The 288,358-nt window shown below is 40.9% G+C and overlaps 8 protein-coding genes and 1 long non-coding RNA gene across 27 annotated transcripts; 4 read left to right on the top strand and 5 right to left on the bottom strand.

Moving 5' to 3' along the window:
• Positions 1–24,653: 24,653 nt before the first annotated feature.
• On the top strand, positions 24,654–68,534 carry pkp3b (plakophilin 3b). The gene is made up of 13 exons (XM_047363192.1): positions 24,654–25,063; positions 36,334–36,422; positions 40,474–41,090; positions 41,843–41,966; positions 43,042–43,246; positions 43,392–43,551; positions 47,694–47,802; positions 54,992–55,156; positions 55,342–55,512; positions 55,699–55,852; positions 56,004–56,199; positions 56,475–56,562; positions 64,915–68,534. The coding sequence occupies exons 1-13, from the start codon at positions 24,868–24,870 to the stop codon at positions 64,954–64,956; spliced, it is 2,316 nt and encodes a 771-aa protein (XP_047219148.1). The 5' UTR covers positions 24,654–24,867; the 3' UTR covers positions 64,957–68,534.
• Positions 68,535–80,253: 11,719 nt separating this feature from the next.
• On the bottom strand, positions 80,254–109,405 carry ano9b (anoctamin 9b). Of its 2 annotated transcripts, XM_047362257.1 has the most exons (25): positions 109,387–109,405; positions 109,184–109,309; positions 105,410–105,475; positions 101,335–101,457; positions 101,114–101,250; positions 99,614–99,663; positions 99,435–99,493; positions 99,075–99,154; positions 94,947–95,081; positions 93,034–93,142; positions 91,615–91,675; positions 91,458–91,540; positions 90,409–90,513; positions 88,037–88,201; positions 86,352–86,388; positions 86,118–86,229; positions 85,822–85,876; positions 85,642–85,739; positions 85,358–85,554; positions 84,551–84,703; positions 84,226–84,370; positions 84,037–84,150; positions 83,859–83,949; positions 83,647–83,759; positions 80,254–81,853 (listed from the first exon to the last, which is right to left on the bottom strand). In XM_047362257.1, the coding sequence occupies exons 2-25, from the start codon at positions 109,202–109,204 to the stop codon at positions 81,820–81,822; spliced, it is 2,343 nt and encodes a 780-aa protein (XP_047218213.1). In that variant the 5' UTR covers positions 109,205–109,309; positions 109,387–109,405; the 3' UTR covers positions 80,254–81,819. The 2 variants fall into 2 exon arrangements, with proteins under 2 accessions (XP_047218213.1, XP_047218212.1); XM_047362256.1 differs by lacking the exon at positions 109,387–109,405 and having other exon boundaries at positions 109,184–109,380.
• Positions 109,406–117,386: 7,981 nt separating this feature from the next.
• On the bottom strand, positions 117,387–120,762 carry tssc4 (tumor suppressing subtransferable candidate 4). Of its 6 annotated transcripts, none has more exons than XM_047362392.1 (3): positions 120,625–120,762; positions 119,137–119,238; positions 117,387–118,619 (listed from the first exon to the last, which is right to left on the bottom strand). In XM_047362392.1, the coding sequence occupies exon 3, from the start codon at positions 118,583–118,585 to the stop codon at positions 117,740–117,742; it is 846 nt and encodes a 281-aa protein (XP_047218348.1). In that variant the 5' UTR covers positions 118,586–118,619; positions 119,137–119,238; positions 120,625–120,762; the 3' UTR covers positions 117,387–117,739. The 6 variants fall into 6 exon arrangements, with proteins under 6 accessions (XP_047218348.1, XP_047218351.1, XP_047218350.1 ...); XM_047362395.1 differs by lacking the exon at positions 120,625–120,762 and adding an exon at positions 120,419–120,611; XM_047362394.1 differs by lacking the exon at positions 120,625–120,762 and adding an exon at positions 120,131–120,177.
• A 248-nt stretch (positions 120,763–121,010) lies between these two features.
• shcbp1 (SHC SH2-domain binding protein 1) lies at positions 121,011–136,412 on the top strand. 3 transcript variants are annotated; one of them, XM_047362534.1, is made up of 14 exons: positions 121,011–121,290; positions 122,768–122,983; positions 123,063–123,178; positions 123,265–123,473; positions 123,544–123,639; positions 123,732–123,744; positions 123,913–123,962; positions 124,050–124,227; positions 124,724–124,844; positions 128,273–128,404; positions 133,526–133,644; positions 133,842–133,928; positions 135,250–135,385; positions 135,464–136,412. In XM_047362534.1, the coding sequence occupies exons 1-14, from the start codon at positions 121,146–121,148 to the stop codon at positions 135,781–135,783; spliced, it is 1,938 nt and encodes a 645-aa protein (XP_047218490.1). In that variant the 5' UTR covers positions 121,011–121,145; the 3' UTR covers positions 135,784–136,412. The 3 variants fall into 3 exon arrangements, with proteins under 3 accessions (XP_047218490.1, XP_047218489.1, XP_047218488.1); XM_047362533.1 differs by having other exon boundaries at positions 123,732–123,962; positions 135,467–136,412; XM_047362532.1 differs by having other exon boundaries at positions 123,732–123,962.
• A 2,710-nt stretch (positions 136,413–139,122) lies between these two features.
• On the bottom strand, positions 139,123–207,689 carry adamts17 (ADAM metallopeptidase with thrombospondin type 1 motif, 17). 6 transcript variants are annotated; one of them, XM_047362816.1, is made up of 24 exons: positions 207,478–207,689; positions 198,748–199,109; positions 194,210–194,381; positions 182,731–182,903; positions 182,053–182,136; positions 181,516–181,673; positions 175,297–175,340; positions 172,279–172,384; positions 170,959–171,099; positions 170,637–170,787; positions 168,474–168,575; positions 168,180–168,325; positions 167,194–167,357; positions 156,870–156,997; positions 154,283–154,403; positions 149,000–149,098; positions 148,332–148,489; positions 147,559–147,718; positions 145,040–145,175; positions 143,266–143,276; positions 143,072–143,190; positions 142,007–142,159; positions 140,845–140,989; positions 139,123–140,712 (listed from the first exon to the last, which is right to left on the bottom strand). In XM_047362816.1, the coding sequence occupies exons 1-24, from the start codon at positions 207,533–207,535 to the stop codon at positions 140,669–140,671; spliced, it is 3,135 nt and encodes a 1,044-aa protein (XP_047218772.1). In that variant the 5' UTR covers positions 207,536–207,689; the 3' UTR covers positions 139,123–140,668. The 6 variants fall into 6 exon arrangements, with proteins under 6 accessions (XP_047218772.1, XP_047218770.1, XP_047218771.1 ...); XM_047362814.1 differs by having other exon boundaries at positions 143,072–143,276; XM_047362815.1 differs by having other exon boundaries at positions 143,072–143,276; positions 149,000–149,080.
• Positions 207,075–220,233, top strand: LOC124866839. 2 transcript variants are annotated; one of them, XR_007037932.1, is made up of 4 exons: positions 207,075–207,576; positions 216,596–216,690; positions 217,760–217,858; positions 220,099–220,233. It is a non-coding gene; the product is annotated as an uncharacterized LOC124866839 (long non-coding RNA). The 2 variants fall into 2 exon arrangements; XR_007037931.1 differs by lacking the exon at positions 220,099–220,233 and having other exon boundaries at positions 207,080–207,576; positions 217,760–217,897.
• On the bottom strand, positions 211,037–231,008 carry cers3a (ceramide synthase 3a). 4 transcript variants are annotated; one of them, XR_007037930.1, is made up of 14 exons: positions 230,018–231,008; positions 225,541–225,616; positions 225,234–225,424; positions 224,474–224,591; positions 223,746–223,864; positions 221,034–221,091; positions 220,821–220,871; positions 220,149–220,241; positions 217,754–217,882; positions 217,078–217,184; positions 212,386–212,539; positions 211,695–211,899; positions 211,251–211,351; positions 211,037–211,159 (listed from the first exon to the last, which is right to left on the bottom strand). XR_007037930.1 is itself a non-coding variant. In XM_047362822.1 (13 exons), exons 3-12 carry the CDS (start codon positions 225,404–225,406, stop codon positions 211,714–211,716), a joined length of 1,188 nt encoding a protein of 395 aa, XP_047218778.1. In that variant the 5' UTR covers positions 225,407–225,424; positions 225,541–225,616; positions 230,018–231,008; the 3' UTR covers positions 211,037–211,613; positions 211,695–211,713. The 4 variants fall into 4 exon arrangements, 3 of the variants coding, with proteins under 3 accessions (XP_047218778.1, XP_047218779.1, XP_047218776.1); XM_047362822.1 differs by having other exon boundaries at positions 211,037–211,613; XM_047362823.1 differs by having other exon boundaries at positions 211,037–211,351.
• Positions 231,009–233,522: 2,514 nt separating this feature from the next.
• Positions 233,523–238,878, bottom strand: lins1 (lines homolog 1). The gene is made up of 6 exons (XM_047362426.1): positions 238,400–238,878; positions 238,230–238,319; positions 236,671–236,803; positions 235,715–236,290; positions 234,964–235,147; positions 233,523–234,238 (listed from the first exon to the last, which is right to left on the bottom strand). The coding sequence occupies exons 1-6, from the start codon at positions 238,730–238,732 to the stop codon at positions 233,569–233,571; spliced, it is 1,986 nt and encodes a 661-aa protein (XP_047218382.1). The 5' UTR covers positions 238,733–238,878; the 3' UTR covers positions 233,523–233,568.
• A 6,751-nt stretch (positions 238,879–245,629) lies between these two features.
• asb7 (ankyrin repeat and SOCS box containing 7) lies at positions 245,630–257,689 on the top strand. 2 transcript variants are annotated; one of them, XM_047363873.1, is made up of 5 exons: positions 245,630–245,871; positions 248,656–248,717; positions 249,710–249,921; positions 251,277–251,882; positions 255,236–257,689. In XM_047363873.1, exons 2-5 carry the CDS (start codon positions 248,680–248,682, stop codon positions 255,373–255,375), a joined length of 996 nt encoding a protein of 331 aa, XP_047219829.1. In that variant the 5' UTR covers positions 245,630–245,871; positions 248,656–248,679; the 3' UTR covers positions 255,376–257,689. The 2 variants fall into 2 exon arrangements, with proteins under 2 accessions (XP_047219829.1, XP_047219828.1); XM_047363872.1 differs by having other exon boundaries at positions 248,653–248,717.
• Positions 257,690–288,358: the final 30,669 nt, after the last annotated feature.

The following is a 288,358-nucleotide window of genomic DNA, read 5'->3' as shown; positions in this document are numbered from 1 at the left end:
CCTTTGGGGGTGCAATATACAAAGAGTTTATTCTTAAGACAGCGGACAACATGTCCATGTCGGAGTGGCACAGTTTGCCAAACAGTTTGTCTGTACGCTGTATGCTGCGCATACTGAGTTTGGATACATTAATCCGGGACAGTAATATGTACTCATGACTTAGCCAGTTTAACAAACCCTACCGGACAGGAACTTCTCAAAAGCTCAAATTCAAAAGTTAATTTCTCCACACAACTGCTTTGCACTGTAGAATCTAAGCAGCACAAAAAGGAAAATCACAGCATGAGTTGGTTTGTCCAGTTTTTCTCCATTTGATTGCTACAGCTGCGATCATATGTCTGACATAAAACAATAAAGCTTCACAGATGTACGCCTCATTACTCTTTAGCAAAAATAATCTCTCCCTGCATTCTTTAGAAGTCTGGCAGCTTTTTCACTTATTTTCAAACCACAATCATGCATTACCACGTTAAGATCAATGCCTTTTCTTAGTTAGGCACCTGATATGCTCCTTATCGAAAGCTTAAGACCAGGGAGGAAAATAAACGTATTTGTTTTCATGTTAGTGGATCATAACCAAGTGAAAAATAGAATTTTAAATTGCAAATAGAAGGAACATGAGCAATAGATAAAACCAGTAAAACACAAAACTGCATTTAAACAGGCTGTCCATCAGCTAACCAAATGAAAAAGTTAAAATCAGCATGTAAATCTGACTTTCATGTCATTTTCAGTCAGATATTCACGCTGTCCTTACCCCCTGATGGCATAGTCAAAAAAACTTTCTGTTTTGCAAATCCTCTTGCAATGTGGCATGACTGCAGAGGTAGAGATTTTTGAACAAGTAACAAGGATGAACAAGAAAGTTTCAGGTTTTGCAAAGGCATGTCTCTTAGTTGAAGGCATCTTTCATGATAACTGGATCTTTCAACAGAACAACACTACATAGTGTTACTTCATCATTGCATGGTGCATTAGACAATGCAGCCCCTTGAAAAAGAAGGTAATTATTCATAGGAGGCTGGCTCCATGGTTTAATTCAGAGCTGCATACTTTAAAGCACAATGTTAGAAAATTGGAGACAAAATGGCGCTCTACACACCTAGAGGATTCCTACTTAATCTGGAAAAATAGCTGACTGTTGTATAAAAAGACACTTCGCCAAGCCAGAACAGCTTATTTCTCATCATTAATAGAAGAGAACAATAATAATCCTAGGTTTCTCTTTAGTACAGTTGCTAAACTTACACAGAGTCATAGCTCTGTTGAGCCATCCATTCACTTAGCTCTCAGCAGTCATGACTTTATGGGATTCTTCCAAAATAAAATTGATTCTATTAAAAATAATATCATTGGCATACTCCCAAAAATGATTACTTCATCCTCAGCAAGTGAAACAACATTGGAAGTAACTTTAGAACCTGATCTGTGTTTGGACTGTTTTGATCCTGTGGAGCTTCCTGAGTTATCAGAAATATTAGCTTCATCTAAACCTTCAACTTGTATGTTAGACCCAATCCCAACCAAATTATTTAAGGAAGTGTTCCCTCCGATTACCAGCCCCATTTTAGATATTATTAATCTATCCTTAGTAAATGGATATGTACCACATGCTCTTAAGGTAGCTGTAATTAAACCTTTACTTAAGAAACCTTCACTTGATCGAGATGACTTGATAAATTACAGAGTTATATCCAATCTTCCATTCTTATCTAAAATTCTTGAGAAAATAGTTGCTAATCAAATGTGTGAGCATTTATACAGCAATGACCTGTTTGAAGAGTTTCAGTCAGGTTTCAGAGCTCATCATAGCACTGAAACAGCTCTGCTGAAAGTCACTAATGATATTCTTATGGCCTCAGATAATAGACTTGTGTCTGTACTGGTTCTGTTAGATCTCAGTGCTGCATTTGATACAGTTGATCCCAATATTCTCTTAGAAAGGCTGGAATATGCTGTAGTGATCAGGGGAACAGTGCTAGGCTGGTTTAAATCTTATTTGTCTGACAGATTCCAGTTTGTTCATGTAAATGATAAATCATCTTTAAACTCCAGGGTTAATTGTGGAGTACCACAGGGTTCAGTACTTTGGCCAATTCTCTTTACTATATATATGCTTCCAATAGGTCAAATTATCAGGCAGCATAGGATAAATTTTCACTGTTACGCTGATGATACTCAGCTTTACTTATCCATAAATCCTGATGAGTCCAACCAGTTAGGTAGACTACAAGCATGTCTTGAAGACATAAAAACTTGGATGACTTCAAATTTTCTGCTTCTAAATTCAGACAAGACAGAAGTTGTCGTGTTTGGACCAGAGTCTTTAAAAAAGAAACTGCTTAGTCAGTCACTTAACCTGGATGGCATTAAATTGACCTCCAATAATAAAGTAAAAAACCTTGGTGTTATTTTTGATCAGGACATGTCATTTAAATCCCATATTAAACAGGTTTCTAGGATTTCCTTCTTTCATCTCCGGAACATTGCCAAAATTAGAAATATCCTATCCAGGAGTGACGCTGAAAAACTAGTCCATGCATTTGTTCCTTCAAGGCTGGACTATTGTAATTCTTTACTATCAGGATGTCCACAAAATGCAGTTAAAAGCCTTCAGCTGATTCAAAAGGCTGATGAAAATTAAAAAGAGATCATATTTCTCCTATTTTAGCTTCCCTTCATTGGCTCCCTGTTAAATCCAGAATAGAATTTAAAATTCTCCTCCTCACATATAAAGCCCTTAATGATCTAGCTCCATCATACATCAGAGATCTGATTGATCCATATGTTCCTAACAGAGCACTTCGTTCTCAGACTGCAGGTTTACTGGTGGTTCCTAGTCTCTAGAAGTAGAATGGGAGGCAGATCCTTTAGTTATCAGGCTCCTCTCCTGTGGAACCAACTCCCAGTTTTAGTCCGTGAGGCAGACACCCTGTCTACTTTTAAGGCTAGGCTTAAAACTTTCCTTGTTGATAAAGCTTATAGTTAGAATGGCTTAGTTTATCCTGAGCTATCTTCCTTATTTTTTACCTCTGCCTTCTTCCCTCCCTGTTGGTTGGAGTAAGGGGGAGTCTGGTTTAGCCTAAACCGGCTCAGTTATGGTTGAGGTGCAAACACACCCTCCATTTCTGCTACCTGTATGACCCCTTCTCTTTTCCGATGGTTATAATCAGTAGGAGAGAGAGGTATCTCGATCCTTGTGGTTTTTAGTATAACAGTGGCCATCAATGGGCTCTAGATGGACAAACTTTATCAGTTTATTATTTTACTCAGTGCCCCTACACTCGGTCCGTTCTGGGGTGGCCGGGCTCTGGCACTCTGTGGTTTGGTCTGGCCTCCCCGGCGGCCCCGCGACGTTCCGGATCCTTTGTGGGGTGCCTTGAGACGACATTGTTGTAAATAAGCGCTATATAAATAAATAATCTGAACTGAAACTATCTGTGTAGTTATGCTGCTATAGGCTTAGGTTGCTGGAGGACATAATGACCACTTTCACTCTCTTCGCTACATTCTCACACTACTCTCTAATTCTGCATTATTTGCTGTTATTTCAGCTTTTAACCTTGTTCTCTCTTTTCTCTTCCTAGAAGCTACACCTCGCCTGGCTCTGTGTCTACCTGTGACACCTTTTTGGAGAGGGAATCGTCCAAGCTTCTGCTGGCAACAACTTAATGCTCACCTTCTACAGATGATCCACATGGCCCTGTCTTTTAGTGTTTAAGCCTTTCTCTCTCCTAGACATGGAAATTGACTGAGCTTCTACTGTGATTAAGTCTATGTGCTCTCTTTCAGACTCTAACCTTGAAAACTGGCTCAGAGTTTATCTGTTCTTTCTTTCTAGGTGAAAGCCCAACCATTCGGCCAGCGCCAGCAGCCCCAGCCCATCAGTTCATGAGAAGGAAACATGCACCAGCCAGGTAACCGGGCTGGTTCAGTGTTTCTTCTCTTCCATTCATCTAAAAATGCCATGTTAGATTCCATTGCAGCTTTGCAGACAAAATGTAGCCATTATCTACTTATTTTGAAAACTCTGCCTCTTTTGCAATGGACTCTGCTATGGATGAACCGTGGTGTTGTTGTGCCTTCTTTTTGAATGTGGGGTCACCAGCATCTGGATCGGCTGAGCGGCGATGGTAGAGCTGCTCCCATGTTGTGGGGGACGCCGGCCCCGAGTGCTTGACACTGGCTGGGGACCTCTTGCCGGGTGAGTTTGTCCCATCTTGGTGTGGGGTCGGGGGTTCCGTTGTGAGCTCGGTGATTGACGGTGTCTGCCCTGTTAAGCCTGTGGGCAGGGGCCGGGGTGGCGTTGCGCGGGGCTCTTGCCCTGCTGTCACGGTGCGCTGTGTGATGGGGCCAGGACGCGGCGTGGGTGCTTGGAGCGGGGTTCTGTGTGGCGCTTGCGCTGTGTGGGTGTTGCTTCGTCGGCTTTTCAGGGATGAAGCTCTCCTGTGGAAGTATGCCCATGTGCTCTGGGGGGAGGGATTCTTGACGTTTGGGTTCGGGGGCATGTGTTCGATGTCTGTGTCCTGGTTGGGGGTGGCCCAGTGGGGAAATTCATGTCGGGTTCATTGGGGGTGGGGGGCTCATGAGGTTGGGATCGGAATTCATTAGGGGTTAGGACTATTTTATTCTGTGGCGGTTCTGGTTGGCGGGCTTGTTTGGACCATGCAGACCCCTGTTTTGTACATGGCCCCCTCTCCGGATGAAGATAGAGGTGGTTGGGGACTGGGGTCGGGGGTCGGGGCGGGGGATCGGGGTCGCTCAGGTTCAGGCACAAGCCCGGGCTCGGGGGCCGGTTGTCCCTATTGGGTATCCACACCTGGACCTGGGAGTATAGAGTATGTATGGGGAGTGTGAGTGAGTGTATGTCCATTGTTGTTTGTCTTTACGTTCTGAGTGTTTTTATGTGTACGCATGAGGGTGGGAATGTGTGATTGTGACTGTGTGTGCCTGTTTTTTGTGTCAGGTTTGGTCTTGGGCTGCTCCCTCTCCTGGATCAGTTTAGGCCCCCCATAAAATGTGGGGCCTAATCCCTATCCGCCACACTACCTGCGGGTGGTGTACTTGTGGTTCTCGGTATCCGGGGCTTGGTTCTTTGGTGTGTGCTGGCTCACTCCCGCTGGCTGCTTGCCGGGACCTGGACCCATGGACTTGGTTGGGCCTTGGCTTGGGCTGTTATATGTCCCGGGGTCTTGGGTCCATGTCTGGATCTGCTCGGGCGTAGACGGTTGCCGGCGGGGCCTGCAGGCTAGTTGCTGCAGCTCCCTGGGGCTTCTGCGCTGTGGCTGCTGGGCGGTTCACCTGGGGTTCTCCCCTGCTCCTCTCTGGGTGGTTACAATAGTCCCGGCGGTGGTTCTCCTGGGGTTTTTGTGCTCTGGGGGCCTTTTGGATGTCTGTGGCTCGGATCTCCTCCATATCTATCCCTGGTCCAGGGGGGCGGCTCTGTGGCTCCTCACACTCACTATTGCATATTTTTATGGAGAAACTTAGTATACACAATCGCGCTCACACTCAGACCCACAGGGGTTTAGATTCAGGTGTTAACAGATACACAAATGTTCTATGTTGAGCCGCATTTACCACTATATTCATCTTGCATTCATAAGTACTATGCACTTTTTGGTAAAAAAGCTGTTAATATGAATGTTTCTGCAGGTGTAGAAGCAAGCAGGGTGTAATCTTGAATTCTCTTAATCCTTCTTTCTTTCCTCCATTCTCTTCTCCTTCTCTCCCCTTTTCCTTTTCCTTTCTCTCTTTCATGCTTCTTTTTTTTCCTTTTCATTTCTGTCTCCGTGTCCGTAACAATTGAAATAATCCCAAAGCAGTTTCTAATAAAGTTTCTTTTTATGAATATTAAGCAGAGCTTTAAAGCGTTAGCTGTAATGCTCCACTTGTGAAAGTAAATCTGTTGGGCTTTTTCTTCGCACTCAGACAACGATTCTGAGCGCTACTCTGCCGGACAAGACACGGTAAAAAAAAAAAAAAGAACCCCTGACCCTTATTTTATAAGTTCTGGCTGGGCTGTGGTCCAAATAATTATCCTAGTGGATCATTTTAGACATAAATAAGACATTCTTGCATATATATTAATACAAACATAATTAGTATTTGGTTTATTTTTGTTTTTATTTTCTATTTATTTTTTATCATTTCTATAATGTGACAACGTAACACAGTAACGTTAATGGCAGCACAGCACACTACAGTCATGGCTGGAGGCAGGGCTTCAGCTGCTGGCGGGTCAGTGGAAACACAACAGGTACTGTACAGAGTAGAGCAAAACCGGGTGGAGTGGAGCCGCGCCAGCTAAAACGAGCCAGTGGAAAAGGAGCATTAGTAACATAAAAGAGGATGACAGACATACGGGACAGTAAAGTCATCACCTTTATACTGTGTTCTGTCTTTTACATACAGACAACACATTCCTGTTAGTGTTTTGACCTACTGGTCCATTATGAGTACAGCAGCCCTCTTGTGAGTGGGTTAAAAATCCAAAGATAGTATTTTAAGTGGTGAACAGTGAGACAGTGTCTTTACACAGACAGAGAGGAAAGTCTTCTTTGATTCAGAAAGGAATTCCATTTTGACCAATGGTTACCAGATTTAGCTTTTAGTTGTCTTAAATAAAAGGCCAATCCTTCCATATCATGACTTTCTTATATATGTACAATTTCTGTCCAATCTTTGGGCTAATGTCACTCAGCCAATGTGTGGTTATTGCTATTTTGCTACACACCAACACTGTTTGTAATAAAAAAAATATTTTCATAAATCCAGATGTTTGATTACTGAAATAAATTACACTGAAATCAAATAATAATTGAAGATCCAATATTAAGATGATTTTAGTTAGCACCTCAATCCAGCTGGGTGCAGTCCCAAACTATGTGGAACAAATGTACAGATTTGTTTTTAGATTTTCTACAGCAGTATCCCTGTTCAGAGCTGCCAGTTAGGGATTTTGTTTATTTGGGGAGATATTAAGAATGTTATTATGTTTCCCAGATAAATTATCTCCATGTTTTTGAAGTTGAAGTGTTATATCATGTCTTATATATCCAGTCATTTTGTGTACACTTTGTATTTGCCTCTTTCTCCTATCTGGACTTAATGCACAATGTAGATATATTTTTCACATCTTGTAAGGACCTATATTAGTGGGGGGGTTTCACATGACGTCACGGTCACGTGTCTGCATTTTGCGATAGTCATCTTGGGTGGCAGCTGCAGCCTGTTTTCATTGTTTTAGCGTGATCAGTGAAGCAAATCTCCGGACCATTCAGTTTAACTATGGGGAACACATGCTTAATTGTGGGTTGTGCTGTACGTGGTGGTCAAGCCCAACCATTCGGCCAGCGCCAGCAGCCCCAGCCCATCAGTTCATGAGAAGGAAACATGCACCAGCCAGGTAACCGGGCCGGGCAGGCCAACTGCTCCAGGCAAAGCACATCCCACCAGCCGCCCCAATGCAGGCACAAGACATGCTCCACCGCCCCACCCACCCGTCCGTCAACTGTAGCCCGGCGCCTGGCCTGGGGCCAGAGCCACAGAAGGAAGCATTGGAGGAAGGCCACCACAACACACTAAGGACTGGGCAACCCACCAACCCCACACCCAAACCCTGGAGGTTCCCGCATAGCACACTTCGCCGCACCAAGCAAGCCGGCCAGCCCCTCCACCAAAGTGAAGCCACATCTCAGTCAACACTGCACACTGCCCGGCCAAGACCCCGAGATCCAAGGAAATCCAAGCGATCCCATGAGAGTGGAAAAGCCAGCCCTAGCACCAGACAACCCCCAAGACCCGAACCCCAACCCCAGCCCAGATCCCGACCAGAAGGCCCGCTCCATCTCCCGGGCTCTGATCCCAGACGGCACACAGCAAATGGGGGTGTGAAAAGAGCCCAAGCCAGCGCAACCAGAATGCGCCACACAATGAAAGACACATGACCAACATGCCCAACAAACCCTGAACCCACAGGGCAGAGCCAACAGAGCATCCAGTCCCTGATGCTAGCCCATCAAGCCAAAGGGCAGCACAGAAAGGCCACAGCATGCACAGCAAAGAGGCCGCACTCCCCCCCAAGATGCAGAATAAACCAACATCTATGCCAGCCAAGCAGAAACGAGTCAAGCCAAGCCGTGGTTCCCCCCGAGCCCACCACAAATCCTTCCATACATCGGTAGGGGCATGGTGAAGACCATCAACCCCAAGCACACACCACCCACCATGAACCAGCCAGCAGACAAGCAAACCCCATCTCAGTCTAAGGCCGAGAAGCCGGATGCAACTGCCCAGCCTTGCGATACCCACCCTGCAGCACCCACACTCATGGGCCAGAGGCCAGAGCCGCCACACACAGGTCCACTTCCACAACACCACAGCACGCCTTACAGCGTAGGACAGAAAGCAGCAAAGAGCACCCAAAGCAAAAATCGTGCATAAAGCCCACACTGTGCAAACACACCCATACCCCTGCCAGAAGTAGCCCCACGAGAAAACCCACACTGAAGCTCACAAAAGGCAGAGAACCCACAGAGCCAAAACCAAAACCTATCAAGAAACTGAGACCAGTCCACCCCGAGATCACCCCAGGCCAGCCCGCCCAAGCCATGCAGACCCCTCCGACCCCCCTTCTCCCGACAGAACCGGGACCGGTGTCAGGAACCGGAACCCAGACAAGGAACCAGAATCCAAACCGGAACCACCCAGGCACAAACGATGTCCATCTACACCCAAGGCCAACCACCCACCTCCACCCCAGAGGAAAACCTGCACCCACCCCAACATTCGAACAACTCCCAGAACACATAAGACATTAGACACCCAGGTTGACTCCACCCCTGCCCGTCCCACAGACCCTCCGCCATGCCAACAGAATGCACTTCTTGAAGGAGAGAGCACCTGCAATGAGATGGTACCTACCCACCAGTTTGGGAGGAACTATTTCTGTAGTTCTAATATTTTTGTTAAAGTGGAACCTTATTTGGTAAGAGGTGATCTTTGTTTGCTCAGAGGTATACAGGTCCTTCTCAAAATATTAGCATATTGTGATAAAGTTCATTATTTTCCATAATGTCATGATGAAAATTTAACATTCATATATTTTAGATTCATTGCACCCTAACTGAAATATTTCAGGTCTTTTATTGTCTTAATACGGATGATTTTGGCATACAGCTCATGAAAACCCAAAATTCCTATCTCACAAAATTAGCATATCATTAAAAGGGTCTCTAAACGAGCTATGAACCTAATAATCTGAATCAACGAGTTAACTCTAAACACCTGCAAAAGATTCCTGAGGCCTTTAAAACTCCCAGCCTGGTTCATCACTCAAAACCCCAATCATGGGCAAGACTGCTGACCTGACTTCTGTCCAGAAGGCCACTATTGGCACCCTCAAGCAAGAGGGTAAGACACAGAAAGAAATTTCTGAACGAATAGGCTGTTCCCAGAGTGCTGTATCAAGGCACCTCAGTGGGAAGTCTGTGGGAAGGAAAAAGTGTGGCAGAAAACGCTGCACAACGAGAAGAGGTGACCGGACCCTGAGGAAGATTGTGGAGAAGGGCAGATTCCAGACCTTGGGGGACCTGCGGAAGCAGTGGACTGAGTCTGGAGTAGAAACATCCAGAGCCACCGTGCACAGGCGTGTGCAGGAAATGGGCTACAGGTGCTGCATTCCCCAGGTCAAGCCACTTTTGAACCAGAAACAGCGGGAGAAGCGCCTGACCTGGGCTACAGAGAAGCAGCACTGGACTGTTGCTCAGTGGTCCAAAGTACTTTTTTCGGATGAAAGCAAATTCTGCATGTCATTCGGAAATCAAGGTGCCAGAGTCTGGAGGAAGACTGGGGAGAAGGAAATGCCAAAATGCCAGAAGTCCAGTGTCAAGTACCCACAGTCAGTGATGGTCTGGGGTGCCGTGTCAGCTGCTGGTGTTGGTCCACTGTGTTTTATCAAGGGCAGGGTCAATGCAGCTAGCTATCAGGAGATTTTGGAGCACTTCATGCTTCCATCTGCTGAAAAGCTTTATGGAGATGAAGATTTCATTTTTCAGCACGACCTGGCACCTGCTCACAGTGCCAAAACCACTGGTAAATGGTTTACTGACCATGGTATCACTGTGCTCAATTGGCCTGCCAACTCTCCTGACCTGAACCCCATAGAGAATCTGTGGGATATTGTGAAGAGAACGTTGAGAGCCTCAAGACCCAACACTCTGGATGAGCTAAAGGCCGCTATCGAAGCATCCTGGGCCTCCATAAGACCTCAGCAGTGCCACAGGCTAATTGCCTCCATGCCACGCCGCATTGAAGCAGTCATTTCTGCAAAAGGATTCCTGACCAAGTATTGAGTGCATAACTGTACATGATTATTTGAAGGTTGACGTTCTTTGTATTAAAAACACTTTTCTTTTATTGGTCGGATGAAATATGCTAATTTTGTGAGATAGGAATTTTGGGTTTTCATGAGCTGTATGCCAAAATCATCCATATTAAGACAATAAAAGACCTGAAATATTTCAGTTAGTGTGCAATGAATCTAAAATTCATGAATGTTAAATTTTCCTCATTACATTATGGAAAATAATGAACTTTATCACAATATGCTAATATTTTGAGAAGGACCTGTAATTACCAGATGATACCAAGTAGTTCCTGTCTGTCAAATAAAGTGTGACCTATTTTTGCACAGTACCACACAATCCTACCTACTTTTCCAATCTACCAGTGTGACACTATGACCAAGAAAGATTTTTGCAACAATGGTTTGCTGCTGGATTCTCCACGGTTTCATGTTTATATTATTTATCATCATTGGTAATTGACCCAATAAAAAACTAAAAGGCATTGAATTTAAAGTGATCAGAATCATAGGCTAAAAATGATTGAACGAACAGTGGAGATAAAAAAAAAAAAGTTCAGAAAGTCCAAAGAAATATCATAGAAGATCACAACAATATTTGGCTGCTTGGGAAGGAAACTACAGGGGTTGGACAATGAAACTGAAACACCTGGTTTTAGATCACAATAATTAGTAGTCGTCTTGCAATCAGAAGGTTGTGGGTTCGATTCCAGCTTCCTCCTGCCATATGTTGATGTGCCCCTGGGCAAGGCCCTTGACCTCAAGTTGCCTACCGATCTGCATATCGGTGTATGAATGTGTGAGCGTTAGTGAGTGCGATTGGGTGAATGTGGCTCTAGTGTAAACAAACCGCTTTGAGTGGTACTGATACTGGTGGAGGAAAACGTTTCCTGACTCGCTCCTCCAAAACACCCCAAAGTGGCTCAATAATATTTAAATCTGGTGACTGTGCAGGCCATGGGAGATGTTCACTTTCATGTTCATCAAACCAATCTTTCACCAGTCTTGTTGTGTGTATTGGTGCATTGTCATCCTGATACACGGCACCGCCTTCAGGATACAATGTTTGAACCATTGGATGCACATGGTCCTCAAGAATGGTTCAGTAGTCCTTGGCAGTGGCTCATCTAGCACAAGTATTGGGCCAAGGGAATGCCATGATATGGCAGCCCAAACCATCACTGATCCACCCCCATGCTTCACTCTGGGCATGCAACAGTCTCGGTGATACGCTTCTTTGGGGCTTCTCCACATCGTAACTCTCCCGGATGTGGGGAAAACAGTAAAGGTGGACTCATCAGAGAACAATACATGTTTCACATTGTCCACAGCCCAAGATTTGCGCTCCTTGCACCATTGCAACCGACGTTTGGCATTGGCATGAGTGACCAAAGGTTTGGCTAAAGCAGCCCGGTTGTGTATATTGTCCCTGTGGAGCTCCCGACGGACAGTTCTGGTGGAAACAGGAGAGTTGAGGTGAACATTTAATTCTGCCATGATTTGGGCAGCCATCATTTTATGTTTTTTGGATACAATCCAGGTTAGCACCCAAACATCCCTTTCAGGCAGCTTCCTCTTGCGTCCACAGTTAATCCTGTTGGATGTGGTTCATCCTTCTTGGTGGTATGCTGACATTACCCTGGATACCGTGGCTCTTGATAGATCACAAAGACTTGCTGTCTTGGTCACAGATGCGCCAGCAAGACGTGCACCAACAATTTGTCCTCTTTTGAACTCTGGTATGTCACCCATAATGTTGTGTGCATTTCAATATTTTGAGCAAAACTGTGCTCTTACCCTGCTAATTGAACCTTCACACTCTGCTCTTACTGGTGCAATGTGCAATCAATGAAGATTGGCTACCAGACTGATCCAATTTAGCCATGAAACCTCCCACACTAAAATGACAGGTGTTTCAGTTTCATTGTCAAACCCCTGTATGCATTCCATTAAATAGCTATGATTCAAGACTTTTGCACTGTATTTACATGCAGGATAAGGGCCTTTCTGCAGGTTTTAATCCACATCACACCATCAGAGCTCCTGCCCAGGTCTCAAACCTGTTTTTTTAAAGTGAAGATCAAAAAGATCTCTGGAGCTTCTGTGATGCATCCTGTGTCAGGAATGCCTTTGAAGCTGCACACCCTGAAAACTTAAACTCACATTAGAGAACTTACATAAGACAAGTAAGCTAACAATGTTGTAGCTCTGCTTTCATTAAAATTGATTTCATAACACACACAAAAACAATTTTGAAATCTATTTGTTTTTCCTGCAGATGTCTTTAACTGTAAGGATTTACATGATGGAAAAAGTTCAAAAACAATCATAAATATTCTGAATCACACATTTATATTAAGAGATAACATCTGGGTCAAAATCTGTGGATATTGAGACTGATTATTGGTAGGGTCTCAGGCAAGATCCCTGCAGAAGGAAGCTATCTCTGATAATAAACTGGATTAGGATTGTCTTTTCATTACAATATAAAAAGTAATTTTGGTGTGAGTTCATCAAGTGTGCTAAGTCAAATCTTTAACCTCTGTTTACCTGATAACCAGAACAACAAATAATCACTTGATGCAACAGCACTTTCTAAACCCCAAGGCCTAAATGTGAAAACTGCAACAGCTTCTTTGCTTCATACCACATTGTGCAACTCTTATCACCAAATACCACAAGAGAATGCCTTCAGTATGTGGCGATGAACTTCTGTCATTACTGAGGGGGGCTTAAGTTCACTTTCCTGCATCCCTGTTTTTGACTATGTGACCCAACACAGAGTCAGTTTTATGTAAACTTTCTTGAGGTCTTTGACCATGGTTTGAGTACCAATAAGTTGATTTGTTTGTATTGTCTCAGCCTCTCTCTATCTCTCTCGCTCTATGTCTCATTGTGTGTGTGTGTGTGTGTGTGTGTGTGCTGCTCTATCTCGACACAGAGTTTCTTGATGTCTGTTTCTGTGATTAATAGCTGACAGTACTGGACCCAGATGCTCCAAATTCCTCTCCTCCTTTCTAATGAAAACCATCCCTGCTCGCTCAGCAGTGAAGAAGCGAAACACATTGCTGTGTTGCATTTTAACTGGTTAAACGATGCAGATTTTTGAATTAAAATGATTCAGTTTACTGAAATTGTGCAACGGAAAAGATAATATATTTTTCTTCAGAAAAAATTATATCTTACAACCATGTCTCTAATACATGTTGGTCAAATTAACAGAGTACAATGCTTAGGACCATCTGGACACTTCTGTTCATAGCAGCTAATGATTCCACAGCTGTTTTTTTCACACATGCACTTCACAGTGGCACATTTTCTACTGGAGATGCACTCTATGAAATGCACCAGAGGAATCCATGGGAGAGGCTATAAAGAACGACCAGGAGACAGTTCAACCAATGCCTTGCCACCCACCTAAACTGACAAGGAGAGCATCAATCAGAGAAGTAGCTAGAAGGATCTGCAGAGATCCACAACGCAGGTGGAAGAATTTGTTGACAGGAAAACTATTAGTTTTGCATTTCCTGACAGATAAAACTTTCTGTCAGGAAAATACATCTCTTACCAAATGTATTATATCCCAACTCTGCAGGTTCTTTCTTCTGAATTTGATGGACACTCTAAAACCTTCCAATCTTCAACTGCAAGACTAATATTTTTAACAAACACTAAACTTCAAATTTAAAAATTCTAATTTCCAAGTACAACTGTGGGACACCATTAGGAATCAGAAGTCAGGATTGGACTGCTGAAAACTGCCAAAAGCACTACTTTACTGGCAGCCATTTCGTCAAACACTGAGATTTCCTTTCTTCAGCAGTTGAGACGCTGGTACTGACCCATCTTTAGGCATAGTTTCATGGTGAGAACCTTATTCAACTGGCACAGGTTAAGAAAACAGCAGGAGTGCTGCAGTAACCACACAGCCAGTTTACCAACATTTTTCCTCCCTAAAGGTCAGGCTTCCCTGTTGATCCATTCTTTTGAATTTTGTTTGCGGGTCTTTTGAACACACTCTGTCATTCAGATTGTTTTTTTTTTTTTTTTTGCATTATTTTGCACAGTCACTATATATCACATGCTGTCTGTGGGGTTTTTAAAAAATTGTCATACATTCATTAACTAAAGGAAAGGTTTAATTTGTGAGTATTTTGATAAACATGCAGAACAACTACATGAAAGAACTTCACTTACTTTTGACCGATTGTGAGATGCTCTGCTAAATGCTTGTAATTCATCACTCCATATTTAAAACATCTTTTATATTAACTGCAGACATGGCTTCTTCTTACAAACTGAAACATTCACTTACCAATCTTTGGTCACCAAATGATGTGCAAATTCGATTATTCCTTATTGGAGGGTTGGCACTCATTTTTGTAACCGAGTGCATTTAGGTGGCATATTTACCACTGTTGAATATCTTCACAATTTAAACTAAATCAAAATATCAATTGCTCACTAGTTTGCACCATCTTATGTCATATTGCTCCAATATTTTAGTCTACACAGTTATGTTGCTGTTTTTGTAGAAACTTTGCTCATGTTAATTCTATCTGGAAGTGTTGCAACAAAAAGCAGATATAATATATAAAATATATAAAAGCCTGTTTGTAATTTCTTCAGACTATCTCCAAGTTTCTGTCATGACATTTTTTGTGATCCTCTTTTCTCACCACAAAAACAAATTTTATTAAAACATAGTTGCACTAGCCATATTTTAGGTTATGTACTTATACTTGAAAATGGTAAAAGAAATGTTGAAGAGAACTGCTTGGGCCAAATCATCTTTTTTAAAAATCTAGATATGAAGGGGCCACCATGTTCTCTGTAATGCATGGGTTGGTCCTCAGGTGCCCCTTACAGATTTATTTTGTTTTTGCTTTTTTTGTCACACTTAAATGTTTTCAATCAAATTAATTTTGACATCATACATAAATAACCTCCTAAATTGAACTGAACTGTGATTAAGCACATTTTTTAATTAAATTTAACATGTCACACACAGGCCTGACTATGGACCGATCTGTAGAATCAAGAAATTACCTAAATAGAACCTGTCTGGCCACATGAAGTTGGCTAAAAAATCTCAAAAAGTTACATACTACGCTCATAAATAAAGGAATTCATTGAGAGACGACAAACCAGGTTACTGACGTGTCAGTCTAGAAAACTGTGCCTTGAGTGCCTTGAGACGACCTGTCTTCTGAATTGGTGCTATAGAAATAAAACTGAATTGATTTGAATTGAATAACAAAGCCAAGCCTTTTCTAAGGCTTTAGGGCTCAAATGAACCACTACCCTTATCCACAAATGGAGCAGTGATGAACTTCCCAGGAGAGCCGGCCCATCAAACCTGTAAGAGCGCATCAACAACACATCCAAGCGGTCACAGAAGAACCCAAAACAACATCAAAAGTCCTGCAGGCCTCACTTGCCTGAGTTAAGATCAGTGTTACACAATAATTCTGGACTGATGAGGCAAATCTGGAACTTTTTTGAAAGTTTTTATCTCGTTACATAGGGCATAAAACTAACAACATTTTAGAAAAAGATCGTCATACCAGCAGTTAATCATGAAGGTGGAGATGTGATGATTTGAGCCTACTTTGCTGCTATAGGACTTTAACAGCTTGCCGTAACTGAAGGAACCATGAATTCTGCTCACTTCCAAAAAAGTCCTGAAGGAGACCGTTCAGCCATCAGTTTTTGGTCTTAAGCCCAAGTGCACCTGGGGTTGACAGCACAACTGTTATGATTTGGGGTTGTTTGGTTTTTGGTTTCGGGTTTTTTCTTTATATGTTTTTCACAGTTAAGGTTTTGAATCATTTTCTGTCTATCATTATTATTATTATTATTCTTAGATTTTGAATCATGCTTCTGGTCATGCTTTAGTTTTGTCGTCTTGTTCATGTTTTGTCAAGTTTGGTTTTTGGATCTGGTTATGCTTTAATTTCATGTTTTTCTAGTCATGTTTCTATTAGTTTGTTTCCTTGGATTTTCGTTCTGCTCAAGCCATGTTTTGTCCTGTCAATTAACTTTATCCGGTTCACCTGCACCTAGTTAATCTGTCTCCTTGCTTCACCTGGTTCACACTCCATATATACACACCTGTTCAGTTGTTCGTCGCGGAAACATTTCAAATTATGCTCAAGTCTTGTCTCTCAGATCATGCTCATGTCTTGTTGTTCGGATCATGCCATGCTTGTCTCGCCTGCCCGTTTATTGTTTTGTTCCTGCCTCTTCCTTTGAGTGAGTTTTTTGTTATTAAATCTTTTTTCACCTACCGTCATGCTGCCTGCTAGTCTGCATTCTGGGTTCGTTCATTGCTCGAGTCCTGACAACAACACTGATCCAAAGCACACTGATCCAAAGCACACCAGTAAGTCACCTCTAAATGGTTCAAAAACCAAATTAATTAAATCCAAATGTAATGCATTGTTATGACCCTGAACAGGATCCTCATGCTGAAAAAAATCTTCCAATGTGGCTGAATTAAAACAATTCTGGAAAGAAGTGTGGGCCACAATTCTTCCACTATGATGTAATGAACTGATTTTCGGTGTTCACGAAAATCTTATGCCAGTTGATGCTACATAGGGTGTTATAAATAGTTATTAGGTTTTAGGGGCAACGCCTTTTTCACCCTGGGCCAAATTGGTTCTGATAGCTTTCTCCACAATAAATTAAATCATCATTTGTATTTACTCAAGTTGTCTTAGTCTTATCATGTTAAAAACTGTTGGATAATCTAAACATTTGAGTATGACAAAAAAGTAAAAACAGTAGCAATCTGTAGGAAGTAAAAAACTGGAGCTTCGAATTATTCCCAACAGTCAAAAAACATGCATTTATGATACTTAGTCACTTGGAATGGCCTTTAAATTAAAGTGTGAACATACATTTTTTCTGTGTTTTGTGTCATTCTGTTTGTGCTGTGATAGGTTGGTGATCTCTTCAGGGTGGAGTTTGTCTCTCATCTGTTTTATTCTGGGTTAAACTCTGCTCTCCAAGGGTCCACCCCCCTACAACCATAACAAGGATTAGAAGGGTACAGAAATTAGTGAGTAAGAGAAGAAAATTATATATATTTAACGCTGAGTTCATAAAGAAAATGAGGCGATGACCTTTGTGAGGGAACATGATTGTCAATTAAACTCTCTCCACATTACACACAAACCCCGAGTGTGGGGTTTGGGTGAATACCACTTGGCCTCAGTGACGTTTCTGAGACAGGCTGTAGGAATTTCTTCCTGAGGCCTCTCTACTCCTGACATATTAGTTCTCTGACTTGGTTTCCCAGACCTCCCCTCCTCCTCTCATGTCAGCTTTGGGTGAAGTTATTTCCACATTCCTGGACCCTGAAACAATCAGTCAGTGAGCAGAAAAAGTGTGCTGATTTCACAATCATCCTGCACTCTCATTTATCATTATCTGAAATGTTAGTTACACAAAAAGGGGAAAACATAGGATGGAGACAATGGACAATATCATTTTGATTTCACCTCATATTTGTGTGAATTTAGGTGTTTTCTGATCGAGTCCTTCACTTCGAGGATGATGTCAAGTACTTTTTTCACATCAAGAGAGCTGCGACCTAAGCTTGTCATCCATCCCACCCCTTATATCTACACTCCACCCACGCTTCCTTTCTTGGCTCCAAATGTAGTTTTGAATTGACAAGGACTCCACATTTTCTAACATTTTCATCACATGCATTTAGTGTTATAACATTATGACTTACAGATATATTTTGCAACCAGACAGAACTGTAAATCAAGTGTAAAACATTAATAAAATGCAAATAAAATAAAATCTAAATTTCATAGAGGTCTGTCTTCAAAAAAGATGTGCAAAGATAAGAGTACACAAACATGAACCAGATGTTGTCTGTTTTACATCTTGGTTTGAATAAAAATGTTCTAAAACTGGTGTACAGCTTTATTTAAATAGTTCATATTGTTGTTCAACATATCCTTTGCTCAGCATGGTCACACTAAGATGTTTGCTTCAGAGCAGGAGCAAAATGTAAGAGCTGGTATAACAATGCTGGTAACCGTTGGTGTGCAGGAGTTTCCACACTGTTTAACTGTGGCGGCATTTATTCTTCGTGGGAAGAGAAAAGAGCTATGGCTTGAAAAACTGAACTTCCCACTTCAGTGGAACAAGGAATGCAACATGATATGAAGTGAACGCTGAGGGAGATAATGATGGTGAGTCTGGATTTTCTCTGCTCTGAGCTGGAGAAGCTACAAATATTTCCTTCAGAATCAGCATAGCTAACTGAACATCAGATCTGTCACATCCAGGTGTGAAAAAAACTAACACAGTTATATATGCACAATTTACTTTCTTGGATGTTTATTTATCAGTGACTTCAGACTATGTTTCAAACCTCACCTCTGGTCATGAGATATGGATGGTGATGAAAAAGAGTGAGATGTAAACCACTGGAACAAGCCTCCTCAGCGGGGTGGCTGGGCTCAGTCTCAGAGGAGAGGTGAGGTGAGAAGCTTCGTCATATGAGGGGAGTTCAGGGTAGAGGTACTGCTCCTCTGCGTCAGAAGGAGGCAGCTGAGGAGGTTAAGTCATCTGAGATGCCTCCTGGATCCCTCCCTTTGGAGGTTATAGATGTACCACTGAAAGGAGACTCCACTACAGGGACTGTAGATCCATTTGTTTTGGCCTGGAAACTACTTGGGTTCTCACAGAAAGAGCAGGAGAATAATGCTGAAGATAGATGCAAGGGTCCCCCCTCTAAACCCACTCTGCCTTAAGTGAAATAAAAAGAAGATATAGGATGAATACATGGACTTCAAACACTGAAATATGTGTTTTTAGGCATTTTCAAACATGCTCTTTAATATAATCACAGTTCCCTTATGTTATAGTGGACATAGACAGATGAATTATCATTTAGTCAAAAATGAGTTCATAGGTTGCAGAGCCAGTCTGAGGCACAAGTAAAGTAAGCAGGTGCTAAGGGGTCCCAAAATCAACAGGAGTCTAAAGGCAAGGCAAGGCAAGTTTATTTATATGGCACATATCAGTAGCAAAACAATTCAAGTGCTTCACATGAAGGAAAAAAAAATAATAATAAAAAATAAAAAACATAATAAGCAAAGTATATTACAATGACATAAAGGTAATTAAAAAATAAATAGAATAGAATGATGGATAAGAAAATTTAAGGAAAGTTGGACTGAAAACTTAACTAACAATGTTTAGATGGCACAGTCAAAGGCCACTCTAAACAAATACGTTTTTAATCTTGATTTGAAGCAATTTAGTGTTTCAGCGCTTTCACAGTTTTCTGATAGTTTATTCCAGATTAGTGGAGCATAAGAACTAAAAGGTGCTTCTCCATGTTTGGTTCTGGTTCTTGGTATGCAGAGTAGATTTGAGCCAGAAGACCTGAGAGGTCTGGGTGGTTGATACACTGACAACAAGTCTGTAATGTATTTTGGTGCTAAGCCATTCAGTGATTTATAGACAGAAGTATTTTAAAGTCTATTCTCTGAGCTACAGGGAGCCAGTGTAAGGACTTTAGAACTGGGGTGATGTGCTCCACTTTCTTAGTTCTAGTGATGACGTGGGCAGCAGCGTTCTGGATCAACTGCAGCTGTCTGATCGACTTTTTAGGCAGACTTGTGACGACACCGTTGCAGTAATCAATTCTACTAAAGATGAACGCAGGAATTAGTTTTTCAAGGTCCTACAAAGACATTAGTCCCTTAATCCTGGAGATGTTCTTTTGGTGATAGAAGGCCAACCTTGTTACTGTCTTTATGTGCTTTTCCTTTGGTCCAAAGATTATTACTTCAGTTTTGTTTTGATTCAGCTGAAGAAAATGTTGGCCCATCCATGCATTCATTTTTTTTAAGCATTTACCCGGCTCTTGAATAGGTTCATAGTCACCTGGTGACATCGTAACATATAGCTGTGTGTCGTCTGCATAGTTATGATAACTTATGTTGTTGTTTATTAAAATCTGAGTTAGGGGGAGAATGTAGATCCGTCAAGTAGGATTTAAACCAATTGAGTGCTGTACCAGAAAGGCCGACCCAGTTTTCCAGGCGCTCTAATAAAATGGAGTGATCAACAGAGTCGAATGCTGCACTAAGGTCCAATAATACCAGCACTGTGGTTCTTCCACAGTCTGCATTTATACGGATGTCATTGAACACCTTGACAAGAGCAGTCTCTGTACTGTGGTGAGCAGGAAGCCTGACTGGAAGACATCAAAGCATTTGGTCATTGTTAGGAAGTTATTTAACTGCTGAAACACAGCTTTTTCAATAATCTTACTGATGAAGGGAAGGTCTGAGATAGGCCTGTAGTGGTCTCACACATGAACGGGTTTATAAGTGAAATTTATTTGTGTGTGTGAGAAATTCTACATCGTGTGTATGGTGCAAAAATGAATTTAAATCAGTGTTGTTAGCGTTTAACAACTTTTTCTGAGCATTGTTCTTTCTTAACACAGAAATACAAGCCATGGAAACAAGCCACTTATTTTTGCATGGGAAGGATGGTGCTCACCTCCAGTGGTCAGGGCAACACAGTGAAACATGGCCCAACCTACCATACACACGCACTCAAACCCAAGCCCAATTTAGAAAGACCAATTAACCTAACATGCATGTAATTGTACTGTGGGAGGTACCCAGGGTTTCCTCCAGGGTTGTCCTTTATTTGGCTCATCCACCTGACCTGTCCTGTAAACAACTTTCACTTTCACTTTCACTGCAGCAGATCATTTGATTTCAAGATGGAGAACAGGTCAGTTTATTCCATTTGCTGTAATTTAAGTTATAATTGTCAGGATCTGCCATTTTGTTCTTTGTTTTTGTTTACTTTGCCGTAAAAGTTTCTCCCTGTTCCTTTAATTAGTAGTTTACTTGGTTTAGTTAATATTTGCTTAGATTCTTGTGCTTGTGTACATGTCCTTATATTTAGCTCTTTCTAGAGTTACTATTTATGTTAGCTTATGTGTAGGTTTCTTTTCCCTGTTCCTCCCCTTGTCTTTAGATCCCCTTCAGTTATTATTTACTCAGAGGTTTGCTTCCCTTTAGAATATTTGTCCTCCCCGATTCCTTATGTTTGTATAGTTCTATGTGTTTAGTTCCTCTCTGGTAGTTGTAATAAGTTATTGGTTACTTCCCTTTACGTTCTTGTTGTTGTTTTAGATTGTTTAGATCCTTGAACTGCCACCTTAACGTGGTGGAGGGGTTTGAGTGCTCAAATGATCCTAGAGGCTATGTTGTCTGGGGCTTAAATGCCATGGTCTCCCATGGCAAACAGGCTCTAGGTGATGGGTCAGACAAAGAGCGGTTCAAGACACCTTCATGAGGACTACTAAATCGAGGCACATGACGTCGCCTGGTACGGCAGAGCCAGGGTCCCACCCTGGAGCCAAGCCTGGGGTCGGGACTGGGTTGCTCCTCGCAGGACCCGGCTGGGCCAAGCCCTAATGAGAGAAGCGAGGCCATCCCCCACTGGGCCCACCACCTGCAGGGGGAACCGTGAGGGACTGGTTCAAAGAGGATTGGGCGACGGACGAAGGTGGAGACCTCGGCGGCCAGATCCACGGATGCTTAGGCTGGCTCTAGGGACATGGAATGTCACCTTGCTGGGAGGGAAGGAGCCTGAGGTTGTGCGGGTGGTCGAGAGATATATTGACTAAAAATAGTCAGGCTCGCCTCCATGCACAGCGTGCGGTCTGGAACCCATTTCCTCGAAAGGGGCTGGATTCTCTTCTACTCTGGAGTGGCCCACGGGGAGAGGCTGCGGGCTGGGGTGGGTTTGCTTGTTGCCCCCCAGCTCAGCCATCTCGTGTTGGGGTTTACCTCAGTGGATGAGAGGGTCACATCCCTGCGCCTGCGGGTTGGGGACAGGTCTCTGACTGTTGTTTCAGCATATGGGCAGAGCGGTAATGCGGAGTACCCGGCCTTCTTGGCATCCCTGTCGGGGGTGGTGGATAGTGCCCCTCCCGGGAACTCCATTATTCTGCTGGGAGACTTCAACGCCCATGTGGGAACACGGGCAGTAAGGGACGCTGTCAAGCTGAAGGAGTCCTATCAGCTATGGTTGCCTTGTGGGACTCCTGCCATCACGCATTCTCTGGTAAAAACAGAGGCTGGGGACTCGGGGTTAGACTCTTTCATCACCCAGGCTGAAGTCACCGAGGTGGTTAAAAAGCTCCGCGGTTGCTGGACTTCGGTGGTGGATGAGATCCGCCCTGAGTACCTCAAGTCTCTGGATGTTGTGGGGCTGTCATGGTTGACACGCCATTTCAACATTGCGTGGCGGTCGGGGACAGTGCCTCTGGATTGGCAGACTGGGGTGGTGGTCCAGGAGCATGGAATCGTGGGCCCTTTATTAGGGGCCATCCGGTCTCTGTACAAGCGGAGCAGGAGTTTGGTCCGCATTGGGGGCACTAAGTCGGACCTGTTCCCGGTGCATGTTGGACTCCGGCAGGGCTGCCCTTTGTCACCGGTGCTGTTCATAACTTTTATGGACGGGATTTTTAGGCGCAGCCAAGGGCCGGAGGGGGTCTGGTTTGGGGACCAGAGGATTTCGTCTGTTCTTTTTGCAGATGACGTGGTCCTGCTGGCCCCCTCTAGCCAAGACCTACAGCATGCGCTGGGGCGGTTCGCAGCCGAGTGTGAAGCGGCTGAGATGAAGATCAGCTCCTCCAAGTCCGAGGCCATGGTTCTCGACCAGAATAGGGTGGCTTGTCCTCTTCAGGTTGGAGGGAAGTTCCTGCCTCAAGTGGAGGAGTTTAAGTATCTCGGGGTCTTGTTCACGAGTGAGGGAAGAATGGAGGGGGAGATCAACAGACGGATCGGTGCGGCTGCTGCAGTAATGGGGGCACCAGTCCGTTGTGGTGAAGAGAGAGCTGAGCTGAAAAGCGAAGCTCTTGATTTACCGGTCAGTCTACATTCCTACCCTCACCTATGGCTATGAACTTTGGGTCATGACCAAAAGAACGAGATCCCGAATACAAGCGGCTGAAATGAGCTTCCTCCGTAGGGTGGCCGGGCACTCCCTCCACATCGAGAGCAGCCAGTTGAGGTGGCTCGGGCATCTATACCGGATGCCTCCTGGACGCCTTCCTCGGTAGGTGTTCCAGGCACGTCCCACTCGGAGGAGGCCCAGGACACACTGGAGGGACTATGTCTCTCGGCTGGCCTGGGAACGCCTTGGGCTCCTCCCAGAGGAGCTGGAGGAGGTGTCTAGGGAGAGGGACGTCTGGGGGTCTCTGCTGAGTCTGCTGCCCCTGCAATCTGGTCCCGGATAAAGCAGAAGACGACGAGTACGAGTACAAGATGTATTTGGTTTCGCTTCCCTGCTCCTCCTTGTGAGTTAGTGGTTGTTTATCTTTAGATCTAGTTTCTCTTTGGTTTATTTTATAGTTTAGTTTCTCTAGTCTCCCTGCGTCTCCCAGTCCGGTCACCATAGTAACCATTCATTCCCTCAGTCATCACAGCCAGTTCCCGCAACTGTTCCCACTTCCCATCTGATCACCTTAGCTTCCTCTCATTGGTCCATTCTCCTCCTCTCTCTGCTTTTATACCTGGTTGTATTCATTATTCCCAGCTGGTTCCTCATGTCTTATTCCTGTGAAATCCCTGATATCTCCTGATTCTGGATCTTTGTGTGTACAGTTTATGTAAGTCCATTTCTGATCTTTATTGAAGAAAGAAGACTAAATCTCACAATGCTGCTTCTGAGAATTTGTCTGCGTTTTGGTCCAAACCTACACCTTACATTGACATTAATAGATTAGAATGCTCCCAGAAAGAAATGAAAATCTACAGTATTGTGGTTGAAATAGCCTATACAGTCCAAATCTGCAAAGAATAATTTATAACATTACAACATCAAATTAGACCAATAAAAATAATTTTTAATACAAAATGTGGCCGACTGAAAAGTATGTCTGTGTACTGTGTAATATATGCCCTCACTTGGTTGCGGATCGTTTTGCATGACAGCTGTAATCCATATCCCGTATACGTGTGTGCGGCTGCAGTCTTCACCTTATGGATATCCCCCATACTGTTGAATGGGCTTTCTTTGTGCACCTTTTTGTAAAACACATTTTTCTTCCACTTAATTTTAAACCGTATACTGTGAAAGCATCCAAATTGGGAGGCGTACTTTACTTGCTACAGCAGTAAAGTACTGTTGTGAAAAGTGTAATTTTACTGTTAAAACAACAAAAATAATTTACAATGTAGCAGTGAATGAATGTTTTATTTGTGGGTTGTCATTGACAGCAGGTGGATTTGTTCCGGGCCTCCTCCCTACACAGTCCCCGCCTCCAGATGTACGGGCTGCTGACGGGTCTCCATTTCGCAGCGGGCTGACTCTCTCTCTCTGTCAGACGCTGAGTTGCTGGAGTCGCTGGAACATTTACTCCCGCTGTTTTTTTCCCGTCTCCACCCTGGTGAGGTTTTAGTCCTCCGCTGTGAGTGAGTACGACCGCTGCTATGGCGGAGGGTTGTTTTCTGACGGCGCTGCAGCCGAACTCATCTTGTACTGCGTATGTGCTGCCCTCGGACGAGCAGTCTGTGGACCCGCTGGGCAAAGTCCGGAGAGTCCAGCAGCAGGTCCGGATGCGGTTGGCCGAGAGGAAGTCTTCCTCGCTCCCCAGACTGAGCAACTCACAGCTCGGGCCTGCAACAGGTGAGAGGCGTGGTGTTGGAAAGCTTCAACTTCCAGTGAGTGGAGGCTGTCCGTTACTTCGGTATAACGGTGTACAGGATTATATAGGTGTGACCTGCGTCCACGCCCTGTTATATTACAATACAATACAATACAATAGAATAAGCCGTTATTTAAAAATTGTTAATGACCATGATGACAAAAATAAAACTTATTAATATAAAATAATAAAAAACTGCTAAAAGCATAGGAAATGTAAATCCAAACAAGCGCAGTCATATGGGAATAAAATGTACCAGCACAAATTGTGCTTTTATATTGGTTCAGAATCAAACTACAACACAGATACACGAACATACTGCTAATATACAGTACTAACGTAGTTACTAGAAAGAATGGAATGTATTTATATATAATTTGTGTGTGTGTGTGTGTGAGTGTGTATGTATACTGACTGATTCAATAAATGGTTTTATTTATTTCAGTAACTCAGTTCATTAAGTTAAACACATTATCAATTAATTACACAGACTGATGTTTTCAAGTCTGTATTTCTGTTAATTTATGATAATTTTCTACTTAAAGCTAATAAAACACAACATTTAAGATCAGAATATTACACCAGATAATAAAAAACACATTTCATACAGAAATGTGGGCTTAATGAAAAGTATGTTTAAATGCTTGCTTAAGGGTTGTTATTTTCAGGAATTCTTATTCTGATTTATGATGTGTATGATGTGATTTATGTGGGTATATATATATATATATATATATATATATATATATATATATATATCTATATATATATATAGCCAGCCAATTGTGGTGGGTTATATCTTATCCCCTGACGCTGCATTGCAAACTGTTGCTAATCTGCATGCAGCACACCCAGGCCAACAGTAGCAAGGGGATTTATTGGTCTAAACTGAAAACAGATTCTATCCAACCGTTGTTGGGAAAAAGTCTTGCATAGCCTCCCATCCTTTGTTTTTACATTCTGCTCTTTTTTTCCCTGCCACGCAGTGTTTGCTGCATTGACTGTTCATCCACACCACTTAAACCACTGAAATGTTCATAAACACAGCAGGACAAAATGATAAAATAGAATTGTTCTGAATCTGAGAGGCAGGAGAACAGAGAACAGCATGACATGTATATGCATTTTGCTGGAAAAAAATCAGTAATTTCAGATTTTCTCACTTTTGGAGCTCTTTGGACTGAGAAAACGTCTTCATTTCTACAAAAGGGTGAAAGAAAGATGGATTCGTAATTGTGTTTAAACTCATTTTAGTTGAGCAGGAACTTGAGAAGAGACAGTAAGTGTACAGGAATTAACCAAAGCTGAAGTTGGCACCAGGGTTACATATAACTGTACTTGAAAAACTTGGCTTTAAAAAACAGACCATTGTAGGGTCAAGCAGAGTCCCTAGTAACATCTCAACAAAGGGACTACACAGTGCTGGTGGAGGTTTTGTTCAGCCATTTAGATGAAGCTGATGATGTGGAATCCTGGAAATTCCACTTCTTCTGCTTTGTCCAGAGCTCAGACCTGAGTGTTTACTGTTTCAGACCAAATACAATCTGAGCTTTGATATTCCAGCTTTATATTCTGTATTTGCCTTTTGTTTAAACAAGACCACACCGGTATCACTGTAGGCTAGTGCAAAACTTGCATTCTTTTCTAAAGGAAACTACAAAACAGGAAGGACACGTCTCCTCCATTTGACTGCACCTTCCTGTGTGTGATAAACAGGCCTCACTTTGACTCATGTAGTAGTCAAGATGATGGTCTGCACTGAACCTTGTGGGAGTTATCTCCTAAAATTCTTGTGTCTGACCACTAACAGTGACATTTTCACTCCTTAAACTCATACTTACACATCAAAAAAAGGTAATTCCAGGGAATACAAGAGCTAATCCCAAATACCAACCTTAAAATAATGTAATACAGACAAAAATAGATGTTTCCACAAACTGAACTAAAAGACACATAATCTGTTTTTCCTCACTTGACATTCATTCAGACTAAATATTTCCTGTTTTAGGTCAGTTAGGATTACCAACATTATTATTTCTCTTCAGTAAATGCAGGAAGACTTGTTCACATTACATTGTTCAATTTTAGACATTTATATACCCAAAGATTACTATGATTTTAAGTAATTGGAAAGCCAGATGATGATCTGTATGCTTCTGATAGGTTAATTCACAACATAAGGGCGTCTGTGGCTCAGGTGGCTGCAGTTCGTCCAGATTAATTTTCTCTTTGCATGGCCTAGTTGCACAGCTATGTCTTGTACAGGGGTTGCACAATGAAACTGAAACACCTGGTTTTAGACCACAATAATTTATTAGTATGGTGTAGGGCCTCCTTTTGCGGCCAATACAGCATCAATTCATCTTGGGAATGACATATACAAGTCCTGCACATTGGTCAGAGGGATTTTAAGCCATTCTTCTTGCAGGATAGTGGTCAGGTCACTACGTGATACTGGTGGAGGAAAACGTTTCCTGACTCGCTCCTCCAAAACACCCCAAAGTGGCTCAATAATATTTAGATCTGGTGACTGTGCAGGCCATGGGAGATGTTCAATTTCACTTTCATGTTCATCAAACCAATCTTTCACCAGTCTTGCTGTGTGTTGGTGCATTGTCATCCTGATATATGGCACTGCCTTCAGGATACAATGTTTGAACCATTGGATGCACATGGTCTTCAAGAATGGTTCGGTAGTCCTTAGCAGTGACGTGCCCATCTAGCACAAGTATTGGGCCAAGGGAATGCCATGATGTGGCAGCCCAAACCATCACTGATCCACCCCCATGCTTCACTCTGGGCACGCAACAGTCTGGGTGGTACGCTTCTTTGGGGCTTCTCCACATCGTAACTCTCCCGGATCTTGGGAAAACAGTAAAGGTGGACTCATCAGAGAACAATACATGTTTCACATTGTCCACAGCCCAAGATTTGCGCTCCTTGCACCATTGAAACCGACGTTTGGCATTGGCACGATTGACCAAAGGTTTGGCTATAGCAGCCGTGTATATTGACCCTGTGGAGCTCCTGACGGACAGTTCTGGTGGAAACAGGAGAGTTGAGGTGCACATTTAATTCTGCCGTGATTTGGGCAGCCGTGGTTTTATGTTTTTTGGATACAATCCGGGTTAGCACCCGAACATCCCTTTCAGACAGCTTCCTCTTGCGTCCACAGTTAATCCTGTTGGATGTGGTTCGTCCTTCTTGGTGGTATGCTGACATTACCCTGGATACAATGGCTCTTGATACATCACAAAGACTTGCTGTCTTGGTCACAGATGCGCCAGCAAGACGTGCACCAACAATTTGTCCTCTTTTGAACTCTGGTATGTCACCCATAATGTTGTGTGCATTTCAATATTTTGAGCAAAACTGTACTCTTACCCTGCTAATTGAACCTTCACACTCTGCTCTTACTGGTGCAATGTGCAATCAATGAAGACTGGCTACCAGGCTGGTCCAATTTAGCCATGAAACCTCCCACACTAAAATGACAGGTGTTTCAGTTTATTGTCCAACCCCTGTAGTATTTAAAGTTGTGTCACGCTCTTTTCAGAGCATCCGCATATGTTTCAGATGATGAATTGAGCAGAGCCCCAAAAAGTGTTGAAAGGCTTACCAAATGCATTCAGTACTTTCAATACAAGGATAGTTGTTGTGTGCTACTTTCAACATGCTGTTATTTGCATGATTTTGCTTATCAACATATTTCTCAGATCAGATGGACACTTTGAGTTATGATGTGGGTTATGATATGACTGTGGGTTGTATTCATTGTTCTGCACTTGACACCATATTATATTGGTTGGGTTTGATTGAATAAAATCTAAGGTAAAACTCAACCACCATTGCTTTTTTACACATACTGGCTATCTGGACTACATGGTGTAAGGTGTAATAAACATGTGGATCAGGGGTGCTCAAGTCACGCCCTTAAGAGCTCTTGAGGACTGGTTCTTGGGCATCCCTGGTGAAGTTAATAGAACAAAAGGATAATCTGAAAAATGTCAGACATTGGACTGCAGCCCAAATCATAATCTAAACCCATACATGGTATACACAGGTTAACACTAGTAAGGACAGAGCTAAATATGGCATGCCAAAAGTGACAGAACATACAAATGACCACAAAATACAAACCAACGTCCCATTGCTCATGACAAACCAAGCCAGACAGAGAATCTGTTGAAAAAGCTAAATATTAGGGTGATGGCATGGAGGCCTTCCAACCATAAAGATTTAGATTTCAGCAAAAGAGCTATTGTAATAAATATCAATTGTAATACAGAATTAAATATATATACATGCAGAAAAGGCTTGTCAGCGATTATAAAAAGGGTTTGATTGCTGTCATACAATAAATACTTTTTATAAAATTAAAGATTAGAAATAATTTTCAGCCTTCCATTTTTTGTTAATATGTAAATAAAAACTGAGAAATGGTTTTTACTGTTTTGTCAAAAACGTCTAATTTTGGGTTTAATTGAAGCAGTGGTATTTTTCGTTATCAGACCTGTGAAAGACAACAGGTTCATCTTTATAAAGAGCTTGGACTGCAGTAACCCACAGATAGATATACTGTATAATAAATAATGTAGTTGGAGGTCGAATCCCATTTCACCCCTTTTCCTTACTCTCCAGATACACCTCTACCTGGTTGCATGTTGGCTGTGGGGAGGGCTGGTTTCCCAGTCCTTACTGCAATATTGGGAGAAGGCGAAGTGGCACAAAAAGGATAATCAAATCATAACTGACTACAAACAGCAAAAATAGGATGGTATTTTTTATTAAAAATATTTTATTATAACTATAATAATATTTATTTTTAAACATATTATTTATACTGTTAAGATTTCTCACAAACATTAAAATATTTGTATGTTTAGGTGTGAACATATATCTATAATATGCATGTTTATATGTATGTATATTCTGTCTCTAGATTTATGGATTGAAAAGAGTAGGCAAGTATATAAGCCTAAATTATCGGTTTATAGAATATATAATGATGTTTATTTTGTTTTACATTTCTGTAATGTTGTAAATTTACCAAAATAAATGACTCAATCAATCAATATTATATTCTGACATCTGTCGCTGACAGGATGACTGTTGGAAGGACATTTGGTCATGATAAAAAGAAAGTACACACACAACTCCACGCTTTTATTGTATGCAGGATCTGCTTTTAACAGATTCTAAAATTGTTCAAACTAACTACAAGTGCATAAAACTGCATATTGCAGATTCTTTTATGTATTTTACAGAGTGCAGACAGAGAAACTGTTGATAAACCCTAGAGTTTTAAGGTGGTGTACCTTATTTTAATTCTGACTGTATGAAGGCATATTCTGATGTATAAAAGAATGTCCCATCAGGCAGTGGAATATTTAACCCCTTTAAAATGGGTGCCAGAATACAGGCTACAGGTCAGTTTAAATGAACAGTTCTATGGCTGACGCCAGTATTTAAAGAAATAGAGCAGCCAATGGCCAGTATTAGAATTTTGACATTTCTTTGTGAGTGAAACATCCAGGTTCCTGTAGACTGAAATGATTCTACTGAAGAATCGGCTTCTTCCTCTTTCTCTGTCCCCAGATCTCTGTTATTTATAGGTGATATACACAGGCATCATTTTTATAGATCTGCTCTGCATTAAATACAGAGTAAGAAATTCCCAGTACAGTTGATAGTGTGAGAGCAAGTGTATCTCGGACCTTCTGCTGGTTGGAACTTATTGGACAGTGTAAAAATATTATGTAAAATTATATAAAAATAGCAAATTTGATTTCTTGGGGGTGATTTTTCAGTCAGCTGATATTATTGGTATACACTTTAACAGCAGTAATGCACCCTGGCCAGGATGCCATGAGCCTGGTGGCAGCTTCTGTGTGTTGTACATACAGAAAAATTCCTTCAGCCTGAGGTGAGCACTCTGGTTTGCATTCTTTGGTCAGTTGTCTTAGCATTACACAATGATTCAGTTTTACAGGATGCTCAGGGTGATGCCGCTGTGGATTTCCAACTGAAGGTTTTGACTAAAGTCAAAGGGAGAAAGAGTTGCTGTTACATCATGTCACCAGATTTCCCACATCATAAGCCACAGGCAAGTCACTTTAGTTACATCTGATGTGTCAGAATGAGGCTGTGTGGCATCACAGGGTTCATAGGTCACTTTGCACATAGAGGTATTCCAGGAGAGATCTTTAACCATGACATTAACCTCTGAAGGTAAACCCCAGAGCATTGAGTTTAGGCAGCTTCTTTACTGTTTTCATCACAATATATTAGTGACCAAAAGACATTACTCTCTTATTTGTTTCTTAAAAATAAAATAACACTAGTAAGCACCTGAGCAAACAACATACGTAACAAATTTCAACAAAACATGTACAGTACAGGAAAAAAAAATCTAATTTAAAGCAATATAAATTAAACAAGTAAAGATGCCCTTTAAACTCTTGAGTGAAAACAACATTGTCCTGCCTAAACTATACAGTGTGTCATTTGCTGAACATTCCTTTCCAATCTCCTCTTGACAGCATGCTGTCAGTATCTATTTTGGACCTATCTCTTATCCCACCAATAGCCTGCATACAACTTAATCAGCTTGGCTAAACATGAAGAAAGATTGGTAGAATCTTTATGTTATAGATCTGTTTAATTGGAAGTTTTCTTCAGAAGTTGAACAAATTCTATTACAAACAATCTAGTACTTAGGTGATGAGAAAACCAAAGGAATCAATCCACATCAATGTTCATTTTTACTGCATTGCACCAGTAGGGGTTAGTTTACCTTGCAGAACTTCCCAATACGCCACCAATGCTTCATATACCAGTGTGAAAAATCTAAAATAATACAAACCAACACTTTTTACAAACTATGGTGTTGGCAAAATAAAGAGTTGTTACCCAAAAAATTACGGTGGGTTGTATTCATTGTTCTGCACTTGACACCATATTATATTGGTTGGATTTGATTGAATAAAATCTAAGTATCTATATGGACTATATGGATTGGGGCCACAAATTTGGTGGGTGGACTTTACCCGCCATTTTGTATTGGAACCTTCTAGCTCGTCACAAGCTATAAATAACATGTGGATCAGGGGTGCTCAAGTCACGCCCTTAAGAGCTCTTGAGGACTGGTCTTGGGCATCCCTGATGAAGTTAGTAGAACAAAAGGATAATCTGAAAAATGTCAGACACTGGACTACGACTACAGCTCAAATCATAATCTAAACCAATACATGGCATACACAGGTTAACACAAGTAAAAACATAACATATAAAAACTAAGGACTGAGCTAAATAGGGCATGCCAACAGTGACAGAACATACAAATGATCACAAAATACAAACCAACGTCCCTTTGCTCATGACAGGCCAAGCCAGACAGAGACTAGAAAGAGCTATTGTAATAAATATCAATTGTAATACAGAATTAAATATATATAAATGCAGAAAAGGCTTGTCAGCGATTATAAAAAAGGTTTGATTGCTGTCATAGAAATAAATACTTTTTATAAAATTAAAGGTCAGAAATAATTTTCAGCCTTTTACACAATAATGTTTTAAGGTAATCTCATCATCTAAATCTCCTAAAAAGATAAATGAGTCATGGTTGTAGTCACTAATATAAACGTTGAATGAAGGTCAGTATACTTTGTAAAAAAAAACAAAAAACTGAAGGACAACAACATTTCTAGCGAAACATAAATCAGGACATCGCACATGCTCAAATAGCAAAAATGAAAAACAGCCATATGAAATATGGTACACACGATGAGATCATTTCTTAGCCTTTAGAAGGTTTGTCTTGTGAAACCCTCAGTCATTTATTTTGGTGTGCTCCTATCTGTTGAAGTGACAGTGAACATCATAGTGAGACATATCGAAGAGCTGTTTGAGGCCATCAGAAAGCAGATTGTGACAAGTTATGAGTCTGGTAAGGAATTAATAAAGAGGTCTCAAAAGAAGTTAAAATCAGCCATTCCATGGTACGAAAAATTGCCTAGAAGTGGGAAATGTTCAAAACAACAGCCAACATGCCCAGGTCTGGCCTTCTAAGCAAGTTCACACTATAAGCAGACCATAAGATGCTAAACGAAGTATCCAAGTCATCAGATGATCACAGGACCTACAGCAAATTATTGCTACTGTTAATGAAAATGCAGGTCTGCACAATCAGAAGGAGACAACACAAGTTTAACCTTCACTCCCAGAAAATCGTAAAGGCAGACTAAAGTTTGCCAGAGAGAAGGTAGAAAAAAACTGGACTTTTGTAATATGGTTCTTTGGACAGATGAGTCTAAAGTTGAATTGTTTGAACACCAGAACAAAGGTCATGTTTGGCATAAACCAAATACAGCAATCAAGGAAAAGAACCTCATACTAACTGTGAAGCATGAAGGTGGAAGTTTCATGGGTTGGGGGTGCTTTGCTGCCACAGTACCTGACTAGCTCACCATCATAAAATCCAACATGAATTCTACCATGAATAAAGTGTTTGAGAGACCATCTGTGATGAACGCTAGGGCTGAAGCAGATTTGGACCCTGTAATGTGACAATGAGCCAAAACATACCAGTAAATCCACCTAAAACTGGCTGAGAAAGGATTGTCCTGGAATGGGGACAAACACTGAGCTTTTTCTTATTGAGATACTGTGGAGTGACTTGAAATGGGCTGTACATGCATCAAACATCTCACAGCAAAAATTAGGAAGTAGAGTAAACTTTCCTCACACTGATGGTAGATGGGTACACAAAGCATCATTTAAGTTATTTCAGCCACAGGGGGTAAGACTAGCCATCGGGGTGGGGTGTCCTAACTCTTTCATCAGATAGAAAACATATTTTTGTTGATATCATCAGTTGAATGAATCAAACATGGCTAGTTTTTGGTGTTCACCTGTTATTAAATAACTTTATTTTCTAAAGATAAGTAACTAATGAAAAACATTAGATATTGATATGAACAAAATATTTAATGGGTTGTCCTAATTTTGTCATATCATTATAAAAAAATCATGTCAGATAAAAACCAAAGGTGAATATGCCATTAAATGCTGTCAATAAGTGCTTAGAGAGTAAACTCTAAAAGCCACACTTGATTGTTTAAATATCTTAAGCAGGATGAAAAGCCTTAAAGGAAGAAAGTTTGTATTTTGTTTAACTTTTCTTCAAAAAAGTGCCAATGATTTCTTATCTTAAGACATTAATCACCTAAAACATTTCACTTCAGTCTCCTGTTGGGTCACTCAGAGCCTCTGCTTATTATTTTATTCTAACTCATTTCTGTAGTTATTAATATTGCTGTTTATGCTATATGCTGTGTTATTTTTTAGTTTTTGTGGTGGTGATACTTGAGCTTTCCTCCAGTGATCTCTGATGTGGTGATGCTTATGTTCAGGCATGCAGCCCAGGGTTCCTCCCAGCAGCATTTCCTCCCTCCTTCCGTCCAGGCTGCAGGACTGTATGCTGTGTATGTGTGTATTTGTGTGTGTGGGTGTGTTTTCTCACAATCTTTGCCACAGTCAAAAGTTCCCTTTGTGTTGTTCCTTTATGTGGTTAAAAGGTGCTGTATGCAAAAACTACATGTGACCTGTATCCAAGGTGAAATAAAGATTTTAACTGTAATTTTCTTCCATTTAGTTGACATGATGTAATCTTTTACATACTCAAATACACAAACTGGGTCATGCTGAACATGCTAGTTGTGTGGCACAGTAGATAATTCTTACATATTGTTCATTCCTGAGTGCTTACACTGAGGGAAACTGGACCTCTTTCCTTAAAGATGCTCCACCAATCTAAATATCTTATGTGGATAAAGATGATATTCCCAGTTATCGTTGGTCCTTAAAATGCAGGTGTTCTGCTGTTTTGTTCTTGTGTTAAACCATGCTGCTTTAAAAAGCCCTTTTTCTGTCTCCTGTACCCAGTGAAGGGCCATGGTCATTATGCTTCACTGAATCACTCAGCTTGTGTCTGGCTGTTTTATTGTTAGTGAGAATACCTCCATGGGAACTTAATTCCTAGAACTCATAAGCTTTTTGAGTCAGGGCTCAGCTGTCTTCATGAACTAAGAATGTCCTTTCTTTATCCAGGTTCCATGAGCTGGTAGACTGACATTTATCCCTGACTGTGTTATGTTTTCTACTGGTCGTTCAGGGTTCACTGAAATTGATGCTTAATAACCGGCTAGTGACTCTGGATGGCTTGTCCCTCATGAATCCTGAAGAATTCCTGTCGTACATTGAAAATGTCATCTAAAAGTATTATGTCATTAGACAAAGTTTGAATTTTCTGGATACTGTCAAGGAAGGTTAATCAGCTAAGCTCATTTGGTTGTCAGTGGGTGCAGCTAAAGAGATCTCATCAATTTACCATGCCAACGTGTTCAGCATTCGTCCACGATGATGCACACCAAAATTTGTGTAGATCCGATGATGTATGAGCGAGATAAAGCGTTTGAAGTTTTCTAGGGGTGCCATTGAAATTCCAATATAATCCAATAGTTCTGATTGGAGGTTGACAAAGATCAACCCTATTCAGTTTGGAGTAAATCAGACCATGTGTGTAATTTAGAGCCAAATGTACACCAATGGCGAGATGTAATGATTCGCAGCGCAACCAAACCCACACAGTCCAGCCAACAATAACAATAACTGTTCCCTGTAAGATTTGTGTGATCAGAAACTCTGCTTGAAACTTGTAAGAATCAGAGTTAAACAGAAGCACACCCACCAGTGAAACAAACAACTTCCTGTTCTAAGTGGCCGGGGCTAAACTGATGTCAGCAACTAAGCATGTAGATGAGATAAGTGCTGGTTTGAGATGACACGCTGGATAACGTTTGGGGGCAGGACTAAGATCGATCATACTGAATTATTTGTCACCTGTCTTCTGACACAATTTTGAGTGGATTAGGTCAAGAAGGTCAGAGATGGACATTTCCAAGTGAAAAATGTGACTTCCTGTTCTCAGGGGGTGGGGCTTTAATGATGTCAGCATCTTTGGGCACCCAAAGGGCATCAATCATACCTTTGGTTTCAATCAGCCTTTCTATGTGCAAGTTGAAGCTGTTTAAATGTTTTGGCAAGTAGATAAAGTTTGTGGTTTGGAATGGAATAGAATAGTTGCAAAAAATGTTTAGGTGTTCCTAGCAAAGTGTTCCTAAAATGGTTTCATATGGTGACTGGTGGTATATATAAAACAAATAATGTTTTTGCTCTATCCTCTGTGTAGACTACAGTCTTCCTGAAGTAAAAAGTTATTCCAAGGCACATGGCTTCAGTTCCAGGTCCATGATAAGCGCACCCACTCGTCCCATGGCTGTGAGTACAAAGTTTCACTTATACTGTAAAACACGTCAAGAACCATAAGTCTGCAGTGTTTGTTATTAAAATGAATGCTAAATCAGGCATTTTTGCTTTTTAAAATGTTATTGTTTTAAAATACCTTGGACGTTTATCATGTTATGTCACATTACAAACACAAGCGCCAGAGAATTTTGTTGGGATTTTATGTGATGCACCAAGACAAAGTCATGCCCATTTGTAAAGTGAAAGGAAAATGGTACATCACTTCTTCATGATGCTGTTTGTTCACTAAAACTAAAATATTAGTGAACAAACAGCACCATAAAGACCAAAGAACACTGAAGACAGATCAGTGGTCAAGCTTTGGAGAAGTTTCAAGCAGAGTTTGGTTATAAAACAGTATCCCAAGCTTTGGACATCTCAGAGGACTGTTTAATCTATTATTCCAAAGTGGAAAGAGTATGACAATTTCAAACCTACATGGCCATCCCTCTTACAGGCTTGGGGAGCATTAATCAGAGAAGCAGCCAAGAGGCCCATGGTTACTGTGGAGGAGCTGCAGAGCTCCACTGCTTAGGTGGGACAATCTTTTGATAGGATAGCTTTTAATGGCAGAAAAAAAGCCTTTTCCAGCCAAAACCCATGTTTACCCCAATGACCAAAGATGTACAGGGGTTGGACAATGAAACTGAAACACCTGGTTTTAGACCACAATAATTTCTTAGTATGGTGTAGGGTTTCCTTTTGCGGCCAATACAGCATCAATTCGTCTTGGGAATGACATATACAAGTCCTGCACAGTGGTCAGAGGGATTTTAAGCCATTCTTCTTGCAGGATAGTGGCCAGGTCACTACGTGATACTGGTGGAGGAAAACGTTTCCTGACTTGCTCCTCCAAAACACCCCAAAGTGGCTCAATAATATTTAGATCTGGTGACTGTGCAGGCCATGGGAGATGTTCAACGTCACTTTCATGTTCATCAAAACAATCTTTCACCAGTCTTGCTGTGTGTATTGGTGCATTGTCATCCTGATACACGGCACCGCCTTCAGGATACAATGTTTGAACCATTGGATGCACATGGTCCTCAAGAATGGTTCGGTAGTCCTTGGCAGTCCATTTAGCACAAGTATTGGGCCAAGGGAATGCCATGATATGGCAGCCCAAACCATCACTGATCCACCCCCATGCTTCACTCTGGGCATGCAACAGTCTGGGTGGTACGCTTCTTTGGGGCTTCTCCACATCGTAACTCTCCCGGATGTGGGGAAAACAGTAAAGGTGGACTCATCAGAGAACAATACATGTTTCACATTGTCCACAGCCCAAGATTTGCGCTCCTTGCACCATTGAAACCAACGTTTGGCATTGGCATGAGTGACCAAAGGTTTGGCTATAGCAGCCCGGTTGTGTATATTGACCCTGTGGAGCTCCCGAAGGACAGTTCTGGTGGAAACAGGAGAGTTGAGGTGCACATTTAATTCTGCCGTGATTTGGGCAGCCGTAGTTTTATGTTTTTTGGCTACAATCCGGATTAGCACCTGAACATCCCTTTCAGACAGCTTCCTCTTGCATCCACAGTTAATCCTGTTGGATGTGGTTCGTCCTTCTTGGTGGTATGCTGACATTACCCTGGATACCGTGGCTCTTGATACATCATAAAGACTTGCTGTCTTGGTCACATATGCGCCAGCAAGATGTGCACCAACAATTTGTGCTCTTTTGAACTCTGGTATGAAAACTGTGCTCTTATTCTGCTAATTGAACCTTCACACTCTGCTCTTACTGGTGCAATGTGCAATCAATGAAGACTGGCTACCAGGCTGGTACAATTTAGCCATGAAACCTCCCACACTAAAATGACAGGTGTTTCAGTTTCATTGTCCAACCCCTGTAACTATTTGGTATACATGAGAATTGATTCATGTGATTTAAAAAACAATGCACTTCAACCTGACCACTTCATCCCCATGGACGATCACACTTTGGGAATGCCTTTCCTGAGCACGGTGGTCAGAGTTGAGGGTCAGAAACAAACCTGGTATGCATGCAAAACCAGAACCGAGGAACAGATTGTCTTTCCAGCAGATTGTCCATACAGCCAGAGCAATAATGGAATGGTTTAGATCGAAGCATATTCATTTGTTATAATGCCTCAAGTCCAGAACAAAACCTGATTGAGAATCTGTGGTAAGACTCGAACATTGTAAACTGTAGGTCGAGCTATTTGGAACAGAAGAATGGGCAGAAGTTTCTGTCACTAGATGCGCAAAGATGGTAGAGACATACCCCAAAGGACATGCAGCTGTAACTGTAGGAAAAGGTAGCGCTATAAAGTATTTACTCAGAAGGGCTAAATACAAATACAGGCCACACTTTTCAGATTTCCATTTGTAAAAAGGTTTTAAAATCACATATCCACCACTGATGATGATGCACTACTTTGTGTTGGTCTATCACCTAGAATCCCAACAACATAAAATGAGGTTTGGTCTAGCAAAGTTTAAAGGGTATGAAGACCCTGTTCCCCTGTTTTCATTTGGCTTCTCTTCAGCACTGTGAAATATGACAATGAAGCACTGATATTCTGTCTGTTATGTTCTCCAACCATTCTGCTGTGTATTACAATCAGACACCTCTACTTTGGTCTCATCTGTCGAAAGGACATTGATTCAAAATGTTGAGGCTCATTTAGATTTAACTTAGCAAATGTAATTTGTGCTGCCATTTTCTTTTTATAGAGAACAGGCTTTTCTCTATCAACCCTTCCAAAAAAGTCATACTTGTTTAGTCATTTTCTTACAGACACCATCCTCAATATTTAACAGCTGACTAAGTAATGTGAAACAGCCAACGTAGCGATTAGGATTCATTTTCATTGTCTGGAGTTCCTCATCCGACAGAAAACCAGTAATTCCAGTACAGTCATGCTGATGAACACAAATGTTTGCAATCAATCAGAAGTTAGTTGATTCAAGTTGATTCAAACCATAAAATTCAACAGAGCTTTATCTTAACTGTTTTAATTTTATGCACACGCTTCACCTTAAACACACACACACACACACTCTTGTTTTGCTATATGTAGTGAGGACCATCTGTTGACTCCCATTGACTTCCATTGATTTTTAGTCATTTTCAACCCTTTCTATGCCCTAACCCTGACAATAACCCTAAACCTAACTATTACCAGTGCATGCCTAACCCTAACCTTAACCTAAACTCAATTCACACCTTAGTCCTAAACCTAACCGTTAGCAAAATAGGTCGTGAGGACCAGCAAAATGTCCTCACTTTGGTACAAACGGTCCTCAATTTGATGGTGAAATCGGGAAAATGGTTCTCACTGTGATGCCAAGACAGGAACACACACACACACACTTGTTTTGCTATTTGTAGTGAGGACCATGTGTTGACTCCCATTGACTTCCATTGATTTTCAGTCATTTACAACCCTTTCTATGCCCTAACCCTGACAATAACCCTAAACCTAACCATTACCAGGGCATGCCTAACCCTAACCTTAACCTAAAGTCAATTCATACCTTAGTCCTAAACCTAACCGTTAGCAAAATAGGTCGTGAGGACCAGCAAAATGTCCTCACTTTGGTACAAACGGTCCTCAATTTGATGGTGAAATCGGGAAAATGGTTCTCACTGTGATGCCAAGACAGGAACACACACACACACACACACACACACACACACACTTGTAAAAACAATGAGCAGGTATTGTGTAGGCGTTTCCTGCCTTTACTAAAAGGGTCAGGAGAAGGATGAAAGCTGCAGTCTCCACAATTGGGAACAATGTAAAGACGGAGTCAAACTATAAACAGGATGCCTGACTCTGCCTTTAACTGGCCTGTCTAACAATACAGAAGCTGTAGTAAGCTTCCTGCAGATCAGTAGCCAGGCTTTAATGAAAATGAGTGGTAAACATGCTAGTACATTTCACTATAGCCTCCTTACTGAGGAATAATGTGTTTTTATCAGAAGTAGATGTAAAAACTTGCTTGTGCAGCAAGTCTTTCAAGATCTCCTTTCCTCTGATCAACATCCTTTTAGGTATCTGCAGTATCTTCTCAAGCCCCTGGGTTCTCTTCCCACTCTGCTGTGGACAGCAGCTCAAAGGTGAGGCATAATGAAACCAGCATGATGCAGAGCAGCTTCCACACCTCACAGATGCAAAGCAGAAGTCAACGCTCTAAGTCCCTGTGCCAGGAAGACCAAAGAGCATTACCTCTCAAAGGTTCAGTCCACCAAGAGACTTCGTCTGTACCCATCACTGTGCCTCCACCTGGAAACCTCAGGCGCAGCCTCAGTGGGATATTGGCCCAGGAGAGAGGCCACTGGCAGGATGAGGAGCTGCCTTATCAGTACACCTACAAAGGCCCATCTCATCGCATCATCAACAGAATCACCAACAGACACCAGTACAACCAGCAGCAGAGCTCTGCGTTGGGGCACGAGGGCTGGGTAGGGAACGGCAGAGGCTTCACTACTCCAGGCGACAGTATGGGAGCACAGTGGCAGCATCACACATTCAGGGCCAGCCATGCCATGGCCACAGCTCAGCATTCCCCGCTCCATCGGGCTGCCTCACTGCACTCCCTGAGGAGCGTCGGCAAGGGAGCAGATATCATGGATGCAGCCTCCATACACAGCAATGATCCACTGGCAGAGTGAGACACATTATTCATTCATTTAAATGTGTGTTTTTAATGATAAATGGAGTTGTTTGAAAACATTTCCACACAAGATAATCTCATACTGGCCAGTGCCTGGGCAGTATAATAATTCTAGGCAGAGAGAATTGGCGTATAAAAGGAACAAAATAGTTTTAAAAAGTGTTAATGAGCAGCTGATTTTACTTGTCCAACACTTGGTTAGAAAATGTTGTAACGGCTTGTAAATACAAATCAAAAAGAAAGAAAATTACACTCTTTGACATGTTTTTATTGCTGACTATAGAAAAAAAGGATTTTAATATATTATTTCTGATCAGCTTTAAGTTCTGTCATACACTTCTTGTAGTGCTACCACACATTCCCAAAATGTTTGGTCATTAAGATCATTTAAAATCAACATTTTATACAGGAGAATATAATCACAACCTCATCTAAATCCAAATCCAATAAAGGTTGAGTTACAGACAGAGGGTAGATCTTCTGTTTGCATACAAACGTCTACGAAAATCACTGAATTTAGAGCAAATTTAGTACAAGGACAAGGTGCAAACATTACAGCCAAGTGAAATCTTTTCTGTCCCAACATTTCTAACCAGAATAAACTACATTGGGTGTGTGTTCTGTCTGCAAAGACATCAACGTTGTCTAATCTCTTTCCAAAAACGGTTTCATATTTAACGAATCTGCATTCTTACCTTTTTTAAGACCTAATCCTGTTTATACTTTGTGTGTGTTTGTGAGCATAGGATGCAGAGTATTGACATGCCCACTGCTGTCAGATATCTTTCTGAGTCAAATACATCTCTGCAAGTTTTGGGAGCTGCTTATATACAACACCAGTGTTACCACAGCAACGATGCCAAGAACCAGGTAAGTTCTGTGTTTGGGCCTGACACTCAAACCTGTCAGATTCTGTTCAGGATTTTCTACGAAACATAAAAAATTATTTTAATTGAAACTAAACATATACTGTATATTTTATGCTTTATTTACTGCAGTTTTCAACTCAGAACCCATTGCATCAATGTTGGTAGATTACCAATGAGACTGTTATTATTACTCAGTGGTTTTAATCAGAATTACAGTACTGTGCAAAAATTTCAGGCTGGTGTAAAAAATGCTGTAAACAAAGAATGCTTTCCAAAATATAAATGATGATTGTTTATTTTTATCAATTTACAAAATGCTAAGTGAGCGAATCCAAACATTCAGCCAAAGTCATTAAGAACTAATCTTGAGCGTAAAGAAGAACAAGACTTCCTGGAAGTGATGGTCTGGCTCCACAGAGCCCTGATCTTAACATCATAGAGTGTGTCTGGGATTACATGAAGAGACAGAAGAATGTGAGAAAGCCTTCATCTACAGAAGATCCGTGGTTAGTTCTCCAAGATGTTTGGAACAACCTACCAGCCGAGTTCCTTCATAAACTGTGTGCAAATGTACCTAGAAGAACTGATGCTGTTTAGAAGGCAAAGGGTGGTAACACCAAATATTGATTTGAAATAGATTTCTCTTTTGTTCATTCACTGCATTTTGTTGGTTGATAAAAATAAATGATTAACACTTCCATTTTTGAAAGCATTATTACGTAAGTCTTGTTCTTTGCGCTGAAGGAAGTTCTTATTGACTTTGGCTGTATGTTTGGGTTAGCTCACTTAGCATTTTGATAAAAATAAACAATCATCATTTTTATTTCTGAAAACATTCTTTGTTTACAGCCTTTTTTCACACCTGCCTAAAACTTGCACAGTACTGCAGGTACTGAAGGTATGAAGGTATGACTTGTGCTTATCGACTTGCTTTGTCGGTTTTTCTAATGACCAACCTCTTTTCTTTAGGTCTGTGTACAAGAACATGGGATATCAGTAATTTGCAAAAATCATAGCACAGCCTTAAATTTGAAAAAAGTTAAAATTGTGTAAGCAATCCTCTGTCTGTCCCCAAGGTCCGTGCTCTCGGGGGTGTTCCAGTGTTGGTTCGCCTCTTCTCCAGTGACAATTTGGAAGTGCAGCGCTACACTACAGCAGCTACGCGGAATCTTGTATATGAGAATGCTGACAACAAGGTCGCCCTTATAGAAGCAGGTGGACTGACATCTCTGGTAAACATCCTGACCCAACATGATGAAGAGCTTTGGAAGACCATTACAGGTAGAAATGTAGGAGTAAGCTTGTTATATGAGCTAATATGCATCACAGTGATTTTCTACGTGTTGGAATAAAATATATGTGTGTTACCCGTTTTAAACATCATGTTGTTCGGACAACGTGATGAAAGGCTGTTTTGGTGTGTTAGGTGTCCTTTGGAATCTGTCCTCCAGAGACAACCTGAAGGAGAGGCTGGCTATGGAAGCACTGCCACTTTTAACTGAGAAAATTCTGGTTCCACTTTGCAAGAGCATTCCACTGAACCCATCTGAGAGAGAGATCTTCAACAACACCACCGGCTGCCTCAGGTGAGAACAGGATGAGGACCTCACAGAACATCACAGAGAAAGACCTGCTGAGCATTGTCACATAAGGTGACTGACAGGATGACTGACAATGTTGCAGGTATAAGCTAATACCAAACAGAAAGCAGGAATCTAAAATTTAGGCTTTTTGGTTATTCTTGCATAAACAAGATGTTTGATATTATCACATACACTGCTCAAAATAATGAAATGAAAAGTTTTTAATCAGAGTACAATATCGAGTTGGTTAAACTCTTGAAATATTGATCTGATCAGTTGTTAATCAGTGTCACCTGTTTTGGTGTTAATTTTTTCCCTCCTCATTTTTCAACTGCTTTTCAGTAGTTTTGACCATGGTCAATGTCACTACTGGTGGCGTGAGGCAATACCTGGACCCTACAGAGGTTGCACAGGCAGTCCAACCATACCAGGATGGCAAGTCAATACGTGTCATTTCAAGGTTTGCTGTGTCTCCCAGCACAGTCTCAAGAGCATGGAGGAGACAGGCAGTTACTCTGGGAGAGCTGGACAGGGCCATCAGAGGTCCTCAACCCATTAGCAGGAACAGGCTCTGCACCTTTGTGTGAGGAACAGGAAGAGTTCTCCTAGAGCCTTACAAAGTGACCTCAAGCAGGTCACTGATGTGAATGTCTCTGACCAAACTTTGGCCTGATGACCAGATGTCCTCTAGTAGGCCCGGGGCTCACTGCCCAGCACCATGGAGCTCGACTGGTATTTGCCAGAGAACACCAGAATTGCCAGGTTCTGCACTGGCACCCTGTTCTTTCCTCACTCTGAGCTCATGTTATAGATGTGAAAAGGTTTGAAAAAGCTGCGATGAACATTATGCTGCCTGAAACATTTTTCAGCATGATCGGTTTGGTGGTGAGTCATTGTTGGTCTGGGGAAGCATAACCATGGGGGGACTCACAGACCTGTACAGGATAAGTGACGGAACCCTGACTGCCATTAGGTATCAGGATGAAATCCTTTAGCCCAGACTCCTTGTACCTCTTCACCCCTCTTTAAGAAATACCCTTTACATTCTGTATTTATGCATTTTCCCCACTATGTTTATGTCTCAAGCACTAGAAAAAGTTAGTCCACACCGACCTGCTGAGTGGGCACCATCAGGGTCTTACTGAGTATAAATAATGTTGAGACTGGACAATCAGCTTCCAAATAGAGTTTTTTCTTCATCCATTTGGAAACAAGTGAGGCCCAGAGCTTAAAGGGCTGCGCCTATACTCATACAATCTGGGGTTACAGGATGGAAAGTTCTATTTAGTATAGGCTTTGTACTTTAAACCTATCACTAGTGGATTAAAGGTGAAGCAGGATGTAATCTATGCCTCACTGGGTCCATCAGGCGGACAAGAACATAAAGCATGTGCTCGCACACATGCATGTTCAGGAATCACGGTGCACCTGTGGCCTTGGGGGCTTTGGGAATGCATATTTAACATTATTATCAACCAAGGATAAATTCAATTAATAGCCTTATTTTGATGCAGGTCTATTGACAAAGTCCCAGGTCTAACGACACTAGGGGCTAACCAGGGCCTGGGGTGACCCCACGTATCAAAGGAATTGAAAGGGCCAATCAGCAGAATTAAGAAGTGGAAAAAATGGCAGATTCTGTTGAAACTAAGACATAGTCAGGTCTGTATTTATGCAAAAACATCAGTCACAGCAGTTTTTTTTTTTTTTTAAATGCACAATAAAGGCGCACCTGAAAAAAACTAGAATACATTGTTGAGTTGCCAGAAGAAAATAGTACCACTGCGACAAAGCAGCTTCCTTAGAATACTCCAAACAGAACAGAGACAAGCCTCAAAACCTGGGGAGACCAAAATCGGATTTTAAAGCCAAAACCATAAACAGCACATTTGGAGAGGAATCAACAAGGCCTATGATGAGTGGTGCCCTACTCCTACTGTGAGACACGAGGGTTTATGGTTTGGGGATGTGTGAGCTACAAAGATACAGTGAACTTACAAACATAATGCAGCAAGTTATGAGAAAACACTGGAAGAAAATGTGCAACTCATCAACATGTAAGCTGTGCCTATTTGATTCAGGCACAGATGTGCCTGTTTAGATTCAGGTGTTAACAGATACACAAATGTTCTATAGTGAGCCGCATTTACCACTAAATACATCTTCCAGTCATAAGTACTGTGCACTTTTTGGTAAAAAAGCTGTTAATATGAACGTTTCTGCAGGTGTAGAAGCAAACAGGGTGTTATCTTGTATTCTCTTTATCCTTCTTTCTTTCCTTCATTCTTTTATCCTTCTATCCCCTTTTCCTTTTTGCCCCCTTTCTCTCTCTCTCTCTCTCCCTTATTTTTTTCCCTTTTCATTTCTGTCTCCGTGTCCGTAACAATTGAAATAATCCCAAAGCAGTTTCTAATAAAGTTTCTTTTATAAATATCAAGCAGAGCTTTAAAGCGTTAGCTGTAATGCTCCACTTGTGAAAGAAAATCTGTTGGGCTTTTTCTTGGCACTCAGACAACAATTCTCAGCGCTACTCTGTCGGACCGGACACGGTGTAAATACCTGGTATGTACACTCCCCGGCCACTTTATTAGGTACACCTTGCCAGTATCGGGTTGGACCCCTTTTGCCTTCAGAACTGCTTTAACCCTTCATGGCATAGATTCAACAAGGTATTGTAAACATTCCTGAGAGAGTTGGTCCATATTGACATGATAGCATCACACAGATGCTGCAGATTTGTCGGCTGCACATCCATGATGCGAATCTCCCGTTCCACCACATCCCAAAGATGCTCTATTGGATCGAGATCTGGTGACTGTGGAGGTCATTTGAGTACAGTGAACTCATTGTCATGTTCAAGAAACCAGTCTGAGATGATTTGTGCTTTATGACATGGCGCGTTATCCTGCTGGAAGTAACCATCAGAAGATGGGTACACTGTGGTCATAAAGGGATGGACATGGTCAGCAACAATACTCAGGTAGGCTGTGGCGTTGACATGATGCTCAATTGGTACTAAGGGGCCCAAAGTGTGCCAAGAAATTATCCCCCACACCATTACACCACCAGCCTCAACCGTTGATACAAGGCAGGATGGATCCATGCTTTCATTTGTTGACACCAAATTCTGACCCTACCATCTGAATGTTGGAGCAGAAATCGAGACTCATCAGATCAGGCAACGTCTTTCCAATCTTCTATTGTCCAATTTTGGTGAGCCTGTGTGAACTGTAGCCTCAGTTTCCTGTTCTTAGCTGACAGGAATGGCACCCTGTGTGGTCCTCTGCTGCTGTAGCCCATCAGCCTCAAAGTTCAATGTGTTGTGCGTTCAGAGATGCTCTTCTACATGCCTTGGTTGTAACGAGTGGTTATTTGAGTTACTGTTGACTTCCTATCAGCTCGAACCAGTTTTGCGATTCTCCTCTGACCTCTGGCATCAACAAGGCATTTGCGCCCACAGAACTGCCGCTCACTGGATATTTTCTTTTTTTTTAGACCATTCTCTGTAAACCCTAGAGATGGTAGTACGTGAAAATCCCAGTAGATCAGCAGTTTCTGAAATACACAGACCAGCCCGTCTGGCACCAACAACCATGCCACGTTCAAAGTCACTGAAATCACCTTTCTTCCCCATTTTGATGCTCAGTTTGAACTGCAGCAGATCGTCTTGACCATGTCTACATGCCTAAAAGCATTGAGTTGCTGCCATGTGATTGGCTGATTACAAATTTGCATTACCGAGCAGTTGGACAGGTGTACCTAATAAAGTGGCCGGTGAGTGTACTTCAACATTGCAACATGACAGTGATCAAAAACACAAGTCCAGGTCCACCTGTCACTGGCTGCAGCAGGAACAGGTGAAGGTTCTTGACAGGTTATTGTAGTGTCCTGTCCTGTCAATGGCTAAAGGAGGAAAAAGTGAAGGTTCTGGAGAGGTCATCGAGAATCTTTGCGTAGTGTTTGCTATAGTTAGCATGAGCATTTTCAGGTCAACTAGGTATACCTTTATGCTTAGAAAACTGGGCCCAAAACTGAGGTAAGAAGTTGGGTCTTATAATGACCATGCCAAAGTGGCCTCTGTGACATCTTTACTGCTGGGTAGAAATGTGTCTTTTTGTGTGTTTACGTTGTGTCTGTATGTTTAGGAACATAAGCTCAGTAAATGAGAGAACAAGACGAAAGATGAGAGGCATGCAGGGTCTGGTGGACTCTCTGGTGTGCTACATTCAGCAGGAGGAAAAAGGAGATGATAAGGTAACACTGATCTGCACTAACAAGCTGTAAATAATGCAGTAGTACAAACAATGAGGTCTAATTTCAAAGTCCCTCGGACATTGTTATTGCAGCACACAGTGGTTGCAGACTCCATGATTTTGCTCTCTAGCCAGAAACATCACACATATAAACCCAGCAGACATACAATGATGGCCCCTGATGAGAAAAAAGAATAATCTCATTACAAAGGCTCCTGGTGGTGGCTGGGTTACATCTGGTAACAAGAGAGTCTTCTGTCCATGAAGCTGATGTGAGCATTTTTGTGACTTTAACAATGAGAATGGCTAGACAAAATGGGAACAGTATCTCTGTGACTGGAGTTATTTGGGATGTTACTACACTGCTCAAAAAAATAAAGGGAACACTCAAATAACACATCCTAGATCTGAATGAAATATTCTCATTGAATACTTTGTTTTGTACAAATGTGGTGACAACAAAATCACACAAAAATCATCAATGAAAATCAAATTTGTTAACCAATGGAAGCCTGGATTTGGAGTCACACACAAAATTAAAGTGGAAAAACACACTACAGGCTGATCCAACTTTGATTTAACGTCCTTAAAACAAGTCAAAATGAGGCTCAGTATTGTGTGTGACCTCCACGTGCCTGTATGACCTCCCTACAACACCTGGACATGCTCCTGATGAGATGGTGGATGGTCTCCTGAGGGATCTCCTCCCAGACCTGGACTAAAGCATCCGCCAACTCCTGGACAGTCTGTGGTGCAACGTGACGTTGGTAGATGGAGCGAGACATGATGTCCCAGATGTGCTCAATCGGATTCAGGTTTGGGGAACGGGCGGGCCAGTCCATAGCTTCAATGTTTTCATCTTGCTGGAACTGCTGACATACTCCAGCCACATGAGATCTAGCATTGTCCTGCATTAGGAGGAACCCAGGGCCAACCGCACCAGCATATGGTCTCACAATGGTCTGAGGATCTCATCTTGGTACCTAATGGCAGTCAGGCTACCTCTGGCGAGCACATGGAGGGTCATGCTGAAGGATGTTGCAGGCAGCAGATTGCTCTCCACGGTGTCTCCAGACTCTGTCACGTCTGTCACATGTTCTCAATGTGAACCTGCTTTCATCTGTGAAGAGCACAGGGCGCCAGTGGTGAATTTGCCAATCCTTGTGTTCTCTGGCAAATGCCAAACATCCTGCACGGTGTTGGGCTGTGAGCACAACCCCCGTTTGAGGACGTCGGGCCCTCATACCATCCTCATGGAGTCGGTTTCTAACCGTTTGTGCAGACACATGCACATTTGGTTGCGCCTCCAGGCTCTGGACACTACGCTGACAGACACAGCAAACCTTCTTGCCACAGCTCACATTGATGTGCCATCCTGGATGAGCTGCACTACCTGAGCCACTTGTGTGGGTTGTAGAGTCCGTCTCATGCTACCACGAGTGTGAAAGCACCACCAACATTCAAAAGTGACCAAAACATCAGCCAGAAAGCATCGGTACTGAGAAGTGGTCTGTGGTCCCCACCTGCAGAACCACTCCTTTATTGAGTGTGTCTTGCTAATCGCCAAAGATTTCCTCCTGTTGTCTATTTCATTTGAACAACATCATGAGAAATTGATTGTCAATCAGTGTTGCTTCCTAAGTGGACAGTATGATTTCACTGAAGTTTGATTTACATGGAGTTATATTGTGTTGTTTAAGTGTTTAAGTGTTCCCTTTATTTTTTTAAGCAGTGTAGTTTTATAATAGCGTTTGAGTGAAGAGAAAAATGGGTTGGACAAGGCTTGTCTGTGCTGACCTGTCTCAACTTATGATAGTTCTACCATAGAAACCTGCCCATTAGAACTGGACCACAGAACCGCGAACAAAGGCGGTCTGGTCTGGTAAATTATTTCTTAAATCATGTGGATGTCAAGATTTGTGTGTCCCCGATACCAAGGGACATCATGGAACCAAAATGCATTAAGAAAATAATAAATAAAGTAATGTGTGATGTGTGAAGATTTGGCCTATATTGAGCTGGAAAATCCATGGTTCCCTGACATTTTGTGGCTCTTTCTTTGGCATGTGACTACCACTTCATGGGAAGCAGTGAAGACATTGTCCGCTTTGGGTGGGATCCTGCCCCCGATCACACAGCATAAATCTTTCAAGAATGATTTGTAAATCATAACAAGTTAGAAATGTTGATCTAGCTAATATTCCCAATTCCAATCCAGATGATTATCAGTAAAATTTACTAAACAAACCAGTTTAATCCATCAAGGTCATTCCTTCCTTGCCTTACTGGATTCAGTGTTGTTTAGATGGGTAAAGCAGAACCAAATTGAACTCATGTCATGCATGTATCCTAAATGAGCATTATGTGATCAGAGCAACATCTTGTGAGGTTCAGCAGCTCTTAGAACGGTTAGGTAATGCCAGTGAGCTGGTTCCGGCTGTCAACTCGAGCTGTGCTGCTACTTTACAGGTGATTCGTCGCACACTCCACAGAACATATCAAATATACAAGGGTTGGACAATGAAATTGAAACACCTGTCATTTTAGTGTGGGAGGTTTCATGGCTAAATTGGACCAGTCTGGTAGCCAGTCTTCATTGATTGCACATTGCACCAGTAAGAGCAGAGTGTGATGGTTCAATTAGCAGGGTAAGAGCACAGTTTTGCTCAAAATATTGAAATGCACACAACATTATGGGTGACATACCAGAGTTCAAAAGAGGACAAATTGTTGGTGCGCGTCTTGCTGGCGCATCTGTGACCAAGACAGCAAGTCTTTGTGATGTATCAAGAGCCACGGTATCCACGGTAATGTCAGCATACCACCAAGAAGGATGAACCACCTCCAACAGGATTAACTGTGGACGCAAGAGGAAGCTGTCTGAAAGGGATGTTCGGGTGTTAACCCGGATTGTATCCACAAAATATAAAACTACGGCTGCCGAAATCACGGCAGAATTAAATGTGCACCTCAACTCTCCTGTTTCCACCAGAACTGTCCGTCGGGAGCTCCACAGGGTCAATATACACGGCTGCTATAGCCAAACCTTTGGTCAATCGTGCCAATGCCAAACGTCGGTTTCAATGGTGCAAGGAGCGCAAATCTTGGGCTGTGGACAATGTGAAACATGTATTGTTCTCTGATGAGTCCACCTTTACTGTTTTCCCCACATCCGGGAGAGTTACGGTGTGGAGAAGCCCCAAAGAAGCGTACCACCCAGACTGTTGCATGCCCAGAGTGAAGCATGGGGGTGGATCAGTGATGGTTTGGGCTGCCATATCATGGCATTCCCTTGGCCCAATACTTGTGCTAGATGAGCCACTGCCACTGCCAAGGACTACCGAACCATTCTTGAGGACCATGTGCATCCAATGGTTCAAACATTGTATCCTGAAGGTGGTGCCGTGTATCAGGATGACAATGCACCAATACACACAGCAAGACTGGTGAAAGATTGGTTTGATGAACATGAAAGTGAAGCTGAACATCTCCCATGGCCTGCACAGTCACCAGATCTAAATATTATTGAGCCACTTTGGGGTGTTTTGGAGGAGTGAGTCAGGAAACGTTTTCCTCCACCAGTATCACGTAGTGACCTGGCCACTATCCTGCAAGAAGAATGGCTTAAAATCCCTCTGACCACTGTGCAGGACTTGTATATGTCATTCCCAAGACCAATTGATGCTGTATTGGCCGCAAAAGGAGGCCCTACACCATACTAATAAATTATTGTGGTCTAAAACCAGGTGCTTCAGTTTCATTGTCCAACCCCTGTACCTTGGGAGGTCTATTTTAGCTGCAAACGTCCTGCATCATTCTGCATGTCATGCCCCGTTGCTGCTGTGTACCTGCTGCTGCCTGTTTCTTTTCTGCCCCTCCACCACTCCAGCTTCCATCCATTAGCAACTATCTCCTAATTCCTTGGTATATTGGGGGACAAGCTTGAGGGGTGGCGATACTCATCACTTCATGACAAGCTTGAGCATCATAGATTGATGAGGTCAAAATCTGTAGATGTCAAACAATAACTTAATCAATGCTCTTTATTAAAATACATATTTAAACATTTACAGTTGATGTTTTTTTAATGATTATCCACTCTGGCATCGGATGCTGTGCAGCTGGAAGGAGTTTTGCTGATACTTTTTTACTTTTGGACATTTGTTATAATGCATCACCATGGAAATGGGGTTGTTTTTTTACAACAGGGAGCAGCTAATTAATAACTGAAAAGCCAAAATAATACTTCAACTACAACCCCAAATCCCTGATGAATTGAAAAGGAGGCGCCGTGGATGCAGAGCAGGAGCAAAGAGAAGAGAGAGAAGGAGGAAGTTCAAACCATCTCTTCCATCAATTATGATGGGTATTGTGAGATCGTTAGAAAACAATTTGAATGAATGCAAAGCCCTACAAAGGACACATCCAGAGTATCGGGGATGAAGTATTATGTGTTTCACTGAGACCTGGCTGCACGTTGGATTTGTTTTAAGCAAATGTCAAGGACTCATACAACTCTAAAGCAAGACCTCCTCTAGGCAAATCTTGTTTTTCTCTGCTCAAAATATAAGCCCCTTGTTCAAAAGCAACCTGTAATAAAAATAACTGTGAGAAGATGGTCACAGGAAGCTGAAGAAGCCCAGTGAGGTTGCTTTGAAGCTATAGACTGGGACGCACTGTGTCAGCCACATGGAGGGGACATCAATGCCATGACTGAGTGTGCAACTTATTATATAAACTTCTGTGTGGATACCACCATCCCCACCAGAACCGTGAGATGCTTCCCCAATAACAAACCCTGGATCACCAGTGACCTGAAGGACCTGCTTAACAAGAAAAAAAGAGCCTTCAGAGAGGGAGACAAATAATTATTGAGGAGTTTACAGAAGCAACTTAAAGTCAAGATAAGAGACAGCAAGGAGGTGTACGAGAAGAAACTGTAGAGAAAGTTCCAGCAAAACAATATTACAGATGTGTGGACAGGGATGAAGAAGATCACAGGCTTCAAGTAGAAGGAAAATCAGACCAATGGATGTCTGGACAGAGCCAATGAACTGAATACATTCTTCAATAGGTTCAGTCAGAAACAAGGTCAGCATCCTCCTCTCCTGCTCACAGCCAAACAGACATCCCACCCTCCTTTGACCCACAGCTTTCCTGTCACACCTCAAATGTCTTTTCTTCTACGTCAGCCATGGACCCCTCTGCTTATACATGTTTTCCTTCAACCAAATCAGAAGATGCTGATGCTCTCTTGGCCTCCACCTTCCATCTGCGTGTCTCAAGAAGTCAGTTGAAGAGACAACTGCAAAGACTGACCCGGAACAAGGCTGCAGGTCCAGATGGTGTCAGCTCTAGAGTCCTGAAGGCCTGTGCAGAGCAGCTCTGTGGGATTCTGCAGCACCTCTTCAACCATAGCCTGGCCCAGAAGAAGGTTCCGGTGTTGTGGAAGACCTCCTGTCTTTGTTCCGGTACCAAAGAAAACTCACCCATTAGTCCTCAATGACTATATACCTGTTGCCCTGACATCTCACATCATGAAGGTCATAAAGAGACTCCTGTAGGCCCACCTGAGTAAGCAAACAGTAAACTATCAGGACCCCCTTCGGTTTGCCTATCGCAAGGGGAGTTGTTTAAGTTGTAAAACTAGAAGGTATTTGTGCAAAACTCATTTGGGGAATTGTCTTGTGAAGATTAAAGCCTCCTCTTGTGATACATATAAGAAAAACAAATTGTTGGAGTTGTACCTAGTTTTTTAGACCAGCAAAAAGTGGCGTGGCTTAAGAGGTTAAAAAAGCTCAGCAAGCTAATGAAGGCTGGTTCTGTTCTGGGCACACCTCTGGAACCTCTGGAGATCATTGTACAAAGAAGGATTCTTCATAAAAAGAAGAACATTATGGAGAACCCTGAGCATCCTCTTCATGAGACTGTCCTACAACAACAGAATGTCTTCAGTCAGAGGCTTCTTCAGATCTGCCGTAAGACAGACCGCTACAGGGGATCCTTCCTGCCCACAGCCATCAGCATCTACAGCGGCTCTTTGAGGAAACCTTCATAATATGAACTACAACAACATTTCATTTCCCTTTAGGATTAATGAAGTATTTTTGAATTGAATAGGTGAATGCTCACACCATGGAAAATTAGCAGAAGCAGAGCTAACTAATGGTTGATTAGTAGAGATAATTCTGTGTGAAGATCCAACAACACCCACTGCCCCTATGTCTGTGTACTAATTAATTACAGCTTCTAAATGGTTCCTTAGGAGTGGAGGAAACTTGACAGCAGCAGAGTTAGTCTTCTCAGACTTGAAAGGGTTTATTGTTTTTAGCCAAAAAAGCTTTTGATGCGATAATGTACATCAGGATCTATATGAGACATTTTTTGCTCAAGGGCTTATTTATTTCAAATTGCTTTGTTCTGTAATGTGATGATAGTAGAAAATCAGTATGTTGAAACTCTGAGGTAAAGAACTCCAAAATGATGAGACAGTTAGAGGTTCTCGATGACTCTAATACTGTATACTAATTTGAGGATGGTTTAGAGGTTTCAAAATCTGGATCTAAACCATCAGCTTTGGTAAAGTTGTGTCATTTGCTTTTTGGTTTGGCAAGCTTAAGCATGTACATAATAAAGTAAAAACAACGGTACCCATCTGGAAGCTGTGCAACACATGCAGGTCTGATTAAAGACTTCCAAAGAATTTGTTTTTCTAAAGATGAATGTAACTGTCTATTGTTGGTAATCAAAAGTTATTAACGTGTTTTATCTTCGGTCCACAGTAACCCTGCAGTCATTTGTGGAGTTTTTCCTTTTTTCTCAGTTTTGTATGAGCTGGTTTGTGCTTGTTGATGGAAAAGCTCATTGTTAGAACATACAAACAGAACTCATTCTGTGTTTTTTAGTTGCCCTGCTTTCTAAGGCTCATCCCAAATGTCAGGTCAAATTGTGCAACTGATGTAACTTCAAATGAGGTTACTTACTGTGGTTTTATTGCTTGAGAGTATCTAAACATAGATGCTTCTGTCTTAAAACGCTATTTGTTCGATAGTGATACACAAAAAATGTAAACCATCTCAAAGAATGTTGCACTAAAACATTAACTGTGCTTTGAATTCAAAGTACCATATTTACCAATACTAAAAATGAAAACAATTGTATCGTCTTTGTGTTTTCTTCTTTCTGTTTAGGGTTTGGAAAATTCCTTGTGTGTGATGAGGAATCTGTCATACCAGCTGTATGCAGAGCTTCCTCCCTCAGTCCGCCTCCATCTGGAAGGCCCATCAAGAGCTTCTGCCTCCAGAACCACTGAGATGATTGGCTGCTTTACTCTGCAGAGCAAAAAAAACACTGAGGTAAAATCTTTGTCACCAGATGCTAATACTTTTATGATTTCTACATGGGGCTAATTGTTGTCCACTCAGGGTGACGTGTTGGGACCAAGGCAGAGGGGTTTTCATGGGGACACTGTTAACGTGTTCTGTGGAGGAAGATTGTCCCAAGTGGCTTTGTGATGCTTTGCCCTTCCTCTTCCTTACAGCTTCATTATAGGAATCTGCCCACACTGCCGCACCCCAAGGGCTCTGAGTGGCTGTGGCACCCGAAGGTGATTGGGCTCTACAAGCTCGTCCTACAGAACAGTGAAGGCAGCTCAGCTGCTCTGGAAGCTGCTGTTGGAGCCCTGCAGAACATCACATCTGGAGAGGCACAGGTGAGCTCACAGAGCAAACGAAAATGAAGCACGTGTATATTTATTTATTTATCCCGAAACAAACTCAGTGATATATATTAGTTGTTCTTGAATTTGTTTGATGCTTTTAAAATAAAGTGTCTTTGGAAAAGAAATGAACTGTAAGATGAGAAGATTACAGGAGTAATATGTTTCTGTTTGGGTTAGTGGTCAGCAGTGTTGAGTAGTGTGGTGACAGAGCAGGAGAGGATGCTCCCCATGCTGCTGGATCTGTTAGACAGCAGCAGTGAAATGCTCCTAAGGCCTCTGACCGGCCTGCTGAGAAATCTAACCAGGCACGCTGCAGACAAAGGGCACACGGGTGAGATGCAAACAAGTATTGTTATAGAAAAAGAAATGAAACTCCCTCACTTTCAAGTGATGACTCTTTACAAATCATGTTTTCACAAAATAAACATAAAACCCTCGAGGTGTGTCTCACTTATTCTTTCTCTGGCTTTTTTTCTTGGCAGCTAAAATCATGGTGAACGTTCTGGTGTACCAGCTGCCAAGTGATGGTCTTCAGAAGACCCCATCCAGTGAGGTGGTGGTCAACATCTGTGGGGCCCTGAATTATCTGGTTACCTGCAGTTCTTTAGCAGCCCGAGATATCGCCTACTTCAATGGCCTTCCAAAGTTGATGGGCATAAAGACATCCCATGACAACAGGTAGGACTGACAGCTGCTGGAGTTCAAGGTTAAAAATTCTTTCTTCAAGTTGTTAGTTTCTTCCAGTTTTAACTGAAATTTTCCTAGTTATCTGTTTCTGTTTCCTGTTTAGAAGCTTCTGTTGCTTCCTCTCAGGTCACTGAACACAAAACAATTTTTGCAGGTCATTAATAAATGTTTATCAGCGATTTTCCGCCCCCATCTTAGCTGTGGTATTTCCTTCTTGTTTTTCCTCCTGCTCCTTATTTTGAACTGCCTACTTTGTCTCTGTTTAGCTCTGGGAGTCTTAAAGCTGCCAGAGCAGCCTCCACCGTCCTCTGCAACATGTTCCAGTACAACAAGCTGCACAGAGATTACAAACTGGTGAGTCCAGCAGTGCTTTACATCAACAAACTATATCAACCTAAGAACACATTTTGTTTTAACCTTATACGTATAGAGCACTTTCAGTCAATTTCATCTGATCATCTCGGCCCTTAGTCTCATCATCTGATGTTGAGCTTTGTTTTATATGTTGAATATTCTCATTTCTGAGCTACTTTTGCTTTCTAAGTTGTTCTGCAAAGACCTATTGAACTGGAAGATTTAAGGTTTTCATTGGTGAACTTTGGAGGCCTTGAAGGTATTCAAAATGGACCCAGAAACAAAAAAAAGGGAAATAGTTAAATTAATGAAAAGAATCGAAGCGGTTCTTCACAGTGCTGGCCATATTTACTGCCCCATCTGTTAAAGATGTGCAAAACGCCATAGAATAATAATATCTTTAATATAAATGTAAATTAAGCATAAATTTCTATTTATACATTATAAGGACTTCTAATTAGTAATCACTGACTTTCTGAGAACACATCTTGCCAACACAAATAGTAGTAAGGGAAATAAAAAATATGTCCAAATCTCACTGCAGCAAAAAGTGGCACTTTGAGCCACCAAGTGTAACGATCCCAAAGACTTTGAGTTGGCTTTTATCTGGGTTCTGTATTCTAGGTCTTGTATTTTGAGTTATTTCTGTGTTTTTGATATTCAGATCTGTTGTCTTAGTCTCTGTGTTTAGATAGGATTCTAGTTGTCCCATGTTTTATCCTGCTCATCACTCCTCAGTATTTATGCCCTGTTTTCTCACCCTCACAGCTGAATTCTACTGGCGAGCATGTCCTGGTTTCCTTTGTCATTTACTGCATAGTTGTTCTGGTTCCCTTCTCGTATGTTCCTTTAAGTTACTCTTTTTCTTGATTATCTATCCACCATTTACTTTCCTTCAGCTTGTCTGCGTTTGGTCTTCATCCACAAAATCTTACACCATGTTTTTACAACTACTAGATGTTAAATTACCCGCCTGTCAGAATAAAAAGCTTTTTCTGTCCTACAATCACAGATTAAAAGGTGGAATTTGCTAAATGCTGAATACATTGACTTTGAATCCAATTGTGTCCTTTGATTAGAGACCAAGATTGAGGTTTTCAGATTACTACAGGCTGGTGGAGGTATGATGGGGGCTCTGTGATGCTGTGGGCTGTTTTCTCTCCCAAAGACCCTGGAAAAGAGGATGGGATGATTAACGTTTTATAATACGAGGACATTTTTAATTAAAACCGGGTGGACCTTACCAGTAAACCCAAACTGGGCCATTATTGAGCCTTAAAGCAGGTTGCAGGTTTTAAACATCTGGCCAAATCAACACAGACATGGTTTTGTAGACGCAATAATCACTTTCTTCCATGGCCATCAGATTCTCCAGATCTAAATCTTATAGAAAACTTTGGTGGGAGCTGAAGAGCAGAAGAGAAGACTCATGTCTATGAATGAATGGTCAAAGACCCCTTCTCTGTAGGAGTAAATGTTATAGTAGAAGCCCAAGTGCTGTCCTAATGACAAAACTAGGTTGTACAAAGGCTTAAGAGCACAATATTATTGTATCTGAAGGCTTTTTACACATCATTACCAAGGGTGACAACAAATGCATTTGTAAATATGCAAAACAAACTTGATTCTGTGCTTTCTTTCCAGGCGCTGTTAGAGCAGTTTTGGTCTCTAAAAAAATTAGCCAACCAGAAATTTTTGTTTGCAGTCTTCCAACAGAATGTATGTTACCTCAGGTATGGTTACTGATCCTGCTTGTGGTGTTCATGGATAGAATCTCAAAGTGTAGTCCAGGAAGGAGAACCCTAAAGGTCTCATCTTCGCTGTTTGCAAATAGCTCGGTTCTGTTGACGTTTTCAACCCATAACTCTCGGTGTTCACATGAGCAGTTCACAGCTGAGGTTGAAGCAGCTGGGAAGAGTCATCTGCTCAAAATTTGAGGCCATGGTTCTGAACTAAAAAAAGGTGAACTGCTCTTTTTGGGTCTGGCGTCAGTCTTTAGGTCAGGAGGAGAAGTATCTTAGGAGAAAGGTACATAGCACCAAGAAGGCTCCAACTCTTTGTCCAGAGGTGGACCAGTTTTAAAAGGCCAAATTTACCAGTGAGGCCAGGGTGAGGCCATTGTTATTTTATGGGGGCACAGAACAAAGGAATGAAACAAAGAAAACGGGGCAGGAGGGAGTTGAAGAGCGGCTGAGATCTCGTGAGAGATGTGCATAATATGGGGGTCTACTGGTAAACAAACAAACATGACAAACTCAGGTAAAACAGCCCAAGAAATTCAAGAAAAACAGAAACGTTTAAAGTACGAACAACACACACAGACACACGCACAAATATTTCTTAACATAACCTTATATCTCTCACCCCCTCTTACCCCCAGCACCTTCTTAATTTTCTGTCTTTTTCTCTGCTTTATATCTGCTTCTGGACTTTATATCAGGGAAACCCAAGCACTTACTATGATTTCACCTTGATCTATCTGTTTCTGTGGTGACATGCGCTGTCCAACTTTAGCTACACATGCACAACTATGGGCACATTAAGGTTTGTCACGTGGAATGTGCCTGGAGCTGGCAAAAGAGAGAAATAGTTAATAGACTACAGGCAGACGTTGTCTTATTAGAAGAGATTCATAAATCTGCCACAGCTGCGATTTCCACCAGAAATAAATACAGTATATCCCCACAGTTATAAGGTCTACATGCAAACTTTTGGTACCTGTGTAAAGTTAAGACATAAAAGAATATTTTTTCAAGTGGAAACACTATTGCAACTGTTACTATGTCTGATTAATTTGTGATCAAACCCAAAAGAAAAGTAAACACGCCACACAGCTCAACCCAGTGGTCGGGCTTAACAGGTTAAATCACCTGAGTTTTCTTATTAGTTTTCTGCCCACTATAATTCTAGACAAAGGAGAGTAGCAATTTTACAGTATTAGACAATAATAAAAATATCCATACATAACTAAAAGTTATGTATTATCAGAATATATGCCCCAAATGTTGATGACCCCCCATTCTTCCATACTTTCTTTTCTGCACTGTCTGAACACTTGAATTGCTCACTTCTTTGGGGCGATCTCAAGTTTGGTCTAACGAAAAGACAGGTTGAGTACAACAGGGACTCAGCGCAGTTGGCAATCCATAAATATAGTGCATGAGTGATTACAGACTTTGCGATGCATGGTGATCTCTTCACGCTAACCGCAGAGATTATACTTTCTTCTCACATGTCCATCACTCTTACTCTCATCTGGATTATTTCTTAGTCAGCAGCTCGTTGTTGACTGACATTTCAGACACTGAGATGCACCCTATACCTGTCAGCGATCATGGTCCCATCTCCTTAACTCTAGTAAATAAGAAAGAAAATCCACAAAGCAAAAGCTCGAGGTTCAATATATTATTGTTTAAGGATGAAGATTTTATCAAATATTTTAAAGAAGAGTAGTTAGGAAAAATCGTGCATACTGTTACTTATAGATGAGCTTTCACACACATACCTGAATGATAAAGTATGAATGCTAATGTTCTCAATTTTCTTAGAATAGGAAGAAGCAGTATAGAAAATTGATCGATAAAATGAGAAAAAAACAACATCAATGCTTTATGTTATAGTGAGCCAGGAATATAAAGCAATGCACTAATTGAACTTGATAGATTGTTATACTGAGTCAGCTTAACGTTGTAACTTTTAGTGGCGCTTGCTACCTCTAATGAGTGTCTTAATGAGTGGGTGTAAAATATGTGGTTGCCACTCCACCCAAACTATCTACAATATAATGACTATTTTGTCCAATTTGTAGCACCATCATTTACTTTTTAATAGACCAGTGTAGGTTACATTATTGCTTTTGTTTTAAGGTTTCTAAGTGATGCAGCCAAAACAACTAGAGTTGATTCCAAAAGGGAGATCTGCATTTTGGAAGCTATTACTGAGAACCCATGCAGTGCTCCACAAAGAGCTCTAGATCTAAATCATCATTAGTCTGCAAAGACAGACCAAATCCATCTGAAAGACATCTGAGCCATTAGATTTGGTCTATGTTAAAGTTTGACACAATCTGAGAAAGACATTAAAAAATGTTTGTCTATCCCTGGTGGGCATTCCCTACCAGAACAGCTCAACAGTTCCTTCAGTCATGATTCATATCTCATGAGCATAGGTGAGAGTCGCAACATAGACTAAGCAGTTAAGTGAAAGCTTTGGCTTTTGGCTCAGACGTTTCCTCAATGTAGGGCTGCATGGTGGAACAGTTGGTAGCACTGTTGCCTTGCAGCAAGAAGGTTCTGGGTTCAACTCCCAGCTGGGGGTCTTTCTGCATGGAGTTTGCATGTTCTCCCCATGCATCCGTGGGTTCTCACTGGGTACTCCAGCTTCTTCCCACAGTCCAAAGACATGCCTGTTAGGGTTGATTGGTCTCTCTAAATTGGCCTTAGGTGTGTGAATGAGTGTGTGCATGGTTGTTTGTGTGTTGCCCTGCGATGTCCAGGGTGTACCCCTGCCCATATTCTGCTGGAGATAGATAACAGCTTCCCTGCAACCCACTATGGAAGGAGCAGTATAGAAAATGACTGTTTCCTCAAGGTGACAGGATGCTGCAGTGCCTGCATTACTGCAGAAATGCCCACATCCATCTTCTATTCTATCACTCAAGAACAAGATACCAAGAAAGTTCATGGCAAGTTTTATTTGTATAGCACATTTCAGCAGCTAAGTGCTGTTCAGAACATAAAAACAAAACATAAAAAAATCACATCGGTCACATTGGAGTGGCATGATAAAGGACAGCAAAGAATATTTGAACTACAGATTGAAATGAACTAATTAATGAATTTTTTGTAAAATCATAAGTCTAAATGAACCCCCTGCAGGACAATTTAAATCTTTAATCCATTCATTTATGCACTTGGTGCTTTTTGGTCCATCTTTTTTCAAAATAGACGCAAATGTTTCTCCCTGGAAGGGAGGTAATTCCTTAGAACCCTTCTGGCCTTCTGGGTAAACGGGGAATATTCCGTTAAAACTGGTCCACGTCTGGACCAAGAGTCAGAGCCTTGTCTGCGCTCTGTCACCTTCCCCCTAGCTATTGTTAGGAGAGCCCAGCTCCGCCACGGTGAGCCAGGGAGGGGTCTTCTGCAATGAACTGCTTCTCACTGTACACAGCGAGGTCCACCTCGCTCAGTTCTAAGATGGAAATTCCCAAATCACCTTTGTTCCAAGTAGAAAACATTGTTATAATTGGAAACATTTAATTCAATTAACAGGACCATTTAAACTTTTATAATTGTAAATCTTTTGTCATTTTTGGCCTTTGGTTATATTTTGTGTTAATTTTATGCACTCACTGCTTTTAGGCCCATATTTTCTCAGCATAAAATCAAATGTTTCTCCCTGGGGAGAAGGCAACTCCTTAGAACTCTTTTGACCCATTATGTGTCTCAATAATGGGTGAATATTCCTTTTTTTCTTTTTTTTTTAAACATGTCATGTCCAGCAGAGTAGCTTTCGGAATTGTTGTCTGAGTTCCTAGAAGAAGCCCAACAGATTTACTTTCACAGATGGAGCATTACAGCTAATGCATTGATGCTCCGCTTGATATATATAAAAAACTTTATTACAAACTGCTTTGGGATTATTTCAGTTACAATGGACACGGAGATGGAAATGAAAAGGAATAAAAGGTTTGCTGACTCTCAGGTCACTGAACACACAGAATGATTTTTGCAGGTCTAAATGCTTTTTCTGCATCTAGAGATAATACATTAGTCTCAATTTTTTTTACTGTAGGAATAGTCTATTAAATCAGGTAATCTGCATGAAGATGCATGTGGATGAATGCCACCCCTTTTATGAAACCAGTCTGGTCAGGATGTATTATGAGAAGAGTTATCTTTTCTAGTCTTTTTGTGAGGGCTTTACAGATTATTTTGAGATAAGCGTTAATAAGAGAAAAGGGACGGTAGCCGGTAAGAAGTACTGGGTCTTTGCCTGTTTCTAACAGGAGAGTGATGTTGGTAGAACTTATATTTGGTGGAAGTCTGCTATTTTCCTCTGTTTCCTGCAACATTCTCTAGAATATTGGAACCAAAATATTCCAGAATTCTTTGTAGAACTCTGTTGAGAATCCATCTGGGCATGGAGCCTTTTTATTGGGCATGCTTGTGAGAGCTTCCTGGATTTCAGCTGATGTCAGTGGTGAATCCAGGGCCATTGCTTGATTATCTGATCATTTAGGAAGTGTTACTTTATCTAGAAATTGATCAATGCCGTTATCTGATCGTCTATCTGTGGTCAGTATAAAGCTTTGTGAAAATCTCTGAAAGTGCTGTTTATTCTTTCAGGATCATAAACTGTATTCCCTGTCGAGTCTTTAACAACAAATATAGTTGTCAGTCAGTGGGTCGCAGAAAAGCTGGTGTCTATCTCCAGCAGTCTATAAGCAGGAGGCGGGGTGCACCCTGGACAGGTCGCCAGTCCATCACAGGGCAACACAGCGCAAACAACCAAGCACACACTCATTCACACCTAAGGGCAATTTATGGAGACCAATTAACCTAACAGTCATGTTTTTGGACTGTGGGAGGAAGCCCAAATATTACTGTCTTTTCTTTATCTATTTTTAGCTGGTTAGCTAGGAAGCTACCTGATTTATCGCCAAGTTCAAAGTTTTCTATTCAGTCTTGTTTTTGGACTGTGAGAGGAAGCTGGAGTTCCCGGAGAGAACCCGAGCATGCACAGAGAGAACATGCGAAGCCTTTTTGACATTGTTTTTTTCTCTGAGCTATGATTAACAGAATTTTCTAATTTTACTCATTTTATCTATATATTTACTTTCATTTTCATTAACAAGTCCAACAGATTTATCTGTATCTGTAGTTAGATGATTTTATCTTTTACCGATTTTTTTATATTTATTTATTTTTTACCTGGTTCGCATCATACAAGTAAATTCACTGAGACTGGGCTGTGTGTGCCATCAATGCATTTAGCTGGGACTGTGGAACATGAGGGTCTGATTTAACAAAAAGGTTACGTGTTTTTTATGCAGTGTATGTAAATATTTGGCTTAAACTGTAAGTATGAAGCTATGTATGTTTGTTGGGTTGCCACATCTGTAATACTTCTGTTTTTGTATATTTCTGTGTGTTTTGTTTAATATATTTTCTTGGCAGCAATAGAGGCCTTTATTTAAATAAGGGCAGAGAGTGGGTAAAGACATTCGCCAAAGGTCTCCGGGTCCAGGACTCGAACCCGGGACGGCTGCTTCGAGGACTGTAGCTTCTACATATGGGTCGCATGCTTGACCCCTACACTGCCAGCGCCACACCCTATTTGGTGTGGTTTTTAGTTTTATTGAATGAAGTAGTTTGGGTAGGGTTCCATTCATTCTAATTAAGTTAATTTAATTAGTAAAGCACCATGAAAATGGTTGTTTACATTAAGTTTGCATTATTAAACATTTAATATAAGGCAGACATTTGTGTATTTCTTGCCTTGACAGCATTAGAAATAGTTTTCCTCTCCTTCTGCTAGATTATTGGCAGAAGAATGAAAGAAGACCTGAACTTAAGGCTAAATGGAGCTAAAGATGTGTGGGTGTTGGCTTTGAGCTGGAAGCCATGTGTTTCCACCAGATGGTTTTCTACTTTACATCTGCTTGGGTCTGTTCATTTGTTTTATTCTGCTTGACCTAAACGTCCCCTTGGATGCCCTTCTTTTCTTCTTTTGGCTTCTGCCCTGCCAACCTCTGGCCAGGCTTATCTCTGGACACTGTGTCCAGAGATAAGCACAAGCAAACATTTCTGTGGACTGTTTGGAAGCATCACGGCTGTCTTAAAACAACTCTCAACATTCCTTGTATAGAATCCATCTCAGGGTTCTTTTGTCTCTGGTGAGGTGGACCTGGAAGTCAGTGAGCATTAATTTTCTCCTGTATAATCATGGCACCAACAAACTCACACACACAATCATTACAAACTGAACTTTACACAGCAAACACAAACTGCAAAGGCTGAGCTGAATGCACCTTCATGTGGCTCTTGACTCATAAACAAAATGGTTTAAAGCCAAAAAACAGGTAGATTACAGGCCAAAGTGGCGTTAAATGATAAGGATCTTCCCTGCAGGATGAATCTTTGTTTTATTCCAACTATGCTATTTTATCTGTTGGATAATTGTTTGGTGCACTTTCTGTAAACTAAGCTTTTTCACATTTTCATTTTCCTTTAGTGTTGTCATGTACTTTGTATTCTGTAAACTCTAGGTTGCAGTATGCGCTTAGTTTCTTCAAAATTCAGCAGGAAGTTTCTTCTTTAAGTATTTGTATAATTTCTTTGTGCTTGACAGAGAGGATTTACCCGACAGAACTTCATGGACGCCAGCTTTTAGTCTGCAGTCCCTTTTTTCTGTCAACATGAAGGCTACAATGAGGAGAACAAGGCAGAAAGACCGTCCCCCTCATATGGACTGCCTGGTTGAAAAAAAGACAGGAGCTGTTTGCCCTGTATGTATGTAACCGTTTCACTGATTTGTGTTGTCTTCCTGACATAAAACTTTTTTATTGAAATTGATATATAGTTTCTCCATAACAGAATAGATTTAGAATTAATATGGTTGGTTAAAACATACGGACAGGTAGTCAGACTGCGGTAATCAGTTAGTGTTGTGTGTATCAAAGTGCATTTTAACAGTTAGTGTGTTTACCTGATGTTTATACTTTAAACCTAATGCTGATTCATTTCACCTCAGTTCTGGCATATTTCTTATTGTTCAGGCTACTGAAGGTTTTCCACATCTTCATACTCTGCACACCTCTCTTTGTGAGACTGAAGTGCTGCTCATACTACCAATCGAGAAAGATAAAAACTACTAGATAATATTGGTTGGAGAGTTTAAAAAGTTTATTAAGAATATTTATTGGAAAATATTTTTGTCCTTTAAAATTGGACATTTTGTCTTATTGAAGCAAGATAACAGCTGGATTGGCAAAGATGTTGGTGAATACATTTAAATTGGGCATTTAACATTGAGTTGCTCTAGAATTCTGATGACTTGTTGTCTAAAAGTCGATCACTTTATTTTGTGTCTCAGAAGCAAACATCAACAGCCTCAGTCCCTCCTGCATACTCTGATTCATTCACATGGTAACCAGCGAGCTAGAAGCACACTATGTGGTGACTGTGTAAACCAGTTGTCTGATTTCAAGTGAAGATGTGTAAATCTGCACTCATCAGGGTTCGTACGGGTGCTTGAAATCCTTGAAAATGCTGAAATTTCAACGTGTTTTCAAGGTTTGGAAAGTGCTTGATTTCTGTATAAAGTCCTTGAAAGTGCTTGATATTCCATCTGTACAGTTTTGTAATAAAGATCACTTTAACCGTTTGATTAAAAATCTAAATTTTATATTTTTATGTTAAAGGCACCAAATAGAGAGCGTTTTGTCTCTAATGGAGTCTCAGAAAGCCTCGCTGCCGCTCAGAGAGGGTTTGCTCCTTTTCGTAAACCGGCATGTGAGCAGCTGACTTCACCTGATGAAAAGACCAGCCGCCGGACCGGTGGCGTCCCCTGGCATAGCTATGAAGCAGGCCTACTTTGAGCAGGTAGCTGTGCCTTGCTAGTTGAGCACGTCGCCGGTGAGTGGGAGAAAACAGCATGCCAGGTGGTTGCTGTTTTAATAACCTCTGGCTCGAAAAGACTCGATTCAAAACATGGTTGAAACAAAGACCAAATCCTCAAGTAGCTTCCTGCAACGTATGCAAGAAGGACCTGCAGCTTTTCGCGATGGAAGAGTCAGCGTTCTCGAGCGGTAAACCATAGTAGTGGGAGGGAATCCTAAATTTAAGGTAGTTTACAACTTTGCAGGAAAATTGCAGATTGTTTGAAGGATGGATCACGCTGAGGCTTTAAGTTATCTACTCTACTTTAAATTGTGCAACAGCAAAACATTTGTATTGAAAATGCTAGTAAAGGTGGTTAACTAGTGGTTTAATTTCGCAAAAAGTAGCTGTGGCTTGGCTTTGTTCCGTCATGGGTGCTGTGCCTCTGATTCCTTTTGGCCTCCTGCCTATATGTCCATTCAGTGGCGGTTCTAGACCAAATTTAACAGGAGAGCAGGGTGGGGCCAGTGTGTTTTCATGGGGGCACAGGACAAACAAATGAAACACAAAAAACGGGACATTATTTCATCGAGTCACTTGCAGCTCAGGAGCTGCAGGTTGCAGACCCCTGATCTAGCCAATGAAAACTGTGACCGTATCTCAGTATGGCTAAAACTAAAAGTGCAAGACCTAAATTTTTCATTCCATGTTAAAGTAAAACTGTAAAGATAAAAAATAAAATTGCTGATAGGCTCCCTTCACATGAGGAACGCTGTGTGTGCCGTGGCTATAAAGCTCAATAAAGAAAAGGCACTCAGAGCTACAGACTGTTTGGTGCTGGAAAAGTTGGAAAATGTACCTTGAAAATGCTTGAAAAGTTTACTCTAGGAAAAGTGTACGAACCCTGATGTATGCACAGTTTGCTTAAAGCAGTACAGAAAATTAGGTAAGGTCCAATGAGATATCACTCTTATTGAACCATTCAGGTTCCTATCTCAAAGAATGCTGAGGAGACAACATCATGCTCAGCCCTTAGATTTCAGATTATTAACCATTATGTCACTCTCAGTCTCAGCTCCGGGGGTCACTGTTTCATTTAGTTCCAGGTTTTAGATCCCAACATGTTTTTTCTGTTTTGTAAGTGTGTGAGTGAAGCACAATGTTTAACCAATCACGATTAGCTTTGATCAGTGGTTATTTACCTTTACTGAGGTGGTGCTCGTTATTAAAGTAGCACCATGATGACAGAGACTTTCAGACACTACAACTTGGAGGATTTTTAGCTTTTTGTGTGTTGTTAATACAAACACAACAAACTTGCATGATTGGTTGATGGAGCTAGTGTAATCATGCATTCTGTTTTACACAGAAGTAGATGTTTTGAAGTTTGAAGGTAAAAAATACATTATAAAAAACTTCCTAGAGGTCTGAATTCTAAGCGGGGGAGTTGTAGGTTTCTCTCCTATCCCCCTAGATCCAATATGGCTACCTTGCATAAAGTTTAAGTTCTGCAATGAAAAGAAGCAACAGCCAACAGCTCTTTATTCTGGTTCACTGTCATCCAGTTCAGTTCATGCAGAAAGTTTGGTTGGTGCTTGTTAAGCTCTACATCACAGTTCATGTGTGTCTAATTACCTTGCAAAATAAAAAAGATTTCATCTGAGTCAAGTAAGACAGCTCAAGCACCACTGCTGGTACAGTAATTGGTACAGTACCTATATCACAGTTTGAGAACCGTGGGCTTAGATCATAGGGACAACAACAAAAGCACCTCTTATCCCCACACAGTTGCATTACAGATGCCAAAATGCTTGTTAAAGCTCCTACTCCAAAGTAGAAACAAAAAATAAAAAACGTCCAAAAGCAGATTAAAGGAGTGCAAAACAACTGCAGGTTCTATTTTGTGGATTATGAAATGAGTCATCACTATACATCATGTGATTGTTGTCAAAACTTGTTTAATAAGGATTTGAAGAGTGTGCTGTGTAGGTAGTTCTAACATTAAATGTGTGTTGAAGCCTCCAACTTTTTAACTTTGTGAAAATACAAGCTTTTGTGTTATCACTAATAATGTTTTGAGGTGAAGCAAAAGAATGCATTAATGTGCTGTTACCTGTACTACAAATGAGTGGGTTCATGTTAAACACAACTCTGAATAAACAAGCTGAAAACTTGAATAAAACAATGTGCCTTTGATAAATTGATGTTAAAAGTCCTGTTTGACATGAGAACAAAGTTGCAAGAAATAGTGATTGAAGCTGTTTAAACTGTTAATCTGTTAAACTGGCTTGATAATGTAGCAATTTCCAATGAAGAAAATCTTTATTTGAAATAATTAGAAAAACAATTAATAAATGTTGAGGAATTCTTTATGTGCCTTTTATTTATTTATTTATTTATTTGGAATGGTGGTGGCTTGCAGCACATTTATTTATCAGTTATTTATCAGTATCAAGCCATCTTTGAGAACGAAAAACAAAATAAAGGCCTGGACCCCAGATAACACCTTGGTAAGTGGACCACCAAAATCTCTTTGAAGAACCACATAGTATCACTGGGCCCTATTTGTCAAAAACAGCAGGGAGACCAATAGTCCCAGTTTGAATGTACATATGTGAAGGTAGGCGATGGTGGTAGGGGAAGGGTCAAACTGGACTCACACTATATCAATCTGTCACCCAGTCCTGCCTGCAGGCTTAAAACTGCCATATGTCCTCTGCTTTTGCCTTTATGATTCTTCAACAGTAGTACACAATGTGGATGTTAAAGTACCTAAGGTAATAGCAAAATTTGCTCTGAGAACTAAAATATAAAAGATAATTGGTGTGGAATTTTAGGCTAAACGCCATTGTTGTTTGGGTGACTGCCTCTAGTTAGTTAAGCTACTCATAACAGGGAGAAAGCACACAAGAAAGTCTGAAACTCACTGCCAAGAAAGACTTTGAAGAATCCCAGGGATCCAGAGTTGACAACAATCTGATGTCAGCGTACTGTATCTGTCGATAAAAGGATAACCGAGTGAAGTAATGATCTGCTGTTCAAGTAATTTAGCGTTCATGCTAAGGGGGTAATTAAGACGAGTGTCTTAAACTTTTCTTTCTGAGCTTCTGCAGGCAGAGGTGCCACCAGAAGAGATGGTGTCTCTAATCACATCGAGTGAAGCTGCCCACCCCCTTCTAGCTGCTACTGACAGCAGCCCCCACGGTTTCTTTGTCCGTTGTCTGTCATGCAGCCATAGAAGGCCACCTCTGCCAAAAAAACCAATGCCTTTCGACCGTCCTTCACTTCTGTTCTTCAGAACCGTTCATGTAAGAGGTTGTGTCTGGGCAGAGAAAATTAGTTGAGGAATAACAAAATCTAAATATTGTTTATTTTGCTTTGTATGTAGTTCTAAAGTTGAACTATTGGAGTGCTAGCAGGCTATATGCTCAGTCATTGCAAACAGGCCTCTAAGCTAAGAGTTGTGTTTTAAAGTTATGACAAACTTTATTTAAATGGATGGTTTAAACACAGATTGGCCATAACACGCAGCCAGCACTCATACGCACATTAATATGTATACTAATGGTAGTTACAGGCATGTTTGACTTGAAAGGCATGGTGAATAAGCCATAAGCTTTCCTTTAACGGCTAATCCTAGCGTCAGGCAGGTCAAATATTTACATCTGACTCGTCGTCATCTTATGAGTCCACAAACGTTCCTATGGAACCTATCTCAAAAAAAATTCAGAAGCATACAACAAGATTTGCAAGTCAGTCAGTCAGTCATTTTTTATACCGCTTATTCCATAGTGGGTCGCGGGAAGCTGGTGCCTATCTCCAGCAGTCTATGAGCGGGAGGCGGGGTCACCCAGGACAGGTCACCAGTCCATCCGCAGGGCAGCACACAAACAACCACACACACACTCATTTACACACCTAAGGGCTATTTAGAGAGAGCAATTAACCTAACAGGACCTATTAACTTAACAAGGGGTACCTCAACATTCACAAATGTGTAAACAGATTCTCAAATTTACACTATTTAAACTACACAAGTACTAATACATAACGAATACAAATCTGCAAATGTGCGTGTGCGAATCGCCATCTGCGGACGGATCGGTCAGCACAAATGCACGAACCAGCTTTCGTGTGCCTACGACTTTTGAGACTTTATTGCTGCACGGGGTGATTCTCAAATGAGATAATGTGACCAATCCTGGAGAAAAGCTCGGATATCTGAGCATTACCAGATTTACTGGGCTATCATACTTTTGACTTGACCCAGTAGCCCAATAACTACTATATTAAGAACATGCACTTACATAAATGCTAATGGTTTCAAAAATGTTCATTTTTTAGAGTGTAATGCTGAAACAAACTAATTTAAATGGGTGGGTTCTTTTTTTTCTGGAACAATAAAAACTCCCTAGAAACTAACGAGATAAGCAGCGCCACCTTGTGGCAACGCTTTAGCTTCCATCATGGGACAGAATGCACACAGTGGCGGATGTTATTGCTAAAAAACGTATGCCCTGCTATCTTAGAGGAATAGACACTTATGAAATACCACTTTCTACATCAGGTGTGTACTCTGAGCTACTAGTGTGGGTTTCATACCTGTTTTATCTGTTTTGGGGTTAATGGAGATGGAACCAAAATCTCAGCAGCCCCAGATTCTGACGTGCAGAACAATGTCCCCCACCACAACCTATAAGTGTAGAGATTTAGAGATGCTATTGTGAGAATTGTATAAGAGTATGTTCATTTTGAGTTTTTGAAGAGGGCTACAATACATAAACTCAGGGCAGTCTTATTCTTGTACTTTATTGATAATTAACATACTGCATTAAAATAATACATATTTACATGCTTAAAAAAATAAAAAGCTTGCTTCATTCAAAAGATTACTCCAAAAGAAAAGCCTGAATTTTGTTTTCTTACGAGAATGGACACATAGGGAGCATGCAGTGTACTCTCCATGTCCTACATATTCCTTATATTGATTAATTCATTTATTTTTTTGAGTTGAGTTTTTAAACCTCCGACATGGTGTCTTTAATATGTATAATGGTGAAAATGTATATAGAAAACCAAATTCTGCACTTTATCATAAACAGCGGATGCAGTTTTCTAAATATAATGAAGCTGATCAGGGAACAGAAAGTTCTGTTGAATAAATAACACTTTGACAGCTGAACTTCTGCCTGCATCTCTGAAACCTTTCTATAACTCTGTGACTCTGCTTTAAAATCATCCTGGTGTGTGGGCTGGTGTGAAACTCACTCAGCATTTATGGAAAGGTGGTGAAAATTCCTTAACCTTCTTGAGGCCATCCAAATAAAAATGCCCCAGACCTGCTGGAGCCTTCTGGTGCTAATTTTGCTAAGAGAGACTCAATAATTGCTTTATTCTGCACAAGAGAAAGGACATTGGCCACTCCCAATCTAAGGCTTCCATAAGAGGAAATATTTTGTCACGTTTGTGGCTGGGGATCATAGAAAAACTTGAGAAAGGATATTGTTTTGTGTTTATGTCAACATTTACTTACCGTGATTCTTCGGCTCCAGTGCTCCCATGATCCTACACAGAATACAGCAGATACAGACGATGAATGGACGGACGGATGGATGAGACTGTTCACTGGAGGTTGAGATGTTTAGTAAAAAGTGGCAGAAAGAGGAGTAAAATGGCTTTTTAAAATGCAGATTAGGCTTACATTGCTACTCAGTAGTTGTATAAACAAGTTGCACTCATGTTTCCTACCAGATCTGAGACCTTTGTATCAAATTATCTGCTGTAAATAAAACCTTAGAATTAGGGTCAGGGTTACCTGTAGACTATGACGTAGTGACATCTGCAGCAAATGTTATAAGGTGATCAAAAATAGCTGAACAAAATCCTTGCTAGGATTTATTGTCTTTAGTCAGAAATCTCAGCCCTCCTAAACCAATCATTCTGTTCTGAGTTTGTGAACAGCTGTTTTTTCTAGGATTGCTGTTCTGCTGCACCCTGTTGGCGGTCAGACGCCTCGGAGCTCCTCCGGTACTTGGTCCCCAGAAGCGATCACACACTCTATCTAAAGACTCTTAAATGAACGAATCTCAAACAGTTTCTAACTTTTAGCTCCTGTAATCTAAATTAAGGCAGAGGAATGATTACAGAGATCAGAGCTGAGGCTCCCGTCTCGGACCGTCGCCGTCTGTTAGAGGATGATGAAGAGCCCCGATAGAAGGTCACATGTAGTTTTATATCTGGTTCTCCAATGCAATGGATGTTCCCTCCCTCAGTGATTATCAGTAGACTATGTGTCACCATTGTGGTGTCTATCTGGTAAGTTGTGTAGTAGAGGGTGTCCATACTTAATCTAAGTGTGCTGTGGATTTCTAATTAAACCAGTTATACCAGATGCTCCACTATCAACCCAGTGCCCCAGCCTCAGGTCATTTATGACAAACCTTGGGCCATTTATCCTTGTAATGTGTGTCTATGAGCATTCTTATCCTATTCTAACAAAAGGGAAACATTGGAACTTATAGTTTATATCATTATGGTATAAATGGGAAAAACAGATACGAGTCATATTAATAAAGGTTATTTCTAACACAACTTTTGTTGAATGTCTAAAGTTTCAGTGATAAATTTAACAAACATTCGTTCATGTGGGTTTCACGGATCTACTGTTGCTTCAGTATTCTGACAGAGGGTGTGGTCATGCATGGGTCTGTGTTTTCTCTCTCAAGGACTAACACTATAAAAGTTGAAGAACTGGAGGAGTGTCCCGACTGAAATCCATGCTTAATTCTTGCTGTCTGTGCTGCCCTCTTGTGGCAGTCCACATTACAGCTAGTTTAAGGTTCAGCATATTTCAGTTTGTGTTCATGGTTTTTTTGAACTACTGCTACTCACTTCAATCCACCATTTAACATGAAATGAAAGATTTGGCTTAAATTAGCATCAAATGTAACAGTGTGTGCAACACAAAATGATTTTCAGACATCTTAAGACGAGAGTGATTTATTACCCAGGGATTTTCTTTACAAGTGAACCTGTAGTGACACAAATGTATTGTACACACGTGGACAAAATTGTTGGTACCGCTTGGTTAGTGAAAGAAAAACCCACAATGGTCACAGAAATAACTTGAATCTGACAAAGTAATAATGAATAAAAATTCTATGAAAATGAACAAATGAAACTCAGACATTGCTTTTCAAACATGCTTCAACAGAATTATAAAAGAAAAAATAAACTCATGAAACAGACCTGGACAAAAATGATGGTACCCTTAACTTAATATTTTGTTGCACAACCATTTGAGGCAATCGCTGCAATCAAACAATTCCTATAACTGTCAATGAGACTTCTGGACCTCTCAGCAGGTATTCTGGCCCACTCCTCATGAACAAACTACTCCAGTTGTCTCAGGTTCGAAGGGTGCCTTTTCCAGACGGCATGTTTCAGCTCCTTCCAAAGATGCTCAATAGGATTTAGGTCAGGGCTCATAGAATAGTCCAATGTTTTCCTCTTAGCCATTCTTGAGTGTTTTTAGCTGTGTGTTTTCGGTCATTATCCTGTTGCAAGACCCATGACCTGCGACTGAGATCAAGCTTTCTGACACTGGGCAGCACATTTCTCTCTAGAATCCCTTGATAGTCTTGAGATTTCATTATACCATGTTAAAGGTAAAGGTTATAAGACCATCTCCAAGCAGCTTCATGTTCCTGTGACTACAGTTGCACATATTATTCAAAAATTTAGGATCCATGGGGCTGTAGCCAACCTCCGTGGACGTGGCCGCAGGAGGAAAATTGATGACAAAACAAAGAGACGGATAATATGAACGGTAACAAAAGAGCCCAGAAAAACTTCTAAAGAGATTAAAGGTGGACTTCAAGCTCAAGGAACATCAGTGTCAGATCGCACCATCCAACGCTGTTTAAGGGAAAGTGGACTTAATGGGAGATGACCAAGGAGAACACCATTGTTGAGAACAAATCATGAAAAAGCCAGACTGGAATGACATGCCACAAAGCTTCTGGGAGAATGTCCTATGGACAGATGAGACAAAAATTAAACTTTTTGGCAAGGCATATCAGCTCTATGTTCGCAGATGGAAAAATGAAGCATATGAAGAAGAGAACACTGTCTCTTCTGTGAAACATGGAGGAGGCTCTGTTATGTTCTGGGGCTGCTCTGCTGCATCTGTCAGAAGGTGTCTTGAATCTGTGAGGTCTATAATTTTCTTTCTAATCTCCTGAGACGACTCTTTCCTTCGCTTCCTCTGGTCCATGTTGAGTGTGGTACACACCATGTCACCAAACAGCACAGTGACTACCTGTAGCCCTATATATAGGCCCACTGACTGATTACAAGAATGTAGACACCTGTGATGCTAATTAATGGACACACCTTGATTTAACATGTCCCTTTGGTCACATTATTTTCAGGGGTGCCATCATTTTTGTCCAGGCCTGTTTCATGAGTTTATTTTTTTTAAATAATTCTGTTGAAGCATGTTTGAAAAGCAATGTCTGAGTTTAATTTGTTCATTTTCATAGAATTTTTATTCATTATTACTTTGTCAGATTCAAGTTATTTCTGTGACCATTGTGGGTTTTTCTTTCATTAACCGAGAGGTACCAACAAGTTTGTCCACGGGTGTATTTCTGTCCAAGATGCCCCAGCACTACAATTCTCTAAGACCAATTCAGAATCAGAATCAGAATTCTTTATTTGTCATTGCTCCACATGGGTGCAACGAAATTTCCAATTCGATTTAGAGTAATGCTGAAAATGACTTGGAATCATGCTCACAGATTTGTTGCCTGTGAAATTTTAGACTTGTGTAAACACAGGATAAAATGATATAAATGATGAATGCTCAATAAATTCTGTGTTTGAAAGAGCTAAGGTACATAATAGTATTTTGTTATAGGAGCTCCTAATTCATTGAAGAAAAGGATTTAAATCTTAAAGATGGTGTCACATGTTGCACGTATAGAAATAATTCCAATATTAAATAAGTTACTAATGTCTATCGGAAAGAAGCCACTCTGAAAAAAGCTAAAGACGTAATGTTTTATCAGATGTTTATGGACAAAGAAAATCTCGATCTGCAGCCAGAATGTGTTTTCCAGAGAACTTTATTCTATTAGTGTAAAATAATATGTTCTATGTGTCATTGATCTCAAAACATTGTTTTAGAAGGATTTTCTATTGTACGAGACTGTTCTAGTCTAGTTGCGTTGCACATTCTGCTATCTCAATAACATCCTGCTGCTTGTATCTCTGTGAATTATTCCTCTGCTGTTTGTTAGAACAGAACCAACAAACATGAACCTAATCTAAAGTTTAGAGGAAAACTGAACCTGGGTTCCAGTGCTTTGGAGGACATCCTGCCTTGTTCTGGTACCGAAGGAAACTCACCCATCAGTCCTCAGTGACTACACACGCCAGCCACTTTATTAGGTACAACTGTCCAACTGCTCGTTAACGCAAATTTCTAATCAGCCAATCACATGGCAGCAACTCAATGCTTTTAGGCATGTAGACATGGTCAAGGTGATCTGCTGCAGTTCAAACCGAGCATCAAAATGGGGAAGAAAGGTGATTTCAGTGACTTTGAACGTGGCATGATTGTTGGTGCCAGACGGGCTGGTCTGAGTATTTCAGAAACTGCTGATCTACTGGGATTTTCACGCACTACCATCTCTAGGGTTTACAGAGAATGGTCCGAAAAAGAGAAAATATCCAGTGAGCGGCAGTTCTGTGGGCGCAAATGCTTTGTTGATGCAAGAGGTTAAAAGAGAAGGTACAGACTGGTTCGAGCTGATAGAAAGTCAACAGTAACTCAAATAACCACTTGTTACAACCAAGGCATGCAGAAGAGCATCTCTGAATGCACAACATGTCGAACCTTGAGGCGGATGGGCTACAGCAGCAGAAGACCACACCGGGTTTCACTCCTGTCAGCTAAGAACAGGAAACTGAGGCTACAGTTCACACAGGGTCACCAAAATTGGACAATAGAAGATTGGAAATCATTGCCTGGTCTGATGAGTCTCGATTTCTGCTCCAACATTCAGATGGTAGGGTCAGAATTTGGGGTCAACAACATGAAAGCATGGATCCATCCTGCCTTGTATCAACAGTTCAGGCTGGTGGTGGTGGTGTAATGGTGTGGAGGATATTTTCTTAGCACACTTTGGGCCCCTTAGTACAAAGTGAGCATTGTGTCAACGCCACAGCCTGCCTGAGTATTGTTGCTGACCATGTCCATCCCTTTATGACCACAGTGTACCCATCTTCTGATGGTTACTTCCAGCAGGATAACGCGCCATGTCATAAAGCACAAATCATCTCAGACTGGTTTCTTGAACATGACAATGAGTTCACTGGACTCAAATGACCTCCACAGTCACCAGATCTCGATCCAATAGAGCACCTTTGGGATGTGGTGGAACGGGAGATTCACATCACGAATGTGCAGCCGACAAATCTACAGCATCTGTGTGATGCTATCATGTCAATATGGACCAAACTCTCTGAGGAGTATTTCCAGTACCTTGTTGAATCTATGCCATGAAGGATTAAGGCAGTTCTGAAGGCAAAAGGGGTCCAACCCGGTGCTAGTAAGGTGTACCTAATAAAGTGGCCGGTGAGTGTATAGACCTGTTGCCCTGACATCTCACATCATGAAGGTCCCAGAGAGACTCCAGTTGGCCCACCTGAGTAAGCAAACAAGCAACTATTAGGACCCTCTAGAGTTTGATTATCACTGAAGTTGGTGTTGAAGATGCCATCATTCACCTTAGAGACTATATAGATACCCTTTAATAAAACTCTTTGAAACTCTCCTCTTTAAAGATGGAGGTATGAGAGAACAGTTGGCAACAGGTATCGTCATTATGGGCGAACCCTTGAATCAGCCAATTAAAATAGAGGGGGTCATGCCTAAGGGGGGTTCTGGGCAGTCAAATGAGAACAGGTAGTGATGCATGACTGTAGGTAAAAGATGTGGGAGTATATGAGGGGAAGTGATGTTAGGGGGGAGGGTTGCATGTATAGTTTCGTTTTTGAGATGAGTATGCAGTGAAAGCCTGAAATTTCGGTTAATTTTGATGACTTTGGTGTGCAGCTAATGAAAAACCCAAATTCAGTTTTTCACCAAATTAAAACATTGCATGAAACCAATTTTTATAAAAACCCCATTTATGCTCTATCCAACCATATCAATGAAAATTTGGGAAGGAAAAAAGTGTGGTAGAAAAGATACACAAGCAACATGGATAAATGTCACCTTGAAGGACTGGAAGTTGACGAGAAGTTTACATCTGGGCTAGGTTATGAATAAATGTCACAAGTTCTCAACAACTTTCTCCCCAACTTGTCTGCTGCGTTCTTTATGCTGCTGTTTGTTCATCGATATTCTCTAACAAACCTCCATTGAACTGCTGGATTTATAGTTAGAATACATTATACACAGGGAGACTCTGTTTAGTAATTAGAGAACTTCTGAAAGCAGTTAAATTGGATTTTATTTGGACACATCGGAATAAAAGATGGTTGAATGTCGTTCATGCCACACTTGTCAGATGTTTATACATAAAAAACAAAAACTGCAATCTTTCCACTTTACAGTTACACTTCACTTAGTGCTGGCCTGTCACATGAAATTCTGATAAAATTAACTATATGGTTGTAACTTGACAGAATTTTATGCTCCTTTCACTTGATGCAGGGGCCTTAACAAAACGTATGAGCCAATTTCAGCCACAGCAAAAAAATACAGGTCCTTCTCAAAAAATTAGCATATTGTGATAAAGTTCATTATTTTCCATAATGTCATGATGAAAATTTAACATTCATATATTTTAGATTCATTGCACACTAACTGAAATATTTCAGGTCTTTTATTGTCTTAATACGGATGATTTTGGCATACAGCTCATGAAAACCCAAAATTCCTATCTCACAAAATTAGCATATCATTAAAAGGGTCTCTAAACGAGCTATGAACCTAATCATCTGAATCAACGAGTTAACTCTAAACACCTGCAAAAGATTCCTGAGGCCTTTAAAACTCCCAGCCTGGTTCATCACTCAAAACCCCAATCATGGGTAAGACTGCTGACCTGACTGCTGTCCAGAAGGCCACTATTGACACCCTCCAGCAAGAGGGTAAGACACAGAAAGACATTTCTGAACGAATAGGCTGTTCCCAGAGTGTTGTATCAAGGCACCTCAGTGGGAAGTCTGTAGGAAGGAAAAAGTGTGGCAGAAAACGCTGCACAACGAGAAGAGGTGACCGGACCCTGAGGAAGATTGTGGAGAAGGGCTGATTCCAGACCTTGGGGGACCTGCGGAAGCAGTGGACTGAGTCTGGAGTAGAAACGTCCAGAGCCACCGTGCACAGGCGTGTGCAGGAAATGGGCTACAGGTGCCGCATTCCCCAGATCTGGGCTACAGAGAAGCAGCACTGCACTGTTGCTCAGTGGTCCAAAGTACTTTTTTCGGATGAAAGCAAATTCTGCATGTCATTCGGAAATCAAGGTGCCAGAGTCTGGAGGAAGACTGGGGAGAAGGAAATGCCAAAATGCCAGAAGTCCAGTGTCAAGTACCCACAGTCAGTGATGGTCTGGGGTGCCGTGTCAGCTGCTGGTGTTGGTCCACTGTGTTTTATCAAGGGCAGGGTCAATGCAGCTAGCTATCAGGAGATTTTGGAGCACTTCATGCTTCCATCTGCTGAAAAGCTTTATGGAGATGAAGATTTTATTTTTCAGCACGACCTGGCACCTGCTCACAGTGCCAAAACCACTGGTAAATGGTTTACTGACCATGGTATCACTGTGCTCAATTGGCCTGCCAACTCTCCTGACCTGAACCCCATAGAGAATCAGTAATTGGAGCTCTTCCTGCGTGTCAGGGAGCTAGTGATGAGAGGACAGCAGTTTCTCAGTAGTCGCAGACAATAGATAAGAGTTGTGAACATCAGCAGCATCAAGTATGGTATAGAAAAAATTCATTTAAACTTGTTACATTGGATATACTGGTAGAGCACTTGTAGAACAAAATTCCAGTACAGTCAGTCAGTCAGTCATTTTCTACCACTTATTCCATAGTGGGTCGCGGGGGAGCTGGTGCCTATCTCCAGCAGTCTATGGGCGAGAGGCTGGGTACACCCTGGACAGATCGCCAGTCCATCACAGGGCAACACACAAACAACCATGCACACACTCATTCATACACCTAAGGTCAATTTAGAGTGACCAATTAACCTAACAAGCATGTCTTTGGACTGTGGGAGGAAGCCGGAGTACCCGGTGAGAACCCACGCATGCACGGGGAGAACATGCAAACTCCATGCAGAAAGACCCCAGGCTGGGAATCGAACCCAGGACCTTCTTGCTGCAAGACAACAGTGCTACCAACTGCACCACCGTGCAGCCCCAGTACATATTTCAGGAAATAACATCTTATAAATCTGTTTACAGATTTATCAAAAGGATGTAACCCTGATATATACATGAATACATATATTAAAATGTCTATCGATCGATACATAAATGAGTATGTAGGAATGTCTGGGAATTACATAAAAAAAGACAACAGCATGTAGTAAGAGGGAGTTGCTGGTGCTCAATCATGCTGCAAGCCTTATTTGGACATCCTTTCCACTCCCTTCACAGTTGAAAAACCTACATTCATTTACATAAGAACAGATCACAAAACTACTTCTCTCCATTAGGAATTGCTTGAAGGTTCAAATTTGCTTGTACAGGGACTCACTGCACACACACATTAAGGTGTGCAAAAAATCCCAGAGATTGACAATCATTCAATGCATGCATGATTTATACAATAGATGAAGCTAAACAAAATTACGAACAGAAGTGGGGGGAAACCATCAATAATGCCACTTTGAAGAAACTTGAATAGTTTGATTTGCAACACTTAATTTACCTTTGGGATTAATTGTCTATGAACTGAATTTAAAAACACCCAAGAGCATATAACCGGGCTTTTGTTTCTAATGTTTTTGTAAATGACAAGGTGTGGTATATTGTGGCCAAAGTGGCTGAAGAAGGGCAGCAGACTGATGTTCTCCAGTGTAGCAGGTGGTTTATTTACAAAAAGAGCAACCACAAATATGTACAAAAATGACTTAAACTTAAAAGTGACAAAATAAACATAACTATACTCAAACCAACCAAAATTAACGTCACGTGCACACAGCTACCCTGACCTGGTCCTCCCTCCTTAACTTCTTTCCTGATCTGCTTAAATACCTTCATGCCCTTCCAAACACAATTAACTGAAATGGAATCTTCCATCTTACAGGTATATTCCAACATGAGAAATAATGTCAAATCACTGAAGCTACTTCTATCTAGCAACAACCCTGTGTTTACGGTTTAACAATTATATCCTAACTCTAACACATCAAAACTAATAAACATAACCCCAAAGTTCACTTCACACTTTAACAGTTTCTTCTCCCCTCTTCACCTGGTACCTTCCTGTGACATCACTTCCCTGAAACCCCCAAATACAGGAGGTTAGGCCACACCTCCTCCTTTAGTTCCTTGAACACAGGTAAGTGGTAAAATCTCTAGCTGGAACTAGGCAAATGGAGTTCATCCATTTTACCACACAAGGCAAGGTGTCTTAATGGTAGTAGGGAAAAAATGAGGCAGCAAATAAGAGGAAAAAATGATCAGAAATAGGGAGCTGTTCAACTGAATTATTGTCCACGATGATGCTAAGGCCGGAGATTAACTCCAAGGTGTGTCCTTTACTATGTGTTGGAAAGTTTGAAAATAAACAAAAACAAGGCTCCCATGGGATGATGAAAAATCTTTATGGTGATGTATTCAGAGTTAGATCTCTCCTTCTGGTATGGAGGATCCAGAGCATTCCTAAAGAGTGGTAACTTAAAACTGTTACTAAACTTGCTTCCCAAAAAGGAACGTAGATGTGTTAGAGAGAAGGAAGTGATGATTGGTGCAGTTTATAAATCCATTGCAGCCTTCTTCCAGCCTAACTACATGTATATGAAGATTCCTGGGTTTTGTATAATTCATTCATTGAGTCGGAATTAGTATTTTTCCATGTATTCCCAATTATTTATTCCTTAGATAACAGTGCATAAAATATACAGCTAACATGAAAATAACCTGAGAGCAAGATTAATTTATTTCATAAGAAGACATGTTTAACTGCTGCACACTGAAAAAAAGAAGAGATGGCTCCACATTTATCTTAAGGTAATGTGTTGACTATTACATTAAGTTGCTTGTTCAGCTACAAACATTGAAATAAAAATACCCAGCAGTTTGCTCTTTCCAACAAACCTGAGAGAAAAACAACGATTAAACAACTTTAAGCTGTTAAAAGTTCAACTGTGCAACAAATTACTAACATTAAAAAATAAAAGTTTTTACATTTCACAATAAAACAAAGCCTGAAGCTGTTTTTAGTAATATTCGTGGACAAAAATCTCACATTAATCGGAGTTACAGTGTTCCAAGAACAGGTATAAATTAATAAAAAGCATGAATTCATCTTTTCCTTTAAAGCGCCTTTGAGAGGAAGCAGCGCTGAGGTCAGTTAAGTCAAGTCAAGTCTATACAGCGCTTTTCAGCAACAAGGCACTCAATTGCTGTTAAGGTCACACTTCTGTTGATTTGCCAGTTTTCATTTCTCTGAATTAAAAAGAAAAAAAGATACAGAATGAAATTAGAATCTGAGTGAATTGTACATCCTGCATACATTAATTCATATTTTTTACATTTAAAACAGAAACTTAATCCACTAGAAAATCAATGAATAAGAAAGAGTTGTCATGGCCTTTGAATTGTATCAACTTCGCAGCTTCAGATTTTCTGGTGATAGCTGACACTTTTTACAATATTCAGTAGATGGGTTAAGATGCATATTATTGTCATGGTAAAAAAAAATAAGTACATCCACTTCTATTAATAAGGGTTTTGTTTAGTTGTTGGAACTAAAATTTGGCTTTATGTTTTTTTTGTGAATAATGGCATGGGTCTCTGCTATGTGGTTTTCTACACTTGAGGCAATCCATCCATCCATCCATCCATCCATCCATCCATCCATCCATCCATTTCAGCATATCTGAGACCAGGTCACAGGGGTGACAGGTACAGGACAGAAACCTTGACAACCCTCTCCAGCCGTTTTCTAGGCCAAAATAGCTATTTAGTCACTCCATTGAATTACAGATAGATCATCATTTTATCTCCAAGACTAAATCTGGCCACCTTAGGGAAAAAACTCATTTTGACCACTTTTATTATGAATCTACTCCTTTCAATCATGATCCAAATCTCATGACCATAGGTGAGGGATGTTTAAATAGAAAGCTTTGTTTTTTGGCTCAGCTCTTTCTTAACCACAACAGACCAGATTACTGCAGACAAAGGCCCCATCTATCCATTCATCTTCTGCTTCATCCTACAATCACCTGTGAACAAAACACCTAGATACTTCAATTCCTTCTACTTGAGGCAGAGACTAACCTTCAACCTAAAGAGAGCTGGTCCACAGTCCCGCCCCCCCCCCCAAAAAAAAGGGAAAACAGCTTGTGATAGTTCTTGTTTTGGGTTTCTGAGTTGCCAAACATATTTCCAGAAATTCCTTAAATTTCTAAGTTGTACTTGGGGACAACTAAGGTGTTAGGAGCACTCATTCTGCTTTTTTTTCATCCTAATTATGTTGTTACTACTACTACTACTATTACAGAACTCAGTTTTTCCTTCCCACAGGATGATTTGGACCAGTCCTTTACGGTCTTTGTGTCTGCCCTGTCCCAACAATCCACCAGTTGGTCGTGGCAGATTGCCATATTTACCACAGAAGAATTCTACCTATTAAAAGAGAGTTTTGCTTTCCACTCTATTCACATGCATGCTCAGAAGAGACTATCAGTGACCCAATGCAGTCACCTGGGCTTCCTTAAATAGATGCCTTTAAAAAAATGCTAGTGATATAAATTGAATTTGACTGCAATATTGTACAACTAGGACTCAATTGTCATATATGTAATTGAAATTTAAATCTGTCTGTATGATTGATTGTATTTGACTGATTTAATTATATATTCCTGAAGATGAATTAGTGTTGTTTGTCTGGTAAAGTGTCTTGATATCACATTAATTGGAAATTGAAGCTACAGAAATACACTGAATTGGATCCTGCAGGTAAGAGTGAATTACATCACATTACATTGCATTGCATCATAAGAACACACCAACAATGAACTGCAGTCCCCTACACTATAATTAAACAAGATCAAACAATGTGTGACGTGATGTTAGAGGGGAAAAAAGACCCAGATGATTCTGGTACCCTGCATAAACAGGATTTAACATCAAGATGTTTGATTACCAACAAAAACACTGAGTTCAAAACACCAGTTTTAGTGAGTTTTTCTTTTAAGATGATCTACGTTTATTCCCCTTGACAGATGATTTACCGTAATTCCTCCTTGAGTCGATCCAGTTTATCCTTCAAGCGTTTATTCTTAACCCCAATGGGATTGTCCGGAACAAACCAAGCTGCGACAAACTTACACAGCACCACAACATGCTATGGGAAGAAAACACACAAGGAAAAATGACGTAAACATTGTAACTCAGTTGCTTTAAATAAATAAAAAAGAATGTTTGCGAAATTCCAAGAACAAACCTCAAAGAGAACGACAAAGACAAAGCGTACAGCCAAGACAAGCCAGAACTGAGAGGTCAGAGAGTTGTCCTGGTTCCTGTAGTCTCTGTAGCTGGATATGACAGTTTGTACTGTTTAACCCATGTCTGAAGGAAGGTTACATGTGTGTAAATAAAGCAGAATCATTCAGTTCTCTCACCTGCACTCAGTGATGTTAAAGAGATTTCTCTGTTTTGGAAATATAAATTCATCTCGGTTGTCGTTACTCATAAAGGCTATGGCCAGAGTGTCATTAATGTAGCCTTGCATACAGCTGCAGGGAAGAAAAAAACATGAGGACAGAACAGGGATGATATGTCAGAGCTTTCAAGCTGGAAACATGACTGACTGTGTGGAAGTGCTGCCACTGGCACATGGGCCGTAACGGTAACGGTAAACCAGACGAGGAATAAAGTCCGAAGAGATTCCGATGACCAAGCCATTAGCAATCACGGCCAGTACACCAATAGCTTCCAAGATCTTCGTCCACACTCCTGCAGACACAGAAATCCCCAAATACAACAAAGTTACATACAAACACCCGTTTCTGTGTTGCATGTATTGCACTGACTGGCAGAAAGTGTTCTTGTAGTGATTTGTTTCTAAAAATAAGTTGTTTTTTTTATGAGGCATTAAAACATTAACTAGTTTTACATGAAATACACAGGCCTTACCAATGTCATTGGTCTTCCTGGCGATAAGCCGCCGCTCCAAGCGGACCATTTTGATGGCGTCCAGGCGGATCTCCAATATGTTGTTTAAGAGAGCCAGGAGGGGTGCCAGGGGGAATGCTGCCACAAATATGGTGGTGAAACTGAACTGGATCACTGTGGAGCAAATGGAGCAGTGAGCATTCATTAACAAAACAGCAACATTCAATCCTAAAAAGGTGCCAGAGAGGAAAATAATATACATTGCTGGTGGCACAGCAACTCAATTATGTCTGATAAATGGAAGTTTGGCAACTGAAATTTAAAACAAGGGTCAGGGGTCATAATAGTTTTAGGCAAAAATGACATATGGAATATGTCAGGAAATTGTTATATGACTGGAGTAACACATTAGCGTAAATGATGTTTTAAAATGTGGTTACATTTATTTCATTGGAGCAAGCTATCAGAAGTTGCTAGAACCCATGGATTAAGTATTTCGATCTCACCTTTGTACATCAGGAGCAGGGGGTACAATACTGGCAGTCTTTTCTATGGTTTATTATAAAACCTAAACATGTAGAGGTTGTGCTGCCCATCTGAAACCTACGATCATCTCCTGTTATAGATTCAGGTGGGATGCCATTGTAAAGGACCAGCAAGGTTTCAAACATGTATCCAATGCTGCCCCATTTATGCCCAATAAAAAGACACCCATTTCGCCAAGTTGGAAACTATGTACTCAAGGTAAAGCTTTGAAGATCGCATACAAGGCAGTTACTGGCTGTTCTCGACAGCTGCTTGTTGTTACGGTGTCATAAGTTGACCTACCCATTTCCAGGAACTCATTAAACAGGCTGAAGGCATCCGAGTTATCCAGGTTGTAGTTTCTCAGCCAGTCTTGGATTTTGCAAATATCACATGGTTCAACACTTCCCGACTCATCACGGCAAGCCTTCCTGTAACAGCGACCACACTTTCTCCTCAGCAGCTTTGAGGATTTCTTTTTCACAAAGATCTTGACCAAACTGCAAGACAAACAGGGAATTTTTGGTCTCTGTAGTTGACCCAAATTCAACGTGCAAAGCCACAACAAAACATTACATCACACTTACGGCACAGTGAACTCAAAGATGTTGTTGAGAGTCTGTTTGAGCAGCAAGATAACTGCCATTTGGATAAAGAGGTCTGTTAAACAACCACTTGGATGGCACTGCAACACAAGTGACATGTCAGGGTTTACAATCTGCAAGTGCTGTTCTAGTATGACAGAAAGAAACAGTGAAGGACCTCACCTCTTCCAGTCTGTACCCTGCAAGACGCACGTAGTTTCCTGGATGGCCGTTTATTCTGATACAAAGCACGCAAAACTTCCATTTACTGACTTGCTTGTTAATTGAAACTGTATAGTTTATCTAATGCTACCTTAACAGGCCTGTTTGATCAGAATTATGCAATACAGACAAGAAATATTTATGAAAATGTTGGCAGTATTCTAAAGCAAGTAAAGGAAAAAGTGAACAGGAGTACGCAGCTATGTTTTGTGTTTGGAATCAGTCGTGTCTGTGCAGACATTACAGCTGGTACGTACCTTCCCAGAAAAAAAGCCACATAGAAGAGAGAGGAGAAGAGAGTGAAGAACTGGAATGTAAACATCTTGACTGTGAAGCTTCTCTCTGTGGCAGCGAGTGAGTTCAGCTTTTCTGAAGAATACATACCAGCCAAAAAAAACACCACATTAAGAAGAACGTTCAGCTACAGATGATTTTTGTTTTTTTATTCAATAAAAGAAATTCTTCATACTAACTATCACACATGCTCTCACCTAGTTCACACAGTTTTAGGGACACCCATCTGTTAACCTGCAGATTGTGTGAAACAAAAACAAATTCAGACAAACACGAGAGATGTTATAATAATCACATTACCAATTATGATCAGGATAATGCACAAGAACAAAGAAAATGAATTGTTCTTCTGAAGCTTTCGAGACGAAATGTGTTCATATTGTGTTTATTGAGAGACTTTAATGGATGTAGTCTCCATCTGCTGAGGATAGCCCAAAGTCACGTTCGTTCCAGGACTAACATATCAGACAGGCTTGGTCTCTTAGTGTTCTCAATCTTTTAAAACACATTTGTACTCACTGACCTTTAATACAGCATGAGAGTTGACTTACGGTTCCATTTTGTCTTGTCATATTTTTGTATTGCTTTTAACTTTGAACTATTGTTTTAATTTGTCATTTTGTGCACATCACGATGGCCAACAGCTGTTTTTAAATATATAAATAATAATATACACAGCTCCAAAAAATAAAGGGAACATTCAAATAACACATCCTAGATCTGAACGAATGAAATATTCTCATTGAATACTTTGTTCTGTACAAAGTTGAATGTGCTGACAACAAAATCACACACAAATCATCAATGGAAATCAAATTTATTAACCAATGGAGGCCTGGATTTGGAGTCACACACAAAATTAAAGTGGAAAAAACACACTAGAGGCTGATCCAACTTTGATGTAATGTCCTTAAAACAAGTCAAAATGAGGCTCAGTATTGTGTGTGACCTCCACGTTCCTGTATAACCTCCCTACAACACCTGGACATGCTCCTGATGAGATGGTGGATGGTCTCCTGAGGGATCTCCTCCCAGACCTGGACTAAAGCATCCACCAACTACTGGACAGTCTGTGGTGCAACGTGACGTTGGTGGATGGAGCGAGACATGATGTTCCAGATGTGCTCTGATCGGATTCAGGTCTGGGGAACGGGCGGGCCAGTCCATAGCTTCAATGTCTTCATCTTGCAGGAACTGCTGACACACTCCAGCCACATGAGGTCTAACATTGTCCTGCATTAGGAGGAACCCAGGGCCAACCGCACCAGCTTATGGTCTCACAAGGGGTCTGAGGATCTCATCTCGGTACTAATGGCAGTCAGGCTACCTCTGGCGAGCAGATGGAGGGCTGTGCAGCCAAAAACATGACTGTTAAGTTAACAGGTCTCTCTAAATTGCCTTTAGGTTTGTGTCTGTGCATGTTTGTGTGTCCTGTGTGTTTCTGTGTTGCCCTGTGATGGACTGGCGTCCTGTCCAGGACACACCATGCCTCTTGCCCAATGACTGCTGAAGATGAGCACCAGCCCCCCCGCAACCCTGCAAGGACAGGCGGATATAGATAATGGAAGGACGGCTTCTTATTGGGGGTTGTTGCCTCAGAAATAGTTTTGCAACTGTTTTCGGATTTATCAGTCAGTGGCTTCATTCCTCATCTGTTCTTGAATGTTTTAAATCAGAACATGATGTGTCATTTTATGAAATCTTCTAGCCTTCTTGCCTAGTTGTTAGACGGAGGTGTGTTTAAAAATGTTCTTATTTCTAAAGGCCTGGCAGTAATAAGGTCTAGCAAGTACAAATGAATTTTAAACTAATTTAACAGTTTTTTCCCAATTTTTCACACTTAGTAAATAAAGTGTGATGATCAGAATCTGTATAAACATACCCGGGTCATGATTTGCATGGTGACGTAATGCAGCACTGCTCCCAGCATCACAGCCAAAGTGCTGGCATGGTCTTTCATAAATTTCCACTCGCTTTTCGATATAGAGGGGGCAGCCACCACTCGAAACACCACAATGGCAAGAGTTACACCGATGATCAGCATCAGCTGCAACACAAAAACAAATTACAAACATCTTGCTTTTTTTTAAACAAATATATAACATCAAAACGCATATTTTTTGCTTCATATATCTAAATAAGGTAAATAAAGAAATTCATCAGCATTAGATTCATAGAGTTGAATGGACATAGTTGATTTAGTTGGAGGTTTGGCTTACATTTGGGAGTTTTAATCAAAAACAGCCTGAACCTTTAACCGTCAGAATTTATTCACAGGAACCTTCAAACACTGCAGTCATGGTCTGCAGCAACAACAATAAGGTCTAAGTTACATAGTAGTTGTAAACAGAACACATTTTAAAAGGCTTTTGTGATTTGATATCAGACTTTTAATGATGGCCAAGAAACTATCATCAAAGTTTTGTTGCTGTAAATCACTGCAGAACCAAATAATGTTTTCTTCTTTGTATTTCTCACCACCTCTGCACTTTCCTTTCTCACCTATCTATGGGTCATCAAACAGATTTAGTCAATACTGTTAGTAAACACAACTTATAAATCATTAATTTCTACTCATTCTCAGCAGCATCTGTAGCAGATGTGGGAGAGGGAGCTGCTGTAAAGGAGACCAAGCTGTCATTTATAGTAACAAAACATGAATCTAAGACACAGCAGTCTTCCTTTAAGGCACAAACATAAATCTTTGTCATAACCCACCTATTCAGTCACTTCTATGCCCAGTACACAGTGAGTCTTCCAAATCCTAACAAGTGCATGGTTGTCCCGATAATAGATCTTCCTCCAAACATGAATATTTAGGATGTCATTATTATTAGAGGCACAAACCAGACCAATATGTGCCTCCTGCAACCCTGGCTTGGTTGTGTCTGCATGTACTCCACAAGCTGCTGCTAAAAAAGTCGCCATCTGGGTTTAACTAAGCAAATAGGTACGATCCTCCCATTAGATAATTACTGCATGGGTGATTATGTTTCATCTGGCAAGTTATTTAACCCCAACTGGTGCAATGAGTTACTTCTCATTTCTTAAACAACCATGTCGAAAGACACATTCCGTGGTCGTGGAAAAGATGTCAGTCTGTTTCAGAAGGGTCAAATCATTAGCATGCATCAAGCAGAGAAAACATCTAAGGAGATTGCAGAAACTGCCAAAACTGGGTTAAGAACTGTCCAACACATTATTAAAAACTGGACGGATAGTGGGGACCCATTGTCTTTGAGGAAGAAATGTGGCCGGAAAAAAATCCTGAATGATCGCGATCGGCGATCACTTAAATGTTTGGTGAAATCAAATCAAAGGAAAACAACAGTAGAACTCGGGGCTATGTTTAATAGTGAAAGTTAGAGCCTTTCCACACACACAATGCGAAGGGAACTCAAGGGATTAGGACTGAACAGCTGTGTAGCCTTAAGAAAACCACTAATCAGTGAGGCTAACCAGAAAAAATGGCTTCAATTTGCTAAGGAGCATAAAGAGTGGAGTCTGGAGCAATGGAAGAAGGTCATATGTTCTGATGAGTCCAGATTTACCCTGTTCCAGATTGATGGGCGCATCAGGGTAAGAAGTGAGGCAGGTAAAGTGATGCACCCATCATGCCTAGTGCCTACTGTACAAGCCTGTGGGGTCAGTGCTATGATCTGGGGTTGCTGCAGGTGGTCAGGTCTGGGTTCAGCAACAGTATGTTGAGGTCAGCTGACTACCTTTAATATACTTAATGACCAGGTTATTCCATCAATGGATTTTTTTCTTCCCTGATGGCACGGGCATATTCCAAGATGACTCTGCCAGGATTCATCGGGCTCGGATAATGAAAGAGTGGTTCAGGGAGCATGAGACATCATTCTCTCACATGGATTGGCCACCACAGAGTCCAGACCTTAACATTGAGAATCTGGGACAAAGATATTACCTCCAGGCTGAAAAAGGTTTCTGTGGTCAAAATGGTTCATCACAAACATCTTGGTTGCAAAGAGAACACTTCATTAACTATAAGAAGCAGGAAATAAGCCATCCAGGGTTAAAATTTATGAAGTAGTTCTAAAACATAGCTGAACATAAAGGAAGTAAGGGACAGCAAGAACAGGATCTATTGGTTTTTTTCCTAAATCACAACATCCACCGTCCTTGTCGAACTGGCACAAGCTCTGTGGCAGGAGTCAGGTGATGCCCCTGAGAACAGCCCCCCATCCATGTTCGTGTCTGTGATTGTGTGTGCACATGCGTGCATCTTACCATGACTGTAACTAGGATGAGGACCAGAGTGCTGCGTAGGTAAGAGTGCCTAAACTCTTTGGGTGGACAGTTTGGATCATTGACTATTTTCATGATTAGTTCCTCCTGTTGACACACACACGCACACACACAAAACTTAAAGTTATATGGCAGATTTTAGTTGGATAACCAGTGCAAAAAGACAGAAAAACTGTTTCTGTAGCCAGAACCTAGAATCGTTTTTTTTCAGGACTTGATGATAACGTTTAGAACTACTAGGTGTGGTTTTTGTATTGGTTGGTTTTTTATGATCTGAGGTTAAATGTTGCCAGGTTTGACCCATCTGACACATGATGATGGTGTATTTGATTTGCCTTGGAAGTCGTAGCTCAGGTCTGTGATTTCATAATTTAGTTGATTGCGTTTTAGTTGCAAGCTAGAGAACAGGTAGGATTTGCCAATTGTTGTGCTGCTAATACTGTATTTCTCTTCATATTACAGATTCAAACACTAAAATGGACATGTTCATAAACAGATATTGCACATCACTGTGTGCAACATATAATAGTTGACTGTAATACAAACTGTCAGAAGTGATAAAAATTGTTTATAACAGCAACTATCACTAGGTTTTATATGAACAGTTGCCATAGCGGATGTTGAACTTTGTACCCTCCGACTAATCCAAATTCATTCTTGTTGTATTTCTGGCTGGGAAGATTGAACTTTGGGAACTCTGACTTCCGAGTACAAACAAAACACTCGACAGGTTTCCAGTCTAAACACCAGTCAGAATAATGGAATTAAAATGAAGGCAGCTTAGAGGTCACAATAATTTAATTAGTGATCTCTATCATGATAGCTTTTAAAGCCATCATCAAGAAAACAGAATGTTTATTTCAGTCTTGGTTCAATTTGTTTTTCATATTTACAGCTGTTTGTTGTGGCAAATGACCAAATTGTAAATTCAAATATCTCTTGGGAGCAATTTAGGTTAATTATTACCTAAAGATGAACAAAAGCTACACCAAAGAGCATCACATTGTCGGGATGTTGAACTAAAGCCATACCTCTTCTTCACACCAGTCATAGACATTCCACTTAGATACATATGTGGCTCTGTGTCTCTTCCACAGCTCTAGAAAAAATGTGGCTGAAAAATACAAAGAAACAGTTAAATCACTGTACACCAGCAAAGCAGCAAACTTGAATAAATCGGAGACTGACCCCAGATTGCCATAAACATAGCAAATGCAACAGTACCCTCATTGTCAAACAAATGGCTGACCTGTGTAGGGAAGGAAACAAAAAACATAAACATGATTTTCTTAGACATTTAATCAAACACAAACTGACCAGTAGTGGAAAATGGTTTCAATATGTATCCTAACCCTAACCTTGTCTTTTAAATTTTTATTACTTGTTGGCATGTCACAATGCTATACAATCTATTATTTAGTCCATCGTCACTGTGCATCAATACTGCTTTGTACATCCGGTTTGGGTCAATCTGATTCATGAAATAAACTGATGTGAGAAGAGCAAACCGCAGTGAAGTGTCTCCTAAAGGGTAACATTTTGAATGTAGGAACAGTGGGTACAGTTATACACTGTTTAAAAAGACACAGCCTTTTTCCCCCTCACCATCTAACATTAGATTAGACTACAGTTTTTTGTTTTAGGTCAGTTAGGATTATCAAAATTGTTTCAAATTTCCAAAGTACCAGAATTATGAGATAATTTTACACTTGCTCACACACATCATTTTTAGCTCTGTCCACAAATTCTCTTTAGGACTGAGATCAAGGCTTTGTGATTGGCTCTCCAAAGCACTGACTTACACAACTTTGTAACTAATATGGAGTTATGCTTCAGAGTCATTTGTAACCAAACCTTAGCTGGCTGGCTGATGTCTTGACAGGTATTTCCGCATAACGCTACCTATTTTGTCAGGTGCACCACTCCCTACTGCAGCATAACACACACACACACACACACACACACACACACACACACACACACACACACTGCTGACACCCCTGTACGTCACATGTGCAATTGTGTTCTTGACTTGCATAGTATTTCTGCATATTGCTGCTGTTGGACAGGAACCTTAAATCTCTAAAAAACTGTGACTTTTCATGAAACTAAAGGAAAAAAAAATTCTTGCAGCTAGATGTAAATCTTAGACAGGGGTGAAAGGAGATCAATAGAGTGGATTTTCTCAGTGAAACTAAAATAACAAGATACAAGTGTTTTTACCTGACAGTAAAGATATGATTTTTTAACAGAACTAGTCACCTTCAGCCATCTGAAAATTGCACCCATGTATGAACAAGACTGGAGATTACGAACGTTTTTCCTGATATCTCGCCTCACTTCTTTTTATTTTCTATGACTTTACAAAAGAAGGCAGTTTTGTCTCTATATACATTATCTTATATTATAGAGTTTATATGATACTATAATAAAATATCCTGATGCATCACCACGGTAACTGGGGTTATGCAAGTTGAGCCAGGAAGGAATCTGACCATTGGAATAGATAATATAAGATCTTATACTATCTAGTTCTTAAATCTACTGGTTTCTATGTTGGCATTCCTGCCATTCCATTAATGATGACCAGAAATTTATCAAGCTCACCTTAGCATAGGTGCACGTGTCTGAGAGCTGCCATGCTTTGCACCTGCTTTGTGCTTTGTTACCGTCACAGCGAGGACACATGGTGATATTAGAGTCACACACCTCCTTGCTTTGGACAAACACACACACAAAGGTTGAAGCATTAAAACAAGCAGTCATAAAATATTTTTGATGTTAGTTTTATTTGAAAGGTTGAATGTGAAATTTCCTTAATTTACAGGTCCTTCTCAAAATATTAGCATATTGTGATAAAGTTCATTATTTTCCATAATGTCATGATGAAAATTTAACATTCATATATTTTAGATTCATTGCACATTAACTGAAATATTTCAGGTCTTTTATTGTCTTAATACGGATGATTTTGGCATACAGCTCATGAAAACCCAAAATTCCTATCTCACAAAATTAGCATATTTCATCCGACCAATAAAAGAAAAGTGTTTTTAATACAAAAAACGTCAACCTTCAAATAATCATGTACAGTTATGCACTCAATACTTGGTCTGGAATCCTTTTGCAGAAATGACTGCTTCAATGTGGCGTGGCATGGAGGCAATCAGCCTGTGGCACTGCTGAGGTCTTATGGAGGCCCAGGATGCTTCGATAGCGGCCTTTAGCTCATCCAGAGTGTTGGGTCTTGAGTCTCTCAACGTTCTCTTCACAATATCCCACAGATTCTCTATGGGGTTCAGGTCAGGAGAGTTGGCAGGCCAATTGAGCACAGTGATACCATGGTCAGTAAACCATTTACCAGTGGTTTTGGCACTGTGAGCAGGTGCCAGGTCGTGCTGAAAAATGAAATCTTCATCTCCATAAAGCTTTTCAGCAGATGGAAGCATGAAGTGCTCCAAAATCTCCTGATAGCTAGCTGCATTGACCCTGCCCTTGATAAAACACAGTGGACCAACACCAGCAGCTGACACGGCACCCCAGACCATCACTGACTGTGGGTACTTGACACTGGACTTCTGGCATTTTGGCATTTCCTTCTCCCCAGTCTTCCTCCAGACTCTGGCACCTTGATTTCCGAATGACATGCAGAATTTGCTTTCATCCGAAAAAAGTACTTTGGACCACTGAGCAACAGTCCAGTGCTGCTTCTCTGTAGCCCAGGTCAGGCGCTTCTGCCGCTGTTTCTGGTTCAAAAGTGGCTTGACCTGGGGAATGCGGCACCTGTAGCCCATTTCCTGCACACGCCTGTGCACGGTGGCTCTGGATGTTTCTACTCCACACTCAGTCCACTGCTTCCGCAGGTCCCCCAAGGTCTGGAATCGGCCCTTCTCCACAATCTTCCTCAGGGTCCGGTCACATCTTCTCATTGTGCAGCGTTTTCTGCCACACTTTTTCCTTCCCACAGACTTCCCACTGAGGTGCCTTGATACAACACTCTGGGAACAGCCTATTCGTTCAGAAATGTCTTTCTGTGTCTTACCCTCTTGCTTGAGGGTGTCAATAGTGGCCTTCTGGACAGCAGTCAGGTCGGCAGTCTTAACCCTGATTGGGGTTTTGAGTGAAGAACCAGGCTGGGAGTTTTAAAGGCCTCAGGAATCTTTTGCAGGTGTTTAGAGTTAACTCGTTGATTCAGATGATTAGGTTCATAGCTCGTTTAGAGACCCTTTTAATGATATGCTAATTTTGTGAGATAGGAATTTTGGGTTTTCATGAGCTGTATGCCAAAATCATCCGTATTAAGACAATAAAAGACCTGAAATATTTCAGTTAGTGTGCAATGAATCTAAAATATATGAATGTTAAATTTTCATCATGACATTATGGAAAATAATGAACTTTATCACAATATGCTAATATTTTGAGAAGGACCTGTATTGCTTAAGAAAATAGACTTCACATGACAATGTCTATAATTTGGTATATACCTGTAATTCTACATATGCATATACCTGACTCACATGAGAGGGCTGGTGTTGAAAAAGGCCAGGGCATAGAGGAAGATGACTACGCCCACAGCAGCAGCTGGAATCAGCAGTTTGGTGTACCAGCTAAGCCACAGGTAGTACAGCGCCACCTTCTCTCCAAAGTAACACCTGCAAGAAAAACACAAATATGACGAAGAAACGTTGATCACAAAAACATAACAAGGTAATGTAGTCTCTATTTAGAATAAAAAGAACATTTAATTAAGAACTAACTGTAATGTTTTCTTTCTAACTAAAGCCTGCTTGTTAATCAGGTAAATTCCTACAAAACCCAGTAAATGAATGGCCCTCATGGCTAAAATCCAGTATGTAAGGTGAAAGACAACTTTTCTCAATGTCTGGACTCCAGTCCGGAACTGATCGGTCCACAGCGCGGAAGAAAACATGGATGGTATTGAAATTGGGAACATTAAAAAATTTGGAATATGGCATAATTTGGTTAATCTAATCTAACAAATCAGGGAATTTTCAACAATTCTGTAAGGTTAAGGAATGCATTTATTTTGTTAAACAAGGAGTTTTGAAATATAAAAAGTGAATTAGGAAAAAGATAAAGGTCCCTAGGTTTAGGCAGCTCATTGAAGGCAAGCAGTGCTTTTTTCCCACACTAAGTTACTGTGTATTCTAACTATCTTTGGGTATGTTACAGCATCTTGTTTCAGTTTAAGTTGATCCATTTTTATTCAATTCATTCTTGGGTGTAAAGAAATGCCCTTTTATTTTTTGAGACATGACAAGTAGTATAGCTGATCTGCTTTAAGATAAATTTACTATGAAGTTGGAACGCTCATGAGGCTTTATTGTCAAGATTTAAAGCAGCTTAGGGTCATCTCTTCCTTGTTAGCAGTGAAAATATATATAAATAGTTCTGGTCTAAAAACCAGATTTGGACCTTTGAATACTAGCCAGATCCTATTAAATAACTTTGTTCTTCACCATATGTTTATTTAGAGTCCAATGTCAGTCTGATTGTGTTATAAGTGAGACAGAATTATTTTTTTGGCCTTGCAGTTAAACCTTGTGCCATTGGATGAAAGATGGACTGAAACATACCCAAACAAAGAGACTGGAAAAAAAGCCAAGCAAACAATGAATCCCTAAATACACCACATTTACCTAAGTTGAGTAAAAACCAGGAATCCCTGTGATATCATGGAGCCAATAACAAAACACTTCTCCCAGCCGCGCCTCTTTCTCATTACCCGTTCAATGAGTGGTTTAAACAAAGATTTGCCATACTGCACAGCTAGGGCTCATATACACCTTAATATTTGTATTAATGGTATTTCAACTACGTGTGAAACTGAAAGGGTTGCTAAATATGCTATTTTTCTTGGTTAGCTAAAACCGCTAACTGCTAATGGCTCATTGCCATCTTGTGAGAGCCCATAGAAGTTCCTCCCTTGAATTTTTGTAGTCCATTGCCCCATGTGATGGCTAGTTAACAACATTAAAGAGGAACTAAACCCCAAATCAACTTTTTTTGCAGATAAACTTTATAAACTGGGCTTTAAGTGTGCTATTTTTATGTTACTGTGCTATTTTTCTTAATTTCATGTAACTTGTTTAATTCTGCAAGATTTGTCCTAAAACCATCTTAGTGCTGCCCTGTTTGAGTTGAACGGTGGTTACTGCAGTTGAATTTTTGTATTGGTTCAACGGTACAGCTTGGTACACGCTTACACCACAGCCCCCGTGTTCGTGTAAAACCATCTCACTCCAACACGCCCCAACAGCATTTTAGCTGTTGGAATTGTTCCTCCACTCCTGCAGCATTGGTGGCCTTGGGTATTGCTGACAGCAGCCTGAACTGATGAGGCTCAGAGCCGCTGGGCTCCCTAAAGCCTCTCTTAACCTCTGATGATAGGATGCTTCTACTTTCCGTCGTCCTCCTGACCACACCCCTGCTTAACCCCAACCACTCGGCACTGCCACGTTGGTGGCATTTTTTTAAATTTGTCTAGAGACGGAGTAATTCTTTATGGGCTTTAGACGAGCTTTAAGATCAACTGTCCAAAATTCATTTCTAATTCTGCAGATAATATTTCCTTAAATATTATTTTAGTAGAATAATGGTGGCTAATTAAAACATCAACAATCAATTGTCTAAAAAGGTTATTGATGTCTAATTAGGCAAATCATTCTTTAAAATATTTTATTAAAATATTGTTTTATCTACACCTCTGATTTGCATTGTGAATTGGTTGTTATGAGGACATGTCAAGTTAGCTTCAAAACTAATTTGACCTCATTTTCAAATTCCTCGAAAGAAACCTTGGTTCTAAAACATAACTATCCACAGTGAACTGTGATATCATTGTATTCTTTTATAAGTTATGGTTTCAATAATTTTATTTGCTCTCTTTATTGTGCAAGACACATCCAATGGATGCAGTCGGACACATCATCAGTTATGTAAACTGGGGTCACTGGGTGTTTCGAGTCTTTCAAAATGACGCACTCATCCAGACGACCCAACTGAGGCTGTTCAGACCCCAGCTTTCATCACAGCAGCCCTCTTTATCCAGAGCCACCTTGTGGCCTTCTCTGCAGCTTCACATATGGATCAGATGACCCTCTTCTTACCCATTCCTGTTGACTGAGGACTTTGCAGAGTGAATGTCCTGCAAAACCTTTGAAGCCCACCTCTAATGCCTTGTAGTAAGTCCTCTAGCACCTGTGTGTTTTCTTTATCTTTCTGTAGCGTAACCAACAATAATGGCAGACGTTGTATAGAGCCGTCAGTCTAAATCTCCATTTGCTGTAGCATAGACAATGTTCATCACATCTCTGTCAAACTGTGACCATTAACCCCCTTTGCTAGCTTGAGGCCACTTGATCTGTTTGTAGAACTACTCTGCTAGGATTAGGGGACCGTGGTGCGTGGAGGAACTGGGCTTTATGGAGTCACCCCCGGCTGTGCTCCTCCTGCATCTCACCGGACTAATGGCCTGTGCGCTGCACCTCCTTCTCCTTTTCAATGCATTTCATTGTGGCCCGATGGATTTTTAGGCCATGTGGGTTTTTCCACAACTTGCCACAGATACATCTCATGATCGGGTCGTTGGCCTGGGTCGATACCATCTGATCTGTCCAGATGGAAATTTCACACACCCACCAGCCCCCCCAACAGAAGTTGTTGTGAATTTATTCCATATAGGTGTGCAGAGTTTGCCGTTTTAAGAATGCCAGTGCTCAAATCAGTCTTTCATCTTTTGTCCTAATACCACCTCCCAGGACAATACTTGACAGACCAAAAGTAATTAAATGTTAAATAACTTAAATATATTATTGCACAATACTATTCACCAGACAAACACAATAAAGAGCTGCAGGGAGTTACAGGCAAAAAATTTTAACAGTAATTTGTAAGTGCTTTTTGTCTTATGAGCTGAGCCTCTGTTAGGCCTAACAAAGGTTTTCGCTTCCCCTCCTGCAACTTCCTGCACCCTCTTGGTGGAAACCCCGCTGTAAAATGCAGGATAAAGGGAGAAGGGGGGGACCTGAAACTGTGCAGCCTAATTTAACTGAAATGTTCCTGTTTTTAATGTTTTATTGTTAAAGTCCGATTTTATTTTCAGTTGTATTTCTTAGTTAATTTGTTATATAAATTGTAATGACTCTAGTTATAAAACTACATTTTCACATGTTGTAGTTTTATACCTATATTTAAAAGCAGGTTACTCTAGAAAATGAGACATCATATCTCAATGAGATTTACCTGTATAAATAAAAGGTGAAATAAAAATATATATACTGTTGTTTCCAGACTATGAAATTTTACAACTTTATTTTACATGAATTATATGAATTGTTGAAGAGAATATGAAACATGTTGTTAGAGACTTTTATAAATTTAGAAATCTAATTTTATCAATTGCATTAATAATTAGTAAAGCCCATTTAGTAATCACTACAGCTTAGACTCTTCATAATACCAAATGGAAAGTGTCTGGATGAGCTTCATAATGACAGATTTTGCTTATAGTTGTGTGTGGAATGAAATATTATTCAAAGTTTGAAAAAAACAAACAAACATGAAAAGTTCTGAAAAGCCTTAGTTACACTGCCATGGTGACAAACAAAGAGATAGTAACTAACTTGATGTCATTGAATGGTTGTTCTGTAAAAAGAGCCGACCATCGAGCCCACTTCTGTTGCAGATACTTCTGGTCCTTTTTCTGAAAATCATGACATATAAAAAATTAAATAATACAAACATCAAAGGAGTCCTATCCAAAAAGGAAAACAAACTGAAACAAAACTGAAAGAAAGGTTTAAACTAAGAACTTTCTGTTGTATTGGACTACGTAAAACAGGCAAGAACCCGGTATGTGGCATGGAAATGAAACATGAAAGCTGAAGGCTCATCTCTTATCGTGTATGCATTTATATCTGCCTAATTATTACTGAACAAATCAGCCTGTGGGAAAAGAAGCAGTTAGTCAAATGTTTGCTCACCTCATGAAGACAGAACATAGTTTCAAACACATCCTTCCTCATCAGCTCCTCCAGGTTCTCTGAAAGAAAAAAAAAAAACAATGAAAAGATTTCCAGCTTGTTGGTACGCAAATGTCTGTATGATTCATCCATAAAAAGAAATCAACAAATGAAGAAACTGTTTTTTTAAGCCCACTCACCTCCTGTGTTGATGAAGGTGTTATTTAGAATGAAGTTTACAATTCGGATCCTGGGGAACAAAGCAAGTTTAACTACAGAGTTACACAAAAGCAAGTCTTCATCCTTATTTTACTGACTAGCCAAGGTTATTTTTACAATACCATTCACACACAAGATCATTTAACATGTTTCAAAGAAAAAGAAAAGGTGGGTAAAAAAAATTATAAAAGTATAAACAATTACAGTAAAATTTAAGGTTTACATCAGGGTTCTCGCCAGCACGTTTCCGCTACGCTGAAATTCTTTGACATCTGGCCTCCCTCTCCATGTGGTTTTTATGTCAGCTACAGCGCAGAACAAAATGTTTCCTCCACCCACCCCCTTTAATTTCTTTTAATATGCTTAAAAGAAATTACTTCCTAAAAGCTGATCAAATAAAATTGCTTTTAAAGGTATCAGTAAAAACTTGTTTCAGTCCTGATTTAAAGGAAACCACAGTTTCTGCACATTTTCAGGTTCCAGGGAGTTTATTCAATCTTTTTTTTAACATATCGGTATCTGTCCCATAAGTAAAACTGAGCCGATATTAATAACCAATGTATATTTCCATCTTGTTGCCTTTTTGTATGTGTTTTCAGAAGGGGAAGGGTTGGCCATGTTGTATGTGCTTGGTCATGTGACAGTAATAGTGATGCAGCGCAGGATCGTGGGGTGTTTCACTGAAGCAGAGAAGCAATGTCAGCGGTGTGTTTGCTTTTTTCACATTTTCGAAAGGGTAGGGTAATATGTATAATATTGATAACGGTTATTAGTCATAACAATAATAATAATAATATTAATATCAGTCCATATTTTCATAAAACATCAAATGATCTAAAAATAAAAAGTCCCACTTTTAAAGGTTCCTTGTTAGAGATGGATTTAAACAGTCGTGTGAAAATCTCTGCTTTGGCACATGTTCCAAAATCTGCCGCTTTCAATGCAAGAACAGGCACTTTCTTTACCCTTCATTAGATGGCTTGGCAAGCACAGCAGAGCACAAATGAAAGTTCCGCACAACCGCCAAGACTGCTCCTGTTTTTCAGATGTGAGACATCATTCCTGCAATTTGTGAACCTATTGTTTTCTCTGAATCCTTTAAACTCTGAGTTCAGCAAACAGGTATATCGTGTTTTGCTTTTCTACCCCCTTGGGATGAGTCTTTATTCAGGAGAAAAAAGGACCATTTTCCAAATGAGATGCAAGCAGACAAAACTAAGAAATATAATGCTACTCACAGCTGATCCTCAAAACCGGTAAATGTTATGAGGTGGAAGAAAAGTCTTTATAATGACAAGTCATGACAGAAGTGAGGTCTTCAGTAACATCTATGTTGAAGGGAAGCATTGGTTGCACTTAAAAAACATTTAGAGTTGCCTCATATGGGTTTGCTTGAAACTAACAAAGCAAATTCTTGGAACTACCAACACAGGTTTCGTAAATAGGTGTGTGTGAATGAAAATAGGTGTGTGTTAACCTACTTGTTAGCCTGGCTGATTCCATTCTCTTCTCTCCAACAGTTGCAGGAGTCTGAGACTTTGAGTAGGTATTGATAATTCTCAAGTATCTTACTGGGAACACGCAGGCCGAAAAATATTTTTTCGTCAAACTTTATTTCCTACCAGACAACACAAAAACACAGATTGGTAGATTTTTGGTTTATAATGACTGTTCAACAGCTTGACACTTTTTAGAAACTCACTGTGACTGCAATGTTTTTCTTTTTTAGCTCTTCCAGAAAGGCTCTCTGCCTCAGGGACCTCTGGTTGGTGTCATCATCCACTTTGTTGGCCACCAGTACATAGTCGCCTGTCCTCTGGATGGGCTGTTCAAATACAAACTACTATTACAACCTCTTTATACAACTAAAATAAAAATTACATTTCCATTTTGAAACACTGGCCAAGAGAACAGCAAAAAAATGCAGTGGGAAAGTATTTACACATACAGAGTGGTAAATGGTAAAATGGTAAATGGACTGAACTTATATAGCCCTTTTCCAGTCATACAGACCGCTCAAAGCGCTTTTACACTAGAGCCACATTCACCCAATTGCACTCACTAACGCTCACACATTCATACACCGATACGCAGATCGGTAGGCAACTTGAGGTGAAGTGCCTTGCCCAGGGGCACATCAACATATGGCAGGAGGAAGCTGGAATCGAACCCACAACCTTCTGATTGCAAGACGACTACTCTTAGTAGAGTGAAAAGGTAAAGAACTTTTCAGTAATATTAAAGTTGAAATAGGATAATGCTTACGTTGAATCATAAAGAAAATGTAACATCATGAGTGCCGATTAAATTTATATTAAATGGCCAACACAAAGTATGTGTATAATTGTGACGTTAGATTGACACAGGGTTTATAAACTGTCATGTGTATTTGTATTGAACCCCTAAGTACAGGTTTTGTAGAACTGCCGTTAGCTGCCATTATGTTGTTAGATCAGCAATGTTCTGAAACAAGCCCTTCACTGAACAGATGTGTTTATATTGAAATTAGGTGAGGCACATGATTACTGATTATGTGACTTCGAAAAGAAGTTGGTTGCACGAGATTTTATTTATACTTTTCAGATTTTTATTTGGAAAAAAATCTTTCAAAGCTATATATTAAGCTATATACAGGTCCTTCTCAAAATATTAGCATATTGTGATAAAGTTCATTATTTTCCATAATGTCATGATGAAAATTTAACATTCATATATTTTAGATTCATTGCACACTAACTGAAATATTTCAGGTCTTTTATTGTCTTAATACGGATGATTTTGGCATACAGCTCATGAAAACCCAAAATTCCTATCTCACAAAATTAGCATATCATTAAAAGGGTCTCTAAACGAGCTATGAACCTAATCATCTGAATCAACGAGTTAACTCTAAACACCTGCAAAAGATTCCTGAGGCCTTTAAAACTCCCAGCCTGGTTCATCACTCAAAACCCCAATCATGGGTAAGACTGCCGACCTGACTGCTGTCCAGAAGGCCACTATTGACACCCTCAAGCAAGAGGGTAAGACACAGAAAGACATTTCTGAACGAATAGGCTGTTCCCAGAGTGCTGTTTCAAGGCACCTCAGTGGGAAGTCTGTGGGAAGGAAAAAGTGTGGCAGAAAACGCTGCACAACAAGAAGAGGTGACCGGACACTGAGGAAGATTGTGGAGAAGGGCCAATTCCAGACCTTGGGGGACTTGCGGAAGCAGTGGACTGAGTCTGGAGTAGAAACATCCAGAGCCACCGTGCACAGGCGTGTGCAGGAAATGGGCTACAGGTGCCGCATTCCCCAGGTCAAGCCACTTTTGAACCAGAAACAGCGGCAGAAGCGCCTGACCTGGGCTACAGAGAAGCAGCACTGGACTGTTGCTCAGTAGTCCAAAGTACTTTTTTCAGATGAAAGCAAATTCTGCATGTCATTCGGAAATCAAGAGGCCAGAGTCTGGAGGAAGACTGGGGAGAAGGAAATGCCAAAATGCCAGAAGTCCAGTGTCAAGTACCCACAGTCAGTGATGGTCTGGGGTGCCGTGTCAGCTGCTGGTGTTGGTCCACTGTGTTTTATCAAGGGCAGGGTCAATGCAGCTAGCTATCAGGAGATTTTGGAGCACTTCATGCTTCCATCTGCTGAAAAGCTTTATGGAGATGAAGATTTCATTTTTCAGCACGACCTGGCACCTGCTCACAGTGCCAAAACCACTGGTAAATGGTTTACTGACCATGGTATCACTGTGCTCAATTGGCCTGCCAACTCTCCTGACCTGAACCCCATAGAGAATCTGTGGGATATTGTGAAGAGAACGTTGAGAGACTCAAGACCCAACACTCTGGATGAGCTAAAGGCCGCTATCGAAGCATCCTGGGCCTCCATAAGACCTCAGCAGTGCCACAGGCTGATTGCCTCCATGCCACGCCGCATTGAAGCAGTCATTTCTGCAAAAGGATTCCCAACCAAGTATTGAGTGCATAACTGTACATGATTATTTGAAGGTTGACGTTTTTTGTATTAAAAACACTTTTCTTTTATTGGTCGGATGAAATATGCTAATTTTGTGAGATAGGAATTTTGGGTTTTCATGAGCTGTATGCCAAAATCATCCGTATTAAGACAATAAAAGACCTGAAATATTTCAGTTAGTGTGCAATGAATCTAAAATATATGAATGTTAAATTTTCATCATGACATTATGGAAAATAATGAACTTTATCACAATATGCTAATATTTTGAGAAGGACCTGTATAACTTTCCCTCCACTGTCAAATTATGTGCAGTTCTTTGCAATCCTGGGCATCTGGGATAAATGTGACTCAGGTCCTGTGTTGATGCAGGATCCTGCAGCATCTGTCTTAACCTGGTAGTGAGATACAAATGGACTGCTAGGGGTATGAATGGGCAATAAAAGCAGTCTTATATGATCAGATGTCAGGATCCTGCATTACAGGAAAAGAAACAAAAATACAAAACAAACTAAAATACACAATCTCATTGTAAACTAGCAGCAATCACTAGTAAACCTAACAACCTAAACTATAATGAGCAATATTTATAAACTATTTAGACAAGTGAGTCCAAGCTTTCTGAAGTTGTAGAACTCAGCATCAGCCAATTTTGAAACATCATTAAAAAAGTTAGCTGGCAGCTGTTATAAATTTCCTACACAGGTTTATTGTGGACATGGCCCATAAACAGTGTGTAAACATTGGTGATCATGCAAAAAACCCTTTAGATAGGTTTTTGTGTGATTGACAAAATGATGATCATGCCAGTACGGTTAAAAAAGAAACCAGAACAATACACAAGAGAGTAAATTATGTGAACATCCTAGTACTCCAGTGGCAATATTCCAAACAAAATACAAATTATTTTTATTAGCAAGGATTCCTTAATTTTATGATAAACAGTCAAATCAAATCATCATCAGTATATTCTCACTGTTTATTTGTCTTACATTAGCCATCAGCAGTACCTGATGATAATCACGGATGCTATTTATAGAATGTATTGGTGCTGCTTGCAGGAGTCATGTCAGGTCAGTAGAAGGAAGGTTTGCTTTCTGGTGGTTAACTACATTCTTATTCATTCCCCTGGGAGATTCTGATTTAACTCAGAGCTGCTTTTCAGCACCCAACGCACATGATAACACATCCACGGAACAACTTCTTTGTCTTGGTTAGAGCCAAAGTCCAACTACATTTGCACAAATTTGAGACTTGGACACAGAGAAGCTGCTCTGTTCTGTCTGCTGGCATCTGACCCGCTCATGCAACATACATTAATGATCCCAATTTAAAGTTAGAACAGACTCAGCACTCTCCCTTAATACTACAGTAAACTCGGCTCAGGGTGAAGGTCTTAAGAAGGCAGTAGGTAAACACTGCTCTTTCACACTTCCTATCTGTTTTCTACCAGCTAACATGTCAACTTATTTGGGATCTGTCCAAACTAGTATGCTCCATTTTTTTTCAGCAACCAACAGAACAATATTAAACTGATGTTATGTTCGCCACCAGAGCAAACATTGGCTCAGTATCGATATCAAATTCAGTCACAATTTCCCAGCCAAATGAGACACTGAGCAGCATCACAGATTTATCCTGCATGCTGATAGCAGATGAGACGACACCTGTTAATAAGTGTAGTAATACACGTTTATCTGTTCAGAACAGTGAGAGAGCTCTTTCAGGTGAGCGGGTATCTTGTGTTTGCATATGAGGGTAGTTTACAGTTAACATGTTACAAGCAAAGCTCTGCTGAAGATGAAGTGGAGTCTTACCAGTGAATGAAGTAAAGGAACATTACTTTGGCCATCTGTCCCTTTGTCCCTCAGCTCCATCTGATCCTTTAAGAAACACACAAACACCATTATTATCTACGTCACTAATGTAACACTTGATGGGGTTCTATTGTGGCTTTGTTGTACTACACCGATGGACCATAAAGTACGCAAGAGCCATCTAAATTCTAATTTCATAAGTTTGGGACCTTGAGATTCTTCTCTGAAATCAAACCAAAAAGGAAATTGTTTTAGTCATTTTCATTGAAATTGGGTGAAACAATGACAGTTGATCTGATTGCTCAAATACTTTATTAGCAAGCAGGATGCGAAAGCATTGAACCAAACCATGCATTGCAGTTCAAGAAGTTATTCTGCACAGTGATAGTCTGATGGTGACTGCAATCCCATACACTGAGTCCAATTGGCCAGTTTTAGTAATTGGAGTAATAAGCATCCAGAACTTTCTGTTGCACTGGACGAACTCAGGTTGAATCATGTTGCCTTTTACAATACATTACTGTAGCTCACCGAAACAGCTAAAGAAGAATGTCATAACACTGTTGGTGTTAGGAACACACACTCCCTTAGTGGTAAAGTGTAAAAAGCCTTGAAACAAAATGTGTTGTTAATTGGCAATATATAAATAAACTGAAATTATTAGGAACAGAAATGTGAGTAGACGTCTGATGCATTACATTGTCTTTAACATCATATGAATGGCTAGTTCCATGTTAGTTACCTGGGAGAGACCGGCAAAAAGAACTGTTCTGCTTAGAAACCTACCCTGATGGCTTTATGTGGACATCATTTCAAAAGGTGGAACCTAACTAATGACTAGTAATCATAACGCAAAACTTTCTCTTGGCTAGAGGCTATGTTGTCCGGGGCTTGAATGCCCCTAGTAAGGTCTCTCATGGCAAACAGGCTCTTGATGACGGGTCAGACAAAGAGCAGTTCAGACGCCTTCATGAGGACCAGTAGAATGTGACACATGACGTCACCCGGTAAGGCGGAGCCGGAGTCCTACCCTGGAGCCAGACTGCGGTTGGGACTTGTTGGTGAGCTCCTGGTTGCCCTATTACTCCTCGCTGGACCCTGCCAGGCCAAGCCCAAATGAGAGACTTGATGCCATCCCCCAATAGGCCCAGAACCTACAGGGGGAACCATGAGAGACCGCTGCTAAGAGGATCGTGCTGCGGTCGAAGGAGGAGACCTCGACGGCCCAATTGCTGGATGCTTAAAATTGCTCTAGGGACATGGGCTCTGGAACCCAGTTCCTTGAGAGAGGTTGGACTCTGTTCTACTCTGGAGTGGCCTGCGGGGAGCGGCGGCAGGCTGGGGTGGGTTTGCTTGTCGCCCCCCAGCTCAGTCGTCTTGTGTTAGGGTTTACCCCGGCCCTGTAGATCAGAGAGTCGCATCACTGCACCTTCAGGTCATGTAGAGGTGTCTGACTGTGGCTTCGGCCTACGGGTCGTGCAGCGGTGCGGAGTGCCCAGCCTTCTTGTTCTCCCTGTCAGGGATGCTGGACAGTGCCCCTCACTGTAAATTTGCTAGGGACTTCAACAGCCACATTGGAAAGGACAGTGATGTGTTGGTTTTGAACTTCTGGGCCAGTCATAGATTGTCCATAACGAACACCATGTTCACGCACAAGGGTATTCATCAGTTCTGTGGTGAGTTGGATCCACTGAAAAAGGCAGTCCCAAGTATATAGTGAGGGTCTGCTGGTAACATCTGGCGGAGCCCTCAACCAGGAATGTATTCAACCTCCCACCTCCAGGACAGCTTTTCTCAGAGCAGAAGTACAAGCATGACAAGTACCTTTCTCTTGGCATCTCCTGATGACAAGGGAAAAATGTTTATAAAAAACCTTCAAGAATGATTCGACAAACAAGACATTGAAGGTGTTGACTTGCTCTCATCATTCTCCAGCTATCAGCATCAGTGCAATGTGCTGGACAAACATGCCTGATCCACGGACCCGACACCTCACAATTTCCAGGACTTAAAGGATCTACTGCTGACGTTTTGGTGGCAGACGGCAGCAGAACTTCAGGGTTCTAGTGGGGTCCTCGCTTTGAGAAGCTGCAGTTATTTTAAGACAAATTCATATTTTTATCTAAATTTTAATCTCCACTTGCTGTCTTTCATATTATAACGTTTTTTTTTTTTTTAGGTTTCACTATTTTCTCTATTTCCTGTACAGGTATCATGTGCCAACTGTTTACTATAATAAAATGGAATATTACGAGTCAGATGTCCTCAAGGAGCAAAAAGCCTTTCTCGTTCAGTAACAGAGCTGCAGCAGCATGCAGGTTCAGACCTGTCTGAGATATTCCCTCTTTTAACGAATGGCAGCAAAGTGCAGAGCGGAAAAGGACGAGACTTTGCTTTCCTGCTGTGCAGCGACACAGGGTCTTTATAGCCTTCAATTTCAAAGATACTTTATTGATCCCCGAGGGGAAATTAGAATTCCAGTACAACCCATCCAAACAGACATCATGACACAAGACAAGGGGGGACGGGTCACCGAGGCTTTGCTGCCCACTCATAGGCGCTGCCCTTGCTAGATGAGAAAAGAGGCCACATTAGGTAAGTAGAGGGAAAAAAAATCATATTTCACACTTTATCCTTAGCAGGATACAGTTTGAGATTGCAAAAAACCTCAGCACAAAGAAGCAACAGTTGACAAAACAACATCATGCCGGGAACGGTGAAGGTGGTGTGAGGAGTGCAAATGTTTATCTTGAGCATGTGTGTGTGTGCAAGTGAGTGTGTGCAAGTAAGTCCATGATGCACTGTCACAGAGGCCATTGTCCTTGATGGTTTGTTGGAATGTTCATCAACCGGCCACAAAGTTCTGAGCAGGTCCACAGGTGTCCTCAGGGAAGGGAGGGGGCAGAGGGAGCAGAGCATCATGTTTACATAACTTCCAGGAGAAATTGAAGATAGCCAGCCATCAAGGCTGCGCAGGGGAGCCAGATTCAGAAAAACAATAATTAACACCATTCATAGAGCAGGTATGATAACAGATAATCTAAGAGTGAACCTTCAGCACAGGTGTGACTAAACATAAAATCTGGTCCTGGCGGTAAAGGAGCAGATCAATAAGCCTCTGCAGTCCTCTCAGAATTGAAACAGTAATTTACTATCTTCAAACGTAAATAATTAATATTAGACCAATAGATGGTGGAAATCTGACTGCAGCTAATTTTACCTGGAAATAATCTAAACCAATATATGTATCAAAAGCCTTCCAAATTAAGAAAGACATAAGATCTAGTGGTGATAATTGCACAATTTCAAGAGTGAAAACTATCTCTGAAAAAAATAACGATTTTATCTTTTTAAACAGCAACATCTAAAGCCATGTTTTTCATTTGGGACATGAGTAACCAAATACATTACAAAGTAATTTTACAGGCCTTCTTGGAAATGAGTGCAGAAAGAAGAGGAGATTTTCTTAAATTCTGTATTTTCTCCACATTTGTTAAACTGTTAAAATTGACTATTTCTATTTCTGGCTGATTAAAAACATAATCTTGGAGTATATTATTTCATCCTTATAAAAACGGCTAATGTAAACATGTTTATGTCTCTGGACTGCATGTTTCGCAGTTAGCCTGAAACAACATGCAGAGAGAACACTGGCTGTAAGCCTCATACGTTCCATGAACCTGAGCTACTTACAGATCACTCTCAGAACGAGAGACGCGAGGTTCTGCGCTGCTGGACAAACAAATGAAAGAAGTTTCAGTGGGATCTGTTTACCTCGGTATTCTTGAAGAACATGCTGAGACTTATTTAATGTGAGCAGATAAACCGGCATCTAGTTTCATCAACAGCGACTCTGTCCACTCCATGAATGTCCTTCCACCACACAGATCTCGACTGCAGCTGATTAGAAGAGAAAGTCTGGAAATTCTTTGTCCGCATCAAAAACATTTCTCTCCGCCTCATTTCCGCATACTCACGGTCAGGTAAATGCAGCTCCCTGAGCGCATGTGAGGTGTACAGGTGTGTCGTTTTTACCTGAAAAGTGACGTCATATTTAGCTGTACGCGGGTCAGTATGTCGCGTTTATGTTTCCAAAGAAGCGTGGGTTATACAACGTTGAAACACTGTCAAATGGCCTGGGAGTCATTTTAGCAGTTTCGAAAATAAGTCAGTCAGTAGTCAGTCATACGCTGCTAAGCATGAAGTGGCCGAACCGGTTCTCTGTTTAACGTTCCCTAATCTGACATCTTAACTCTTTGATCTCACATTGATGCAATCACCATAGTTTTCTGAAAATAATAATAAAATTGATATTTTTCTGAAGGGAAAATTAATCCCTATAATCCGTTTGCTTTATAATTATTGAATTGTTCATTTATATAAGACAATTTCTGATGCTGACTGCTCAGTGCGCTGTAAAACTGCACAGTGCTTACGCTATGAGACTGAACTAAACTGAAGACTTCGCAATCGGACGGGCAATCGAGAGCAGAAGTATGAACATCACAAGTGGAACAGCAGTGTTATCAGTCTCTCATTAAAATAATGCATACCCACAAAAGAACAGGTCGAGATCGTTTTGATAGCCCCTAGAACCCACACTGGTGCCTTTTATTTTCTCCAATCAATACGACTCCAGTACTGAACTGCCGAATCACTGTTTGTACCCAAGAACAAGGTGTAGAACATGGATATAAGCTAAAGTTCACGTCAACCATCCTGTAAATCAATAAAATTTGTAACATTGTAAAGACTAAGAGTGAGATAGAATGAACAACTTCCCTTTAGTCTTTGAACAGTTTAAAACTTTTCAAATAAAAATTGTCTCTCTTTTTAGGTATTTCTTTGGCCTCAGAATAAGATTTGGACCTGTTTTGAACAATGAAGCCTTGTACATACTCCACAAGAGCAGGTACAGGTCCTTCTCAAAATATTAGCATATTGTGATAAAGTTCATTATTTTCCATAATGTCATGATGAAAATTTAACATTCATATATTTTAGAGTCATTGCACACTAACTGAAATATTTCAGGTCTTTTATTGTCTTAATACGGATGATTGTGGCATACAGCTCATGAAAACCCAAAATTCCTATCTCACAAAATTAGCATATTTCATCCGACCAATAAAAGAAAAGTGTTTTTAATACAAAAAACGTCAACCTTCAAATAATCATGTACAGTTATGCACTCAATACTTGGTCGGGAATCCTTTTGCAGAAATGACTGCTTCAATGCGGCGTGGCATGGAGGCAATCAGCCTGTGGCACTGCTGAGGTCTTATGGAGGCGCAGAATGCTTCGATACCGGCCTTTAGCTCATCCAGAGTGCTGGGTCTTGAGTCTCTCAACGTTCTCTTCACAATATCCCACAGATTCTCTATGGGGTTCAGGTCAGGAGAGTTGGCAGGTCAATTGAGCACAGTGATACCATGGTCAGTAAACCATTTACCAGTGGTTTTGGCACTGTGAGCAGGTGCCAGGTTGTGCTGAAAAATGAAATCTTCATCTCCATAAAGCTTTTCAGCAGATGGAAGCATGAAGTGCTCCAAAATCTCCTGATAGCTAGCTGCATTGACCCTGCCCTTGATAAAACACAGTGGACCAACACCAGCAACTGACACGGCACCCCAGACCATCACTGACTGTGGGTACTTGACACTGGACTTCTGGCATTTTGGCATTTCCTTCTCCCCAGTCTTCCTCCAGACTCTGGCACCTTGATTTCCGAATGACATGCAGAATTTGCTTTCATCTGAAAAAGTACTTTGGACCACTGAGCAACAGTCCAGTGCTGCTTCTCTGTAGCCCAGGTCAGGCGCTTCTGCCGCTGTTTCTGATTCAAAAGTGGCTTGACCTGGGGAATGCGGCACCTGTAGCCCATTTCCTGCACACGCCTGTGCACAGTGGCTCTGGATGTTTCTACTCCAGACTCAGTCCACTGCTTCTGCAGGTCCCCCAAGGTCTGGAATCGGCCCTACTCCACAATCTTCCTCAGGGTCCGGTCACCTCTTCTCGTTGTGCAGCGTTTTCTGCCACACTTTTTCCTTCCCACAGACTTCCCACTGAGGTGCCTTGATACAACACTCTGGGAACAGCCTATTCGTTCAGAGATTTCTTTCTGTGTCTTACCCTCTTGCTTGAGGGTGTCAATAGTGGCCTTCTGGACAGCAGTCAGGTCGGCAGTCTTACCCATGATTGGGGTTTTGAGTGATGAACCAGGCTGGGAGTTTTAAAGGTCTCAGGAATCTTTTGCAGGTGTTTAGAGTTAACTCGTTGATTCAGATGATTAGGTTCATAGCTCGTTTAGAGACCCTTTTAATGATATGCTAATTTTGTGAGATAGGAATTTTGGGTTTTCATGAGCTGTATGCCAAAATCATCCGTATTATGACAAAAAAAGACCTGAAATATTTCATTTAGTGTGCAATGAATCTAAAATATATGAATGTTAAATTTTCATCATTACATTATGGAAAATAATGAACTTTATCACAATATGCTAATATTTTGAGAAGGACCTGTACTTTGTACATTTTCCCAGTCTATCATTCTATTCTTGTAGCCCTGGTTTGTGAGTTCTTGCAGTTTTTTCTTGACACAGAATGCTTTTCTTGAGTGTCTACTCACCCATTCTTACTTCACAGTTACAGAATGTGTTGTTTACATCCGCAAATAAGTTCAAAGAAATTAGATATGTGTAACGTAGATTTGTGGCACATTTTGAGCTATAACCAGAATCAACATTGAAAGTAGAGGGATGCTGCTTTGCTGTCAGGAGACATGACAGATCCTTGTATACTCAGACCATGCTATAGTTTTCCCAGATAAGGCAGCAGCACAACATTTTGGAATTTTTCTGAAAAACAAACCCCAATATTTTTTGGTGGATACTAATAAAAAACCACAACCCCACACACAATGTACTGAGTTAGCCAAATACATTTTTACATCTCAGGACATTGTTTACATATATGGTGTGAGCAATTACATCATCTGGCTTAACATGCAATTTGAAAAAAAAAATCTATTTTGAGTTTTTGTCTAAACCCATCAAAATCCTGTGGATTTATTTATTTGCTCCTGTTAATTTAGATTTTTGCTGTGGTATGATAAAGCCTTTTTGAATAGGACTGAATAACTGGATTTTGAATGGTGGAATGAATTAGGTCTGCACAAGAATACACAACTGATAAACATGAGCATCAAAATGGCATTTACAGCTGTGAAATAAAAATGCTGCATGTTTTATATAAATGGTGAACAGATTTGTCCGAAGATGGTATCCTAAAAAACACAAGGTCTGTACTTGTCCTGTTAGATCTCAGTGCTACATTTGACACTGTCGATCACAATATTCTCTTAGAAAGGATGCTGTAGGGATAAGGGGAACAGCCCTGACTCCGTACTCCTGAATTACCCCCCAGAGGGCACCACAAGGGACACATTCCAATGCCTTTTCCAGGTCCACAAAACACATGTGGACCGGTTGGGCAAACTCCCATGAAACCTGGAGTACCCTGCCGAGGGTATAGAGCTGGTCCAGTGTTCCATGGCCGGGATGAAAACCACACTACTCCTTCTGAAGCCGAGGTTCGACTATTGGCCGGACTCTCCTCTCCAATACCCTGACATAGGCATTACCAGGGAGGCTAAGGAGTGTGATCCCCCTATAGTTGGAACACACCCTCCGGTCACCTTTCTTATGAAGGGAGACCACCACCTCGGTCTGCCAGTCCGGAGGCACTTTCCCCAACCGCTACGCAGTGTGTCAACCATGACAGCCCCACAACATCCAGAGACTCGAGGTACTCAGGTGGATCTCATCCACCCTTGAAGCCCTGCCACCGTGGAGTTTTTTAACCATCTCAGTGTTGTAAAATGGGAGTTTTTACTCTCTTTCCTCCCTGTGCACCACCAGGTTCGTTTCTCTCCAGTTCCGAGACCCAACCAGTAAAACCAGCAAAGTATTTACCTTGTGAAATAATGAGAAATCAAAATTTAATGCCAAAATGATCAGTGTACAGAGTATACAATTGAACAGATACAGAGTGACACACATACAGATATCAGAGAGTACAGGAACCAGTTTACCTGATCTATAGTGACAGAACTGGCAACCCTCTGTCTCCTCAGCCACTCTTTTAAAGCAGCCTTGATGAGTTTCATATTAGCTGTTGCTGAAACGTATTACCTCCCTGTCTCACCTGTAGGAGAAAGCACAAACAGATACACACACCGACCAGGCAGATATGACAGTACGAAACAGTCACAATGTTTCCCTTTACTTTTTTAAAGTTTACATTTCCAGACCCAAATTTTCATATACATTAATTAATACTCTTGTCCACCTTTTACGTCTCATTTCAACATCTACTATGAATTCACACTAAACAATTTGACAGTGGTTAGGCCCTATACTTGAATGATCTACATCATAAAAAACAAGAGATTTTACATAAAGAATAGCTAACAGCTTTAATAATAATAATTCACTAAAGAGTTTTGAATTAGCCTTTTCATAAGGTGGTTGCATAATATGACTGCAAGATGGACCCCTTTTCAAGACACGTCAGTCTTTTACAAGTCAGCAACTCAAGCATTACCACCCCGTGATAATGTGCAGTTACATCGATGCACCATGGTACCAACTGATCGTAGCACCATTGTTTACAATGGTGAGATGCTCACCACTTTACACCTACTTACCAACTTGGCTCTGTGACCACCTCCCTCTGTGGGTTTACCTGATCTCCATGTGGTGCCTCAAACATTCAGAGGGTAGGTCTTCTTCAGTGAAACATGATCATTTTGTAAAATTATGTTGTGTGTTTATGTGTCGAAAGAATTAAGCAAAGTCAGTCTTCAGAGCTAGACCAATAGTAACAAGCAGTAACTATAAACAGTAAAATTGCATACAGTATAAACTGAAAAAACTTGGTCTTCATCTACAAGGTTGAACCTGTTTTGCATTCAGATATTGTATTTTGCATAACTGTTATCTGAATTTGCCGATTCTCCCGACATCGACAGTAAGTTTCTTTGTCATAAAAAGCCCATCTAAACATTTTGACCTATGGTGAATCTATTTGTTTGTTAAAACTTTTAAGTTTTTCTTATTTCATGATATGATTAACATCTATTTAAGCTGTTTATTTACTATAATTAGAAAAATATGAAGGATAGGATTTAAAAGAAACTAAAAAGCCAGTTAGCCAGTGTTGCAGTATGTAAATAAGCATAGCTACTTTATCAGAACACAGGAGGCTGCAAGCCTTCATTCAGACTAATATAGCTTTATGAATGTGTTACAGTATAAAACAAATATCTTGTTTTAAAAACGCTTACAGTAAATGTTTACAGTAAGGCAGATCCTGGACTTTAAAGAGCAGATAAGCTCTCCCCTTGAACAGCTCCTGCAATAAATTCAACAAATGTGGAGATAAAGGGAAGTGACATCATGCCGTGACTCAGAGATATGCAAACACTAAAACAGAAACACTGACACATTATGGTACACGGCCCTGCTTTTATTTGTGAGGAACTTTTGCACCGTTTAAATACAGACACTAACACTCCTCTATAGATGCAACTCCTTTATTATTTGAACCTTTGACAAATTATTTACATTGTTTAGTAATAAGTGTTAACTTTCCCATAGAGTTCAATAAGTGGGCACAGAACACATAAATAAGGGAAAAGTTGAACTAAGTTCCCTTACTATTGAAGATAACCCAATTGTAACAGTGGAATAAAATAAATTGCCTACACACAGCTATTCTCGTGCATTTTAAAGGCAGACACAGTTTAAGCTATGTTGTTCTTGAAATATTACGGGTTATTTAATACTTTCCCTCATTTGTGGTTTTTTTTTTTCCCCACAGGCCCTGAAAACTGCAGAACAAACCTTTTTTTAAAGAAACCTAACAAAGATTCACAGATAATACATATTTACAGGCCCACATCCAATCTAAACATTCTGGCAAAGATTATTAAGATTTATTTTCATTTTAAAAAATGGGCCCCTTCATGCTTTTCCAGACAGGTTTTAGACCACACCACAGCACTGAGATTGTATTGATACATCTTTTGGAAGATACACATGCAGCCACAGCAGCTACACAATCATGGGGAAGACTGCTGACTGTAAAGATGACAAGAAGACTTGATTGGCCTCCATATGGACCTCACCTAAACCTCCATAGAAAATCTAATGACAAGAGAGGAAATAAGAGACATCAGACCCAACAATGCAGATGACCTGAAGGCTGTTATCAAATCAATGTCTTGCTGCACGGTCAGCATTGGTAGCAAGGTCCTGGGTTCGACTCCTGGTCTTTCTGCATGCATTCTCCCTGTGCACATTTGGGTTCACTCTTGGTTTCTCCCTGAGGTGTGAATGAGTGTGTGTGTGGTTGTTTGTCCTGTGTGTGTGTGTGTCTGTGTTCCCCTGTGATGGACTGGCAACATGTCCAGGATGTACCCCGCCTCCTGCCCATAGACTACTGGATAGGTTCCTGCTTCCCTGCAACCCACTGTGGAAGAAGTGGTGGAAAATGGAAAAGGACTATTTCCTTAAATATTATTTTAATATTGCCTCAATAATATTTCTATAAATATTATTATTGTACTAAATAAAGGCATCTAATTAAACACCATTGAAAATTATTCATCCAGAAGGTTGGTTTTACTCAGCAAATCATTCTTTAAAATATTATTTTATTAAAATAACCTTTTATCTGATGTTGCATTGTGAATTGTTTGAAGGTATACCAATTATTGCCTAAGTTAGTTCCAAGACTAACCTAACTTCATGTCCAGATAATCCTTGGTTCTCAAACATAAATAACATTGAATTGTAATGTTGCATCACTTTTTGGCCATGGTTTTTAACCATCTTTCATTCATTTGTTCATATTGTATATAATTGGTCTTCCTTATTCTTTCATTCTGGTTGGTAATTTAGTTGGATTGTTCTAGTAAAGAGTTTGTTTATTGAAACATGTTTGAGTTGGCTTATTTTTCTTAATAAATTATTGTATTTTAAGAAATTGTGTGAATTTATGCCAAGTGTGTGCAGAGTTTTGCTGTTCAGTAATATCAGAGCTTGTTTCACCCGTCACACCTAACAGACCGAATCATTATTTAATAAAATATGAAATAATATAATCATAATAATCACAACACCAATGTTAAAAACATCCCTCTGACTGCATTGCTTCTGTTGATTCTTATTGACTATGGAAGATGAAACAAACATTAGCTCCATCAGCTGACAGCAAATTCATTGCAGAAAACTAAGCATCAGTCTCATGGAGGGACAGGTTGTCAGTGTTCTGTAAAGTTCAGAGATGTCATGAAATCCTCTCTGATCCTTGATGTCCAACAGGCACATGTTCTGTCTTTAAGCTGGTAAGACCAGTTGTAACTAAACTAAGTCCATTCTTATACTACAGGTGGTGATTTCCAGCATTGGATCATAGGATACAACCTGCTCCAATGAGATTTCACCACCTTCACCTCCAACAGTGTCTCCCATAGCTAAACTCATATTGGACACTTATTTAAAAATTTAGATGAGAGCCCAATTAGTGGTGCATTGTGATATTAAGGCTTAAGACTCTCATTTTGAAGTAAAATGGATGTAGTTCTTGAGTTGCCTTATGTTCATAAGATGATAATAACACTTGGTTAACTTTAGCATTGAAGAAGCCTCTTTAAACCTCTTGCAGCATTTTGGGTAATCTGTGGAAAAATACAGAGAAGATGGAAATGACTGGTAAACACTGTGGAGCAATATGGATGTAAACTACAGCTGGCATCAATGTTGGACTTGATATCTGATTGGCTGTGCTATTAACTACAGCTCTTTTATACCATTTTAATAAATCTGGACTGCATTTGAGACAAGTTACAATTTTTTAATTCTCCAAACTGACTTGTACACTGAATAGGAATTTTGATTTTAAAACACAGCTTGAGATTTATAGAACTTTTATTTGACTTTTGAAAAAAACAAAAATGATATTTTAGTATTAGGACCATCTCAGACTGAAACAAGGATATACAGACAAGTAAAACCCAGACTAGATTATTCTACAATTCCAGATGCTTAAAACTAAGTATGTAGTTTCTAAAAGCTTTACTTCATTTGTAAAAGCCAAAAGGGGATTCTTGGTTTCCTCAAAATAATGTTAAATCTCATCTCATGAATCCAACAACATGCATTGTTTTGTCCTAACCCTAAGAAATGAATGGAGGAAATGGGAAGTTTTCTGCAGAGGGAATACAGCTCTCTGAGGTGTCATCAAGTATGCATCTATTCAGAAGTCAGTCCTCTTTTTCTCCAGAATTCTTTCTGTAGTTCTTCGCCTTAGTCTTCCTGAAGGAGGCATAGTTAATGTTGGACTCATCTAACTTCTTTTCCACTTCCAGGGCCACAGGTCCACTAATACTTTTCTCTCCTTGTTTAGTTTTTTCTGCGGTTTGTACCCCACCCTCCGCTCTTTCTCTGCCTTCATTATCCTCATCCTCCTGAACCAGGTGACTTAGTTGTAACTCTTTTTCCTTTCCCTGCAGATCAGGTGACAGCTGCGCAGCCACCTGCTCCTTCAGGGGTCGCTTTGGTCTGGAGAAGATCATCCTTTTCTGGATGTCACAGTGAGGATCACTTTTTGTCTCCTGCTGCAGACTAGACAGGAACTGGTGGGCTACTCTCCTGTTGTCCTGATCGCTGCTCTCAACCACATCCTCCAGGCTGTAGCGAGTCCATCGCTCGGGGTGAACCAGATAGTCTGGGACGCCTCTTTTCTTCACCGGTATGGGAGAAGGGGAAGGAGGGTGGCTCTTCTTCCTGCTTTCTGCTGAGTTCTCTTGGTTCAATGAGGAGACAGAGTGCTTCTCCACACTGTCCAAGCATGCGAAGATGCTGCGGCTGCGGTCTGAGAAGGCTGAGCTCCCTCCACTCAGGGTGAAATTGCTCTGTGGTGTTGGAGCAAAACCTAAAGCAGAGGTCATCACCTCCTTGTCTTCATCACTCTGATCCAGCTCTGGGTCAAAGGGAGCCTCTCTAGGTGCTTCTTCAGGCTCAGATTCATCGCTAGCTGAAAGCTCCAACTCATCATCACTGTTTACTGACTCTTCGTGGTCTCTGACGTTTCTGTGATCAGACATCATCACAACATCACTGAGACCTGACTAGATAAGAAACCTGATGAGGGACAGAAAAGAAAGTTAAACAACAGAAAAAGATGTACGTTTTCATCAGCAGTGCATTTCATGTCAACACCAAACTAGTCACAGTTTTTCCACTCACACGCCTGTATATAATGCACATATTATTGATCACTTTTATAAGTACTTTAAGTACAAGTTAATGTGCAACATTTTTAAACTTTAAATTTTACTGCCTGGGAAAAGGGGACGCTCAATATAATTTCTTTGTTCGACGTGAAAGTTGTACAATGAAAATAAAGTTTCTTATCAGATTATATGCACAACGTAGTTTCAGATCTTCCCAGCAGTTGTGGTCCAAGAACATTAATGACAGGACAGTTAAAAACCAAAAAAAAAAAAAAACATGCCAAGTAATGGGTGGATGTGAGTTCTAACTATTAATGTCACAAAGCCTCTTTTCCTGAAGAACAATGTTGAGTGATGTGAGTGGTGGGGCTGTGGGTAAAACAGGGAACACCCGAGCATGACAACTGAATGACATGTCTCCATACGTCGTTGGTGCTTCTGTCGTGAGGTCCGTGTTTATCCTGGAGGCTTGGACACTTGGTGCTTCTTTACACATCTTTTCCATCCACTGCCGTTTGCTGAGGGATCTGAGTTTAAAAAACAGCATACACTTAAATCAGCATTTAGATCTCAGGACATGTTACAGATCTAAGATGCATTTTTAAGAGATTTTTCTTAATAATCAACAAATTAGTTATAGCTAAAAGCAGTTGGGTACAAAGAGATTTAGTTGACTGAAACACAATGAGTCGTAACCCTTGACTAGTTAGCAGAACCCACACGTTATTTTTTAACACATACAGCCCACAGAACTGACCAACACACGGTTTAATAAGCACCTCCTCAACGGCACCTCTGGACTGGACCAAAATAATCAAACATGTACACGATGCAGCTAAGATTGAATTCAATTCATTGAGCATACCTAAAATGACAACGGCCAGTATACTAATGCTTACAAATTTAGCGTCGTCTCCCCACCGTTTGGACCCCCAGCATCCAAACCTTGATTCTTAGATGAGATTAAAGTTATTTTGCAAAGTTTTACCTGACTGCTGGCTTTAGGATCAGTAGCTAGAGAAGGATCTAAGATGGGTCTAAGGGCGCTACATCAGACCAGAGAAAAACAGCTCCACCGGAAACACATGACCTGAACGGTTGGAGGTCACATGTTTTCAACTTCCGGGTAGATTTCTGTTACCTTCATCACATTCCCCTTTCTTTAAAGTAATAAAGCAATATATATATAAGCTGCCACGTCAATAACATACTTCAAATGCAGCTTATAGAGCACAATGTAACATAACTTTATTTCTGAGCCCACCAAAACCTATCAACTTTAGTCAACATTAACTTGCTTAAAAAATCTCATTCAATTCAATTCAAAAATACTTTATTAATCCCAAAGGGAAATGAAATGTTGTTGTAGCTCATTATGAAGATTTCTTCAAAGAGCACCACAGGGGACTGTAATCTCACCATTCCTTTTCACTCTGTACACCTCAGACTTCCAGTAGAAGACAGACTCCTGTCATCTGCAGAAATACTCAGATGATTCTGCAGTCGTGGGGTGGATCAGAGATGGACAAGAAGATGAGTACAGGAAGGTGGTGGACCGCTTTGTGGCATGGTGTAGAAACAATCATCTCATTTTGAACGTGACTACAACAAAGGAGATGATTAACATTCTGGATTCTCCATAATATTCTTCATTTATGAAGAATCCGTCTTTCCACAATGATCTCCAGAGGTTCATTATTTACTTACTTTCTGTTTTTATATTTTTATCTTTGTGTGAATCTGCATGCCTCGATCTCCCTGGCTCTTTGCTGCTGGTACACCTGAATTTCTCCTCTAAGGGACAATAAATTATATTTCTATTATGTTACAATTAACCGTTTTTTCTTTTGCGTTGCAGTTTTGAATAAGCTGCGACGATTACGTCAAAGAATTTGTCCCTCCTCAGCTTTCACCTCAAGTTTAGTCTTCCGTCCCTCATCATCCTACTCCTGACACCATGTTTATGGGGTTCCAAACGAGTCCTCTTCTTCTGCTGCTCAAATGTCTGCACATAGGTTGCTTGCTTTGTTCGTCCTCTACATCACGTTTACACACTCACACAGACCCATGACTGCCACCTAGTGGACAAAGCAAATGACATTTAGCCATCAGTTATTTATTTGACAGCTTTATTTTATAGCATTAAATTGTGTTCTTCGTTTTTTTTTCCCTAAATGCTTATATATTTTATTTTATTAGCTTTGTGTTCCGTTTTTTCTTTATGTGGCGAGAGGACTCGTCTGAGCTGGAGCATTGTGCGCATGCTCAATGTTCTGTGTTATGATTGGCTGAGAGAACGTTGACCGGGATATTTTGAAAGCAACAGGGTGGAAACGGCTGGTTGTTTAGTGTTCGCGAAACAAATCAACTTCGAACGCATTGAAAACAGTCTGTTAAACAGACAGAGTTGTTCGGTCGGGTTTTTAGCGCATCCATGGAGCAGGAAACCCAGGAAATTGGATGTATAATCAGCGACATGTCGGACATGGTGCTCGTTGATTTTCAGTCTGCCGTTAAATCTCAGGAAGCAGAGGAATGCCTCCCAGGAGCGGGGAGCAACCTGTTGGATATAACCCAAGGTCTGTAGAAACCTTTCTCCGTTTGCTTCAGATACTAAACCACTAAGTCACAATTCTCTACTATAAAAATGAGTTATGGCTAGTAGTGCTAAGCTAATGGGAGCTACATTGATTGAGGCATGTTAACTGGCATCATGACTGAATCAACGTAGCTTAACATCTCTGTTAAACTAGTCTGTGCTTTGTAATGTTTGTATGCTCGAGATTTTACTTGTTTTATTGTCCTTGTACTGATCTGCTACAAGGTTAATACAATTAAACTAAATTTACAATTAAATTAAAATGTTCATCTCTCATAAGGGGAGATTGTTGTGGCCCTCCTACTAGAAGACAAGCTATATGTTGACATTACGGTAAATTTAAAAAACGTTAATAATCCTAAAGGGAAATGAAATGTTGTAAGTGATATACAGGTTTCTTCAAAGAGTTGTATGTGCTGATGGCTGTGGACAGGATGGATTTTCTTTACTGGACAGTATTACTCAGTCTGATGAAGAGGATGTTCAGGGTTCTCCATAATGTTCTTCATTTTATGAAGAATCCTTCTTTGTACAATGATCTCCAGAGGTTCCAGAGGAGTCCCCAGAACAGAGCCAGCCTTTTTTATCAGCTTGTTGAGCTTTTTTAAGTCCCTGGCTCTGATGCTGCTTCCCCAGGAGATGATGGCAGAAGAGATCACCCTTTCCACAACAGACTTATAGAATATATGCAGCATCTTGCTGCAAACACTGAACCTAAGCTTCCTCAAGAATCAAAAAGAAGTGTAGACAAGTAGTTGGTGGCATATGAAACATGCTGAAAATGGGTCCATGTTATTATCTACCTTTATCCATCTAGGACACTGGAGGTGCATGTCACTGTCAATCCGGTCACGCTACACAAATCATCTCCCTGCTAATGGAAGCCCCATGAGATGTCATTTTGAATTGATTGTGTACTATTCAATTCAATTCAGTTTTATTTATATAGCTGCCAATTCACAACACATGTTTTGTAAAGGCACTTTACAAAATCAATTCAATTGAATCACAGATTTCAAATCAGGTACATACAATTCAATTAATCCTAACTATCAAACTATGCAGTCAGATTCAGTTTATTATTCAAATTGGTTAAAAGTTTTTCAATCTAAGGAAACCCAGCAGATTATATCAAGTCAGTGACTTGCAGCATTTAATTCTCCTGGATGATCATATAGAGACAGTAGCTTGCTTGGACTTTGCATGCTCAGTATGAGCAATCCCTCATACTGAGCATGCATGTAGCGACAGTGGAGAGGAAAAACTCCCTTTTGACACGAAGAAACCTCCAGCAGAACCAGAACCAGGCTCAGTGTGAGCGGCCATCTGCCACGACTGACTGGGGGTTTGAGAGAACAGAGCAGAGACACATTTCAGCACTGTTCATACCAAAGTTTAAAAACTTCCCATCATCAGAGTATCGTGATTCAGAATTGATTCCTTTGCACCCCCCACAGCCCTTTTTCAGAATGAAAACAATGAGAGCGGAGAGGACAGTGATGATGATGATGACGACGACAGTGGCACAGATAACATCGGCAGTGAGAAATCAGGGACCCAGCTGCAGAGATGTGAGCGACATGGAGGAGAGAGCTCAAACCTTCCGGATACCTTCCAGACCAGCAACCTGCTGTTCTATGAGAGGTTTAAGGCATATCAGGACTACATGCTGGGTAACTGGCAAAAAGTGCAGCAACTAGTACTGTCTGACTGCAATACTTGGGAAATATTTACATATTTGTTTGTGTGCAGGAGATTGTAAGCCCTCAGAAGTGAAAGCCTTCACAGCAGACTACCTGGAAAAGGCACTAGAGCCCTGTGACTGGCTGGCTTTATGGAGCACTGACGTCTTCGATGTTGTGGTGGAGGTACGAGCAGCTGATCTACTTGGCGTCACCGTTGTCACATTTGTTGTTAACAGTCGTACTTAACGATACTCTGTTGGTGAGTTCAGGTGCAAGATCTGGACCTAAACGACCTTAAGGCATGCGTGAAGCTGGTACTGCCTCTGCAGTGGGAAACCAGAAGCTGTGAAATCACAGAAGAGGCTTTTAATTCTCTTCTGGAGGCAACTCAGCACAAAGTACTCCTGATAGAGCTGCAGGTGGTTTATAATGAGTCAGGGTACTTGGATCAGACAGCTCTTACTCTTGAGCACCTAAGGTAGGATACTGTAAGTTGAACCTGTGCCTGTACTACAGTACAGTACAGACAACTCTTCTTGTATCTTCAGGTTTTTCTATAAACACATCTGGAGGCAGTGGGATGAAGAAGATGAGGATGATGACTTTGATTATTTTGTTCGTTGTGTGGAGCCTCGTCTCAGACTGTGAGCATAACTTGAACTTCTGTAATGTGAATTTTTTTTATATTCAATGTTTTGGTTCCTGCTGACAATCCACATCCATGAATGTCTTTCAGCTACTACGACATTCTGGAAGACAGAGTTCCAGCTGGTCTGGTGGCAGAGTACCAGTCCTTGCTGCAGAGCTGCTCCCAGTGCTTCCAGCAGTTTTCAGAGTTACGGAGTGGCCTGAGTCCTGACTCGGACTCGGAACTAGACAATGTTTCCATGGTGGAGGGCTTAAAGCTGTACGACCAGCTGGAAACATTTAAACGCAAACTACACATCATCGAGAACCCATTGTTAAGGTGTCTGTCACTGTCCTTGTGCTTTTCACAATCAGCATGAACCATCATGCCACATAACAGAATCCCTGACCTCCTGCCTCTGTCCAGGTATGTGTTGGCCTACAAAGGGAGCTCCAGGCGGCAGTGTGTGCAGAGCCGTGGGCTCAGAGCGTCGGGTATGAAGGTAGTTCATGTAGTAACGGGAGTCTGCAGCACCATACAGCTCCAGTCCCTCCTCACCGCAAGGCTCATTCCTCTCAGCTCCTCTGAGGACACAGAGATCCAGGTGAAAAGTACACACATGCTTAAAGCAGAACTAGGGTCAACCTCTGTAGCTTAAACACATGAATTTGTAGATTTGGTGTGGTTGAGATAATTGACATGTTGATGACTCAGTTTGTCCCAAGCTTTAGCTGTTGAGCAGATGAACTCAAGGACTCCAGGATCCTTTGTTTACAGAAAAGTTCATAGTTTAGGTGTCCAGGTCCTGTGGCTGCAAAACAAACTCCAAATCATCAGTCCTCTATCACTGTGCTTTGTGTCTGTGCTGATATGCTGTTGTCTGTTTATATGGCAACAAAGGCGTTCCTTTCAGAAACATTTGGTCAGTCACGTAGGAACCAGTCAAGCCCACCAAGTTTAGTGACACTGTTTGCTTACACACATGGGGGCAGAACAGCTGGTTTAGGAGGAGCAAAGTATGTATTTCCCTCACTGACCAACTGCAAAAGTCTCTGTGTACAAACGTATGAATGAATAAATGAACAGTTTCATTTCTGTAGTTCCACAGAGATCCAGTGTTAGCTGTGGATGCCTGTCATCAGGGTGACATCGTCATTGTTCTTCCAGGAACCTACAGTGTCAGCAGCTCCATCTTCATCCCAGACTCCATCACCATCGAAGGTATGAAAACACAGTACACTGGGAAAAGTACTTTTTTCCATTTATTTCCATTCTGAGTGCACATGATTGTACCTTTTAAGAAGAACTAGCTCTGTGTTTTTGTGTTTACTGATGACCTTATTTAGTTAGGTTAGTCTAAGAGTCATAGAACATGAAAACTGTGAGCTGTAAGACTATTAAAAGATCATATTATACACTGCTCAAACAAATAAAGGGAACATTCAGATAACACATCCTAGATCTGAATGAATGAAATATTCTCATTGAATATTTTGTTCTGTACAAAGTTGAATGTTCTGACAACAAAATCACACAAAAATCATCAATGGAAATCAAATTTATTAACCAATGGAGGCCTGGATTTGGAGTCACACACAAAATTAAAATGGAAAAAACACACTAGAGGCTGATCCAACTTTGATGTAATGTCCTTAAAACAAGTCAAAATGAGGCTCAGTATTGTGTGTGACCTCCACGTTCCTGTATGACCTCCCTACAACGCCTGGACATGCTCCTGATGAGACGGTGGATGGTCTCCTGAGGGATCTCCTCCCAGACCTGGACTGAAGCATCCACCAACTCCTGGACAGTCTGTGGTGCAACGTGACGTTGGTGGATGGAGCGAGACATGATGTCCCAGATGTGCTCCATCGGATTCATGTCTGGGGAACGGGCGGGCCAGTCCATAGCTTCAATGTCTTCATCTTGCAGGAACTGCTGACACACTCCAGCCACATGAGGTCTAGCATTGTCCTGCATTAGGAGGAACCCAGGTCCAACCGCACCAGCATATGGTCTCACAAGGGGTCTGAGGATCTCATCTCGGTACCTAATGGCAGTCGGGTTACCTCTGGCGAGCACATGGAGGGCCATGGGGCCCTCCAAAGAAATGCCACCCCACACCATTACTGACCCACTGCCAAACCGGTCATATTGAAGGATGTTGCAGGCAGCAGATCGCTCTCCACGGTGTCTCCAGACTCTGTCACGTCTGTCACATGTTCTCAGTGTGAACCTGCTTTCATCTGTGAAGAGCACAGGGCGCCAGTGGGGAATTTGTCAATCCTGGTGTTCTCTGGCAAATGCAAAGCGTCCTGCACGGTGTTGGGCTGTGAGAACAACCCCCATTTGTGGACGTCAGGCCCTCATACCATCCTCATGGAGTCGGTTTCTAACTGTTTGTGCAGACACATGCACATTTGTGGCCTGCTGGAGGTCATTTTGCAGGGCTCTGGCAGAGCTCCTCCTGTTCCTCCTTGAACAAAGGTGGAGGTAGCGGTCCTTCTGCTGGGTTGTTTCCCTCCTACAGTCTCCTCCACGTCTCCTGGTGTACTGACCTGTCTCCTGGTAGCGCCTCCAGGCTCTGGACACTACGCTGACAGACACAACAATCCTTCTTGCCACAGCTCACATTGATGTGCCATCCTGGATGAGCTGCACTACCTGAGCCACTTGTGTGGGTTGTAGAGTCCGTCTCATGCTACCACGAGTGTGAAAGCACCTCCAACATTTAAAAGTGACCAAAACATCAGCCAGAAAGCATCGGTACTGAGAAGTGGTCTGTGGTCCCCACCTGCAGAACCACTCATTTATTGAGTGTGTCTTTCTAATCATCAAAGATTTCCTCCTGTTGTCTATTTTATTTGAACAACATCATGAGAAATTGATTGTCAATCAGTGTTGCTTCCTAAGTGGACAGTTTGATTTCACAGAAGTTTGATTTACTTGGAGTTATATTGTGTTGTTTAAGTGTTTCCTTTATTTTTTTTTGAGCAGTGTATATTAATACATGACGAACATAGAGTAACACACGATTGTGAAGTGGAAGGGCAATTGGTTTTCAAATTGACAAGTCTTGCCTTGCTTTGACTGGCCCACTTCTGGTCATGAATATTCCACTAACCATTCCACCTTGGCTCTGGCTGTATGTTTGGGGTACTTCCACCCCAGTCTCAAGTTTGTTTTTACAGGTTTTCTTCCAGGATTGTCCTGTATTTAGTTCTCTCCATCTCTGACCATCTTCCCTCTGCCTGCTGAAGAAAAGCATCCCTGCAGCATGATGCTCCCATCATCATGTCTCTCAGTAGGAACGGGAATGGGATGGTGTTGCCCAGTGTTAGTTTTCCTCCACATGTTTTGCATGCTGACCATTTTGTTCTCCTCTAACCAGAGCATTCTCTTCCACATGTTTCTTGTGTCCCCGACATTTAGTGTATTTGTTTATTTACCAGTGACAAATGCAGTGAACATTGCTTCATATGAATAACACAGAGTAGATGTCATGCATACAGGTTTCTAGCCAAAGCTAATTTACAATTCCTGTTCCTGGCTTGAATTTTCCTGAAATAAAACATTGACTTGGAATAAAATGTAAAATATACAAAAAATATTACAGTAACTTAAAAGGTAATTACTAAAAAGACAATATGTATGACAAAAATAATGATGGTTACTGATTAAGTGATTTATAGAGCTGAAAGCAAAACTATTGCTTACATGATGTTTTAACCAACATTAAACACAAGTCTTAAAAACCTTGGATTTACAGACCGTTTTAATTTCTGATGGTAAAACAATCCACTGGTTAACTTTCCTTACTGCCAATAAAGATTCACCAAATGTAGTTCTGCCCTACATTGCTTGTGTGAAACTACAAACAGGACCTATTTTAGCTTTAGTTCAACAATAACTTGTTCCTGGCCACTCTTCCGTAAAGACCAGATTTGTGGAGTGCACACCTAACAGCTGTCCTGTCAACAGATTCTCCAACTTGAACTGTGGATCTCTGCAGCTCCCCCAGAGTTAACATGTGCCTTTTGGCTGCCTCTCTGGTTTATACACTCCATGTAAGTGTGGGTGGATGGTCCTGTTGTGGTAGGTTTGCAGTTGGGCCATGCTCTTTCCACTTTTAGATGGTGCATCCAACAAATCTCTGTGATGTTTGAGTTTGGTGTGTTGTTTTCTAACCTAACCTTGCCTTAAACTTTTCCACAACTTTCTCCCTTTGCTGTCCATTTTGTTTCTTGGTCTCCATGGTGCAGTTTGTTCAACAGACCTTGGGGGTCTTCACAGAACAGCTGGATTCATACTGAGATTGGATTAGACACAAATGGGCTCTATTCACTAATTATTTGTGACTTCTGAAGACAATTGGTCAATATCAATGTAAAGAGGATGGAAATGCACGGCATATATCATTTTGCTTTCACTTCACAATAATGTGCTACTTTGTGTTTCTCTTTTACATAAAATCCCAATAAAATATGTGGAACTTTGTTGTTGTAATGTGACCAAATGTGAAAAGGTTCCAGTGGTTTCTAGTAGATATGGTGGCAAACCCGCTGCAGAAAAACCACCGTCACTGTGTCAAACTGCCCCCTTCAGTGTAGTGTTGTGTGTCAACAGATCTGTTGGTTTGTGTGTACCAGGCTTTGGATTTCCTGATGAAGTTGTGATTGAAAACCAGCACAAAGGGGACTTATTTGTGGAGTCCACAGGAGCTGACGTCAGAGTGTCCAACATCAAGTTCATCCAACATGATGCTATTGAAGGCATTCTATGTGAGTCGATGATACTCAAGCTGACATTTCTGCTTTATGCTGATTTGTACAAAAAGTTCAGTGTTTTCAAGAGGTCCAAAGCATGAGCTAATGTCCGTTAACCCGAGTCCTGTTTCAACCATTTAGCCCATAACTGGACAAAAATGAATGAAACACCCAAAGTGTAACTGATTAGTTTGTTACAATATACAGAGACTGAAATACTTTATAGCTGTGGCCTCTTTGACACAGTGCTTCTTTATGTGTGTTTGTAATGCTGGGAATAACTGACCAATAGCAATACCCTAAACTCAACCATTATCCCCAGGACTCCTTTTAGGAAACATCTGCCTAACTTAAATGTTGATGATTGTTTAAAATAATTGGAATTACAGCATAGATTGGTCAGTACATCTGATGCTGCACTGCAGCTCATCAGGCAGCAACTTAAAAGCACAAACAGTAGTAAACAGATTATAACAGACTAATTTCCACTTTAAATTACATAACTTAAATAAATTGGGTATAGCTCCACAGTTATAAAGTCTAAATGCAAACTTTTACCTATGGAAAGGATATCTTTCAGGTGGAACCTTTATTGTAACTGTTACTATGTCTGATTTATTGTGATTAAACAAAAAAAAATCAAAAGTTTTTTTTTTCTAAATTAACATTGTAAAACACCATGAAAATCCTTTTAAAATCCTAGGAGAACCTCCAGGTTGTTTTAATCAACATCTTGACCATAACTTCAGTAAATTTGGGCTGAATCAGTTGAAGCATATTTGTGTGCCAGGCGGAGCTGGAGTTTCAGCACAATTTAGCCAAATGTGCCAAAACTGTGCCGAAGTATTATTATTTTTTGTCTCACAAAGGGGAATCTGGTGAAATAAAAGTGCTGATTTCCACTGTAGGACTGCTGTATATGACATAGCCTTTGGTCATGGTATTAAATCAATAAATGAAAATAAATCTAAATTGTATTCTTTTATCTCCAACTGGAGGAATTTTATTGAAAACAAAGAATTGGCAGTAAAAAACAATGTAAGCAAATGTGTGAAAACCATTACCACTAACAACTATAGAAACAAATGTGCAAAAACAACCATCAATGACAACTAAATAAACAATCGTATTGACCACAGAAATTTCTTGCCAGCTGAAATTGTCCTTTGTACAATAAAATTGGTATTATTGATAATGTTCCGGATAGTGCTTGCATTAAAATACAGCTTCTACAGGGTCAGTGGTAGCCATGAGTTTGTGAGTCAAATCTAAGTCCTGGAGGATGCCTCTTGGTAAATGTAGGAGCTTGGGCCTCAATGTCAGGCTCACCTGGAGAGTGGCACTTGTCCTCGTTGTCATCACCAGGTCTAGAGGTAGCCTGACTGGCCTTCCATAAGAGTTGTTTACCTCTCTTTGTTGGCTTGGATGAGCTGCTCCTTTTTCTTGGGACAGAAGCTACCTTGCGATTCATGGGCCTTGAGGCACTATGTAGCTGACAGGCAGGTGGTTCATACCCCTCATCTTCTACGCTAAAAATGGAGTTGCATCTGATTTATAAGCAGCTTAGGAACACACTGTAATGACACATCATGTGTAGTTTGTAATCATAATAGTTTGCAGAATAGACTTCTCACCTTGAAGAAGGTGATAACACCTCAACCCAAGTAGTAGAAGGCTGCGTCCTTTCAGTGCCAGATGGCCCTGCCTCCTCCTGGCTGTAAAAATACAGTGAATAAATTATTTCCTACTTTACACAAAAAATAATAAAATAACATACAAAAGCAATGATGTCATTCTGTAACAGTAAAGTGCTATTGGTAACGTGTCAATGAAATAACAGCTGTATAACAGGCTTTCAACTAGTTCCACAAACAAGCCTTGCAGTCCTTTTGTTCTAAAGGAGGGCTAATATTACCAGTTGAATGAATCACAAATAAAAATACTGACGCTCCACACAATGGTAGTTATAAATGTAAAAACGGTAAAGCATTGCTGAAATAGCGGACATATAATGTAAGGCTGCTATAAATAAAAAGTCTATAACTTATTCGTGAACCGGGTCCCAAAGAAGTTCCTCATCTTCATCCACTTCAAAATCCACGGTACTGTCCGACGACTTCAAGGTCACTGCCGTGCAAATTCTTTTCCAAGGCTTCCGAAGTACTCATTATACTTTTCTGCGACATTATAATGCACGAAGTTCACGGAAAAAATGCTGAAACAACAAACAAGCTGTGTGTGTAGCAGTGCGTAAAGCGAAAGTTACTACTACTTTTATAACCTTGGATACACAGGAATTACGTGACCGGAAAAGGTCTTACAAAGACGTTTGACACCTCGCCAGAAAGGTGGGATTCTCTAGTTTTTATTGGTACCAAGAAAAAGTGGGTGGGGGGAAAGCTATGGGTTTTTTGTAGCATTTTACAAGTAGACACAGATTTGCCTGAAGGACCCTTAAGCATCATCTTGTGTGTTTAAACTGCTGTAAAACCAAAAGTATTTGTGAAAACCTAATTTAGTGAATTGCTTTGTAAATATTAAGGCCTCTTGCGAGGCATTTGGGGGAAAAAAAACCTGGCGGCTAAAGCTGCTGGAAGGCTCATCAGGAGCATTGAAATATTATTTGCATTTGAATTATTCTGGTGACGGCTTAGACAAAGAGGGATTCAGAAACCTCAGAGGCACGCAACATCGTCCAGTACGGCAGAGCCCGGGGTCCCATCCTGTAGTCTGGGCTGTGGTCGAGACTTGTAGGTGAGTGCCCCGTGGCTGGGTTCCTCTTCGGAGGACCTGGCCGGGCCAAGCCCAAACGAAGGACGCAAGGCCATTCCCCAGTGGGCTCACCACCTGCAGGGGAACCATGAGGGACCGGTGCTAAGAGGATCGGGCAGGGTCGTAGGTGGAGACCTTGACAACCCGATCTCCGGATGCTTAAACTGGCTTTAGGGACATAGAATGTCATCTCAATGTTGAAGGAACCTGAGCTTGTGCGGGAGGTTAACAGATATCAGAAGTCTGGCTCACCTCCATGCACAGTGTGGGCTCTGTAATCCAGCTCCTTGAGAGAAGTTGTACTTTCTTCTACTCTGTAGTGGCCCACGGGGAGAGTCGGCTGCTGGTGTGGGTCTGGTTGTCACCTGCCGCTCCTCTGCCGTCTTGTGTTGGGGTTTATCCGGGTAGATGAAAGGGCTTCATCCCTGTGCCTTCGGGTTAGAGAGAGGTCTCTGACCGTTTTTTCGGGCTATGGCTCAAGCAGTGGTGTGGAGTACCCGGCTTTCAAGACGACCCTATCGGGGGTGCTGGACAGTGCCCCTCTTGGGGACTTAAGTCATTCTGCTGGCGTATTTCAACGGCCAGAGACACCTTGGAGGGGTGTGATTGGGAGGAATGGCCTCACCGATTTGAACCAGAGTGGTGTTTTGTTATAAGACTTCCGTGCCAGTCGTGGATTGTCCAAATTGAACACAGTGTTCAAGCATAAGGGTGTTCATCAGTGCACTTGGTACCAGGACGTTCTAGGCAGGAAGTCAATGACCGACTTTGTAGTCATGTCTTCGGATCTTCGGCTGCATGCCTTAGACACTCGGGTGAAGAGAGGGTCTGAGCTGTCCACTGATCACCACCTGGTGGTGAGATGGATTTGCTGGAAAATGAGGAAGCCAAACAGACTTGGCAGGCCCAAGTGTATAGTGAAGGTCTGCTGGGAATGTCGATGGAGCCCTTGGCCAGGGATGTATTCAAGGCCCACCTCTGGAAGAGCCTCGACTAGATTCCAGGGGAGGTTGGAGACTTATAGTCCGAGTGGACTATATTCTCCGCCTTTATTGTTAATGCTGCTGCCCGTAGCTGTGGCCTTAAGATCTGCGGTGCCTGTCAAGGTGGTAATCCCTGATCCCAATGGTGGACACCGGCAGACCGGGGTGGTGGTCAACTTTCACAAGAATGAGACCGCAGGGTGGATTCCAACTACAGGGGGATCACACTCCCTAGCCTCCCTGGTAAGGCCTATGCCAGAGTGTTGGAGAGGAGAGTCCGGCCGATAGTTGAACCTTAGCTTCAGGAGGAGCAGTGTGGTTTTTGTCCTTGTGGTGCCCTGTGGGGGATGCTCCGGGAGTATGAAGTCGGGGGGGCTTTATTAGGGGCCATTCATTCTCTGTATAAGAGGACCAGGACTTTGGTTCACATTGCCTGCACTAAATCGCACCTGTTCCCGGTGCATATTGGACTCCGGCAGGGCTGCCCTTTGTTACCGGTACTGTTCATAACTTTCATGGACAGGATTTCTAGGTGCAGCTAAGGGCCGTAAGGGGGTCTAGTTTGGGGACCAGTGAATTTCGTCTCTCCATGCAGATGACATGGTCTTCCTGGCCCCCTCTAGGCAAGATCTACAGCATGTTCGCAGCTGAGTGTGGAGCGGCTGGGATAAGGATCAGCTCCTCCTAGTCTGAGGCCATGGTTATTGACCAGAAAAGGGTAGCTTGCCCTCGTTGGGTTGGAGGGGAGCTCCTGCCTCAAGTGGAGGAGTTGAATTATTTTGGGGTCTTGTTGATGAGAGAGGGTAGAATGGAGCCGGGAGATTGACAGACAGATCGGTGCGGCTGCTGCAGTAATGAGGACGCCGTGCCGGTGCCTTGTGGTGAAGAGAGAGCTGAGCAGAAGAGAACTGATACAAGCAGCTGACATGAGCTTTCTCCGCAGGGTGTTCAGGCACTCACTTAGAGATGGGGTGAGGAGCTCGGCCATCCAGGAGGAGCTTGGAGTTGAGCCTGTGCTCCATATTGAGAGGTGTCATTTGAGGTGGCATAGGCATCTGTTTTGGATGCCTCCCACCAGGAGGAGGCCCAGGGGACAATCAGGACACTCTGGAGGGACTATGTCTCTCTGCTGGCCTGGTAAGGCCTTTCGCTCTCTGCAGAGGAGCTAGAGGAGGTGTTTGGGGAGAGGGAAGTCTGGGCATCTCTACTAAGTCTGCTGCCCCCGCGTCTGATTAATCATTTTCTAAAAGCGCTAAATCTTAAAAAACAAACAGAAGGATATTCCATTAAAAGTAACTCTGCTATGCTCTGTTTTATTTACTCATAAATCTGTGTAGCACAGTTTTAAAGTTCTGAATCTTTCTTGTTTGTTGATAATCAGGTGTACGTCGGGGCACTCTGAACATGGAGAACTGTGTGCTGCAGTGTGAGACCACTGGCGTGATTGTGCGAACATCTGCACGCCTCACCATGAACATGTGTGACCTGTATGGCTCCAAGGTTCGGACAGCACAACACTGATCACACAGGAAGCCCTGAGAAGCTCAGTGATTGAGCTTGGTGCTCCTCTTTTTTTTAAACAGAAGCCTTTTATGTAACAAACTCTGTTTTTATTTTTTATTTTTCATACAATTAATAAAAATAGTTGTCTAATGATTAGCTGATGTTTATGATGTCATTTATGTGTGTTTGTGCAGGGGGCAGGTGTGGAGATTTACCCCGGCAGCATTTGCAGTCTGGTCCGTAATGGCATCCATCACTGTAAGGATGGAGTCCTGATCAAGGTGAGACACCATGATTCCTGCTGACGTTCAGTCTCAAAAAATCTTTGTTGTACAAACAATAAGCTTGGAAGCTGTTGACAGGCTTTGTTTATGGTTAATACAATGTGTGAAACAGTTTTCACACATTGTATTAACCAAAGTGTGTGTAAACATAATCAGTAATAACAAATTGATAATGGATTTGTGCATGAATATCAATGCTAGCTGATGCTGTATGCTTTTACACTGTAAAAAAATCAACACAAGACTCATGTTTAGACTCGTGATTTTAATTTTACATTACCTCTAATGATGCGTTCACACTGAACGCTGATTCTGCGATAGGAGCGACCGATTTACATGTTATCCCTATGTAGAGGCGCGTTCAGGAGCGGAGCGGCACGGTGCGAAAGAGACGGAGGACGCGGTGCGGAAGGCACGCCGAGCGAAGCGAGAGCGGTGGACGAGTTGAAAAATCTGAACGTTTTTCTAAATTCGTGTCGCGTCAACCAATCAGGGACTGGATGTGGCTGTGACATAGGGTGAAGGACCGCAGCAGAGAAGAAGCTGTTTTCAGTGTGCGGCAAGCCTGAGTTGTATGACTCAACTAACTAGCTGAGATTTATTTACTCACCGAAGACAGAAGGACAGGTGTTCAGCAGCGGGGATACAGCGCCAGTAGTTGGTGTCCCGGAGGCCAATTTGTCTCCCAGGACAGCAGATCTTCAAACTGGGTCCTGGATAGACGGAAAAACCGCTGAAATCGACCATCATCCAGATGCAGCTCCTGGAGTAAGTGGTGGTAATCTCCGAACTGTTCCCGTCCCTGAAGAATCTGGTGAACCCAAGGACGTCGACGGCGTTTTTCGACTCTCCACAAGTAAAACACCGTAATTATCCATGAAATCCATGTCCGCAATGTTTTAGTTGAAACCAGCAAGCAGCAGATAGAAGCTCCTCCTATTTGATGACGCGGCGAAGCATTGCCGCTTGTTGACATTTGGCCACGTGGAGTTCATGCGGAATGTCAAGCGAGCAACAACACACAAATGATGCAAAAAATTCGCAGAATCCGCGTTTGGTGTGAACGGTGTAAATCTTTAACTCATCAGGACTGGCCTTTGCTGTATTTTGCCAGAAGGTGGCGCTTTTCCACATGATCTTTTATAATTTCTGAAGCAGTCTTGTATTCTATCCTAATTTGACACAGTGTAAACAACGCACTGACATATAAACTCTGGCAGCACAGTAAGAGTTTGTCTCTGCTTTGTAATATAAGATTTGGTTTAAAATCTGAGTTCAAAATGATGCATAAAATAATTGTGTATCCGTGTGCTCACAGGACTTTGCCAATGAGCTGGATGGGATGCCATCCATCACCATGGAAAACAATGTCATCCACAACAATGAGGACTACGGGTTGATTTTGGTTAAACCAGGTAATGGAGAGGAACTCTCACATGCCTGTGAGAGGGAAGGTGAGCAGCTCTCATAGTGTTTAATGCTCTGATGGTCATCAGTTCAGAATCAATATTTAACCAGATGTGTGTTCCCAGAAGATCCAGCTGAAGACAAGCAGGAGGAGGCAGTTTCAGAGCCTCTCTCCTCCACATCATCAGCAACAAAGCCAGACACTCAACTCAGCAGCAACTCTGCAGCCTCTCAGCTTGAGTCAGCAGGGATCAACAGCACAGACGGTGACATGGCCTCTGCTGCAGGCAAGAAGTGGCAGTTTGGTCGTCAGCTAAGCCGAAACAAGGAGGTGTCCTGCAGTCGACCAGTCCAGGATCTGATGGAGCATCAGATCTTTGTTTCTGTTCAAGGGAACCAGTTCAAACGCAATGGCCAGGGCGACTTTGGCATATTTTTCTACTGACCTTCACACAGGCTAATTAACTCTAGTTTATTCGCTTTCAATGCCAATTCCGGTTTCTTGGCATTACTTACATGATTACAGCTGGATGTCTTCTTTTATGAAGAGACTGCTGGTAAAATGTTTTCTTAGAGGCGTTGCATGATGTTTGTAACACAAGGAGTGTGTTCTCAGTTATAATCAGCCTTTGCTTGAGTTGCTATCCATGCTCTGACCTTCATAAAGAACAGTGGTGAGAATTAATATTTTTGACTTTGCACAAATGTTTTTATCTAAATTATTCCTTTTGGGCTCCTGATGCTGCTTTTTATTAACTGTTTTACTTCTGAATATTAGTTTCAAATTCACTTGTCATGTTGATGGTAGTTTTCATGTTTGACCTTTTATAAAAAATATTTAGAACTTGGTGAATGGTAGAAATCTATTAAAAGTTTTTGTGGTTATGGATTTTCACATAATGGCTTCAGAAATGTTTAAGGTGAAATTGGTTTTTATCATTTGGGAAGTTTCAGAATTCAGGGTGCTATTTAATTAGAACTGATTACACTAAAGTCTTTGTGGTTTAACTTCATATCTGTAGAAACTAAATATAACAAGTTTTCTGTAAATTAAAGACTGCTCAGAAAGAAAAAGTGCTGGCAGTTTTTTTCTTTTTACTGTGCAAAAGTATTCATACCGCTTGAACATTTACACATCTGTCACCTTGCAACCACAAAATTGTACGCATTTTATGTTGCCCATAACTCTAGTCCAACACAAAGAAGTGTATAATCACTAAGTGAATGTTAAATACCTGAAAGCAGATTGGATGGAGAGTGTCTGAGAAAATCAGTTTTAACGTTCTGCCAGATGCGTATGCATGAGTAGCACATGAGTATGCTTTGATCTAAACCATTCCAGTGGATCTCTGATGGCATGTTCAGGATTGCCCTGTATTTAGCTGCATCCATCCTCCCATCAGTTCCAGACAGTTTTAGGTCTGTGCTGAAGGAGGGCATCTCTACAGCATAATGCTTTCCGACCGTTTTTAACAGTATAGGGTTTCTTCACAGTGATGTGAAGTGTTCGTTTTCTATCACAGTGTTTTGCATGTAAGCCAAAAAACGTTTTGCCCTCATCTGTTAAGACCTTTTTCATGTGATTAACCCCCACATCACATGGCTTGTGGCAAACTGCAGAAAGGACATCTTATTGCTATCTTCTCACCACTCTGACAGAAAGGCCATGTGTGTGGCATGCACAAATAATAGTTGGGAAGTAGACAAATTCTGACACCTGAGCTATGGATCTCTGCAGCTCCTCCAGATGCTATACTGTCCTTACCTATTTTGTCAGTTTTGGTGAATTGCCATGTCTGGGTGGGTTTGCATTAGTATTGCTGTCTTTTCATTTCCAGATAATGAATTAAACACAGCTTTGCATGACGTCCAAATAGGGGATATTGTGTTGTTCATGATGCTTTTTGTTCAATAATGTTCTCTAACAAACCTTGGAGGCCTTCACAAACACAGCCCCAGTTACACTGAGATTAAACCATGGGCTGTGTACTACTTCTGAAGGCTATTAGTTGCATCAGTTTTTATTTAAGCATATCAAAGTAAACGAGATTGCATGCCTCACTTTAGATTTAGATTTGCATTTATTAAAAATTTTTAAAACCATTTCACCTCCACAATTATGCACTGCTTTGTGTTGTTTGATCACATAGATCCCAATACATTGTAGTTTGTAGGTGTAGAGTGACAAAATGTGAAAAAGTCCAAGGTGTATAAATACATTTGCAATGCACTGTAAGAGTGGGTTGCCACCTGTGTCAAAATCATAGTCAGGCTCATGATAAAATAACTGTAAATGTCATTTTAGTTATGTGTTTTATTTGCTGGGAATGCAAAGGAATTAGGAAGGTGGATGACTTTGTCTCTATTTTATTTTTATTGTGTTTTCTCAGTTAAACAAGAAATAAGGAACATAAATTATTTTAGTAAGTTCACCACACTTTATTGGTATGCTAGCAGCAGAGTGTAAAATACTGGCCAAACCACAAGCAAAAACACATTTACCTAGTGGCTGGAATAGTGTGCAGAAACATCTGTGTATAGCTGGAAGTGTGCCATTCAAAGCAGGAGTCACTGTCATGGGTGTTTGGTGACGGGAAAGATCCAGTGAGACTTCCAGATGCAGACTGAGCAACAGGTGATGGCTAACCGACAGGACATTGTGGCAGTAAACAAACTAGACCAGATCGCAGTAGTGATTGGTTCCACAATCCTAAGCAACAGGAAAAAGGAACACAAGAAGCTCAGAGTAACTAAATGAGGGTTTGAAAAACATTGTCTCTGATGCCAGTGGTCACTGGATCCCTGAAAGTGGTGATCTGTAAACTGGGAGAGATGGTGGGCCTCAGTGGATTCCAGGAACGACCTCTGAGATCTTGGTCCAGAAGAGATGCTGTGTAGAAGAACCTTCATGCTCCCACACCTCTTGTAGGACATTGGAGCTTAAAGGGGAAAAAGGGAAGTGGAGTCCTGGGTTTTCTGTTGTATTGTTGGATTTATGTCTATATCTAAGAAGCAAGGCATCAACCACCCACAATGACCTTCCACAGAGAACTGGGTTTAGACGATGGATGGGTGTTTGATTTGAACTAAAAATGCCTGGTTAATTCAGGAGATGTCTTAATAAGCCGAGCTGGGTTCTCTTACTTTCCTCAAAAATCAGGAATAATAGAAAAGGGTATTTTGTGACTTTACTGTGAAATTAAGGTTACCAAGACACACCTTGGTCGGTAAAAAAGAAAAGCACTGTCATTTGTAAACTGGAAGCTTGCTGAAGGTTGGACTGTAAGGCAGTCACACTTTTGGACCCGATCCTAAGCATTTTCAAAGGCTCTCCAAAGAATACAGCTGCTGAAACTGAACACACCTCATGTTTTCTGCATTTCTAGGTTTGTTGAATATGGATTTTTTAAGTAAACCAGGTACACCCAGAGTGCCTTCCAGAAGTCCTAATTTGTCATTCGATAGGCTCCACAAGGCACAGGGACAACTGTCCTCTACAGTCACACAGCTGTGCCACCTTTCACAAACATCACTACGTCTGCTGAATCATTTACAAAACAAAAACACAATGCATGTGAAGAAGGAATGCTTATTGTTGCAGAATCAGATTGGACTACCCCCATGCACATACATGGAAAAATCTATCCAGTACTTAAATGTATATAAGTAGATATAAAAATGGTGTGGATGGTGAAGGTCAGTTATTGTGGGGTCTAGTTAGCACTCTGCTGCTGCTTACTGTATAATCTAATAAAACTGAAGATGAATGAAGCAGTCATAAGGATTGTTGCAAAAGAAATCATTTAATATCAAGTTTTAAAATAATAATGATGATCATTGCATTATCATTTTGTTAGAGTACACATTTTAAAAACAGGACACATTCAGGGCCAAAACACAGGCAACATTATCTGGATAGACAATGGGAAGGTATTTCATGCTGGATTGCACAACGGGACATGAGGAGGGGAGGGGAGCTTGGGGGAGAAACAGGCTTCAATTGTGATGAGTACCTTCCAATGTTGATTACATTAATGACCATGTTGTGACCATCTTTTACCAGACCATTTGCTGTACAGCTTTCTTGTTTAATGGATGAATTCTAACTTTGTATTTCCATTTTTACAGAAATTGAGGGAAAATCTGCTTTAAAAATATTTTATGTAGTTGTTTATTTTATGGAGACATGACATAAATTTAGTGTCTATGGCGTGATAATAAAGTTGTAACAGAAATGTAAAAGTTTTCTTTTATAGTAGTGAAAAAAATACATTTAGTTTTTGATTGACACAAATTAGCAATACATTATTTTTATTTCAGCTGCCAGCTGGTTAAAAAACCGTCGAATGTGATTTCAAACCATTTTCATTCCAACATGACATGCAACTATTACTGAGACGATGGTAATATGAAAGCAGATTTTGCTCCAGTCAGAAGATTAACAACAGATCACCTCTAACTCATAATGTGTCTATGATCTCATTCAGACACTATCCTTTGTTCTCTTGTACAGCACAAGCAATGTTATATTTTTGCTTTTATGGTAAACTGGTATTAAACCAGATTTGAATATGGTAAGCATTATGTGGACCTAAGCTATATGGATTAGATAATTAGTATAATTAAGATAAAATCATAAAATCCTTTACTGGAAACATTTGTTATATAGGTATAGTATGGAGTTACAGCAGCACTGGCCAAGGAACTTCCACATTGTCGCAGAGGATCACTTTATATTTGTTAAGGCAGAGTTTAGGTATCAGTTCTCTGTCAAACGTATTGTTATAGCACCAGGTTTTAAAAAAGACAAATAATACCTAACCTTACCACACAAACGTATACATTAGAAAAAATGAAATCAAACAAGACCACATTAACAGGTGGATTAAGTCTTCTTTTTTGCTTTTCGAACTATATAGCAGTTTATATGAAATATAAAAGGAGCTTGGAACAAAAGCACTCAAATTTACAGCTTGTAATTTTTCATTTCCAAATTTCTGATTGCCTCACATTCCAAGATTTATTTGCCCTTATAGATGTGCGTGCTGTGCTTCCCATTGTGGTTTAATGTTGGAAACTCAGACAAATATTTACTAGAAAAAAAAAAAAATCTAAGTTATTATAAACAAAACATTTATATAGTGTGCAATTCATCTTTAAAAAAGGTCCTCCCTCATGTTACAGTGGGAAGGACCGACCTCCTGTACGGTCCTCTTCAAGAACCTGATGTGATGGGAAAATATCCATATAACCAGCTGTTGTGGAGCTTGTGTATTCTTCTTCTTCTTTCCTCAATCAGCTGTTTGGCTTTAGAGCAAAGGAGCAACCAATCAGGGTGCGACCTCATGGGTTAGTATTTCTTCAGGCATGTGAACTAGAAAAAAAAAAAAGCCAAAGAACAACACAAAGTTACCAGTACAGCAAAGCAAATCACGCCACAAATCTATAATTTGTATCAAATTCCACATTAACTTCAGTTGATCAAAAGAAATGAAGTTCATGTCACCTTTGACAAAGCAGGATTGACGGTAACAGGATCGGTAAATTGGTGGTCTCAACATTAATGGACAGTTGTCACCATGACGACCAGTGTCTTTATGCATACACTGGACCACTCGTGACTGCAGACCCTTTCCACACGTGGATGAGCACTAAAATAGCCAGAAAGTTTTCCATCATGTCCAATATATGATTATCTGTTATTAGTAAACATTTAATATTACCTCTTTAAACTTCCTGTATAGCGTCAAAGGATCTTTGTAGATGTTGCAAAATGAACATCTATGAAGTTCAAAGGTTAGCTCAGCTTCATCATTCTAAACTGATCAAGTACAATTCATTCGCACAGCAAACAATACTGCACCTTATTATTTCATATTATTATATAATAATATTTATATATTATGTATTATATTACAACTCATTATAATGTCAGAGAAAAATCATGTCTTACAATTCCACTCAAAGCAGAACTGTAGGAAGAAAATACCAACACCAGAACTCAAACATGAGTTTCTGAAAGGTTCGTTAATAAGCATCAGTCAGAACAGGTACAGTCTCTACCAGCCATTATCTGTTCTCACATGTCATTCATCATTGAGAATATTAGGTGGACTTGGCAAAATAAACGACTCAAGTTTAGTTTCATTTTCTGTTTCTACTCTGTGATACGCATCGTCAACTACATGAAAATAAGGACATCTTATATCTCTGAACGGAAGAGGTGGAAAAAGGAACTGAGGAAAAAATGTGAGAAGAATTACTGGCGTTGGTTTTTCTTTGCAAAAAAACTATAAAAACTGTTCTCATCTGTTTTTTTTCTTTTCTCTATAAACCGATGGTATGCCCCCGGTATTGGATTTTATTTTTGTATATTTGATGTTCTGTTTAAATTGTCTTACTTTTAAAACAAGTTAGGTTGTGGTCAAGATAATCGGACTTTTAACTGGGAAAAGCTGCCTTAGAAAATCTGTGAGGGAACCAGAATTTAACGTTCTGTACAAGCATTACCCTGGACAACAAGGATAGCACAGACATAAAAAGATCAAATGTTGCTAATGTTAAGTGATAAATATCAGCATTAACTGATTCTAGACAAGTGATTCAGCTGCCCATTCTTTATTAAACTTAAACCATACAATAACCATAGTGTTTGCATAAATTCATACCTTTGACCAGTCTCCAAATTTCCATTCGTAGCATTTAGAGTCATCTTCACAAGGCTCTTCTTGACTTGGCTTGGAGAAAGGATCACATCCACCATCAGGGTTTTTACACAGCACTGTCCTTCTGCGAACACCCTGGCTGCAGTCTGATGAACACTGCAGAATTTAAAGGAAAGCAATCATAAAAGCATAAAGAACATAAACTATTTTACACTTTAAAGAATGTGAGCATTTGTTTGTTCCTACATTGCAACTTGAAAACAGTGATTAACTGAATTTGAAAATCAATAAATCGGTATCTCTTCAGTAAAGGCTTATTGTTGTTGTCAGCTGAAACTGAATATATAAAGAAACTGACAACTTTAACACCCCAAATAACACAGAGAGACAATCACAACAAAAAGATATAACCCTGTTTTCTTGTTTTTTTTGGAAACCATGCTTACATATAATTTCTACTCGTCTTGTATGTAATATTTAGAAAAATGTTAATGTAAATCAAACACATGTCTATCTAAATCTGGCTGCAATTCAGAAAGCAGTGAATTTTGCTATTTATTTTGGTATTAACTGCTATTAGCAAAAGCAGTAGCAATGCAAATTTCTCAATGTTGTATGTTTAAACACTAAAGGAACATGTTGACAAATAGACACTATTTAGTACTATGTCCAACACTATGTTAATATGAAACCAACAGTCTGAAGTGTTAATAAACAGTTTATATAGGCAGTTTATGCATGGCAGCCATACTTGATACCGAACTCGGTGCTACTCGACAAGCTCTGACTCTACCTGTCAAAATTCTGAATTCAGGAGACCTTCTGAAGACACACTGATAGTCCTTGCACAGTGAAAGGTATCTGCTTAGACAGCTCATATAATCACATATAGTCCAGACATTTAGGAACCAGTTAGACAATCTTTAAATTCTATTGTCAACACATAATCCACACTAGGGATTAGCTCACTAAACCTTAGGTTACAAAATGCTGCATTATGTTCCACCAACAGCACACAACTCCTCTTCCCTTAATGACACTTATACACTGTAGAAGTGTAAGACGGACCTCTGACCACACTGAAGCTTCCCATGTTGTAAGGCAGGCGTCGTCCTCACAGCCCTGTTGCACCGCAGGTTTTCCTCCGTGGCAGTACAAGTCCTTGGTGTGCCTGAGTGAGCCATTTACTGAGGGGTAAACACAAGACACTTCTCTGTGCTGAAGACCTTTACCACAGGAGGCAGAACATGGTCCCCACTCACCTGTCACCCACCTGTGGAAAATATCAGAGCTCTTAGTTTTCACTTCACATTTTGAGTGAGTGTGTATATGAGATATAGGAGTTTATAATGTAACTTTACATGATCTTATTCCATCTCTCTCACTTTTTTCTACACAATCTCAGTAATATTGTGAATGCTGGCAAACCTAAATGATAAACATGCTCAGATTAAATAACTGTTTGTGTATGCATGCATGTATCAGTGGCTGGGAGAGGGGGCAGAAGGTTAAAGTGTTCTAGGCACAGTTTTCAACCTCCAATAGTAAACAATGAGCAACCACAACAGTCTTATGATAAATGGTTACAAAGATTTATTCTGACCATTGTAGATAAATAATTTACTGTAACAGTAAAATAATTAAAAGCTTGACAAGCCCTCGAGATACACATTTATTAGAGTTACAGCAAGAAAAATTGGCATTGTACAGGCTAAAGTGTGAATGGCTGGGTTCAGTTTACTGACAGTGTCTAAAATTAAGTTAGACTGTTTATTAATGTGTTATAAGGGACACTGATGGATACATTTACAGGTTTGTTGGCCTTGCTAATTCTGAAACTAAACACAAAGCCAGATGTCCTTTTAAATAGGCGGTACTAAGCAAACAGCATTATCAGTGACCAGAGTTCATGTACACATTATGCAAATGAATACAGTTTGAAGAAATTTTGGTGCAGGATAAGAAAGAAAGAAAGAAAGAAAGAAAGAAAGAAAGAAAGAAAGAAAGAAAGAAAGAACAAGAATGAGCCAAAGCCAGTAACAGGAACTATAAACCAAAGACCATTTAACTTCAACAAGAAAACCAATAAAAACACAAGCGTTTCATTTTCTTGACTGTATATAGATATATGTATGTGTTAGCATAGTATATTTGTATAAGCTCCTTGGAATAATGTGTTAAAGTTCTAACTTTAACAAAGGCCTACTATCTTTTTATGAGTTATTTATAGTGTTGCATCATTTCACTGTCCTTTCCAGCATAACCTATTGTTTTAGAAACATGATTCTAAAGATGATTCTGCCATTCTGATGTTCTTAAAGTTTTGAGGAAATTCTCATTAGATCAGGACCTGTTCTCTCTTAATTAAAACTATTGACAATTGCAGTGAAGGCAACTGTCAATCAAACAAACCACCAGCCCATCTCAGACTGTTTCAGCACAACCTGCTCTTCATGTAAATACTAAATACTACATTCAATGTACATAGGTTATCTTTTTCTATAAGTGTTTATACATTTTTTTGAACTTTGTAAGTGTCTATAACTTATATGTGTACCATTTAAGTCGGGTCTCAGCTGAATCTTTTTGATCAGTTCTCTGTATCTGTTGCATAAGAGATGCAAAAATAGGAGCAAGTTAAATAGATCCATAGCTGCTGCCAAAACAGTTGCAAAACTGCAGGAGATTGAACCACTTGAAGAGCTACCTCCTGAGTCTACTGATCTATTTGTAACAGAGTACAATTGTGTATATATATATATATACATATATATATATATATATATATAATTATTATTATCAGCTTCTGTAGAAATGCCTTGCAGGCTCTTTCTCAGATTGTCCATTCAGTTGCAAAAGATTAGCAAATGTAGAAAATAGAAAAACTGTTTAACTTGTAACTGAAATATTTCTACTGTAAATGTTTAAATGTGTAAATGTATAATTATGGATTTTTTAAAACTGGCTAAGACAAGTCAGCAGGAAGTCTTGATGAGTATGGCTGCGATTCTGTGTGGGTGTTTCTAGGAGCATTACCTGTATTGGCAGGGCAGAGTGTTGCAGTGTTGCACCTTAGCCTGGGGCCGGGTCTCAGAGTGACAATAGTTATCACTGACAACCTCCATGCTGTTATTAATTATCCTCATACAGGAAACAACTGTGCTTCTCTCCCCTGTATACAGAACCACAAACATAGATGAGCTTCACTGTTCACTGTTCCTGAAATCTCTAAAATAATGGGTGGGAGTAATCTAGTTTTTTTTTTGTTGGATTTTAACATCCTTGGAGAGACTGAATCTGACAAAATCTAAACATCATCCACAAAAAAAACAATTCCTCTATGAGTGTCTATCTAAGCTTCTGGGCTCATTGGGGGTTCCTGCTTTAGGTAGTACCAATCAAAATTCTCCATTGCTAGACATTAAAACCAGAGACAATAGTGAGGTTTCACACATGGACCTTGTCCATCAGGAGAGCTGCTGGGGGTCAAACGACACATGTATACTTGCATCATATAATTTGAAACCTGAGGGTGGTTTCATCAAGGTTTAAATTAATCTGACTAAATTCAAATTCTTATATAAAAGAAAAATATATATAAAAGGCCCTAGGACATCAGTTATTTAAGAAGCACAAATTTGCCGGGAAATCTGGTAAAATGTATTCATAGTTCATGCAGAAAAAAATTATTATAAAGTCTAAGGAGAAGTGTTTAGAAATAGTAGAGAGAATCTCTGAAAATATTTTTTGAGATTCATATGAATAGCAACATGTGCCCTTTTTTTATATTAGTCTCTCATTTATTTCCTTTATTGGCTTTGTCAAGTCCACCACAGCGGGAGTGGTGGCAGTTAGTTGGTTAGAGGTGGGGTAGACCCTAGAAAGGTCACTGGGCCTTCACAAAGAAACAACCATGCACACACCTACACCTTATACCTAGGTTAAATCTGGAATGACCAGTTAGCTGTAGAAGAAAGCTGGTGTACCTGAATACAATTCTTACAAAAACCCAGGACTATGACCATTTACCAAAGTAGTTTAAGTGGAAGACTATGACAGCTGCTGAAATCAATTATTAACTGGTTCCTGGATTCTTCAGAGTGGATTCTGGGTCTTGTTCCAAGCATTACAAAGGAAGCTTCAAAAAGATCAATCAGTAACTCCTACGTTCAGATTACCTTCCAACTGGTGTGGCATTTGAGCATTACAGATGTTAAAAAATTGCCAGAACTACCAACACAAATTCATTGAGAAGCACAACAACCAACTGGGTACAACATCAACAGCATTAGTAATGGTAACCACTAAAAAGAATGTTACATTTGTCTTAAAAAGCTAGAACAACACCGTTGTCTTTCAAAGCAGATTTTAATGTATCTGATTTTACAATATTTCAGCCTCCTTGACACCCCCAACAGAAATCCAGTTTTACCAATTACCCTCAGATGTCACCTAATTAGTAAATATAAATACAACACATAGCATCTGGACCAAGAAACGCAACAGGCAGGTCAGGAGGATGGTTGTGGAGAATCTTAAAACCTGAGGGGATATTCTATAAAACAATATCTCAACATCTTATGGAGAACAATCCAAAAATGGAAAGCGTGTGGCACCACTGCAAATCTACCCGCATATGGTGGTGCATCTAAGCTGACAGGCCAAGCAAGGACTGCATTAAACAGAAAAGCTCTGGGGCTGCTGCAGAAATCCACAGCTCAGGTGGGAGAATCTGGAAACAGAACAACAGTGTGTTGCACACTCCACAAATTTGGCCTTTATAGAGAGTAAAGCTCTAAGAATTCCTGTTTACAGTCACAAGCCCTGTAGGGGACATAGCAAACACATGGAAAAAGATGGTCTAGTCCACAGGTGTCAAACTCCAGTCCTCGAGGGCTGGTAACTTGCAACTTTTAGATGTTCCTCTGCTTCAACACACCTGAATCAAATAATTAGGTCACTAACAGGACTCTGGAGAACTTGACTGCATACTGAGGAGGAAATGCAGCCATTTGTTTGAGGTGTATTGGACCAGGGACACATCTAAGAGTTGCAGGACACTGGCCCTCGAGGACTGGAGTTTGACACCTCTGTTCTTGTCAGATTGGATCAAAATCCAACTATCTTGTCTTACTGCAAAACTCGATGTATGGTGGAAAATGAAAACAGCACAACAATCTGAACACACCATCCCCATGGTGAAACATGGAGAGGCAGCATCATGCTGTGGGCATACTTTTCTTCAGTCTCTATACATACAAACTAAGATCTACAATGAAATAGTTTAGATCAAAGCATATTCTTGTTATAGAACACCCCATTCCAGACTCCAGGTATTTTCAGCCTGATTGAACTTGAGATTATTTGCAAAGAAGACAAAACGTTTTGTCTCTAGATGTGCGAAGCTGGTAAGAGACCAAGAAAAAAACTCCAGCTGTAACTGCAGCGAAAGATGTTTGATTGAGGAGTGTGGTTGTATTATGACAAAATGTAAAAGAATTTCACAGAGATCTTAATACTTTTGCATGGCATTGTTAATTATGTAGAACTCTTACCTCCTCCACACTGGACAGTACAGTTTTGCCAGCTGCTGTGAGCCCAGATATAGAGGTACTCTGGTTCTCTCTGCTTCTCACTGATCCGGTCCTGGCTTGTGTTCAGAGGTATAGTGTACTCATAGTGGATTCCATAGCTTTGGTCATGAAAGAGCAGGACCTGACATGACAACGAAGGAAGCAATAGAAGAGTCATATCTGAACCTTGTCAAGCCTTGACAGGGCTAATCACATTCATTCTCCTCACACACCTTTTCTGGACCACCAGCTGTCCTGTCGGACCTTCACAGTCCAACCTTGTACTTATAGGTCACGTACTTTATATCTATTTTAGCTAGCTGTTGATCAATGGTTAGATATCAATAGTAAAACCGATCAATGGAAAGAGAAGAGAAATAATTTTGACATTTTAAATCTAATTTTTATAAGTTAGCTATTTTAACACTTTGTTTCATTGATCTATCTACTGTAAATTTCTTTATGGCTCATTTATTCTTACACACTGAAGGTTTCAATGGGAGACATCCAATCTAACATGTTCTTCTGGATTAACTTAATAGTAGACCGAATTCCAATGGAAGACTTATGATTAATTTGAAATTAAAGTAGCCTCAACTTTGTTGTTGGAGAAATTCATAACTAAAACGTACAAGAGACGGTGTTTAATTCATGTTTCATATTTAGTATTTTTTCCACAAATCTCCTTTGACTAAATACAGACACAGAGTATATTTGTGTCTCTGGTCATGTATGACTGCCCTCTGGCTGTTTACCATTAGGTGTAAGGGAGATTTAGTAGGTCCTTTTGCAGAAATTTTCTCCCACAGCCCTCTTCTAACATAGCGCACCGTGGTTCCAGCCAGCTCAAAGTCTCCTGGAAGTTCAATCTTCCAGTCGCTGTTGATGGATCTCTTGCTGGAGTCTTTAAGAGCTATAAGAAAATTTGGGTTAGTTGAACAAGATATATTTACCATTTACACGTAAAGTTGGTATTTGTCACCCATTCCATCCATAAATCATAGGAAATAATTTTTACCTATCTGTTTAGAAATATTAAAAGTTTTTATTATTGTTGCTTTGCAAGTGATTTTTTTAAGGCATGTGCTTTTTGTTTGTTTTTTGCTTCCTTATTATAAAAATAACTAAAATGCAAATTGAAACAACTTTACTAAGACTATAGTTATTGTAAACACAGCAAGGTGATGTACTGAATATTGTATGACATCATTTAAACCATTTTTAGAAGACATATCTAATGGAAAAATAAAGTAAACAAACATTTGCTCTTTTTGGCCCATCATTTAAACTAGTAACCTAAGAATGGGAATTATTTCTTTTTTAACCTCTGCTAGCTGAGCTTTTTTCTAGTTCTAAAAAGTATAAATTTAATTAACTAATATTTGTCAAGAGCTTAATTACACCCTCTTAAAGACAATATTACCCAGAAAGCTCTGTAAAGGTTTGTCTTCCATGACTTTGATCCTCGATGCTCCTGCAGGAATCACCACAGCCTCAATGTAGCCTGACAGAAACACAGAAACTAAAGGAGAAACCTGTTTAAAAAACTTTTGTATATATTCATTTTCAATAAATTAGAATATAATTCAAAAGTTCATTGTATTCAGTAACTCAATTCACTATATGAAACACATTATATAGATTATTTGCACACAGACTGATGTTTTCAAACCTTTAATTGAATAAATGAATTCTGAAAAATTTCCATTTACAGCAAATGAAAACACAACACCCCTCCTTGAACCGCCGCCTTAACGTGGCGGAGGGGTTTGAGTGCCCGAATGATCCTAGAGGCTATGTTGTCTGGTGCTCAAATGCCCCTGGTAGGGTCTCCCATGGCAAACAGGCTCTAGGTGACGGGTCAGACAAAGAGCGGTTCAAGACACCCTCATGAGGACTACACAATCGAGGCACGTGACGTCGCTCGGTATGGCAGAGCCGGGGTCCCACCCTGGAGCCAGGTCTGGGGTCGGGACCCATCAGAGAGCACCTGGTGGCTGGGTTGGTCCTCGCGGGACCCGGCCGGGCCAAGCCCGAAGGAGAGACGCAAGGCCATCCCTCAGTGGGCCCACCACCTGCAGGGGGAACCATGAGGGACCGGTGCAAAGAGGACTGGGTGGCAGATGAAGGTGGAGACCTCGGCGGCCTGATCCCCGGATGCTTAGGCTGGCTCTAGGGATGAATGTCACCTCACTGGGGGGGAAGGAGCCTGAGCTTGTGCGGGAGGTCGAGAGATATTGACTAGAAATAGTCGGGCTCACCTCCACGCACAGCGTGGGCTCTGGAACCCATCTCCTCGAGAGGCGCTGGACTCTCTTCGACTCTGGAGTGGTCCACGGGGAGAGGTGGCGGGCTGGTGTGGGTTTGCTTGTTGCCCCCCAGCTCAGCCGTCTTGTGTTGGGGTTTACCCCAGTGGATGAGAGGGTCGCATCCCTGCGCCTTCGGGTTGGGGACAGGTCTCTGACTGTTGTTTCGGCCAACGGGGTGGGCAGTAGTCCGGAGTACCCGGCTTTCTTGGCGTCCCTGTCGGGGGTGCTAGATAGTGCCCCTCCCGGGACCTCCATTATTCTGCTGGGGGACTTCAACACCCACGTGGGTAACGACAGTGACACCTGGACAGGCGTGATCGAGAGGAATACCCTCCCCGATCTGAATCCAAGTGGTGTTTCGTTATTGGACTTCTGTGCTATTCATGGATTGTCCATAACGAACACCATGTTCAAGCATAAGAATGTCCATGAGTGCACTTGGCACCAGGACACCCTATGCAGGAGGTTAATGATCGACTTTGTTGTTGTATCGTCAGACCTTCGGCCGCATGTTTTGGACACTAGGGTGAAGAGACGGGCCGAGGTGTCCACTGATCACCACCTGGTGGTGAGTTGGATCCGCTGGAAGAGGAAAAAGCTAAACAGACTTGGCAGGCCCAAGCGCATATTGAGGGTCTGCTGGGAACGTCTGGCAGAGCCCTCGGCCAGGGATGTATTCAACTCCCACCTCCGAGAGAGCTTTGATCAGATTCTGGGGATGTTGGAGACATAGAGTCTGAGTGGACCATGTTCTCCGCATCTATTGTTGATGCTCCTGCCCGTAGCTGCAACCGTATGGTCTGCGGTGCCTGTCACGGCGGCAATCCCCGAACCCGGTGGTGGACACCGGCAGTAAGGGACGCTGTCAAGCTGAAGGAGGAGTCCTATTGGCTGTGGTTGGCTTGTGGGCAGCTGACGGGTACCGTGAGGCCAAGCGTGCTGTGGCCCGGCTGTGGCAGAGGCAAAAACCCAGGCCTGGGAGGAGTTTGGTGAGGACATGGGGAAGGACTACCGGTTGGCCTCGAATACCGTCCGGCGCCTCAGGAGGGGGAAGCAGTGCTTCGCCAACACTGTTTACAGTGGGGGTGGGATGCTGCTGACCTCGACTGGGGACATTATCGGGCGGTGGAAGAAGTACTTCAAGGATCTCCTCAATCCTGCCATCACGCATTCCCTGGTGGAAACAGAGGCTGGGGACTCGGTGTTAGACTCTTTCATCACCCAGGCTGAAGTCACCGAGGTGGTTAGAAAGCTCCGCAGTGGCAGGGCTTCGGAGGTGGATGAGATCCACCCTGAGTACCTCAAGTCTCTGGATGTTGTAGGGCTGTCATGGTTGACATGCCTCTTCAATACTGCGTGGCGGTCAGGGACAGTGCCTCTGGACTGGCAGACTGGGGTGGTGGTCCCTCTTCATAAGAAGGGTGACCGGAGGGTGTGTTCCAACTACAGGGGGATCACACTCCTCAGCCTCCCTGGTAAGGCCTACACCAGGGTATTGGAGAGGAGAGTCCGGCTGATAGTCGAACCTCAGCCTCAGGAGAAGCAGTGTGGTTTTCGTCCCGGCCGTGGAACACTGGACCAGCTGTATACCCTCTACAGGGTACTCGAGGGTTCATGGGAGTTTGTCCAACCGGTCCACATGTGTTTTGTGGACCTGGAGAAGGCATTCGACTTTGTCCATCGTGGTAGCCTGTGAGGGGTGCTCCAGGAGTATGGAATAGGGGGCCCTTTATTAGGGGCCATCCGGTCTCTGTTCAAGCAGAGCAGGAGTTTGGTCCGCATTGCTGGCACTGAGTTGGACCTGTTCCCAGTGCATTTTGGACTCCGGCAAGGCTGCCCTTTGTCACTGGTCCTGTTCATAGCTTTTATGGACAGGATTTCTAGGCGCAGCCAAGGGCCGGAGGGGTCTGGTTTGGGGATCAATTGATTTCTTCTTGGATCTCTTCTTTTTGCAGATGACGTGGTCCTGCTGGTCCCCTCTAGCCAAGACCTACTGCATGTTGGAGGGGAGTTCCTGCCTCAAGTGGAGGAGTTCAAGTATCTCGGGGTCTTATTCACGAGTGAGGGAAGAATGGAGCGGGAGATCGACTAGACAGATTGGTGCGGCTGCCGCAGTAATGGGGGCACTGTGCCGGTCCATTGTGGTGAATAGAGAGCTGAGCCGAAAAGCGAAGCTCTCAATTTACCGGTCAGTCTACGTTCCTACCCTCATCTATGGCCATGAACTTTGGGTCATGATCGAAAGAACGAGATCCCGGATACAAGCGGCTGAAATGAGCTTCCTCTGTAAGGTTGCTGGGAACTCCCTTAGAGATAGGGTGAGGAGCTCGGCCGTCCGGGAGGGGCTTGGAGTAGAGCTGCCTCCTCCTCGAGAGGAGCCAGTTGAGGTGGCTTGGGCATCTATATCAGATGCCTCCTGGATGCCTTCCTCGGGAGGTGTTCCAGGCACGTCCCACCGGGAGGAGGCCCAGGGGACGGCCCAGGACACGCTGGAGAGACTATGTCCCTCGGCTGGCCTGGGAATGCCTTGGGCTCCCTCCGGAGGAGCTGGAGGAGGTGTCTGGGGAGAGGGACGTCTGGGCTTTTCTGCTGAGTCTGCTGCCCCCCGGATAAAGTGGAAGACGATGACTACAAGTACGAAAACACAACATTTTAGATCACAATATTACATCAAACCCTATAAAAATATTTTTATACAAAAATGTGGTCTTAATAAAAAGTATGTTTAATATCTGCTTAAAGGTTGTTACTTTTAAATGGTCCTTTTAATAAGAGAGAGGAGCTGCTATACCCCCATAAAGCAACATATGATCTACAGTCATTCAAGAACAGATGACAAAACAAAGTTACTGACACCTAGCAGTCTCCTAAAGGAGAATGTGAAGCTATCAGTTTGTGGCTTTAAGCTCCAGCTCAGCATGGGTTATGAAACAGGATAATGATCCAGAGGTATACAAAAACCCCACTTCTGAAAGGTCGAGGTTGAAAGGTGTCAAAACTTAAATGTAGTTGAAATTATTTGGCATGACCTCAAACAGCCCAATAATGGTCTAACACTTGATGGTAGTTTGGCACAACCAGTTATTAGTTTTAGGGGGCAATTTTCACACAGGCCCAAGTTAGTTTGGAATTTCCTGCTTTGTAGCCTTGCCAAACCACACAGTGATGGATGAAAACAGCCCAGACTGAATTACGGCCATACAGAATATGGCCAGCACCTCTTGTGAAAGGTTGTACTTGTTGAGTTGTCACAGGATGTACAGTATCTGCTGAACCTTCTTCTGAGCAGTGTTAGTTTGCGAGAACCATCTCAGGTCCCAGCTCAGCTCTCGCTTCACCAAAATGGACCAGTGCAGCATCCTCATTACTGTGGCGGCCGCACCGATCCATCTGTTGATCTACCACTTCATTCTCCCCCCACTCATGAACAAGACCCCGAGATACTTGAAAGCCTCCACTTGACGCAGAAACTTGAGGCAATCCACCCATTTCCGGCCTCGGACTTTGCATTCGGGTGTGAACCGCACCAATGCATGCTGTAGGTCTTGGCTGGAAGGGACCAGCAGGACCACGTCATCTCCGACTATACCTGCACGTTTCCCATGTCTGCATCTCCACTAGTAACCACCACCATGCTTCCAACCAGGATTTCAATAAAGCAATGTACTGTATATGGTTGGAAAATGGGGTTGAACTCCCTATTGCCATTCTCCCTATCATTTACGAATAGATAACTGTTTCTTAATAGCTTGATTTAATTTTTTGGTAATTCGTGTTCTGGCATTTGGCAAAAAATTAAAAAATAAAAGGTTGACACATAGAAGGAGTCATCGTTATACACTTACTGTTAAGTGATTTAAACGGTTCTCTAGTCAAGTCAGATTATGCTGGAGGGACTGTTTGTCCCTTGTAGCCTGGGAAAGTCATAGGGTCCCCCAGAATGAGCTGGAATGTGTTGTGGAGAGGGATGTCTGGGTTTCCCTTCTGAACCTACTACTCCCGCCACAACCTGATCTCGGATAAACTGAAGACTATGGATGGATGGATATGTTTATCTTGAAGCAAAGATTGTTAGAAATTAGAAATCCAATACAAGTTTGCCAGGTGCTAGCAAACATTACCCTGTCACATGATTTACAAATTCCCAGGAGCAAAGTAGTGTCAGACACCACTTGCACAGCAATTGCTCTTCTCCATATGGGTTGGCTTGGAACCACCTTTCTTACCAGTTTTTTTTGTGAATAGCAGAACATTTTTGTATCCTTAAGATTCTATCTTGACAACCACTGCTGCAGTAACTCCAGAAACATCAACTCAGCAGTTATTGGACATGCCTGGATATCTGTTCTCAAAACAAAGCTAGCAGAATAGTTGAATACTAAAACAGACACACCTACCCATTCCCTTGGTGTGGTTGAAGTCTCCTTTCACAATTTTACAAGAGTCTCCATTTCCATTGCAAACACCACAAATGTCTTCTTTTGCCAAGGAGCCAATTATGCTGTCACAGCCAATTTTCTGTGCATAGAAATATAAAAATCAACAGTAAAATATTTGACTTCAACTGGGTCACCTGGTTCATGTGTGAATGACCACATACAATTTAAAGAGTATTTCATCTTTTTTGGTGTCACAAAACCATATTGACATAGCTTATAGAAATATCCCTGACCACATCCTTACACTACAACATAAATTACCCCATAAAAATACAAAATATATGTGCTGTCCACAAAGTGAAATGGATAGAAATTTGAATCAATATCAAATTAAATTCTGTTTTTTAGTGTCATATAGAGTGCCTTGCGAAAGTACTCAGCCTCCTTGAACTGGTCAACCTCTTGCCACATTTCAGGCTTCAAACATAAAGATATAAAATTCTAATTTTTTGTGAAGAATCAACAACAAGTGGGACACAATCGTGAAGTGGAATGAAATTTATTGGATGTGTCAAACGTTTTTAACAAATAAAAAAATGAAAAGTGGGGCGTGCAATATTATTCAACCCACCTTGCGTTAATACTTTGTAGCGCCACCATTTGCTGCAGTTACAGCTGCAAGTCCCTTGGGGTTTGTCTCTATCAGTTTTGCACATCGAGAGACTGAAATTCTTGCCCATTCTTCCTTGAAAAAAACTCGAGCTCAGTGAGGTTGGATGGAGAGCGTTTGTGAACAGCAGTCTCCAGCTGTTTCCACAGATTCTCGATTGGATTCAGGTCTGGACTTTGACTTGGCCATTCCAACATCTGGATACGTTTATTTGTGAACCATTCCATTGTACATTTGGCTTTATGTTTTGGATCATTGTCTTGTTGGAAGATAAATCTCCGTCCCAGTCTCAGGTCTCTTGCAGACTCCAACAGATTTTCTTCCAGAATGGTCCTGTATTTGGCCCCATCCATCTTCCCATCAATTTTGACCATCTTCCCTGTCCCTGCTGACGAAAAGCAGACCCAAACCATGATGCTGCCACCACCATGTTTGACAGTGGGGATGGTGTGTTCAGGGTGATGAGCTGTGTTGCTTTCACGCCAAACATATCCTTTTGCATTGTGGCCAAACAGTTCGATTTTGGTTTCATCTGACCAGAGCACCTTCTTCCACATGTTTGGTGTGTCTCCCAGGTGGCTTGTGGCAAACTTTAAACAAGACTTTTTATGGATATCTTTGAGAAATGCCTTTCTTCTTGCCACTCTTCCATAAAGGCCAGATTTGTGCAGTGTACGACTGATTGTTGTCCTATAGACAGACTCTCCCACCTCATCTGTAGATCTCTGCAGTTCATCCAGAGTGATCATGGGCCTCTTGGCTGCATCTCTGATCAGTCTTCTCCTTGTTCGAGATGAAAGTTTAGAGGGACGGCCGGGTCTTGGTAGATTTGCAGTGGTCTGATACTTCCATTTCAATATGATTGCTTGCACAGTGCTCCTTGGGATGTTTAGAGCTTGGGAAATCTTTTTGTAACCAAATCCGGCTTTAAACTTCTCCACAACAGTATCTTGGACCTGCCTGGTGTGTTCCTTGGTCTTCATGATGCTCTGCGCTTTGAACAGAACCCTGAGACTATCACAGAGCAGGTGCATTTATACGGAGACTTGATTACACACAGGTGGATTCTATTTATCATCATCAGTCATTTAGGACAACATTGGATCATTCAGAGATCCTCACTGAACTTCTGGAGTGAGTTTGCTGCACTGAAAGAAAAGTGGCCGAATAATATTGCACGCCCCACTTTTCATTTTATTTGTTAAAAAGTTTGACACATCCAATAAATTTCATTCCACTTTACGATTGTGTCCCACTTGTTGTTGATTCTTCACAAAAAATTAGAATTTTATATCTTTATGTTTGAAGCCTGAAATGTGGCAAGAGGTTGAAAAGTTCAAGGGAGCCGAGTACTTTCGCAAGGCACTGTAATTGCAGCTATGACTGGGTTCTCTTTGCTTTGAGATACACAAGACCATGTCTGACCTCCTTTAACATAATGCTACCAATTTTGTTACTATGTAAGAACTGATGTGTCTCAGAGCTTTTCTGAGGTAACAGTTTCTCTTTTCATCAGAATGGAGAGAACAACACAGCTAAATATTTTGGTATTTGTAAGCAGAGGCCTTTTCTTCTTCATCCTCCTAATCTTTAAAGGATGAAGGTGCAGCCATGATTGTATTATCTAGGTTAAGGTTAAAAGTTAATATTTTATCATGATTTTATCCATATTCGCTCTGCAAGATACCTGAAAGTTTGGAACATAATTCATGCAAGGCATCATGGGATATGAGAATATATTGGAAACTTTACCAGAGTCCCCATCACCAACACAAACCACTGAAATGCCTTACACAATTTATCCTATTGTTTTTATCTTTTGATGCCTATTACATGGAGCACCTACACAAAACTGACTTGTCACTCAGGTGATGTCCTTGGTAAAGTCTAATGACTGAGTGAACGGTATAATTAAGTAGGCATGTGCATATATACCTTACAACTCCCTTTAATACAAAGATCTGCCTCATATGGTCCACAAGGAGTGCCATCAATAACTTTGTCAGCCATCAGGACCGGGACATCATGGCCCACAGGGCTGCAGAACAACATACATGGCTTATCTGCTCATCCACACACACACAGACACACACAGCCACATTTTAGCAGGAGAAATAAAAGATACAAATGCAAATAATGGTGTTGAACTACACTGCTTATCACTGAAAAACAATAAAAAGATTATCACAAAATTGGAATAAATGAAAACTAACAATTCTTTAAAGCGCCTGTGACATTGAATTTTCATGATAAATCCAATTACATTTATGGAAAGGAAGCATTGATAAAATATTTTAAAAAGTAAATTCATGACACTAAAATAAACAGTTGTTGAGATTTATGGTCATACATTTTACAAAAAAGGCATTTCCAGACTACTCCTTTGTGATTTTGTTGCTCTCTTTATGATGTCAAAGGAGAATCCCGCACATAAACTGACTGTTGCTACAATGGCTGCAACACAGACAGCAGAGAAGAATCTGATTTTTCTTTACATATATTTCAGTCACTATCAGACAGAGATGCAGCAGAGTCAGGAGAAGAAAGTCAACTTTCATCAGATGGCAGACCACAAGTGCTGCGGCGTGCAGACGGCCATCTAATTGGACCAGAGTCTATTTTTGCCGGATGCTGGAGTCAATATGCATGAATCATACCGCACCATCAGGAAACAGAATGAGCACAAAAACCGGGTTTTCAAAATAATTCACTAAAGACAGATTAGATCTCGCTACATTAATAAATACACACATATATTTACATATACATGTGTATATATTAGCAATTGTTTACATTAGATCATTTAGTTCAGTTAATGGGCTATATACATTACCTAAGCTATTATAAACTGATCTTGCTATATTGATAGATACACACATATATTTATACACATCAGTCACCACGAGGACAAGTTCTTTATGTACAGATGGTTTATTCCAAGCTCACCAACAGGATCACTCAGTGTTGCCAATGTGAGAACTTATAAAATGAAAGATATATTTAGAAACATCACAGTTCCTAAACACTAACCAATAATTGCTTTCTTACATATTTAGTCCATATCAAATCATAACACACTTTACAAATAAAATTGCATTATAAACCCAGTAAATATAAAGTTTATGTCATATCCACGTTGGTTGTTTGCAGGATGGGTGCAGTCTGTGTGTCTGTGCAGTGTTTTTCCTACTACTCAGGGTGTGACCGGCAGGTGCTGCGGCGCAGCTGTTGCTCATCAGCGAGGAATCAACCTGGGCTCAAAAGGAGTGGAGATCCAGATGGAGGAGTCAGCTTGTTGTCTCACAAGCGTGGTAAACAGCTCGACCTCTGCTGCTGCATCCCTGTTTTCTACTTTTTCTCTGATCTTCTTGTTTTTTCTACTGTGCCTCTAGGAAATGTTTCTACCTGAGTTTCGGGGGGCTTAATGTCTCCTGCCATGTTCAAATGAATGTGGAAATTCAAGCCTCAAAGAACCTTGGCTGTAAGTCTCCTTTCTGCCTCCCTCCTGGACCCAGGCTTCTGGAAATAACTTTTTATCAAGCTTCTGAGAACCAGCCATCTGCCTGTCCACCCTCCCACGGATCATTGTTTCCCCATGGGGCCCGCTGAATGGAGTAAAGCACAAAGTCAGGAGAACGAGGAATTACTTTTCTCCGCTGCTGCACCCTCCTGTCAACCTCAACCATCATGGTAAAGACTTATTCCTCCCTGACCTGGCTAAGGGCTTATTTGCTCTAAGTTTAATCCTGACGGACTTTAGTATTATTGATCCACCTTTTCTCAAACGGTCTCTAAGTCTCCTTTCTTCTCCCTCAGTGGGATCCCAATCCTGTCTGCTGACCCAGCCCGGATTCCAGAACGAATTTATGTTTGTGAATAAATAAACTGTTTAAACGCTGTCCTGGTTTCCTCGTGATTGTGTTTATCAGAGTCTTAAAACTATCCATTATGACAGAACGAGCTGACCATTCTGACTCTGAAGCACAATTACGAGGTGCCATTTCTCATCAGGGCATTTTATTAGGTCAACACAAAACCGTGCTTAGCGCCTTAGCGCCTTAGCTCAACAGGAAAACCAGATCCAACAATCTATTTGCACCATGAACCGACAGCTGCAAGAATTAATGACCAAAATTCCTGTGGTTTCAACTAATCGTGAACTTTCTTCTCTGCCTCCTGCTCAGGTCGTGCCCACCCCTGTCCAGAATCGTAGTTCTATTCGAGAGATAATTTCTCCTCCTCCCAAATCATTTTCTGGTGGATTGGAGAAAAGTAAGGGATTCCTTTTACAGTGCACATTGATTTTTCACAAGTAACCTCAGTCTTTTCCAGATGATGTGACTAAGATTTCATATATAATTGGATTACTCAGGGACCAGGCATTAAGATGGGCAGAAGCGATCATAAATGAATCATCAATCCATTATTATGCTTTTGATGAGTTTATTAGTTTATTTAAATTAGTCTTTTCTCCTAATCAGCCCAGCGATGAGGCAGCTAAAAAGCTATGGACTTTAAAGCAGGGTTTAAGACAATAGGCGGTCATGGCTATTGAGTTCCATACTCTAACTGCTGAATTGGGCTGGAATCCCTCAGCTTTAAAAGATCTTGCTCTCTCCCTTCCACCCCACCGACCATATGACTGCGCTATAGAACTCCTTCCAGGAGCTCCCCTACCATCAGGGCGTCTTTTTAACTTGTCGGGCTCAGAACGAAGAGGAGGAAGAATGGCGGGAACTTGGTGGTGTACTGCCTTTTGGTTCTCAGTCCAAACATAACCGCACCAAGTATTGGTCTCAAGTGTTCGTTCGCTCGCTGACAAGTTTGCACAGGGCTCTGAAAAGCAATATTTTATCATTTGTTTGCAAGGGTAACTGAAAGTAATTATTAGCCCTCGTGCAAGGTGAACAGATTAACCAATCTAGTGCTAGAAGTATCCTCCCTAAAACTATTGATGGCCAATTATTCAGGCCTTAATGGCACAGAAAGTTGAGGCCACACAAAGGGATTCTGCAGGAACTTGATGCCTCATGTCCAGGGGAGCAGAAGATCTGGCCAGGATCCGAGGAGCCGTTAACAGCTTTAATCACAGGAGGTCATATAATCAACGGTTGGTGGAGGGGAACATAATGGAAACCAAATGTATTTTTGCATGATGGAGCATTTCACTCCCAGCACACTGGCTGTTTGATATCATATTGTCAAACAGAAAAAAGTTTGTAATGGCATCGAGTTCATACATAATTGGAAAAAGCATGAATCAAAGTAAACAACACACATTAGAAGAATTACATTCCAATTCTGACATTGTAATTACCTTTGAATTGTCCCGTTGAGCTTTTCAACCAGACCATTGGTCTGGGGATGATAGGGAGCACTATTGCTGCGCTCAATGTCCAGCCTTTTGCAAAGCTCTTTGTTCAGCTGTTGGAAGAAAATATGAATTGCTGTTATCAATAAAAAGACCAACCTTTGATTACTAAAATGCCAAGATAGCTTATCTTGTTTCAACTCCCTTCTATACCTGATTATAAAACACAAAACTATTTCACAACATAATATATGATTCAACAAACCTCATTGACAAATTCCCTCCCCTGGTCAGTTAAAAGTCACTTTGGTGCTCCAAGGTGATAAAAGAACTTGAGTATGCACTGTGAAACATCAGCGGCTGGTATGATGGTAGAGGGTAGGCTTCGGACCATTTGGTAAAGTAGAGTGACACGTGTCCGTGATCACCTCAAAAACGGTAAACTTCTCATCTGTCCAAAACGGGAAAAATATGAGGAACCGTTGCAGTCAACTGAATCAACAAGGAGGAAAACCCATCTCCTTGGAAATAAAACTGTGGGTCTTTCAACCTGCGACGGATTGCTGGCAGGGTCTTCCATCGATATATGAATCTTCTGACCTTCTTGTATCATACAGATTTGCAGCTTTCAAGCTCTTACAGGAATGACGTGTGGAGGAAAAGTTCACCTGCGAGCTTTTGTCTCTCCAGATATGCACCTCCGATGCATCATCCCGTGAGACACGCTGGAAATGGCAAATGAAAGTTTGTTTTCTGCGGGTTTTATAATCTCGGGTGACGTCAGAGCAGCAACGGCTGTTGAGCTGCGCATGTCGAACTACGCAACCCAGCCGGTCTATCCGACCACAATGGATGACCCTTAACATGGTTGACTCAACTCAATAATGGAAATAAAAACAAGGTGCCATGAAGTATTTGTCACTTACTGCAATTGGGATGGGCTATTTGCTGCTTAATTGACACAGCACTTTTCTGACACTGCAAACATTGGCTAACCTGCAAAATGACAAAAAACAGAAAATATCTCGAAACATTGAAACTAAATCATAGGTCCTAAAGGAAGACAATACATGGGTGAAGAAAGATACATTTTAGAGTAATGTTTGCAGATAACCTGACCTATGAGAAAACATTGCTGATGGACATTGATAAAAAAATTCAAAAATATTTCTATTTTTAAGAAAGATCTATACTGTTAAATTATGTACAACAACACTGGATGTCTCACTGTGTTTGTAAGTTTTATGATAGAAAATACTTACCCACTTATCAATGTTCTTTGACATGTCAGGCCAGTAAAACCTACTGGTAAAGGCGTCCCTCGTTTTTACATTGCCACAGTGGGCACCAAAAGCACTGGCATGGAATTCCTTAAATATTTGTCCTGCTTCCTCTTTACAGGTAACAACCTTCCTCTTGGTTGGAGTGCTTCCTCTGCAGTAATACAATATTTCATCTGTAGAAATATAAAAAAGTAAAACAATAAGCATACACAACATACAAAATACTATATCCATTTCAAAATCAGCTGCCTCTGTGAGTATGAATGTATGTGCATCTGTATGGGTTAAACTAGTGTGGGAAATGTTGTGCAGCAAACATTAAGAAGTAATCATTTGATAATCATCTCAAAGTATTTAACTCTATTTTCAGTTTAATTTATTTACCTAATGTTGCAGATAGATGAACACATAGATAAACAGACAGGCAGACAGACAGACATGCAATGCATTTGTGTTATGCAAAGTATTTTAGTTATATCCACAAGGGTGCACCAAGTCACTCCACCATGATAAATTGCCAAATAAAGTGTGGTATGGTGACCAGTTAAGCAGATAATTGAGTAGGCCATTTAAGATGTAACACAGTCACCCTCTAGTCTAGTCATCTTTATTACACCTAAAGTTTTTGGTATTCTTTCTTCCCCTGAAATACAACAGTGTCTTTCAAACTATGGAAAACATGTCGCCATACTTTCAATAACATCACATTTTATTCATACTCTGAGTTTATGATAATCGATATCCAAGCCTCCCTTGCAGATAAACTATTTGATATAATGATTATTGGAATGAAATATTGTCCATACCTTCTATTCATTCAAATACATCGTGTTTGAGATCAAACAAGCTTGCCATATGTGCAAACAAAGATGTTGGCCTGCTTGTCTATTTAATTAGGCATTGGTACACTTTTGTGGCTCAGTGCCCCTAAACATAATAAATATTGGAAATATAAATTAAACCTTCCAAAAGGAAATTGTGCTCCCAAAAAGAACTTATTACTAAATAAAATATTTTAGGGGAAAAAAAGGTCTTATTTCTACAAGTTAATTCAAAGAAAGCAACATAGCCAACTCACCGTCAATTGCAAAGTCAGCTGCCCTCCTCCTTATCGAATATTTTTGGCTCTTAGAAGAGCCTTCAGGATAGCTTCCAAGGGATAGGTACTGGAAAATTGTTAAATGTCACCGGGTCCATTTCTTGTTGGTTTTTGGGGGTGGCTGAAGCCAAATTAATTTATGTTCCAAAGTTTGATAAGCGGCGTGGAAAGTTTGTAATTGGACATTTATAGGCAATTTGTCACAGAGTGTGCCGCCGCCAGAAGCTCAATTAATGCAATTGCACCTTGTATATTGGCAATGATTTCACATTTTTTTCATTTAGAGCTGGTGCCAACCGCATTTATAAATACAAGGTTCATGAAGGCTACGGCGAGGACTAAAGGGCAAATTCAGAATTCTCAAAGTTGAGTTCGGTTAGCAGTGCCAGTTTAAAAAAAGACAAGCAATAGCCCTAATTGAGGGCATGTTTCTTAAATGAAAATATGCTGTTGAAACTATTTTAAAAAATCTTTTTTTATTTGTCTTTAAATTTATGTGAAACCAGAGACAATCAATCACAACTGTCCAAATAAATTCCTTAAATAAAAGAAACAGACTGTTCAAATGTATTTATTAGAAGGAAGTCTGTGATTAGCAAAGAGCATCTCTTTTCCCCAAATGTGTAGAAATTGTGAAATTTCTATCAATTATCAGGTATATTCGTATGCCTCTATCACAGCTTTTAAAGCGAAGAAGGAGAAAATTAAAGGTATACGGTCATATGTTATACATATAACATATGACTTTCAATCAGGGCCGTGCAGAGACCACCAAAGAGGCAGGTGCTCAAAGAAAAAAAAGGGCACATATAATCAGATTCAAGGTCCGAATATTAAATCTCAAAACAGATTTAACAGTTCGGTGTATTACAAAATAGTAGCATGAAGGTAAACGACTAAACAAAACCTGTGGAAAACTATAATATAGAACACACCACCATATGTGTATTAAATCCTTTAAAGCAATCGAAATATCATTCTGCCTTTTCATTATAGGAAAGTATTGAGATACTTAAACCTGCATATGAACAAAATATGTAAATTAGAGGTCTAGACCACCAGATATATTTTATTTCGGGGTTATAGGCGTGTCAGATACCGTTTCCCCTGTTTGATATAGGGAGAATGGTATCTGATGGGGTTTATAGGGTGTGGGGACCCCTAAACCGTTTTCCCTGTTTAATATAGGGGGAACCGCATGTGATGGGGTGTGAAGACCCATCAAATACCGTTTCCCCTATTAAATATAGAGGGAACGCTACCTGACGGGGCTTATAGGGTGTGGAGACCCCTAAACCATTTTCCCTGTTTAATATAGGGGGATGTGCATCTGACGGGGTGTGGAGACCCATCAGATACTGTTTTACCTGTTTAAAAGAGGGGAAACGGTATCTGACAAGGTTTATAGGAACCTCAGATACCATTTCCCCTGTTTAATATATGGGGAATGGTATGTGACGGAGTTTATAGGGTGTGGAGACCCCTAAACCGTTTACTCTGTTTAATACAGGGGCAACCGCATCTGACGGGGTGTAAAGACTCATCAGATACCGTTTCTCCTGTTTAATACAGAGGGAGCAGTATTTGACGAGGTGTACAGACTCACTAGGATGCATCTATCCATCTACGAGTATGTTTCCATAAAATTATAGTATATGAGATTATCTAATGAGATCACACTAGCTCAAAAAAGCGGATCAACTTCGCCAAAATACATGTTTGAGCTTTCACTGTGGCCATAGTTCCCTTGTGACGTGAGCACAGCGCGCCGATTTTGAGTCAGAAACAAACACGCGCTTTGTTTACCACCTGGGTGTTGAGGAGATGCAGGGGGAACAGTATCTGATGGGGAAATGCGATTTGACGTAACACCAGGCAACTTTGGACTCTTGGAATTTTCCATCGAAATATGCTTATTTTGTGTTACAATTGTCTTTTATCGTGTCTTTAATCCTATTATTATGTCAATTACTGCCCATTTCCTTTGATATTAAGATGTTTTCTTTCAATTTCTGCATTTGTGGAAAAAGCGTGTCACAGGCACTTCAATGTCTTGCAAAAGGGATCTAGCTGGGGTTTGGATTCTGACTTGGTTGACCTGTTGGTTGATCCATTTTGGTGTAATCTCTAAGACTCAAGAGATTAGGACTCATTAAACTGTAACACATTTCTTATTGCATTGCACTACAGGTCCTTCTCAAAATATTAGCATATTGTGATAAAGTTCATTATTTTCCATAATGTAATGATGAAAATTTAACATTCATATATTTTAGATTCATTGCACACTAACTGAAATATTTCAGGTCTTTTATTGTCTTAATACGGATGATTTTGGCATACAGCTCATGAAAACCCAAAATTCCTATCTCACAAAATTAGCATATTTCATCCGACCAACAAAAGAAAAGTGTTTTTAATACAAAAAACGTCAACCTTCAAATAATCATGTACAGTTATGCACTCAATACTTGGTCGGGAATCCTTTGGCAGAAATGACTGCTTCAATGCGGCGTGGCATGGAGGCAATCAGCCTGTGGCACTGCTGAGGTCTTATGGAGGCCCAGGATGCTTCGATAGCGGCCTTTAGCTCATCCAGAGTGTTGGGTCTTGAGTCTCTCAACGTTCTCTTCACAATATCCCACAGATTCTCTATGGGGTTCAGGTCAGGAGAGTTGGCAGGCCAATTGAGCACAGTGATACCATGGTCAGTAAACCATTTACCAGTGGTTTTGGCACTGTGAGCAGGTGCCAGGTCGTGCTGAAAAATGAAATCTTCATCTCCATAAAGCTTTTCAGCAGATGGAAGCATGAAGTGCTCCAAAATCTCCTGATAGCTAGCTGCATTGACCCTGCCCTTGATAAAACACAGTGGACCAACACCAGCAGCTGACACGGCACCCCAGACCATCACTGACTGTGGGTACTTGACACTGGACTTCTGGCATTTTGGCATTTCCTTCTCCCCAGTCTTCCTCCAGACTCTGGCACCTTGATTTCCGAATGACATGCAGAATTTGCTTTCATCCGAAAAAAGTACTTTGGACCACTGAGCAACAGTCCAGTGCTGCTTCTCTGTAGCCCAGGTCAGGCGCTTCTGCCGCTGTTTCTGGTTCAAAAGTGGCTTGACCTGGGGAATGCGGCACCTGTAGCCCATTTCCTGCACACGCCTGTGCACGGTGGCTCTGGATGTTTCTACTCCAGACTCAGTCCACTGCTTCCGCAGGTCCCCCAAGGTCTGGAATTGGCCCTTCTCCACAATATGCTAATATTTTGAGAAGGACCTGTATATCCATGTGGTACCATAATAATTACACTCACCAGCACTTTATTAGGTACACCTGTCCAACTGCTCGTTAACGCAAATTTCTAATCAGCCAATCACATGGCAGAAACTCAATGCATTTAAGCATGTAGACATGGTCAAGACGATCTGCGGCAGTTCAAACCGAGCACCAGAATGGGGTAGAAAGGTGATTTAAGTGACTTTGAACATGGCATGGTTGTTGGTGCCAGAAGGGCTGGTCTCAGTATTTCAGAAACTGCTGATCTACTGGGATTTTCACAAACTACCGTCTCTAGGGTTTACAGAGAATGGTTCAAAAAAGAGAAAGTATGAGCAGCAGTTCTGTGGGCGCAAATGCCTTGTTGATGCCAGAGGTCAGAGGAGAATGGCCAGACTGGTTCGAGCTGATAGAAAGGCAACAGTAACTCAAATAACCACTCATTACAACCAAGGTATGCAGAAGATCATCTCTGAATGCACAACACATTGAACTTTGAGGCTGATGGGCTACAGCAGCAGAGGACCACACAGGGTGCCATTCCTGTCAGCTAAGAACAGGAAACTGAGGCTACAATTCACACAGGCTCACCAAAACTGGACAATAGAAGATTGGAAATTGTTGCCTGGTCTGATGAGTCTCTATTTCTGCTCCAACATTCAGATGGTAGGGTCAGAATTTGGCGTCAATAACATGAACGCATGGATCCATCCTGCCTTGTATCAACGGTTCAGGCTGGTGGTGGTGGTGTAATGGTGTGGGGGATATTTTATTGGCACACTTTGGGCCCCTTAGTACAAAGTGAGCATTGTGTCAACGCCACAGCCTACCTGAGTATTGTTGCTGACCATGTCCATCCCTTTATGACCACAGTGTACCCATCTTCTGATGGTTACTTCCACAGGACTACAAACCATATCATAAAGCACGAATCATCTCAGAATGATTTCTTGAACATGACAATGAGTTCACCAAATGGCCTCCACAGTCACCAGATCTCCATCCAATAGAGCACTTTTGGGATGTGGTGGAACGGGAGATTAGCATCATGGATGTGTGGCCGACAGATCTGCAGCATCTGTGTGATGCTATCATGTCAATATGGACCAAACCCTCTGAGGAATGTTTCCAGTACCTTGTTGAATCTATGCCACGATGGATTAAGGCAGTTTTGAATGCAAAAGGGGGTCCAACCTGGTACCAGCAAGGTGTACCTAATAAAGTGACCAGTGAGTGTAGATTGCCTGATGAGATAAGATGTGTGTGTATGGTTGTGTCTCACCATCAATAACAAAACCAGTCAGCAGTCTGCTCTGTCTTTTGCTGTCATGTTGGTCAAGACACTGCAGGTCCCTGAAACTTGGGGCTCCTTTGGGACAAGGCTGGCCTTGACAAGCCTTATGCTCCACATTGGCTTCTGGACAGTGTCGTCCATCTGGACCAGGCCTGTACACACATGCATGCACAAAGAAGAAGGCAAAGGGTGAATTTAATATATGTTGCTGATTAAAATTTAGATGCTTTACATAGTGTTACTGCATTGTTTTAGTCTGTTGGTTTATATGATTTTTAATACTAAGAATGGAAAATATTTCTCTAAAAAATGTCTGTATAACATAACAGTCAGTCATTTTCTACCGCTTATTCCATAGTGGGTCGCGGGGGAGCTGGTACCAATCTCCAGCAGTCTATGGGCGAGAGGCGGGGTACACCCTGGACAGGTTGCCAGTCCATCGCAGGGCAACACACAAACAACCACACACATACTCATTCATACACCTAAGGACAATTTAGAGTGACCAATTAACCTAACAGGCATGTCTTTGGACTGTGGGAGGAAGCCGGAGTACCCGGTGAGAACCCACGCATGCACGGGGAGATCATGCAAACTTCATGCAGAAAGACCCCTGGTCGGGAATCAAACCCAGGACATCCTTGCTACAAGGCAACAGTGCTACCAACTGCACGGTGGTGCAGTTGGTATGGTGATAATTGGTATGGTGACCAATTATCTGCTTAACTGGTCACCATACCACACTTTATTCAAATAATATATATATATATAACAGCTTCTTTATCTGTATTAGGACACTGCACTGGCACTGACTCCTTACTGCCCTTAAACTAATGCCATCCATCAAAAATGACACATTTTAGGGGCCATAAGTGTCAGATTAATCTAAACCCTGTTTGTCTTCAGACAATCGGGGAATGCATTATAATTTATAAAACAAAACAAAGAGATTTACAAACAGACAAGTAACATACGGGGGGTTGTCACATTTCCTCTGTCTGAACTGGACTCCAGTACCACAGGTCCGACTGCACATGCTCCACTGATTCCACGGACTCCAGTCTCCATCCACATGTTGAGGAATGGGTGCCTTACTCACACATTGTCCTCCTCTGCACCACTAATACAGAGAAATATTAAAACTTTACAAATTTATCGAAGTCAGAAATGACAAAACATTGTACGTCCACTGAGGAAGTATTGATGTTAAAAGTTGGTTAAAAAAAAAATTAAGTGAGGAACATTTGATTGATTTAAAAAAATCATACCTTGTCTGTTCCACACTCTGTTCCTTCCAGAGGAGGATCTAGTTTGGTCTTACATGATGGATCCCCATCTACTAAACACCACAGGCCAGCACACATAATATGCTGAAAAAACCATCATAAACACACAGAATGAGAGATGGGGTGTATTGTCAAACGGCTGTCAAAAATTGGCAGCTTTGATTCTGGTGATTTTTTATTTTATCATCAGAATCCTTAATCCCTTAAATGCCCGTTGTAGTAAGTAAAGATTAATTTAATCTTTTTACAAAAAACAAAAAAAGTAGTAAGTTTTCCACCAAAAGCTGATTTTCTTTCTATACAACAAATGCAAGTTGTTATACAGTACATATAAAAATATCTCATACTCGTACTAATCCTAGTCGTTTCCGTTTCATCCGGGACCAGGGCGCAGGGGCAGCAGACTCAGTTGGGAAACCCAGACTTCCCTCTCCCCAGACACCTCCTCCTCCCCCGGGGGAGCTGGAGGATGGCATCCAGGAGGCATCCGGTATAGATGCCCGAGCCACCTCAGCTGGCTCCTCTCGATGTGGGGGAGCAGTGGCTCTACTCCGAGCTCCTCCCGGATGGTCGAGCTCCTCACCCTATCTCTAAGGGAGTGCCCGGCCACACTACAGAAGAAACTCATTTCGGCCGCTTGTAACCGGGATCTCCTTCTTTTGGTCATGACCCCAAAGTTCATGGCCATAGGTGAGGGTAGGAATGTAGACCGACCGGTAAATCGAGAGCTTCGCTTTTTGGCTCTGCCTTCTCTTCACCACAACGGACCAGCACAGCGTCCCCATTACTGCGGCAGCCGCACCGATCCATCTATTAATCTCCCGCTTCATTCCCCCCTCACTCGTGAACAAAACCCCAAGATACTTGAACTTCTCCACTTGAGGCAGGAACTCCCCTCCAACCTGAAGAGGACAAGCCACCCTTTTCCGGTCGAGAACCATGGCCTCGTACTTGGAGGAGCTGATCTTCATCCCAACTGGGGGCCAGCAGGACCACATCATCCGCAAAAAGAAGAGACGAAATCCACTGGTCCCCAAACCAGACTACCTCTGGCCCTTGGCTGTGCCTAGAATTCATGTCTATGAAAGATATGAACAGGAACAAAGGAAATGTCCCCAACCGCCACGCAATGTTGATGAGGAGCGTCAGCCACGGCAGTCCTACAACATCCAGAGACTTGAGGTACTCAGGGATCTCATCCACCCCCGAAGCCTTGCCACCACAGAACTTTTGGACCCCCTCTGTGACTTCAGCCAGGGTGATGAACAAGTCCAACTTCGAGTCCCCAGTCTCTGCTTCTACCAGGGCGTGACAGCAGGATTGAGGAGATCCTCAAAGTATTCCTTCCACCTCCTGATAATGTCCCCCATCGAAGTCAGCAGCTCCTCACTCACTCAATGAACTCCCCCCAGGCCTGAGTTTTTGCCTGGTGTTAATTATGAACAATATGTGACTGACCCAGAATTCCACTAAGGAAACACCACTCGGGTTCAGATCGAGGAGGCCATTCCTCCCAGTCACACCCCTCCAGGTGTCACTGTTGTTTTCCACGTGGGTGTTGAGTCCCTGAAAGGGGCACTGTCCAGCACCCCTGACAGGGACACCAAGAAGGCCATGTATTCTGCAATACCACCCGGCCCATAAGCCGAAAGGACAGTGATAGGGACCTGTCCCCAACCCAAAGGCGCAGGGATGCGACCCTCTCATCCACTGGGGTAAACCCCAACACGAGATGGCTGAGCTGGGGGGCAACAAGCAAACCCACCCCAGCTTGCCGCCTCTCCCCGTGGGCCACACCAGAATAAAAGAGAGTCCAGCCTCTCTCAAGAAAACGGGTTCCAGAACCTACGTTGTGCATGGAGGTGAGCCTGACAATTTCTAGTCGATATCTCTCGACCGCAAGTCCATGACCTTGTTTAGCTGTTCCGCAGCAAATACTGTGACGCAACGGTTCAAAAAACGTAATAGAGTATGGAGAAAACTGAATGGACTGAAGAATATCTACACAGCACCTTGAGAGACTAAATTTAATTTTTTGGTTCTCCTACAGACTCCAAGTACATAAAACGTATTTGAGGGCTGAAAAAGTGGATTTTGCATCATATGTCCCCTTTAAATAATAGAGGAATGAGTTGCATGTCGTACCGCCATTTCAGTGCAGAAAGTAGCATTGGTTCCAAATAGGATCTGGCACTGTTCATCCACACTATAGTGCATCCCTGGAAGCTTCGAGGAGAGGCGCATCCAGTGCCGGCTCCTGGGGTCTGTATAACGTAGACAGATGCTGGCTCCAGATCTATTTGAGTTTAAGAAAATATAATGTAAAAAATAATATCCAAAATACGCTTGGATTATACTGGTTTTCATTATTTTATTTTGTAAAGTTGTTGTGAGTGGTGTACAATCTTTAATGTATGCAAGCAAGCAATCATTAGTACAGAACACTATAAAACCGAGCAGTTCTTACCTGAGAAAGTTCTGGAGGTCATTGCGGCTGCAGGATGACCATGAAAGATTGTTTGGATTTCTGCCTTTTACCCATTCACCAGACATAATGTGCGAGTGGCTAGTGCAGTTAGCATGGTCATCATCATGGCTCATTCCCATACTAAGGGGGAGACATCAATGCAGGTTTTAAAAGAGTAACAATCCCAGTGTTCACCTGATAAATTTTCAGTTTTTCTTTTTACCAAATATAATTTTATTACATTACAAATCATCCCCATTCAGGATTATAATAACAGATACCTTTCTGAGAAAGTTTGTCAAACTAAATCTTCAGCACTAATCATGGCCTACATTTTTTTTCTTTTTCATTTTTTTTCGTCGTTTTTTTTTTTTTTTTTTACCCTGTTTGCCTTTTCCTTGATAGCCCGGGAGCATTCTTTCCAATTTTCAACTTATTTAATTGTTTCCCCGAGACACCTCTGAATGTGGCATCACTTTTCCAAATATGGGCTTTGTAATAGAAACAATCTTTATTGTCTGCTCAGGATTGAATGGAAAACATTGGTAAAACATTCATTTGAATCACATCATAACCTGACTGTTACGCTCTCCAAAATCACACAGAAGCAGTAAGAGCAAGCTTAGATTGTCCATTTTGGCTTTGTTTTTCTTGAACAAATAATGACCCTGTGGAACCTCTTGTGGACTTTTTCATGCATTATGATAAATTTAACAAATAACCTGGTAAGGACCAGATGGCCTAAATAAATTCTGTCAAAGCAAAGACTTGAAATGTTTACTTTTTTATTATGACTGTGAGGTTATATCATGTTAAAATGTTTGTGAACCTATTGAGCAGAATACAGCTAACAAATCTCCTTAGTCATAATTTCACCTTACTCGTGCTGAAAAACTATCTGAAACTACAACTAAAACTAAAAGCTTTTTCCAAGATAGGTTTTTCTTTCTGATGTCTTTAATACATAAGCATGCTTGTTTCTCGCAGTTTAGGGAGTTTTGACATTTACTATCAGACATACACATATTTCAGCCTTTGGTGATCAAGCCGACAGACAAAAAGCCAGTTATGTTTTGTATATAATCACAAACCCTTCTAGATTTGCTCTTGAGTTCAGAAAAGGACATTGAGAATAAATTTGGGGTTTTAGTTCTTACTGATAACCTAAAGTTTCCCATCAAATGAAACTTGTACTTTTTCCATCAGCTCTACAGAGGTGCATCATTTACGATGTGCAACAGTTAGCACAATTTGTCAGCGTTGCTACTAAAAATAAAAAAAGACTCTCAATCAAACAACATTATTCTGATCAAAACCTACTTGTGCCCGAGCTCATGAGCAATGGTGAAGGCCAAATTAAGGCCATTGTCCTCTGCTAATACACACTTCCTCTTAGCACTGCAAGCACCACTCAGATAAGCCATACCTGAAACATGAAGGAATTATTAGGTTTGAAGCCAGCTCTCTGCCTAGGTATTATGAAAATGCAGGGTAATAATGTAGGGTCATCTACATTATGATCCTACACAGCAAATCTCAAATGCCAATGAAATAAAAAACTTTAGAACCTGCTACATGAAATTGAATTCTGGAATGTTGATCTCTACTCTGAAGAAATAAGGACACCCTTTGACAGTCTGTGTATTTTTCGGACATCAAAAAGTAAAAAAAAAAATTTGAGCTGAGGAATAAATTAGGCCACCCTAACATTTACATCATTAAACCTTTAATGCATACAGTGTTGTCCAGTAACATGCAGGGCCTGTGAGGTGGACCGGGGTGGGCAGGGGGTGCCAAACAATAATTTCACCAGGGGCACCACAATGGCAACAGCTGGCTTTGGTGGAAGTGTCGTGGTTTGGGGATGCTTTGCTGCAGCAGAGCCACCTCACAATCATAAGAATCAAAGCTAAATTTTACCGTGTATCACAGGGTACATGAAAAAAATGTGAGACCATCTAGAAAAAAAATTAAAGTTGAAGTAGAACTGCAACATGGCAATGACCCCAAGCATATGTTATCTTACAAAAGTTAGAAAACTCCTCACATTTTTGTAAATATTTTATTATATAATTTCATGGGACACCACTGAAGGTATGGCAGTTTTTACACAATGTTAAGTAGTCAGTATACAGCTTGTATAGCAATACAAATTTGCTGTTCACCAAAAATAACCCAACACACAGCCATTAATGTCAGCCAGTCAGTGCTCAGACCATACACCACACATTGTATCAAACTGGTCTGAGTAGCTGTCGTCCCAGAAGGAAGCCTCTTTTAAAGATGATGCACAACAAAGCCCACAGTTTGCTGAAGACAAGCAGACTGAGGACAAGGATTACTGTGTTGGATCCTCGCCTTAACTCTTATTTTTAATTTGTCCATATTGTCAGGTAAACCGACTGTTCCTACACCTCCCAGTTTGCATTGTAGCTCTGACATCACCGGCCAAGGTGATATATTCCATCACAAGCTAACACAGCTTTGCTATTCCACTTGTGGTCTCCTACAGGTCGCCTCATGAAGGGAGCAATCTCTAGAGAAGCTCACAGGAAAGTTTAACTCCATTCTCTTCCAAATATTTGTAATCAAATCATCATACATTCCTGCAACTGGATGTCCTTGTCCTGTCCTGTGGTCTGATGAGACCAAGATAACGTTTTTGTTTCGGATGGTGTCAAGTGTGTGGCGGCAACCAGGAGAAGATCACAAAGACAAGTGTGTGTTGCTTACAGTCGAGCATGGTGGTGGGAGTATCATGGTCTGGGGCTGCATGACTGCTGCTGGCTGTAGGGGGCTACAGTTTATTGAGGGAACCACGAATGCTAACATGTACTGTGACACACTGAGCCAGAGCATGATGGCCGCAGGGCAATATTACAGCATGATAATGATCCCAAACACACCTCCAAGACAACCACTGTCTTGCTAAGGAACTGAGGGTAAATATGCTGGACTGGCCAAGCATGTCTCCATTCAACCTCTGTGGGACATCCTCAAACGGAATGTGGAGGAGCACCAAATATTGATGCTTAGAACATAATTTGGACATTTTCACAGGGGTGTTACTCTATTTGGTTGCCAGCGGTTTAGACAATAACGGCTGTGTTTTGAGTTATTTTAAGGGGACAGCGAATTTACACTGTTATACAAGCTGTACACTGACTACTTTACATTGGATCAAAGTGTCATATCTTCAGTGTTTAGGTATAACTAAATATTTACAAATATGCGAGGAGTGTACTCACATTTGTGAGTTACTGTACCAGTAAGATCCCAAAGAACTGGTCAAACTTAAAATGGAAAGTTCTAGTCTGAATAAAAAACAGATGTTGATCTTATTCAGAGGCTGTTGGGTGACTTGAAACAGGCTGTGTTTCAAGGCATATTTTTGTTGGTATCTTGTTTAGTCATTAAAAAAAGGTTAGATTTTAGAGTTTGCGTCTAACTCTAAAGTCTAACTCTAATTGAATAACTTAAAAACGGCCGAATATCTAATGGGGCACCCAGGTGAATCAGATGCCACAGAAGATATGAGAGATTTGAAAAACTCATAACATCATGAAATCTTCAGATCAGAGGACAAAGCAAGACCTGACCTTTTCATAAGCAACCAAGAAGGCTAAGCTGATATAAACATGAACAAGTACAATGTTTATTTGTAGGGTAAGCAGGATTGTAACTGTGGAAGTCATCTTCAGGTCATGAATGAACTTAATGGTGCAGTGGTGTGGTTCACAGCACAGTGTTAAGTGGCCTGGGTATGAGAGTCAGCACCTCTAAATCTCAACCAGAACCAGGCAAACTGCTCCCTCCAGGTCGGGGTCAGTCCTTGTTTCGAGCAGAGGACTTCAATTATCTGGTTGTCCTGTTCACAAGCACGATGGAGTAGGAGATTGGTATAGATTGGGGACTTCTCTGTATTAATCTGGGTGCTACTCCCCATTGTGAAGAAACAACTGATCCAAAACGAGTAGCCTATATGTAGTTCTTCCATACTGAAGCTCATTTTGATGCCCCAACCAGCAGAGGTGGTTCAGGCACACAATATAATAAACTGATAGTCAATATGACTTTATGATGTGTAATTTATTATTTAAAATGTATTTATTTCTTTGCCAATTTTGAAATGTTAGTTTAGACACTGGTCATCAACTTTATGACTATGTGGTATACTTGTCTCTCCATTCTGCTTTCAGAGATACACAACTTTTGTTCAGTACATTTTATTTGCAAGGAAAGGTGTTGAAGTTTTCTCGATTCAAAATCCCATATGTAAATTTATCTTATATCAGAGAGGGAGGAAAAAGCAAAGACCTAAAACTTAACAGAACTCACCGACTGTATCACAGGGTTCATTTTTATGAACGCAGAAATCAGTCCTGAAAGAGAAACCCAAAGAAATTACAGAACTGTCATTAAAGAAGAGCAAACAACTTTATACTATTATTGTTGTAAAATGATGGTAAACGAATTCGGCAAAGGTCAGAAGTAGACAAGGGCTAGGATAATCAAAATGAACTAGAAATACCTGAATATTTTTGACTGAACTGTAATTTTATTTGAGGAAAATTATTTTTTAAAAGTACGAAGGCAGAGATTGCATGCAACCCAATAACTTCTTCATATGCTCTTCACTCATGTGGCTCATCCTATGAGAAACGGTCAAAAGAAGTTAAACCAAACAAATACACTCAAGCCTTTACAACTCAAACCACTGTGCAAAACAACAAGGTAAGGACAGACAGCACGACATTAAAGATACCTTGCATGTTTTGCAAAGATGAGAAACACCAGCTGTCAAAGTGCTCAGACTTTTCAGCTAAGCCCTTAGAAGAAAAGCGCACATATGTTAAGGATAATAAACTGTGTTTTGGATGCTTAAAAGTGGGCCTTAATGCTAGAGACTGTCACCATCGCCACACCTGTGACATTTGTAAAGGAAGGCATCCCAGCTGTCTACACAATGAAAATCACAACATGAAAGAAAGATCTCCAGGCCTTATTGACACAGCTCCAGGCTCTCCAAATGAAACTACAGCAGCTACGGCTCTCAATGTGACAAGGGTAGGTCAATCAAGTAACACATCAATGATTGTTCCTGTATGGGTGTCCACAGTTCAGAGCCCCTCTAAAGAGCAGTTAGTGTATGCACTATTAGACACACAAAGTGACAGCACATTTGTCAGTGAAGAAGTAAGCAACCAGTGAAAAGCAGATACACATCCTGTAAAGCTAAAGCTAACAACCATGCTTGGTGTAAACTCTACTATCAAGAGTCACAGAGTATCAGGATTGTGTGTGAAAGGTTATAACTCAAATATTCGCATTAACCTTCCACCTTCATACACTAAGGAATGCATACCAGTTAACTGTGACAATATACCCACCAGTGACACAGCAAAACAATGGCCCCACTTGATGGAAATTGCTAATGAGATACCACCTCTCCTGAGCTGTGATGTAGGACTGCTCATTGGATTTAACTGTCCCAGAACTTTAGCACCAAGACAAGTGGTACTAGGACGAGATTATGAGCCATATGCAATCCTCACAGATCTAGGGTGGAGTGTCGTTGGAGGCTCAACACCACCTTTCAGTGTAACAGAATCAAGTTTGTGTCATAGAGTCACAGTAAAGGAATTGCCTCCTGTGACTCCCATGGATGTGATTAATATGCTAGAGTCAGATTTTAAGGATACTAAAGTAAGTGACAAAATGGTCTCACAAGAGGATCTCATTTTTTTGGACATGCTTAAGGAAGGAATAAGGAAAACTGAACAAAGTCACCTTGAGATGCCTCTACCATTCAAAATAAGGCCACACTTACCTGACAAGAGAAAGCTTGCTGAAATCAGACTTGAACACTTAAAACGGAAGTTCAACAAGGACGAAAACTACAAAAGAGACTATATAACTTACATGAAAGACATTATTGAAAGAGGTGATGTCGAGCAGGTACACAATGAGAGAAAACAAGGGGAACAATGGTACATCCCTCACCATGGGATTTATCACCCCAAAAAGCCCACTAAACTACGTGTTGTGTTTAATTGCTCTGCCAAATATGAAGGCACAAGCCTAAATGATCATTTTCTCCAAGGACCAGACCTTATCAATAATCTAACAGGCATCCTCCTGTGGTTCAGGCAACATCCCATTGCTCTAATGTGTGATATAGAGAAGATGTACCACCAGTTTCATGTTCAGCCGTGCGACCGAGATTACCTGCGTTTTCTGTGGTGGAAAAATGGCAACACAGAGACTCAGCCGCAAGTCTACAGGATGAAGGTACATCTTTTCAGGGCTGCATCATCCCCAGGGTGTGCAAATTATGGACTAAATTACTTAGCAAAGGAGCATTGTCACTCACACAGCGGGATCAGAGTTTATGGAAAGGAACTTTTATGTGGACGATGGAGTCACAAGCACAGACACTGTTAAAAAGGCAATACAACTTGCACAAGAGGCCGCAGAAATTTGCAGGCAAGGAGGGATCCGCCTGCACAAATTTGTCTCAAATAGTCATGCTGTTCTACAAAGCATCCCACCATCTGAATGTGCAATGGACACAACAACAAAAGACTTATCATTTGAAAACATTCCACAAGAAAGGGCTTTAGGCATTCAATGGAATATTAAAAAGGACTGTTTTAGATTTGATAACACCTTAAAGGAGCAACCATCAACACGCCGAGGCATCTTGTCCGCTGTTGCAGCCATCTACGACCCCCTGGGCTTCCTGGCGCCATATGTGCTAAAAGGAAAAGGAATCCTACAGGAAATGTGCCACCAGGGTATCAACTGGGATGACCCCCTGCCGGAAGCACTAAAGCCAAGGTGGGAAAGCTGGCAACGTGATTTTGCCAACCTAGACAAGGTAAACATAACCCGCTGTTACATTCCTGCTAGTTTTGGGGAGCCTAAGGAAATAGCATTGCATAATTTTTCTGATGCAAGTACTAGTGGTTATGGACAATGCACCTATGTAAGAGCCATAAACGTAAAAGATAAAATCCACTGTTCATTAGTAATGGCCAAAGCTCGGGTTTCTCCTATCAAGCTGACTACAATACCTAGACTCGAGCTAACAGCAGCTGTGGTCTGTCACAGTTAGTAACATGCTAAGAGAGGAACTAGGTTATGCAAATGTCAAAGAGTATTACTGGACTGATTCAAAGGTAGTTTTGGGCTACATAAACAATGATGCACGTCGTTTCCATATCTTTGTAGCAAATAGAGTCCAAAAGATTCGCCAGAGTACCAGCCCTCAGCAATGGCTTTATGTGCCATCAGAAGAGAACCCAGCTGATAGTGCATCTAGGGGAAGATCTGTCTCTGAGCTTCTCTCATCTGACTGGTTCACTGGTCCCTCTTTTCTCTGGAAAAAAGACCTGCCCACAACACAGAGGGTAGAGCAGGATCTGTCTATTGGAGATCCAGAAGTCAGAAAGACCCAAACAATGTTAACTAACATCACAGAGACATTCAACCTTGCAGAACGTTTGTCAAAGTTCTCGTCATGGTCCAACTCAGTCATAGCTGTAGCCCGTTTCATAAGGTGGGCTAAGAAAGTAAAATCAGATGCACCTGCTACAGTGAATGTACAAGAAACGGCTGTAACCCTCATCATTCAGAATTTACAAAGACAAATGTATGGAAAGGAGATTAAACTATTGAACAAAGGCAGCCAGCTACCACATCACAACAAACTTCATCACCTGGACGTTTTCATGGACACGTATGGTCTTCTCAAGGTGGGAGGGAGACTTTCATCTGTCAAAGACTCTTTCAAACACCCTATTGTTATTCCAAAGGAGCATCATGTGACCAACCTCATAATAGCTCACTGTCATGACAAAGTGAAGCGTCAAGGAAAGGGCTTCACAATAAATGAAATAAGATCCAGTGGCTACTGGATCCCTGGGATGAGCAGAACTGTTGCTTCATTCATCCGGCAATGTGTCATTTGTCGCAGACTACGCAGAGCTCCAGAGGGCCAGAGAATGAGCGATCTACCTGCTGAACGTTTAGAGCCATCCCCACCCTTCACATTCTGCGGTATGGACTGCTTTGGCCCTTTTGTTACCACAGAGGGAAGAAAACAACATAAACGCTATGGACTTTTATTCACTTGCTTTTGCTCTCGTGCCATTCATTTGGAGCTTTTAGAGGACTTATCCACTGACACATTCATTAACTCATTAAGGTGTTTAATTGCTATCAGAGGTGCAGTCCGCCAAATTCATTGTGATCACGGGACAAACTTTGTTGGCGCAAAAAATTAGTTTAAAGATGCTTTAAACAAATTAGACACCCAGAGACTGAGCATTTATCTGTCCCAAAAACAGTGTGACTTTTTGATGAATGCACCTCACTCCAGTCATGCAGGCGGAGTGTGGGAACATCAAATAAAGACAGTTAGAAGTGTGTTAAATACTACTCTGTCACTTGCACATGGCAGACTTAATGATGCTTCATTAAGAACTTTACTCTACGAAGCTATGACCATAGTCAATAGTCGCCCTTTGACTGTGGACAACCTTAACAACCCTGACAGCTTAGAACCGCTTACCCCTAACCACTTGCTCCACATGAAATCCAGCACTTCACTGCCTCCACCTGGTGTCTTTCTGAAGGAGGACCTCTATGGAACAAAGAGATGGCGTCGTGTGCAGTTTTTGGCGGAGCAGTTCTGGTGCAGGTGGAGGCGGGAGTATCTGCACAATCTTATTGCCAGGCAGCGCTGGCACTCACCCAAAAGAAATCTTAAAGTAGGTGATGTTGTATTGGACATTGATGAACCTTTACCCAGATGTGAGTGGAGACTTGCCAGAGTCCTGGAAACTGTTGTTAGCAAGGACGGACTCGTGAGAAGAGTAAAAATCTCTTTTGGAGATAAGAGACTGAATAACAAAGGTCAGAGCTCTAGTAGGCGTTCCATTGTGGAGCGTCCAGTGCAAAAGCTTATTTTGATACTAGAATGTGTATAAGCAAATGATAAGAAGTGGTTATTTCTTGGTGAAAATTATTTGTTTTGTTGTCCTAATGAACACAAACACTCATAATTTGGTGGGACTGTAAATAACCATATGCTTATTTGGGAAAGCAAATTAGAAAGTGTTGCAGTCTTTTGTTTGAAGTCTTGAATGAGGTTATTGACTTCCTGTTGTGAGCTGCATGCTTTTATTCTGAACTCACAGTTCCGGTGTAACGTAGTTGTACGTAAGGTAACATGTATTCACAAGTACAGTATAAGTTTCATATGGAGCAACGGTAATCAATGTTTTATACTGGCAGCCCTCCGAAGAGGCAAAAGGTATGTTGATTTAAGCACTTAACATTCTTTAGTAGTTGTTGAGATGTTTGTATAAAGTGAATATAGCAGGTAAAACAGAATGATGTAAACCTAGTTACACATATCTGTATGTGTTGCAGCTCTTACGGTGGTGATATGGTGATTATCAGAATGGAACAAGGTTTAAGGAAAGGAAAGGAATAAAATCTCATAAAACCATCAGTAAAGTCTCATCCTTGTTTGAGAGGGCATGCTACAGTCACATTTAAATGTTTCAGACCATCACAGAAATGTTAATATCAGATAAAGATAACATCAGGAAATACAAAAAACTGTTTCATTTCAAATGTAAAAGCTATCCTACCCAACTGGGCCCTGTGCGATTGCCCCCTAAGCAACAACTGCCAGAAAGTGAAATAACTGAAAACGTGTCTGTCACATTGCTGTGATGGAAACCCTCTATCCAGAATCTGTTTCATTTAGCCACATTGGACAGTTTTCCAATGTGGTCAGCCTGTCTAAACGCCATGTCACTGCATTTCAATCAGATTTCAGTCAGGACTTTGACTAGGCCACTCTAAAAGCTTTATTTGTTTTTTTTCTTGAGCCATTTAAGGGTAGAGTCTGGTGGTGATTGAATATTTTTTCCTGTTGCACTGATGGTTGGACATTCACCTTCATTAATTACAGCACCTTTAGTGGTCCTTTGACAGTTCGACATTTTCTCTAATGCTGTTATGCCAGATCTAATGACACTCATGCCTTCTAAAAAGTTAAACTTTTTTCTTGTCTGTCCACAGAAAATTCTTGGGGACCATCAAGATGTTCGCAGCCAAATGTTTTCAGATTGTTTCCATGTACTGTCCTCTCACCAACCAGACCAGCAGATATCTGATACCGCTGCAGGTCTCTTACAGCTAAATATTTTACCTCACACTGCCCTCTCTCTCTCATTCAGAGAAGACACAGTATGAGGTGAATAATGCAATCTGTTGGTTTCTATAACCCCTGTCCTGCTACTGTATCAAGACTTTATTTAAAAGAAAGGAGACTTATAATATACATTAGTCCCAAGGTTTGGAAATGGCTGCATAGGTAAGATTAGAAAAAACTACAATAAAAATCAGTTAGCTTTTGTGGAACTTGCAAAACTATACTAAAACATACAGTGGACGTAGATAGAGCTATAAAAAAAGAGAGTTTGGATTACATTCATTAGAATTAAGATTTATAGTTCAGAGCAGATGTAGGCTGCATACCTGGTGACTAGCACAGCAGTGTCCACTGGTGGGACGTCATACCTTCCACTTGTAATGCGGTTGGTACCAAGGTACTGAGGTATTCCGAACTCCTGATATTGCCATTGACAAAAGCTCTCCAGAGACCTTTGTCCATGGTGGCTTATCTTTAATTTTTCCTGATGACATAATACAATCATACAATCCTATTTATTCCTGACACCCTGCAGCAGTCATAATGTATAAGTTGAAAAAAAGAAGACTGAAAGCAATAAAATTAGAAGCTAAATGTGTTTATGTAAAAACAAAAAAGCTGAGTTTTTAAATTTCTGGGAACCAAAACATTTCTGGAAAGTTGTGCTGCATAATAGCAAACAAATAATTCTTATAGTATATATTAGAGTATATTTGCTTGCACATTATGAAATGAAAATTACAGCACTTACCTTATTTTAATACATATTTTTTCTTGAATGAAAAAATGCATTTTTGTTCAACATTTCACACATGTGTACTGAGCACATTAAGAATGTAAAAAGGGATGGAAGTCAAACTTACCGGGCGGGTGTGAAGCAACACCAGTTTACTGACTCTTATGTCGACCTTAACTCCCAGACTCCTGTGCTGGAACATGTTGTCAACCTGATCACAGTAAAGGAGACAGCTAAATGGATGTTATCCTTCTCTAGAAGTAGTGCTGTAAGCCTGAACATGTTTGAACCTTCATGCATCAGCCCCCTCTAAAAGACCATTTTAACAAATCAATTGCATTTAAATAAACACACAGAGGTAGTCTTAATTCTTATTTTTCTTTATGTGAACTTGTTCTACTTCTGCCAACATTAATGAATGAGAAATGTTACATGACAGAAAATGTTTATCCTGGCTAAAATTCAACAACTTAAATTAATAAATGATTTTGCATTTATGAATTCAAAGACTCATACATTGCTTCTTAAGATCATATTTGCATTGCACTATTCACATGCAGTCCTTTTTCATACAACTGAACACTAAATCAAAAGGCTGACAAGAATTGAGTTCAGTCAATTTAAATTATAATGGAGGAAAGCACTTTTCTCACTGTCTAAAGTAAAAATCCACATGCTTTCCTTCTTACCTGAGCCTATCCACCTCATATCTCAACACCACCTCATGTCTCAACACCTCATGCCTAAACACACTCACTTAAAAAAACTTTCCTTTTTGACTGTGAGTTCCTTCAGGCATTCTCACCATATTCATGATAGTAAGCAGGAATCTTTGCGCCACTTCAGCACCATGGTACTGCACCATGTCAAAGTCTGCCACTACCACGGTCTCTAAAGTGTATGTTTTGTGCAAGTTCATGGTGTTCCTCTTCCTGCGATCATCTTCACTCAGTTTTGGCTTCCTCTTCTTTTTCTCCCCTGCAATAAAAAGGGAAAGAAACAGCCCTTAGACAAAGGTTAGAAAAGCCACATTTGCTATATAGTCACTGGAAAAACAGAAGAATAGTGAAAACATCTAAACCACAGCTTAATGCAAGCAAAAAACTTTAGAATGCATTCATGTGGACATTTCCTTTGATGCATACAATACCGCCACAACTCTAAGCCCACCAAATTAGAAGAAATTAGTCCAGCTCATGTCATTGAGCGTGCTCCAAGAGGATTCAGACAAACCGGTGGCAGGCAAAATCATGGTCATAAGTTTAGTGAGAAACAGAAAAGACACAAATTACAATGTCGTGGGAACTGCAAGCTACAGAGAAAAAAGCTATAAAGGAGACCATAGAGCATAATGGGGGAGTAGCAAAAAGAATACAGTAAAACGTGTTAAGGACTGAATTCTAACAGGAAGCATAAATAATGGGAGAAGTGATTATTGGAATAATCAACAGGTTAGTCTAATTAACAGAATGTGTAGCAGCTGCTGGAGAACCTGAACTGGGGCACCTGAGGAAACAAGACAGTGGATATGCTGAATAAACAGTCAGGGACAGTAACTGAATGCAAGTCAACTCAGAGTAAATGAACAGGGCAAGCTCTGTTGATGGAGAAAATGCTAATGGCAAAGTTGCTAACGGGAGACATGCTAGGAAAAAACGTGTTAATGTAGAAGATGCTGGTGGCGCAGAGAATGAGCATAGTTCAGAGGCTGATGATGTAAACAGAGCAGGAGAGGATGATAATGACAGAGGAAAGTATGATACTGATAATGAAGGTGATGATGTCAGTAAAGGGAGTCAATTATTCTGAAACAAAGCATAGTCTGATGAGGGATCCACTGATTCTGATCTCTGGAGATGACAGCAGCTGTTGGTGGCTTTGAAGATAATGAAGCTGCAGGGGTTAACTCTAAAGATGATGAAACCAGTGCTGACTTGGTGATAATGGGGATCCTGCTGAAGGCAGCTCAGAAGAAGAGGACTGTGGCAATGGGAAACAATGGGGGCTTTTGTGATGCAGGAGAGGGTAGTGGTTCAGATGATGGGAACCATATGTGGGAAATGGTGCTGGAAATCACAATCCAGAAGACAGCACTTGAAACCATAATAAAAAATGTATTGCTTTGAACCATGATGCTGAGTGAGGCAGACTGTAGGGGTGAGGATCTTGAAGGTAAGGGTGTCTTTGGATAGAAAGTTTCAGCAGGCGACTCTGGAAACGAGGGAGAAGCAGGTGGGACTCGAGATCTGAAAAGAAGCCAGGTTGCCAGGAGCCACAGCCTGTGGAAGGGAAAGCAAGGCTTTTACCGCTCTCTGCCTCCAGATTCAGGCGTTTACAATTAGTTGCTTTTTCTCCTGCTAAGGGGCACAGCTGTATTCTCCTGTTATGGGGTGTCCTGGTCTAGAACTCCAACACAGGCAGGAGGCAGGCACAATTAGAGTAATAGGGAAGTTAAACTTAAAATACAACTTACAAAGTAGCTGAACTGGAAAAACAACAGAAGTCGTAGCATAACCAAAGAAAAACCGAACAGAATTTATTTGAGCTGTGGATATAAAATGTAAGCAGACTCATAAATGTATTTGAGCAAAATGTTGTCTGGTTAGATTTGTAAACATATTTCACATACAGAATCCTTGTTTGCAAAAACTAGCCACCATAGAGGCAGTTTGGTCCCCCAAGCTGTCACTCTGATGAATAAGATAAACAGTTAACAGCCAGAGTAATCAACTACTCCTTTATTAATATAAGAATTAAGAATTTCAGAGAAATGATTTATAATGATTAGGACTGAGATATACTGAATATTACAATAATGGAAAGAAGTGTATTAGAATTGATTTAACTTTATTAATTTATAGTATGACGAAATGCCAAAGCCCAGATCTTAACCCAAAGGTTGCTGCAAACCTTTTTTGTTTACGGAGCAGCTTTGAAATAAAAAGGCTGTTGAATTGACATTAAAACAGGCCTACCAAGACCTCAGCAAATACTTAATTAATAAAATTTTAAAGAAAAGGATACCAAAAGTCCCTTTAGGTGTAAAACCAACTAAAGCAAAGATGGTTAATCTACATTGATTGTTTTGGTTCCAAACAACAGTTTGTGTCTCATCGTCACAAGCTGAGTCTATTGAGTGCTAGGCTCAGGTCAGCTAAGGTATAATACTGGATAAATGTTTAAATCTATAGTCAGAGGGGGAAGTGTAGTTTTTGCTTACATGTCATTGTATCTTTCTTAGTGTCATTTGTAAACTGACAGTAAAGAAGATGTTTCACCAGTAAACTCTTTTATATGCAAACATAAGCATCAGCGATAAGTGATTTTATCAAAGATTGTATAGACATACACAAAATTGCCAAAAGTATTTACTTGTCTGCCTTCACACACAAATGAGCTTGAGTGACATATTCTTAAACAATATGTTTAAATATCATGTCGGTTCTGAGTGGCTTGCATGCACGTATTTATGGATCTTACTTTGTGCAATGTTTACAGTCATGTTGGAACATTAAGAGACATTCTACAACCGTTCCTCAACAACTGGGGAGCATGGGATTGTCCAAAATGTTTTAGTATATTGAAGAATTAAGGGTTTCTTTCAGTTAAACTAAGGGGCCGAGCCCAACTCCTGAAATCAGCACCACATTATATCCCCTCTGCTCCAAACTTGTGCATTCTCTTGGCAACTGACAAATCCAGACTTGCACATTGGAGCACTAGGCAGCTTGATTCCCTACTCCAGATAACACGTCTCCACGGTTCTAGAGCCCAGTGGTAAAATGCTTTATACCACAGCATTAAATGCTTTCCATTGAACTTGGTGATGTACATGTTCCAGTTCTTTGACGATGGAGTCCAGGTGGACTTAGTCCCATCTCCAGAACCTCATCAAGGTTTCCAGGGTCGCTCTTCAAGGTTTCGTCACGGGTTCTCAAGGTTTCCACACTGCTCTTTAAGGTTCTGTCGAGGGTTCTCCAAGCCTCCACGCTGCTCCCCAGTGCTTCGTTAAAGGTTCTCCAGATATTGTTCTCCTAGTTTCCTCCAAGGGTTCCAGCGGTACCACCGCCATTCTCCAGGGTTATTTCGAAGGTTCCTCTAGGTCCCATGCCATTCCCTAGGGTTTCTGTATCCAGCAGATCAGTCTCCAAAGCTCCTTTGGGGGGCCCAAGACTTCAGAGTTCTGCCAGGGGCCCAAGCCTCCTGAGCCCCATCATAGAATCTCCCGAGTCTCGTTAACAATCCCTTGATAGAGTTCTCCATGGGTTCCCCACACTATGTGGTTGGCCTTCTGACAAAATCCTTCGTGGGTTCAAGCCTCCCAGGCTCCTCCATGGGTTCAAGCATACAGGGCACCTCCGTGATCTCAAGTCTCCAGGACTCCACTGTGGTCACAAAGTCCACAGCTCAGCCTCTAGACGAGGTTCTCCATGGGCTCTTAAAGTCCTCTGTTCAATCTCCAGGCAAGGTTCTTCATGGGTGTTCCCGGCTGCCTGGCCACTGCTGGCCTCCAGATGTCCTTCGTCACCAATACCAGCCTTTTGAACACTGTTTGATTGGGACAACCTCTTGGTCACCTGCCTGAACTTTGGTTTTTGTTTGTGGTTTCTTGCCCTCTTTCCAAGGCCCCCTCCGCACACCCGGTATGGATTGGTTTGTTTTTGTTTCATGACGCTCAAATTCAGTTGTGGTGCATACTGTTTCTACTGATTCTCCTTGAGACGGTTCTACATCGTAAATTGAGTCCACATGTGGTAAATTCAGTTGACTGGACATGATTAGGAAAGTCAAACACCATTAAGAAAGTCAAACATCACCTATATAATATAATAGTGCCAATAGTGCCTTTCTGGCATGGGCGAACCAGGCAGCCGACCGGGGACTTTTTTTCCATGACACATAGGGGGTGGCATGAGCACTTACAAAAAATTTAAATAAATTTAAATTGCGTCCCTTGCAGGTGCCATCAGGTGCCCATTTCGGGAAAAAAAGAAAGGAAGAAGAGGAGAAATGAGCAAAGGATAAAAGGTATACAACTATACTAAAATATGGGAAACAAATTTGGTGTTTGGACAAATTTCCCAAGTCTTGCAGAAGAGCAGCTGGCAGAGCAAGGCACTTGGCACGACACTGCACTTTGAAGGGCACTCTGACATGGACAGTAGACAGCTTGTGCAGGAAATCGAGAACTTCCCTGTTCTTGATTTCTTGCACAAGCCATCCAAAAACACGAGCCTCCTTGAGCTTATTACATTTATGCATGATAAGGATCTATCAGGTCTACCCCAAATTTTGGACTGCTCCCAGGATTGCAAATACTCTGCCAGTCACTGTGGCTCAAGCAGTGAGGGGTTTTTCCAAAACTAAAGTTGAGGAAGCCGTACCTGAGGTCAACTATGTCTCAGGAATGACTCAGTGACCTTACTGTTATCAGTATCAACTACTCAATAGGGGAAAAGTTCTCCTATAATGACATCATTGATATTTTTTCTTCAAGGAACACAAGAAAGGCCAGGTTGTAGTTTTATTTTGTGTTTTCTGTTCTCAGTGCAATACTGCAATCAGATTTTCTTTAGTGTGTTTAGGTTATATATTTGCCATTTTTTGTATAATGTATATTTAAGTTCTGGTAAGTTATTCTGTTTTGTGTGGATATGCTTGGAGGGGATCTTGCACAGCGAGTAATTCAATGTAGAATTGCCTCTAGTGCCACAATGGACAGTACATGTCAGCGCGCAACCACCAAGTATGAAGTAAAAGGGGACATATCATGTGAAATCCACTTTTTTAGCTCTTAAACACATTTTCAGTGTATTGGGAGTCTCTGAAAGTCTTGAAAATTTTAATTTAGTCACTCCAGAACCTGCGATGATATATTTAGATGCTTTTTGGGTCATATTTGGTCAGTCTGTTCAGATTTTTCCATTTTCCATTACGTTTCGTTCTTTATTGCGTCAGTATTTTCTGTGGAATTGTTTAAGATGGTCATGGACTTCCGGCTAACCAATCCAGCGAATCCGCCATTTTATTTCTTGCAGTATTCTTGTAGTTCAAGTTGAAAGATGCCGAAGCAGCAAGCGGAAAAATCTAAATGTTCTGTTGTCAGGTGTATCCACACCGGTCATTACACCGTCCCCCCGGATCAGAACCTCTTCGGAGTGTCAGGGTACATTTTATTTTTCATGGAAACGTGCCGACATGAGTGGGGAAAGTCCTCTCATTTGCGCGAAGCACTTCAGGGAGGAGTGTTTCTGCAACCTCGGCCAGTATGAAGGAGGATTAGCCGAAAGACTTCGTCTGTCTGAGGGGTCAGTTCCTTCTGTCTATAGAAGCGACGGACAGAGCAAAGAGATAAGCTGCAGATAACGATAAAATGACAGCAAGCTTGATTGCTGAGGTGTTGATATAACTTACTGCTGTTGTTTTGATAGCACAGCTTCGTGCCTCCTGCTAATGTTATCGCTGTGAGCTTGATTTTAGCTCCTTAAGGACATCACCTTATTGTGTGAATAACAATATAAATTGTTATTTGAATAACAATATTAAACGAACAGTTTTGCAATCTGTGTAAAAATATTGTCAGTAACATTAGTAATGGGATTACAGCTTTTGTTACTACTGTAAATTCATTAACTTTTCTCTGCTATTGTTTAAGAATTTACATTTTTAATGTAGCCTACTAGGGCAGGGGTGTTCATAGTCAGTCTTCGCGAGGTCCTGACATTTCCCTGCTTTAACACACCTGATTTAGATGATTGCAGCACAGCAAAAGCCAGTTAATCAACCATTGCTGTTTGTTGGATTTGATAGCTTACAGCTACAAGATTAGTTTTAGCCCTGTTGGTTTCATGCATTAGGAATAGCAGCAATAATTTTGCATATACTTCTTGTTTTTTAGACATTTGTTGATATTTATCGAGGGCAAGTAAAGTAACTGAATCTTGTTTTGTTCAGAGATCTAAAGCAGCAAGGCAGGAGCCATTATTTACCATCACAGGCCAAACGGGGTGGAGTGGAAGGCACCGCAGCCTGGAGGGGGGGGGGGGGGGGGGGGGGGGGCTCATTTGCATTTACAGAGACCCAGCAAAACGAGACGGTCAAAAAGGAAGCTTAAAAAAGGAGTGAAATGAACGCCTGATGTTTTTCCTTGGTTTGAAAAACATCAAACCAAAGCATTGCTGTTCCACTTTATACAGACCACATCTGAATGATTTAAACAGGAAAAGGAAGGATTAAAAAGCATGATATTGAAAGTAGTTGTCTGTAGACTGCCAAAACAGGACTGTTTGAGGCACAAATCTGGGGAAGGATACTGAAATATTTTTGCTTCTTTGAAGGTCTCAATGAGCACAGTGGCCTTCATCATTCGTAAATGGAAGAAGTTTGGAACCTCCAGGACTCTTCCAATAGCTGGGCGGCCGTCATAACTGAGTGATCTGGAGAGAAGGGCCTAAGTCAGGGAGGTGACCAAGAACCCTATGGTCACTGTGTCAGAGCTTCAGCGTTCCTCTGTGGAGAGAGTAGAACCTTCCAGAAGGACAACCATCTGCAACATTCCACCAAACAGGCCTGTATGGTAGAGTGGCCAGACAAAAGCCACTCCCTAATAAGAGAAACAGGGCAGCCTGTCTGGAATTTGCTAAAAGGCGCCTGAAAGACTGTCAAACCATAAGAAACAAAATTCTCTGGTCTGGTGAGACAAAGATTTAACTCTTTGGTGTGAATACCAGGCACCAGGTTTGGGGGAAACCAGGCACCACTCTCCACCAGTCCAATATCATCCCTACAGTGAAACGCAGTGGGGGTAACATCAAGCTATGGCAATGTTTTCCAGCAGCAGGAACTGGCAGACTAGTCAGGATAGAGGAAAAGATGAATCCAGCAATCTACAGAGACATTCTGGATGAAAACCTGCTCCAGAGCACTCTTGACCTCAGACTGGGGTGACAGTTCATTTTTCAGCAGGACAAAGGCCCAAAACCCACAGCCAAGATCTCAAAGGAGTTGCTTCAGAACCACCCTGTGATTGTCCTGGAGTGGGCAAGCCAGAGTCCAGACTTGAATCTGACGGAACATCTCTAGAGAAATCTGAAAATGGCTGTGAACAGAAGTCTCCTTTTCAAAATGATGGAGATTGAGATGTACCACAAAGAACAATGGACAAAACTGCCCAAAGACAGGTGTGCCAAGCTTGTGGCATCATACTTAAAAAGACTTGAGGGCTGTAATTGTTACCAAAGGTGGATCAACAAAGTATTAAGCAACTGCTACGAATTGTTACGTAAATCTATTTTTTTGTTTTCTATTTTTAATATCTTTGCAACAATCCAAAAAAACCACATTGTCATAATCGGGTATTGTGTGTAGAATTTTGAGGAAATGGATTAGTTTGGAGTAAGGCTGTAACATAACTAAATATAGGAAAAAATGCAGCGCTGTGAATACTTTCAGGATGCAATGCATATACAGGTCCTTCTCAAAATATTAGCATATTGTGATAAAGTTCATTATTTTCCATAATGTAATGATGAAAATTTAACATTCATATATTTTAGATTCATTGCACACTAAATGAAATATTTCAGGTCTTTTTTTGTCATAATACGGATGATTTTGGCATACAGCTCATGAAAACCCAAAATTCCTATCTCACAAAATTAGCATATCATTAAAAGGGTCTCTAAACGAGCTATGAACCTAATCATCTGAATCAACGAGTTAACTCTAAACACCTGCAAAAGATTCCTGAGACCTTTAAAACTCCCAGCCTGGTTCATCACTCAAAACCCCAATCATGGGTAAGACTGCCGACCTGACTGCTGTCCAGAAGGCCACTATTGACACCCTCAAGCAAGAGGGTAAGACACAGAAAGAAATCTCTGAACGAATAGGCTGTTCCCAGAGTGCTGTATCAAGGCACCTCAGTGGGAAGTCTGTGGGAAGGAAAAAGTGTGGCAGAAAACGCTGCACAACGAGAAGAGGTGACCGGACCCTGAGGAAGATTGTGGAGTAGGGCCGATTCCAGACCTTGGGGGACCTGCGGAAGCAGTTGACTGAGTCTGGAGTAGAAACATCCAGAGCCACTGTGCACAGGCGTGTGCAGGAAATGGGCTACAGGTGCCGCATTCCCCAGGTCAAGCCACTTTTGAATCAGAAACAGCAGCAGAAGCGCCTGACCTGGGCTACAGAGAAGCAGCACTGGACTGTTGCTCAGTGGTCCAAAGTACTTTTTCAGATGAAAGCAAATTCTGCATGTCATTTGGAAATCAAGGTGCCAGAGTCTGGAGGAAGACTGGGGAGAAGGAAATGCGAAAATGCCAGAAGTCCAGTGTCAAGTACCCACAGTCAGTGATGGTCTGGGGTGCCGTGTCAGTTGCTGGTGTTGGTCCACTGTGTTTTATCAAGGGCAGGGTCAATGCAGCTAGCTATCAGGAGATTTTGGAGCACTTCATGCTTCCATCTGCTGAAAAGCTTTATGGAGATGAAGATTTCATTTTTCAGCACAACCTGGCACCTGCTCACAGTGCCAAAACCACTGGTAAATGGTTTACTGACCATGGTATCACTGTGCTCAATTGACCTGCCAACTCTCCTGACCTGAACCCCATAGAGAATCTGTGGGATATTGTGAAGAGAACGTTGAGAGACTCAAGACCCAGCACTCTGGATGAGCTAAAGGCCGGTATCGAAGCATCCTGCGCCTCCATAAGACCTCAGCAGTGCCACAGGCTGATTGCCTCCATGCCACGCCGCATTGAAGCAGTTATTTCTGCAAAAGGATTCCCGACCAAGTATTGAGTGCATAACTGTACATGATTATTTGAAGGTTGACGTTTTTTGTATTAAAAACACTTTTCTTTTATTGGTCGGATGAAATATGCTAATTTTGTGAGATAGGAATTTTGGGTTTTCATGAGCTGTATGCCAAAATCATCCGTATTAAGACAATAAAAGACCTGAAATACTTCACTTAGTGTGCAATGACTCTAAAATATATGAATGTTAAATTTTCATCATGACATTATGGAAAATAATGAACTTTATCACAATATGCTAATATTTTGAGAAGGACCTGTACTTATCATTTCTCATTGCTCTCTGCTGGAGATTCCTGTTTCCATTTATGCCCTAGTATGCCCATGTCCATGCCTGATTTTTTGTTTTTGGTACATGCATCGTTCTCCTCATTCCTGCTTTGCTAGTTTTTGTTATATACACTGCCTGCCCATTTGTGTTTTGCCCTGCGATGGACTGGCAACCCGTCCAAGGTGTACCCCAAAAAGTCGCCACCAAAAAAAAGGTTACACACTCTATTATTTCATTGGACCGCTTTTAGCTTTGATTATGGCGTGCATTCGCCGTGGCATTGTTTCCATAAGCTCCTCCAATTCACAAGATTTATTTCTACCCAGTGTCGCATTAATTTTTCACCAAGATCTTGCATTGATGATGGTTGAGTCTGACCGCTGCGCAAAGCTTTCTCCAGCACATCCCAAGGATTCTCAATGGGGTTAAGGTCTGGACTCTGTGGTGGCCAATCCATGTGAGAGAATGATGTCTCATGCTCCCTGAACCACTCTTTCACAATTCGAGCCCGATGAATCTTGGCATTGTCATCTTGGAATATGCCCGTTCCATCAGGGGAAAAAAAAAATCCATTGATGGAATAACCTGGTCATTCAGTATATTCAAGTAGTCAGCTGACCTCAGTCTTTGAACACATACTGTTGCTGATCCCAGACCTGACCAACTGCAGCAACCCCAGATCATAGCACTGATCCCACAGGCTGGTACAGTAGACACTAGGCATGATGGGTGCATCACTTCACCTGCCTCTCTTCTTACCCTGATGCGCCCATCACTCTGGAACAGGGTAAATCTGGACTCATCAGACCCTATGACCTTCTTCCATTGCTCCAGACTCCAATCTTTATGCTCCTTAGCAAATTGAAGCTATTTTGTTCTGGTTAGCCTCACTGATTAGTGGTTTTCTTAAGGCTACACAGCTGTTCAGTCCCAATCCCTTGAGTTCCCTTTGCATTGTGTGTGTGGAAAGGCTCTTACTTCACTATTAAACATAGCCCGGAGTTCTACTGTTGTGTTTCTTTGATTTGATTTCACCAAAAGTTTAAGTGATCGCCGATCACAATCATTCAGGATTTTTTTCCGGCCACATTTCTTCCTCGAAGACGATGGATCCCCACTATCCTTCCAGTTTTTAATAATGTGTTAGACAGTTCTTAACCCAGTTTTGGTAGTTTTTGCAATCTCCTTAGATGTTTTCTCTGCTTGATGCATGCTAATGATTTGACCCTTCTGACGCAGACTGACATCTTTTCCACGACCACGAGATGTGTCTTTCGACATGGTTGTTTAAGAAATGAGAAGCAACTCATTGTACCAGTTGGTGTTAAATAACTTGTTGCCAGATGAAACAAAATCAACCATGCAGTAATTATCCAATGGGAGGATCGTACCTATTTGCTTAGCTAAATCCAGGTGGCGCCTTTTTTTTGGCCAGGTAGTGCATTTATTAAATCTTTTCTATTCACTGTGCTGCTCCTGCCAGCCGGGCTGCGTTTGGGTTCTGCTCAAAGAGCCATTCTGACAGACTGAGCTTATTGCCAAGGTGGCATATCAATGTAACAACAAGATCCTGAGTTTGACCCATTGTTTCACAAATTTCAGAGGAAGATGTTTGCATGCCTTGGGGCTTTATTTAATACATCTGTGGGTATGCAAGTGATTGAAATATCTAACTACAATGATTTGGATGGATAAGGAAATATATTTGGCAATGTTGTGTGTGTGAAATCAGATGAAGTGAGCCATAATCAATCACACCATTTGGGGTCTTTGTCAGTAACCATGGGAAAGGCTGGTTTGATACATCCCAATGAAGATGATGAACCTAATAACAAGCATGAAATAACCTTCTAGAAGATTTCAGTGAAACATTTCTTACTTTTAAAGGAAAATAAATCAGGCAACAAACCAGCAACAAAAACTGCAACAATTTCATTCTAAGCCAGACAGTGTGACAGGTGCTGAAGATGCTTCTAGGCAGTTTAATATGAAAAGCTAAAATTTAATGATGTCTTAGATTTTGGGCCCAGTTCAGAATGCTCTGGTATGTAGAACACTTCTTGATGGCTTCCCTTAAAAGCTGTTTATTGGTTTGATTAATTATTGTTTCATTATTACCAATAAATGGTATTATATAATTTGGTATTAAGATGTTTCATTATACATATCAGATAATAGTATATCAGAGTGTCTCTTACCTTCTACAGTCTCACAGTGGATGGGCTGGCCAGCACACTGACCAGGATTGTTCTTCGGGAAACAATGGTGTCGAAGCAGTTGGTGCTTAATTCCGGAGAATGACTGTGATGGATCATGATCATCCACAGGCTGGATGAACAGGCTGTCCTTCCCAATCTGAATAAGCCCAGTCTGTGCAAAAATATGCATCAAATGAAAGGTCTATGATGAGCAGATGCTTCTAGAGTAAAAAAAAAAGCCCTTGAGCTTTAGCTGCAGCTGCTTGTATCTGTCTTTTACTAAAGCAATATTTGTACATGATTTGTACATAGAAAGGCTGGAGTGGAACAGTTGTTAGCAGGTCCTGGGTTTGGATACCAGTGAAGGCCTTTATGTGTGGAGTTTTTATGTTTTCCTCTGGTTTCCTCTGGCTTCCTACCATTCTTCAAAGACAAACATGTTAGGTGTATTGGACATTTTAAGTTGCCCTTAGGTGTCCATATATGTTTGTATGATTGTCAGTCTTCTATGGTTCTGTGTTGCTCTATGATGGAGTTGCCTCTTGTCATGGGTGTACCCTGTCTCTTGAGGTAGGCACCAGCCTCTCAGTGACCAAGTAAGGAATAATTGTAGAGTTTACTAAATGGAGAATAACATAGGGAAAAATAAGAAGTATTCATATTTTACGTTTGAGTCACCTTGTACGTGAATTCAGGCAAACGTATTCAGTTTTGTCACAGGGTAATGTTGGTGCGTACTTAAGTGGCGTTTTAGGGTTTTGAAACAGTGAGAACTTTAGCCCAGAACCCTCCATCCTCCTGTTCCTTCTTTAAAAGTTGTCCTTTGCAGTCTCTATTTATGCATCTTGACCAGTATGTGTATTCCTCTGCTACCTGCTGAGTGGGGCTCACCCCAGTGTCACTGAGTATAAATGATGTTGAGACAAATGGTTCACAAATAGCGTTATTTTCTTCAGCCTTTAGGAACCAGTGAAGCCCAAACCTTAAAGGGCTGTGCCTATTCCCATAGAAACCCTAACCACCTTCGGCATGCATATTTAACACTCAGAGGCGCCCGGCGCACCTGAACAGGAAGTCTAAATAATCTCCTCAGGGCGGAGGCTGAGATGACAAACCTGCTGCTGTGAACAGTGACAATACTGCTTAGCAAACTGTAACAATCCAGAAAAGCAGGAGCAGAACACAACAGAAGGAAAAACATCAGCAGCTGGTTCATTTATAATGATGCAACGCAACAACCCCTGCTTGTTTCAAACCACCAGACCAGAGGGCATCTGTTCGCTACACCCGAAAACACGCAGTGCCAGGCCAGCTGTGGTTCTCACTGAGCCCACGGGAGTATCCGCCGTTAGGAGTGGACGACCTCCCTCACAGTCCATGGCTGAAGATGCTCCTTTGTGGTTTTCCTCCACTTCCACTGATCTCGCATCCTCTGGATTGGGTCACTGTTCCTTCTGCACCCCATCCAGGAGCCACAGGATCAGTGGTACTGCGCGTTCCGCCAAAATAACAAATAATTTTACATAATCAAATTTGACCTTATATTATATACTCTTTTGTTATTCTTGCTGTCGCATTGTTGAACAAAACAACTATTCAGGGCTTCTCCAGTCATGGACCTCACCGCACATCACTGAACTGAGATCAAATATAGCCCAGGAAATGTCAGATATTATTGTATGTGTCTAACCATGCTAGAGGCTATTATTATATCACAAATAATCCCAATAATGATAAACGGGTGTTTTCATCGCCTATGTAAATTTGCGCGGTGCTGTTGCAAACGGCAGCTGCCTTTGGGACACACAAGAATGACAGACTAATAATGAAGGCAGTTACTTGCAGTTTTAGTGAGTCAATAACCCTGCAGGTGTTATATAAACATATTGGCATCCACTCTTCTCAGAATTTGACAATTTTGCACTGAAACGCCCCATACTGCATATTCATTGAGGCAAACATGTGCACCCCCATTGCGGCACCAGAGATTGTTGAAAAAGGCCTTGCTTGTACATTTCAACAATCCTGCGACGTCCAAAGACAGAAAGTCTTTTTTGCATTTGCCAGCAGGGGGTCGAGAAAATGGGATTGCCTAACACAAAATAACTAGACAGACATTTCTGTGTTGATTTAAACTTTTTAAGATTATATATTATAGAAAAGTCTTACAGTTTTATTCAGCTGATGAACACTGAGTTCAAATGCAGATTTCAGTTATTTACCTACTCTGTCTCTGGCTGGTGTGAACATAACATTACAAACACAGCACACACACCAACATTTGCTGTGACATCCAATCCTACGAAGACTTGCAATTGTCTTACATGTTATCTGCTAGTGAATAATCGTTTCTCACTGTAGAAGGACTGGACTTCAAATGATAACCTTAAATCGGCAATGACATTAAATGAATCAATCTAGATATCACCAACCCCTCTACATTGACAGGCAACAAAATGGGGTTCTCTAAGCTCATTACTGATATCTGTCTTGTGTGTTAACACAAACCTGATGTTTAAGGGCAGCGAATGCAGCTTTTCCATATTGACTCCACCTTTGTTAAATATACAAAGACATGATGGAGCCCTCTTTATGGTCTTGTTCACTTGGTTAGATTTAGATCAAGTTAATCCTAAAATTATTCATACCCAGAGATTTAGATTTTAATCATATATTGCTTCTTATAGGAAATGAGAAAGAGCTCTCTCAAAAGACAGTAAAACATCATAGAAGTATTCGTAATACCTTTTATTTATATTTTATTTAAGATTGGCATCTTAAAAAACATTTAGACCCTACTCCTTAATCAATATAATAATCTTTCTTGGCATTGCAGCAGTTAAAGTCTTTTTAGACCAGCATCTTTTATGTTTTCACTGGTATTTTGAAGATTTAGTTTTGGTGATGAGCTCCAAGTCTTTGAGGTCGAAAGGTCTCTTTGCCTTCACCCTAATATACAGGGATTGGACAATGAAATTGAAACACCTGTCATTTTAGTGTGGGAGGTTTCATGGCTAAATTGGACCAGTCTGGTAGCCAGTCTTCATTGATTGCACATTGCACCAGTAAGAGCAGAGTGTGAAGGTTCAATTAGCAGGGTAAGAGCACAGTTTTGCTCAAAATATTGAAATGCACACAACATTATGGGTGACATACCAGAGTTCAAAAGAGGACAAATTGTTGGTGCACGTCTTGCTGGCGCATCTGTGACCAAGACAGCAAGTCTTTGTAATGTATCAAGAGCCACGGTATCCATGGTAATGTCAGCATACCACCAAGAAGGATGAACCACATCCAACAGGATTAACTGTGGACGCAAGAGGAAGCTGTCTGAAAGGGATGTTCGGGTGCTAACCTGGATTGTATCCAAAAAACATAAAACCACAGATGCCCAAATCACGGCAGAATTAAATGTGCACCTCAACTCTCCTGTCTCCACCAGAACTGTCCGTCGGGAGCTCCACAGGGTCAATATACACGGCCGGGCTGCTATAGCCAAACCTTTGGTCATTCATGCCAATGCCAAACGTCGGTTTCAATGGTGCAAGGAGCGCAAATCTTGGGCTGTGGACAATGTGAAACATGTATTGTTCTCTGATGAGTCCACCTTTACTGTTTTCCCCACATCCGGGAGAGTTACGGTGTGGAGAAGCCCCAAAGAACCGTACCACCCAGATTGTTGCATGCCCACAGTGAAGCATGGGGGTGGATCAGTGATGGTTTGGGCTGCCATATCATGGCATTCCCTTGGCCCAATACTTGTGCTAAATGGGCGTGTCACTGCCAAGGACTACCGAACCATTCTTGAGGACCATGTGCATCCAATGGTTCAAACATTGTATCCTGAAGGCGGTGCCGTGTATCAGGATGACAATGCACCAATACACACAGCAAGACTGGTGAAAGATTGGTTTGATGAACATGAAAGTGAAGTTGAACATCTCCCATGGCCTGCACAGTCACCAGATCTAAATATTATTGAGCCACTTTGGGGTGTTTTGGAGGAGCGAGTCAGGAAATGTTTTCCTCCACCAGTATCACGTAGTGACCTGGCCACTATCCTGCAAGAAGAATGGCTTAAAATCCCTTTGACCACTGTGCAGGACTTGTATATGTCATTCCCAAGACGAATTGACGCTGTATTGGCCGCAAGAGGAGGCCCTACACCACACTAATAAGTTACTGTGGTCTAAAACCAGGTGTTTCAGTTTCATTGTCCAATCCCTGTATCTCCCTTCAAAGTCTATCTGTTAGATTCAAGTCGGGTCTCTGGCCGGGCCGCTCGAAATGCTAATATTACTTCCATACAGAAGAGTGTTAGTGAAATTAAAAGATTACTTCAAACCCAAATCGGACAGAGGTATGAATAATTTAGGATTTAACTTTAAAAATATATCTATATATACACCATGCAGGTTAGCTTGATATTCTCTCCAGACCACTTCATCTGATTTATGATGGAATTAAACGAAGCTCAGTTGCTAAATTTGAACATCATGATATCTTATCAGCTGTCTAAAAACAAAAGATAGATTTACCAAACCGCCACAGGTGCTCAGGGATGCCAGAGAGTCTGTATGGTTGATGATAAAGCCAGAGTAAAAACAAAGCTGCTTCATGGATAAGTGTCTGACTACTACACTTTGGTTCCTGAGCCTCTCCTCTACAACAAAGTCTCTTGAAAGAATTTTAAGGTCTTGTGTTAAATTAAGATACAGACTCCTTCCAAAAGCCGACAGCGACACAATAATGTTCTCTGCCTCAGAATGTTCTTTACTCGAGAAATCCAAGGGCCACTGATGACGTTGTCGTAACCTGTAGACAGGATCCTCGGAAAGGTACATCTCCTGCCTGGACACCAGCCTGGGAACAACCTCATCCGTTTCCAGATTAGTTTGAGCTGTGGGCAAAAACAATCTCCAATTAAACACTGCATGCATGGTAGAAGTAAGCACTCGCTGTGTGCCTTTTGTACCTCATGAGTGTCAAAAGTTAACGACTCTCTTAGGTGCTTGTATGCAGGCGGATGTGATGCCTGCTGTAACTGATCCAGCTGTTCACAGACCCTTCCTGCCACCCAGTTGTAGACACTGCCTGCTGACCGCCAATGACCAGGTCATAAGATGATGAGACAATAGTGAGCTATGATTTTTTCAGGAAGAAGGCTGTTCTTTATCTAATAAAATTCTAGAATGATTTTCAACCCTTTAGCCTTATGTCCAATCTGTGCTTGTAGTTGTTTGATTTAAGGTTACCTTTCGCTTTTTTCTACTTATGATACAAAAAACCTTTTTCAAATACAGGGGAAATTATATCATTATTCAGAATTATAGAATTGTACAGAGTATTCCGCATTTAAACAATTGTCCGCTATGTATTTTTATTAGAATGACACACCAACAAATCAAATTGACATATTAACTTAGACCTACAAACAACATGGAAAGTCTCCAATCCCATACAATGCTGAAAAAATATGTTTTTTCCAGTAGAATGTTGAATAGGAGTTCTTAAAACATCAAAATGGGGAGCTGCAACACTCTCGCCAGTGAATGAAATGGCTAAGTGCAACTGTGTGTGCATGTTCATGCACCAATTCTTCTGGCATATGAACATGCTTCAAGAGGAAAGTATTTCCTGATTTACAAACATTGATTTACTTATGAAATAACACTCAACTCCTGCGTGGAGTTGGCACATTTATTTTGGGTTCTCCAGTCTTAATCTACAGTCTAAAAAAACATGCATGCTAGGTTAATTTGAAATTCTAACTGTGTGCGTGCATAATTATCTGGACCACAGCCCAGCCAAAATTTATAAAATAAGGCTCAGGGGTTCTGATGTCACTCTGCAAGCAGAAAGAGGGGAGTTGTGAGACCATATACTTTTGATTGCCATGTCTTTTTTAAGCATTAATGAATATGTTGATTAGGATCTTTTTCATGAATAAAAGTCCAGCATCTTCTAAATAAAATCAACTCAGCATGGATTATGATGAAAGCCAAGCAAAGAGGACATCAAAAAAGTAAAATTAGATGCCTTGTTTAATTCTTTAAAAATTCTAACAAATAAATGCCTTAAAGCCTGTTTAGCAGGGGTATCCAAAGCATGGCCTGCAGGCCATGTGCGGTCCACGGAATGATGTGCAGCCCGTGACCACGGGCGATACATTTTTAGTATTTAAATTGTTTTAGGGTGAAATTTTCACTCATGCGAGACCTTTCAAGAAAGATGCAGACAAAGTCTTAAAATACAACATAAAATATAACACCTTAGATACAACAAAAAAATTTTGTCTTTTATTAGTCATGTTGTTTGCAGCCATCTATTGAACTTGAGTGAACAAAGCATTTTTCGAGAGAGTAATCCATTTCAATCCGTGTATGGTTCATTCTTTGGTTTTACAAGTTTAAAATGATATGAGAAAACACAAATGATCAGGCATTTTTTAGTTTTAAAATTAAATTAGAAAAAAAACAATTCCAAAAATAAATAAAAAAGGGTGTGTTTTTCTAATTTTAATGGTTAAAAGAAAGACATTATATTTTTTCAGTTCACTATTTAGGACCTTTTGGCGGGGCCAGATACTGGTGATGGCTGTACTCAAACCCAGCATTGATTACAGAACCTGTTTCACAAAATTCTGTTCCCCTGAAATAATCTGTTGCCCTGGTCACACAGCACCGATGTTGAATCTTCTGGGGCAAACACACAGTCCATGTGAACCAAGAGCGCCTCCTGGAGACACAATATAATAATAGGAAGAGACAGATTATTTCAGGGGAACAGAATTTCGCAAGAGTTCTGGAATCAATGCAGGATTCGAGTGTAGCCAGTATCTAGGGGAATTACAGACTTATTGTCTACAGTTTTCCAGGCAAAGCTCTTCTTCTTTGGTGATATCCGTTATTTCCGGTGTTCAGATTCTGTGCTACCCTTCCATCGTACCTTGTGGCAATACGCATGCACACACCCATGATACGTCACAGATCACTTACCTGAAAGCCCTCTTATTGAGACATCTTACCTGTGATAGTTTCGTTTCGTCAAAGGTTACGGTACTTTATGTTTTATTTTTCTCAAGGTTTTGTATTACTTCTTGGTTTAAGTTTACATGACAATGAGCTTGTAGCATATTTATGAATTACTTTAGTTTGACGTCTATCGTTATTTTACTATAAACCACAAATGACTTCCCTTCTTTAGCATCAACCATGTGAATCACGACAAACATGGTCTTTTTTTCAGGCTATTTTGCACTTATAATTATACTACATTTCAATATTTTTGAGTATTGATTATTCTGTATCTGTCACTTTATCATTTCAGGTGCAGTGTGACCTGTGGGGTCGATGGGTACGTTTTGACTGTGCTAGATTTAATAAAGACTGTCACACAACTTATTTATGCTCAAAGTGTTTGCAGGGGTCACCTGTATTTTTAGATGCCAATTAAATTTATTTGCAATAAAAGCCAATCCAAAAACAAGACTGGTTAATTGGTTTCTCTAAATTGCCCTTAGGTGTAAATGGGTGTGTGCATGGTTGTTTGTCATGTATGTCCCTGTGTTGCCCTGCGATGGATTGGCGACCTGTCCAGGCTGTAGCCCGCCTCTCGCCCGTAGACTGCTTGAGATAGGCACCAGCCCCCCGTGACCCACTATGGAATAAGCGGTATAGAAGATGAATGAATGAAAGAATGAATGAATTCTATAAAAGCTGATGAAGGAATTTCTTGAATAAGCATGTGCTACCTCTGTATTTTATAAAGGTAGGGCAGTGTGATGAAGGTTTTTAGTGCATAAACGTGTGCTATATAGCTTTATATATTAAACAGGTAGGATATTCTAGTGGTTTTAGAAGTTTTTGTCCTTCAGATAAATTGTTCCAATGCTACGCATAACTGCTAAACTGCCACTTCAATCCCGTCACATTAAGAATGTTTTCTGATGATTATATTTACCATCAGCACTAACCGTTATGGTTTTTGGTGTGTAAACATGATGATAACAGTTTTCAATGGGACTGATAGATTTAGCGATCTAGACGCATTACGGTAGGAAAATTTGGCAAGGTCGCACAGATCGTCAGAACACCAGTATCGCTATAAATAAATAAAAAAACTGCTGTATATTTTGCTTTGGATTGAGATCAAACAATGTGGATTTTTAATTAGTTCGATATTACATTTTTACATTTAGTTTTAAAAACACAAATACAAAAAAACAACATAGTTATTTTCTTTCTGCCATTTTGCTTTGAAACCGGAAACCAAAGAACCAACCATAAACTGATTCATATCAATTCATGTATCATTACTTCAATTGTTTATTAATTGAGAATCAAATTTTAAAATGACTAATTTCATTATTCATTTTCACGTGTGATTTGAAAAATACAATTCATCAATGTTTTTTATATTCTTGATTTTATTCTAACATCAAAAATCAAACATTTATAAAACGCCCTGCGACTGGTCCATGTACTTTTGCATTCATTCATCATTTCAGTTTTAGAAGTGAAATAAAATTCTGAAAAGGGTGTCAGTTTGGTTTTCTGATTTGTATGAATTAAAGAATAAAACAGCGATGGCTTTATTTTTGCTTTAAAAAATCCGTGTATGATTCGTTCTTTGGTTTTTCCGTTTCAAAATAATACAAGAAAAAATAAATAATGAGGTATTTTTTTAGTTTTTTTGTTTTAAAATTAAATTAGAAAAATGACAATTCCATTCATTCATTAATGAATGAATGAATAAACAATTCCACAAATAAAAAAAGGCTGTGGTTTTCTAATTTTACTGGTTAAAATAAATACATATTTTATATTTTGTTAGTTCACCATTTAGGGTATTTTAGCAGAGCCAGATACTGGCAATGGCTGCACTCAAACCCTGCATTGATTAAAGAACTTGTGCAAAATTCTGTTCCCCTGAAATAATCTGTTCCCCTTCTATTTGTATATTATGACTCCAGAGAAAGAGAATACAAGATAACACCCTAGAGGATAAAAACACATATATTACAACACTACTCAAAAGTACAAGGTACTATTGAATGCAAGATGTATTTAGTGGCAACCGCAGCTCAATATAGAGTACAGGTCCTTCTCAAAATATTAGCATATTGTGATAAAGTTCATTATTTTCCATAATGTAATGATGAAAATTTAACATTAATATATTTTAGATTTATTGCACACTAACTGAAATATTTCAGGTCTTTTATTGTCTTAATACGGATGATTTTGGCATACAGCTCATGAAAACCCAAAATTCCTATCTCACAAAATTAGCATATTTCATCCGACCAATAAAAGAAAAGTGTTTTTAATACAAAAAACGTCAACCTTCAAATAATCATGTACAGTTATGCACTCAATACTTGGTCGGGAATCCTTTTGCAGAAATGACTGCTTCAATGCGGCGTGGCATGGAGGCAATCAGCCTGTGGCACTGCTGAGGTCTTATGGAGGCCCAGGATGCTTCGATAGCGGGCGGCCTTTAGCTCATCCAGAGTGTTGGGTCTTGAGTCTCAACGTTCTCTTCACAATATCCCACAGATTCTCTATGGGGTTCAGGTCAGGAGAGTTGGCAGGCCAATTGAGCACAGTGATACCATGGTCAGTAAACCATTTACCAGTGGTTTTGGCTCTGTGAACAGGTGCCAGGTCGTGCTGAAAAATGAAATCTTCATCTCCATAAAGCTTTTCAGCAGATGGAAGCATGAAGTGCTCCAAAATCTCCTGATAGCTAGCTGCATTGACCCTGCCCTTGATAAAACACAGTGGACCAACACCAGCAGCTGACACGGCACCCCAGACCATCACTGACCGTGGCTACTTGACACTGGACTTCTGGCATTTTGGCATTTCCTTCTCCCCAGTTTTCCTCCAGACTCTGGCCCCTTGATTTCCGAATGACATGCAGAATTTGCTTTCATCCGAAAAAAGTACTTTGGACCACTGAGCAACAGTCCAGTGCTACTTCTCTGTAGCCCAGGTCAGGCGCTTCTGCCGCTGTTTCTGGTTCAAAAGTGGCTTGACCTGGGGAATGCGGCACCTGTAGCCCATTTCCTGCACACGCCTGTGCACGGTGGCTCTGGATGTTTCTACTCCAGACTCAGTCCACTGCTTCCGCAGGTCCCCCAAGGTCTGGAATCGGCCCTTCTCCACAATCGTCCTCAGGGTCCGGTCACCTCTTCTCGTTGTGCAGCGTTTTCTGCCACACTTTTTCCTTCCCACAGACTTCCCACTGAGGTGCCTTGATACAGCACTCTGGGAACAGCCTATTCGTTCAGAAATGTCTTTCTGTGTCTTACCCTCTTGCTTGAGGGTGTCAATAGTGGCCTTCTGGACAGCAGTCAGGTCGGCAGTCTTACCCATGATTGGGGTTTTGAGTGATGAACCAGGCTGGGAGTTTTAAAGGCCTCAGGAATCATTTGCAGGTGTTTAGAGTTAACTCGTTGATTCAGATGATTAGGTTCATAGCTCGTTTAGAGACCCTTTTAATGATATGCTAATTTTGTGAGATAGGAATTTTGGGTTTTCATGAGCTGTATGCCAAAATCATCCGTATTAAGACAATAAAAGACCTGAAATATTTCAGTTAGTGTGCAATGAATCTAAAATATATGAATGTTAAATTTTCATCATGACATTATGGAAAATAATGAACTTTATCACAATATGCTAATATTTTGAGAAGGACCTGTATATCTGTAAACATCAGAATCCAAACACCTGTGGGTGTATGTATGAGTGTGCTTCTGTATATAAGGTTTCTCCATAAGAATACTCAATAGCGGGTGTGAGAAGCCACAGACCTGCCCCTTAGGACCCGAGTTCGACATGGAGGTGATCGGAGCCACAGACATCCAAAGACGCCCCAGAGCACAGGAACCCCTGGAGGACCACATCAGGGACTACCGCACCCACTCCATAGAGAAGAGCAGAGAAGAACCCCATGAGAACCACCCAGCAGCCACAGTGCAGAAGCCCCAGGGAGCTGCAGGGACAAGCCCACAACCCCCCCACCCGGCTATGCCATAGCAAATCCAGCCATGGACCCAGAGACCCGAGACCCAAGGGCACACCACCCCCCAGCAAAGGCCCGACAATGCCAGGGGGCCGGCACACACCAGAGCACCTAGCCCTGGACACAGATAACCACCAACACAACAGCAGGTACAGACACCAGCCACCGGCAGGAAGTGTGAAGGGTAAGAAATAGGCCCCATATTTTGACTCATTCCCACCATCATGCGCGCATATAAAAACACTCACAACCACACACCCAAAGTAAACACACAACAATGCACAATGCCAATCACTCGCACTCTCCATACACACTCTACACTCCTAGGTCCGAGCACCAGTACCCTAGAGGGGGAACCAGCCCCCTGGCCCCCTTCATTCTATGGTGGAGACAGGCAGACCTCCCAAACTACCAGTCCAGACTTGGGCTGAGACTGCCCGAACCCGAACAACCCTGTTCCAGTCTCTGACTCCGGCCCCCAACAACCCCCTACCCCATCCAGAGAGGGGGCCATAAACAAAGGAGAGAAAAAAAAAATTGGGGTCCTAACGTGCCTGTCAACCAGAGCTGCCGCAGGACGTAACAGTCCAAACCCCCAATAAATCTCAACCTCATGAACCTCCACCCTCTATGAACCCTAACATTAATTTCCCCACAGGGCCACCCCTAACCAGGAAACATATTGCACACTGAACACAAATGCCATGAATCCCCTCCCCACAGTGGCATACTCCCACAAGAGTTCCACCCCTGAAAAGCTGATGAAGACACATCCATACAGTGTGAGCTCTGCACACAGACCCCACTCCAAGCACCCCCGCCGCATCCTTCGCCCCATCAAGTCCACTCCAGCCACTGTCCGCAAGTCCACAGAGCAGACCACACGAAGCCCTGTACCAGACCAACCGACCCCATACCAAGACAGGATCAACTCACCTGCCAAGCAGTCTCTGGCCGGTGGTGTCCACCCGAGGCTGGTGACCCCCACCATGCCCTAGCAACCACACAAACACCATATTACCACCACTGCAACATCATCCCAGGGAGAACCACCAACCTGCTCAGCTCCACCGTCACTGCTCAGCCAATCCAAATGCCAGCACCTACACATCCAAAAAAAAGGGGGGCACCCCCCCACCACACACGCTCCAACCACCAAGGGAAGCAGCCCCAGCCCGAAACAACAAAAAACACGAATGAATAAATAGACATAAAAAAAATAAACGAATAAAGTAGATGTGTACCTGAGCAGACAACCGCCCAAGGCCGATCACAACCTGCCAGGAGCCCCAGGCAGGTACAAGACGTATTCCACGCCCCACCCATATCCATTTATTGTTCCTAAGAATACACTAAAATTGGCAAAGAAAATTAAAAGCAATCAACCAAAAATGTTTTACTGAAGATGGCAAATATGCAAAAGTCTTTATGTTTTAGATCTGCAATGATTTACAAATCTCCTTTACACAAAAATCTGACTTTTATTAAAATATTTTCTGTTACTAATAAGCAGGTAAAAATATAGTATTCAGGGCTTTTAAGGATTCAAGGAAACTTTATTATCATACCTTCCAATTTACATGGGGAGTAACGAAATTTGGCTACTCAGGACCAAGTAAATTGAATAAAGGAGAATAAAACAAAATTAATTAATATAAAATTTAACAATAAAAGTTTTTGTGTTATTAATTAAGAAAAAACTATGTTGGTGTTCTTTCAACATTACGATGTTGGGCTTTGTTGCAAAGTTTGCACGCAAAAGTTGTTTTTTGTTTCCTCATGTTCACAGCACATTCTTTGCTAGTCTTGGGGACTGGGCCCCCGCCCCCCGTCTTCTAATGACGTCCCTGTTCGACGAGGAAAAAAGCTGGCCTTGATCCAAATCAAGTTCCGGCCGGCATCTACAGAAGGCTTAAACATCAAACACACAGACCGGTGGGTGGTTGAAAGGTCCAAAGATTGAGTTGTTCAGGCGTAAAAAGCAAAACGGTTCTTCTACACGGAGGGAACGTTGTGTGTGATTACTGGGCTCGAACCAAAACCGGTGGTTTGCAAAAAAATGAAAAAAAAAAAAACGAAAAAAAAACCAATGCCTGCAGCTCGATGTATCCAGTAAAATGGTAAAAGTCGCTTTTTGTTATAGTGCTGAACTGATCCGCCTTGGGACGAACAGGACAACCGAGGGACAATCACTTTATTTTTTCTCGCTAAAATCCAAGTGAACCAGAACTTACCCGTCAGTCCGACGCAAAGCAGACAGAGGAGCAGATGGGGAACACGGCAGCTGCGCATGATTAAAACCAAAACTGCGGGACTGATATGTGGAATAGGCGGTAAGGTTTTATTTTATTTTATTTTTTCAGAAAGACGTATTAACCACACACCGAAACGATCTAACGGGACAGATTCTCCTGCGCTGAGGAAACGGTTTAGTAACCAGACTGGACCCGCCTACAGGGCAGAGAGCAGCCTCAGTGCTGCCTACTCACATATCAGTGCGGGCTTTACAGGTCCTTCTCAAAATATTAGCATATTGTGATAAAGTTAATTATTTTCCATAATGTAATGATGAAAATTTAACATTTATATATTTTAGATTCATTGCACACTAACTGAAATATTTCAGGTCTTTTATTGTCTTAATACGGATGATTTTGGCATACAGCTCATGAAAACCCAAAATTCCTATCTCACAAAATTAGCATATCATTAAAAGGGTCTCTAAACGAGCTATGAACCTAATCATCTGAATCAACGAGTTAACTCTAAACACCTGCAAAAGATTCCTGAGGCCTTTAAAACTCCCAGCCTGGTTCATCACTCAAAACCCCAATCATGGGTAAGACTGCCGACCTGACTGCTGTCCAGAAGGCCACTATTGACACCCTCAAGCAAGAGGGTAAGACACAGAAAGACATTTCTGAACAAATAGGCTGTTCCCAGAGTGCTGTATCAAGGCACCTCAGTGGGAAGTCTGTGGGAAGGAAAAAGTGTGGCAGAAAACGCTGCACAACGAGAAGAGGTGACCGGACCCTGAGGAAGATTGTGGAGAAGGGACGATTCCAGACCTTGGGGGACCTGCGGAAGCAGTGGACTGAGTCTGGAGTAGAAACATCCAGAGCCACCGTGCACAGGCGTGTGCAGGAAATGGGCTACAGGTGCCGCATTCCCCAGGTCAAGCCACTTTTGAACCAGAAACAGCGGCAGAAGCGCCTGACCTGGGCTACAGAGAAGCAGCACTGGACTGTTGCTCAGTGGTCCAAAGTACTTTTTCAGATGAAAGCAAATTCTGCATGTCATTCGGAAATCAAGGTGCCAGAGTCTGGAGGAAGACTGGGGAGAAGGAAATGCCAAAATGCCAGAAGTCCAGTGTCAAGTACCCACAGTCAGTGATGGTCTGGGGTGCCGTGTCAGCTGCTGGTGTTGGTCCACTGTGTTTTATCAAGGGCAGGGTCAATGCAGCTAGCTATCAGGAGATTTTGGAGCACTTCATGCTTCCATCTGCTGAAAAGCTTTATGGAGATGAAGATTTCATTTTTCAGCACGACCTGGCACCTGCTCACAGTGCCAAAACCACTGGTAAATGGTTTACTGACCATGGTATCACTGTGCTCAATTGGCCTGCCAACTCTCCTGACCTGAACCCCATAGAGAATCTGTGGGATATTGTGAAGAGAACGTTGAGAGACTCAAGACCCAACACTCTGGATGAGCTAAAGGCCGCTATCGAAGCATCCTGGGCCTCCATAAGACCTCAGCAGTGCCACAGGCTGATTGCCTCCATGCCACGCCGCATTGAAGCAGTCATTTCTGCCAAAGGATTCCCGACCAAGTATTGAGTGCATAACTGTATATGATTATTTGAAGGTTGACGTTTTTTGTATTAAAAACACTTTTCTTTTATTGGTCGAATGAAATATGCTAATTTTGTGAGATAGTACTTTTGGGTTTTCATGAGCTGATTGCCAAAATCATCCGTATTAAGACAATAAAAGACCTGAAATATTTCAGTTAGTGTGCAATGAATCTAAAATATATGAATGTTAAATTTTCATCATGACATTATGGAAAATAATGAACTTTATCACAATATGCTAATATTTTGAGAAGGACCTGTAAACCTGTCGAAAATGTGTGTGGAGCCATCGGAGAGCACTTTAGGAAAAACAGAACTGATTGATTGACTTCTCTTGGAGGAATCATTTTTTAAAGAAAAAATTACAAATAGGAGAGATCTAAACCTGACAATCTACATGAACTGTTTGCCTCAAAATAATAAAAAAGGTGTTTCTTTCAACTGTATTAGAGAAAACAAAATGCAGAATCAGTGCATGATTAAAAATAATGGAACCATATTCCGAACTGGGGCTGTATGGTGGTGTAGCAGCAAGAAGGTCCTGGATTCCAATACCAGTTTGGGATCTTGCAGGATGGAGTCTTGTCATACAAAAATTTTCAACATTTTCAAATAAATGTTCATTTGATTGGAGCTGTGGATTGATCATGTAAAATGACTAATTTATATAGCCTTTAAATATAGGATTGCAAGACAACTCCTCTTCTCACTGAGCCACAGTGCACGTCCTTCTCAGTGACTTAATGTATTTTCTCTTAAACAAAGGTTTGAATGAGTTTTGCTCCCTATGAGCAAACCATCACTGATGAAATAAAATATATATATATATATGTGTGTGTGTGTTTAATTACTGCTTATCAGTGATTGTGGCCATGTTGTGGTTTTTCCACCAACCTATAAATCTATAAATAATTAGCTTACCTCTGTAGAGTTTTTGGGGTCTGCTATAGAGATAAGCTCCTTCATTCAATGGGAACTAGAAGTAGGACCACTGTTCTGCTGTATGAAAGAGTCGATAAAGGTGTTTCACACATTTTAGAAGGATCCATCCCTTTGGCGCTTTTCCAGGGAGACATTCTGGCCTGAAAACACCTTGGGATTACCCAAGAGTGATATTCTGCAGTAGGAGAATGTTTTCTGTTTCACCCATAAAATCTCAAATAATTCATTCACAACACATGGACTTGTTCTAAAATATATATTTTACCTTAGAAAACACTGTAAATGTAAATGAAGGGCTCCAAAATATTATTTAAAATACCAAATACATGTAAAACCCACCTGAAATGAGCTTTTCTCTAGTTCCACCTTCTTAAAGACATGCGTGCCAAATGAAACCCATTAAAATAGGTTGAAAATAAACACTTTTGTTTAGTCTTTTGGTTCTGTTGTTATTAGACACACAATTTTTGTGTCAGCTGATTTTGACACGACACGTACCATCTAGCGACACCTCTGATGAAGACAGACGAGTGCATAACTGTACATGATTATTTGAAAGTTGACGTTTTTTGTATTAAAAACACTTTTCTTTTATTGGTCGGATGAAATATGCTAATTTTGTGAGATAGGAATTTTGGGTTTTCATGAGCTGTATGCCACAATCATCCGTATTAAGACAATAAAAGACCTGAAATATTTCAGTTAGTGTGCAATAAATCTAAAATATATGAATGTTAAATTTTCATCATTACATTATGGAAAATAATGAACTTTATCACAATATGCTAATATTTTGAGAAGGACCTGTAAATTTGATATTTATAAACAAAATAAAAACAAATCCCAACTATTAATGATTCTTTGTTAAACAGTTTCTGCTTAAAATATATATTTTTTCTAATCAATAAATGAAGCTTTGTTTGCAATAACATTTAAACTTTCTCATCATATTCACACACATACTATGATGATCTGTAAAGTAGGGTTTGCTCATGTCCACACAAACGCTTTTTTATTAGAATAATCTAAAATATCTTAGCATCCCTCCATTAAAAATGGTTTTCATCATCAAAATACATCCGAGAAAGGCTTAAACTTGAGTTTCTCACAGAACAAACCTAAAACAGAATATAGAAAGTAAACATAATGAATAAGTGGAACAATGTCATTAATAATTAAAGCTGCAAGGAGCGTTGAAGGCCCTCGCACCTCAGTGCAACTAGATCTGTGCAGCGACCGCGGGAGCCTGCCATCGCCGCCTGCACCCATGAGACCGCCGTTCCAATTCCAAACGTCGCCACTAAGAGGGACTGTGAGCAACATGCGTACAAAATGGAATTAGGAAGAGACAAAATGATATGTGGTTAGCAAATGGGATATGAACTGGCAAACTGGCCCTGATCCACAACATCACCAAACATATCTAAATGGTCCAGTTGCACTGCAGGTCAGCTGGTAATAATATAAAAATCTTTTAAAAAAATATTAAAATAAACAGATTATGAGTCAAAAATCTCTGCTTCCCACATTGTTCATTATGACGCCTGATAAGCAAAGCCTTTGGTTCACTATCTGTAAAAAATCATAAATACACAATCAATATAGATTTTTATTCCTTCAGCATTATTCTGTTTCTCACATCTTCATGTTTACCGATTATATTCAGCCCAACTCATGACATAGTCTTTGACAAGCAGGTGTTCCTTGGTGGAGACAAACCAAAGCAGCCATTCTTCTCATTCGCTGCATCACTTGACGATCCATTGAAAGGCTTGTGTTGTTCAACATCTTCAGCCTCCGTTGGGCTAGTCTCTTGTCCTTCTTCATCCTCAATGTCACTTCTCTCGTCTCTTATTAGCTTTGTCACAAAAACAGTTAAAGAAAAAAAACTAAACACATTTTTCAACGATAGTCATACTATTTATCACACATCATCATGAACAGATTATGAGACCAGTGACTGAAGTTAAATGGGATCAACTGTTTGGTCCCCTGATCTGCTGGGAAGTAAAACAAAAATCCTATTTATATGTTTTTGGTTTAGGTTTAGTGCCACGTCAAACATATTTGTTTAAACAGATTAAGATAGCAAAAAACTTCTAGTTATGGTATAGCGTGGCTCAGTAAATGTGGGAAGCAGTCAGAGACCAAGCCTGAAAAAACATAATGTAGAACTAGAGCTGGGAATGTTCAGGTATTTTATGAGTGGGTTCAATTAGAATTCACAAAACTACTATAAGATTGTAAAATGATTTTAATGTAACACCGCTACCTCACACCCACACCTAGACACACACCCTGAGACACGCACACATTTGCACAAAACCTGTGACCAATCACTTACTGTGCCAAACAAAAACTTCCTGAACATGTGGAAGATGAGGTGGGCCCAAAATATGTGAAGGAAGAGAAGAACCACAAGCATCACATTGAAGAAGTAGTACCCAAAAAAGGCTGGGTAGTAGTACACAGGGTAGACCCAGGTACAGTGGATCAACCTGAAGAATAATAAAGAAAACTTGTAAAGGTGTTTGTTCCCTGTGAGAACAGTAAAAAAGCAACATTAGATGAGTAAGTGATTGATACTGATCCAGTTCACTGGATGATGAAACCTGACCATGTATTCCATCATTCACTAGAAATCTTCAACTAACGGAATCAATGAAAAGGAGCCAAAATAACCCTAACACCTAAACCCTGCTGGTATTGACTGGTAAACAAAGCTTTTTAGTTATAACTTGGTAATTAATTGTATATTTATCAGCCTAGTTGTCTTTGGAAGAAAATGCACTTGGAGGGCGCTTGGATCCCACTCCTTGTTTATGGAGAATTTTCTGTGGAGAACTGAAAGTAGGTTCAAACCCTCAGATACGAAACAACCCTTGTGCATGGATAGAATCAAAAAGCTTTACTGTTGACACCACACAGGATCCATGATAGCTCTCAACTTAAGTTCTCCAGACAGAGATTTTCCAGTAGTTCTACAAAATCTGAAGGGTTCAAGGAATACAATAACTGTATCAACTTCTGCAGGTTATCCTCCTTCTTAAGACAGAATTTCAGTCTGCGGTGGGTGCTTTCTTGGACTGAAGTGGATTATTTATCCAAAAGTCTTCACGTCACTGTAGGCTGAGATAGAAAACGTACCCGCCGGCTGCTAGTGTTCAGCAAGCTCTTCATTTGTGACAACACACTTCAATTCAATTAAGTTTATTTATATAGTGCCAATTCACAACACATGTTGTCTCAAGGCACTTCACAACAGTCAGGTACATACATTCCAATTAATCCTAACAATTGAACAGTTCAGTTAGATTCAGTTTTTATTCAAATTGGATAAAAAGTTTTTCTATCTAAGGAAACCCAGCAGATTGCATCCAGTCAGTGACTTGCAGCATTCACTCCTCCTGGATGAGCATGTAGAGACAGTGGACAGTCACTGGCGTTGACTTTGCAGCAATCCCTCATACTGAGCATGCATGTAGCGACAGCGGAGAGGAAAAACTCCCTTTTAACAGGAAGAAACCTCCAGCAGAACCAGAACCAGGCTCAGTGCGAGCGGCCATCTGCCACGACCGACTGGGGGTTTGAGAGAACAGAGCAGAGACACACAAAGAACAGAAGCACTGATCCAGGAGTACTTTCTATGGGAAGGAAAAGTAAATGTTAATGGATGTAGCTCCTTTAGTCGTTTCATCTAGAAAGAAAGAACAGATTTTCAAGGTTAGAGTCTGAAAGAGAGCACATGTAATTAATTACAGTAGAAGCTCAGTCAGTAACCATGTCTAGGAGAGAGAAAGGGTTAAACACTAAAAGACAGGGCTATGTGGATCATTAGTAGAGGGTGAGCATTAAGTTGTTGCCAGCAGAAACTCGGATGATGCCCCCCTCCAGAAAGGTGTCACAGGTAGACACAGAGTCAGGCGAGGTGTAGCTTCTAGGAGGAGAAAAGAGAGAACAAGGTTAAAAGCTGAAATAACAACAAATAATGCAAAATTAGAGAGTAGTGTGAGAATGTAGCGAAGAGGGTGAAAGTGGTCATTATGTCCTCCAGCAACCTAAGCCTATAGCAGCATAACTACTGAGATAGCTCAGCATAACCTAAGCCACTCTAACTATAAGCTTTATCAAAAAGGAAAGATTTAAACTTAGCCTTAAAAGTACAGGTCCTTCTCAAAATATTAGCATATTGTGATAAAGTTAATTATTTTCCATAATGTCATGATGAAAATTTAACATTCATATATTTTAGATTCATTGCACACTAACTGAAATATTTCAGGTCTTTTATTGTCTTAATACGGATGATTTTGGCATACAGCTCATGAAAACCCAAAATTCCTATCTCACAAAATTAGCATATTTCATCCGACCAATAAAAGAAAAGTGTTTTTAATACCAAAAACGTCAACCTTCAAATAATCATGTACAGTTATTCACTCAATACTTGGTCGGGAATCCTTTTGCAGAAATGACTGCTTCAATGCGGCGTGGCATGGAGGCAATCAGCCTGTGGCACTGCTGAGGTCTTATGGAGGCCCAGGATGCTTCGATAGCGGCCTTTAGCTCATCCAGAGTGTTGGGTCTGGAGTCTCTCAACGTTCTCTTCACAATATCCCACAGATTCTCAATGGGGTTCAGGTCAGGAGAGTTGGCAGGCCAATTGAGCACAGTGATACCATGGTCAGTAAACCATTTACCAGTGGTTTTGGCACTGTGAGCAGGTGCCAGGTCATGCTGAAAAATTTAATCTTCATCTCCATAAAGCTTTTCAGCAGATGGAAGCATGAAGTGCTCCAAAATCTCCTGATAGCTAGCTGCATTGACCCTGCCCTTGATAAAACACAGTGGACCAAAACCAGCAGCTGACACGGCACCCCAGACCATCACTGACTGTGGGTACTTGACACTGGACTTCTGGCATTTTGGCATTTCCTTCTCCCCAGTCTTCCTCCAGACTCTGACACCTTGATTTCCGAATGACATGCAGAATTTGCTTTCATCCGAAAAAAGTACTTTGGACCACTGAGCAACAGTCCAGTGCTGCTTCTCTGTAGCCCAGGTCAGGCGCTTCTGCCGCTGTTTCTGGTTCAAAAGTGGCTTGACCTGGGGAATGCGGCACCTGTAGCCCATTTCCTGCACACGCCTGTGCACGGTGGCTCTGGATGTTTCTACTCCAGACTCAGTCCACTGCTTCCGCAGGTCCCCCAAGGTCTGGAATCGGCCCTTCTCCACAATCTTCCTCAGGGTCCGGTCACCTCTTCTCGTTGTGCAGCGTTTTCTGCCACACTTTTTCCTTCCCACAGACTTCCCACTGAGGTGCCTTGATACAGCACTCTGGGAACAGCCTATTCGTTCAGAAATGTCTTTCTGTGTCTTACCCTCTTGCTTGAGGGTGTCAATAGTGGCCTTCTGGACAGCAGTCAGGTCGGCAGTCTTACCCATGATTGGGGTTTTGAGTGATGAACCAGGCTGGGAGTTTTAAAGGCCTCAGGAATCTTTTGCAGGTGTTTAGAGTTAACTCGTTGATTCAGATGATTAGGTTCATAGCTCGTTTAGAGACCCTTTTAATGATATGCTAATTTTGTGAGATAGGAATTTTGGGTTTTCATGAGCTGTATGCCAAAATCATCCATATTAAGACAATAAAAGACCTGAAATATTTCAGTTAGTGTGCAATGAATCTAAAATATATGAATGTTAAATTTTCATCATGACATTATGGAAAATAATGAACTTTATCACAATATGCTAATATTTTGAGAAGGACCTGTAGACAGGGTGTCTGCCTCACAGACTAAAACTGGGAGTTGGTTCCACAGGAGAGGAGCCTGATAACTAAAGGATCTGCCTCCTATTCTACTTCTAGAGACTAGGAACCACCAGTAAACCTGCAGTCTGAGAACGAAGTGCTCTGTTAGGAACATATGGAACAATCAGATCTCTGATGTATGATGGAGCTAGATCATTAAGGGCTTTATATGTGAGGAGGAGAATTTTAAATTCTATTTTGGATTTAACAGGGAGCCAATGAAGGAAAGCAAAAATAGGAGAAATATGATCTCTCTTTTTAATTTTCATCAGAACTCTTGTTGCAGCATTTTGAATCAGCTGAAGGCTTTTAACTGCATTTTGTGGACATCCTGATAGTAAAGAATTACAATAGTCCAGCCTTGAAGTAACAAATGCATGGACTAGTTTTTCAGTGTCCACTTCTGTGCCAAACTCTTCAGAATGAGACTGTCCTGGATGTGGCAGGTGAACTGTTCATCTTGAAGTTCTTGATGATTCAGAAAACTGTTTTTTCAGCTGTAATATTCTAAACAGCATATGCATGTGAGGTCATTCTGATGCAAAGTAATGATGACTGCAGCTTTTCTGTGGGGGTAACTATTGCTAACACAAGAGGACAATGATTTCTAGCACATTGGTTCTATTTTTTTTACTAATTACTAACGAGACATTGATTTCAGCTGGACTCTTAAACAGCTGAAAGTTAGTTGATCATGTTGTGCCAAGGTAAATATACAGGAATATATTTGTTGTTTAACCAGATGGATCTTGGCCACGGCGCTGGTGGTGTAGGGGTTTAAGCATGTGACCCATATATGGAGGCCTTAGTCCATCGTGGGATCCAACCCCGTCACCGGTGAGATTTTCTACACACCTGTCCTCCATCATTTCCTATCTGCTTATTGTCAAAAAAATAATAAAATAAAGGCCAAAAAACAAATGAATATCTTTGCAATGAAGTTATATGTCCCACATTACTCTACCCAACAATCTGAGAATAATGTAAACTGTCACCACCAAATATATCGCCTCAAAGTTTGAAAAACATAAAATGTGTACAGTCCTGTAGTCTTCACAGTCATAGAATAAATAGAAAAAAGAAGAAAATATCTAAACAAAAATGATAGGTGTATTTTAATTTACACAAATCAAAATGCATATTTTCTCTTACTATGCATAATCATGCATACATGTGTAAATCCTTTTTTATAGCTGCACACAGACATACGTGAAAAAAACTTACCAAAACGGAAAGATGATCAGTCGTGTTACCATAAACACTATGGCAAACACAACAAAAAGACCTTTGCTGGTTTTCTCCCATTTTGCATAGTTAAATAATTTGGCAGACTAAAAAAAAAAGATTTGACAAACAACACATCAGATTTAAACAGACATATTACAGATGAAGTTCTGAGTTGTCATTTGATGAACTGAAAACACAAATAAAACAATTCATTGTTTACTAAAACCTGTAGTGAGACATTAGCCTAACAAGTGAGTAGAGCCGTATCGAACCACTTTGAGTTGGTACTAGTGGAAAAGGGAACCATCATGTTCCCATATAGCAGTCAGTGCTAGCTGGAAGTCAGTTCTGCTTTGTTTTGCCTGAATGCAATGAAATACCATATCATATTGATCGTCTATCTGTCTGTTTATGTATGTGTATGTGTGTGTCTGTCTATCTGCCTGTCGATACACAGATGTGGATATTGCAGCTATACATGATTTTTCTTTAAATCCTTTCTACTAAAAAAGAATAAGTACCAGCCTTTTCGCATTTCATTGAACTTTATGCTGAGGCAATAGGTAATGCACAAACATTTAAGGTTTCATGAGTACAGGATGTTATGACTAAAACCTCTTTGGCTTAACAATAATTAGTTCTAAACTAATTATGATCTGTATTTCTTACTGACCTCCAGGAAAACGTCAGAAGCATCATGGACTAACATGACCAGGGTTCCTATTCGGATGAAATTGGCACACCAGGAAAAGGACAGAAGGACCAGAGTGGCCAAATGGTGGATGATCTGCTCCTTAAAGTCCTGAATTAGAAAAGCAATAAAATTATCCTAAAGTTAACAGAGAAAATACTTAGAGAAATGTTTACATGTCTGCTTACAATTATGATAGTATTGATAAACATCAGTTCTTTCTATTTACATTTTAAAGAGGGCCAGGTTAAAGGTAAAAGACGGGTTTGGTAGAGCATCTACATGCAGAAAACTAACACTGCACAACACCCTGAACACACCCTCCCCACAGTGAAACATGGAGGTGGGTGCATCTTGCTGTGGGGATGCTTTTTGTTAGCAGGGACATGGAAGATGGATGTACAGGGGTTGGACAATGAAACCGAAACACCTGGTTTTAGAAGACAATAATTTATTAGTATGGTGTAGGGCCTCCTTTTGCGGCCAATACAGCATCAATTCGTCTTGGGAATGACATATACAAGTCCTGCACAGTGGTCAGAGGGATTTTAAGCCATTCTTCTTGCAGAATAGTGGCCAGGTCACTACGTGATACTGGTGGAGGAAAACGTTTCCTGACTCACTCCTCCAAAACACCCCAAAGTGGCTCAATAATATTTAGATCTGGTGACTGTGCAGGCCATGGGAGATGTTCAACTTCACTTTCATGTTCATCAAACCAATCTTTCACCAGTCTTGCTGTGTGTATTGGTGCATTGTCATCCTGATACACGGCACCGCCTTCAGGATACAATGTTTGAACCATTGGATGCACATGGTCCTCAAGAATGGTTCGGTAGTCCTTGGCAGTGACGCACCCATCTAGACCAAGTATTGGGCCAAAGGAATGCCATGATATGGCAGCCCAAACCATCACTGATCCACCCCCATGCTTCACTGTGGGCATGCAACAGTCTGGGTGGTACACTTCTTTGGGGCTTCTCCACATCGTAACTCTCCCGGATGTGGGGAAAACAGTAAAGGTGGACTCATCAGAGAACAATACATGTTTCACATTGTCCACAGCCCAAGATTTGCGCTCCTTGCACCATTGAAACCGACGTTTGGCATTGGCATGAGTGACCAAAGTTTTGGCTATAGCAGCCCGGCCGTGTATATTGACCCTGTGGAGCTCCCGACGGACAGTTCTGGTGGAGACAGGAGAGTTGAGGTGCACATTTAATTCTGCCGTGATTTGGGCAGCCGTGGTTTTATGTTTTTTGGATACAATCCGGGTTAGCACCCGAACATCCCTTTCAGACAGCTTCCTCTTGCGTCGACAGTTAATCCTGTTGGATGTGGTTCGTCCTTCTTGGTGGTATGCTGACATTACCCTGGATACCGTGGCTCTTGATACATCACAAAGACTTGCTGTCTTGGTCACAGATGCGCCAGCAAGACGTGCACCAACAATTTGTCCTCTTTTGAACTCTGGTATGTCACCCATAATGTTGTGTGCATTTCGATATTTTGAGCAAAACTGTGCTCTTACCCTGCTAATTGAACCTTCACACTCTGCTCTTACTGGTGCAATGTGCAATCAATGAAGACTGGCTACCAGGCTGGTCCAATTTAGCCATGAAACCTCCCACACTAAAATGACAGGTGTTTCAATTTCATTGTCCAACCCCTGTATTTAAATACAGGAAAAACCTCTATTAACATTAACTCCGTTTAGTTTATTTAAATAGCACTGATTTACAACAAAAATCATCTGAAGGCATTTTACAAATGCAGTAATAGAAGCTACACAAGTCACACTTATTAGAGTTTTACATATACACTACTCTGTGTTGATCTTTTATTTAAAAAGTACATTAAAGTGTGTAGTTGTAACAATATGAAATGGTGCGAATATTTCAATTTATATTCTGCCTTAATTAACAATGATAAAGGAATGAAGGAAACAGAGGTCATTAACAGAGTGTGGAGAAAAATGAGAATTAAATCAGAGCATTTTGCAGTAATCTTCTGTTATGTTCAAATATTAAATATAAGGCCAGTGGTCAAAACTAAATGCCGATTATCAGTTTGACATAAATTTGGTCTATGTTAATTGTTGCATAACACTTATCAAGTAATAGAATTATGGGGGTTGAAAGCAGATCTGTGTGTAAAAGAGCTGTCTACAAAAGCTTTCATTTCAAACCAGCACTAAATATTGAACATAATAAGTTGTATTTTTATGTCTAATGTTTTATTCTAATAAACAAACTTTTAAGTTATTGAATCTTTGTGTTTAGTATTTAACATGTAGTATTACAAAATGTATTGTGTAATTTATGTAGAACTGGGCAACTGAGGAGCAGAAGTTTTGGTCTTCAGGAGCACAACTCACCTTTCTCTTGACATCAAAGGCAACACTGCAGAGAAGACAACCATAGAAGCTCATCTCCAGGATGTAATACCAGTACTGAGACTCCAGCAGGGACTGTGGACAGAGGGGCGAGAAGAGATGGACATAATGTAGGAAGAAGACACACTTGGTTACACAGAGAAAAGGCTTTTGCCTTGAGGCTGTGCTCTTTATTCCAACTGCATCCATTGTCTATAACCCCTTATCCTTGAAGGGTCATAGGGGGGCAGGTGCCTGTCTCCAGCAGACAATGGACGGGAGGCAGGACACTCTCTGAACAGCTCACCATCACACGTAAACACAGAGACGCAATACTCATACCTAAGACAATTTACTGAAACCAATTATCCTAACAGTCATGTTTTTGGGCTGTCGGAGGAAGCTGGAGTACCTGAAGAGAGCCCGCGCATGCACAGGAAGATCATGTAAACTCCATGTAGAAAGACAGGTCAGGATGGGAACCTGCAACATTCTTGCTGCAAGGCGACGGTGCTAACAACCGTTTGTATTTTGTTTAGCATAGATGGTTCCACAATCCTTGATACTATCTGAACTACTGCTGACATCGATCTGTGTTTCATATTTGCTGAATTAACCCGTTTTGGCTGTGTTAACGTTTTGGTTGTTAGCTGTTAAAAAAAAAATTAAACAAACCTGCTTTGGATAACCTGTCCATACTTCTCTAGTGTCGTACAGCCACTCTTTCTGCAAAATATCAACACAAATGTCATATACGATCAGTTAATGGGAAATGTAATAAATGAATAATTACATTAAAACTACAGTCACAAGTCACTGTAGATATATGGTAACAGACTGTCACCAGCTGCTGAAATTGAGTTGTGTTTTAATGTGTTTTGCACTTACATCATAAAGTGCTGTGATTCCTCCTATAGATGCAGACAGGTAAAAAACAAACCTCCAACTGCAGCCATCAGAGAGGAAACATTAGATGCACATGATTCATTTAGTACATTTTAGAGGAGTACAAGTATTTAAGGTAATAATATTATCATTACAAACACAGAGACAAATCCACGCTCGCACTATCAGCAATGACATCACAACAATGAGGTTAAGTCCCTTGTGTCCTGGTTAATTTAACGCCGTCACTCTGTTTTCTTGCTCATGGGGTAGATGGTGCTTGTACAATCCGTTTGGACAGGAAAATTTATTGGATTGCTCTACGTTTTTACATAAGTTTGCTCATTCAAACTGGGGCATCTCATATATTTCAAAGTTTATTTATTTCAGTAATGCAATTCAGAAAGTGAAACTTCTATATTAAATAAATCCATTAAGCATCAGGTGAAATGTTTCAAGCATTTGTTTATGTTAATTACAATGACTATTTCTAGAGGGTACAACACCACTAAGCAAGAGGCACCACACCGTGAAGGAGCTTAAGTACAAGTCAGGGTGTGGTTAGAAATCCAAATCTTTGATGCTCCCTTGGAGCACCATCAAATCCATCCTCTTCAAATGTAAAGCACATGGCCACACAATAAACCTGCCATGAAAGAACGCCCACCACAACTCACAGACCAGTCAAGGATGGCATTAATCAGACAGGCAGCAGAAGGCATGTTTTAAGTTTGCCAAAAGGCATGTGGCCAAGTCCCAAATGTACGTAGGACGATGCTCTGGTCAGATGAGACAAAATTTAACTTAAACCCAACATATCCCATCAAGACAAGAACACCCACAGTGAAACATGGTGGTGAAAGCATGATGCTGTGGGAATTCTTTTCAGCAGCAGGGACTGGGAAACTGGTTCTAGTCGAGGAAAAGATGGATGGTGCTAAATACAGGGATATTGATGAGCAAATCCGGTGTAAATCTGCCTGTGATTTGAGACTGGAACAGAAGTTCACCTTTCAGTGGGACAATGACTCAAAGTATGCAGCTAAAGCAACACTGGAGTGGTTTAGGGGGACAAATTTAAATTGGTTTGAATGGAGTAGCTTAATCCAAGGAATGTGACAGATATGTCTTTATTTAATGGGTCTTGAAGCTCTGAGTACAAATGCAGTCAACGTCTTGAATCATTCTAAGCTCTTGAATGGGCGTTTACTTCATAATCCTCCCAATACTTCAGTTATCCCTGATGCTTATGCACCTTTTTCTACCAAAGTTTTTCCTTTCACTAAACTGTAATTTACTTTGCATTAATATGCTTGGATGCGGCACTCTGGAGAGACAGAATTTCGTATTTTCATCTGCTGTGAGCCATAATTATCCAAATTAACAGAAATAAATGCTTAAAATAAATCACTGTGTGAAAGCAATCCATTTATTGTAATAATATTCAATTCAATTCAGTTTATTTATATAGCGCCAATTTACAACACATGTTGTCTCAAGGCACTTCACAACAGTCAGGTACATACATTCCTATTAATCCTAACATATGAGTTTCATATCTGAATAAAATTAAGCTGAGATTCAATTTATGCTTTCTGGCATTTTTGTATTTAAATACTTTTTATGACATATGAACTTACAATTATATTACGTTTAAGTTTTAGACCACTTTTAGACCAGACAGTTTTGTTTGGTCTAAAGCTAGGTGAAATACACTGCTCAAAAAAATAAAAAGGGAACACAATATAACTCCAAGTAAATCAAACTTCTGTGAAATCAAACTGTCCACTTAGGAAGCAACACTGATTGACAATCAATTTCACATGTTGTTGCGCAAATGGATGTGCTCGCCAGAGGTAACCTGACTGCCATTAGGTACTGAGATGAGATTCTCAGACCCCTTGTGAGACCATATGCTGGTGCGGTTGTCCCTGGGTTCCTCCTAATGCAGGACAATGCTAGACCTCATGTGGCTGGAGTGTGTCAGCAGTTCCTGCAAGATGAAGACATTGAAGCTATGGACTGGCCCGCCCGTTCCCCAGACCTGAATCCGATGGAGCACATCTGGGACATCATGTCTCGCTCCATCCACCAACGTCACGTTGCACCACAGACTGTCCAGGAGTTGGTGGATGCTTCAGTCCAGGTCTGGGAGGAGATCCCTCAGGAGACCATCTGCCGTCTCATCAGGAGCATGTCCAGGCGTTGTAGGGAGGTCATACAGGAACGTGGAGGTCACACACAATACTGAGCCTCATTTTGACTTGTTTTAAGGACATTACATCAAAGTTGGATCAGCCTCTAGTGTGTTTTTCCACTTTAATTTTGTGGTTGACTCCAAATCCAGGCCTCCATTGGTTAATAAATTTGATTTCCATTGATGATTTTTGTCTGATTTTGTTGTCAGCACATTCAACTTTGTAGAGAACATAGTATTCAATGAGAATATTTCATTCGTTCAGATCTAGGATGTGTTATTTGAATGTTCCCTTTATTTTTTTGAGAAGTGTATATACTGTAGGTTTAAAAAAATTCAGTTACAAATAGGCTTTTAATTACTTCTAACTATAGCTCTGAAATCAGGTCTTTTGCTCACTGGGCGTGTCACAATGTTAGCTTTGTACAGTTGTTCAGGTAGTACTTTTTTCACATCTCATTTTACCTCACAAACAAACATCCAGACATGCATACATACAGTCACAGAAACATAGTGACCTGGCCTCTCTGAATTTCTTTAGGACTCCGGGATGGTCCTGTTGCCGTCTTCTTCGGAACCAGCGTTCAATTTGTCTGACTGGCAAACTGCTTTTCTTAGACAGCCCATTGATGTCAGCCTGAAAAGTTGAATAAATGTGTTTAAATGTAACATGTTTCAAAATATATTCGTATGTTAATAGCATGTGTTTGGAAGGGGGATTTGTGCTGCTTTTTCAGTCATGAAATTCTTAAATTCTTAAAATAACTTTCATCTCTGAAAAATCTTTTTTATAGAAATAAAAGCAAGTTGCATTTTGTGTTTCTTTGTTTGTTGAAAATCAATGCATTCCATATATCTAAAAAATGACCCATTAATCATTGAAGTTTTTATCCCTGCATGATCCCTGTTTTTTAAAGCATTTTATTATGCTCATTTGTTTTTTCCTTCATTCACTTTTCGTACTGATGTTTTGCGAAGCCATGGGGGATCGAGTGTCTATTTACAACCAATCAGAGGTACAGCTGCCACCGAGCCCTCTGACCACTGTCAGCCGGCATGGTGGGTGAAGTGTCTTGCCCAAGGACACAACGAGCGGGGGTTCGCTATCACTGTTGCCACCGTCACCCCAATTTAGAACATCAACCAAGGTGCTGCTCTTCAGTTTTGGACACAACACTATTCATGGCCAGTGCTCACGGATAACACTTCCAGTACTGGCAGGTATGTTTTTAATTTATTTTTTTACCTGAAGTGGATTTCTACTGTGAGTAGTGTAGAAGAGCTCCAGGATGGGGTTGTGTTCTACCCTCAAATGGACTCGATGTCTGATTCCAGCGGAGATTGCGAGAGGTGCTGCTATCCACCTGCATTACATTAAACACACATTCAGTACTAGATGTGGTAGTGTCAGTGGAGAAGAATTTGAGCATGTCATTCCAATGTTGGCTCCACAAACAATGAAAAAAATGTTTGATTGGATAGAAAATACGCCTGGCTCAGAGTATCAGTGTTTAACTGTATCTCTATTGAGATAGACAGAGCTTTTACTCTCAGTTCTTTCTTCGTAGAAAGTACTACTGGCTCAGTGCCTTGGTGTTGTATTTTGCTGGGTCTGCTCTGTCATCTGAACCCTCAGCCAGTGGTGTTAGAAGGCCACTCATACTGAGCCTGGCTCTGGTGGAGATTTTCTCCTGTTAAAAAGGAGTCATTCCTTTCCACTGTATGAAGAGCTACTGCAAAGACAAGAACTTAATGTAATCAGATGAGCTTCTTATGACACAACTTTCTGTTGATTGGTATTATAACTAAAGGCTTAATATGTTGGATAAATAAAATACCACTACAATACAGCTCTGGAAGGAATAACACACTTCTCTGAATCTATTTAAAAAGGACTTTCTATCAATCTTGAAACGTTTTCATTGAACTTTATTTCAAATAAAGAAATGTATAGCACACATAACACTGAGGTTCTGATCTGAATGTAAACTCTGTGTGGATCATACCTTTCAAACAGGTATCTGACGAGTAAAAAGCCAAAGGCATATGGTACTGTGACATAGAGATGTGAGGCTTTGGCGTAGACCCGGCCTTCCTTATCTTCCAAGTCAGCCCACGACAGCTCAGCAGGCAGCCAGAGTTTGTCCCACCAGAACCACTTATACAGAGTGTCAAACATCTCTCTTCTGTAACCAGGCTGAAGGGGTATGCAAAGCAAACAGGGTGTAAGAAAGAGACAGCTGACAAAAGGTACATTTCATCAGAAAATGTCATCAGTTTTTGGAACCAGTTGTGTCCAAGCACAGTATGTACCAGCTCACTTGCTCCTGAGGTCAATGCAGAATCACCTACAAGCCTAACATGATGTTTTTGGAGTATGGAAGGAAACCTGGAGGAAACACATATAGACATGGTCAGTTCATTAATTATTCTGCTTTATTTGTTCCTCTGTATGCCAAAGTTCTAAGTGTAACACTGACAGACCAACATCAATAAAGATAAAATACCAGAGGGAACCTCAAACAAAGACTACAGTTACAGATGTGACAGATGCCCTGTACATATTTCCTAAACAAATATTGACCTCTCCATCCTTCCTTTGGTTCCAAAACCACACCTTTGTAACAATCGTCCCTCACGCCCAGACTCATCCACCCAGAGAAAGAGGAGAAAAATAAATACTGCAAATGCTGACGATGAAAGTATCATGAAAACAGGTGCAGATGATAGGGGCACGCTGATGCTGACCAGGTGCCTATTACTAAGGTGTGGAAGCTGAAGTGTTGTCTAACTCACTTCTGAAATCCTAACAAAAGGTGGAGAACAGGAATGCCAGTATTCCCTTGTTGCTCCTAAACTGGATCCACTCTGGATAAACCCTCTATAGTGTGTGCATGGATAATCATTAAACTGCTTTTGAAGTAACTCCCTGTGCCCTTGTTGCTTTTGCTATTCAGTATTGTTTGACTGGATTCCAAGTTTCTGCTGCAGCTGTCACTCTTCTACTCAAAAAGAGTTTAGATATACTCAACTCAGCTGCTCAACTCACAAACACATTTTCCTCACCAATGTGGCACCATTTAAATGGAAATAAACAGGCTTTTCAAGGATATAACATGCAACTACAACAAAGAAATAATTAACCAAACACTAGTTTGAGGAGACTGTGGCTCGGTAGGAAGAGTAGTTGTCTTGCAATCACAAGGTTGTGGGTTTGATTCCAGCTTCCTCCTGTCTATTGATGTGCCCCTGGGCAAGGCACTTAACCTCAAGTTGCCTACCGATCTGCATATTGGTCTATGAATGTGTGAGCATTAGTGAATGTGGCTCTAGTGTAAAGCGCTTTGAGCGGTCTGTATGACTGGAAAAGTGAAATATAAATTCAGTCCATTAGGTTTCTTACTTTTTCTCCTAAGTATAATTAATCATAAACCTCTTTGTTCTATTTGTCTTTAAAAGTGTAAAATGACATTGTGACAATTTTGAATGACTCAGATTAAACATCCATCCATTGTCTATACCCACTTATCCTCATGAGTCGCTGGGCTACAGGGTTGGAGTAAAAATGAGACAAACAAAAGAAAAAGACAAAACTACTAGTACAGGAAATCTAACTTAGCAAATAAGAAAATGTTGGAAGATGAAACATAAACTAAGGGCAGAGAATTACATTTAAGAAAGTTATGTATAAATGTAAACACAGTTAAAGCAAGTTCTGCTGATACGTTCAATTGACTCTCCCCTACACAATATACATTACTTTATGAATTTATTTACAGGTCCTTCTCAAAATATTAGCATATTGTGATAAAGTTAATTATTTTCCATAATGTCATGATGAAAATTTAACATTCATATATTTTAGATTCATTGCACACTAACTGAAATATTTCAGGTCTTTTATTGTCTTAATACGGATGATTTTGGCATACAGCTCATGAAAACCCAAAATTCCTATCTCACAAAATTAGCATATCATTAAAAGGGTCTCTAAACGAGCTATGAACCTAATCATCTGAATCAACGAGTTAACTCTAAACACCTGCAAAAGATTCCTGAGGCCTTTAAAACTCCCAGCCTGGTTCATCACTCAAAACCCCAATCATGGGTAAGACTGCCGACCTGACTGCTGTCCAGAAGGCCACTATTGACACCCTCAAGCAAGAGGGTAAGACACAGAAAGAAATTTCTGAACGAATAGGCTGTTCCCAGAGTGCTGTATCAAGGCACCTCAGTGGGAAGTCTGTGGGAAGGAAAAAGTGTGGCAGAAAACGCTGCACAACGAGAAGAGGTGACCGGACCCTGAGGAAGATTGTGGAGAAGGGCCGATTCCAGACCTTGGGGGACCTGCGGAAGCAGTGGACTGAGTCTGGAGTAGAAACATCCAGAGCCACCGTGCACAGGCGTGTGCAGGAAATGGGCTACAGGTGCCGCATTCCCCAGGTCAAGCCACTTTTGAATCAGAAACAGCGGCAGAAGCGCCTGACCCGGGCTACAGAGAAGCAGCACTGGACTGTTGCTCAGTGGTCCAAAGTACTTTTTTCGGAGGAAAGCAAATTCTGCATGTCATTCGGAAATCAAGGTGCCAGAGTCTGGAGGAAGACTGGGGAGAAGGAAATGCCAAAATGCCAGAAGTCCAGTGTCAAGTACCCACAGTCAGTGATGGTCTGGGGTGCCGTGTCAGCTGCTGGTGTTGGTCCACTGTGTTTTATCAAGGGCAGGGTCAATGCAGCTAGCTATCAGGAGATTTTGGAGCACTTCATGCTTCCATCTGCTGAAAAGCTTTATGGAGATGAAGATTTCATTTTTCAGCACGACCTGGCACCTGCTCACAGTGTCAAAACCACTGGTAAATGGTTTACTGACCATGGTATCACTGTGCTCAATTGGCCTGCCAACTCTCCTGACCTGAACCCCATAGAGAATCTGTGGGATATTGTGAAGAGAACGTTGAGAGACTCAAGACCCAACACTCTGGATGAGCTAAAGGCCGCTATCGAAGCATCCTGGGCCTCCATAAGACCTCAGCAGTGCCACAGGCTGATTGCCTCCATGCCACGCCGCATTGAAGCAGTCATTTCTGCAAAAGGATTCCAGACCAAGTATTGAGTGCATAACTGTACATGATTATTTGAAGGTTGACGTTTTTTGTATTAAAAACACTTTTATTTTATTGGTCGGATGAAATATGCTAATTTTGTGAGATAGGAATTTTGGGTTTTCATGAGCTGTATGCCAAAATCATCCGTATTAAGACAATAAAAGACCTGAAATATTTCAGTTAGTGTGCAATGAATCTAAAATATATGAATGTTAAATTTTCATCATGACATTATGGAAAATAATGAACTTTATCACAATATGCTAATATTTTGAGAAGGACCTGTATATGAAACACAATCTAAAGGATGTGGCTTTTGCTTTAGCATAGCCTTACATTTATTTTCACATATTTCAGTGTAAAGAAACTGTTGTATTTCATAGATAGTATGTGACTCAGCAACTTATAAATGTCAAATGAAATGTAAAATAAAATGCTCCACCTTGTAATACATATACAGTGCTTTGCAAAGGTATTCACACCCGTTGAACTTCTTTGCATTTTGTGAAGTTACATCTTCAAACATGAATACACCCTATTCTATTGGTTTTATGTACAAACTAACCCTAATCTTTAGCACCCTCCACAGATTCTTTATCAGATTCAAGTCAGGACTCTGGTTGGGGCACTCCAAAACACTACTATTAGTTCAAGCAAGAAGAAACATGCCTGTAAAATGATTTTAAACCCAAATCTGCCAGGAGTATAAATGCATTTGGACTTAATTGTTTAAGGGTTTGAAAGTAACTGATTGCACTGGACTTTATTTAGGGGTATCAGAATAAAGGGGACTGAAAAAAAAAATAAAACACACCACAACCTTCAGATTTTACTTTGTAAGAAGTTGTAGAGGTTTAAGATGTATGAATACTTTTGCAAGGCACCGCAGCACCAGAATAAGAGGCTTCATTCAAGATCAGATATGGGATAAAACAAATAAAACAGGGGAAATTACTGCAATGTTAATAGAAACCGCAGTCAGGCAACCCATATTATTGATTTCCCTTTGAACTGGCAAACAAAGCTAAGCACACAGTGAGGGAGTGTGTCATCAGGTTGATTTTTAACAGAAATGATTGAAGCCGATACTGACGGGGGAAAAATCTAAAGCCTAAATCATTCCACTAATGTTAGACACGTTTTATTAATTGGTTTATACTATGGTTCGTACACAATTATAAGATCATGCACTGGTACAACAATATTGTGTTGTAATATTGTGCTTTAGCTTTGCCAAATGATATATTTAGGTCTACATCAAATACAGATTGTGTATCTGCTTCCTGTTTAAACTCCACCTGTTCTAAATGAAGCCAATAATAGGGCAATAATTCAACAGTATTACAGCAGGTGTAGTGATCTTTGCACACTTTCAGGAAAGCATTGCAACAATATATCTCCAGTGATTCAGAATGCACTCCTGTCAGGTGAGATTTCAGCTCCGATCTCACAGGACAAACCCAGATATCAATAAAAAGATATTGTTCATTTTAAATAAATAGGATCTTATTTATCTCAAATAGCAAGCTTTTCACAGCATTAAAACAAAAATGTACTAACTTTTGGGACAAAAAAATGAACCCTCCAGCAGCAGGTTTCTACATCCAGTACTGCACAAAAACCTACAAACTGGAAGGGACATTCAGATTAAAAACGACATATTAAGGTCAAAGTAAAGCAGAGACTCACCTTTCCACTAACAGCCATCAAACACAGAAGGTTAGGGCAGCTGTTTCCACTCCAGCTGGCTGTTTATGTTTGCTGTAGGAAAGAGAAGCAGACAGTACAATCCTCTGTGCCACCCCCCTCCAGCAGCAGATACTTTCTTTGTATAACATTCTTCAGGTAACGCCCAACACAGCTACAATGACCTGGGAAGGGCTTTTTTTCTCCCCTCCAGGAAGCAAGGTAAGCTAACAAACTGCATCTGTACACACAAGTTTCTGCCCTGAAGAGATCTAACAATGCTCTCTGACCGTGTTTCAGATAAAGCACAAAAGAGAAGGTTCTCTCACAGACGAATCATCAAATTCGAGATGTGGAATTACAGTAGAATTACATTTAAATGTATAATTTTATATGAGGTACAGCTTTTCTTCCCAGAATTCAAACAGACTGATTGCTATGATATAGATTGAGAGCAGAGCAGAGACACTTTTATTACTCTTTTATTTACTGAGCAACACAAGTTAGTCTTCTTTCTTGTCCAGAAATATATTTTAAAACACAGATTTTGATGCATTAAGATTTATTTAGGAAGAACTGAAAATTTAATGGGGTGGTCCATCTTTTTCACATGACTATGACACATTTCTGGGTAAAACATCACTAAATGTTTAAAGCCCATATCTAATTTCCAAGTAGAGGATTTATGAGTGGAGTGTCTTAGCAGATTTCATCACAAATTCTTCCTGACCTCATGACTTCCCAGCATTAACTTATGGTTTTGTAACAGACTCTTCCCAGATCAGAGGATTTCAGACACCACATGGGTGCTTTGTTTTATCTGGGGTTTTATGTTATGTGTTTTATGTGTGGGTTAGTTCTGCATTTTTCAAGTACAGGTCCTTCTCAAAATATTAGCATATTGTGATAAAGTTCATTATTTTCCATAATGTAATGATGAAAATTTAACATTCATATATTTTAGATTCATTGCACACTAACTGAAATATTTCAGGTCTTTTATTGTCTTAATACAGATGATTTTGGCATACAGCTCATGAAAACCCAAAATTCCTATCTCACAAAATTAGCATATCATTAAAAGGGTCTCTAAACGAGCTATGAACCTAATCATCTGAATCAACGAGTTAACTCTAAACACCTGCAAAAGATTCCTGAGGCCTTTAAAACTCCCAGCCTGGTTCATCACTCAAAACCCCAATCATGGGTAAGACTGCCGACCTGACTGCTGTCCAGAAGGCCACTATTGACACCCTCAAGCAAGAGGGTAAGACACAGAAAGAAATTTCTGAACGAATAGGCTGTTCCCAGAGTGCTGTATCAAGGCACCTCAGTGGGAAGTCTGTGGGAAGGAAAAAGTGTGGCAGAAAACGCTGCACAACGAGAAGAGGTGACCGGACCCTGAGGAAGATTGTGGAGAAGGGCCGATTCCAGACCTTGGGGGACCTGCGGAAGCAGTGGACTGAGTCTGGAGTAGAAACATCCAGAGCCACCGTGCTCAGGCATGTGCAGTAAATGGGCTACAGGTGCCGCATTCCCCAGACCTGGGCTACAGAGAAGTAGCACTGGACTGTTGCTCAGTGGTCCAAAGTACTTTTTTCGGATGAAAGCAAATTCTGCATGTCATTCAGAAATCAAGGTGCCAGAGTCTGGAGGAAGACTGGGGAGAAGGAAATGCCAAAATGCCAGAAGTCCAGTGTCAAGTACCCATAGTCAGTGATGGTCTGGGGTGCCGTGTCAGCTGCTGGTGTTGGTCCACTGTGTTTTATCAAGGGCAGGGTCAATGCAGCTAGCTATCAGGAGATTTTGGAGCACTTCATGCTTCCATCTGCTGAAAAGCTTTATGGAGATGAAGATTTCATTTTTCAGCACGACCTGGCACCTGCTCACAGTGCCAAAACCACTGGTAAATGGTTTACTGACCATGGTATCACTGTGCTCAATTGACCTGCCAACTCTCCTGACCTGAACCCCATAGAGAATCTGTGGGATATTGTGAAGAGAACGTTGAGAGACTCAAGAACCAACACTCTGGATGAGCTAAAGGCCGCTATCGAAGCATCCTGGGCCTCCATAAGACCTCAGCAGTGCCACAGGCTGATTGCCTCCATGCCACGCCGCATTGAAGCAGTCATTTCTGCCAAAGGATTCCTGACCAAGTATTGAGTGCATAACTGTACATGATTATTTGAAGGTTGACGTTTTTTGTATTAAAAACACTTTTCTTTTATTGGTCGGATGAAATATGCTAATTTTGTGAGATAGGAATTTTGGGTTTTCATGAGCTGTATGCCAAAATCATCTGTATTAAGACAATAAAAGACCTGAAATATTTCAGTTAATGTGCAATGAATCTAAAATATATGAATGTTAAATTTTCATCATTACATTATGGAAAATAATTAACTTTATCACAATATGCTAATATTTTGAGAAGGACCTGTATAGAACTTGTTCCAGGATGCTTTTGTTCCACTGTACTCTTTACACATTGTTTCTTCCCCCATATGAGTGTTTCATGCTTAGGTTTCTCCAAAGGCCTATGTGATGATCTGCAACAGGCTGACTAATGTTCAAATGAATGACTCAAAACGTACTACAGCACATGCGGGAGGTTGTAAAAAGATTTTTCTACATCTGCATAACTCGATGGTTGGTCTTAAAACAGCCAATCACCTGTTTGGCCTGCTTAGCAATACCAATAAGCCTAATTATTCAGTGCTCCATCTGTTCTTACAGATTAATACAAAAAGATTTTCGGTCAAACAATTGACTCTCTTGTTCAATTTGAAAGCAATTTGAAAAATTTCTTCATAAAATAACCAAAGTGAAGAGGATTGGAATGCTGGAAAATGTGCTGAAAACTGCACATCTTCTACGGGGAGGTAACGTTGAAACAGGTGCAGTGGTCTCATCATAGTACAGTCATGGCAAAAATACCCCCTCTATACATCACTAGGTTGTAAGATTACAGCCAAGTGTTCATACAACAGATTACATACTTTCATTACATGTCAAAATTCAAGGCACAATGGAAAAATCCATGTGTGATCAGTTTGTAGAACCACCTTTAGACGCAAGAAATTCATAGTCATTTTCTGTCGACTTAGTGACTGCTAGATGTTGCAGGCCCTTCGCTGCAAAACAAGCCCAGATCATCAGTCCTCCCCCACCGTGTCTACACAGTTGGTATGAGACATTTATGCTTAGTTTTCACTTAACATGGTGCACTGCATTGCTGCCAGCTTCATTTTACAAAGGGGTTTCCTCTCTCAACCTTTCCAAACAAATCATTCTTGCATCGTGCCATCTAATTTTGAACATTTATGTTAAATGTGTACAATTACATAAAACATTCGAATCAGATCATTTTATTATGTTCTCATAGACATAATCTCTAGGATAGGGTGTCATTTCTTTTTTCCTCTATGGCTCTCAAACCAAAATCATAGGTATTTGGTGGCGGCAATACATTAGGTTAGAAATATCTTACTCTGGTAGACTAATAAAGTGTTTGAAAATAGTTGATTTTTTATTAAAACAACTGATTTTTGTCAAAGTGAAAGCGATGACTTCTGATATGTCTCTACTTGTGCTAGAAGCTTCAGGAGCGATGAAGGGTTGTACGGGAAGAGTTTCTTAGTGTGGAGCCTCGTCACTACCTCTCTGAGCTCTGACAAACAAGAGACTGTTTTTTCCAACGTATCACATGTCTCCTGCTCCAACGGAGCTGCTTCAGTTGGACACCCTTGTTCACTTTGTATCATTGATGAAGTGTGTTTGGTTTTCATCTTGGAGCTACTGTCAGTCATCGGTGCTCTTGGGGATTTGGACTCTTTGTGTCCGTCAGGGCTTTCCTCACTGGACTCATCAGAATTATCATACTCTACAAGCCGAAGCCCTACATCTAAACTGGACCCTTCCAATGGTGAAACAGAACCTTTAGGCTGGAGGCCTTCACCAAACTCAGAACCATGGGAGTCAGCAAGAGGCCCTTTTCTGTGTCCAGACGCCACAGTAAAGCCCTGCCAGTCTCCTCTGAGGTACTTCAGGTAGCGAACAAAGTATTCCAGGAAGCAGGTTTCCGAGGAGATGAGGAAGTCAAGGAGGATGCTGTGATCAAACGACAGACTCTGCAGCAGGAGCACAAAGTGGCAGTGAGGGTTGCATCCAGATGCACAGGCCGCCTCCAAGACAGAATAGTCATCCAGCCCTGAACACCGTCTGGAAGAGAAGATTCCCTACGATAGTTAGTCCTCCCTCCCTCCGCTACCAACAACACCCAATCCCAGCCTACAAACATTAGTGCACTTGCTGTAGTTTTTTTTTTTTTTCTTTCTTTCAGCAATTCTATTATTAGAGATGGGCAACTTTAATGTTTCTAGATTACAGTTAAACCCAAAATTGTTCAAACGCCTGGCAAGCTTAGGTTTAAATAAATCAGCAAAATACCAGAAACCTGCAGAAGGCTGGCCAGCAGTTATAAGAAGGGTTATATTACTGTAACGGCAACAGAGTTCAATTGATACTTGTTTTACATTGTTTGTTGTGTTTGGAGAGATGCCCATCTCATTTCCTTTTAGAAACAAACTTATTGGTTGAATAAAAATAATTTTGAATCTAAATCTACCAGTGGTATGAATAATTCTGGGTACATCAAATGAACATCATTAACAAACCCATCACGCTCTTCTTTTCTGTTCACATTATAGTACTTTTTCCAATTATTTGGTCAAGAGGTGAGCTCTCAAATCCGAATATGTTCTGGAACAAATAAACTACAAGAAATGCACAAACATTCGATTGTGGATTATGCATTATCAATAATGGAGCTGGAGGTCACATGTTTACAGCGGAAATTCATCCCATGGTCTGCAGCAACTAAAAGCAATTCATCAGAAAGCAGTTGAACACAACTAAATGACATGACCAGCTATCATTTGTTTTACCTGTAGCTGAGGAATATTGAGAGGAATCCACTGGTTGCCTCCATTAAATCATCATCCTGTTCTCCAAACAGCAGGCTGATCCAGCTGCAAGAGTGAGTGACTTCAATCTGAGAGGCATTGCATCGCTTCAAGAAGGTCCACAGATGGTGTAGATATGAGTTAACCTCTGTGGTACTGTCTACTCCTGTGAGGAGCACAGAAATAACAGGATAACAGTTCCTAAATTATACAAACGACTTTTATACCAGGAAAATATTAGCTCCTGTCATATCGCTTACATGACAATGAAAACAATATCAAGATCTAGAGATGTTCTGATCAGGCTTTTCCTGGCCAATACTGATTTATGTTTTTTTTAAGAAGGTCTGACATGCCCATTCCATTTTTACTCTAATTAAAAACGAAAAAAAAAAAGTGACGCAGTTAGGAGTTTCAGGCGCAACAGAATTGGAATTAAATGGTTATCCTCAATTCAAAGCATATCTCTAACGTTTATCTGATTTTTAATGCTAAACTTGGTTGGTCAATATGTTCACAGAATGAAAATGGGCAGGGTTCTTCATTTTGATGTGTTTAATCTAGACCCTAGACCCGAGAAGAACCAGGCTTACCCCCCTAATGTGGGGATGCATGAACCTGGAAAACATCTAAACTCCAGGCAGAAATTACCTGGCAGGAATATGAACCCAGGAAATATTTGCTGTGATCCAACAGTGCAAACAGAAGCACCACTATAGTATTAGACTCTGACCTGGAGCAGCTGTTTGGAAGTGAAGCTCTATAGACTTGAGAAGAACCAGGCTGACTGCCCTCAGCATCATCCCATCTGGTTTCAGACCTTCAGTTGCTTGGCTGTGTAGGACCCCTCCGAAGAAAACCGCATGTTCTACCTGAACACTCAGCAACCAGTTATCAGCTACTGCCTTTAAAATGCTCTGAGCCAGCACACTCCGATCAGCACTGAAATCCCTGCGTTCCCCTACGGTGGACAACACCCCCTCTAGGGACCAGTCATCTCCAAGCTTCTGAAGCAGAAATCTCTTGAGGAACAGCAGGGTTCGCTTCTTGACAAAGTACTCAGAGGAACAGCTGACAGTCATCAGGAGGGCTGCAGAGTGGATTCCAGGTATTCTTTGGCTTCTCAGGCAGACCCCACTGTCACAAATTAAACCCGATGTGCTCAGCACCTCCAGCAGGTCCAACAGGAGGCAGAACGTTGTTCCCCACCAACTGCTGAAGGTAACCTCTGTCCTCTGTTCAGGCAGAAACTTTGAACACAAAGCAGTCAGGCTCCAATCAAACGTTGTCACGAGTTCTCCAAGGAGCACTGAAGTAAGAAAACGCACACACAGAACGTTAGATACAAAAACAAAGAGACGCAGTGTTTACCACTGTAGCATGCTTGATCCATTCAGCTAAATTTCACCATCAGCTGCTCACCTGGATCATACCTGCTCAACTTACAGCTGAATGAATCCATTTCAAAATCTGATGTAATGTGAAGTACAAGGTGATTACTTCAGGACTCTAAGATTAACAAATAGGAATATTTAAGGGTACTAATGTAATCTAAATCACTGTATTCACCACTTGGGACATCATCCATCAGCTCTATGTGCATAGATGAAGTTGGTAAGGCAACTTTCATTCCCCATCAGAAACAGCCACTACTGGCTGGAAGCATCTACAGAAACAAACAGGAAGTACCTTGATGTGAATGTTTGAGAAGCTTTTTGAGGACCTCGGTGAGTGACCAGAGGCAGGCATCTAGTTCAGGGCCAGGAGGAGAGCTGCTGAAAGTCTGCTGACACGTCTTCTGCCAAACAGGGCACACTGTTCCCTGAAGAGTTATGATACACAGTTTAATATGAACAAAATGCAGCCGTTGCAGGTTCGACTCCAGCCCCAGGCGACCTTTCCTGCATGTCTTCCCCCTCTCTCACTGGCCACTGGTGCATAAAGTTAAACATAAAATTTAAAAACAATAGCCACTGTTTGATTAATTTAAAATTCATTCTGATAAGCCTGATGCAAGTGTTTAAGTAGGCTGGTGGGAACGCTGCTGCATTTGGTGAAGGGGGTTTCATGAAGGGCACCGGTGCCATGGAACTGACACCTGTTTATGTAAATCTCCCTTGCTATCACATAAAAAAAACATCTTCAGCGGGATCTTCTTGTCATGCTAGTAATGTTTGAAGCCGTCAGAACCGTCCAGATGATTTTCTTCAGAGAAGTAAACTTTCTTCCACCTTTCAGTGACATGTTTAGTGCTTCCTTGCAAAGTCCAAAGGGGCAAAGTTAGGACGTGTGGTGTTTGAAGAGGTTTCTGTTCTGTGAAACCTTTTCTCACACATGCTGTCTTATGGATATTGGACACTGCTTGTGTCTTCATGCACACTCCACCAGATCTTCAAACTCAGCACAAGTGAAACTAGACAGAAAGCCTTTTTCCCTTCACCATCAGGAGGTCATGAGTAGGTACATGCCTGTCAGATAATGCCATGAAAACCAGATCAAAGCAGAAACTTTGACTTTTTCAGGCTGTGATCTTAAACTTTTGCTCTGCTGATGAATGCCGTTTTGAGTTTAATGCTCTTTCCAATTGTTTGCCTTTATTGCATTTGGCTCCTTTTTCTTTTTTTGCATTTTAAAGCTCTACTTACACAAAATGCAAATACTTATTTGACCAGGACTATACATTTAATTTTTAAAATGTAATAAAATCTGAAATGTGCCCACCAATGCAAGCCAAACTCATTTATTTTTATTTGTACAAAACATTCATTTGCATGTACTTGATGTCACTTTTGTGACAGTTTCAAAATCTAAATGTGGGTTTGATTCCAGATAACGGGACAATTTTACAGCTTTTGACCTTTATTTTAAAGCAATAGATTATCTTCTACAGACTGGCATGGCTGTAGCACTTTCCAAAGAGAAACTGCACTATACTCAGCAACTAGACGTGTATTCTGAAGCGTGACACAATAGTGTACCAGAACATAGATGTTGTTAGTTATTCGGCATGAATAAGGTCACAACACTAAACCATGCAGTTGTTCTGAAGGTCAGAACATTTTTTAACTTTACTAGTTCTTTATTTTATCTAAACTCTCTGGCCTAAAAGCAGCAGGGCTATTGCCTTACGTTTTATGACCTCCACCAAGGAGGTGATGAGGAGTAGGGCTCATGAGGATAGAAAAAGCTGACATGCAGCAATGGCCCTACTATCAGTACTTTTCTAGTTTAATGCTTGGAGCACTCACGGATTTACTGAGCAGGTAGAAAACACACACGGATGCAGTCTTTGCAGCTAGGTGTGAGATTACTGGATCCTCAGCGTGGAAGTGGTGCACCTGTGGGACAAAACGGGTTCTTCATTAACCACTGATGCCATCTTCTCGTGTTACAGTCTGTGTTTTTACCCAGTACTTACAAGCTGTGGCATGAGGTCCATGTGTTCAAACAGCAGCCCGAGGATGTCCACCCAACTCCCCCTGCCGTCTCCATCCAGGCTCTGAACAGACAGCCTGCAGCAGATCTTCCTCAGCAGAGAAAGACTGAAGCCTGTCAGCTGCCAGGCGGCTTCGGCGCTGTCTTCTGTGTCCCCTCCGGATACCCGTCCACAAACGCCGGAAAACAGCAGCTTCGCGACCTCAGCGCCGCTTATGTCAGGACGTGATCCTCTGAGTAAACACTGATAGCAGTCTGTCAGACAGCAAAACACTTCTCTGGTGGAGGATAGCGCGGCTCTCTCCGTGAGATCCATGCTTCCGCTATGTGACAGACGTCAGCTAAAAATGATCACTTTTATATTTGATTCAAAATCCATTTTCTTTCGACTTTTCCTCGCAGATAGTTTTCCTTCTTTTGGATTCTTTAAGTGTGCGATTCATTTCTATAGTAAGCTACTACCGCCTCCTAGTGATGGGAGGTGTAGTGACGTCAAAATGAGGCTTTTTGAAGCATAGAATCATTTTGAACCATTGTGTCATAAAGTGGTTCACTACCCGAAGCTTCATTCAATTCCCTTGGGTGACATCTACTGGCAGTAGTGATTGTTGCACCAAATGAAGCCCTGCGAATGTGATGCAACTCTTGTGTAAAATAATAGTACTTATGTATGTACAGGTCCTTCTCAAAATATTAGCATATTGTGATGAAGTTCATTATTTTCCATAATGTAATGATGAAAATTTAACATTCATATATTTTAGATTCATTGCACACTAACTGAAATATTTCAGGGCTTTTATTGTCTTAATACGGATGATTTTGGCATACAGCTCATGAAAACCCAAAATTCCTATCTCACAAAATTAGCATATCATTAAAAGGGTCTCTAAACGAGCTATGAACCTAATCATCTGAATCAACGAGTTAACTCTAAACACCTGCAAAAGATTCCTGAGGCCTTTAAAACTCCCAGCCTGGTTCATCACTCAAAACCCCAATCATGGGTAAGACTGCCGACCTGACTGCTGTCCAGAAGGCCACTATTGACACCCTCAAGCAAGAGGGTAAGACACAGAAAGAAATTTCTGAACGAATAGGCTGTTCCCAGAGTGCTGTATCAAGGCACCTCAGTGGGAAGTCTGTGGGAAGGAAAAAGTGTGGCAGAAAACGCTGCACAACGAGAAGAGGTGACCGGACCCTGAGGAAGATTGTGGAGAAGGGCCGATTCCAGACCTTGGGGGACCTGCGGAAGCAGTGGTCTGAGTCTGGAGTAGAAACATCCAGAGCCACCGTGCACAGGCGTGTGCAGGAAATGGGCTACAGGTGCCACATTCCCCAGGTCAAGCCACTTTTGAACCAGAAACAGCGGCAGAAGCGCCTGACCTGGGCTACAGAGAAGCAGCACTGGACTGTTGCTCAGTGGTCCAAAGTACTTTTTTCGGATGAAAGCAAATTCTGCATGTCATTCGGAAATCAAGGTGCCAGAGTCTGGAGGAAGACTGGGGAGAAGGAAATGCCAAAATGCCAGAAGTCCAGTGTCAAGTACCCACAGTCAGTGATGGTCTGGGGTGCCGTGTCAGCTGCTGGTGTTGGTCCACTGTGTTTTATCAAGGGCAGGGTCAATGCAGCTAGCTATCAGGAGATTTTGGACCACTTCATGCTTCCATCTGCTGAAAAGCTTTATGGAGATGAAGATTTCATTTTTTCAGCACGACCTGGCACCTGCTCACAGTGCCAAAACCACTGGTAAATGGTTTACTGACCATGGTATCACTGTGCTCAATTGGCCTGCCAACTCTCCTGACCTGAACCCCATAGAGAATCTGTGGGATATTGTGAAGAGAACGTTGAGAGACTCAAGACCCAACTCTCTGGATGAGCTAAAGGCCGCTATTGAAGCATCCTGGGCCTCCATAAGACCTCAGCAGTGCCACAGGCTGATTGCCTCCATGCCACGCCGCATTGAAGCAGTCATTTCTGCCAAAGGATTCCCGACCAAGTATTGAGTGCATAACTGTACATGATTATTTGAAGGTTGACGTTTTTTGTATTAAAAACACTTTTCTTTTGTTGGTCGGATGAAATATGCTAATTTTGTGAGATAGGAATTTTGGGTTTTCATGAGCTGTATGCCACAATCATCCGTATTAAGACAATAAAAGACCTGAAATATTTCAGTTAATGTGCAATGAATCTAAAATATATGAATGTTAAATTTTCATCATGACATTATGGAAAATAATGAACTTTATCACAATATGCTAATATTTTGAGAAGGACCTGTACATACAGTACAGACCAAATGTTTGGACACACCTTCTCATTCAAAGAGTTTTCTTTATTTTCATGACTATGAATATTGTAGCTTCACACTGAAGGCATCAACACTATGAATTAACACATGTGGAATTATATACTGAACAAAAAAGTGTGAAACAACTGAAAATATGTCTTATATTCTAGGTTCTTCAAAGCAGCCACCTTTTGCTTTGATTACTGCTCTGCACACTCTTGGCATTCTGTTGATGAGCTTCAAGAGGTAGTCACCTGAAATGGTTTTCCAACAGTCTTGTTGCCTGTCCTCAGCAGTGGTTTCCTAGCAGCTATTTTACCATGAAGGCCTAATTCATACAGTCTCCTCTTAACAGTTGTTCTAGAGATGTGTCTGCTGCTAGAACTCTGTGTGGCATTGACCTGTTCTCTAATCTGAGCTGCTGTTAACCTGCGATTTCTGAGGCTGGTGACTCGGATGAACTTATCGTCCGCAGCAGAGGTAACTCTTGGTCTTCCTTTCCTGGGGCGGTCCTCATGTGAGCCAGTTTCTTTGGCTTGATGTTTTTTGCGACTGCATTTGGGGACACTTTCAAAGTTTTCCCAATTGTTCGGACTGACTGACCTTCATTTCTTAAAGTAATGATGACCACTCGTTTTTCTTTACTTATCTGCTTTTTTCTTGCTATAATACAAACTCTAACAGCCTATTCGGTAGGACTATCAGCTGTGTACTGTATCCACCTCCTGCACAACACAACTGATGGTCCCAACCCCATTTATAAGGCTTGAAATCCCACTTATTAAACCTGACAGGGCACACCTGTGAAGTGAAAACCATTTCAGGTGACTACCTCTTGAAGCTCATCAACAGAATGCCAAGAGTGTTCGGAGCAGTAATCAAAGCAAAAGGTGGCTACTTTGAAGAACCTAGAATATAAGACATATTTTCAGTTGTTTCACACTTTTTTGTTCAGTATATAATTCCACATGTGATAATTCATAGTTTTGAGTGTGAAGCTACAATATTCAGTCATAAAAATAAAGACAACTCTTTGAATGAGAAGGTGTGTCCAAACTTTTGGTCTGTACTGTATAAGTTTTGTACATATGTGTTTTTAGTAACTCATTAAAGATTCTGAGTAATTAACTCATGAAAAAATAATAATTTAAAAACAATGTGAACTGTAGGGGATTACAGATGGAAAATAGCTATTAGGCTAATTCTGGCTTCTTTAACTTGAATTGTCATTTGTTTTATGAAATTCCACTGTCCCATTTTAAATAAATAACTAAAAAAAATAAATGAAGTGAACATTTTTTATTTGTCATTCATATTTTCTTTGGGAGTGTGCTTGGTGTGCTGAGTGTTTTTGGACATTGTGCTTGGTGTAATAAACAGGGTGCTTGTGGTGTTTTTATTCAAGAAAAGTAATTTCTGCACAGTAGAAGGACTCAAACGTTTCCTTTTTTTTTAGACAATTTCTCCATGTTTGGAAAATACTCTTTCACAGGGAACAGAGGAGGCTGGTGTGACAAGGAACTGTTTGGCTGGGTGGTTTAGGTTTGGATATAGAGAAAGGCTGGGAGTCCTTCACTATGAAGCCCACAAGAGCTTCATCAAGGTCTTGCTTCCTGGATCCTAAACAAAATAAAGAAAAGTAACTTCAATTTAACTTACAAACATTTAACTGTTATTCTTTGTAATTCTGCATGTATATCTATGTTATGCTGACCTTGATTGGTGGCAGGAGGCTGAGTGTTCTCGTGTTTGGCTCTATAATGCCTCAGCATTGATGACGTATTATTATCATTATTATACGTCAGCAGCTTCGGGCAAAGCAAACACTGCACCTGTAAAACTAAGATAACTACCCGTTACCACACCTCTTACATAACATGATACCATGACTATAACACTACTGCATAGTATAGGCTAAAGGCTTTCTAATAAACACTTTGAATGTACATTACCTAATTAGGTGGCACCAAATCGAAATATTCCCACACTTGGGAACACTTCCTAGATGGTTGATTCACGACACAATAGTCCACAAAAACTCCGAATATCCAAAAACGAGAGCTGTTTGTAACGTATAATACGTGTAGAACGGGGATGTGAACCAGGGCTTGAGAGCATCTTAAATACACTGAATCGCGCCAGATGTTTGAAACTCCGCCTGTCAACTCAAAGCAGTCAGCTGACTCGGTCTGTAGAAGCAATGAAGTGGTTCACACGTCATCGGTGACGTCACATGAAGCAAGCTCCGGCCCACTGCTTCACCATAACTACCCTGTCGAGTTTGAAGCCTCGGTGTTAGGGGTTAGGGTAAGCTACACATAAACTACAGGGCTGTTAAACTGTGTTCACTCCACACTGTTACTCACACGTATTTATTAAAGATAGTGTCAAATATGGTGCAGCTGTGAATCAGGGTGAAGAGTAGTCATCTTGAGGGTTGTGGGTTCAATTCCACCTTCTTTCCTCTGCAAATTAAGATATGCCCCTGATGACTTGATCAAATATGTCAACAGACCTAACTTCTAGCTGCATTCAAATGCAGTCAATAATGTTTTTGACTTTGAAAGCGTCAGCACTGTTACCTGTGCCTCTGGGTGCCAAGGATGAGAAAACAAGGGAAAAACATTTTCCAGTGCAAATATATGGATGTTTCTCAGAGAAAGAAAGAACAGTGAGTGAAGTCCTCCACCTCACTCTGCCAGCTGCTAAGGCTAAATCAGGATAAGTTGGACGTATGTGACAAGTGGAATATAGTTGAAGGTCTGCTTACGTAGGTTCACGTAAATGTTGTGTCAGTGCACCCAACTACAAAGGTTAGGATGTTAGTTTGGAGCCCTGTTAAAGGTTAACTTGTTAAAGAGGCAGATAATCTTAAAACATTTCCACCAACAACTATATTATTATGATTAACTACGGTCTCCGACATGATTTCGCATTGTTTTGGTTTGGTCTTGTTTAAGTCTCACCTTCCTCTAAATCTTGTATTGGTATTCTCTGGCCTTGGTCCTAACTCACCCTCTGGTTAGGTAGGCTTCAGAATCCGAATCAGAAGAATCCGAATCAGCTTTATTGCTTGTTTGTACAGATAAACAAGGAATTTGACTCTGGTACACTTTGCTCTCAATAATACAAAATATCTTTTTTAAATGTACATATATACACAAGTGACTTTACAATAGAATATGATGTGAGATCAGTCCAAGTATGCGTGGTGTTTTTCTGGAACTCTGACTGTCAAGTGTTCATTAGAGAAACAGCCTGGGGAAAGAGACTGTATCTGTGGCGGCTGGATTTAGCAGACGGCGGTCTGTAGCGCCACCTGAAGGTAACAGTCTAAACAGTTTGTGTGCAGGGTGTGTGGGGTCTGCAGAGATTTTAGTTGCTCTTTTCCTGACCCCAGACCTGTATAAGTCCTGGACAAAGGGAAGGTCAGACCTGATTGTTCGTTGCAGTCTGGTAATGTCTTGTTTTGTGGATGAACCAAACCACACTGAAATGGACGAAGACAGGACAGACTGAATGATGGCAGTGTAGAAGATGTCCAGCAGCTCCTGTGGAAGTTGTACTTCTTGAATTACCTCAGGAAGTACAGTCTCTGCTGAGCCTTCTTCTGAACATTATCTATTTGTGAGGACCATCTCAGGTTTTGAGACGTGGTTGGAAGTGGCCCACAGCAGACAGTGTTGTTGAGGATGGGGGTCTGACCTCACCAGATTACCAGCCGATCCACCTCCTGTCTGTCTGCAGACTCATCAGTGTCCTCGATCAGACCAATAACAGTGGTGTCAGCTGCAAGGGCCAGGAGTTTCACAGACGGGTCCGCTGAGGTGCAGTCATTGTGTAGAGGGAGAAGAGGAGAGGGGAGAGAACACACCCCTGGAGGGCGCCGGTGCTGATGGTTCTTGTGTGGGAGAAGATGTTTCCCAGCCTCACCTGCTGCTGCCGGTCCTTCAGGAAGCTGGTGATCCACTGACAGGTGGAGGCTGGGACTTTGAGCTGGATGAGCTTCTGGTGGATGATGCCTGTGTTAATGGTGTTGAAGGCTGAGCTGAAGTTTACAAACAGGATCCTGGCGTACATCCCTGGGTGTTCAAGGTGTTGCAGGATGAAGTGTAGTCCCAAGTGGACTGCATCATCTGCTGACCCGTTTGCTCGGTAGGCAAACTGCAAGGGGTCCAGCAGGAGGACTGTGATGTCCTTCAGGTGCTTCAACACCAGTCGCTCAAAGGATTTCATGACCACAGAGGTCAGGGCGACAGGCCTGATGTCATTTAATCCTGTGATGTTGGGTTTCTTGGGTACTGGGATGATTGTGGAGCGTTTGAAGCAAGAGGGAACCTCACACAGCTCCAGTGACTTGTTGAAGATCTCAGTGAAGATGGGTGCCAGTTGGCCGGCTCAGGCTCTCAGGCATGATGGGGAGACATTATCAGGTCCTGAGGTGCTCCTTGTTTTCAGGTGCTGAAAGAGCCTATTTACATCTTCCTCTGAGATCCTTGGTGCAGGCAGGGGGTCTGAAGGTAGGGGGTGGTTTGTGAATGGCAAGAATTTGTGTTTGAATGGGAAGTGGAGGACCTTGACTCCAGACTGAGTTTTTCAAGTTGACAAATAATATGGTCTGTTGTAAGCAAGTAGACTGTGGACTGCAAGTGTGTGTGTGTTTAGCTGTTGAGGCATCTTTGATTTTCACTTTTAGATAGACGTTCAAAATGTGCTCCTCGTTCTCTCCCAGTAAACCTTCTGCAACATTAACTTTCCTTTACATTTCTCTGCTCTATACCCATGTCTTGTTAATTATGAATCACCTTTGGGAGCATTTTACCCTTTCCTGATACAAGGGTAACCTTTTACTTCCCATCGTGTACTTTTTATTGAACTCAACAGATGCTTTTATTGTGAAGAAACAAAATAGACGGATGTTAGGTTGTTTTTCCTAGTGAGGTCACACTGTTGTCACAGAGATTGTAGTTTAAGCATTTTTGACAGCAAAATGAACTTTGACGGAACTCCCAGGTGCTGTTAGGGAAGTTTTCCTCAACCCTGAGCTGTGCTGTTTTCTGTGGGGTCTGAGCTGAAGGGAGCAGAAATATGCAGCTTTGACAACTCCTGTCTCCTCTGGAGCTGATTGATTAGCTAAACGGCTGCTTAGCGTCTGCACAGTAAGTCTTTGTTTTATCGAAGCAGAAATGCCGTTTTTGGCTGGATATTTGCAGTAGTCACCTTAATATCGATGTTTCCACTGTACTGCCGTTTATTAGACCCTGGCTGTTTTCCAGCAGGTATAGAAACGCCAACGAGGTAACGCTGGGGAGTTAGTTAGCCTACTGGCTAACTAGCACAAGCTAACAGCTTTCTAAAAATAACATCCTTAAATCAGGCTTTTGTTTGAGAATTTCGCAAAATGTTCTTTCTTTAAAGTTAAGACTGAATTGCCTTTACATGTTGCCTCCAATCAGTTGGTTTTAATGTCACATATATGTACAGTTTAGTGTTAATTCTGTTTAAAAACAGCCACTCTGTTGTGTTCATTGTTTATTCGTTAATCTGTTACATTAACCAGGTAAACTGCGCAACATTTGTTGTTGGATCCAAACTATAGAGCTAAGCTACATAGATTTACAGCCTTTCACCGGGTTTGAAAATAAACAAATAATCAATTTAGTTTGTTTTGTTCTGCCTCACTTGTTTTTAGAAAAGAATCAAACATTTGCTTATTTAGGTCATTTACAAATTGTGAACACTTCTAAATGACCAGTACACTGTCCTAAATAATTTATTATTTTGAATTATTCTGATGTTTCTTTTAGTTTTAATCATGTCATTATGTGCTGTGCTGTTTTTAGTCACATTGCTTCCTGTTCACTTCCATCCAATCCCGTTTCTTCAATTCAAAATCACAACGTTTAAAGGTTAAAACGCTATGAAATGGGAAACTCCTTCAAGAAGTCTATTTCCTTTAGATACATATTTAAAATGTTGACAGACCGCTACATGCCATGTATACGTCTTTTTTGCTTGCAACAGACATTCAGTATGTTATTCTGGTTTTAAAAGAACGTTAGGAAGAAGAAAAAAAAGTAAAATAGCTTGGAATAAATTATACTATAAATTGTATAAATTGGTTGTGACAGTAAAATTACAAATAACAGTGTAGCAGGTACTTTAATGGGTGGTAGTGCAGCCCACTGCTTCATTATGGAAAAAGAAATAATGTCCCTATTACTTTGATCACTACTAAAATCGTCATGGTTACTCAGTTTGGAACATCACTATTTATTGCACTTAGTAAATGCATTTTGATTCTATTTATTCAGTTTATATTTTTCTGAATATCTTTATATTGTTGCTATTCATTTCTACATAAAGAGTGTCTTCTCATATACAACTCAGTAGCAACTGTCCCCATATTTAAAGGGGTCATGTCATGCTTTTAAATCCTTCCTTTTCAGTCTTAAATCATTCAGCTGTGGTCTTTATAAAGTGGAACTTCAATGCTTTGGTCTGAACTCCTTGTTATTGAAGCTCCACAGGCTCCTCTTTTACCTGTTCTGAGGTGCGTCTGAGAGCAACTTGTTTTGGTGCCGTCTCTTTAAATGCTACTGAGGCACTTCACAACCCCGCCCCCCTCAAGGTTAAAGAGCGTTCCACTTTAACCCAGTCGCCATTTTTGTAGTTTTTGTAGTAAATTGTTTGGCGCAGCAGAAACAAGACAAAAACAACAAAACTGAACAATGGCCAGGAGGTCATATCAACACACAATAAATTCATGTCTAAAATAGTTTGTTGTCATTTTAGCATATTTGCAGCTTAACTCTTTACTGTGTTCATCGTTTCCATAGACAGAAGGAACTGACCCCTTAATCAGATGAAGTCTTTCAGCAAATCCTTCTTGACACTGGTTGGAGGTTGCTGAACGCACTCATCCTTGAAGTACTTCACGCAGACAGGAAGGAATTTCCTGACTGATGTGGGAACATTTCCATGAAAAATAAACTTTAACCAGGTACTATGAAGAGGTTCTGATTCTGGGGGACGGTATAATGAATTGTGTGGGTAAATATACCCAACAAATGAACTGAACTCTCTTTCAGCGTAGGCTACTGGAGCTTGGACTACAAAATCGCTGAGAGAAATAAATATGCTGGATACATGAAATTGGTCAGCCGGAAGTCCATGACCTTATTTACTATGCTGTGATGTAACAGTTCAAAAAAATGTAACAGAGGATAGGAAAAATGGAACGGGCTGAAAACTATGGCCCAAACAGAATATAAAGATATCTACGCAGCACCTGGAGTGACTAAAATCAACTTTTCTGCACTCCTACAGACTCTAAGTACACAATAAAATGTATTTGAGGGCTAAAAAAGTGGATTTTGCATGATATGTCCTCTTTAATAAATGTAGACAAAATGCAGCAAAAGGTGTTTCAGTATATTTTCTGACAGTTGCAGGTCATATCACACAGACATCCCATTAGCTGAAGTGTAAAGGTTGGAAAAAGCTTTTTGTTTGTTGGGGAAAAGCCAGCGTTGTTGGATCACATCCACATATTTCCAAAGTCCATGATGTTCTGACCTTTACTGTGGATGTTTCTCTGTTTTTTGCATCTAGGAAGTCAAGGGAGAGATAATGTCTTGCTCACTAAGTTTACTGATAACATTTTTGTCATCTACATTGTTTTTGGGGTAGTTTTGAGAACGAATCAGAGTAAAAACATAAATTAATTATCACAGCTCTAGGATCACACACCTTGTAGAGTTCCTGTGGAAAATCTTTTCGAAAAGCCAAGCAGTTCTACCCATTATGCTGTGCTACATTCAAGAAACATCTAGACACTTGTAACCCTAGCATGAATTCAGGATTGAAATGAGCGATAGGGGGAATGGGTGAAATGAGATTTGGTCTTGTGATTTATCTCTGTCTTGATGATTTTGCAGCAGAACATCTGCAGGTGCAGCAGCAATATGACTAAGAGAAGCCCATCTCTTCAGCTGGTTAAAAGGTACATTTTGATTTAATCATAATGATGTTTTGTTAATCAGAGCTTGACAAATATGACATTACATTTTTTAAACCTATTTTACATATTAGCATTAACAGAGGACCTTTTCTAGTCATTATCAAAACAAACTAACAGTTTGTTTTATGATCTACTGCAGAGCAAACTCAGCTATGAACAGACCAGTTTGTCCATAATGCAATGTTGCTCTTTGCACTGGACTGGAATTTGATTGTAAAATCTTCATGCAGTTGAAAATGATACATGTGCTCCCACATACATGATGCTGGATGGCTTTAGCTAAACTTGATTATGTTTTTGTTTGAACTATAATGAGCCTTAAAATGTAATGATAATAAAACTATGCAGACACTATATTGCAAAAAGATTTTGTCTATTTTTATGTGTACATGAACTTTAAAGACATCCTATTCTTAATCTAAAAGATCCAGTTTGTTGATGGACCCACTATTACCAGCAACAACAACTTTAACTATTCTGTAGACATCTTCCACAAGATTTAGGAGGGTATTCATAGTTAGATGAGAAAACCAGAATTGACACCTCTGCTCTAATTCATCCCAAAGGTGTTCCAGAAGGTTGAGGTCAGGACTCTGTGCAGGCAGTCAGGTTTCTCCACGCCAAACTTCATACACCTGCAGCCATAGAAGTGATTGGAACACTGGAATTGATTGATTTGGTGGTGTGACCCAATACTTTGGCAATATAGTGAATGAGTGTCTGCGAGATGATCTTCAGTCAAAGTTATTTTAAAAGCTAAACTGTTAAACCATGGATAATTGATGTTAAAAGCTTTGCCAATGGCTACTAAAAGCATGTGGTTAAGGTGCATCTAGCTAAGGCACATTAGAAAGGTTAGCTTTCCCTCAGCAAGACAAAGTCTAAGGTTTACTTCAGATAATAACTTTGAGATCCACAATTTATTGGTTTTACCAACATGAACAGTTGAAGACTCCCATTCTAAAATGTGACAGGATGCTGAACCATCACTGCAGAGGGAACCCTGAGCTCCATGAGGAGCTGCAGATTCAGGCTGCAGTTGCAGCGGGAGACGTGTGCACGGTCAGGAGGATGCTGGAGCGGGGGTACTCGCCCAAGATCCGAGACGCCAACGGGTGGACTCTGCTTCACTTCTCTGCTGCCAAAGGGAAAGAGCGATGTGTCCGAGTTTTTCTGGAGCATGGAGGTCAGAACCTGTCATTTACATTTTTATTAGTTTTCATTATCTTGATCAGGCCTATAATGGCGTCCCCTGGCATAAGGTAGATTGGAACACAGGAAAGGAGATCGGTGCATGTCAGCTCCTTATTGTATGTTTTTGCATTTGATACTGTTAACTGAAGTTTATGTTTGATTTATTAACACCTTATTGCTACTTACACTTCATACAAGATCAGTTTACTCGTCAAATGACATGTTTTTGTAATTTTTCTGTTGCAAAATCCAAACAATAGATTTCTGCTAGAAGTTAATGTTTCTTTGTTTTATTACGTTTTAGACCAGACTTACTTTGTTGAAGTCCTGTTAATGATATAAATGGTATAATCCTAAAAAAGAAATTGGCGTCTGCAGTTAGGCCTGCTTGTTGAAAAGAAACAAATAGCGGAAATAGTCAGATAAAGGGCATTTAGACAACTGCCATTCAGTAACACCAATATCCCAGAGACATAGCAGTCAGTACAGGTCTCCACACGTGAATAATTGAGAAACAGAGAACTTAAAAGACAGACGCTTCACATCCACTGGGACGAATGAGCAATAAGTAGTCCAGGTATGGGCTGTATATGTATGTGTGTTCCAACTGCTCCACTCCTCAGCATTCAGGAGTTTTATAGCTGGTAGAAAGTAAGCTTTAAGAAAGGGAGAATAACGGTGCCGTTTGCGTCGTGTAGTTTGCCATCCTGTGGCAGACATCAACATACATCATTTCTGCCAGTTCTTTTGACAACATTGAAATGGCAGTACGTTTTTTCCTTTTGTTTTTCTTGGTCAAAGAATTACAACATTAAACTGAAATACATCAAACTGCATCAAGCTACAGAGTCTGATTGTCGTGAAGGTAAAATATGTTCAACTGAAAAATATTTATGCTACTTGACATGGCTATTGTTATTGTTTAATTAAAAGTATTTTTAACTAGAAAATATGTACATTTGTTTGTGGAATGCAAGCTTTTACCCCTTTATTTTCCAAGCATGAAAAATGTCAGTGCAGTAAGAATCTGCCTTATTAAGGAGGACACACATTGGAAGCGTGGCGGTTCGTCACTTCTGAGCAGGGTGGGCTCAAAGAAGGCTCAGAAAGTGCTTTGTCGTGGAGGGTCGGCCGCCAACAGGAAGCCTCCGATATTACTTGTTTAATAGAAAGTAACAGAGGTGTACATTTTGAAACAAGCTTGATGCAGCTGCTTTCTTTTGGCTTTTAGAGTTGCCAATGTCCTTTTGTTGCACATTGGTGATGCTGTTCCAGGCAATCATATGCTCGTAGCGCAAAGGAGTTAGTGCTATATTTGATTTCTTCTTTTCATTCTGTTTTGTACAGCGGACCCCACGGTAAAGGACTTTATTGGTGGCTTCACAGCACTTCACTATGCAGCTATGCATGGCAGGGCACGTATTGCCCGACTGATGCTCGAATCTGAGTATCGTGGTGACATTATAAATGCTAAAAGCAATGACGGCTGGACACCTCTCCACGTGGCAGCCCACTATGGCCGTGATTCATTCGTACGCCTCCTCCTGGAGTTCAGGGCTGAGGTGGACCCACTTAGTGACAAAGGGACCACACCGCTGCAGCTGGCCATCATCCGCGAGCGTTCCAGCTGTGTACGGATCCTGCTGGACCATAGCGCCAATATTGACATTCAGAACGGCTTCCTGCTGCGCTATGCTGTCATCAAAGGGAACCATTCTTACTGCCGTATGTTCCTGCAGAGGGGAGCGGACACAAACCTCGGTCGTCTTGAAGATGGACAGACTCCCCTACATCTGTCAGCTCTTAGGGATGATGTGCTGTGTGCTCAGATGCTCTACACATACGGGGCTAATACCAATACCAGGAACTACGAAGGCCAGACCCCAGTAGCTGTGTCTGTAAGCATGTCTGGAATTAGCCGGCCTTGTCTGGATTTTCTGCAGGAGGTCACCAGTAAGTCTCACACTACCACTTCACTTAAACACTTGCATGTGAATAGGGTAGTGTTGGATGGAGTCTCACTGCTGCAGCTACCTACACCTCACAGGGATGAAAAGAGTGCTGGAAACAATAATTTAGCAATCCAGTTTAACTAATATTGTGCAGCCTACTTTTAATTATTTACACTGGAGTCCAAAATGTTTTTTTCTGACTGGAAATAAACACATTTTGGAGTGGCCCTGCCAGACTCCTGACTTGAATTTTGTGGATAATTTGTGGAAGGAGGTAAAGATTAGGGTGATGGCTAAGAAGGTCTTCCAACTGCAAAGATTTGGAGCTCCTCACCAAAGATAAATTGTCAAAATACTAGAGGAAACATCAAAAGCCTGGTCAGCAATTAAATTTTAACAATTGAATGATTGTTAGAATTTACTTGTTTCTACCAAACAAATTAGTTTTAATGCTGCTACTAAAAGATTGCTTACATTTATTAAATTTATGCATAAAGTTACTAACTCTCTGTGTTTCGATCTTTCTCTGGTTGATCAGAATTATATTGCAGAGTGGTGCGTTGTTTTTGATTGTTTGGGGGCAAAAATCAAAATGGAATGAATCATTGCACAACCTTATTAAGAATACATGGTCAGAGACGCTCTCTGAAGGAAACACATGGTTGTGTAAATGTCGATTGAATAGTGTTTGGTTAAGCTGGAGATTGGTTCTAAAATTGGCTTCAGTCTGAGCTGTATGTCTACTGCAGCCATTTGGAAAAACCAGACTGTGTTGATCTAAAATGTTTACTGCAGGTAACAACTCTACCTAAAATTCTCCATACTGTCCGTTTGTAGTATTAAAAAGAGCCAGCAGAGGTTTTCATTGGAAGTGGAGGGAGGAGTGTGACTTTCTGTTCCAGACGCAGGAACAGAAGAGAACATCACCTGCAGCATTATCATTGAGACGTAACAATGGCTACATTTCTCTACTGCCGCTTGAACTTTGACATCAAAGATAACAAAGAGCTGTGCACTGTTTCAGACAGGGCCTTTCAGGGGCTCTAGAACTTCAGCAAGATCACATAACTACAGGGTTACTGATTACACCTCAACCTCTGACGTGAAAGGGATCATCGAGTGATAGGCACTCTGTTCTTTTCAACCACCGTAAATGTCGGCGTTGCTCCTTTTTCTGTTAGATAAAACTTCACGTAAAATGGTGCTGTATATACATACTGTTAAACCCAAAATTATTCATACCCCTGGAAGATTTAAATAAAAAAATCTGATTCATCCGCAAATTTTTTGTTTTATTAAAAAGTGTCATATCAAATAAATGTATACCCGTCTCAATAATGAATGGAAAAATATTTATTGGTATAACAACCAATAAACCCTTGTTGCCGAGTAGATCTTTGCATGTTTCCTCATGTATTTTGATAATTTCTCTTTGGTTGGAAGGCCCCGTTACCATCACCCTAATCTTCAGCTGCCACCACAGATTCTCTGAGAGATTCAAGTCGCTAATATTATTTCCAGTCAAAAAAGCATGTTGGTAAAATTAAAAGCTTATTTTAAACCTAAATGTATCAGTTGGAGGCTTAATGAATTTTTCTGTTGGGATTTCTGACATCTGTGAGGTTCTAATCCACTGGGAAACATCTTGGCACTCGGTTTTTTACATACTGTAACTGAATGTGCTGGCAGGTTTTCCACATGTCATTGGTTGCCCCAGTATATTAGTCTTACAATGCACATATTTACCAGGGCTGCGGGATTCAAGAGAATCGTGTGATGGCATGTTACATGTTCAGTTAATTCATTGCTGAGCTAATAAGGTTTAACTTCAAAAGCAAGGGGAATTGGAAAGAAACGTATTTCAGATGTTACAACCAGCAAGTAAATTAAATTATATAGTTTCATCACAAGGTGGTGGTACAGGTTATGTTGCTCATGAAGAAGAACTGAGAAGAAGAAGCTGTGAAAGAAGCAGTGGTCCTCAATAGAAGCACCTAGAAGGAAAATACCTGTACAGCATTTCCCCTACCCTTATCCAAGGGGGGCACCCCTCCTACTAGTAATAGTACATTTTCACAGTAAATGCCATTTTTTATTATCACGTCGTGAATGATTTCTGTGCCTGCGTCGTCGCTACTCCACTTTTTATGGCCAAACTTGACAAAAGCTGGAAAAAAACACACCCCTCAAGCTCTGTGTCACCGATGCTGACACGCTTAGTTGCGTGCGCTCGCACGCAGGTGAAAACACACTCCCCCGACAGCAGACAGAGAGCACATGCCGCTAAAACCTGGGGCCTCATGTAGAAAAGACTGCGCAGCTTTCATACTAAAAGTTTGCGATAGGGAGAAATTCTAAAACTTACGGCGCACAAAAAAATTCAGACACGTTACCGCACACGTAACCTTCATACATCCCAATTTGCCGTGCACGTGGCGCTTGAACCGTCCCGGTCGGTCCCGCCCTTGAATACATTTGCAAAGTAGTATAAGCGGCCGGAAGTCACCCATGACGTGTCCAAATAACCATGGCAACGGTGCTTTGACAGTCAAAGAACCGGTTCCTGTGGCGGAAAAACGCGTAGAGAGACTGTGTTTACACACCACGAGGGATGTTTGTAATAAATTACAGCAAAGCAACAACTTCTTGAATGACATCAGAGACTCAAACTTGACTCTGGGGGGAAAAAAAAGGTTGTCGACTCGAACCCGTTAAGTTCTACCATGTCTGCATCAAACCCACACGGCACTCTAGCTGCTGCACTAAGCTGAATCACAGCTCAATGCCAATCATTATAATGACGTGAATATTCTTTCCATATTTCTAATAGGAAGACTGTCACCACACACACTATGTGAAGTACTTTGAATTTTTAAACCGTCCAGAACGCTACATAAAAAATAGACCTATAGGACCCAGCCATCGCGCACGGAGTCTGCTTGAGTTTTGTTCCCAACACTTACTCATGAAACTTATGTGACTGAATGTTTTTTTTCCAGATAGGGTATGAAATCCCCAGATATAAAATTAATTCCCGAAGACCTTTTACAGCTTTGCTTTTGTGAATGTTCCAGTCATTGATTTAACATTACTGGTTCTCCTTTGAGAGAATTTGCTTTGCAATGCAGAAAGTGCAGCAAGACAAATGTATGATTATTTTTATTATTATGAGACTGACTGAGCAGCTGTTTTGTTTGTGGTGCTATGCTTGATCTTGTAAAGGGACATTTCTGCAGTAACAGTCAACTGTGTGAATGGGGGATCAAAGGGTGAAACAGTACAAAGTTCAGTTCAGTTATTGCACTAATGCAACTTTTGGGCTCTTTTGTCTAATTGTTTCTTTTCCTTTATCAGGGCAACCTCGAAGTCTCCAAGACCTGTGTCGAATAAAAATTCGGCACTGTATTGGCCTTCAAAGTTTGAAATTCTTGGAGGATCTTCCAATTGCAAAGGTTATAAAAGACTATTTAAAACATAAGTTTGACAGTTTGTGAAGCAGTAACAAACCACGAAACGAACAGACGGTGACAGACTCTCTGTCAGACTATGCAAGCAAGCATTATGATTCTGCTCTAGAAGAAGGATCCTCTGCTCTGTTCTGTACATGCTAAAGAAGATGTTTTTTCTTTATCAATGTTCTATTAAGCCTTATTTAAACTTATTGCAGTTGCTGACAATTTTTAGTAGACACTTTCTTAGGAGACTGAAACCTAATTTGACTGCATATGGCATTATTACCATAGTAATCACATTTATCTTTTGTTCATATGTTATCCCACTAGTGAAAGTTTTAAAGAATTTAAGCATGGGCATGGGAATTTGTTTTCTATTCTTTTTTTACAAAAATATGGAAGGTAGCTTTTTTATTACTTAACGAAGACACAGACATAATACACGCAGCCAAAGAGGTCAAAACTACTGACATAAAATCAGTTTTAAAATCTCGCCGTGGTCCAACAGGAGTAAAAATCCTAATCTCGTTTAGTCTGTGGAGGAACTGCGAGTCCCTCTAACTCCAGCTCTAAGATTGTTACAGAAGAGGAGTGATAATAAAAGACTAAGGATAGATTAAATAAGCTTAATAGGCATCAAAAAAGGCTTGTAAGGCTATGTAGTCATTATTAATAAAAGGTGTGATTGATTCTGACAATTTTTATAAAGAAAAAAATGTAGTAGCTGTTGAAGTATGTACCATCTTGTCTTTTCTGGGGGTTTTGTGTGTGTGTGTGTTTTTGTTTCTTAAATCAACCCCAATCTCAGTTAAAGGACAGTCAGTCAAAAGTTTCCTCAGAGTGATCATTTCGATTGTTTTTAGTTTTTAGTTGGGGTTATGTGGAACAGTGATGAGTAATTGGTATTCTACTTGTGGTAGATGACTTCTTTCATGGCTATGGCATCGATCGGGAGAATTAAGTTTGGATCATTCCAAAATTGCTATGGTGGTTCAAGTGAAGACTGTTTAATTTATTTTTGGACTGTCTTACGTTTCTGTTGGATACTTACTCTAGACACATACACTTAACAAGTAGCTTTTTTTGTCTGCTTTGCCCTCAGTGTTTGAAATTGGAAGGCCATTGTCCACAGTCTGAGGTAAATAACCAGACTTCTGTAAAAATAGCAATCTAATGCAAATATGACAGAAGTTTAAAGGTTTAAACAATACTGCTTGCATTATCTGTGTTAGACTGGACATGTTTTTAAAATGACAGAAGTCATCTTCGCTCTGGATCCTATTCTCACTAGATCACTGTAGCTCTCTAGAACAGTCTGCACATCCTACTCAGGCAGAATGAGTAAAAGGAGTTATTAACTGTAGGTATGATACTGTGTATAGCCTCTGCACAGAACCCCCCATCAAACAATTCAAAGTATGCCTTTTAGAGTTCAAGTAAGTTAATTTTGAACTGAAACATTTGTCTGGCGATGGTTTACTTTCTGGTTCAAAATATGTTTTAAACTTAAGACTTCCTACATTTAAATATTTTGGGTGGGGTCAAACCGAAATCTGGATATTAAGTTGAAGAGTTTGCTGTAAAACTGTCTGAACAAGAATATGAAGCCCTTAATAGCTGATCATGTGGGTCAATCTACTTGATGCATGTGTCTTAAAACTACTGAGCAGCAGTTTACAAAACACGAGTTACATTCAAAAGGCTCTGACTTCACTAAGAGAACCCCGTCTGATATGTGAGAGGAAATATTTAGCTTAAAAAAACCAACAAGTGTAAGTAAAAAAAAAAAAAACTAACAAACTAATACAGGTGTATTTGCTGAGACAGATTTATTTAACTTATTATAAAATACAATAAAAATTAGTTTAATTTTAAGACATTGGTGGAAGAGTGTTATGAATATTTAAAATTATTTTTAAATAATGAAGATGTTTCTTAAAGTCACAGCTTCTCAAACTATCGCAGAACTTATGTTCATTTCCATGCCATGTATTACATGAATTGGAGGTGAGTGCACTGTGGGATCATCATCTTTTACTCGTCTAAAGCGTTCATATTTTCAGGACTACTGACACCTTTACAGCTACAGTCAGTGTAGATATTTTACAGTCTGTTTATATAAGCAATAATCTCTGGTGTTCCCAACATTAAAATTTTGGAAAGTCTTGTGACTTGTTTGGTGTGAATTAAGTATTTTATGTAAGCAGCTTAATTTATATTTCATTTGAAATATGTTGTCTGTAATATACATTTTTTGCCAGTAAAGTTCTGTGCTTTCTTCATCCTCCCTTGCAGTAACTTGTTATTAAGCAGTTTTTATATGAACGGCTAAAATAAAACTTTCTTTTTAATCTCATCATGATGCCCGAAGTGCTCCCATATATTATATATGCATTGTATTTTTTTTTTTATATTTTGTGATGTTGCAGGTTTTACAGGAGGTATTATCTTTGTTTTTTACTGATCATTTAAAGCTTCTCACAGAGATGAGCTGTACTGTACGATGTACTTCAACTCCTTATTCAGCTTCTGATGCGACCTCCTTCACATATCATTTCATGCTTCTAGCTGTGCAAGTACAGGTGCATCCCAATAAATGAGAATATCAACAAAAAGTTCATTTACTTGAGCCATTTAATTCAGTCAATGAAGCGCAAATAGCTATGATACTTGATACATCTTTCTTGAAAAGATCTTTCTTGATCTTTAAACCAGAGGTTTGCAGCAGTGGGGACCAGGCCCTGTATAAGCTGGCCAGCAACAAACTGACCAAGGAGATTAAAGCAGCAAAGAGAAGCTACAGTGAGAAGCTAAAGAAAAGCCTTTCAGATGTAGAGACGTCTGCTTCATGGAATGATAAAATCTGACTGCCTACAAGACTCCTTCCCACCACCTTGAGCAGAATCCTCACCTGGCAAATCAACTGACACACCTCCTCCACTTCCCATTCAGACACAAATCATTGCCATACACTAACCACCCCCCCTACCTTCAGACCCCCTGCCTGCACCAAGGATCTCAGAGGAAGATGTAACTAGGCTCTTTCGGCCCCCCCCCCCCGGTGTGTTCTCTCCCCACTGCTCTTCTCCCCTATCTGTGAAATTCCTGAAGTTTCCTGATGACACCACACACCCTGCACATAAACTGTTTAGACTTTTACCTTCAGGTTGTTGTACAGTACAGACCAAAAAGTTTGGACACACCTTCTCATTCAAAGAGTTTTCTTTATTTTCATGACTATGAATATTGTAGTTTCACACTGAAGGCATCAAAACTATGAATGGAATTGTATACTGAACAAAAAAGTGTGAAACAACTGAAAATATGTCTTATATTCTAGGTTCTTCAAAGTAGCCACCGTTTGCTTTGATTACTGCTCCACACACTCTTGGTATTCTGTTGATGAGCTTCAAGAGGTAGTCACCTGAAATGGTTTTCCAACAGTCTTGAAGGAGTTCCTAGAGATGCTTAGCACTTGTTGGCACTTTTGACTTCACTCTGCGTTCCAGCTCACCCCAAACCATCTCGATTGGGTTCAGGTCCGGTGACTGTGGAGGCCAGGTCATCTGGCGCAGCACCCCATCACTCTCCTTGGTCAAATTGCCCTTACACAGCCTTTACCGGTGGTTCCTAGAGACTAGGAACCACCAGTAAACCTGCAGTCTGAGAACGAAGTGCTCTGTTAGGAACATATGGAACAATCAGATCTCTGATGTATGATGGAGCTAGATCATTAAGGGCTTTACAGGTCCTTCTCAAAATATTAGCATATTGTGATAAAGTTCATTATTTTCCATAATGTCATGATGAAAATTTAACATTCATATATTTTAGATTCATTGCACACTAACTGAAATATTTCAGGTCTTTTATTGTCTTAATACGGATGATTTTGGCATACAGCTCATGAAAACCCAAAATTCCTATCTCACAAAATTAGCATATTTCATCCGACCAATAAAAGAAAAGTGTTTTTAATACAAAAAACGTCAACCTTCAAATAATCATGTACAGTTATGCACTCAATACTTGGTCGGGAATCTTTTGGCAGAAATGACTGCTTCAATGCGGCGTGGCATGGAGGCAATCAGCCTGTGGCACTGCTGAGGTCTTATGGAGGCCCAGGATGCTTCGATAGCGGCCTTTAGCTCATCCAGAGTGTTAGGTCTTGAGTCTCTCAACGTTCTCTTCACAATATCCCACAGATTCTCTATGGGGTTCAGGTCAGCAGAGTTGGCAGGCCAATTGAGCACAGTGATACCATGGTCAGTAAACCATTTACCAGTGGTTTTGGCACTGTGAGCAGGTGCCAGGTCGTGCTGAAAAATGAAATCTTCATCTCCATAAAGCTTTTCAGCAGATGGAAGCATGAAGTGCTCCAAAATCTCCTGATAGCTAGCTGCATTGACCCTGCCCTTGATAAAACACAGTGGACCAACACCAGCAGCTGACACGGCACCCCAGACCATCACTGACTGTGGGTACTTGACACTGGACTTCTGGCATTTTGGCATTTCCTTCTCCCCAGTTTTCCTCCAGACTCTGGCACCTTGATTTCAGAATGACATGCAAAATTTGCTTTCATCCGCAAAAAGTACTTTGGACCACTGAGCAACAGTCCAGTGCTGCTTCTCTGTAGCCCAGGTCAGGCGCTTCTGCCGCTGTTTCTGGTTCAAAAGTGGCTTGACCTGGGGAATGCGGCACCTGTAGCCCATTTCCTGCACACGCCTGTGCACGGTGGCTCTGGATGTTTCTACTCCAGACTCAGTCCACTGCTTCCGCAGGTCCCCCAAGGTCTGGAATCAGCCCTTCTCCATAGTCTTCCTCAGGGTCCGGTCACCTCTTCTCGTTGTGCAGCGTTTTCTGCCACACTTTTTCCTTCCCACAGACTTCCCACTGAGGTGCCTTGATACAGCACTCTGGGAACAGCCTATTCGTTCAGAAATTTCTTTCTGTGTCTTACCCTCTTGCTTGAGGGTGTCAATAGTGGCCTTCTGGACAGCAGTCAGGTCGGCAGTCTTACCCATGATTGGGGTTTTGAGTGATGAACCAGGCTGGGAGTTTTAAAGGCCTCAGGAATCTTTTGCAGGTGTTTAGAGTTAACTCGTTGATTCAGATGATTAGGTTCATAGCTCGTTTAGAGACCCTTTTAATGATATGCTAATTTTGTGAGATAGGAATTTTGGGTTTTCATGAGCTGTATGCCAAAATCATCCATATTAAGACAATAAAAGACCTGAAATATTTCAGTTGGTGTGCAATGAATCTAAAATATATGAATGTTAAATTTTCATCATGACATTATGGAAAATAATGAACTTTATCACAATATGCTAATATTTTGAGAAGGACCTGTATATGTGAGGAGGAGAATTTTAAATTCTATTCTGGATTTAACAGGGAGCCAATGAAGGGAAGCTCAAATAGGAGAAATATGATCTCCCTTAACTCTTGCTGCAGCATTTTGAGTCAGATGAAGGCTTTAACTGCATTTTGTGGACATTAGGTTAGTAGGTTAATGCGACAGGATATTTCTAATTTTGGCAATGTTCTGGAGGTGAAAGAAGGAAATCTTAGAAACATGTTTAATATGGGATTTAAATGACATGTCCTGGTCAAAAATAACACCAAGGTTTTTTACTTTATTACCGGAGGTCAATTTAATGCCATCCAGGTTAAGTGATTGACTAAGCAGTTTCTTTTTCAAAGATTCCGGTCCAAAGACGACAACTTCTGTCTTGTCTCAATTTAGAAGCAGAAAATTTAAAGTCATCCAAGTTTTTATGTCTTCAAGACATGCTTGTAGTCTATCTAACTGTGTTGGGATTATGAATCTGTAAATATTATTTCATATTTAATATTAATATTTTATCAAATAATATTTCGGACTGTTCAAGGTTATCCTGTGAATACCAGCCCCATTAAGGCGATGGTATTAGGACAAAATAGAAAGGTGTGAGACGAGCTCTGACATTATTGAACAGCAAAACTCTGCACACACATGGAATGAATTCACACAATTTCTTAAAATACAAGAATTTATTAACAAAAATAAGTCAACTCAAAGTCAAACATATTTCAATCAACAAAGTCTTTACTATGCTAAAACAATCCAACTACACTACCAAGCAGAATTAAAGAATAATGAAGACTAATGGGCTATGTACAATATAAACAAGTTGATTAAAGATGATTGAAAACCATGATCAAAAAGAGTGATGCAACATTACCATGCCATATTTACAGGTCCTTCTCAAAATATTAGCATATTGTGATAAAGTTCATTATTTTCCATAATGTCATGATGAAAATTTAACATTCATATATTTTAGATTCATTGCACACTAACTGAAATATTTCAGGTCTTTTATTGTCTTAATACGGATGATTTTAGCATACAGCTCATGAAAACCCAAAATTCCTATCTCACAAAATTAGCATATCATTAAAAGGGTCTCTAAACAAGCTATGAACCTAATCATCTGAATCAACGAGTTAACTCTAAACACCTGCAAAATATTCCTGAGGCCTTTAAGACTCCCAGCCTGGTTCATCACTCAAAACCCCAATCATGGGTAAGACTGCCGACCTGACTGCTGTCCAGAAGGCCACTATTGACACCCTCAAGCAAGAGGGTAAGACACAAAAAGAAATTTCTGAACGAATAGGCTGTTCCCGGAGTGCTGTATCAAGGCACCTCAGTGGGAAGTCTGTGGGAAGGAAAAAGTGTGGCAGAAAACGCTGCACAATGAGAAGAGGTGACCGGACCCTGAGGAAGATTGTGGAGAAGGGCCGATTCCAGACCTTGGGGGACCTGCGGAAGCAGTGGACTGAGTCTGGAGTGGAAACATCCAGAGCCACCGTGCACAGGCGTGTGCAGGAAATGGGCTACAGGTGCCGCATTCCCCAGACCTGGGCTACAGAGAAGCAGCACTGGACTGTTGCTCAGTGGTCCAAAGTACTTTTTTCGGATGAAAGCAAATTCTGCATGTCATTCGGAAATCAAGGTGCCAGAGTCTGGAGGAAGACTGGGGGGAAGGAAATGCCAAAATGCCAGAAGTCCAGTGTCAAGTACCCACAGTCAGTGATGGTCTGGGGTGCCGTGTCAGCTGCTGGTGTTGGTCCACTGTGTTCTATCAAGGGCAGGGTCAATGCAGCTAGCTATCAGGAGATTTTGGAGCACTTCATGCTTCCATCTGCTGAAAAGCTTTATGGAGATGAAGATTTCATTTTTCAGCACGACCTGGCACCTACTCACAGTGCCAAAACCACTGGTAAATGGTTTACTGACCATGGTATCACTGTGCTCAATTGGCCTGCCAACTCTCCTGACCTGAACCCCATAGAGAATCTGTGGGATATTGTGAAGAGAACGTTGAGAGACTCAAGACCCAACACTCTGGATGAGCTAAAGGCTGCTATCGAAGCATCCTGGGCCTCCATAAGACCTCAGCAGTGCCACAGGCTGATTGCCTCCATGCCACGCCGCATTGAAGCAGTCATTTCTGCAAAAGGATTCCCGACCAAGTATTGAGTGCATAACTGTACATGATTATTTGAAGGTTGACGTTTTTTGTATTAAAAACACTTTTCTTTTATTGGTCGGATGAAATATGCTAATTTTGTGAGATAGGAATTTTGGGTTTTCATGAGCTGTATGCCAAAATCATCTGTATTAAGACAATACAAGACCTGAAATATTTCAGTTAGTGTGCAATGAATCTAAAATATATGAATGTTAAATTTTCATCATGACATTACGGAAAATAATGAACTTTATCACAATATGCTAATATTTTGAGAAGGACCTGTATGTTTGAGAACCAAGGATTATCTTGAAGAATCTGGAAGTGATGTGAAGTTAGTCTTGGAACTAACTTAGACAACCATTCACAATGCAAGATCAGATAAAATATTTTAATAAAATAATGTTTTAAGAATGATCTGTTGAATAAAACCAACCTTCTGGATGACTAATTCTCAATGGGGTCTCATTAGCTGCCTTTATTTATTAAAATAATATTTAAAGAAATATTATTAAGGGAATGGTAAAGCATTTAAGGACGTATTTTGGAAAAGAGCCAAATCTTTCTGGAGAAATGGGGCTTAATGGTATTTACTTAGTTATCAAATTTAGTAAACTGATGTTAGGGACACATTATTTACTGGATTGAAAACTAACCTTTCAGGGTAAATATTATTTAGCAGCAAGCACGTGTCCTTACCTGTTAGCAGTTGAAGCTAACAAAGGAGGCTGATAGCTTAGCACCAGAATAAAACACACACCTTTAAAAATACCGTCAATAAAAGGGTTAAAATGCATAAGCATGACGGCACGTTATGATCAATCTTCTGTGTTAAAATCACCCCTTTAAATAAAGTTTGTCTTAACTTTAAAAACACACAAACAGAACACAAACTGAGCACGTTGTGCTGCAGATATTCTGCTAACACCAAGATAGCAGAGTTCAAGACAAACAAAATCAAACTTCATAAAATGAAAAACGTTTAGATCCTTAATCGTTCTCTATTACTTCTATCTCTCTTCCCAAAGCCTAACCTCGTATGAACCATGCTGAGGAGTTGTCCGGGCGACGACGAAGTTTGAAGAGAGCTCAGTGAACGAAGCAGTGGCTTGGCGGCCCGTTCTGTCCGCTGACCACACTGCATGTTAACTGCCATTATGCGGTCTCCGTTGTCCTTCCTTGGGAAACTGCTGCACTCGGCGTCGTGCTGGGAACTCTCTGGAAACTGTTCGCTTCTGCAGATCTCAGAGAGAACAGTCAAGCAATGTTTGTACCTTGATTACCCCGCTCATGAATGAAAATCACCAGATATGCAGACAGTAATTTATTTCTACTTATTTTGTGCATATGATCGCATGATCTTATGACACCCTTGGATCCAGTTGAAGAGTTTATGTCTGTTTGCCAGCAAAGAGACATTGGCGTGCTGTCTCCTCCTTTCCCGATGATGACCGGCGTGGAAGAGATCGGACCATTGGAAAGAGGTGCTTTTATACAGCCAGTGGCATCATGGGAAGTCTGCTGCTACCCCCCTTTCCTCAGTTGCTCGAAGTCAGTTAAATGCAATTTATTTTGAAAGTTCCAGAAAAGTTTGTACTGGAGTTTTAATGTTGTTTCCATGGCTGTGGGTCCCAACAACTGGTTGGGCTCATCAGGATTTATGGATAAGTAAAGCTGAGTATCATCAATGAAAATGTATCCTATGTTGCCTGATAATTTTATCTATTGAAAGCATATATATAGTGAAGAGAATTGGCCTGAGCACTGAACCCTGTGGTACCCCACAATTAACCCTGGAGTTTAAAGATGATTTATCATTTACATGAGCAAACAAAGGGTTAACTTGCAGCTAACCTCCGTAGCTGTGGGGTGGGGTGGCTCCTTTTGCCAGTCCGGCTGAACGGCACGTTACTGCTGTAACCACGGTGATGCGGTCCCATTGTCCCTCTTCCAGACTGGTAAAACTGCTCCACTCTGCGTTGTAGACAGGGTCTCTTCTGGGAACTCCCTGGAACACAGTTTGCTTCTGTAGGCCTCAGAAAGAAAAGTCAAGCCACACTTGCACCTTAATTACCCCGTTCATGAATGAATAACCAGATACACAAACAGCAATTCATTCCTACTTAACTTAGTGCATATGACCACCTGATCGTATGACAATCTTGGATCCAGTTCGAAGAGTTATGTCTGTTTGCCAGCAAAGAGATATTAGCGCGCTGTGTCCCTCCGTCCAGTTTTGCTGGGGACCTGCGTGGAAGAGGTCTTTTTGTTGCAAAGCGGGGTTTTTATTCAAACAGTGACGTTATGGGCAGTCCACTGTTACTCCTGTTCCTGGCTGTGCTGGAAGTAGGTTAATGCGATTTATTTTGAAAGTTCCAGAAAGGTTCTTACTGGCCTTTCATTTTGTAACCCATGGCTGGGGTCCCGACACCTGTAACTCAGTAAATGAGCTGGTAGATAACTTTCATTCTAAAATTTTAGACATCATTGATTACATTGGTCCCATTAAGGTGAACATTGTGTCTGGTTAGAAGAAATCTCCATGGAGAAATGCTCCACCAATAAGAAGTGGAAAAAGGGACTGTCGCATAATTGAATGGAGGTGGGAAAGACAAGATTCCAGGTTCATTATGACATCTATAAAGAGACACTTTACAAATACAGCTTTCAATTGCGAGGGAATCTTTCTTTTCTGAAATCAACAAAAACTCAACTGAGCTCCTTCTCCTGTTTCCTCTATATTTTACTCACAGTTTTCTTTAAGAAAGTTTTGCCTGTCATAGCATCTAATTTGATTCAAACAATAAACTCATCCATTTTGTCAGGTGCCTTCCCCCATGCCCTAAAAACAGCATTTATCAAACCAAAGAATAATCAGGACAAGTTGCTATTGCAAATTTACAGGCCCATCTCCAATCTCTCATTTATCAGGAAGGTTATTGAAAAAGGCGTGTTTCAACAGTTAAGACAGTCTTAACAATGACCAGCCACTTTGACGTCTTCCAGTCAGGTTTCCATGTTCACCACAGTAGTACTGCCCTTGTCAAGGTGTTCAGTGATATCCATGTAAATACAGACTGTGAAGGAACAACAGTGCTGGTATTATTGGACCTCAGCGCAGCATTTGACACTTTTGATAATGGTATATTGCTGGAGCGACTGGAAAACTGGGTTGGTCTTTCTGGTACAGCACTTGTCTGGTTTGACAGAGACAGGGACTTTTTGTTTCAGTAGGTAACTTCACATCGGAATTGGCAAAAATCACATGCGAGGTTCCCCAAGGTTCCATCCTGGGACCCTCATTATCTACATGTTCCCCCAAGCCCAGATTATAACAAACAACAGGATAAGTTACTATAACTAGACAGATGACACACAGCTCTACATTACAGTGTCACCAGGTGACTATGAACTTATTCAAGCATCGGCTAAATGCATAGAACAAATCAATGTTTGGATGTACCATAATCTTCTTGAGTTGAATAAAAACAAAACTGAAGCAATTATTTTTGGACCAAAGGAGGTGTGATGAAGAGTCAGTCCACAACTTTAGTTATTACACCTGGAAACACCAGATCAGGTCTGAAATCTGTGTGTAATGATGGACTCAGACCTGAACTAAGAAAGTGGAGCACATCACCCCCAGTCCTTACACTGGTTCCCTGTATCTCAGAGAATAGACTTTAAAATACCTCTGCTAGTTTATAAGTCACAGAATGGCTTAGCAGCAAAATATGTTGAAGATTTCTTGCTGTTGTATCAACCTTGCAGACCCCGGAGGTCTTCTGATTCAAGTCTACTCTGCATCCAGAGAATCAGACATGGAGAAGCAGCATTCAGTTCTCATGCTCCACTAATCTCAAACAAACATCCAGAAAACTGTAGAAATGCTGCATCCCTGAGTGCATTAAATCAAGGCTAAAACCCCATTTGTTTAGATCTGCTTTTATATAAAATATTTACCAAAACATATTGGTAAAAGTTTCTACTGAACATAAAGGTTAATTAGGATTTTCCATCTTGGAACAGACAGCGTAAAGGACCTCACAGTGAGAAACAGCTCACCCAGAGGAAGTTAGGAGGAAGGTACAGAGCAGTCTCTAACTCTTGATGCAGACGTGGACCAGTTGTAAAATGAATACTCCTCCATTATCGATAAACATAATGGGTCACCACAGATCTAAAGAGTAGCTCCACATATTTTGTAAAATACTTTCATTTTCCTCTGTTGAGGTCATTCTTTTGTTTGTTTGAATGAATGTTTGGACTCACTCTGATAAAATCTATTTTCATCATCAGCTTTCTAACAAGGGTTTGTGTCCTAATTGACAGCTACGTATACACAACTGTTAAAATCTAATCTGAGGAAAATCAGCCCTCTAGAGCATTTTAGTGTTTTTCAAAAAAGAAAATCTCAGAACAGGGAGCTGCTCAGTAGACATCCCGATCGAATGCCCGAACCACCCGTAATGACATATGTTGATATTTAGGAGAAGTGATTTTGATCTGAAATTCCCCCGGATGACAGAGGTTCTTATCCTATCTAAGCCTGAGCTGAGTCAGCAGCTACCAATTTCTGTCCTTTCAATTTGGGATCTCATTGCTCCAGTCATGAAATGTGGATCGTGGCTTTCTTTTTTGCTCAGGTTTTTCTTCACCACAACAGATCAGAGCAACGCTTAGTTACACCAAGCAAGGCCTAAATTCTGCTCCTATCCTATCGTCACTTGTGAACACATCGCTAAGACAAAAACAGGATTGTGACAGGTGCCACCCTGCAGAGTCTAACCCACCCTGGGAATAAATTTAAGGACTGGATAGCCCTTAAAAGCACTTGGTACCCTACTCCCACAGCATCTCCAACTAAATACCTCAGGGTACATTGTTGTAAATCTTCTCCAGATCCTCAAAACACATGTGGGTAAGACAACCAAACTCTCAGCAGGTCCACATGACACTCGAGATCGTTTTCCCAGGATGGCTGAGAAATGTGATCGTTTCAGACATCCTCTCTGGTCCCTTTTCTATTCTAGTCACCCTAGTCTACCACCCACAGGTGTTGTCCCACTCCTCCATATGCAACTTTAAAGAGACTAATGCTATATTTTTAGAAACTTATTTTATATAATGATTTACTGCAGCAAGACGTCTGATAAATGAAAGAAGAGACCACATTTATCCAAGTTTAGCCTCTCTTCATTAACTTCCTGCTAAATCTTGACAATTCAAATGAATCTCATTAGAAAGCCTTGAATGACCAAACTCCCTCCCATTTTAGAGTACTCACAATTCCACACTTTCCCAATTGAGCACTTTATTCTAAGAGTACGAGTTCACTCGTGGTTGGTAAAGTTTGCAAAAGTACAACTGAACTCAAATCTTTCTGTTAAAAACTCATTTTCCAAAAGGAGATCAGGGTAAAGTGATGGAGGTAACTAGAAAGAACTTCTTTGTTCTTTTTCCTGCAACTTATGACTTTCTCTGAGTTCATAACACAGTTTGTTTTCTATGTCCCCTTCCTTTATGTCCTCCCATCTAACGTACAGTGTGTTTTGAAAATATAAGGGGAAAATAGAAGGCGGTTCTTTGTTTCATTAAAACTCAACACAAGGCAGCTGAATGTTACACCGCTGACCCCTGATAGTTAAGTGTCTCCTGGTCTCAGTGAAAATATAAAGAGTCCCTTGAGAAAGGCAAATGGAAACAAGCCAGTGACTTCCACTGGAATGCCTTCTCATTTCCTGGAGGACAAACGTGTTTCATTCTACTCAAATTAATAATATACAGGCCTGACAGTGTGTCAAAGACGAACAATACAGTGACCCTGTATAGCCTAAAGAAGTTCACATGTAAAAATTTACAAACAAAATAAATGATTGGCATACAGATCTAAAGATTATTCTTGGAGTTTGTGGAAGATTCTAATTTGATACAATAAAAAAGACATGTATAAATAAATTCATTTAATTAAAAATGCGGTTGTGACATTATGACCACAGTGCATGTTTCGGGGTTTTAAGTAACAGACCAGCACAAAGTTGAAGGATATTATTCATAATTTTCCAACTTTTTTACAAATAGAAATCAAACAAAGGTCCTAATTCTTGAAATGGCTCTGTGTTTATGTTTGCTTTCTCTCTTTTTCTTGTTTTTTCACAGTTTAATTTTATGGGCAGGGCCAACTCCAGTGCCTTATCACTCATTAATCTCCTAGGTATTTAAGGTTATTGTTCCCCTCCAGCTGTTAATTCAATGTTTTGGTTGGTGTAAATCAAGTCAACATTTACCAGCTCTCTGTGAAAGTCTTGAGACCTGTGTTATCCTAGTTTCCTAAATTCTGTTTGGGTTTTCCTCTGTGAGCCTTTTAGAACCCCAAATCCAAAGAAGTTGGGACAGCGTGTAAAATGTAAATAAAAACAAAATACAATGATTTGTAAATCCTGTTCAACCTATTTGCAATTTAATACTCTACAAAGATGAGATATTTCATGATTAAGTGCTAAACCTTACTGTTGGTTTGTAAATATTCACTCATTTTGAATTTGACGCTTGAAACACATTCCCGAAAAACTGTTACCCGGGGCATGTTTACCACTGTGTCACCTTTCCTTATTAAAACTCAATAAATGATTGGGAACTGAGGACATTAATTGTTTGAAACTTTGTAGGTGAAATTCCTTCCCATTTTTGCTTGATGTACAACTTCAGTTGCCCAGCAGTCCGGGGTCTCTGTTGTCGTATTTTGCGCTTAATGCGTCACATATTTTGAATGGAAGACAGGTCCGGACTGCAGGCAGAACACTCTAATACCCACATTCTTTTACTACGAAGTAAAAGAGTGTCTTGCTTGAAATAAGCAGGAACGTCCCTGAAAAAGACTTTGCTTAGATGGTAGCAGATGTTGCTCTAAAACCTGTATGTACCTTTCAGCATTAAGCGTGCCTTCACAGATGTGCAAGTTACCCACCCCAATGGGCACTAACACACCCCTATACCTTAACAGAGATGCTGGCTTTTGATCTTTGGACCGATAACAATCCGGATAGTCCTTTTCATCTTTGGCCCAGAAGACACTGATTCCAATTAACCTGTTAACTAGTGAAATGTTCCAAACAGGTGTTGTTTGATCATTCCTTAATTTTCCAGTCTTTTGTTGCCGTTGTCCCAGCTTTTTGGTGGTGCAAGCATCAAATTCAAAATGAATAACTATTAGCAAAAAAAAAAACAATTCATCAATTTGAACATTGAATATCTTTGTAGTGTATTCAATTGTATATACAGGGGTTGGACAATGAAACTGAAACACCTGGTTTTAGACCACAATAATTTATTAGTATGGTGTAGGGCCTCCTTTTGCAGCCAATACAGCATAAATGCGTCTTGGGAATGACATATACAAGTCCTGCACAGTGGTCAGAGGGATTTTAAGTCAGTCTTCTTGCAGGATAGTGGCCAGGTCACTACGTGATACTGGTGGAGGAAAACGTTTCCTGACTCGCTCCTCCAAAACACCCCAAAGTGGCTCAATAATATTTAGATCTGGTGACTGTGCAGGCCATGGGAGATGTTCAACTTCACTTTCATGTTCATCAAACTAATCTTTCACCAGTCTTGCTGTGTGTATTGGTGCATTGTCATCCTGATACACGGCACCGCCTTCAGGATACAATGTTTGAACCATTGGGTGCACATGGTCCTCAAGAATGGTTCGGTAGTCCTTGGCAGTGACGCGCCCATCTAGCACAAGTATTGGGCCAAGGGAATGCCATGATATGGCAGCCCAAACCATCACTGATCCACCCCCATGCTTCACTCTGGGCATGCAACAGTCTGGGTGGTACACTTCTTTGGGGCTTCTCCACACCGTAACTCTCCTGGATGTGGGGAAAACAGTAAAGGTGGACTCATCAGAGAACAATACATGTTTCACATGGTCCACAGCCCAAGATTTGCGCTCCTTGCACCATTGAAACCGACATTTGGCATTGGCATGAGTGACCAAAGGTTTGGCTATAGCAGCCCGGCAGTGTATATTGACCCTGTGGAGCTCCCGACGGACAGTTCTGGTGGAAACAGGAGAGTTGAGGTACACATTTAATTCTGCCGTGATTTGGGCAGCTGTGGTTTTATGTTTTTTGGATACAATCCAAGTTAGCACCCGAACATCCCTTTCAGACAGCTTCCTCTTGCGTCCACAGTTAATCCTGTTGGATGTGGTTCGTCCTTCTTGGTGGTATGCTGACATTACCCTGGATACCGTGGCTCTTGATACATCACAAAGACTTGCTGTCTTGGTCACAGATGCGCCAGCAAGACGTGCACCAACAATTTGTCCTTTTTTGAACTCTGGTATGTCACCTATAATGTTGTGTGCATTTCAATATTTTGAGCAAAACTGTGCTCTTACCCTGCTAATTGAACCTTCACACTCTGCTCTTACTGGTGCAATGTGCAATCAATGAAGACTGGCTACCAGACTGGTCCAATTTAGCCATGAAACCTCCCACACTAAAATGACAGGTGTTTCAGTTTCATTGTCCAACCCCTGTAGGTTGAACAGGATTTGCAAATCATTGTATTATGTTTTTATTTACATTTTACATAACATCCCAATTTCATTGGAATTGGGGTTCTACATTGCTGTTGGCTTCCTAGATATCCTCCACGTACCTGGATTCTTTACCTTTAGAGAAAATCCTTAAAACACTTACTTGAAAGACTCACTTGTGACTGCCACTGAGTTTACTGAGTCCTTAAAACAATATGCCAAGCTCTGAACCTCTCACAGGGCTCTGTTCAATTCATTATCTAAAAATGGAAAGAGTATAGAAGAACTGCAGACCTACCAATACATGGCTGTCCACCTAATCTGATAGTCCGAGCAAGAAGAGCATAAATCAGAGAAGCAGTTAAAATGTTATAGTAACTCTAGACATACTGTCAGAATTTCTCTGTTAGTATTGGCCCCCTCCCTTGCATTGCATGGACACATGTTGCACCTCCATTTAATGCATTTCAGATACCTTGGGTTCAGGGGTTGAGGTAAGGGAGACTCTGCTGTCAATAAGCAGTGGGGTCTCCGAAATACCACCCCCAGCCCCAGTTTTAATGCACTTTAGACATGTCCAATTGCAGCCATACCAACATTACACCTTAACACAGGCACACATACAGAGAGACATGCATACACATGGGACGAGGATGAAGGGGCGTAGGAGGTTGTATGACCATTTATGTTCCTGTCAGTACCTACATTGGCTCACCAGGCACTAGTATGGGTATGGGGACAACTTTGAAGCTTGTAATGGGGCCTGGGCCATGACGTGGTGTGGTGGGCCACCAGCGTATGGCTCTCGGGGGTGTTCCAGGCCAGCTGGGGACTGCACTTTGACCTTCCTTGGGCTGTACTTTTGGGTTGGATGACACTGTGCTCTCTCTACCTCCTTGGTCTTTTAGAGTTCCAGTTGCTGTGGATTGCTGATAGCTGCCAGGCAACTTTGCAGCGCTTGGGGGCTCCTCGTCCTTGCTGTTGGGCAGTTCTTTTGCCGGGGCCTTGTGTGGGGCCCTGGCCACCAGGGTGGCTGGGTTTGAAGGCTTGGCCTGCAATGAGGGACAATGGAACCAGGGTTCAGAAGGGGGATTCAGGACCCTGAGTTTCTTCCTTTACCTCTCTGGCCTGGGAATGCTGCTCCTGTGCTTCTCTGGCTGCTTTGTGGGGGTGCCTGGTATGTGTCTGCCTGAGACTGCAGGGACTCTCTGGGAGCCAAGCTTCTCCTTGCTGCTCTTGTGTGCTGAGTGCTGAAAGGTTCTACTCTTCTCACCATTGTAACAACGTTGCAATTCCAGGTGACAAACTAGAACACACATCTACTTCAGACCCAAAAACATTTACACTCATGCACACATGTAAATAATCCAAATATTGAATGTAATACAAAGACATGTTGATATTTTATTAATGCCAGCTGTCTACTTAGCTGCCAGATGCAACCCAGATTTGATGGATGTAAACTTGGCTAACATCCTCTTCTCACCCACCACCTTCACAGAGTTAAGTGGGCAGCCCAGGATAGAGCTGGCCCTCCCAACCAGCTTGTTCAGTCTCTTCCTGTCCTGCTCTGTGCTGCCTGGGGCCCAGCAGACAACAGCATAGAGGATGGCAGAGGCTACCACAGAGTCATTAAAAGTCCTGAGCAAAGGCCTGCACACTCCCAAGGACCTCACTCTCCTCAGAAGGAAGAGGCGACTCTGGCTCTTCTTGTTGGTGTTATGGGACCAGTCCAGTTTATTGTTGAGGTGAACACCCAGATACTTAAAACTGTCCACTGACTCAATGTCCTCCCCCTGGATGTTTACTGGTGAGTGAGGTGGTGTCCTTCTCCTGAAGTTGATCACCATCTCCTTTGTCTTACTGGTGTTCAAGCACAGGTGGTTGCGATCACACCAGTCCACAAAGTCCATGATGACCGATTGGTACTCTAGCTCTTTCCCCTCAGACACACAGCCCACAATGGTTGAGTCTTCAGAGAACTTCTGGTCCTTTCTGGTCCTTGTTGTAGGTGAAGTCCACCACATAAAGGGTGAAAAGAAATGTTGACAGGACAGTACCCTGCGGGACCCCAGTGGTGCAGACTACCACATCTGACTCACAGTGGGGCAGCCAAATGTACTGTGGCCGGTCAATGAGGTAATCAATGGTCCAGCCAGCAAGGTGTCCATCCACTCCCACCTCCTTTAGCTTCCCCTGCAGCAGCGCGGATCTGATGGTGTTGAAAGTGCTGGAGAAGTCCAAGAACATCACTCTCACATGGCTGCAGGGGAAGGTAGCACAGGGAAGGGAGGAGTGTCGGGCTGTGAAGAGGGGGAGAGGAAAGTGGGGCAGGGAGATTGGGGGAAGAACTATACCTGTTAACAGTAACAGTTTAATTAATCTGCCTAGTGCTGGTCTCCATCAGCTGTCCCCCTGACACCCTATTCAAATCCAGAAATGTTCTTAAGTCCTTTCTACACATCCCACATGTTGTTCTGCACGAGCCACTCCTCGAGCTTCTTCCAGTAGTTCTTCTCACACCTCCTGATCCTCAACTGGAGCAAGTGCAAAGTGGACTCAAAGAGTGCCGAAAACACAAAAAAGCCACAAACAGCAATAATAAAAGTAAGCTTTCCATGTGCACAACTGCACAGTGTTGCATCCACTCTAAAGAATTGGGGAGGTGGATAGAGTTAAATGCAAGGCAAAACTAGAAGAAAACATGTTAGGGTGCCACAAAAAACTTTTGAGATAGGGATAGAGATCCAGTCGAATAATGACCTTGAAGATAAAGCTGAATTATCATTTCGACAAGCAATCCATTTCTAGAATCCTGCTAATGACCAGATACACGTCGAAAAGGGGCCAGTGTATAGAGGGCTACTGTAACAGTTCATCAATAAATGTTACAATTGATAAGGCTAACATCATCACTCAGATGAAATTAAATATATAATATTTTCACATATCACTCATAAATCTATCAAAGTCGAGCTGAAGGGTAATTATTTCACTTAGTGAGCCCTGATTGCATACTTTACAGAAAGGAATGAGACTTATCAAAAATATGTTTATTCTCAGCATAAAATAAACAAATATAAACTAGCATTAAGATGAAGAGAAATTCTTTATCTGCCCTAGCTTCAACAGCTTTTGACAGCTGAGGAAGGTTACTCCGAGCTGCTTGAGGATGTTCTCTGAGCTGCTTGAGGAGGTTACTCTGAGCTGCTTGAGGAGGTTACTCTGAGCTGCTTGGGGAGGTTACTCTGATCTGCTTGGGGAGGTTACTCTGATCTGCTTGAGGAGGTCACTCTGAGCTGCTTGAGGAGGTTACTCTAAGCTGCTTGGGGAGGTCACTCTGAGCTGCTTGGGGAGGTTACTTTGAGGCTGGGAGACTGCTGGCTCTGTGCTACACTTTTGATGTCTTGGTGGCTTCTCTCATTAGAATTTAGAACTGAATCGTAACTGTGCAAATGTAATCTGCTTATGCGTGCTTATATATACCTGCTTCTGCCTAATTATGGCACAATAGTTTGGCACTGAAAGATTCCTGGTAAATGTCTTGCTGCCAGTAAGGTTTTACTTTTTTGTCATTGTTTCTGTGTTTGTAACCTGAGGTCAGCCACCCTTTCCATACAGTTCCTACTGATGATCAGTGGTGAAATGTCTGTCCTCTTTTTTCTGTAGTCCACTATGATCTCCTTTGTCTTTGAGATGTTAAGCACCAAGCTGTTCTCTGCGCACCACACTGTCAGCCGCTCCACCTTGTCCCCTATAGGCGTACTCATCCCACACCAGAGATGGGCCACACCTCCAAAGGCTCTGCAGATGTGTCAATGATGCTGTTGTGGAACAGGGGGGCAGCTATAGGTGTAGAGGGGGTAGAGCAGGGGGCTCAACACACAACCCTGTGGAGAGCCAGTGCTAAGGCTGAGGGTGGAAGATGTGTCCACAAAAAACAGCCATACCTAGTTCCTCTGCTGTTCTAGATGGGAGAGTGCAGCATGGAGGCCTATGGCCAGTGCATCCTCAGTGGATCTATTAGCCTTGTCGGTAAATGGTAGGCAACTGCCAAATGCAGAACCTTATGTCAAAGAGTTGAAGCAAGACCAAATCAGACCGAAAAACCCCCCCACAGGTGTAACTCCAATATGATTGTGTATTCTATTCTTTTCTTTCAATGGTTTTTGTTGATATTGTGTATTGTTGTAATCATACATTTGGACATACTGTATTACTCGAAATGGAAATGATATGGAAACATATTAAAGAATCAATAATTTTGAATAGATTTATAATTGGAAGAGAGTCATTTGAACAAAAACTTGCTTTTAATGGGAAATAACTTAAACATGCTGCATTTCTGACATCAAAAATGTCAGAAACACAACTGACAGTCTGCAAATGAGCAGTTAGAATTTAACCAGGTTCAGATAAGTGTTTTTTAAATGTGTATAGAAGAAATCTGGAGAAGCACAACAGGTCTTTAGCATACTGTAAAACTGTTATCAAAGTTTTAGCCTTTCTGTGACTAGACTTCATAATCAGACAGTCAAGGTAAGTGGCCTTAGGAGCTGGACCCAAATGCAGACAGACAGACAGACAGACAGACAGAAGCAACACAGTGAGTAAAGTGTTTAATCAAAAAAATGAAAAGCAAAAACTTACAGGCTGAGATGAGGTAGCAGAGGGCGGACATGAACATGGGCTTGACATAGCATGGGAAAAACAGCCTTGGATCAGGAGAGCAAACAGTATAAACCAAATAGGAGAAATGGGAAGCATAAATAGCAGGGGGAACAGGTGGAAAGCTTGGGTCTGATGAGCAGGAGGCAGCTGGACTGAATGAGCTTAACCCTCCTATTATCTTTGGGGTCAATTTGACCCCATTCTGAGTTTAATGTCTCTAAATAAATATTTCACGTGATTTTTTTTGGCTTCATATTTAGTGACTTTTTCTAATTTAATGGGGACATACGGGTTAACATAAAATTAACATGACAATATTTTTTGAATGTCCTGTAGACATTTGGTCCGCATTTGTGTCCTTTGTGGTTAATTTTGAACTCATGCTGTTTAAGCTGTAGAAAACATATAAGTGATATAATTTTTTTACACACACAAATGTTCTATTTTTTCTAATCTCCAAAAATCTTGAGGAACGTAACCCTACGTAACCATAACTATAGCAGAACGAGAACCACAGATAGTTCATATGACATGGAAGAGGAGAACCACTGTGAGAAGTATGCTATTTCTCATGCTTTGGGGGTGGGAAGATGCCGTTTCTGTGAAGATATTGAAACTTCTCACAACTTAGATGTGGAGCAGACATATAAAAGCTTGCGTAGCAGCCTCTGTACCATTTTTGTTGGTGCTCCGTGTGCTCGTCTTTTCTGCTATCTTCTGAACTAAACAATGACTTAAAAAAATGAAAAGGTTTTCGGTAAATGAGGTGATGTCAAACTCTTTGACCATGAAGGTGACATAGAGGAGAACGTGTTTGAGACAGAGGATGACATTAGGGGGGACCCTGATTATGGGGCATCCTCCGCTGATGAGAATGAATCAGTGTTGACCCTCCTGTACTGAGCAACCACTCTACTTTGCAAAAATAGAAAGTTATTGTGGTCTGTCTCCCCACTTTCACAGGGGGGTAGACTTAGTGCTACTCTGTTGTGCTACCCACCTCCAAATGGTTCCAGGCTCTACCAGATATGCAGTTAGTATTGTCCAAGACATACAATTAGCATTTGAACTATTCATAACACCATCATTTAAGAAGATGACAAATTTGGAGGGTAGGCGTGTGTGATAGAAATGATTGGAACTCACTTGCAAGCCTACATTGGGTTACTCATTTTGGCAGAAGTATACAAGTCAAAAGGCAAAGCAACAGAAAGTGTTTTGACTGCCTCCACTGGAAGGGCAATACTTGCAGCAATCATGTCTCTAAATACAGTACAGACCAAAAGTTTGGACACACCTTCTCATTCAAAGAGTTTTCTTTATTTTCATGACTATGAATATTGTAGCTTCACACTGAAGGCATCAAAACTATGAATTAACACATGTGGAATTATATACTGAACAAAAAAGTGTGAAACAACTGAAAATATGTCTTATATTCTAGGTTCTTCAAAGTAGCCACCTTTGGCTTTGATTACTGCTTCGCACACTCTTGGCATTCTGTTGATGAGCTTCAAGAGGTAGTCACCTGAAATGGTTTTCACTTCACAGGTGTGCCCTGTCAGGTTTAATAAGTGGGAAATTTCATTATAGTAGATCATTATCAAACAATGGTGTAACAACCTTTAAAGAATCTGTTCCACTTTTAATTTCCTCATTATCACAGAAAAACACAGTGGAGGGCAATAATTTTGTGTCTTCCCCTTCACAAATTGATTGTCTTGTTCATAGTGTTACTTTCTCACTGCATGGTGCATTAGACAATGCAGCCCCCTTGACAAAGAAGGTAATTGTTTATAGCAGGCTGGTTCACTGGTTTAATTCAGAGCTGCATACATACATACTAAAGAACAATGCTAGAAAATTGGAGAGAAAATGGCGCTCTACACACCTAGAGGATTCCTACTTAATCTGGAAAAATAGCCTACTGTTGTATAAAAAGACACTTTGCCAAGCTAGAACAACCTATTTCTCATCATTAATAGAAGAGAACAAGACAGTATTTCTTTAGTACAGTTGCTAAACTTACACAGAGTCATAGCTCTGTTGAGCCATCCATTCCCTTAGCTTTCAGCAGTCATGACTTTATGGGATTCTTTTTAAATAAAACCAATTCTATTAAAAATAAAATCTTTGACATACTTCCGAAGATGATTACTTCATCCTCAGTAAGTGAGACAACATTGGAGGCAACTGTAGAACCTGATCAGTGTTTGGACTGTTTTGATCCTGTGGAGCTTCCTGAGTTATCAGAAATATTAGCTTAATCTAAACCTTCAACTTGTATGTTAGACCCAATCCCAACCAAATTATTTAAGGAAGTGTTCCCTCTAATTAACAGCCCCATTTTAGATATTATTAATATATCCGTAGTAAATGGATATGTACCACAAGCTTTTAAGGTTGCTGTAATTAAACCTTTAATTAAAGAAAACTTTGCTTGATCAGGATGGTTTAATAAATTACAGACCTATATCCAATCTTCCATTCTTATCTAAAACTCTTGAGAAAATAGTTGCTAATCAAATGTGTGCACATTTCCACAGCAATGACCTGTCTGAAGAGTTTCAGTCAGGTTTCAGAGTTCGTCATAGCACTGAAACAGCTCTGCTGAAAGTCACTAATGATATTCTTAAGGCCTCAGATAATGTACTTGTGTCTGTACTGGTTTGGTTAGATCTCAGTGCTGCATTTGATACAGTCGATCACAATATTCTCTTAGAAAGGCTGGAATACAGTACAGACCAAAAGTTTGGACACAACTTCTCATTTAAAGAGTTTTCTTTATTTTCATGACTATGAATATTGTAGCTTCACACTGAAGGCATCAAAACTATGAATTAACACGTGTGGAATTATACAAAAAAGTGTGAAACAACTGAAAATATGTCTTATATTAAATATGTCTTATAATATGTCTTATATTCTAGATTATTCAAAGTAGCCACCTTTTGCTTTGATTACTGCTACGAACACTTTTGGCATTCTGTTGATGAGCTTCAAGAGGTAGTCACCTGAAATGGTTTTCACTTCACAGGTGTGCCCTGTCAGGTTTAATAAGTGGGATTTCAAGCCTTATAAATAGGGTTGGGACCATCAGTTGTGTTGTGCTGGAGGTGGATACAGTACACAGCTGATAGTCCTACTGAATAGACTGTTAGAATTTGTAGTATGGCAAGAAAAAAGCAGCTAAGTAAAGAAAAACGAGTGGCCATCATTACTTTAAGAAATGAAGGTCAGTCAGTCCGAACAATTGGGAAAACTTTGAAAGTGTCCCCAACTGCAGTCGCAAAAACCATCAAGCCAAAGAAACTGGCTCACATGAGGACCGCCCCAGGAAAGGAAGACCAAGAGTCACCTCTGCTGCGGACGATAAGTTCATCCGAGTCACCGGCCTCAGAAATCGCAGGTTAACAGCAGCTCAGATTAGAGAACAGGTCAATGCCACACAGAGTTCTAGCAGCAGACACATCTCTAGAACAACTGTTAAGAGGAGACTGTGTGATTCAGGCCTTCATGGTAAAATAGCTGCTAGGAAACCACTGCTGAGGACAGGCAACAAGCAGAAGAGACTTGTTTGGGCTAAAGAACACAAGGAATGGACATTAGACCAGTGGAAATCTGTGCTTTGGTATAATGAGTCCAAGTTTGAGATCTTTGGTTCCAACCACCGTGTCTTTGTGCGGCGCAGAAGAGGTGAACGGATGGACTCTACATGCCTGGTTCCCACCATGAAGCATGGAGGAGGAGGTGTGATGGTGTGGGGGTGCTTTGCTGGTGACACTGTTGGGGATTTATTCAAAATTGAAGGCATACTGAACCAGCATGGCTACCACAGCATTTTGCAGCGGCATGCTATTCCATCCGGTTTGCGTTTAGTTGGACCATCATTTATTTTTCAACAGGACAATGACCCCAAACACACCTCCAGGCTGTGTAAGGGCTATTTGACCAAGAAGGAGAGTGATGGGGTGCTGCGCCAAATGACCTGGCCTTAGCAGGTTTGGGGTGAGCTGGACCGCAGAGTGAAGGCAAAAGGGCCAACAAGTGCTAAGCATCTCTGGGAACTCCTTCAAGACTGTTGGAAAACCATTTCAGGTGACTACCTCTTGAAGCTCATCAACAGAATACCAAGAGTGTGTGGAGCAGTAATCAAAGCAAAAGGTGGCTACTTTGAAGAACCTAGAATATAAGACATATTTTCAGTTGTTTCACACTTTTTTGTTCAGTATATAATTCCACGTGTTAATTCATAGTTTTGATGCCTTGAGTGTGAAGCTACAATATTCATAGTTGTGAAAATAAAGAAAACTCTTTGAATGAGAAGTTGTGTCCAAACGTTTGGTCTGTACTGTACATTTAATTTTTTCTCCCTTTTTATACACTTCGATGGCAAGGCCAAAGAGAGTGTGAGAAGCTAGCAGCAATTGTGTTTGTTTTTCCTGGGGTCAAATTAACCCCAAATATAAAATGTGCTACTATTCTTGATAACAGAAATTGCTTTTCATTCAAAAAGTGATATATCACAAAAATATAAAGGAGGGTTAATTGCAGGGTGGCTGAGAGAGACTAACAAACATAAATAGAAACTGCATGGAAGTATAAGAAACCCCAGGCATAATCTAACAGATCCAAAACAAACAAAAATGAATCATAACAGAAGTAAGAAACCAAATCCAAAGGAAAAACACAACCTAAACATCTACAAATAACAAACAAACAAATGTCAACAATAAAAGTGATTTTGAAAGCTATTCTGAATCTCTGACCAACAGATATACATATCATTGCAGTTTTTCTATAATAGCAGAAGAGTGGAGTGGAGAGACAGTAGATAGTTGGGCTCCACGGTGGCGCAGTTGGTAGCACTGTTGGGTTCGACTGCTGGGTTTGACTCCCAGCCGGGGGTCTTTCTGCATGGAGTTTGCATGTTCTTCCCGTGCATGCGTGGGTTCTCTCTGGGTACTCCGGATTCCTTCCACAGTCCAAAAACATGACTGTTAGATTACTTAGTTTTTCTAAATTGCCCTTAGGTGTGAATGAGTGTGTGCATGGTTGTTTTTCCTGTATGTCTCTGTGTTGCCCTGTGATGTACAGGTCCTTCTCAAAATATTAGTATATTGTAATAAAGTTCATTATTTTCCATAATGTCATGATGAAAATTTAACATTCATATATTTTAGATTCATTGCACACTAGCTGAAATATTTCAGGTCTTTTATTGTCTTAATACAGATGATTTTGGCATACAGCTCATGAAAACCCAAAATTCCTATCTCACAAAATTAGCATGTCATTAAAAGGGTCTCTAAACGAGCTATGAACCTAATCATCTGAATCAACGAGTTAACTCTAAACACCTGCAAAAGATTCCTAAGGCCTTTAAAACTCCCAGCCTGGTTCATCACTCAAAACCCCAATCATGGGTAAGACTGCTGACCTGACTGCTGTCCAGAAGGCCACTATTGACACCCTCAAGCAAGAGGGTAAGACACAGAAAGAAATTTCTGAACGAATAGGCTGTTCCCAGAGTGCTGTATCAAGACACCTCAGTGGGAAGTCTGTGGGAAGGAAAAAGTGTGGCAGAAAACGCTGCACAACGAGAAGAGGTGACCGGACCCTGAGGAAGATTGTGGAGAATGGCCGATTCCAGGCCTTGGGGGACCTGCGGAAGCAGTGGACTGAGTCTGGAGTAGAAACATCCGGAGCCACCATGCACAGACGTGTGCAGAAAATGGGCTACAGGTGCCGCATTCCCCAGGTCAAGCCACTTTTGAACCAGAAACAGCGGCAGAAGCGCCTGACCTGGGCTACAGAGAAGCAGCACTGGACTGTTGCTCAGTGGTCCAAAGTACTTTTTTCAGATGAAAGCAAATTCTGTATGTCATTTGGAAATCAAGGTGCCAGAGTCTGGAGGAAGACTGGGGAGAAGGAAATGCCAAAATGCCAGAAGTCCAGTGTCAAGTACCCACAGTCAGTGATGGTCTGGGGTGCCATGTCAGCTGCTGGTGTTGGTCCACTGTGTTTTATCAAGGGCAGGGTCAATGCAGCTAGCTATCAGGAGATTTTGGAGCACTTCATGCTTCCATCTGCTGAAATGCTTTATGGAGATGAAGATTTCATTTTTCAGCACAACCTGGCACCTGCTCACAGTGCCAAAACCACTGGTAAATGGTTTACTGACCATGGTATCACTGTGCTCAATTGGCCTGCCAACTCTCCTGACATGAACCCCATAGAGAATCTGTGGGATATTGTGAAGAGAACGTTGAGAGACTCAAGACCCAACACTCTGGATGAGCTAAAGGCCGCTATCGAAGCATCCTGGGCCTCCATAAGACCTCAGCAGTGCCACAGGCTGATTGCCTCCATGCCACGCCGCATTGAAGCAGTCATTTCTGCCAAAGGATTCCCGACCAAGTATTTAATGCATAACTGTACATGATTATTTGAAGGTTGACGTGTTTTGTATTAAAAACACTTTTCTTTTATTAGTCGGATGAAATATGCTAATTTTGTGAGATAGGAATTTTTTGTTTTCATGATCTGTATGCCAAAATCATCTGTATTAAGACAATAAAAGACCTGAAATATTTCAGTTAGTGTGCAATGAATCTAAAATATATAAATGTTAAATTTTCATCAATACATTATGGAAAATAATGAACTTTATCACAATATGCTAATATTTTGAGAAGGACCTGTATGCCAAAATCATCCGTATTAAGACAATAAAAGACCTGAAATATTTCAGTTAGTGTGCAATGAATCTAAAATATATAAATGTTAAATTTTCATCAATACATTATGGAAAATAATGAACTTTATCACAATATGCTAATATTTTGAGAAGGACCTGTATGCCAAAATCATCCGTATTAAGACAATAAAAGACCTGAAATATTTCAGTTAGTGTGCAATGAATCTAAAATATATGAATGTTAAATTTTCATCATGACATTATGGAAAATAATGAACTTTATCACAATATGCTAATATTTTGAGAAGGACCTGTACTGGCAATCTGTCCAGTGTGTACCCAGCCTCTCGCCCGTAAGGTAAGGTAAGGTAAGGTAAGGTAAGGTCAAATCAAGTCAAGTCAAGTCAAGTCAAGTCAAGTCAAGTCAAGTCAGGTCAGGTCAGGTCAGGTAAGGTTATTTATATAGCGCTTTTCGACAACGAGACACTCAAAGAGCTATACATACAATTACAATACAATTTATTAAACTCCAACAACGAATTGCTCTCAACAACAGAAATGCCCCAACAACACACAAATCTGTTAATGGTAACATCCTGTGGTCTGGGTGTGCGTGGAGCCCCCTGGAGTCCGCCACAATACCATAGCATAGAATGGCCCCACATAACATAGTGTAGCATTGCAGTGGACTGCCTTGCATAGCATAGCATACTATAACATAGCATGACATAACATAAAATCACCTCAGATATAGTAGCATAACAGAGTATAATAAAGCATAATGTAACGACATTACAAATCATAGCTTAACTTAAAGGGGGCATATCATGCTTTTAAATCCTTCCTTTTCATACTTAAATCATTCAGCTATGTTCTATATAAAGTGGAACTTCAATGCTTTGGTCTGAACTCCTTGTTACTGAAGCTCCACAGGCTCCTCTTTTACCTGTTCTGAGGTGCGTCTGAGAGCAACTCGTTTTGGTGCCGTCTCTTTAAATGCTACTGAGGCACCTCACATCCTGCTCCTCTTCAGGTTAAACAGCGCTCCACCTTAACCCCTTCGACACTTTTGTAGTTTGATAAAAATTATCTAGGTTTAGTTGGATCAAGGGAGTTAAGATAAAAATGGCAAAAATAATGCGAAACTGTTCATGTAATAATACTATTCAAAACACTCAGTACGGTTCTGTCCTCAAAGAGCTAAAAGCAGCACACAGCACCAACATAATCAGAAGCCACGATGCTACTGCTATCAGAAGAAAGGCCAAGATGTCAAATCAACACACAATAAATTCATGTCTAAAATAGTTTGTTGTTATTTTAGCGTTATTTGCAGCTTACCACTTTGCTGTGTCCGTCGTTTCCATAGACAGAAGGAACTGTTTCTTTAATCAGATAAAGTCTTTCAGTAAATCCTTCCTGATACTGGTGGAGGTTGCTGAAGCACTCATCCTTGAAGTACTTCGCACAAAGAGTAATTTCCTACTTATTTGGTAACATTTCCATGAAAAATAAAATTTAACCAGGCATTTCCCACAGTTGCTGATGCTGGGGGGCGGTGTAATGAATTGGATGGGTTAACACACCCAACAACACCAAACTAATCTTCTTGCAGCTTAGGCATACTTGAGCTCATTAAAACATTTTGTTGACAAGCAAGCATATAACATTACTAAAAACACACTGTTTATAATTTTTTACGTTTTTTATATGGTGTTCTCCGATGGCTAAGGGATGTCTTTTTTTGAACTCATATCTGACACAGAAGCATTCTTTAGTGACTGGAATGAATCCTTCGTGATTGTATAGGCCTTTCTCGCATCCATATTTTGCTGAAGAGCAGAATCCTATATTCTGCCTGACTTCTTTCTTTTGTTCCTTCTGGTTCATTCTGCAACAAGTAGAGAAGAAACATGTTCTCATCAGGGTCTGAAAGGAGCCTTTGTTTGCCTCCGAACACCTGGACAGGCTCATTTTAGTGGTTCCCTCCCTTTCTTTCTCTCACACTGCCGCAGTCTGTCCATCATGTTCAGTCTGAACCCCTCCCTCCTCCCTCAAGGCAGGCCTCTCTAAACTTGAAGTGCAAACATAACTGTTAGCGCTTTGATATAAAAGTCTGTGAATTGAAATAATTGCCACGGGATCTAATTGGAATTCCTGTTCTACTTCCTCATTGTTGATTAAATCAGAGATATATATTTTTACTGTATTTCACTTTATTTTAATCCTTTTTTTTCTACCTTTCAGAGAAACCAGATATACTGGGGTATGACTAAACGTTAAATAGAGCTAAAGAAATGCATTTGTTTTGGTTCCTAAATGCTTTGGCTGATAATTCTCTATACATTTTCTTTTAAAAGTCTACAATAATTTGTTTTTCTTAAGTAATGCTCTTGAAATATCCTAAAATTCTCGAAAAATATAAAAATATTAATTTAATTTAATTGAATTGTTTATCATCAGCATAGCCATTTTAACAAGCAGTGCTAGTAAACAGCTAGTTGTGGTCAGTAAAAAGATATTTTGTGCTTAGAAGGCAACAGTTACCAGGTCTACGAAGTCATTGTCTACATAAGTAAAATGATAGTGGCCTGATTTGCATAAAAACTATGAAAATCAGATGGTTATTATCAGAGGTCCTTAGAGTTAATTGGTGCTATAAACAGCGTGAGCACATGATGTGAAAATATTCAACTCAAACTGTCACATAATATACTGTACTAAGTTCCTTTTGTTTGACACATTGAATTAAAATGGTTTTACATTACCCCTGTTCAGTTGGGTTTGCTTTAAACTTTCTTGAGGTTTTCCAAATCTCCATCCACGTGTTTGGTAGCTGTTTGTCCTGGTTCTGGAGTCAGCATGAGCCATAAATGACATGTAGCTACTGTTATCATGCACATATTTTGGTTTAGGATTCATAATGTAAACCTGAAATTAGCCTGCTCCTACCAAACAATAGTTTCTAAGTGATTATTTGTTTCATTTATGTCTTGCTTTTACCACAGCAATCATCGAGGGTATCTGTGTTCTAGGTACAGCAAAAACCCACACATCCACTGGAGATGACATGCTGATTTCCAAGAGAAACACCCTGGCTTTTATTTGCACTGGTCACTGGTTTTAAATGTAAGGCAACAGTACAGACCTGTGAAGCAAAATGTCAGCTGTAATAAATAAAAACACCTGTGTTTTAACCCAAGCCAATGGCTCAAATTATGCGTTTACTTGTATTTCTCCCGATTTTTTGCTACATATTCTATTTTTGAAATGTGAGCTACCAAGAAGAAATGCTTTTCAGTCAGACAGGTTTTTGAATAATCTTTCATTGTAAATGAAATAAAGTTGCTAATTTGATTTAGGAAAGATAATTTCTTCAACACCCTCATCGTTGGAAATTTTTTTCCAATATCACCGTCTGACTGATCACATGGTTTTTTGCAATCTTCTGACAGTTTTCCTTCTTGTCTCGAGCAACTGATGGATTCACAGTAACAGTGGCCTTATTGCCCCTAATTTACTTTTAGATTAATTCAGAGGCTCCTAAAAGAAGAGTTGTGTGTATTTTACATATATCACATTGGAAGCTGCTCATATCCTCTTGTTCAGAATCCATATAGTTCAGTTGTAGAACAGAATACAAAATGTTATGTAGAAAATGTATAAAGTATACACTTGTGAATAACAATGATGCATAGCAATATGCAAAAGAAAATCCTAATTTAGAATCTAAAGATAAATAGAATTAGAAAGACAGAAAAACAAATTCCCTGTGCAAAAGAAGCATCATTTATGTAGTCAGTGGGGAGATATCTTGTTACCACAACAGCAGAGTTGTAGCAGCCTATTTGAGAAGGTGCTATGCAGCTCATGAACAGTGTGGTGGTAACAGATGACCAGGATGATCCATGATAGATAACAGTTTGTTTCACAGCTTCTTTCCAACACCCCTCCAGTCTGCAGCCAATTATGGGTCTAACCTATCTTTTTTCATTTCAGTATTCATATATCAGAAATAACTTCAAACCCAGACACAATTAAAATAAAGTTATACAAAGAAGTGATGTATCATGATATCTTTAATTATTATTATTTTACTATACTCATATTACAGTACAGCAGAGTAAAGACAGACAATATAAATATTTTTACAAAACATACTCTAAACAAAATATAAACTCCCAACAACATATTTCTTTAATATTCCACAAATTCAAAATGTTTCATTAATTTTTATTTATTTAAAACTTATTAAACTGAATAAAATAAAATAAAAAATCATTATTTCAGTTATTTAATGGTTTCACTCCATAAACAGAAATGTACTACTTCAATGCAGTTTGTGCATATCCATATTTAAAATCATTATTTTGCTTGCTTGTTTGTTAAGTGTCTTAGCACAATGCATTAGTTTTATTTCTTAAAAAAAAAAAGCTAAAACCATTAAAACCATCTAACTGACTGAGGGTTTTCTTTTTACTATTAGTCTTTTAGAGGAAATGTTTTCTTCGCTCCCCCGATACTTATATTCTTGCGTCTACGGCACCAGGCGTCTGCAGATCCAGTCTTAGAGTGCCACTGCCCTTCAACTTTTAAATACATCCCTGCTCCAACACACCTGAATAAAATGAATGGTTAATTACCTGGCCTTTGCAGAACTTGCTGACATGCCAAGAGGTAATTCAGCCATTTGATTCAGTTGTGCTGGATCAGGAATGCTTCTAAAAATTGCAGTACACCGGAACTCGAGGACTGGAGTTGGAGACGCCTGGTCTAAGGTTTTCTAACCCATGTTCTCACACACAAACCTTACTCTTTATCTCTCTGTCCTTTCTTTTCTGTCTTTTTGTTGATTTGGCCAATCAGTTAAATCTATTTGTGTATCTCATTATGGAGTTGCTGAAGTGAAAAACGGGATTGAAAAAGCTTGTTGCTCTAATTAAACACTGACAAAAAGAGAGATGAGAGGCGATGAAGAGGAAACAATAGCTTAGTGTGTGTGAGTACAAGTCTTTGCAAGCATTTGTTCACCCTGTTGGGTTTCTGCAGAGCCAGGTGGAAAAGAAAACAATTTCTAGAAAAACACTATTACGCCATTTTTTAAACATTTCAAAGCCCAATGGACTCTTCTCTCATTACTGAGTCATTTAACCAAGAAACAGTCAGCAGTGAGTTTGTTATTCCAGGCAAACAGAAATGAAGGCACCCTTGTCATTTCGCTCTCGGATAAAAAAAATAGATTTCAGAAAGAATTTCTGACCTGATGGTTTGAAAGGACCATAAAGAACTCCTGTTGGTTATTTTCATTGCAGCAATTGTAACAAGAATTGTTGCTGCTAAAGTTGCTATAAAGAAATAATAGCATGTTTAATGTACATAACTTGGTTGTTAGAATGCAGATCTGGGAATTATATCACACCAAAGTTATCTTAATGCGTGAGCAGTTAAAATACAGTTTATCACTGAAACGTTTACATTTTCATGCACTTCGTTCAAAATCAAAATTATGACATCAGAGGGTGTTCTTGTTAACTCATCCAAATTGGAATAGAGAACTCCAGGAACAAGGTGAGGAATACT

Source organism: Girardinichthys multiradiatus, chromosome 4, assembly GCF_021462225.1.
Source record: "Girardinichthys multiradiatus isolate DD_20200921_A chromosome 4, DD_fGirMul_XY1, whole genome shotgun sequence".
Classification (NCBI taxonomy): domain Eukaryota; kingdom Metazoa; phylum Chordata; class Actinopteri; order Cyprinodontiformes; family Goodeidae; genus Girardinichthys; species Girardinichthys multiradiatus.
The sequence above is the reverse complement of the archived record's forward strand: the minus strand, read 5'-3'. Positions and strand labels throughout refer to the sequence as shown.

Bases quoted from the DNA above. Each gene is read 5' to 3' on its own strand.
- asb7 (XM_047363873.1), top strand. From the start codon at position 248,680: ATGACTAAGAGAAGCCCATCTCTTCAGCTGGTTAAAAG. The intron at 248,718-249,709 runs GTACATTTTGAT...AAAATGTGACAG, and splicing joins TCTCTTCAGCTGGTTAAAAG to GATGCTGAACCATCACTGCA. The intron at 249,922-251,276 runs GTCAGAACCTGT...TGTTTTGTACAG, and splicing joins AGTTTTTCTGGAGCATGGAG to CGGACCCCACGGTAAAGGAC.
- adamts17 (XM_047362814.1), bottom strand. From the start codon at position 207,535: ATGCGCAGCTGCCGTGTTCCCCATCTGCTCCTCTGTCTGCTTTGCGTC. The intron at 172,385-175,296 runs GTGAGTTCTGTT...TTCATGTTTCAG, and splicing joins TGAACCCTGTGATACAGTCG to GTATGGCTTATCTGAGTGGT. The intron at 145,176-147,558 runs GTAAGAGTTCTA...TTCTGTATACAG, and splicing joins TACTGTCCAGTGTGGAGGAG to GGGAGAGAAGCACAGTTGTT.
- cers3a (XM_047362822.1), bottom strand. From the start codon at position 225,406: ATGTTTGACACTCTGTATAAGTGGTTCTGGTGGGACAAACTCTGGCTG. The intron at 217,185-217,753 runs GTCAGTAAGAAA...TTTTTTTTTTAG, and splicing joins CTTCTGACGTTTTCCTGGAG to TCTGCCAAATTATTTAACTA. The intron at 211,900-212,385 runs GTAAGTGATTGG...TTTGTGACAAAG, and splicing joins GGAAGTTTTTGTTTGGCACA to CTAATAAGAGACGAGAGAAG.
- pkp3b (XM_047363192.1), top strand. From the start codon at position 24,868: ATGGCGGAGGGTTGTTTTCTGACGGCGCTGCAGCCGAACTCATCTTGT. The intron at 43,247-43,391 runs GTAGAAATGTAG...TTGGTGTGTTAG, and splicing joins GCTTTGGAAGACCATTACAG to GTGTCCTTTGGAATCTGTCC. The intron at 47,803-54,991 runs GTAACACTGATC...CTTTCTGTTTAG, and splicing joins AGGAAAAAGGAGATGATAAG to GGTTTGGAAAATTCCTTGTG.
- shcbp1 (XM_047362532.1), top strand. From the start codon at position 121,146: ATGGAGCAGGAAACCCAGGAAATTGGATGTATAATCAGCGACATGTCG. The intron at 121,291-122,767 runs GTCTGTAGAAAC...CACCCCCCACAG, and splicing joins CCTGTTGGATATAACCCAAG to CCCTTTTTCAGAATGAAAAC. The intron at 124,228-124,723 runs GTGAAAAGTACA...TCATTTCTGTAG, and splicing joins CTGAGGACACAGAGATCCAG to TTCCACAGAGATCCAGTGTT.
- lins1 (XM_047362426.1), bottom strand. From the start codon at position 238,732: ATGGATCTCACGGAGAGAGCCGCGCTATCCTCCACCAGAGAAGTGTTT. The intron at 236,804-238,229 runs GTGAGTGCTCCA...ATAACTCTTCAG, and splicing joins TCTACCTGCTCAGTAAATCC to GGAACAGTGTGCCCTGTTTG. The intron at 234,239-234,963 runs GTAAAACAAATG...CTTCTCTTCCAG, and splicing joins TCAATATTCCTCAGCTACAG to ACGGTGTTCAGGGCTGGATG.
- tssc4 (XM_047362392.1), bottom strand. From the start codon at position 118,585: ATGATGTCTGATCACAGAAACGTCAGAGACCACGAAGAGTCAGTAAAC.
- ano9b (XM_047362257.1), bottom strand. From the start codon at position 109,204: ATGTTCTTCAAGAATACCGAG. The intron at 90,514-91,457 runs GTATGGCTTTAG...GTGTGTCAACAG, and splicing joins ATGACTGGTGTGAAGAAGAG to GAGGAACTAATCATGAAAAT. The intron at 83,760-83,858 runs GTTTGTTCTTGG...TTCTTCCCATAG, and splicing joins TCTTTGTCGTTCTCTTTGAG to CATGTTGTGGTGCTGTGTAA.